This window comes from Oncorhynchus gorbuscha, linkage group LG07 (genome assembly GCF_021184085.1).
Source record: "Oncorhynchus gorbuscha isolate QuinsamMale2020 ecotype Even-year linkage group LG07, OgorEven_v1.0, whole genome shotgun sequence".
Classification (NCBI taxonomy): Eukaryota; Metazoa; Chordata; class Actinopteri; order Salmoniformes; family Salmonidae; genus Oncorhynchus; species Oncorhynchus gorbuscha.
In genome coordinates, this window is record NC_060179.1 from 52059622 (window position 1) to 52326204 (window position 266583).

The 266583-nt window shown below is 44.9% G+C and overlaps 10 protein-coding genes, 2 long non-coding RNA genes, 1 other non-coding gene and 1 pseudogene across 47 annotated transcripts; 6 read left to right on the forward strand and 8 right to left on the reverse strand.

The window, feature by feature from the left end:
• Positions 1-10553: 10553 nt before the first annotated feature.
• Positions 10554-28369, reverse strand: LOC124039991 (ubiquitin domain-containing protein 1). 2 transcript variants are annotated; one of them, XM_046356642.1, is made up of 3 exons: positions 27675-28369; positions 15066-15293; positions 10554-14765 (listed from the first exon to the last, which is right to left on the reverse strand). In XM_046356642.1, the coding sequence occupies exons 1-3, from the start codon at positions 27760-27762 to the stop codon at positions 14383-14385; spliced, it is 699 nt and encodes a 232-aa protein (XP_046212598.1). In that variant the 5' UTR covers positions 27763-28369; the 3' UTR covers positions 10554-14382. The 2 variants fall into 2 exon arrangements, with proteins under 2 accessions (XP_046212598.1, XP_046212600.1); XM_046356644.1 differs by lacking the exon at positions 27675-28369 and adding an exon at positions 18616-18671.
• A 409-nt stretch (positions 28370-28778) lies between these two features.
• Positions 28779-44288, forward strand: LOC124039994 (MMS19 nucleotide excision repair protein homolog). Of its 4 annotated transcripts, XM_046356668.1 has the most exons (31): positions 28779-28920; positions 29787-29835; positions 29947-30047; positions 30161-30246; positions 30392-30466; positions 30615-30684; positions 30846-30974; positions 31655-31716; positions 32928-33014; positions 35436-35510; positions 35615-35692; positions 35838-35976; positions 37342-37496; positions 37806-37875; positions 38265-38390; positions 38621-38702; positions 38819-38916; positions 39050-39211; positions 39325-39477; positions 39765-39858; positions 39986-40088; positions 40267-40338; positions 40574-40700; positions 40797-40903; positions 41539-41595; positions 41879-42065; positions 42194-42276; positions 42524-42688; positions 43153-43212; positions 43339-43439; positions 43621-44288. In XM_046356668.1, exons 1-31 carry the CDS (start codon positions 28830-28832, stop codon positions 43649-43651), a joined length of 3075 nt encoding a protein of 1024 aa, XP_046212624.1. In that variant the 5' UTR covers positions 28779-28829; the 3' UTR covers positions 43652-44288. The 4 variants fall into 4 exon arrangements, with proteins under 4 accessions (XP_046212624.1, XP_046212625.1, XP_046212626.1 ...); XM_046356669.1 differs by lacking the exons at positions 28779-28920; positions 29787-29835; positions 29947-30047; ... (2 more) ...; positions 30615-30684; positions 30846-30974 and adding an exon at positions 31039-31243; XM_046356670.1 differs by lacking the exons at positions 28779-28920; positions 29787-29835; positions 29947-30047; ... (2 more) ...; positions 30615-30684; positions 30846-30974 and adding an exon at positions 31072-31265.
• A 36-nt stretch (positions 44289-44324) lies between these two features.
• LOC124039998 lies at positions 44325-61208 on the reverse strand (annotated as a pseudogene). Its single transcript, XR_006839667.1, has 10 exons — positions 61036-61208; positions 53404-53657; positions 53002-53196; positions 52780-52884; positions 52425-52437; positions 51304-51437; positions 48301-48386; positions 45744-45867; positions 45590-45660; positions 44325-45500 (listed from the first exon to the last, which is right to left on the reverse strand). The product of XR_006839667.1 is annotated as a palmitoyltransferase ZDHHC16B-like (transcript).
• On the reverse strand, positions 51730-52399 carry LOC124039999. The gene is made up of 3 exons (XR_006839668.1): positions 52348-52399; positions 51856-52215; positions 51730-51787 (listed from the first exon to the last, which is right to left on the reverse strand). It is a non-coding gene; the product is annotated as an uncharacterized LOC124039999 (long non-coding RNA).
• Positions 60499-75720, forward strand: vps35l (VPS35 endosomal protein sorting factor like). Of its 4 annotated transcripts, none has more exons than XM_046356675.1 (29): positions 60499-60646; positions 61826-61925; positions 62250-62435; positions 62664-62783; positions 62891-62915; positions 63048-63127; positions 63230-63358; positions 63451-63535; positions 63694-63750; positions 63826-63949; positions 64816-64863; positions 64966-65059; positions 65294-65494; positions 67091-67137; positions 71767-71878; positions 72002-72118; positions 72213-72266; positions 72378-72521; positions 72620-72705; positions 72842-72922; positions 73001-73064; positions 73191-73289; positions 73521-73598; positions 73691-73805; positions 73908-74047; positions 74206-74371; positions 74655-74773; positions 74882-75028; positions 75135-75720. In XM_046356675.1, exons 3-29 carry the CDS (start codon positions 62346-62348, stop codon positions 75231-75233), a joined length of 2721 nt encoding a protein of 906 aa, XP_046212631.1. In that variant the 5' UTR covers positions 60499-60646; positions 61826-61925; positions 62250-62345; the 3' UTR covers positions 75234-75720. The 4 variants fall into 4 exon arrangements, with proteins under 4 accessions (XP_046212631.1, XP_046212628.1, XP_046212629.1 ...); XM_046356672.1 differs by lacking the exon at positions 60499-60646 and adding an exon at positions 61415-61472; XM_046356673.1 differs by lacking the exon at positions 60499-60646 and adding an exon at positions 61416-61472 and having other exon boundaries at positions 63841-63949.
• Positions 75721-75820: 100 nt separating this feature from the next.
• On the reverse strand, positions 75821-83679 carry LOC124039997 (Golgi to ER traffic protein 4 homolog). The gene is made up of 9 exons (XM_046356676.1): positions 83406-83679; positions 79346-79424; positions 79102-79183; positions 78851-79000; positions 78618-78756; positions 78360-78500; positions 78187-78262; positions 78011-78083; positions 75821-77899 (listed from the first exon to the last, which is right to left on the reverse strand). Exons 1-9 carry the CDS (start codon positions 83546-83548, stop codon positions 77817-77819), a joined length of 966 nt encoding a protein of 321 aa, XP_046212632.1. The 5' UTR covers positions 83549-83679; the 3' UTR covers positions 75821-77816.
• An 842-nt stretch (positions 83680-84521) lies between these two features.
• LOC124039993 (SUN domain-containing protein 1-like) lies at positions 84522-109274 on the reverse strand. Of its 18 annotated transcripts, none has more exons than XM_046356649.1 (23): positions 108969-109274; positions 107312-107414; positions 94915-95118; positions 94578-94807; positions 94147-94434; positions 93849-93971; positions 93413-93550; positions 92716-92796; positions 92257-92370; positions 92050-92148; positions 91262-91355; positions 91109-91170; positions 90803-90957; positions 90404-90673; positions 90137-90238; positions 89963-90033; positions 89722-89866; positions 87676-87984; positions 86833-86917; positions 86486-86601; positions 86147-86314; positions 85846-85938; positions 84522-85665 (listed from the first exon to the last, which is right to left on the reverse strand). In XM_046356649.1, the coding sequence occupies exons 2-23, from the start codon at positions 107377-107379 to the stop codon at positions 85549-85551; spliced, it is 3132 nt and encodes a 1043-aa protein (XP_046212605.1). In that variant the 5' UTR covers positions 107380-107414; positions 108969-109274; the 3' UTR covers positions 84522-85548. The 18 variants fall into 18 exon arrangements, with proteins under 18 accessions (XP_046212605.1, XP_046212604.1, XP_046212608.1 ...); XM_046356648.1 differs by lacking the exon at positions 108969-109274 and adding an exon at positions 108344-108728; XM_046356652.1 differs by lacking the exon at positions 108969-109274 and adding an exon at positions 108344-108727 and having other exon boundaries at positions 94180-94434.
• On the forward strand, positions 107658-133305 carry heatr1 (HEAT repeat containing 1). 3 transcript variants are annotated; one of them, XM_046356646.1, is made up of 43 exons: positions 107658-107774; positions 109838-109998; positions 110127-110343; positions 110531-110672; positions 110788-110889; positions 110998-111138; positions 111286-111497; positions 111642-111775; positions 111892-112102; positions 112293-112410; positions 112555-112758; positions 112847-112935; positions 113031-113242; positions 114482-114603; positions 114830-115024; positions 115208-115367; positions 115838-115986; positions 116244-116436; positions 116699-116871; positions 117023-117193; positions 117323-117565; positions 117822-117953; positions 118041-118144; positions 118451-118597; positions 118723-118841; positions 120285-120406; positions 120968-121096; positions 121549-121767; positions 121958-122087; positions 122257-122420; positions 122599-122651; positions 122822-122945; positions 123095-123235; positions 123319-123611; positions 123816-123966; positions 124092-124250; positions 124360-124494; positions 124602-124706; positions 124885-125053; positions 129569-129723; positions 129900-130058; positions 130268-130376; positions 132734-133305. In XM_046356646.1, exons 2-43 carry the CDS (start codon positions 109857-109859, stop codon positions 132820-132822), a joined length of 6438 nt encoding a protein of 2145 aa, XP_046212602.1. In that variant the 5' UTR covers positions 107658-107774; positions 109838-109856; the 3' UTR covers positions 132823-133305. The 3 variants fall into 3 exon arrangements, with proteins under 3 accessions (XP_046212602.1, XP_046212601.1, XP_046212603.1); XM_046356645.1 differs by lacking the exon at positions 107658-107774 and adding an exon at positions 109430-109584; XM_046356647.1 differs by lacking the exon at positions 107658-107774 and adding an exon at positions 109430-109584 and having other exon boundaries at positions 115211-115367.
• Positions 121259-121389, forward strand: LOC124040527. The gene has a single exon (XR_006839759.1). It is a non-coding gene; the product is annotated as a small nucleolar RNA SNORA14 (small nucleolar RNA).
• Positions 133306-133527: 222 nt separating the features above from the next.
• arg1 (arginase 1) lies at positions 133528-139094 on the forward strand. Its single transcript, XM_046356682.1, has 8 exons — positions 133528-133888; positions 134049-134121; positions 135941-136115; positions 136283-136442; positions 138067-138161; positions 138264-138368; positions 138493-138629; positions 138829-139094. Exons 1-8 carry the CDS (start codon positions 133784-133786, stop codon positions 138990-138992), a joined length of 1014 nt encoding a protein of 337 aa, XP_046212638.1. The 5' UTR covers positions 133528-133783; the 3' UTR covers positions 138993-139094.
• A 1870-nt stretch (positions 139095-140964) lies between these two features.
• LOC124040000 (prolyl 4-hydroxylase subunit alpha-1-like) lies at positions 140965-160222 on the reverse strand. Of its 4 annotated transcripts, XM_046356681.1 has the most exons (16): positions 160148-160222; positions 158016-158122; positions 156395-156491; positions 155686-155837; positions 155265-155402; positions 149540-149788; positions 149217-149428; positions 147147-147323; positions 145713-145783; positions 144907-144972; positions 143287-143386; positions 142277-142330; positions 142024-142089; positions 141726-141794; positions 141512-141608; positions 140965-141297 (listed from the first exon to the last, which is right to left on the reverse strand). In XM_046356681.1, the coding sequence occupies exons 1-16, from the start codon at positions 160204-160206 to the stop codon at positions 141227-141229; spliced, it is 1785 nt and encodes a 594-aa protein (XP_046212637.1). In that variant the 5' UTR covers positions 160207-160222; the 3' UTR covers positions 140965-141226. The 4 variants fall into 4 exon arrangements, with proteins under 4 accessions (XP_046212637.1, XP_046212635.1, XP_046212634.1 ...); XM_046356679.1 differs by lacking the exon at positions 145713-145783 and having other exon boundaries at positions 144907-144977; XM_046356678.1 differs by lacking the exon at positions 144907-144972.
• A 20430-nt stretch (positions 160223-180652) lies between these two features.
• LOC124040002 lies at positions 180653-202847 on the reverse strand. 4 transcript variants are annotated; one of them, XM_046356685.1, is made up of 20 exons: positions 202497-202845; positions 199313-200987; positions 194348-194617; positions 193704-194132; positions 192936-193355; positions 192291-192743; positions 191844-192113; positions 190817-191065; positions 190428-190673; positions 190051-190308; positions 189579-189887; positions 189142-189411; positions 188531-188614; positions 188291-188444; positions 188121-188191; positions 187546-187757; positions 184969-185222; positions 183987-184106; positions 181540-181705; positions 180653-181357 (listed from the first exon to the last, which is right to left on the reverse strand). In XM_046356685.1, the coding sequence occupies exons 1-20, from the start codon at positions 202564-202566 to the stop codon at positions 181041-181043; spliced, it is 6297 nt and encodes a 2098-aa protein (XP_046212641.1). In that variant the 5' UTR covers positions 202567-202845; the 3' UTR covers positions 180653-181040. The 4 variants fall into 4 exon arrangements, with proteins under 4 accessions (XP_046212641.1, XP_046212639.1, XP_046212640.1 ...); XM_046356683.1 differs by having other exon boundaries at positions 201841-202845; XM_046356684.1 differs by lacking the exon at positions 183987-184106 and having other exon boundaries at positions 201841-202845.
• LOC124040003 lies at positions 202151-212469 on the forward strand. Its single transcript, XR_006839669.1, has 3 exons — positions 202151-202358; positions 211207-211392; positions 212257-212469. It is a non-coding gene; the product is annotated as an uncharacterized LOC124040003 (long non-coding RNA).
• Positions 212470-218312: 5843 nt separating this feature from the next.
• On the reverse strand, positions 218313-250128 carry LOC124040004 (serine protease HTRA1B-like). 2 transcript variants are annotated; one of them, XM_046356688.1, is made up of 9 exons: positions 249447-250128; positions 240839-240938; positions 238729-238933; positions 221573-221767; positions 221358-221450; positions 220735-220849; positions 220213-220270; positions 220035-220130; positions 218313-218953 (listed from the first exon to the last, which is right to left on the reverse strand). In XM_046356688.1, exons 1-9 carry the CDS (start codon positions 249901-249903, stop codon positions 218785-218787), a joined length of 1488 nt encoding a protein of 495 aa, XP_046212644.1. In that variant the 5' UTR covers positions 249904-250128; the 3' UTR covers positions 218313-218784. The 2 variants fall into 2 exon arrangements, with proteins under 2 accessions (XP_046212644.1, XP_046212645.1); XM_046356689.1 differs by having other exon boundaries at positions 221358-221390; positions 249447-250127.
• Between the last annotated feature and the right edge of the window lie 16455 nt (positions 250129-266583).

A 266583-nucleotide genomic window follows, 5' to 3' on the forward strand; every position in this document is an offset into this window, starting at 1 on the left:
CTACATTGAACTCCATTCCATATCAAGTAACTCATGCAAGCAGTAAAATTTGATTTTAAAAAAGTATAAAAATACACTTTAAGGAACAATGGGGAATGTGAAGCAACAGAAACATAGTTACAGAATCATGCATACACACACACGATAGCATACACACTATACACATGTACACATGGATTTTGTGTTGTAGATATGTGGTAGTAGAATTGGATATGTTTTTTTGTGTGCTGTGCAGATTTGAATCTCATCCATTTTTAGCTAGCAGTGGCTAAAGTTTGAAGTGGCTGTTTAAATAAATATGTTAATGTGTTGTGAAATCTGTTGTGAATGTATTGTAATCTTTTAAATAATGATATAACTGCCTTCATTTTGACGGACCCCAGGAAGCGTAGCTGCTACCAAAGAGGTTGTTAGTATAGTCTTGGAACACCTCGTTTTGTCAAATACTGCATATTCCTTCAGAGCTCAAATTGTCACCAAAAAGAATGATAATCTCCACCCAACTTTAACCAGGAATGTGTTATGCAACATTGTCTATATGTCATAATAACATGTAATTGTACTTCCAGCTAATTACACAGTTATACATCATGAGATCAGAAGACAACTCTGACCAGAAAACATATTGTTCATGCTCGTCTATGGCTATGGGAATATTCATCATCAAAGTGAAATCCCTTCTTTTTTGATGTAATGACTGCAATACACCAAAAATAGCGGCATGAACAGTTCCAGCTGTATAATTGACATGTATTCTCAATTTTTCCCCTGTGCTTGCAGAACTAGAGGGGATGTGGCAGAGAGTGCAGGCCAGGGCATGCCCCTCCTCTCCCGGGGAAGGGAGAACACATGGCCGATAAGGGCTGAGATTTTGGCCCCGGCAAGCACATCAACGACTCGGAGGCCTTTATCAGCATAAATCACAGCCTAGCCCCACTAACTATGGTGAAGCTGTTTTCACAGCCCAAAGCCAAAACAATATGGCCCAGGTGTAGGGAGGGAGCTAGGCAGCCTACATTGTGAAAGGAGCGTGATTTATAAGGACAGCTAGGATGTGTATTAACATAAAATACCCTGTGAAATATCTTCAAGTAGCTGCCCAGTATTCCCAAAAGGTTTCTGAGATAGCTTTCTCATTGTGGCCTTTTGTCTGAAAAATACCTAATTCGAAAAACAATTTCCATTTCCTGTTTAATCCCTGTTGTTCCTGCAATCAGAGCATTTTTAACCGGATGTCCATAATGACCTGACACAGTGATGACACTGGGAAATTACCAGAGGGTTGGAGATTGATGCCACCCCCACACTACCCAAACTCTCCTTGCGGCTGCAGAACAGTTAGACCAGTAAATTGCCTGGCTTTTGGTTTATCCATCGAGACTAGGCTGAGAAACCACGTACATGAACAGTCAGTCGTATTCTTTTCTGTCTAAAACCCAGGCTGAGAGGAATGTGCTGATGCCTCTTTTTTTTCTTCGGAGTCTCACATTACAGACCATACTGAAAACTGAACCTCCCTGACCCAATCCTTATTCCTGCCTCCTCCTTCCTTCTGGTCGTGTTGTCATTATCCCTCTATTTGGATGCCATTGTATCCAGGGCAACTAAAGAGTGCAAACAGAAGACGGAAAGCTGTCTTGTCACAGTGTGCATTGCATCCAAAGCAGTGTTTTAAAAGCCAGAGTTAGTGTTCATTTTCCATATGAAGGAAATGTTTGGGCAGTTGGCTACATTAAAGTTGTTATTCTATTGTCAAATTAATTTTCTCCAGAGGTGAACCTGTCACTCAGATAACTTAAATGAATTAGGATGTGACATTTAATTATATAAGGTTGACTATATATATGAATATATGAATATATGACTTCACTTCTACCGGATCACAGATCTAAGCAATTGATATCGACAGACTTTCATCTATTGAACCTAAACCAATGAGGCATTAAAGTCTATATATTGTAATTAAGATAAGGTCTTGGAAAGACCCTCAAATGCTTTGCTTACTGAAGGTACCTTATTTAATGCCAAAGCTATTAGAACTTCCAACAGTTCAATATGCTGGGAATGAAAACTGTTTGTTTTTGTGTCTGGCTGTTTAGCACAGGTAAGACAGTGTAATGAAAAGAAAATAGATTGAAGCTGAATTTGATTGACTACAGTAACGAGTGGAATCTTTGGGTTTTGAATTCTTGTAGAATTCTCTAAATTCACTACTGTCTGGCAACTCTTCTCAGAATGTGTTTTTCTTCCTTGTTTATTCAAAATAGCATGACTTGCTGATGAGGTTTAGGACATCATCAGTTGGAAAAACCCAAATATTTCAAGGTCACAGAAAAGTCAACCATGTGGTCCATACTCATTCGCTCTCCTTACTCGCTCGCTCGCTCTCCCTCTCTCTGTCTTGCTCTCTCTCCCCCCTCTCTCTGTCTTGCTCTCTCTCCCCCCTCTCTCTGTCTTGCTCTCTCTCCCCCTCTCTGTATTGCTCTCTCTCTCTCTAGCGGGTGGAAACAACAGGCAAAAACACACATATACAGTGAGGGAAAACAGTATTTGATCCCCTGCTGATTTTGTACGTTTGCCCACTGACAAAGAAATGACCAGTCTATAATTTTAATGGTAGGTTTATTTGAACAGTGAGAGACAGAACAACAACAAAACAATCCTGAAAAACACATGTCAAAAATGATAGAAATTGATTTGCATTTTAATGAGGGAAATAAGTATTTGACCCCCTTTCAATCAGAAAGATTTCTGGCTCCCAAGTGTCTTTTATACAGGTAGATGTACACACCCCAGGCACATCCAAATACCTCAAATGAACAAGATCAGCACAATGAAATGACACTTTGGTATTCAGCAGGGTGCATGCATAGTTTCAAATACTTTTTATGTCCAGTATTTACAGGCTGTTAAAGGGACAGGGGGTGAAGTAGTAAAGAAGCCTCTGTCACTAACAAGTACCTCTGAGTATAGTTTTTTTTTTGTCCTGTAGAAAAGCATGAGCAACAGTAGAGACGATGTTCCATTCCCACGAGTAGCAGGCCTAGGCCTAATGTCATTGAATGTTGGAATTATAATGTGTTTTTTTCTCTTTCTCTTAACTCTAATGAATACGAGTCTTTCTAAGTCAGTGAGATTTTACACTGAGCATTTAGTACCTTTACCAGGATTTCTCAGATTAGAAGTTAAACAGCAAAAATGCCAGTTCGGCTGGGAATAGTATTGCAGTACCGTGATGTAAACGTGGCACCCTCCTCTGCCCCCACCAACTCTTCCCCCTCACTTCCTCCTCTCTGCCAAAACCAGACCGCTCGGCTCACTCAGGCCCTGAGAGGTGACTTGTGTGGCAGAGAAGTACATTCCCCTTAAGTCACAAAGGGCTGAGAGAGAGAGAGAGAGAGAGAGAGAGAGAGAGAGAGAGAGAGAGAGAGAGAGAGAGAGAGAGAGAGAGAGAGAGAGAGAGAGAGAGAGAGAGAGAGAGAGAGAGAGCACACTGACTCCTGCTGGTAGAACTATGTATTTGGTATTTTATTAGGATCCCTACTTGCTGTTGCAAAAGCAACAGCTACTCTTCCCGGGGTCCACACAAAACATGAAACATAATACAGAACATCATTAGACAAGAACAGCTCAAGGACAGAACTACATACATTTTTATTTTTTAAAGGCACACGTAGCCTACATTTCAATGTATACACACAAACTATATAGGTCAAATAAGGGAGAGGCGTTGTGCCGCGAGGTCTTGCTTTATCTGTTTTTTGAAACCAGGTGTGCTGTTTATTTGAAAAACATGAGATGGAAGGAAGTTCCATGTAATAAGGGCTCTACATAATACTGTACGTTTTCTTGAATTTGTTCTGGATTTGGGGACTATGAAAAGACCCCTTGTGGCATGTCCTGTGGGGGATAAGTGTGTATGTTAGAGCTGTGTGAAAGTTGACAATTTGGGCTTTTTAACACATGAATGTTTCTTATAAAAAGAAGAAGTGATGCAGTCAGTCTCTCCTCAACTCTTATCCAAGAGAGACTGGCATGCAATGTAATATCAGCCCTCTGATTACAATGAAGAGCTAAACGTGCCGCTCTGTTCTGGGCCAGCTGCAGCTTCTTTCCTTGCAGCACTGACTGCCCTGCGGTACACCACACTTGACATGTTTGACATTAGAGACGCTTCCATTAAAGAAAACCCCTTGAGTTCTATTAGATAGATAGCTCTGAATCCACAAAATGGCAGAGGATGAAAAGCCATAACACGTAAGTTTTCTCGACAACAAGGTCATGGTCAATAATATCAAAGGCTGCACTGAAATCTAACAGTACAGCTCCCACAATCTTCCTATGATCAATTTCGTTCAACCAATCACCAGTCATTTGTGTCAGTGCAGTACATGTTGCCCTTCTCTGTAAGCATGCTGAACGTCTGTTGTTCATTTGTTTACAGAGAAATCGCATTGTATTTTGTCTTAACACAATTTTCTTCCCCCCAACAGTTTTCTAAGAGCTGGCAGCAAGCTCATAGGTCTGCTGTTAGAACCAGTAAAGGTGGCTTTACCACTCTTGGGTAGCGGAATTACGTTGGCTTCCCTCCAGGCCTGAGGTCAAAGACTTTTCTCTAGGCTCAGATTAAAACTATGATCGATAGGAGTGGATATAGAGTCAGCTACCATCCTCAGTAGCTTTCCATCTAAGTTGTCAATGCCAGGAGGTTTGTCATTATTGATTGTTAACAATAATTTTCCCACCTCTCCCACACTAACTTTACAAAATTCAAACTTACACTGCTTTTCTTCCATTATTTTTATTATTTTTATACATGAATATAATTGCTCACTGTTTGTCGTGGGCATTTCCTGCCTAAGTTTGCCCACTTTGCCAATGAAATAATCATTAAAATAATTGGAAACATCAAATGGTTTTGTGATGAATAAGCCATCTGATTCGATGAAAGATGTCATAAGGTGAATGCACCAATTTGTAAGTCGCTCTGGATAAGAGCGTCTGCTAAATGACTTAAATGTAAAATGTAAATGAAAGATGAAGATTAATTTGTTGGCTCAGTCTAGCTAGCTACACTACTGTGCGTGTTAACTCAAACTATTCTCAGACGGTTTGTCAAATGGCCGCTGCCTGCAAACAAAATGTGAAACTTGAAACTGAAATTGAAACTGATACTGCCAATTGGAAGTAAATATGTCCATTGTGAAAACCATCAACAACCAGAACTTCAATAGAAACATATGCTGCTACTTCCCGTCTTTACATAGTCGCCATAGAAATGAACATAACAGATTGCATGTACAGAAATAAAGGAAAAGGGAACCATATAAAATGGTAATGGAATACACCCTACCCTGAAAGCAAGCAATTAAATCCCTCACTACAGTATGAAAAACAAAGACGATTCGGGGCGATTCGGGGGATGAAATGAATGTGATCTGATACAATGTGATGTTGACATAAACCTACATTTGCCACTATCCCCATGATGCGGTCTGAGGAGAAATATTTAGGCCAGTTGTTTTTCCCCTCAAGAATGTAACGCTCTACGGGCCCATTCTATCCAATGGTTTCGCAGTATCCTGGAAACAGCAGCACATTACCAGCCACAGCACTGGAGGAAAAACTCTGTTTGCATCCCAAGTGGCACACTATTTCCTACATAGTGCACTACCTTTGAACAGGCACTGGTCAAAATATTAATAATGATAATAGGATGCCATTTGGGACGGAGCACTTGCCTTGATTCTACAGAAGAACACACTGTCACCCCATCAAAATCACCCACATTAACAGATTAGCACCGCAAATGATAGGCAAATTAATTCAAGGCACTCAGGATTTGTCTGTTGTCTGTCAACAACTCAGAGGGTGTTGGGTTTGGTTGGGGTTTGCGTCGGAGCTGGAGCTGAAACGCAGATATCTCGTTGGCACGTGTGACCGGGATAGAGAATGAGGAGATGCTATATTTGGCCTTGGGCTAGTGTGTCGTCGTAGGGGATGTCGTTGGGAGTGTTGGGCATTAGAGCACCCCTACCCACCCATGCAAAATCCCTTTTCACCATCACCGATGCTTACCAATGATATTTGTCATAAATCTGGCCAAGCACAGATGGGATTTACACAAGGAGTAAAATATTCATTGGTTGTGAGCCGAAAAATCAGAAAAAGAACCTGTCCACCGTTATTCATCTTAGAATCACTCAAATCCTTACTCAAAGTTATTCAACATGACTGCCAGCAAGCCTGGATTAAGTCCCACTGGATTAAATTAGAGGTAGTTCTTTCTTGGAAGCTGCATAAATGTGTACGACAAATTTGTCTTAATAGGCGTTGGGCCACCACCACGACCTGCAAGATCTGATTCAATGCGCCTTGGCATAGATTCTACAAGTGTCTGGAGGGATGCGAGCATGCAACATCATTCTTCCGCAAAAATAATCCAGAATTTGGTGTTTTGTTGATGCTGGTGGAAAACGCTGTCTCAGGCGCTGCTCCAGAATCTCCCATAAATGTTTAATTGGGTTGAGGTCTAGTGACGGAGACACACACACTTTAAACCACCTATGTATGCACTTACTTCACAATTACTGAGATCTCTTCTTCTAGCCATGGTAGCCAAAATATTGGGCAATGGGATTTTTATACATAATCCTAAGCATGATGGGATGTTAATTGCTTAATTAACTCCGGAACCACACCTGCTTTCATTGTCATTTGTATCCCTCATTTATCACCTGAAAGTACCTGCTTTCAATATACTTTGTGTCCCTCATTTACTAAAATGTTTCCATTATTTTGGCGGTTACCTGTATGTTGATACTGCTCATTCTTAGAAAGTGAGAAGTTTGTCATAATTTCCTATGAGGTCAATTACAGTCAGAGGATCTCAACATATTGAAAACTGTGTTGAGCGCATTTGTACAGAGTTGATAGGGTCATTCCGGGTCTGTAATGGTACACAGTGTAGAATGGGCTGATTCCACTCAGGCCCTGGCAGGGCAGCCAACCACAAATGCTTCTTGTGAAATTCTTTATCCAGGGATTCACAGCCAGCCTGTAGAATGTGTTTGCTTTGAGATGAGTGAGTGAGTGAGAGAGAAGGGTACTGTGTATGTTATACACTGTACTGTGTATAGTATACAATGTGTATGTGTGTGTGTATGCACATGTGCGTCATACATTGGGAAAAAGTCATCCAGTGACTTGATGACATGTGAAGAATATGTCTGTATGTTATAACTGTATAGGCGAGGATTACTCAAGCATCTCTCAAAGATTTCTGAATGATCTCTAACGTCAGGGTCAAATATTCTCTGTTGGAGTGCTTGTGGCGCTATGAATTGACATTATGACTTCATGTGTGACAGTAAGATGAGTGGAAGGAGCCAAGCGGCAGATCTGGGGCCAGCAGACGCCACAGACATCCTTGGCTGACCACCTCGGATCCTGTCCTCAGGCCAGTTCCCTAACATTGACTCACTCACGCACAGAAAAACCAGAGGAAGGAGTGAGGTTCTGAACCCTGCAGACGCCTGATGATAGCAATAACATTCACCCCATATTGCTACACATTGTCCATCAGCCTCATAAGACGTAAATGCTGAAAGTGGTCGTGGAAAAATCGAAGCACTGTTTTGAATAGATTACAAAATCTGAGCATTACATGTTTCTTATGCGTTTATCTCCAGGGAACACTTAAAATAATAGCTGACTGTCTCATTTGAAGGAATATGCCTACAACCAAAAACTGTATACTGGTATTGAAGACAAGAAGCCTGCTAATGAAGCCAGTCTTTCTTGTGCACAGTACCATCTAGTGGCGATGACAATATGTGAATCATTGTCCTGTGCTGGCTATAGTGTACATTGAATAAAATATGAGGGGTACTTAACCGAGACGCCAAGAGGTCCGAACCTCTTGATGAGGTCGCTAGGTGTTTGGTTAAGGTCACTACAATATGTTGTTTTTGGGACGGCAGTGTAGCCTAGTGGTTAGAGCGTTGGACTAGTAACCGAAAGGTTGCAAGTCCGAATCCCCGAGCTGACAAGGTACAAATCTGTCGTTCTGCCCCTGAACAGGCAGTTAACCCACTGTTCCTAGGCTGTCATTGAAAATAAGAATTTGTTCTTAACTGACTTGCCTAGTTAAATAAAGGTTAAAAAATATATTTAAAAAATGTAGGTGTGTAGTAGTGTGAGCATGTGCTTCAAACTTCAAGCCACATCCTGGAACTCAGAAGAACCCACGTAATGTGGATCAGACTACTACCACCCAGTCTCAGACAACCCAGTCGGGGCGTATTGGAGGATCGAGGAAGAGGTCAACCGTGGGTGGAAGTTCCTTCCCGGATCAGGCGAGCCAAGTCAACCAGACTAGACCAGACCAGACCAGTGCCTGCTCAGCAGAATGACCTTCTCACTAGGCGAGACTCACTACATTCATCGTGGACACCAAACATTAGATCCAGACAATCCAGGGTAGCCCACCAACATCCTTCGCTCTTCTTGGCCCATCAAAGTTCACTTTGTTGATGACTGACATAATGTAAGAGAATATTGTATTAAAATAATATTCCTAGAGATAATCCAGTGGTTCTGTCAACTCAGCAACACAGAGGTCAGGGAAGGCAGAGAGCCTTTAATTGTTTTCAGCAAAAGCATACCCATCATCTATAGGATAACGGCAATGTCTCCCAGTATTGTTTACAGCTAGGGAGTATACCAGGATGATGAGCATCTGAGCGATAAGAGTGGAAATAACTGAAGTAGTGGGCAAAGATTCGTCCGTCGACTGCCAGATGGTGAAGATTGATTCATCACTCCAGAGAACGCGTTTCCACTGCTCCAGAGTCCAATGGCGGCGAGCTTTACACCACTCCAGCCAACGCTTGACATTGTGCATGGCGATCTTAGGCTTGTGTGCGGCTGCTCAGCCATGGAAACACATTCTTGTGCTGACGTTGCTTACAGAGGCAGTTTGGAACTCGTTAGTGGAGTGTTGCGACCTAGGACACGGACGGTCCTGCTCTATGAGCTGGTGTGGGCCGACCTCTTCGTGGCTGAGTTATCGTTGCTCTTAGACGTTTCCACTTCCCAGCACTTACAGTTGACCGGGGCAGTTTTAGCAGGGCCGAAATTTGAGGAACTGACTTGTTGTAAAGGTGGCATCCTGTGACATTGAAAGTCACTGAGCCACTTCAGTGAAGCCATTCTATTGCCAATGTTTGTCTATGGAGATTGCATGGCGGTGTGCTCGAGTTTACACACGTGTCAGCAATGGGTGTGGCTGAAATAGCCGAATCGACGAATTTGAAGGTGTCCACATACTTGAAATCAAAGATGATAAACAACCAGTAGCAGCAGTGTACAAAACATTTACATTCACATTTACATATAAGTCATTTAGCAGACGCTCTTATCCAGAGCGACTTACAAATTGGTGCATTCACCTTATGACATCCAGTGGAACAGTCACTTTACAATAGTGCATCTAAATCTTAAAGGGGGGGGTGAGAAGGATTACTTATCCTATCCTAGGTATTCCTTAAAGAGGTGGGGTTTCAGGTGTCTCCGGAAGGTGGTGATTGACTCCGCTGTCCTGGCGTCGTGAGGGAGTTTGTTCCACCATTGGGGGGCCAGAGCAGCGAACAGTTTTGACTGGGCTGAGCGGGAACTGTACTTCCTCAGTGGTAGGGAGGCGAGCATGCCAGAGGTGGATGAACGCAGTGCCCTTGTTTGGGTGTAGGGCCTGATCAGAGCCTGGAGGTACTGAGGTGCCGTTCCCCTCACAGCTCCGTAGGCAAGAGGGGGGGGGGGGGGTCAACGTAAATAGTCCGGTGGCGATTCATGAATTGTTCAGTGGACTTATGGCTTGGGGGTAGAAGCTGTTGAGGAGCCTTTTGGTCCTAGACTGCTTGCCGTGTGGTAGCAGATTAAACAGTCTATAACTTGGGTGACTGGAGTCACTTGACAATTATTGTATATATTTATTTTTTATTCTGATTTCTCAAGGGGTGCTGTAGCAATCTCAGCACCCCCATTTCTCACAGCTATGGTAGTGGGTGTAGAATTGATAAAGATAAACGTATCTGGTTTAGAACCAGCGCTCCATGAAGAGCATGTCATCAATAACACCTCTCCAGCAATCTTCTCCATTTCATTCCAGGACGAGCCAATCTTTCAGTGCTCCTCATTGGTGTCATGTTTCCATGTTTTTAGTCATCCGCTCTTCCTTTACCTTCCTTCTATAGAAGAAAGTAAGTGAAACATGTTCTTTCTTTTCATGTGAGTACACCACAAGAGGATGTCAATAATCAATACATACAAGTTATTCCCCCAAAAGGTGGCAGTGTGACCTAAATCAATTACCTAAACTTGTACTGGGTGTGGGGTGAGCCCAGGCAAAGTACTTTAAACTGATCTCCAAAATACAACAGAACAAACATTTAAACTAATAAAATGTATTTAGGTTTTTATTCATTTACAGTGGCCAGATGGTCTGGTCCAAGGCCACAGACTTGGCTTCAAGATCAAATTAACACAGAGAGAGATTTATTTTTCCAATAATTTTATTTGACAGTTAAAAATAAAGGTTGAAAATTAAATCTTATAAATGTACACGTCACTTGTAAAACAAGTCGTAGGCATATTTAATTATCAGAAATCTCCTAATAAATCACTTATTTTTCAAAATGACTAAATATACAGATCTTTTATACGGCTTTATCCTCATTGACATCATCAAAAGCGCAATTAGCACATATCTGCCTTGAGCTGTTGAGGAAGGGGGTGCCTCTCGATTCACCCCGGGGGAAAGAAAACGCTTCATTAAAATGCAATGGCTTCTTAGGATCTGAGGTTCGAGAGGAAAACAAAGCAGTCAGTCTACATTGTGTCCTTTTGTAGTCCACAAAATAACTCAAATATCTGTGGCCATATGGCTTTTTAACCTGCTTGCTTAAGTCCACTGTATAACTGAGTCCACCTGTGTACCATAACTAATACCATGACTATGGACACTACAGAAAGACACAAATGAAACTCCTGACCTGAACTCCAAATGATCAAACGTGTATTAGACATACAGTACATACAAATATACTTGCACGTTCTTACTAAAACCCGGAAAAAAACATAGTGTCTGATTAATTGCCTGCATAAGGGATCATATTCCTCGACAGTTGTTGAAAATGTCCAACTGCAGTGATGGGAGGTTCACAGGTCTCAGAAAAAAACAAAAACAAAGAAGTCTCTTTATTCTGCCCTCTCCTGCTCCCCTGGCCTGGATCGAACCGCGGCCCTTGTGTGATGTCAATGCTCTGCGGTATCAGATTTGTCCTTACTGGCAATATCGAGCAGATCCCTCACATTGATTACAGTGAGGTTTATATTCTTATGCCGTCTCGCGTAGGGATTTGTACCTTGATGTTAAACCACCGTATCTTGATACAGCTCTCATACGACTACAAAATTACCATAGTTGAAGCCAACATTTGAGACACATTCTGAGAAAAGTGTAACGACCCAGCTAACAGAACATGGGCCGAGATTTAATTTTTTAAATATTTTTTTTTACAAAGAGGCTCTATTGCAAAGGTAGGTCTTATGAGCCCCAAATGATGTGCTAACCTCAGAGGCCGAGCCAATTCACAGAAAGTACATGATTATCATAGTGAGGTCATGCCATTAAAAGAAAGATGTTGCTACTTGAAAACACTTTTCTAGAAGGGACAACATTTCAGAGACAGAGACAAAAGCAATATGAAACTCTGGACAAGGTCAAAGAAAGTTGATTGTTCAATGACAAAGCAATCTGAACATAGCAGGCTCCTACGTGAAGTTATGCGTTTGAGAACCTTTACAATAGTCATAGCTAATGCTACGGTACACATGAAATATGGGAAGAATCCAGGACTAGTCTGTATTGCACATAAAAATACATTGTAAGTTGAGAGAAATGGTTATTCAAGTTTGCATAAAATGTTCAATACATTCCCAGCACAGTAATGAATCAACTGTTGAAGCTAAAACGGATGAAGTTCAAATGATGCCTAGGCAGACAAAAAAAAATTAAAACCTAAAATGATAAGCGTAACCACGATGACAATAGCATGGTACAGGTCTTTCAATCTCCAGCTTAACCGTCCACCAACAAGTACGGTGTCCTATGTTGTTGTTTTTTGTAGGCCACATTAAGGCTCGAGGGGAATTGAACTTCACTACCGTCTGGTTTGCTTCTTCGCGATCTGGCCGGCAGTCAAATGAGTCAGCAGCAGCAGTTTGTCGGGAACCCTCCTGCAAAGACACCCTCGCCCCTCTATCATCCCTACAGAGCAGTTAAAAGAGAAGATACTTCTAACCCCTTATACAGGGTCAGATAGTTTTCATCCCCCCTAATGGTTAAGGTTAGGATTGGGGGTCTGGTGGTTAAGGGAAACAACTCCTACCCTCTTGCCATCCCCATGGCAGCCCAGGCTCAGAGGCATATTGGTGCAGCTACTGCTCAGAGAGTCAGCTTTGCCTGGCTTTTGTTTGTGTGGGAGGAAGGGGATGGATTACGGTCTGCGTGCTGAATGGACTAAGCTCTGGTCAGCTAACTTTACGCTGGGTCGGCTGGCTGGGGCTCAGAATCCGCATCGACAGCCGGATACAAGGGGATCCAAAATTAGCTTGACCACACTGCTCTTGAGGACTACAGGTCCGTCTAGTGAAACCTCAGGTTATGGGGGGGGGGGGGCAAAGTGCTTAGAGGGAGAGAGAGAGAGAAAGAGGTGGAAAAGCAAAAAGGCCAATGTGAAGGATAAAGGAGCACCTCAGGGGCAGTGAGGTGCCACCTGAGAAAGGCAAGCACGTTGTACAATTCCATGAGTGTACAAGACGTCGGGAACACCTGCTGTTTCCGTGAGACTGACCTGGTGAACGCTATGATCCCGTATTGACGTCACTTGTTAAATCCACTTCAACGTCAGTGTAGATGAAAAGGGAGGAGACTGGTTAAAAGAAGGATTTTTTCTTAAGCCTCGAGGCAAATGAGACATGGATTGTGTTTGCGTGCCATTCAGAAGGTGAATGTACAAGACAAACGATTTTAAGCACCTTTGAACGGGGTATGGTAGTAGGTGCCAGGCGCTCCGGTTTGAGTGTGTCAAGAACTGCGACGCTGGCTAGGTTTTTCCACGCTCAACAGTTTCCTGTGTGTATCAAGAATGTTCTACCACCCAGAAGACATTCAGACAATTTGACACAACTGTGGGAAGCATTGGAGTCAACATGGGCCAGCATTCCTGTGGAACGCTTTGAACAACTTGTAGAGGACATGCCCCGACGAATTTAGGCTGCAAAGGGGGGTGCAACTAAATATTAGAAAGGTGTTCCTAATGTTTTGTACACTCGGTGTATATTAAAAACAGAGGCATACTCCAATCATCTTCGCTATAGCTTCACATTTCACCTCAGGATTGTTATGTGGCACAGCATGAGGGCTGGGCTCTAATCATAGTCACTTTACAGTACATACAACAACAACAAAAAAACAGGTGAGGGGACAACACGTGGAAAACAGCCATGAAAACACCACAGTAAATTTGACCTTCAACAACTGACAAGACAAACGATCGGAAAAGGCAGCAGTATACTTAGGATTTGTTTTTTTTTATAGATCTATGAAAAGATTATTCCTGATTCTAGAGAAAGAAAGCTTTAGCAGTAAAACTAGAGTTTCCCCCCTAGGATTTTGTTTTGTTTTCTTCCTTGAAGGCACACAAACTACTACGCAAATATAATCAAGTGTGCAAAAAAAGCTTATTAAAAAGAATTCGAATGAGAAAAATAGTTTGTATTTCACTTGATGGAGGGGGGGGGGGGGGGGGGGGGGGGGGTGCTTTACAACCGATCCAAATTACTCTGCGATTTATATTGGCACTTAGTTACCGTTAGTGCAGACGCAGACCCCTTGCAAATGCCATGCAGTTCACACCTGCAGTGTCTCACATCTGGGTTGGGAGGGCAATTCTGCTTTGATTTGGGTAGTTTTTGCAAGGGAGGGAGGGTAGAGGTCTCAGTGGACAGTGTGACTTCAGAGTTCGTGTGGTGAGTGACACAGAACACCCTTCTCAGAGTGAGAGGTCTGGTCTGGCTAGATCAATCAAATCGACCAACCCTCCCACAGTGAAGTCACGCATTCAAAAATATTTCACACTCTTTAATGGTAGACATTGAAAAGCAGCACTTTGGAGTCTCTCCCTTCTGTTATTCATCTCTTATAATTCCCCAGATCACCTCTCCGTTTTAAAGAGCAGTGGTAAAGCCATTATCCGGGGTTCCTCGTATCCAGTCCGGTCTCTCCATCACCCCTCCTCTTCACCCCTACTCACCTGGGACCTAGTTAATGGGGGCTTGCGGGTTGACGATGACCTGGATGACAAAGTCCTTCTGGATCTTGGTGTCCTGTAGGCGGGTCTTGTCCGTGAGCAGCTTGCCCGAGAAGAACCAGCGCTGGTGGGCCGTGTCGATGTCCTCCTGGGCCTGCAGCTGCTTCTTCAGCTGCCCGATGGGGTCGGCCATGCTGGCGCTAAGGCGCAGGTCCTTGCCCGTGGAAAGGCGCACCTTGAGCTGGAACTCCTTCTTGGGAGCAGCGGTGGGCTCGGGGTTGTCACTGGGGTCCTCGTCGCTGCGCTCGGAGATCAGGTTGACCGGAGGGGCCAGGCAGTAAACGGGCAGCTGGTAGCAGCTACCAAGCTCGTCATAACACTCCGTCAGGGACCCTGGAACACAAAAAGGAAAAACATGTTTGGGTTGTTAAATGTGTTATTTCACAACTGCACAGACAGTTGTCTTGACTCAAGCATGAATCAAAGAAACAGATTTTATTATCAGGTTGATAGTTATCCAATCAGAGCGTGGTGTAATATCGTCACTGCTCCAAACCAAATGTACCGACAGCCTATTCAGGTTTCATAATGTGCCCCCGGGGATGATAGCTTCCCCCATAACACAGTTCTGCAGTGTAATGCTGGCTCCATCACCATGGCATGAACCAGGTCTCGTCTGTCTGTGGTCCTCACCGTGGGGCAGTGTGATGCTGGCTCCATCCACTATGGCCTGGGCCAGCTCGTGGTCGTTGCACTCCAGGGCCACAGTGGCCGCCTTCAGGGCGTCCCATATCTCCTTGCGTCCCTCGAAGGCCGGCGCCGTGTCCCAGAACTCATCCCTCTTACTGCGGAGCTGGCCCTCGGTCATGGGGTAATCACTCTTCCATTTGGGCTTGTCCTTCTTGAGGGGCTCATTGCGACCTGCGGGGAGGAATCAGATGTTTTTTTGTAGTATCAACCTATAGACTATGTGCCACAATATTGTTACACAGCTTGCATTGAAACAAGTACGGTTTTAGTCACATGCCTAGGTAATATACAGTACTGTCTACTGGGTTACATCCCATATAGGCTTGGGTGGTATACCATATACATTGGGTGGGAGGGGTCCTTGTGTGCACTGGCGGTAATACCATATACCCCAATATGGTACAGGAACAATATGAAAATCTGCATAGTGCCCAACCCTAGTGCCGATACCCATTATAGCCTATACATTACCAGGGTTCGTTCTGAATCAAAAGTGGCTTAGGTGGTGGGCGTGGCAGGGGGCACGGCTAAATGTTCACACAGCACATCTTGGCGGCATAAAGAAAACAATGTCATTTTTAAAGCCAATTTCTAGCAATTCCACAAATTTCCCCATGGAGCTAAGAGAAATGTCCTCAAATTAGATGCATTTTGCCATGGCTAATGCAGTGTTTGCTCAAACAATCTATTCACCTGGACTGTCTAGCTTTTATTTTGGTGATTGTAACATGCTCTCACCACACCTCTCGCAATACTTCGCGCGAGTTCCAAATAAATGGACACATATTATGTTAGTCAATAATTTAATCCAAACCGCTCAACGAGCATCTGGGCACTAAAATAGAAGTTGGTTCTATTTTTGATGCTTGACACGCTGCAAGTCCTGCCTCTCCCATCTCCTCATTGGTTTTTAGGAGTATATATCCATGAGGGTGATTGAAAGCTGAACGGAGGTCCACACACCAGTTTGTGGTGGTAATGCACCTTAAAAAGTTGGTTGCCAACCGCCATAAAGTCCACAGAAAAAGAAGACTGAAGGAGGAGAGATTACTAGAAACTAACAAGGTTTACCTTTTTATCTGTGGATTAATTGTCAGAGTAGAGGAACTTGTGCATTTCAGGTAAAATAACAGCCCAATGTTTATATCCCAGGACAAATTAGCTACCAAGAGCAAGCTAGTTAGCTAAATTGCCATGAGTGGTTTCATGCATTTCAACCTGTCCCAAATTAATATAGTTGGTTCAGAGTTTGCTTTGATATTTCAACCTACGTGTCCTGATGGGGTCTGGTGTGGCTGGACAAAATCACAATACGTGCCATGGCGCACTCGCGTGCCCAGTCTAATCAGCATGTTAATTCTCAAATATTAGAATAAAAATATATAGATGATCTTTTCTATATTATGTGTTTTAGTCATTTATGTTGATGTCATGGCAACGTTAGCTAGCTAAACTCATGCGCAGAAACACGCCATCAGGTCTAACGGTACAGGCCGTCAAATCAGAGGCAATCCTTTGATATAAAGTTGTTTCTGACCAAAACAACGTGCCAGTTTGTCACTTTCACAAGGTCGGAGTAATAACATGTTCGACTACTTAAGACATTGGCTCAAATCCAGGTTGTGCCTTTAGGAAGAATATCACTTCTCTCTGACTTCTCAAACCCCAAACCCAGGCCTGGTCTGGTCTGCTTGGTATGTTTTGCAAGAGTTCCCGGAAGTCTGGCGATGTTGCCCTTCTGACTTTACAATCTCTGTGGTTAAGTTGCACATCATTGTTTTCAACATGTGTGTTTAGCTAGGTAACGTTGCCATGACATCGCCTACAAGTGTGAGCTGGGATTTCTATTGGAGAAGCAGTTTTTGCCTAACTGTATTGTGTAACCAGATTTTTCTGCCATTGATTGCAAGTCAATTCAACAACAAAATTTGGGGTGGGAAAAACTTTCAGTGTAAACTTAAAATGACTCTCCTTCACTGTAGCCGACGTAAGTAAAACATTTAAACGTGTTAACCCTCGCAAGGCTGCAGGCCCAGACGGCATCCTCGGCAGAGTCCTCAGAGCATGCAGCTGCTGGTGTGTTTACAGACATATTCAATCAAACCTAAACCCAGTCTGCTGTCCCCACATGCTTCAAGAGGGCCACCATTGTTCCTGTTCCCAAAAAAGCTAAGGTAATGGAGCTAAATGACTACTGCCCTGTAGCACTCACTTCTGTCATCATGAAGTGCTTTGAGAGACTAGTCAAGGACCATATCACCTCCATACTACCTGACACCCTAGATCCAATTTTCTTACCGCTCCAATAGGTCCACAGACGACGCAATCGCCATTACACTGCACACTGCCCTAACCCATCTGGACAAGAGGAATACCTATGTAAGAATGCTGTTCATTGACTACAGCTCAGCATTTAACACCATAGTACCCTCCAAACTCGTCATTAACCTCGAGACCCTGGGTCTCGACTCCGCCCTGTGCAACTGGATCCTGGACTTCCTGACGGGCCGCCCCCAGGTAGTGAGGGTAGGTAACAACATCTCCAGCCCGCTGATCCTCAACACTGGGTCCCCACACAAGGGAGCGTTCTCAGCCCTGTCCTGTACTCCCTGTTCACCCACGCCTCCAACTCAATCATCAAGTTTGCAGACGAAACTACAGTTGTGGGCTTGATTACCAACAACGATGAGACGGCCTACAGGGAGGAGGTGAGGGCCCTCGGAGTGTGGTGTCAGGAAAATAACATCACATTCAATGTCAACAAAACAACGGAGATGATTGTGGACTTCAGGAAAACAGCAGAGGGAGCACCCCCCTATCCACATCGATGGGACAGTAGTGAAGAAGGTGGAAAGTTAAGTTCCTTGGCGTACACATCCCGGACAAACTGAAAGGGTCCACGCACACAGACAGTGTGGTGAAGAATTCGCAGCAGCGCCTCTTCAACCTCAGGAGACTGAAGAAATTCAGCTCGTCACCAAAAACTCTCAAAACCTTTACAGATGCATTATCAAGAGCTGTCGGGCTGTATCACCGCCTGGTACGGCAGCTGCTCCACCCATAACCATAAGGCTCTCCAGAGGGTAGTGAGGTCTGCACAACGCATCACCGGGTGCAAACTACCTGCCCTCCAGGACACCTACACCACCCGATGTCACAGGCAGGCCAAAAAGATCATCAAGGACAACAACCACCCGAGCCACTGCCTAAACCGAACAGAGTTTAAGAGGATCTGTAGAGAAGAATGGGAAAAACTACCCAAATACAGGTGTGCCCAAGCTTGTAGCGTCATATCCAATAAGACTGGAGGCTGTAATCGCTGCCAAAAGGTAAAGGGTCTGAATACTTATGTAAATGTGTAATCAGTTTTTATTTGTAATAAAACCTGTTTTTGTGTTGTCATTATGGGTTATTGTGTGTTGTTTTGGGGGCTCCCGAGTGGCACAGTAGTCTACGACACTGCATCTCATTGCAAGAGGCGTCACTGAAGTACCTGGCTTGAATCCAGGCTGCATCACATCCGGACGTGATTGGGAGTCCCATAGGGTAGTGCACAATTGGCCCAGCGTCATCTGGGTTTGGCCGTCATAAGAATTTGTTCTAACTGATTTGCCTAGTTAAAAGGTTAAACAAAATAAAAATAACCAAAAATATATATATAAAAAAGGGAAAAATAATTTAATCAATTTTAGTACAGGGCTGTAATGTAACAAAATGTGGAAAAAGTCACAGGGTCTGAATACTTTCCAAATGCACTGCATGTCTGGCCTGTCAGGTGTCGATGGTTCTGGAAGACATGAAAGGGCAAGGGGTGTCCCACATCACCTCTGCAAAGGCTGCAATCCAGGTACTTTTCACTTCCTTCAACTGTTGGCTGCAAGCACTTTCTATAACACATTTTCAAGTAGAACGGACTACACAGTAGATAGGTAACAAGACTTCAATACCAGCAGCCATTGATTTGATAAAGCCATTCATATTTATACAAAAACCTTTTGATTTTCGATGCAAGGGGATTAATAACCTAGTAAAATAATGTTTGAGGGGGGCATTACCATGTGGAAAGAGAGCAAAAAATGTTGTGGTGTCCATGCCAGGTATATCATTACATTATAATAGTATATTCAATAGCCTCCGTACAATAAGATAAACAAATAATACCACATTGCTAGGTGTACCAGACACATGAAAAGGCTAGAGTCCTTAAAACTGCCCTACAAAGATACTCAGGAAGCTGATTGACATGACCTTACTCTGGCTATGCCACAGCCTGGCAGCGTTAGATATTCCATGAGGACTAATACACCTATAATCCATTCCTCATCAACATAATAACAAAGTCCTCCCCTCTTTGCCAGAACCAGGGCAGAAAGGTGAGCCATAAAACATCTCCTGCACATCTATCATTCCAGTGTTAAATTGCTATATTGTAATTTACTTCGCCGCCATGGCCTATTTATTGCCTTACCTCCCTTATCCTACCTCATTTGCACACACTGTATAGACTTTTTCTACTGTATGTTTGTTTTACTCCAAGTGTAACTCTGTGTTGTTGCATGTGTAGCACTGCTTTGCTTTATTCTTGGCCAGGTCACAGTTGTAAATGAGAGCTTGTTCTCAACTAGCCTACCTGGTTAAATAAAAGGTGAAAAAAAACGAAACTCTGCACATTTGCATGCGAGAGCAAAGGAGGCATTCCAAGCATACAGTGGAGTTGAATGCCTGAATATTTCCCTTTCTGTGCCATTCCCGGTCCAGATATTGTTTGGCACCCTCTGCGTTGCACCGGGTACACAAAGTATGGGAGCTGTGCATTCCTATTCCCCAAACGTCTCACTTGGCACTGATACAACAGTTAACAAGATATTTACGGAGTGTTTGGGCCTGCCCGTCTGGAGAATCTCCCTCTACATTGCTGCCCCCCCCCCTAAACACACACCCACTCTATCAATGTTTATAATTAGGGCATACAGACAGTACTGCACATGTACATCTGAAACATTAGCCGTGCTTAGCATTGGATTAGCACTGCACACATCGCGGGGCAGTCCTGCCAGGAAAACACTTTTCAGCACCAGGCTGGCCCAGCATACAGAGCTTCTAAAGTGTATCCTGTCTCGGTCTGTAACACATAACCTAAAGGAGAGACGGCTTAATTGGACTCCGGCAGACAGCTGACAAGTGGCTCTCAGAATGGCAGAGAGAGGAGGGTCCCCAGTCTCCCAGGACATTGTGCCAAACTGAGCAGCTGGGTTTTAGCCGGCACCGAAGGGTGGCTTCGGCACAGACTGCCGCAGGTACTAAATAGGCCTAAGCCAGGTTAGCTTGCACCCAAGCGAGCATTTAAACAGGTTCAAAGAAAGGAGAATATGGAGCCGACGATTGTTGTCCTAAAATTACCATCTAGAGGTCTTGCTGGTCTTCATTGTCAAGTAGGTGAACTAAGGGCAGCAAGGAGGGGCAATAAAGACCGTTGCCAAGTATCTAAAAGGTTGCCTTTCCTCCAAACAAATTATTTATAGTGCAGGCAGCTTACAAGGAGTAACTAAATCGGGGGGGGGGGGACACGCTGTAGGATTTGTAGGGCGTGTAACGTTGGGTCTTCCTACTAGCACTCAGGCAGGGTGGTGGACAAGTCTACAAGAGCTGTTGGATTAGGCAGCACACAGGACCAAGACACACAGCTGTGTGTGTGTAACACTATGATGACGTAAGGGACACGGTACATGTTCAACTCAACATACAGGCTAATAAGTCTTGGGAAAAAAGACCGGAAGACATACCAGTCATCATATACAGAGCCTTCAGAAAGTATTTATGCCCCTTGACTTTCGCCACAATTTGTTGTGCTACATCCTGAATTTAACATGGATCAATTTTAAGTTTTTGGTCACTGGGCTACACATGTCAAAGTGGAGTCAATAAGTATTATGGCAAGCATAAACAAGTTCAGGAGTAAAAATGTGCTTAACAAGCCACAAGTTGAATGGCTGTGATAGGAGGAAATGCAAGATGGCGCAACAGCATTCTAGTTACAGCACAATACTAAGCTAATTGACAGAGTGAAAAGGAAGCCTGTACAGAATTTTTATTATAAATATTCGAAAACATGCATCCTGTTTGCAACAAGGCACTAAAGTATACTGCAAAAAAAGTGTGGCAAAGCAATTAAACTTTGTCCTGAATACAAAGTGTTATGTTTGGGGCAAATCCAATACATTACCGAGTACTACTTGCCATATTTTCAAGCATGGTGGTGGCTGCACATTGTTCTGGGCAATGTTGCTTTGAAGCTGCGTACGTGTGCTTCTCCCCTCAGACTGCCATCCAGAAGAAATATTAACCAACGCAGAGAAGCACACGACTGAACAACTCAACTTAGTTTTCCCCTTTAGTTACCACCATCAACATTTCGCTCTACTGTGGGAATTTCAATGTAACATACCGAAAAACAAAAATGAACTTTGCAAGAGTATTCTAAACTAACGGTGCAAGAGATTCTTGTAGACGGGGCGCATTGGATTAGGATTCTATTGCATTGACAGGCATAAATCTGGCCTGTACTCTACACAAACCGGTATGCCATAACCAATCAGAGCTGCAGTAGGCCTATATGCAAATAGCCATCGCTATATATGGATCTGTGCAATTCAATTTGAACTGTGTTTACAGCATGAGTGGTTGCGAGTTCATGCACATGTTTTGAGATCAAAGTGACAGATGCATGTAGCAACCTGTGCACAATTGATAATTTTCTTTGCTAGTTAGTTATCCCAGTTCTAGCTCATTTCTAGTTAACAATGGGGCAGTGGTTGCTTCCTACAAGAGCACAAAATGTGTGCATTTCTAGCTCTTTGAAAAGCAAGTCAGGTAAAGAGCTTTTTTCTATTTCTTAAAGGGGCAGTGTATTTTGAGACTGTCTTGAATTAGGTAAGTGGCCAATAAGCAGAGGGTAGCACAATTATTCTGATTGTCTAATAATGGGGTAAGGGAATAATGCATTTTACTTTGTAAAATGGTTTCTTGCATTAAACATTTTCAGTCACCTTGTCTGAAGGACACGTGGATACACAGATTGTCAGGCCCTGCATGTTTTTTTCTCTCATTTTTTTCTCTGTAGTCTCATGGAATACATTGAATACCACACATTTACTGGTACTGTTGACTGAGTGATAGAACAGCTATTTCCATGTTAAAATGTCACGGGATGCATTTTTCTCCATTGTTTTTGATGGTAAGCCACCCTGGAAGGTCAACATTATGATCAAATAGCCACAGTATCCTACTTGGCCACTGTTAAAAAGTGTAACTTAGAGTGGGTACAGCCTCAGCGTTCACAGTAAACACACGCCTGAAGTTGCACAGAATTCTGCACTCAGCAGACCTGAAATTTGCTCAGTGCAGAATTTTTTTGAGGGAACATTAGTTATGGGTATGCTTGTAATCGTTAAGGAATGGAGTTTTTCCAGGATAAAAAAAAGAGAAAGCTAAGCACATGAAAAATCCTAGAGGAAAACCGTGTTCAGTCTGCTTTCCATCACACACTGGGAGATTTCCGCAGGATAATAAACTAAAACACAAGGACAAATCTACACGAGTTGCTTACCCAGAAGACGGGGAATGTTCCTGAGTGGCCGAGTTACAGTTGGACTTCAATCTGCTTGAAAATATATGGCAAGACTAGAAAAATGGTTGTCTAGCAATGATAAACAAACAATTTGACAGCCCTTGAAGAACTTATAAGATATTATACAATCCAGGTGTGCAAAGCTCTTAGACTTACCCAGAACGACGCACGGCTGTAACCGCTGCCAAAGGTGATTCTAACATGTATTGACTCCGGGGTGTGAATGAGATATCTCAATCGTGTTTTCACTTTGTCATTATGGGCTATTGTGTGTAGATGGGCGAGGTAAAAAAAACACATTTAATCCATTCTGAATTCAGGCTGTAACAACAAAATGTGGAACAACTTAAGAGGTATGAATACTTTCTGAAGGCCCTGTAGCCTAGACTAGGCCTTTGGAAAAAGTCTATAGACTAGGCTAATGTGTAGTCTTGATTACCAGTTAACTGATTTGGCAACACAATCCAGCAAATAGTTCAGAAATGTTTACGACCCATTTGCAGGTGTGCGGATGAGAGCATCTCCTCTGGCCACCCATCGTGAATCAGTGTTGCCAAAGCATTGGAGACACATTGCAGCCACATGACGCAATAAGCAGGGTGTGCTCCTCATGTGGGGCTTGTAAAAGTTGTTCAATGGGTTGAGGTTATGATGGGGCAGATAACGCCACACTTGGGTGTTGGTGAAATGCATTTTACAGACATGGTTGCATTACAGAAGATAACTTTTCAGGACATGAAGAAATAGCCCACCGCTACAGGCTGTTAAAAAGCATGATCTTGGGTGCAAATTAATAAGTTACAATCATAGCCCCCCCCCGCCTCCCCGGATGCTACTAAATACAGGGTGGATTTCTGTGCCTGGAGACCTACAGCCTGCTTTCACCTCTGCAATGTCAACATTGAAGTAGGTCAATTTCAGCCCTGAACCAACAGAGCTGAAAAGCATATCCGCAAGACTAGGAAGTATCCCTTTCACATACAGTACTGCCATACAGGAATAAATGATATGAAAGTCAAAACCGTTTCAAGTAGAAACACAGGCCCAGTGACATACTGGATAATCTTCACCACCCGATGAAGGGCCTTGCAGTCGTGGACGGCACTTTCCCATACCAGGCTGTGATGCAACCCATCGGGATTCTCTCGATGGTGCAGCGGTAGTATATGGAAGAGGACCCGGGGTGGCATGCCAGATTTCTTCAGCCGCCTTAGGAAATAGAGGCGCTGTTAGACCCTCTTGACAAGAGTGGTGGCGTTGGTCCATGGTCTGTGACGTAGATGCAGAGAAACTTAATCTACTGCAGTCCCGTTGATGTGGACCGAGGCGAGTTCCCTCCTCTGCTTCCTGAAGTTAACAATCAAGTCTTTTGTTCTGTTGACATTGGAGGAAGAGGTTTCAGTCCCACAATGCCAGTTCTCTTACCTCCTCCCTATAGACTGACACGTTGTTGGTTATCAGGCCGACAATCGTGGTTTCTTCAGCAAACTTGGGAGTTGGTGTCGTGCAAAGCCACGCAGTCATGGGTGAACGGGAGAGGGCAGAGGACACCCCCCTGCGGGGCCCATGTGTTAAGAGTCAGTGTGAAGGAAGTGTTGTTGCCAATCCTCACAGCCTGTGGTCTGCCTTTCAGGAAGTCCTTGGAGGGAACAATAGTGTTGAATGCTGAACTGTAGTCAATGAACAGCATTCTCACATAGGTGTTCATCTTGTCCAGACGTGTTTGGGCCGTATGAACAGCGATGGAAATGGCATCTTCCGTGGATCTGTTGAAGCAGTAGGCAAATTGGGGTGGGTCCAGTGTGCCTGGCATGCTGACCATGACCATCCCTGTTATTATCTATGCAGAGTCATTTTAATAACTCTACCTACATGTACATATTACCTCGACTAACAGGTACCCCCTGTATATAGCCTCGCTCTTTAGGTATTTTCTTAAAACTGCATTGTTGGTTAAGTAAACACTTCACTGTAAGGTCTACACCCGTTGTATTCGGAGCATGTGACAAACAACATGTTATTTGATTTGACCAGCCTCCCGAAGCACTTCATGACGACAAGGGTGCATGCGCGGGGCGATAGTAATTTGCCCATGTCACCTCGGTTTTCTTGGGAAAAGGGATGATTGTGGTCTCCATGAAGAGAGTGGGGACTACAACCTGGTACAGGTTGAAGATGTCTGAGAAGATGCCTGCCTGTCAGCACACACGCTGGGGACGCAGCAAGGGATGCCATCTGAGCCAGTGGCTTTGTGAGAAATTCTGTGAACACTCACATCAGCCTTGAAGAGCGAAAGCGCCCGGTCATCCGGAACAGCGAGAGCCTTTCTGGATGGCTCAGTATCGTCTGCCTTAAAGCAAGCATAGAATGTGTTAAGCTCGTCTGGGAGGGAGGCGTCAGTGGGCAACACACAGCTGGATTTGCCTTTGTAGCCTGTGATCGCCTGTTGTCCTTGCCAGATGCATCGCAAGTCAGTTGTTGGACAGCGATTCAAGTTTGAGTTTGTATTGTCTTTTTGCATCCTTAAAAGATTTCCAGAGCTCGTACCAGCTTGCCTTGTACGGGTCACACACCACCGAGCCAAAGTTCTTTCTGCTGACATTGAATACTGCAGTACGGGCTCTCATCGTGCTACGGATTGGTCTGTTGATCCAGGGTATGTCTGGATTGTTATTTTGGTTACATCAACACATTTCCTAATGAAGCCTGTGACTGACGATGCACATTGAATGTACAAAATACTAGGAACACCTATTCCTTCCATGACAGACTGACCAGGTGAATGCTATGATCCTTTATTGATGTCACTCGTTAAATCCACTTCAAAAATCTGTGAAGATGAAGGGGAGGAGACCGGTTTAAGATACATTTTTAAGCCTTGAGACATGGATTGTGCCTTTGAACAGGGTATGGTAGATGCCAGACGCACCAGTTTGAGTGTGTCAATAACTGCAACGCTGCTGGGTTTTTCAAGCTCAACAGTTTCCTGTGTGTATCAAGAATGGTCTACCACCCAAAGGACATCCAGCCAACTTGACACAACTGTGGGAAGCATTGGTGTCAACATGGGCCAACATCACTTTGGAACATTTGACACCTTGCAGTCCATGCAGAACAAACTGAGGAAGTTGAGGGCAAAGGTGGTACAATGCTATTTATTTATTGAACCTTTATTTAACTAGGCAAGTCAGTTAAGAACAAATTCTTATTTACAATGACGGCCTGCCAAAAGGCAAAAGACCTCCTACGGGGATGGGGGCTGAGATTTAAAAAAATACATATATAGGACAAAACACACATCCCGACAAGAGAGACAACACTACATAAAGAGACACCTAAGACAATAACATAGCAAGGCAGCAACACATGACGACACAGCATGGAAGCAGCACAAAATATGGTACAAACATTATTGCGCAGTCAACAGTACGAAGGTCAAGAAGATAGAGACAACAATACATCACACAAAGCAGCCACAACTGTCAGTAAGAGTGTCCATGATTGAGTCATTGAATGAAGGGATAAAACTGTCTAGTTTGAGTGTTTGTTGCTGCTCGTTCCTAGCTAGCTGCAGCGAACTGAAAAGAGGAGCGAACCAGGGATCTGTTTACTTTGGGGACCTTTAACAGAATGTGACTGGCAGAACGGGTGTTGTATGTGGAGGATGAGGGCTGCAGTAGATATCTCAGATAGGGGGGAGAGGGGAGTGAGACCTAAGAGGGTTTTATAAATAAGCATCAACCAGTGGGTCTTACGACGGGTATACAGAGATGACCAGTTTACAGAGTAGAGTGCAGTGATGATTCCTATAAGGAGCATTGGTGGCAAATCTGATGGCTGAATGGTAAAGAACATCTAGCCGCTCGAGCGCACCCTTACCTGCCAATCTATAAATTATGTCTGCATAATCTAGCATGGGTAGGATGCTTATCTGAATCAGGGTTAGTTTGGCAGCTGGGGTGAAAAAGGAGCGATTACGATAGAGGAAACCAAGTCTAGATTTAACTTTAGCCTGCAGCTTTGATATGTGCTCAGAGAAGGACAGTGTACCGTCAAACAATACTCCCAAGTACTTGTGTGAGGTGACTACCTCTAGCTCTAAAGTAGTAATCACACCTGTGGGGAGAGGGGAACAGGGAAATGGTTCCCTGGCGTTTTGATGACCATGTAACTCTTTCGGACAAGGTGACTTATCAATATATTCGTCTATATTTACTCTCAGATTCAAAAATGCAAATTAGCATCAAAGTAGACATCATGCAAGACTACAAATGTCTGCAAGCTCCTGCACGTCATCTCTAGCTAAACACCTTTGCTAACAGGCATTGTGTCGATTTTAAAACTTGCACAAGACAGCTTGCAGAATTGTAAATTTAAAGAAATGTTGCCAATTTAATAATTACTAAATGTAGCTAACATTAGATAGTTAATCCCAGCCTCAATTTGGCAGTGTCGTTCAGATCATCATAGCATTTGTAGTTCTTTATGATAACAGTTGCAAATATGGCTTTTCTTGGGGGGGTAAATACAGTTGAATATATTAACAAGTCACCTTGTCCTAGAGAGATTTACAAGGTTAGCAAAACGTCACGCCAGGGTAAACCTACAAGAAGCACAGTCCTTATTTGAGCTATGCGTTTCTAAAATCCACTATGGGAAAACATATGGTGGGAAAACGATTGGAACCATTTCATTGTTTAACCGCTAGGTTTTATGGGTTTTAAGACTCATGTGGTAGGTACTATTGGGTATGCACTACACTTGCGAACCTAAGGAGAAACTCCTATTGACCAGTATTATTGCACTGGACCGGGAAATTAGTAATTACATGGGTATGGCACTACAATGCACGATCTGGTAAACACTTACCGTGCAATGTAATGAACTTGGTTTGTATTCGACGAGTATTCGTTTGGTTAACTTACCTCCACGTTTTCGGTGTGTCCTTCCACCGCTCCTGGATGAACCGTGGCCCTGTGTGTCCTCGCGTTCTCTCCCAACACATCCTCCCATGATTTGTGTCAGATGGTTAACTATGTCGGGGCCCCATCATTAACCAACCGCTAGCTGGTTCCAAAACAAATGTATACAGATCCACTGTACAAAATTAACGAGGTCAAGTTAATTATCTTGATAGATGAATCCACAGAGTAACGGAGGTAATGTGCACGCTGGTCGAACAACTAGCTAACAAGCACGGAAGCTAGCTAGCTAACAAGCTCAATAGTACGCTAGCTATCTCCGTTTTATTATTGTTTAATGTGATCCAACGTTTCAAAAGCAGTAGTCACGTGCAGAATGTCTAGCCAGCTAAATTGGATAAAAGTGTCAACAATCATTGATTGCGTTATAGTTCAACGCTAGACATTCCTCTATAAACACAAATTTAGACAGGTTCACTTTCTTTGTAGCCAACAGTTAAGCAACTTTCTTGCTAGCTAATAAATTAGTAAGCAGAATCCTATGCACTAGCGACCGGGTAAACATATAGCTAACTAACTTAGATAAAACAATTGATTTTTTATATGGAGAATTTCCAACCCTTCTCATTTTTGTCAGCCTGGTTTTAAATCCCCCTTCCCTTTCTGGTGCAGATAGAAACACTAACTTTTTACGCCTGCGCGTTCTCGGGGGGAAGGGGGTCAAACGATTGAAAGTTTGTTTTTAAATGTTATTTTATGTTTCTTTAGAGAAAATATAATTGTAATGATGCTCTATGTTTTTTGTTTTGTTATTGTATTGTAATTCGAAATTGTATTGAAAGTCCACAACCTTGCTAAAAATGTACTTTTAGCAGATGCATGGGCCAAGTAATTAAATACAATATAATATTTACAACATACAAAGTTGTCTTTGGAAAATGCACTTGGCCACTTCCACAACAAACAAATGGTGTATTATTTGGTTCGTAAAATATCTAGCTACAGCTGTATTACCCTGCAAAAAAAATGGAATTGCACCTTTATGCATGTCGTTAAAAATTATACGACGTTATAACGTTTTTTTGTGACCCTGAGGGCCTCAGGGTAACCGCAACAACTTTCCACGCATGCGCACTTCAGTTTGAACCAAGGCTGTTCATGATGGCTGCGGATAGTGCCTTGCTATTGGGCTTGGTAGAAGAATTCGTGTTGGGACAACAGGACCGCAAGGCGGTAGACACCGCAACAGGTAGCTGCCAAAAGTATTCAAGTCACCTTTCTCTCTGATACAGCTTTTGAGATAAAAATCAATGAATGACACATACATCGCGTGTGACTGATGTCTGGCAAAGATGCTAGCTAGCAGCAGGCTATCACAAGTCTAAGCTACATCCTGTGTTCAACCGCACGCTATAGAAATAACCGACAAAAAAAGTTGGCCTGTTCAGTTTTTTTTTTGCACGTATACAACCTTGCGATCAATGTCTCTTAATTCAAAGGAATGTATTGACCGCTGTTCTTGGCCATAACCTGAATGGTTTTCAGCTAGCCAGCAGATCTGACCTGTTTGCTACAGCTGCACTAGGGTTGAACAGCATTTATGTAAATATTAAGACAGCTGAGTCAGCGCAATATTGCTCTGAAAATGTACGGTAATCCAGTAATGAGAAGTGCGTTGTACTCCGAATTGTCCCCTCTTTTACACCAAGCAGATTGTAGGACTGTTAAAAAAAGTAGTTACATCTTCTCCGTGTACCTTTTGTGATAATGGGACAATTCGGATTTAGATGAATTTGTAATCCCTGGATTGAGGTACATTTTCTGAGAGAAACTCACATAGGCTCCGTGTTATCTTAATTTACACAGGAGGAATTCTGTCCGACCCAAGTGCCGCTGTAAACAAGCGGGTTGAGTTTGCTGGCAAGCTAAGTAGCTAGCTAGCTCGATCTGAAAAGTGTATTTCACAACGCATTAGACTCTGGAACTACTTTCCTGTCCCCTAAAGTGTCTGCATGATGTATCCTACTGACCACTTGTCTTTTCCTCTTGCATGTTTCAAGTTTTAATGTCACATGCACAAGTACAGTGAAATGCCCTTCATTTTCTTTGCATTAGAACTCAAGGCTGGACAGTTTACTATACTGCAGTTGGTTGAAGCCTTGGGGTAATGTATACACAATCATCATTAGTGTCCCAGTTACTAACAATGTCATCAACTTCAATGTCATGCAGTTCTAGCCTCCACTAACAAGTTGACCATCCTGTCTCTGTGAAGTTTGCATCTGACCAGCTCCCAACCCCAGACCCGAGGCCGTGGTGTCCAGCTCCTCTCCAATGTCCTACAGGAGTGTTATGGAGACCTTACAGAGAGAGAAGGTAGTCAACACTATAGCACCTCTTTGGCATCATAACCCATCTTTGTCATTTGCTTAGTGTGTGCTATACATCCTGTCAATTTTATTATCTTCTCCTTTTTGTTTTGTCCTAAGTGGAAGTCCTTATAGTGTTTTATGAGAACAGATTGAAGGACCACTATGTCATCACACCACATGTCATACAGGGGCTGAAAGCGCTGGTAAGTCTCAAGCTGAGTAACCTCTGTCATGTTAAATTTCACAAGGATATTAGAGAAATGTCAATATTGTCCCGTCAAAAGTGAACTGAGCGGGAGAGGTGTTATCTTGCCTATCCCTGACGGACATCTTGAAATATCCTCTCAGACCAAATGCTCAGTGTTGCCGCCTGGGTCTGCAGTGTCCATTCTGAAATCACTATTCCAGGACATCCATGTGCAGGTAAATACACCCAACCTGCCCCGTCAAGTGTAAATGCTCCGAAGTAATGAGCATACAGTAGTTATTAAAGGGTTAATACGCCCATGTGTTTCTTATACTGCAACACCCTGACTCTGTTTATCTGGTTTCTTTGTCTGTGTCACTACAGTCCCTGATGCTGGCGGAACGGTCATGTGTTTACAACATCCTCATCCAGCTTATGGAATCCAGAGAGTCAGGTAAGAGCCCAGGTAGTGTGGTAGCTATAATGGAGAAATCCGCAGGGTCACGGAGATCCTTGTCGAGAGTCCTACAGCTTTGAAATAATTTGCGTGATCTATTCTGCATGCTACATATTGGAAGGTTGTTACATTGATTGACTACTTTTCCCATCCCACAGAGCTGAAGGGCCTGGGTGCAGACTTTGTCTTCGGGTTTGTCCAGTCAGTGGATGGGGAGAGAGACCCACGCAACCTTCTGCTGGCCTTCCATATCGCTAGGAAGATTGTCCATGAAGGCTATGATCTTGGTGAGAACAGTCGCGCGCACGCTCTCACGTTGTTGTGCAGCTGTTGTTCGTCCAAAACTTTCGAAATGTGTTTCATGTACTTTTTTTTTTTTTTGTACATGTTGTCGTCTTGTTCTTCGTCGTTGCTGAGGTTTACTGGGCTTTGAGTGAACTCGTAGCACGTCCAACCGGAGACGTACCATCTCGGCAGCGCTGTGAATGACTTCATAAGATGATTGCACATTTGTTTCTATTGCATGACGACATATTTTGGTGCGACCAAATCACGGGTTGGTCCCACCAACCAAAAATGTTAGTGGCGCCAGTGCCACCAGGAGGGAAAGTTAGTCTGTAGCCCTACACACACACACACACACACACACACACACACACACACACACACACACACACACACACACACACACACACACACACACACACACACACACACACACACACACACACACACACACACACACACACACACACACACACACACACTTCTAGTCTAGAAGAGAGGTTTAAGCACCCTTTTATGTAGACCGGTATTTGGGTTGAGACTTAATACATGTGTTATTATAATTTGCTTTACCTTTTTTATTGAACTTTTATCATGACCTTTAAGTATATTTTATCTTAACATGTATTATTCAATGATTTCTCAATTCTGAGAGTATGATCCCGTCTGTGTTTCATTTCAGGTAAATTCACAGAGGAGCTGTTTGAAGTGACATCCTGCTATTTCCCTATAGACTTCAGCCCTGTAAGTGTTAGTTTCCCTATAGACTTCAGCCCTGTAAGTGTTAGTTTGTCTATAGACTTCAGCCCTGTAAGTGTTAGTTTGCCTATAGACTTCAGCCCTGTAAGTGTTAGTTTACCTATAGACTTCAGCCCTGTAAGTGTTAGTTTACCTATAGACTTCATCCCTGTAAGTGTTAGTTTACCTATAGACTTCATCCCTGTAAGTGTTAGTTTACCTATAGACTTCATCCCTGTAAGTGTTAGTTTCCCTATAGACTTCAGCCCTGTAAGTGTTAGTTTCCCTATAGACTTCATCCCTGTAAGTGTTAGTTTACCTATAGACTTCATCCCTGTAAGTGTTAGTTTACCTATAGACTTCATCCCTGTAAGTGTTAGTTTACCTATAGACTTCAGCCCTGTAAGTGTTCGTTTCCCTATAGACTTCAGCCCTGTAAGTGTTAGTTTACCTATAGACTTCATCCCTGTAAGTGTTAGTTTACCTATAGACTTCATCCCTGTAAGTGTTAGTTTCCCTATAGACTTCAGCCCTGTAAGTGTTAGTTTCCCTATAGACTTCAGCCCTTTAAGTGTTAGTTTCCCTATAGACTTCAGCCCTTTAAGTGTTAGTTTCCCTATAGACTTCAGCCCTTGTAAGTGTTAGTTTACCTATAGACTTCAGCCCTTGTAAGCGTTTGTTTGCGAAGCTGCTGTGGACTTACACCAGTCAGGAGACAACGCTGATGTGAGACTCTGACCTGTGTGCTTTGATATCTGAGCCATGTGACACTGACTAGCATCTGGCAGAGGATTGTAGGAAATGGTTAACCCCCGGAGTTAAAATACTGACAGAAAAGCTTGTGTACCGTTTTATGTGATTCACGTTGATGAACAATTGAGACCATTTAGAATTTACTAGAACCGTTTTCGATGAACGTTCATTTGATAAGCATTTACAGCTGTAGGGAGGGCCGTTTGATGACCTGGACGTTTGTTCATTGAATGAAAACAGTTTTAATTGTTCTCAAGTGTTTTGAAATGGTTGACCCATAGAATGAGAATCATTCCATTTCAATGGGTTGACCGCCATCTAACTCTGTGTGTGTGTGTGTGTGTGTGTGTGTGTGTGTGTGTGTGTGTGTGTGTGTGTGTGTGTGTGTGTGTGTGTGTGTGTGTGTGTGTGTGTGTGTGTGTGTGTGTGTGTGTGTGTGTGTGTGTGTGTGTGACCCCACCTAGCCCGCGAACGACCCCCATGGCATCACCCAGGAGGAGCTGGTCCTGGCCCTGAGGGTCGTGCTCACCGGAACACCACGCTTTGCAGAGGTGGGGGGGGGGGACATACTGTACTGCACACTACACATACAGTAGGGGGTAAACGAGAACAATACACAATGTGTCGTCTCCTCCCACATCCACCATGTCTGGCAAACGAGACGACACAAAGCATAGCCTTTTAGGGCGTCAGAGGTGGTCTTTGTGTGTGGTTGCATGTTTGTGACCGGCAACGTGGACACGGGAAATGGTTAGGGTCTGTGGGTGCGTCTGTAATCACATTTTCTTGTTCGCCTGCACAGTTTACAGCAGGTATAGAAGGTGTAGCCCCCTCAATCAATACAGTACATGAATCAATAATAGCAGTAAAAGGTTCAGGTAAATAAAATCGACAAGTAGAAGAAGAGCTAGTATTTACACCTTTTATGATGAGTAGTGACTTGGCCATGCAGTAGAATAAGCTATATAAAAGAACAGCAGCATTCACTGTGTGTGTGTGTGTTTATGGTTGTTTGCGTGTGTGTGTGTGTTTGTGTATATGTTTGTGTATGAGGGTTGGATGGGTGTGTAATCAGAGCAAATGGAAACTATTTGCACCTTAGAGACTAAATCAAATCAAATTTATTTATATAGCCCTTCGTACATCAGCTGATATCTCAAAGTGCTGTACAGAAACCCAGCCTAAAACCCCAAACAGCAAACAATGCAGGTGTAAAAGCACGGTGGCTAGGAAAAACTCCCTAGAAAGGCCAAAACCTAGGAAGAAACCTAGAGAGGAACCGGGCTATGTGGGGTGGCCAGTCCTCTTCTGGCTGTGCCGGGTAGAGATTATAACAGAACATGACCAAGATGTTCAAATGTTCATAAATGACCAGCATGGTCAAATAATAATAAGGCAGAACAGTTGAAACTGGAGCAGCAGCACAATCAGGTGGACTGGGGACAGCAAGGAGCCATCATGTCAGGTAGTCCTGGGGCACGGTCCTAGGGCTCAGGTCCTCCGAGAGAGAGAAAGAAAGAAAGAGAGAATTAGAGAGAGCATATGTGGGGTGGCCAGTCCTCTTCTGGCTGTGCCGGGTGGAGATTATAACAGAACGTGGCCAAGATGTTCAAATGTTCATAAATGACCAGCATGGTTGAATAATAGTAAGGCAGAACAGTTGAAACTGGAGCAGGAGCATGGCCAGGTGGACTGGGGACAGCAAGGAGTCCTCATGTCAGGTAGTCCTGAGACATGGTCCTAGGGCCCAGGCCAGTTGAAACTGGAGCAGCAGCATGGCCAGGTGGACTGGGGACAGCAAGGAGTCATCATGTCAGGTAGTCCTGGGGCATGGTCCTAGGGCTCAGGTCCTCCGAGAGAGAGAAAGAAAGAGAGAAGGAGAGAATTAGAGAACGCACACTTAGATTCACACAGGACACCTGAATAGGACAGGAGAAGTATTCCAGATAAACAAACTGACCCCAGCCCCCCGACACATAAACTACTGCAGCATAAATACTGGAGGCTGAGACAGGAGGGGTCAGGAGACACTGTGGCCCCATCCGAGGACACCCCCGGACAGGGCCAAACAGGAAGGATATAACCCCACCCACTTTGCCAAAGCACAGCCCCCACACCGCTAGACTAAGGTTCTGGTCTGCTCAGGGAGATAGCTAGGGTTAGCTGTTCAGCAGTCTGACGAGCTGGCGGTAGAAGCTGTCTTTGAGCCTGTTGGTCCGAGACCCGATGCTCCGATACCACATGCCAAACGGTAACGGAGTGAACAGTCCGTGGCTCGGGTGACTGGAGTACTTGACCACCTTTCGTGACCTTCCTCAGACACGTCCTGACCGGTGATGCAGCCGGGTTAAGATGCTCTCCATTGTGCAGCTGTAGAACTTGGAAGAGGCCCTGTGATTGGACCGTGTCAGGTCCTCTGTGATGTGCACGCCAGAGGAACTTGAAGCTTTTGCTCCTCTGCTGCATCCCCGTCGATGACAATAGGGCCCCCCCCGTTTCCTGTATTCCACAATCAGCTTCTTGGTTTTACTGACGTTGAGGGAGACATTATTTTGCCGGCACCACTCTGCCAGGGCTCTAACCTTCTCCCTGGAAGCTGTCTCATCACCGATCCGGCCCACCGTCGTTGTGTCGTCGGGAAAACTTAATGATTGTGTTGGTGTCGTTTGTGGCCACTCAGTCTTGGGTGTACAGGAAGGAGCTGAGCACGCACTCCTGGGGGAAACCCTTGTGTTGTGGGTCAGCGTGGCAGAGGTGTTATTGCCTGATTGGCAGACCTACCAAGGTTCTGCCAATCAGGAAGTCGAGGATCCAGTTGCAGAGGGAGGTGTTCATCAATCAAATCACATGTATTTATGAAGCCTTTTTACATCAGCAGATGTCACAAAGCGCTTGTAGAGAAACCCCTACCTAGGGACCTTGAGCTGAGTGTCAATGCAGGTTCTGATTTGTGGATTGTCTCGCTTCAACAGTTCCTGCTGCCACTGATCATTGAGAAGCTGGACTCCGATGTTCAGAGTGCCAAGCTGGATTCCCTGCAGACCCTGGTAAGACCTCGTCGGTTACCTCACCTCAGATCATCTTCACGTTTTACGTGTGCGGCAACCGGCATTCATGTCTTAATGGCCCGCGTTTTCTCCCCATGTTGCAGACTGCCTGTGCTTCTGTGTATGAACATAAAGACCTAGCCCAATTCCTACCAGGCCTTTGGGCCTCGCTGCGCAGAGAGGTACGTTTCAACGCAGCTTGGGGGCCAGCGACATATCAGTACGGTTTGTAAAAGAGTCCTATACGGTGAGCTGTGGTAAGGCTACGTGAGGAATCCTTGACAGCAGATCATCTGAATGGAGAGTTTTGTTAACCTCCCTGTGCAGGTGTTTCAGACAGCTAGTGAGCGGGTGGAGTCCGCTGGCCTGGCCGCCGTCGGTACCCTGACAGCCTGTCTCTCCCGCTCCGTCCTCAACTCGGACTCTGAAGACTCCCTCAATGTCTTCCTGGAGCTGGTCCTCAAAGGTACCACATTAAACTTTCTGGTTCTGGGCAAAAGCGGTGTTTGTTTATTGTCGTTGTGTCGCGGTGTGTGGGGACAGTCTATTCAGGAAATGTGTGAGAAGAGTCTGACTTGGCAATCACATTCTCCTCAGGGCTTACCACAGTAGTAAAAGCGTTAAATCAGAGAGTGAGAGACTGCGTGGGGGGGGGAAGAGGAATCTTCATTGTAAAGGGTTTAAACACTGTTTCCCATGCTCGTTCAATGAACCATAAACAATTAATGAACATGCACCTATGGAACGGTCGTTAAGACACTAACAGCTTACAGATGGCAGGCAATTAAGGTCACAGTTATGAAAATTTAGGACACTAAAGAGGCCTTTCTACTGACTCTGAACTCTGACTCACAATCCCTCCATCAGTGCTCAGACTGTCTGCAATAGGCTGAGAGAGACAGGACTGAGGGCTTGTAAGCCTGTTGTAAGGCAGGTCCTCACCAGACATCACCGGCAACAACGTCGCCTATGGGCACAAACCCACCGTTGCTGGACCAGACAGGACTTGCAAAAAGTGCTCTTCACTGACAAATTGCAGTTTTGTCTCACCAGGGGTGATGGTCGGATTTGCATTTATCGTCGAAGGAATGAGCGTTACACTGATGCCTGTACTCTGGAGCGGGATCGATTTGGAGGTAGAGGGTCCGTCATGGTCTGGGGCGGTGTGTCACAGCATCATCGGACTGCCTGCAATGACGACAAGCTCAATCTCAACGCTGTGAGTTACAGGGAAGACATCCTCGTCCCTCATGTGGTACCCTTCCTGCAGGCTCATCCTGACATGACTCCCCCAGCATGACAATGCCACCAGCCATACTGCTCATTCTGTGTGTGATTTCCTGCAAGACAGGAATGGCCAGCGAAGAGCCCGGATCTCAATCTCATTGAGCACGTCTGGGACCTGTTGGATCGGAGGGTGAGGGCTAGAGCCATTCCCCCCAGAAATGTCTGGGAACTTGCAGGTGCCTTGGTGGAAGAGTGGGGTAACATTTCACAGCAAGAACTGGCAAATCTGGTGCAGTCCATGAGGAGGAGATGCACTGCAGTACTTAATTCAGCTGGTGGCCACATCAGATACTGACTGTTTCTTTTGATTTTGACCCACCCCCCCTTTTGTTCAGGGACACATCATGCAATTTCTGTAAATCACATGTCTGTGGAACTTGTTCAGTTTATGTCTCAGTTGCTGAATCTTATGTACATACAAATATTATGTTAAGTTTTCTGAAAATAAACGCAGTTGACAGTGAGAGGAGTTTCTTTTTTGCTGAGTTTATATAGATCACACACACCATCGCCAATGTGCCAACCAGACCCAATGTTTTTCTAGACTGTCAGCACCACCTGTGTGAGCCGGACCTGAAGCTGGTGTGGCCCAGTGCGAAGCTGCTGCAGGCCACCTCTACCGCCTCCTACAGGGCGAGCCACAGAGTTGCCGCCGCCGTCCTGCCGTCCCTCATAGAGCAGTACAACAGCCGCACACAGGTGAGTCACACCATCCAGCTAGGACGTTCCATTATCGTCAATGTTGGTGTTCGTCTCACATTCTTGACTGTTGGTCACGATTGGATTAGTTTGCCCATGGCAGCTTCATTACTGTATGAATTGGTGGCTTCCTGCATAGTCACAAACACAGTGTTATTGCGTTGTAAGTTATGGTCTTTTGTTTACCCGATTATTGCCACCTGACGTGTAGACGCCCTGTTATAAGTATCTTGGTTCTATCTTGCTTCCTATAGGTGCATGATGTTATCAGTGAGATCTTTCATATCTGTCTGTCTGCCCCCTGTGTAGTGTGCTCAGCGGCGCACCCTACTGGAGGTGTTACAGGGCTTTGTGCACCCGGTGACGTCATCAGAAGAGGGTAAGTGCAACGTCCTTTACTGTCCTTGTCTCTTTGTGCCACGTCTCGTTCCTCCTGTCCTCTGCCATTGTATGCCTCGGCTGCTGAACGTGTGAATTTACAGTGCTGCATTTCAGGGCCCCATTTGAAAGAGTATTTGAAGCCGGAACGCCGTTCGAGTTTGCCCAAGCCTTATGACACCTTTAATGACAAATCGAGCTTTAGGAACGATGGTCATGTCCAGTCGTTTGTACTGTGCAATAACTCCCAGTCCCTCCTGAAATAGTTCATCTCTCCTCTTTCCTTCCTGCTTTGTGTGGCACTGTGAATTGTTCCATGAACCTTTTCTCCAATTTGTCACAGTTGCACTCTCCCAACACCCCCCCTCTCTCTTCCTCTTCCCCCCCTAGATGAGAGTGTGCTGTTGGACTTCAGGCAGTCTCTGTGCAGTATAGTGTTCTCTGCTCTGTCTGAGAGCAATGCTGACCTCCAGATCACATCTATGCGTGTGCTCACTGCACTGGGCCAACAGACAGGTGACTCTCCTAACCTTTCAACCCCTCGTCCAATGGACGTGGACCTGAACCCGCTCCCAACACATTCGAGACCTTTTGAGCTCACCCCGCTGCTACACCGGTCAAAATGTTCAGCTTGTGCCTGTTACTGTGGGATAGAGAATACATTTGATTGGCCTTTTTTGCTTCATGCTACAGCTCCCTTTACTACGCTGAGACGTATAGGTTGACATCTTCCACCTCTCTCCTAGGCCTGCTGTTAGAGTCAGATGTGGAACTTGCCGTTGACCACCTCACCAGGCTCATCCTGGAGGAGGGAGATCCTAAAGTCAGGTTAGTTCCTGGTTTCAGTTGCTCCGGGAGGGCAATCCGAAGTCTATGATACCTAATCGATCAAATAACACAATGGCTTGGTCCTCCTCCTCTCTCGTCTCTCCCCATCTGTCCAGCCTGGCTGTGGTCGAGTGTGCAGGGTCTCTGGCTCGCCTGCACCCTGCAGCCTTCATCTCTACGATGGTTCCACGGCTGAAGGAGGAGATCTTCTCAGGTGGGTTAAGGTCAAAGGTTCCAAACGAAACGATGCCAACGAAGGTCTTCCCCCGTCATTACCGTGCCTTCAGTTGCATCGTTCTAACCAGAGGACGTTTACCTTACTGAGCCCTTCCCTCTCCTGTTCCCAGAGCCCATGGCCCAAGGTGACAGCGCCACGCCGTCCCAGGAACAATCCCAGCAGGCAGTGCGTCAGCGCTGTGTGGCGGCGCTGGCTGCGGTGTCGTCCCGGCCCAGTTTGGTTCAGGAGAGCACACCTGTCCTGCTACAGGTCCTCACCTCTGCACTCACTGGTATGTGTCACCGCCACAGGCTCTTCTGTCATTGTTTAGGTAGACCCTTCTAAATATCTATGTTCTAATCTAATATCTCGATTCTGATAACGATGTAATCTCCCTCCCAACAGGCACTGGCGCGTTCTCATTGGGAGAGGTGATCTCTGTCTGTCACAGTCTGCAGAAGATAGCAGAGCAGGCCCAGGACACTGAAGAGACCGGTGGCGTCTTCCATGACGTCATTCCCCGCCTGCTCGGGCTGACATTGCAGGCAGCTTTGCAGGGTGAGAATATCCCGACCAACAGCCTGTGCAACACATTGTAATGTGAACCACGAGGTACAAACTTTCTTATTGAACCAGGAAGTCATTGAGATAAGAAATCTCTTTCAGAGGAAGGGTTGTACTGAGAATGTGTTGGTTGTTTTTAGCGAATATATGAATGCAAACCTATGCAAGCGAAATGCAAATGAGAAATGGCCTCCACGTCATGATGTTGGACAGATAAAGGACTCTTTTTTTTTTTTTGGACTGACCTGATGTTTCTGCTTCTGATCTGTGTGTATGTTAAGGTTCCTCAGGCCATTGTAGCCCGATACTCGAGGAGACCGTCCTATCAGCCATGGTACCCATCATCAGCACCACCTGTGCCCGACTACAGTCCCGGTGAGTTAACGTCACTGAGACAGCCAGCCACCCAGAAAAGATACACACACACACATCATTGATAATGGCACATTTGATGTTATATGTAAATATTTTTGCTTGGCGCTAACCACTGCACCGTCACCAGACTGGCTGGTCAAACAGCCTCGCGGGCCGTGTCCCTCTTCCTCGACGGTGATGTTTCCTTCCTGCCAGAGAACGCCTTCCCCGCTCAGATCCAGCTCCTCAAGGTCAGGTTTCAATGCTTAAGACAACCAGCCATCTCCTATTGAACATGTTTTATTCACTGTTATACCTACAGAGGACACCCCAGGGACAGGATGCATCCTGGGAATGAATAAAGCATTGTATCGCCGAGTGGTATGCGTTTGAGTGACATTGGCCTTTGACTTTGTCCTCCGGACGCAGGCAGGTGACTCCCGGAGCCAGTCCCAGATGGTGTGCCTGCTCGTGGGTTGTGTGTGCTGGCTGCCACGGACCGTAAGACCCCCCCCCCCCAATATGCCTCTGCACCTCATGACAAGCCTTCAAAATTATTTATTTTTAACATTGTACTGTTAAACGTTCATACTAAGGATACCTGTTTTGTTGCGTGACACTAGATGACTTTGCGCGTTGCCTATTTGTTAAGGTCTCTCTGACCGGTCATGCACATTTTTTAAATGGCTTGATTTCGTCTGTGATCGTAGACTGACTGACCGTGTGCCCCGGACAGGTGGAGGTGCCCCAGATGGACAGGCTACTGTTGGAGCTGCTGGAGCTGAGCTGTACCTGTGACCATCCGCTCTCCTACACGTCAGCCGCCAAGTGCTACGCTGGGCTGGTCAACAAGAGTCCCGCAGGCGAGTCCTCCGGCCATGTCCTTTGACCGAATGGGAATTGGTCAAGTGAATGTTGGTGGGATGGTATATTAATCGTGTGTGTGTGTTTCTCTACAGGTGAAGCCCTGGACTCTCTGATAGACAGGACGTTAAAGAGGATCTCCACTGAGCTGGACTCTGCATCCTCCCCAGTCAGAACGCAGGCGTTCACTCTGCTGCTCTGGGTTAGACCCCAGTTTACATTACTACTAATACGACAGCATTCTATTAAGAACACTGACGCCCTACCTTCCCCTAACCCGGACGGCGCTGGGCCAGTTGTGCGCCGCCCTACCTTCCCCTAACCCGGACGGCGCTGGGCCAGTTGTGCGCCGCCCTACCTTCCCCTAACCCGGACGGCGCTGGGCCAGTTGCGCGCCGCCCTACCTTCCCCTAACCCGGACGGCGCTGGGCCAGTTGTGCGCCGCCCTACCTTCCCCTAACCCGGGCGGCGCTGGGCCAGTTGTGCGCCGCCCTACCTTCCCCTAACCCGGGCAGCGCTGGGCCAGTTGTGCGCCGCCCTACCTTCCCCTAACCCGGGCGATGCTGGGCCAGTTGTGCGCCGCCCTACCTTCCCCTAACCTGGGCGGCGCTGGGCCAGTTGTGCGCCGCCCTACGGCAGTATGTATCCATTACGTTCCCCATTCCTCTTAGCTCATACTGAACTGTCCCCAGTACAACCCTTGCGTCTCTAGACTAGGGATCACTGATACTACTACGGCCTTCTCTCCATCAGGGCGAATGGTGACTTGCCTGTGGTACATTGTTGTTGTTCCATCCATTCGTTCATACAGTTATGAATGTCTTTTCTTGTCTCTAGGTGTCCAAGGCTCTCCTCCTTCGCTACCACCCTCTGTCCACAGCCCTGACCGACAAGGTAAAAGGACAGGAGTCCTCTTTGTCTTCCCACACAAACAGTCTGTTAACTGTTCTGTGTCTCGTCTCCCCCAGGGGAAAACCTAGCCTAATGTAACAATGAAATCTAGTCGTAATTGTATCAAACCACATGAACAGCAGACAAAGTTTTTTTAAAATTCCTTTTTGTATTGAGTTCACCTCAGTTTAGCAGTGGAAGTTAAGGGATGAGGCAAGGCTAGAGAAATGGCCCTACCTCAGTAACCTCACACACACACCGCAGTAATCCTGTGTGTCTGTCTAAGCTCTTCTCCCTGCTCAGTGACCCAGAGCTGGGTTGGTTAGCGGCCGATGGATTCTCTCTCCTGATGAGCGACTCGCCGGACGTCCTGAACCGCGGTAGCCACGCCGACGTGCGCATCATGTACCGCCAGCGCTTCTTCACGGAGAACTCTGCCAAACTGGTCGAGGGCTTCAACGCCGCAGTCCAAGGTACTGTGAGGAGACGTTCACGTTGCACGACAGACGCAGGACATGTTGTGATGAAAATGGTTAAGCAGTTTGAGAGTCCTGTTCATTTGACAGATTCTTCACTTCCCCTTCCTTCTCTCCCTCTGCAGAGAAGAAGTCTGGCTACCTGAAGGCACTGTCTCACATAGTGAACAATCTGCCCAGACAGGTCCAGCTTACAGAGCTACCAGCGGTACGTAGACAGGACAGGGACCAGTGCCAGACAGGCGAACAAAAACAGGAACGCCTTAGAAATGTGTATTTCCTCCATGAATATTGTGTTTTATGTCTTGAAATGTAAAACACATGAGAGTTTCATCCCATGTGAAATGTGTATTTTGTACATCTGTGAGGAACATTCTCTCACTCTGGCACTGTTTATCTTATGGGTATCGTGTTGCATTGTCCCACTTTTTCTATTCTCCTCTGTGCCTGGTCAGCTCCTGCCCCTTCTGCTGGAGGCCCTGTCGTGTCCAGACCAGGGGGTGCAGGTGTCTACCCTGTCCTGCTTGCAACCGGTCCTCCTGGACCCCCCTTCAGCCCTCATCACCCAGCTGGAGGTGCTGGTGGGCCGCACTCTGGCGCTCACCACCAGCCCTACCATGGTAAGTATCATGTTATAACAGCCACCACACAAGGAAGCGAAATAGCTAAGGGAGTCTAAAAATGTAAGTGTCGGGCAGAGGACGTGTTCTCTCTGTGACAGAGTTTGGGCCTCTTGCCACACAGACCTCGTATCTTATTATTCGTAATATGCCATAGACCGATGACTCAGCTTCCGTTGATAGTATCAACGGACTTGGCGGTAGACCTCTCAGCCGTGTCCCCTCGAGCGTTCAATACATCTGTGCCTGTAAATGAAATGCTGCTCAACTACCAGCACAGTCTTCAACTTGAAATGCAATTAATGGCATGAGCCCCAGAGTGCAACTCAGCGTTTTTGATAGCTGGACAGTTCAGTATTTTAGCTAAGTAACCTTGAGTGCCATAGTCCCCCCATACAGTTACAATTCATGAAGGTTATTTTTTTAAGTCTGTGTCTGAGGTCTGTCTCACCTCGTCCTCACAGAAAGTGCGGATAGCCTCACTGCGCTGTATCCATGCCCTCTCCCGCTTTCCAGAACACGAGGTAAGACTCTGGCCTGCACTGCACATAACCGCTGACTGGTGGGCCTTTTTGAATAAGTGATCGCTATTGGCCATGTCAACTGATTCATTATGAACTCTGGCCATTAACAAACCCTTCCCCCGGCAGATCATGCCCTTCCGTGCGAGGGTGCTGCGCGCCCTGGCTGCCCCCCTGGACGACCACAAGAGGGTGGTGAGGAGCGAGGCGGCGTTGGCCCGGAATGAATGGTGAGTCAGTGAGTTCTTCTGGGGGTGAGGCCTTCAAACATTCTCATAACTACAAGGGATAGGGTCAGTTGTGACAATCTGTTGATGATTCCTGTTCATCTTCAAACAAAGGCAGAATGCCAATATGACAGGAAAGCCTAACCTAATGAGAAAATGACAATGAGTCTCTCCTCATGTGAAGGTTCCTTCTGGGGAGTCCAGGAGGCAGGTGAATTTGGCCCCCATGACTAGGTGTGGGAGGGGACAGATGGGACGGCTTGCTCCTGAGGAAGAGGGCTTGGGGCTCTAGCGCTGCCCATGGAGTTTGGGACATCGCACCACCACCCTCAGCACTTCATCTTGTACATGAGATTAAACACGGACGGCAGGTAGTGGTTAAGAGCGTTGGGCCGGTAACCGACAGGTCGCTGGTTCGAATCGACTAGGTGAAAAAAAAATCTGCCGATGTGCCCTTGGGCAAGGCACATTACCCTAATTGCTCCTGTACGTCGCTCTGGATAAGAGCGTTTGCTAAATGACACACTTGTTGTACTGCTTCTACCATCAAACGTGAGAGGAGTTAGACTGGCCACTGCATGGTGGCATGGACCTACGGGTGACAGCCTACTGCCACTTCATGGAAGGACTGAGCTGCACTGAAACAAGCTTGGCACAGAGAGAAGAAAACAATTTATATTGGGGAGAGGGGTGTTAATGAATGTGTGAAAGAGGACCGAATCCCCATGTATTATTCAATGATTGATGTGGTTGGCTAAACATTTCACTAGGCCAACTTTGAACCTCAAAATTATGCTGACGATATTTAAAATGTCTAACTTAAGCTGTCAATAAAACTTTTTTGTAAATGTACGAGTGCTTTAAATCAACAGAAATATCAAAAGAAGCTTCACAGTCTCCAAAAACAATATTTTATATTAACCAATACAAGCTAATATCAAAAGCAAATGACACAGACATGCGGTGTACAATAATGGAGCACAGCTCCTATTAGTCATGTCACAGCAGTGAGGACATTTTTTCACTATGGCAACCAGGTAGCCCCTTCCTACTGTAACAGGCTGGCTAATTATAGAAATATCCCCTGACCATTATAAATCTAAATGGTGGCCAAACACAAGACCGGTTGGGAGGAAGTCTGATGCATTCAAGCGCTTTTAACCATGTTAAGTGTTCTTAAAAGATGGCTACTGGGGAAATCCATTACCATATGTGATGGGGGCGAGATAATTAATGGACAATGTTAGAAATGTCATATTCCAGTAAAACTGTACTTTGCATTAGTGCCTGATAAACAAATGTTAAAGATTTAACTTCACACGGCACGTTACGAATCTTTTGAAAATTCCTAATACGCTTATGTAGATGTTTTGTCACATACACCGGATAGGTTCAGTGAAATGTGTCGTTTTTTACATGGTCGACCATAGTATTACATCACCCCTGGATATTGACTGGGGCACTGCTCAGTAATATGAGCACCATGTTCTAACTAGAGCCTGAACGATAATATGAATAGTTTATGGAAGTCTGTCAAAAAGTCTCCAGACTACTCACCCCTAGATGGAGAATGGCCAAGGTGTGTGGTTATCTAGCTCTAACCTAGTCATTGGTGAAAAGCTCTTTGTTGGCACTGAAAAAGTCCTAACTGCTTTTTCTGTGACTTCAGTACAATTAAAAAGTACACATTGTCATCTTTGGACAACATACCTACCAGTACAAAAAAAAACAATCAGTTCACAAGACAGGACGACAGTTGAAAAAAGACAGTTCACATGACAGTGACTGGAGTGCAGATTAAGGTCCCCTGACATACGGGTCACTATCAAGCCCAAACGGTCTACTCCTCAGAGGCTAAGAGAAGTCCTCTGTTCACTCCACCATCCAGGTGCCAGTAGTGATTCTGGGCCATAGTGTAGAGATGAGAAACTGGCCAGCAGCAGTGAGTAGTGAGGTTAGATGGTCATTGGGTCTCTTCTGGTGAGAGCCTGAGGGAATTCCCATACCAGTCCGTCTTCATGGGGAGTGTGACTAGACGGCAGGAGGACTCTGGTCAACCAGTGACTGTGAGAAGAGGAAGTCAAACCAACTCTAAGAAGAATCATTTAGGTTTCACAACAGTCTAGAAGTTTGTGGTGATCTGGAAGGCTTACCTGGTCTCCTCCACACCAAACAACACTTTCCAATTGTTTATTTTCCCATAATGGTATGGATTTCGGAACACCTTACAAGAGAGAAACAGGCGTTACTTGCTAATTCCAAACTGGTACACAGTGTTGATATTTGAGTAAATCCAATAAACCTCACCTTTCCTTTCTCCTTTAAGCGTCTGACCTCTTTCTTGTTGATGTGTCTCTCCACGCTGGTCTCTCCTAGGGTGATGAGGATAGCATGCCACAGTGTCAGACCTCCCAGAGCTACTGCCACCGAACTGCAGGGAGGGGAAAAAAACGGCAGTCATGATCATGATTGTATTAAACTAGATTCAAGATAAAAAGGTATAATTTGAGAATATGAACAAAAGTATGTGGACACCTGCTCGTCGAACATTTCATTCCAAAATCATGGGCGTTAATGTGGAGTTGGTCCACCCGTTGCTGCTATAACAGCCTCCACTCTTCTGAGAAGGCTTTCCACTAGATGTTGGAGACTTGCTTCAATTTAGCCACAGGAGCGTTAGTGAGCACTGACATTGGGTGATTAGGCCTGGCTCGCAGTCGGTGTTCCAATTAATCCTGGTGGGGTTGAGGTCAGGGCTCTGTGCAGGCCAGTCAAGTTCTTCCACAGCGATCTAGACAAAACATTTCTGTATGGACCGCACTTTGTGCATGGGGGAATTGTCATGCTGAAACAGGAAAGGGCCTTCCCTAAACTGTTACCACAAAGTTGTCATGCTGTAGCATTAAGATTTCCTTTCACTGGAACTAAGGGGCCTAGTCCGAAACATGAAAAACAGCCCCAGACCATTATTCCTCCTCCACCAAACTTAACAGTTGCACTACGTATTCGGGCAGGTAGCAATCTCCGGGAATCCGCCAAACCCAGATCCGTCCATCGGACTATGGTAAAGTGTGATTCCGCTTGTGTGCGATTGCTCGGCCATGGAAGCCCATTTCATTAAGCTCCCGACGAACAGTTCTTGTGCTGATGTTGCTTCTTGAGGCAGTTTGAACTCGGTAGTGAGTGTTGCAACCGAATACAGGCAATTTATACGAGCTTCAGCACTCGTAGTCCCGTTCTGTGGGATTGTGTGGCCTACCACTTTGCGGCTGAGCCGTTGTTGATCCTAAATGTTTCCTAGATGTTTCCACTTCACAATAACATAACTTACGGTTGACCGGGGAAGCTCTAGCAGGGCAGAAATGACTTGTTAGAAAGGTGGCATCCTAAGACGGTGCCACGTTGAAAGTCTCTGAGCTCTTCCGTAAGGCCATTCTATTGCAAATGTTTTTCTATGGAGATTGCATGGCTGTGTGCTCGATTTTATACACATGTCAGCAACAGGTGTGGCTGAAATAGCCAAAATCCACTCGTTTGAAGGGGTGTCCACATACTGTCATATATATATACAGTGGGGCAAAAAAGTATTTAGTCAGCCACCAATTGTGCATGTTCTCCCACTTAAAAAGATGAGGCCTGTAATTTATCATCATAGATACACTTAAAATATGACAGACAAAATTAGAAGAAAAAAAATCCAGAAAATCACATTGTAGGATTTTTAATTAATGTATTTGCAGATGGTGGAAAATAAGTATTTGGTCAATAACAAAAGTTTATCTCAATACTTTGTTATATACACTTTGTTGGCAATGACAGAGGTCAAATGTTTTCTGTAAGTCTTCACCAGGTTTTCACACACTGGCTGGTATTTTGGCCCATTCCTCCAGGCAGATCTCCTCTAGAGCTGTGATGTTTTGGGGCTGTTGCTGGGCAACACAGACTTTCAACTCCCTCCAAAGATTTTCTATGGGGTTGAGATCTGGAGACTGGCTAGGCAACTCCAGGATCTTGAAATGCTTCTTACAAAGCCTCTCCTTCGTTGCCCGGGCGGTGTGTTTGGGATCATTGTCATGCTGAAAGACCCAGCCACGTTTCATCTTCAATGCCCTTGCTGATGGTAGGCTTTGTTACTTTGGTCCCAGCTCTCTGCAGGTCATTCACTAGGTCACCCCGTGTGGTTCTGGGATTTTTGCTCACCGTTCTTGTGATCATTTTGACCCCACAGGGTGAGATCTTGCGTGGAGCCCCAGATCGAGGCAGATTATCAGTGGTCTTGTATGTCTTCCATTTCCGAATAACTTCTCCCACAGTTGATTTCTTCAAACCAAGCTGCTTACCGATTGCAGATTCAGTCTTCCCAGCCTGGTGCAGGTCTAACAATTTTGTTTCTGGTGTCCTTTGACAGCTCTTTGGTCTTGGCCATAGTGGAGTTTGGAGTGTGACTGTTTGAGGTTGTGGACAGGTGTCTTTTATACTGATAACAAGTTCGAACAGGTGCCATTAATACAGGTAACGAGTGGAGGACAGAGGAGCCTCTTAAAGAAGAAGTTACAGGTCTGTGAGAGCCAGAAATCATGCTTGTTTGTAGGTGACCAAAAAGAAAATACTTATTTTCCACCATAATTTGCAAATAAATTCATGAAAAATCCTACAATGTGATTTTTTAAATTTTCATTTTGTCTGTCATAGTTGAAGTGTACCTATGATGAAAATTACAGGCCTCATCTTTTTAAGTGGGTAAACTTGCACAATTGGTGGCTGACTAAATACTTTTCTGCCCCACTGTATATAGTGTACACAGATCAGCCATAGCGGTTGACGTCAACAACAACTTTTTTTTAAAGTTACAAATGTGTCTCACCTTGTTAGCACCCAAATGAAAATGACACTCTTGTGGACCATCTTTTCTCTGAAGGAAAACAGTGGTGGTGGCGTCTGATAGTAGCTCTAGACGGAAAGCAAAACCATGTGAAAAAAAACATCCATGTACAGCAGTTGTAACTAGTAAATGTGATGCCACTGAGTATTCTACAGGATTGAACAACCAACCACAAAAAGGCTAACAGGAAACATCCACAGTCCTCCAATTGCAACGGGTGGCAAAGAAGCAAAATACAAAATGCCAAGTCTATAGCCATTCACAGCCAAGGGACCTAAAAAATAACTACTAATCACAGGGGACTGTGCCTGACTTGAGGAGAGGACTGCGGTCTCACTGGGCAGTGAAACATGGCCGACTCCATGCCAGTGTAGGTTGATAATAGTATTGGTATCTCAGATTGTGAGAATTGCCAGAAAAAACTTGGGAGGAAGTCTGATGTCTGACATACTCTTTACATTTATCAAAACCATAGGAGAAAATGGAAATGTTAAGCCCTTTTAGAGCTACCTATACATGCCTCCTGTAAGACCCTATGATCGGTGAACCATACATGATACAGACAACATCTGGGTGTGATTATACTCCTTATAGTGTGCTATAAAACATGTATGTCTTGATTTTAGGGCTCTAGAATGGCGCAGCAGTCTAAGGCACTGCATCTCAGTGCTAGGGTTTGGCCGTCATTGTAAATAAGAATTTGTTCTTAACTAACTTGCCTAGATAAAAAAAAGGTTCAATAAAAAAATATATATTTTTAAGTTTGGACATTAATTTATTCAACACAAAAAATGATTATCTTCCTATTTTCTTTATTACAACTAAACGGCATGTTATAAAAGGGTCCAGATAACTTTTGTGATTTCATGTTTGAGAAACTAACCCCAAACATCAAATTACTTCCTCATCCTCGTGTAGTATGGGTGGCCCCCATACCATAAGGCTCCAAAAATCGCCCAAATACGTTTATTTTAGAAACAGCAAAGCTCTCAGTATGGTGATGCAGGTCTTTAGAAGTACACGTGAAATTGTGTCAATCCAAAACTTTATCCGCAACACTATATTCCGTGTTGCGTGACTCGAGCAGTTCCCCTATCCAACTGTTCCAGTCTCTGTGTAGCCTGCTGCTACAGGTAACTGCCAAAATAAAGGAAACACCAACATAAACATCTTACTAGGGCGTTGGGACACCTCGACCCACCCAGAACAGCTTCAATGCGCCTTGGCATAGATTCTACAAGTCTGGAAGCACCCCAAGCTTTCAATATACTTTGTAACCCGAATGTGTCCTTTATTTCAGCAATTACCTGCCGAGTGGACGGAGAGGTATCGCTAGAGTCGCAACAAAATGGAATAGAACTTTGCGGATAAAGTTCGGAATGACAATTTCATGTGTACAACATTTAAAGACCTGCATCACTACAATGAAGGACATCTTTTTGTGGTTTTGGAGCCTCTGTTCGTGTTTCTTCAGGCCCCATACTACAAATTGAGAATAAGGAAGTGATTTGCTGTTTGGGGTAAGTTTCTGAAAAACGTGAAATCATGACAAAGGTGTCTGGACCCTTCTAGAACATGCCATTTTACAATCAAAAATAGAGAATTGGTTGTGAAAAGTAAAACTTGTCCTTTAAAAGACATTGTTTGGAACAATATACTCTACAAGTACCAACAATGCTGGTGTGGAGTCGCCCACATATAAAACCCCATACTATACAGGGAGATGATTGCCAAATTGTTGTCAATTAAATGTTGATTGTTAATTGACAGTGAGACCCATCACTGCCCAGTGGACCTTCACAGCCTGTCAGTCTGTACTACCTGACCAAAAAAAGAAGAACTTTGAAAATCTATTTTTTGAGTGCGGACCCTCTACAAGTTAATTCCGGTCAACGCACCAGTTCTGAGTTCAGTGGTTTCAAGAACCTTTCGTAGTACCAGGCCAGTCATGAGCTCAAGGAGACTGAGGAGCAGTCCGTGCCCTACTCCCATCACTGGCTCCCCCTGTGGCTTCCACACTGCGGTGGAAGCGCTAGTGGAACAATGGCAATTCATACAATGGCTGCATCCCGAATGCCACTTTATTCCCTATGGAGTGCGCTACGTTTGACCAGGGCCCACAAGGCTCTAGTCAAAAGTAGTGGACTACATAGGGAATAAAGTGCCATTTGGGACACACCCACAGCTTCAGTCAAGTTGGTGCACTTGACTAGCTCAATCACAACTCATAATGCTAAGGGAAACTATATGCTAGACGTGTTATAGGGCCAGGGTGATTATTATAGAACGGTACCTCCCATCTTCTATGTAGCTAAAAAAAGAACACGTGTCATACGTCAGAGCGATTGAAACACTAAAAAAAAGAGACATCTTCAAACAGTGAGGTGTTGGCTCAGAGCCATAGGATCTATTACTATATAAACTCCCAACTTGCCATGAATGATTGGTGTGAGAACAGTAAGTGGTCTTGAGCCTGGAGGCTTTAGATTACATAAGAAACAATCTGACTGGTTATATACACAACGGCATCCAGTTGTCTGCACACCACCAGCCTTCTCAGTGGACATGAAGATAAACAAGTGTATTACATTGCCGTTAACGTGTCATGTGATCCGATGTCCTTGATCCCTACACGTTGTGGTCTGTTCGCCGTCCTTGCTCGGCTGCCGCCTGTCTTTTCAGCTAAACTAGCGGCAGTGAACTTTACACAGCCTGCTCAGAATGTAAGGCCTTTCGCTCACCTCTCTGAAAAGACCATGCCATATATCTAGCACATAAGAGAAGGAAAAATGTGGCACAGACATGCCAGACTCTAACCAAACAGTCACGAACCAAGCAGCCTCATTCAATCAGGGTGTTTGGGTCACATGTCAATAACAAGACATGATTACATTACATGGATGGCAGTGCTCAGAATACTATTTGAAAGTCAGTGTCAAGCCTCCTAGAATCTCTTAAGAAGTTGACATTCTTGGTCTGCCTCACCTCGACAGCGTTGTAGGCCTCTATGAACATGTCTTTGCAGCTGACGCTGCAGTACATGCAGCCCATGGTCATGTACAGGCAGAAGGAGAAAAAGTAGCGGTGGTTGAAGTGGCCCACACAGTTGTTGAGCCAGGCTAGCATCACAAGGCAAGTTAAGGTCAAAGTTAATGAGGCAGATCTAACAAAAGATGGAGGAAGGCAATATGATTTAACTGTATGACTGCCTGCCCCCCCCCCCCGGGGTTTTACAATGCTGTAAAACATATAGTTTTAAAGGAATCTGAGAGATGAGATGTTTGTTGGTCTCGACTGAAAGAGAGCTCCAGTGTGATTGGCCATGGACTAGAGCTATCCAGTGTGATTGATCCATAGAGCTATCAGTGTGATTGAGCCATGGATAGAGCACCAGTGGATTGATGCCATGGAAGAGCTATCCAGTGTGATTGACCTGTGCCATGGACTAGAGCTATCCAGTGTGATTGACCTGTGATTGACCTGTGCCATGGACTAGAGCTATCCAGTGTGATTGACCATGGTGCCAGTGTGATTGACCTGTGCCATGGACTAGAGCTATCCAGTGTGATTGACCTGTGCCATGGACTAGAGCTATCCAGTGTGATTGACCTGTGCCATGGACTAGAGCTATCCAGTGTGATTGACCTGTGCCATGGACTAGAGCTATCCAGTGTGATTGACCTGTGCCATGGACTAGAGCTATCCAGTGTGATTGACCTGTGCCATGGACTAGAGCTATCCAGTGTGATTGACCTGTGCCATGGACTAGAGCTATCCAGTGTGATTGACCTGTGCCATGGACTAGAGCTATCCAGTGTGATTGACCTGTGCCATGGACTAGAGCTATCCAGTGTGATTGACCTGTGCCATGGACTAGAGCTATCCAGTGTGATTGACCTGTGCCATGGACTAGAGCTATCCAGTGTGATGGACTAGAGCTATCCAGTGTGATTGACCTGTGCCATGGACTAGAGCTATCCAGTGTGATTGACCCTGTGCCATGGACTAGAGCTATCCAGTGTGATTGACCTGTGCCATGGACTAGAGCTATCCAGTGTGATTGACCTGTGCCATGGACTAGAGCTATCCAGTGTGATTGACCCAGCCATGGTGATTATCCTGATTGACCTGTGCCATGGACTAGAGCTATCCAGTGTGATTGACCAGTGTGATTGACCTGTGCCATGGACTAGAGCTATCCAGTGTGATTGACCTGTGCCATGGACTAGAGCTATCCAGTGTGATTGACCTGTGCCATGGACTAGAGCTATCCAGTGTGATTGACCTGTGCCATGGACTAGAGCTATCCAGTGTGATTGACCTGTGCCATGGACTAGAGCTATCCAGTGTGATTGACCTGTGCCATGGACTAGAGCTATCCAGTGTGATTGACCTGTGCCATGGACTAGAGCTATCCAGTGGAGGTGTTTTATTTCTTAATGACATCATTTGATGACTGACAGAGTCTTTAACTTACGTATTGCAGATGCTGCAGTGGTGAGTTCTGGCTGGTTTGGGCACAATGCATTTTTTACAGATGGACACTGACGGTGTATCACTTTTAACCTGAGAAACAACAATCCGAAAAAAAGCATGAAGTTATTTCAGAATCAAGCCTATAGCCTGTCTTCCTAGTATTTCCCCAAAACAGTTTTCGTGCAGGCATTGGAGCGGGCACCTCACCTGTGGTGGGTGTCCAGGGGAGGTGGTGGTGGCCTTATAGTAGTGGAAGAGGACCATCATGAGGACCCAGTGGCCGTAAGTGAGGTGCCAGACGATCCACTGCAGTGGGTAGGTGTTGAGGATGACAGGCAGCAGGCACAGGTAGACAATGACCAGCACAGAGCTGGTGAGGGCAATCACCAGGCACACAAACACCTGGGAACAGAAGAGAGGGGCACGAACAGAGGGAGGAACTCATGAGGGTACGTGAAAGGTGAAAATACTGTGAGAAATAGAATAGCAAAACGGGGTAATGTAACCGAACATGGGAGATTTGATTAACTGGCCTACATTTAATGAAATACAATAAAAACACAAATATTTGACTGTACATCTACACAGAAAATTGAGCCATTTACTTACAACCCCAAACCAGCGAGTCACATTGTCGACTATCCAGTAGACGGGCTCAAAGACACAGTCCAGGCAGGTGTCAGAGTTGGTAAGGCTGTTGAAGTAGAGGGAGTTGAGCAGCAGCTTCCAGTAGCTCCACAGCTCTCGTAGCTTCCTCTGGGGCTTGCTGGGTCGACCCCCTCGCTTAGGGCACAGCCGGCACCAGCGCAGGCACAGACGCATCATCCTGGAGAACTGCCACCTCCAGCTGCGCATGCCCCCGCCTTCCACACACACGCGGACAGACACACAACACAGAAGCAGGTGAAAAACTACTACGACCAGGAAGAACAACTTGGAATGTGCGGTCATCCATATCGCAGATGATATCATCATGGTCACGCTTTCCTTTGGGGATATAATACCCACGGTCGAGTGGCAACACTCACAGCTCGACATATACTACGACCTCGGAGACCCAGGTTCAATTGCCACATCCACCCATCCTACAACGCCTCCTCTCCTCATCAAGCTCCCCCTTCAAATTCTTATCTGTCTGAATAATCTAATGCCTGAATAAAACATGAATAAAATACAAAGAGGGTGGAATTCCACTCTCCCCCCAACCCCCAAAAACACCCTCATCTCAATTAAATGCTGCAACCCCCCCCCCCTCCAAGAAAAGACTATTGTCTGAGACAGACAAGAACCAAATCTATGTCTTTAAAAAAACTAATCAAGAGAGACTCCTGCTCAGCGCATGGTCTTCCTCTCCACAGAGCAAAGTCAAGGCATTAAAGTAATTAAATCCAGCTGAGTGCTGTTTCCATTGGAGCCAAAGGACGCATTAGGCATGCCCAGAAAATAGGACAGGGCTATCAGGTAATAAGTGTGCCCACTCTCACAGAACTTCTAATGTTAATAATGCATGAGAAATACAGTTCTGTGGCTGAGCCTTCCATAGAAAGACCTTGGGAATGCAAAACCGGTAACCTTATAAAGACACCAAAAGCCCAAGGATGAATTTCCTTAGATAGGAATAAGTGGACACCGGAGCACCAAGGCTCTCCAGAATGCTAAGGCCATACACATTTTATAAAATGTGATTTCTTTTTTTGAAAAGTGAGCGGAGCGAGCGAATCAAAAAAAATATAGCTGAGAGCAGCAATGAACGGGGTTCACAGAATAACAGAAAGGACAAGATTAGTTGGATAAAGCAAGCACTTTCATGTAGGACAGGGGTGGGCAATTTCATTGGTGTCACAGTTTTGCCTCAGCCCCAGCTAACACACCTGACTCCACAATCACCTAATCATTATCTTCAGATTAGAATGCAATTTGATTAATCAGCTGTGTTTGCAAGGGATAGAGAAAAAGTGACACCAATCAGGCCCTCGAGGACTGAGTTGCCCACCCCTGATGTAGGAACTATCTTCCTTTATGTGCAATCAGTGAAAACATTACAATGTTTCTCTCTCAATACCACAAGGATGACAAGTGGATTTAGTCTAGTGCTGTAGGTTAGTTTTCTTAAAGTTATTACTTAATGTATTCAGTTTATTTATAAATAAACTCAGAAAACAAAAAAACATCCCTTTCTCAGGACCCTGTCTTTCAAAGAGAATTTGTAAAAATCCAAATAACTTCACAGATCTTCATAGTGAAGGGTTTAAACACTGTTTCCCATGCTTGTTCAATGAAGCATAAACAATTAATGAACATGCACCTGTAGAACAGTCGTTAAGACACTAACAGCTTACAGACGGTAGGCAATTAAGGTCAGAGTTATGAAAACTTAGGACACTAAAGAGGCCTTTCTACTGACTTTGAAAAACACACAAAAAAAGATGCCCAGGGTCCCTGCTCATCTGCGAGCACGTGCCTTATGCATGCTGCAAGGAGGCATGAGGACTGCAGATGTGGCCAGGGCAAAAAAATTGCAATGTCCATACTGTGAGACTCCTAAGACAGAGCTACAGGGAGACAGGACCGAGAGCTGATCATCCTCACAGTGGCAGATCACGTGTAACACCACCTGCACAGGATCGATACATCCAAACATCACACCTGCGGGACAGGTACAGGATGGCAACAACTGCCCGAGTTACAACAGGAACGCACAATCCCTCCATCAGTGCTCAGACTGTCCACAATAGGTTGAGAGAGGCTGGACTGCGGGCTTGTAGGCCAGTTGTAAGTCAGGTCCTCACTAGACATCACCAGCAACAACGTCGCCTATGAGCACAAACCCACCGTCGCTGGACCAGACCGGACAGGCAAAAAAAATGCTCTTCACTGACGAGTGAAATGCTTACTTACAAGCCCTTAACCAACAATGCAGTTTTAAGAAAACACCCCAAAAATGTAAGAATAACAAATAATTCAAGAGCAGCAGTAAATAACAAGTGGGGCTACAGTGAGGGAAAAAAGTATTTGATCCCCTGCTGATTTTGTACGTTTGCCCACTGACAAAGAAATGATCGGTCTATGATTTTAATGGTAGGTATATTTGAACCATGAGAGACAGAATAACAACAAAAAAAATCCAGAAAAGCTCATGTCAAAAATGTTATAAATTGATTTGCATTTTAATGAGGGAAATAAGTATTTGACCCCCTCTCAATCAGAAAGATTTCTGACTCCCAGGTGTCTTTTATACATACAGGTAACGAGCTGAGATTAGGAGCACCTTCTTAAAGGGAGTGAATGCTGCCTATGACCCCAAGAACTCCATCCCCACCGTCAAACATGGAGGTGGAAACATTATGCTTTGGAGGTGTTTTTCTGCTAAGGGGACAGGACAACTTCACCGCATCAAAGGGACGATGGACGGGGCTATGTACCGTCAAATCTTGGGTGAGAACCTCCTTCCCTCAGCCAGGGCATTGAAATTGGGTCGTGGATGGATATTCCAGCATGACAATGACCCAAGGCAACAAAGGAGTGGCTCAAGAAGAAGCACATTAAGGTCCTGGGGTGGCCTAGCCAGTCTCCAGACCTTAATCCCATAGAAAATCTGTGGAGTTGCCAAACATCAGCCTCGAAACCTTAATGACTTGGAGAAGATCTGCAGAGAGGAGTGGGACAAAATCCCTCCTGAGATGTGTGCAAACCTGATGGCCAACTACAAGAAACGTCAGACCTCTGTGATTGCCAACAAGGGTTTTGCCACCAAGTACTAAGTCATGTTTTGCAGAGGGGTCAAATACTTATTTCCATCATTATCAATTTATAACATTTTTGACATGCGCTTTTCTGGATTTTTGTTGTTGTTATTCTGTCTCTCACTGTTCAAATAAACCTACCATTAAAATGATAGACTAATCATTTCATTGTCAGTGGCAAACGTACAAAATCAGCAGGGGATCAAATACTTTTTCCCCTCACTGTATATACAGGGGGTACCGGTACAGAGTAGGTAGAGTTGTTAAAGTGACTATGCAGAGATGATAACAGAGTAGCAGTAACGTAGAAGGGGGGGGGGGGGCAATGCAAATAGTTTGCGTAGCCATTTGATTAGATGTTCAGGAGTCTTACAGCTTGGGGGAAGAAGCTGTTTCGAAGCCTCTTGGATCTAGACTTGGAGCTCCGGTACCGTTTGTCGTGCGGTAGCAGGGAGAACAGTCTATGACTAGGGTGGCTGGAGTCGTTGACAATTTTAGGGCCTTCCTCTGACACCGCCTGGTGTAGAGGTCCTGGATGGCAGGAAGCTTGGCCCCGGTGATGTACTTGGAGACGTACGCGCTACCCTCTGTAGTGCCTTGTGGTCGTATGCCGAGCAATTGCCATACTAGGCAGTGATGCAAACTGTCAGGATGCTCTCCAGGGTGCAGCTGTAAAACCTTTTGAGGATCTGTGGACCCATACCAAATATTTTCTCCTGAGGGGGAAAATAGGTTTTGTCGTACCGTCTTCACGACTGTCTTGGTGTGGTTCGACCATGTTAGTGATGTGGACGCCAAGGAACTTGTAGCTCTCAACCTGCTCCACTACAGCCCCATCGATGAGAATAGGGTTGAGAGAAATGTTTACCGTTTTTAATGATATCGGAGTGAGTGTGACTAAGAAAAATCAATGGGGGCTCCCCGGTCAGTAATTCAACCATGATTACTACAAGTTTAGACAGCTGGCTCGACTAATTGACCAATCAAAATTGTTTTAGCTTACATGGGCTAATTGAGTGAATGTCAGTGACTGACATAAGAGATGTTGCTGCTGATGCACAACCACATTTCAAAATTGCACTTTATGTATTCTACGATTGTAACTCAACAGCAAGTTGAGACCCAGACAGTTCAGCATAATTATTTTTAAAGGGGTGGCCACCAGTTGCCCATCCCTGCTGTATAGCAACCTTAGTTCAACGCCTAGCAAGCTAATCATGATATTTTAGGAGAGACTAAAATACACTGCTCTAAAAAATAAAGGGAAAACTTAAACAACAATGTAACTCCAAGTCAATCACACTTCTGTGAAATCAAACTGCCCACTTAGGAATCAACACTGATTGACAAATTTCACATGCTGTTGTGCAAATGGAATAGACAACAGATGGAAATTATAGGCATTTAGCAAGACACCCCCAATAAAGGAGTGGTTCTGCAGGTAGTGACTACAGACCACTTTTCAGTTCCTATGCTTCCTGGCAGATGTTTTGGTCACTTTTGAGTGCTGGCGGTGCTTTCACTCTAGTGGTAGCATGAGACGGAGTCTACAACCCACACAAGTGGCTCAGGTAGTGCAGCTCATCCAGGATGGAACATCAATGCGAGCTGTGGCAAGAAGGTTTGCTGTGTCTGTCAGCGTAGTATTCAGAGCATGGAGGCGCTACCAGGAGACAGGCCAGTACATCAGGAGACGTGGAGGAGCCGTAGGAGGGCAACAACCCAGCAGCAGGACCGCTACCTCCGCCTTTGTGCAAGGAGGAGCACTGCCAGAGCCCTGCAAAATGACCTCCAGCAGGCCACAAATGTGCATGTGTCTGCTCAAACGGTCAGAAACAGACTCCATGAGGGTGGTATGAGGGCCCGACGTCCACAGAGAACACCAAGATTGGCAAATTCGCCACTGGCACCCTGTGCTCTTCACAGATGAAAGCAGGTTCACACTGAGCACGTGTAACAGATGTGACAGTCTGGAGACGCCGTGGAGAACATTCTGCTGCCTGCAACATCCTCCAGCATGACCGGTTTGGCGGTGGGTCAGTCGTGGTGTGGGGTGGCATTTCTTTGGGGGGCCGCACAGCCCTCCATGTGCTCGCCAGAGGTAGCCTGACTGCCATTAGGTACCGAGATGAGATCCTCAGACCCCTTGTGAGACCATATGCTGGTGCGGTTGGCCCTGGGTTCCTCCTAATGCAAGACAATGTTAGACCTCATGTGGCTGGAGTGTGTCAGCAGTTCCTGCAAGAGGAAGGCATTGATGCTATGGACTGGCCCGCCCGTTCCCCAGACCTGAATCCAATTGAGCATATCTGGGACATCATGTCTCGCTCCATCCACCAACACCACGTTGCACCACAGACTGTCCAGGAGTTGGAGGATGCTTTAGTCCAGGTCTGGGAGGAGATCCCTCAGGAGACCATCCACCACCTCATCAGGAACATGCCCAGGCGTTGTAGGGAGGTCATACAGGCAAGTGTAGGCCACACACACTACTGAGCCTCATTTTGACTTGTTTTAAGGACATTACATCAAAGTTGGATCAGCCTGTAGTGTGGTTTTCCACTTTAATTTTGAGTGTGACTCCAAATCCAGACCTCCATGGGTTGATAAATTTGATTTCCATTGATAATTGTGTGATTTTGTTGTCAGCACATTCAACTATGTAAAAAAAAAGCATTTAATAAAAGTATATATTTAATTCAGATCTAGGATGTGTTATTTTGGTGTTCCCTTTATTTTTTTGAGCAGTGTATAAAGTTCAGCCATAATCCAAAAGGGAATGTTGTGTCTCTCTTTAATGGAAGCTTGAGGATATTCATTTTCTTATAAATCGTGCAATTTCTCAGTACAACTTTTCAACCACAAAAAAAAAAGTTCAGAAAAGTGAAGAGGGGAATCTGTTAAACACGTAAATGTGTTTGGCCTGATAATCATTTATTAGTGCTGGGACCGTCACTGTGGCCAGCCGCTTGGCCTTCAACACTGCCCCTCTGTTGTTATTATGCAGAGGGAGTACGTGTGATCTGTATTTACAAGCGGCGCAGATGGAATGAAAGAAATGTCATAATGCCAACAGGTGAACACGAGGTCAACCAGTATGAATGAGATCATTGATCGGCATATGGCAGCATGCCATCAAAGTCATAGAAAGGCCTGTGTGGAACTGGAAAAGAGTAGGGTCAATTTCCAGCCGAATCAACCGGCTGTTGACTACCTCGGCTACCTACTACACTTGCTTTTATTACATTTTTCATTTAACTAGGCAAGTCAGTTAAGAACAAATTCTTATTTACAGTGATGGCCTACCCTGGCCAGGCCCTAACCCCGGACGACGCTGGGCCAATTGCGCGCCGCCCTATGGGACTCCCAATCACAGTCAGTTGTGATACAGCCTGGAATCCAACCAGGGTTTGTAGTGATGCTTCTAGCACTGAGATGCAGTGTCTTAGACCGCTGCACTACTCGGTAGCCAAAGGTAGAGTACAGAGTGACATATTGGAACAAACCCATATAAATATTTTTTAAACATGAGATCAAGCTCTAAACCTGAACAGCACCATCAGAATTTTTTCTCAATCTCAGATTAACCCCTTTAAAATGTATTTAAAAAAAGAACAATTAAGCTCTTTATCTGGGGGGGTAAAAAAATTTTTTTAAGTAAGGCCGAGTAAGCGGTCTCTATGGCAACCCCCAAATCTTCTCAGCTTGGAAATAGTCTCCTCTGCTCTGCCCTGATAATAAGCTTTGCCGTCTGTCCTCGAGACTGGTTTAGCCTCTGTGTCTGCAGCACAGGCCTGGCAATTGGCAAACTGCACAGACTCCAAATGTGTGTTGTTTCTGTTCATTTGTGATCTTTCTATCTCTGGGCAACACTGCCACTGCTGTGTGTCTCTTTACTCCCAATGGAACGTTTTCAGTCCTCAGTTTAGAGATGTGCGCTTGTGTTGACAGCACTGGAACTAGGGAATGATGGAGTTGCTTACTGGGGTCATTATACTGCAGAAAACTGCCTAATTCTACAATCTGAGGGATGCAAATTCGCTGTCAGACATTCACACGTGAAGAGAACAATCAACAAAATAGAATGTTCATCCAGTCACAAATGGACAGTAAGTAGCCATCACATCCTAAAGCATTATATTTATATGATCACACCATCAACGCTGTCAAAATATGTTGAATGTCTGCAGGTGTACAAATAACATAGGCCTAACTACTATTTAGGTCTGTATTTTACAGGGTCAATCTCTGCTGCTGTTGCCGCTGGCTACCACACTGAACAAACAATAGTGTGCGAGCAACGTTAGCCAGCTATAACTACTCCACCTGCCTGGCAATCTTGATAGCAGACTTTTTCACAGGCAGACCCCTACACGAGATTGCAATCGGAGATATATGTCGATATGACGATAATATTGCCAATTATGACGGCTAGCTATAGCTAGCTTGCTAATTACTGACACCATTGATATGTCAATCATCTAAATATTCCACTCACCTTAACGTATCTTCTGAAATGACAGAACCAGCTAGGTTAAATAAATTGCAATTCAACTCATAACTGTGAGATGTTCGCTACACTCAAAGATATTTAGGAAAACATTATAAATCGTGCACCGATGCACTGCAGCCCTTGCTAGCTTGCTTTCATGTATAAAAAAAAATCCTGACGTCGCGCACGCATTGCATCTCGGGAAATTGTGTTTTTTCGTACTCTTCAAAATGTCAATAAAACCGTTCCGTACTGATCTGTTGATCTATTACATTTACGCTAAGCCACCCATCCTTTTTAAAAATGTTATGTTTAATGAGCACTTTAAATAAAATCTGGACAAATCTCTTATTAGAGGAGAAAACTGTGTCGTCTCCAAATTGGTACTACAACCAGGAAGCGTAGACGTCATATGACTGGAGAAAAATGGCTGCTGTGCAGTGGTAAGATGCATCTTTTCTGATCCTAAATCTGTTTTTGGTGTCCTTTAAATCTTTAAGAGTATGAAATTGACATCAAAACAAGATAGCTAGATGCATAAAAAAAAACAAATGAAAATGCGCGTGGTCTGTCTGATCTTGCTGTCATAAGTCACGAGCTGTCAACTTTTAATTTTTTTTTCTTTCTCGATGTCAGCGAGCATAACATTCAGCATCAAAGTACAATCTGAAAAAGAACACACTTCTACGTGCAGGATCCTCATATTTCGTTAATATTGCGCTATGTTTGTATTAATGCAGGTTTATTCCAGAGACTTCTGAGTAAATCAAGCTGTAACATATGTTTTCCGCGACAGGCACTCTCGTGCACGCAGGTATGATTCTGAACTGCAGAGCTGTGGCCTGGAGGTTGCCCCAGTGGAGTTTAGTGACTACCATCCCCTCAAGTCCATCACTGTGAGTAGGGCACTGTATGTTGTTGATGCACACCATATGTGGCAAAGAAATGGATACTTATTGCATGTAGGCGTAATTTCTTCGCATCATCATCATCATTAATGCAAGAGTAAATCATCCTACCATAGAACATGTTTCTAACCACTTGAGCATAGCTCTCTCTCTGTGTGTGTGTGTGTGTGTGTGTGTGTGTGTGTGTGTGTGTGTGTGTGTGTGTGTGTGTGTGTGTGTGTGTGTGTGTGTGTGTGTGTGTGTGTGTGTGTGTGTGTGTGGCCCAGTTGTAAACAACTTGTACACCTCCACCCATCCATACATACCACACAGGTGACAGACTCCAAGTCGCGGAGGGGAGCGCGTAAAGGCAGCACCTCCTCCTCCTCCTCCTCTTCCAGCTCTGTGGCACCAGATCCCCTGAGCTCCATGCTGGATGGAACGGACCCCCTGTCCATGTTTGCTGCAGCCTCTGCCAGCGAGTCCCCTCCAACCCTCTCACAGAGCAGCTCCACTGGGGTGAGTGATTCACTAGGGGTGTGGATAGAATGAAATACTCACTGAGGGATAGATGGGAGGTTTGATAGTGGGACAACGGTGATGGGGGGGTCTGATATTTGTATTGTGTCTCGTTATGGAGGCGTTGTCTCTTAAAAGGATGTTAAAAATAAAGCAACATGCACAATTTCCTCCTTTCTCTCTCTCGCTCTCTTTCACTCAAATATTTCTTTTCTGTGCTCTGTTCAGGACTTGGGTAGAGGAAAGAGGAGGGAGAAGGAGGATGAGGTTGGAGTGGACTTTGAACCGTGGTCATCCAAAAGAGGAGAAATCCTTGCCAGGTTCACTACCACGGAGAAGCTCTCCATTGTGAGCAATGATTATGCTTTAAGATCCCTCAAAGAGAAACATTTTCCCCTTTCCCATCCTCGGTAATGGGACGAAGACTGACTTCTCTCTCTTGTTTCTTTTTACAGAATCTCTTCATGGGCTCAGAGAAAGGTAAGTCTACTCCAACATTTATAGTCTTTGATATACCAGATCCCCTATTCTGAAAGCTTGCTCGATTGAGTCGAGACAACAACAAAAAAACATGCACACGTGCACTGTTGTGGCACTTCTGTCATTCTCCAGGCAAGGCTCCCAGTCTTGCCTCCTCTGCTGTATCGGAGAAGGTGCGAACTCGCCTAGAGGAGCTGGATGACCTGGAAGAGGTAAGTACAGCAGAATGGATCTACAGCCAGAACGTTCTCTCTTGAGTTTTGTTGCCAAGAATGTTAGTGTTTCCGACTCTAATGTTGTGCGTCTGCCGTCAGGGGTCTCAGCGGGAGCTGCTGAATCTGTCCCAGCAGGACTATGTGAACCGTATCGAGGAGCTCAACCAGTCTCTAAAAGAGGCCTGGGCCTCCGACCAGAAGGTCAAGGCCCTCAAGATCGTCATCCAGGTCAGAACTGCAATACTTGTAGCAAATCTATTACAATGATATATATTTACAACGTTATGTTTGTCTTATGTAATTGTATGTGTGTGTCTTAGTGCTCCAAGCTGCTGTCAGACACAGCTGTGATTCAGTTCTACCCAAGCAAGTTTGTCCTCATCACAGACATTCTGGACACCTTTGGTAAGTACTGAGGACTGGCCTGTCACTTCAATTAATAGCAGGGCATTCTATAGTAACCCAGTCACATTTTTCACATTGGATGCTGTAGTGGGTTTTGATTTGTTGTCGGGAAGGGGTCACGTTATTTTAGGTGACCAAAATGTCTCTCTCTCTCTTAGGACGTCTGGTGTATGAGAGGATCTGGTCCATGTGTTCTGACCCTCGCCCCCTACCAGGTATGTCCTGTGTGTCGTGTCGGTGTGTCACACCAAGTGCTCTCTATGGTCCTTCCTTTTTTAAATGTTTTAAAGTTATTATTTATTCAGATCCCTCTCCAGACTCCTTTACAGCTGATGAAGTGAATGACACGGCCAAGGAGACCTGCCTCAACTGGTTCTTCAAAATTGCCTCCATCAGAGAGCTCATCCCACGACTGTATCCTTTATTATACACATCAACTTTCCAGTAGAACACTGAGTTGTTCATGCAAACGTACAGTTACCATATACAGTGAGCTCCAGAAGTATTGGGACAGTGGCACATTGTTTGTTTTTTTTGTCTCTGTACTCCAGCACTTTGGATTTGAAAATAACACAATGACTATGAGTTTAAAGTAAAGACTGTCAGCTTTCATTTTGAGGGTATTTTTAATCCATAGCGGGTGAACCATTTTAAAATGACAACTATTTTGCTACACTCACACACACACACACATTTTAGGGGACAAAAAGTTTTGATACAAATTCACTTAAGTGTATTAAAGTAGTCAAAAGTTTAGAATTTGGTCCCATATTCCTAACATGCAATGATTGCATCAAGCTTGTGACTACAAACTTGTTGGATGCGTTTGCTGTTTTGTTTTTGGTTCCGTTTCAGATGATTTTGTACATAAATTAATGGTAAATCATGTATTGTGCCATTTTTGAGTCACTTTTACTGTAAATAAGAATATAATATATTTCTAAACACTTCTATATTCATGTGGATGCTACAATGATTACGGATAGTTCCACAATGATTACGGATAGTCCTGAATTCATTATGAATAATGATGAGTGAGAACGTTAGACGCACAAATATCATACCCCCCAAGACATGTTAACCTCTCACCATTACAATAACAATTTTTGGGGGGTATGATATGTGTGTGTCTGTTAGCATCATCATTGCTGGAGTACAGAGCCAAACTAACAAACAATGTGTCACTGTCCCAATACCTTTTGGAGCTCACTGTATCTACCTATGTCTCTGATCACATGCTTACACAGTGGTTTGAGTTGAATCCTTGACTCCACATGCAGATATGTCGAGGTAGCTCTCCTGAAGTGTAACCGTTTCTTGACCAAGTGGTTAGTATCCCTCCCATGTTTCCCCCACCTCGCTCTAGCACCACTCTCTCACCCGTCTGGCCGTCCGCTCACTGGTTTCACTCCATCTCTCTGTGTTCTCAGTGGGATCCAGGAGACTGTGCCTCGCCTCACAGCTATGATCCGGGGGATAGGGGACCCCCTGGTGGCCGTGTATGCCCGGGCCTACCTCTGTCGGGTGAGACTGGCTTCCAGAACATATTTTCTCTCAACTCTCTCTCTCTCTCATTGGTTGCCCTCATTTACAGAGATTTCAACCGCCCCTCTTTCTTTTTTCCCCCTGTATTACATTTTGGCTCAGTCATGAGAATGGGATAAATTCTCTCTTCTCCCTCTCTAATCTCCCTATTTTCTTCCTCTACTCGTATCCACCAATCCTCTCTCTCTCTGCATCCATCTCTCTCCGGGCCAGATTGGGATGGAGGTGGCTCCTCACCTGAAGGACAGCCTGAACAAGAACTTCTTTGACCTGCTGGGGACGTTCCGTCAGATCCACGGCGACAGTGTCCAGAACCAGCTGGTCCTGCAGAGGGTGGAGATCCCCATCTACCTGACCCTCTACTCCCCCGCCATCCACTGGATCCTGCAGTGTGTCTCCTACAGAGCACCAGAGGTACATTGCCACCCAGTGTAACACATCCACAGTGGTCCGATAGTATCCACCGATAACAGTTATGTAGTTATTGTATTGGGGATATCCCCATAACAGTCGCTGGCATGTAAACTCAGGGGGGGGGGACGTCCTCTCACTGTCAACTGCGTTTATTTTCTGCAAACTTAACATGTGTAAATATTTGTATGAGCATAACAAGATTCAACAACTGAGACATAAACTGAACAAGTTCCACAGACATATGGAATAAAGTGTCCCTGAACAAAGGGGGGGGTCAAAATCAAAAGTAACAGTCAGTATCTGGTGTGGCCACCAGCTGCATTAAGTACTGCAGTGCATCTCCTCCTCATGGACTGCACCAGATTTTCCAGTTCTTTCCGTGAGATGTTACCCCACTCTTCCACCAAGGCACCTGCAAGTTTACCAGACATTTCTGGGGGGAATGGCCCTAGCCCTCACCCTCCGATCCAACAGGTCGCAGACGTGCTCAATGGGATTGAGATCCAGGCTCTTCGCTGGCCATGGCAGAACACTGACATTCCTGTCTTGCAGAAAATCACGCACAGAACGAGCAGTATGGCTGGTGGCATTGTTATGCTGGAGGGTCATGTTAGGATGAGCCTGCATGAAGGGTACCACATGAGGGAGGAGGATGTCTTCCCTGTAATACACAGCGTTACGATTGCCTGCAATGACAACAAGCTCAGTCCGATGTTGCTGTGACAGACCGCCCCAGACCATGAATGACCCTCCACATCCAAATCGATCCCGCTCCAGAGTACAGGCCTCAGTGTAATGCTCATTCCTTTAACGATAAATGCGAATCCGACCATCACCTCTGGTAAGACAAAACCGCGACTCGTCAGTGAAGAGCACTTTTTGCCAGACCTGTCTGGTCCAGCGACGGTGGGTTTGTGCCCATAGGCGACGTTGTTGCCGGTGATGTCTGGTGAGGATCTGCCTTACAACAGGCCTACAAGCCCTCAGTTCAGCCTCTCTCAGCCTATTGTGGACAGTGAGCACTGATGGAGGGATTGTGCGTTCCTGGTGTAACTCAGGCAGTTGTTGTTGCCATTCTGTACCTTTCCCGCGGGTGTGGTGTTTGGATATACCGATCCTTTGAAGGTGTTGTTACACGTGGTCTGCCACTGCGAGGACGATCAGCTGTCCGTCCTGTCTCCCTGTAGTGCTGTCTTAGGCGTCTCACAGTACGGACATTGCAATTTATTGCACTGGCCACATCTGCAGTCCTCATGCCTCCTTTCAGCATGCCTAAGGCACGTTCACACAGATGATTGGTGTTTTTCAGAGTCAGTAGCAAGGCCTCTTTAGTGTCTTAAGTTTTCATAACTGTGACCTTAATTGCCTACCGTCTGTAAGCTGTTAGTGTCTTAACGACCGTTCTACAGGTGCATGTTCATTAATTGTTTATGGTTCATTGAACAAGCATGGGAAACAGTGTTTAAGCCCTTTACAATTAAAATCTGTGAAGTTATTTGGATTTTTACGAATGACCTTTGAAAGACAGGGTCCTGAGAAAGGGACGTTTCATTTTTTTTTTGCTGAGTTTATTTGACATCCATTGTTCCATTGCAGGCCCTGCTAACTGAGATGATGGAGAGATGCAAAAAGCTTGGGAATAAGTGAGTACCCCTCTACACCAGAGGGATTTCTTTAGAAGCCAGATGCACTGGGTTGCCGTGTGGTGGCACACGTTCCTGTAATACAGATCAAATGTTATTTGTCACATGCTTCATAAACGACAGGTGCAGACAAACAGTGAAAAGCTTACTTATGGGGCCCTTCCCAACAATGCAGAGAGAAAAATAGAGAAATAATTTTAAAAAATTATAACTCTAGGAATAAATACACAGTGAGTCACTAACTTGGCTATTTACATGAGGTACCAGCACTGAGTCGATGTGCAGGGTTACGAGGTTGAGGTAGATATGTAGGTAGGGATAAAGTGACTTGGCAACAGGATAGATAATAAGCTGTAGCAGCAGTGTACGTGATGAGTCAAACGAGTTTGTGCAAAAAGGGTCAATGCAGATAGTCCAGGTAGATATTTGGTGAACTATTTAACTTAACTATTCAGCAGTCTTATGGCTTCGGGGTAGAAGCTGTTCAGGATCCTGTCGGTTCCAGATTTGGTGCGTCGGTACCACTTGTCGTGCGGAAGAAGAGAGTAGAGTCTATGACTTGGGCGGCTTTGACAATTTTTAGGGCCATCATCTGACACCGCCTTGTGTTGAGGTCCTGGATGGCAGGGAGCTCGGCCCTACTGCTGTACTGGTCTGTATGCACTACCTTCTTTAACACTTTGCAATCAGAAGCCAAACAGTTACCATACCAAGCGGTGATGCAGCCAGTCAAGATGCTCTCAATGGTGACGCTGTGTAGGTAGGTGTGTGTGTGTGTGTGTGTGTGGACCATGATAATTCCTTAGTGATGTGGACACGGCGGAACATGAAGCTAACGACCCGCTCCACTACATTCCTGTGGATGAGGGCGTTCTTGGCCCACTGTTTCCTGTAGTCCACGACCATCTCATTTCTCCTGCTGACATTGAGAGAAAGGTTGTTGTCCTGGCACCACACTACCAGGTCTCTGACCTCCTCCCTATAGGCTGTCTCATCGTCGGTGATCAGGCCAACCACCGTTGTGTTGTCAGAAAACGTAATGATTGTGTTGGAGTCGTACGTGGCCAGGTAGTTGTAGGTGAACAGGGAGTACAGGCGGGGATTAAGAATGCACCCCTGAGGGGCCCCTGCGTTGAGGGTCAGCATTGCAGATGTGTTGTTACCTACTTTCACCACCTGGGGAGGCCCATCAGGAAGTACAGGATCCAGTTGCAGAAGGAGGCGTTCGGTCCCAGGGTCCTGAGCTCTGTGATGAGCTTGGAAGGTACTATGGTGTTGAACGCTGAGCTATACTCAATGAACAGCATTCTCAAATAGGTGTTCCTCTTGTCCGAGTGGGAGAGGGCGGTGTGGAGTGCAATAGAGGTTGTGTTATCTGTGGATCTGTTGGGCCGGTATGGGAACTAGAGTGGGTCCAGGGTGTCTTGGATGATGGTGGAACAGCTGGAGCTCTCATGCATGGTTCAGTGTTGCTTGCCTCAGTGTTGCTTGCCTCAAAGTAAGCATAGCCACATTTAGCTTGTCTGGTAGGCTTGTGTCACTGGGCAGCTCGTGGATGGCTTTCCCTTTGTCTGTGGTAGTTTGTGGGGACGACGTCGATGCACTTATTAATGAAGCCGGTGACTGATGTGGTAAACTCCTCAATGTTATCAGATGAATCCCAATACATCTTACAGTCTACAGTCTTGGCCAAAAGTTTTGAGAATGACACAAATATTAATTTCCACAATGTTTGCTGCTTCAGTCTTTAGATATTTTTGTCAGATGTTACTATGGAATACTGAAGTATAATTACAAGCATTTCATAAGTGTCAAAGGCTTTTATTGACAATTACATGAAGTTTATGCAAAGAGTCAATATTTGCAGTGTTGATCCTTCTTTTCAAGACCTCTGCAATCTGCCCTGGCATTCTGTCAATTAACTTCTGGGCCACATCCTGACTGATGGCAGCCCATTCTTGCATAATCAATGCTTGGAGTTTGTCAGAATTTGTGGGTTTTTGTTTGTCCTCCTGCCTCTTGAGGATTGACCACAAGTTCTCAATGGGATTAAGGTCTGGGGAGTTCCTGGCCATGGACCCCAAATATTATTGTTTTGTTCCCCGAGCCACTTAGTTATCACTTTTGCCTTATTGCAAGGTACTCCATCATGCTGGAAAAGGCATTGTTCGTCACCAAACTGCTCCTGGATGGTTGGTAGAAGTTGCTCTCGGAGGATGTGTTGGTACCATTCTTTATTCATGGCTGTGTTCTTTGGCAAAATTGTGAGTGAGTCCACTCCCTTGGCTGATAAGCAACCCCACACATGAATGGTCTCAGGATGCTTTACTGTTGGCATGACACAGGACTGATGGTAGCGCTCACCTTGTCTTCTCCAGACAAGCTTTTTTTCCGGATGCCCCAAACAATCGGAAAGGGGATTCATCAGAGAAAATGCTTACCCCAGTCCTCAGCAGTCCAAACCCTGTACCTTTTGCAGAACATCAGTCTGTCCCTGATGTTTTTCCTGGAGAGAAGTGGCTTATTTGCTGCCTTTCTTGACACCAGGCCATCCTCCAAAAGTCTTTGCCTCACTGTGCGTGCAGATGCACTCACACCTGCCTGCTGCCATTCCCGAGCAAGCTCTGTACTGGTGGTATCCGATCCCACAGCTGAATCAACTTTAGGAAACAGTCCTGGAGCTTGCTGGACTTTCTTGGGCGCCCTGAAGCCTTCTTCACAACAATTGAACCGCTCTCCTTGAAGTTCTTGATGATCCAATAAATGGCAGCAATATCCTGCCTGTGAAGCCCTTTTTGTGCAAAGCAATGATGACGGCATGTGTTTCCTTGCAGGTAACCATGTTTGACAGAGGAAGAACAATGATTCCAAGCACCACCTTCCTTTTGAAGCTTCCAGTCTGTTATTTGAACTCAATCAGCATGACCGAGTGATCTCCAGCCTTGTCCTCGTCAACACTCACACCTGTGTTAATGAGAGAATCACTGACATGATGTCAGCTAGTTCTTTTGTGGCAGGGCTGAAATGCAGTGGACATTTATTTTTGGGATTCAGTTAACTTGCATGGCAAAGAGGGACTTTGCAATTAATTGCAATTTATCTGATCAGTCTTTGTAACATTCTGGAGTATGTGCAAATTGCCATCATACAAACTGACTGAGGCAGCAGTCTTTGTGAAAATTGACACAAATATTATTCTCAACTTTTGGTCACGACTGTAGGCTAGCGAAATAGTCATGTAGCTTAGCATCCTCTTCATCGGACGACATCCTTAGTGAGCGCGTCCTTGATACTTCCTGTTTGAGTTTTGGCTTGTAAGGAGGAATCATTAGGATTGAATTATGGTCAGATATGCCAAAGGGAGTGCGAGGGAGAGCTTTGTATTTGTTTCTGTGTGTGGAGTAAATGTGATAGAGATATTTGTCGCCTCTAGTTGCACGGGTTACATGCTTTAACAATGATTTAAAACGGATTTCAGTTTACCTGTATTAAAATCACCGGCCTCTAGGAGCGCCACCTCTGAATGTGCATTTTCTTTGCTTATGGCCCTATATAGCTGAATTAGTGTGGCCTTAGTGCCAGCCTCGGTTTGTGGTGGTAAATAGACAGCTACAAAAATATATATACTGAACAGAAATATATAAATGCAACATGAAACAATTTCAATGATTTTACTGATTTACATTTCATATAAGGAAATCTGTGGATTTCACATGACTGGGCAGGGGCACAGCCATGGGTGGGCCTCGGAGGGCATAGGCCCACCCACTGGGGAGCCAGGACCAGCCAAGACAGAAATACTCCTCAGTTTCATCAGCTGTCCGGGTGGCTGGTCTCAGACGATCCCGCAGGTGAAGAAGCCAGATGTGGAGGTCTTGGACTGGCATGGTTACATGTGGTCTGTGGTTGTGAAGCCGGTTGGACGTACTGCCAAATTCTCTAAAATGACATTGGAGGCAGCTTATGGTAGAGAAATGAACGATCAATTCTCAGGCAACAGCTTTGGTGGGACATTTATGCAGTCAGCATTCCAAATGCTTGAGACATCTGTGGCATTGCGTTGTGTGACTAACTGCACATTTTAGAGTGGCCTTTAATTTTCCACAGCACAAAGTGCAGCTGTGTAATGATCATGCTGTTTAATCAACTTCTTGATATGCCACACCTGTCAGGTGGATGGATTATCTTGGCAAAGGAGAAATGCTCACTAACAGGGATGCAATCAAATTAACAGGGATGCAACATTTTTGAGAAATAAGCTTTTTGTGCATATGGAACATTTCTGGGATCTTTTATTTCAGCTCATGAAACATGGGACCAACACTTTTTACATGTTGTGTTTATATTTTTTGTTCTGTATAGATGAAAACTCTTGTTAAATAATATGGTCTGCAGGTCATCATGAGGTATTCTAATTCAGGCGAGCAAGAAGTTGAGACTTCCTTAACATTAGAGATTGCGTACCAGCTGTTGTTAACAAAGATACACCCCCCCCCTTAACCTTACCCGAGGCTGTCGTTTGGTTTTGAAGTTTCATATAAAAATCAACTAGATGTACAGTATATTATCCATGTCCACAGGAAGCCAAACCCGGGCATTGAGTCTCAACTAATGTTGATTTCCCCACAGTGCCCTGCTGCTGAACTCGGTGATGTGGGCGTTCAGGGCGGAGTTTATCGCGACGAGAGCCACCGACTTCATCGGCATGATCAAGGACTGTGATGAGGCAGGATTCCCTAAGGTTAGACACATCCACATTCACCATGTGCTCTAAAAATAGCATCGTTGCCCCTCCCTTCTGCCACCAATATAGCTTTTATCTGTGTTGTTTACTCTTCATCTTCCTCTCTCTGTCCTCCTTCAGCACCTGTTGTTTGGCTCTCTGGGCCGCAGCCTGGCCTGTGCTGACCCTCCTGAGGGGGAAAGGCTGCCCATCCTCAATGAGGCCTGGAAGGTCATCACCAAAGTGCGAAGTCCCCAGGTACGGAGCAAATAACAACCCTCTTAGACAATGAAGGCGTGCCTGGTGGTTCACATTGACAAAGGGTTGCAAATGTTTCCTTCTCTTATTCCAGGATTACATCAACTGTGCTGAGATCTGGGTGGAGTTCACCTGTCGTCACTTCACTGTGAGTGTCCAAGAGAACTACAGCGCTGCCACTGAAAGAGTTCTGAGCACAAGGGTCTCGAAATGACTCCTGCCTGTATATAATCCTCCTTTTCTCTGTTCTTATTCCCAGAAACGTGAGGTCAACACTGTGCTCTCTGACATCATCAAGCACATGACCCCAGACCGGGCCTTTGAGGATGCTTATCCTCAGCTTCAGTCCGTGATACGGAAGATCCTCACCTACTTTCATGACTTCTCTGTCCTCTTCTCCATGGTAAGACTCAGTGTTGACATTCTCCAGTCTCAAACAATCACTTGTGTTTTATCAGCGGGTAGATCTAACTAGTTTCTCTGTGACCCCCCCCCCCTCAGGAGCGTTTCCTTCCCTTCATGGACATGTTCCAGAAGGACAGCGTCAGGGTGGGGGTGTGTCTCTCCATCATGGACGTCTTCATCAAGTACGTCTGGTTTTGCTGTTGTCATGCTAACGTGGCTAATGTCACCCAAGAGAAATGTCTCTTCCACACTATACGTGTGAAGTGTCCGTGTCTATCCCTCATGTCTGTCTGTCTGTCTGCCTGTCTGTCTTCTCAGACACCAGCAGGAGCCCACTAGAGATCCTGTCATCCTCAACGCTCTACTCCATGTCTGCAAGACCATGCACGACTCTGTCAAGTAAGTAGCCAACTGTGTGTGTGTGTGTGTGTGTATGTTGTATGTTCTAAATTACCCTATTCTCTCTGTGTCCCTTAGTGCTCTGACGCTGGAGGACGAGAAGAGATCTCTGGCCTTGTTGATCAATGGCTTCATACGCATGGTGAGTGTCTTCGACTCAGACTGCCCATCCTCTGGGTCTCCAGACACTCCTTCCCCTCCTGCATTTCCAAGGGTGACGGCTAGTGACCCAGCATATGTCTCTCTTTCTCTCCCTCTTTCTCTCCAGGTGTCGTTTGGCCGTGACTTTGAGCAGCAGCTGAGTTTCTGTGTGGAGGCCAGGGCCACCTTCTGTAACCTGGAGCCAGTGTTGGTGCAGCTCATCCACGTGAGTCCAGCACAGCCGCCAAGGGGCCCACCATATCCTACCTTCATGGTCTGATCTGTGTGCGCATGTGGGACCACACCTCGACGCGGTTCTGCTTCGCGTTGCAATACAAAGCCCACCTTCTTTTGACAGTTGATATGAATCTAGCTTAACCTTTTTTTAAATCATTTTGTCGTGGTCGTATATGTACTGCACATACACACGCACATAACTTTTGTCCTCTTCTCTCAGACTGTGAACCAGCTGGCCATGGAGACGAGGCGTGTGATGAGGGGGAGCCACTCCCGCAAGACTGCTGCTTTTGTCAGGGTGGGTCATGCGACCTCACTGTCTATAACCCCAACATCTGTGTCCTCAATATGGCCACTAATGCGTCACTGAATCCTCGGTCTCTCTCTCAGGCATGTGCTGCATACAGCTTCATCACCATTCCCTCCCTCACCAGCATCTTCAGCCGCCTCAACCTCTACCTGCTGTCTGGGCAGGTGGCCCTGGCCAACCAGTGTCTTTCCCAGGGTGAGTCTGAGTGTGCTCTGTTCAGAATAGACAGACCCAGAGTCCTGAGGTTTTCACCAGTTCTGAAGTGAATTCTCATTCACTGTTATCGCTCTCTCCTAGCGGATGCATTCCTGAAGGCAGCGGTCAGTGTGTTGCCAGAGGTGCCACGCAGTATCAGTATCGAGGGCAAACTGCGCTCTTCTGAGGGCTTCCTGCTTGATTTCATCAACAACTTCCTGTCAGCACTACTAGTTGTGCCGGTAAGGAAACATCCCTGCTTTTCCCATAATGCTTGAAATAACTAAAGAAATAGGAGATGTCAAGGAAGTACTTCGTGTGTGTGTGTGTGTGTGTGTGTGTGTGTGTGTGTGTGTGTGTGTGTGTGTGTGTGTGTGTGTGTGTGTGTGTGTGTGTCCAGGACCACCCAGAGGCAGGGGTGTTGTTCCTTGTGCGTGGGCTGCTCAACATGGTGCAGGACTACACCTGGGAGGACAACAGTGACGCCAAGGTCCATGTCTACATCAGCGCCCTGCCACTACTGGCTGCCATGAGTCAGGAGAGCTACCTCTACTCCATCCCCAAAGGTACTACCCAGAAACACACACCCTCTTCTCCCATACGTTTCAGGTTTATGTGGCATGTAATATAATACTATATGGATTTTTAGCTAACACTATTATCCAATGCGGCTTAGTCATTCATTCATTAAAAAATGTAGGTACGGGTGGTCCCGGGAATCGAACCCATTATCAGAGGGCCATATGATATTGGTCTCTCAGAATAGGCTAGAAATATAGAAGAGAGTGAATTTAAAGGATCATTTGAGTCAAAGCCAGCTAACACACATCCTTCCTTTCTCTTTTCCAGTGGACTCGAATGAAACACTTTATGGAGGAGATCCCAAGTTTTTGGCAGAGATCAACAAGTTATGTGAAACTCTGATTGGACAAGTGCTGGACCACCTCAAGACCTTGGGTAGAGATGAGGTAGGACGCACTATGCCAGTGTCCTGAGAATAGAATAGTCATACATTGTTTTTTTTGTATATATCCATAAACATGTTTAACTCTCTCTTATCCCTTCCTCTGTTGTAGAGTGTCCATAGACAGGGTAGTCTGGCCTTCTCTCTGTTTGGCTGCCTCCTAGCTCACGGGGACCTGCGCAACAACAAACTCAACCAGCTGGCTGTCAACCTGTGGAATCTGAGCCACAAGCAGGGTTACTGCAACACACGCACCTCCGTGAGTAAAACACAGGCCGTTTGTAGCCATAGGAACAATAAAACGTAGGAGAGATACAGTAGAAGTCCAATTATAATCTCTGTACACACAACATATTTCTCGACAGGTGCGGACATTAGAGTTTATTAAGCACCAGGCCCAGCAGCCAGACATGGCTCACCTTTCAGACATGCTCCACCGCCTCACCTTGCAGTCCAGGACCTGAGGACATCGACTGCATCCCCTTTTTCCTCCATATATCTATGTGCACTGGAGGGATTGTCTCGCCTTGCAATTGCATTCTCTGTTTAGTGCCCACGATCTGTCAACCAGTATCTTGGAGGGCTTTAAATGTTCTGATTTTCATCTTTCAGTATTTCATTTGGACCTCGTAAACTAGGTGTGTAGACTCCATAGCCAATCAATGGATTCATTCATTGACAGATTGATATGAAAACTCAAGACAGATCAGTCCTCAAGGACTGGAGCTCGATAGCCCTGGAAACAGAGGTCCTTGGTACGCCATTGTTGGAAAGATAAAAACAAATTAAAAAAGAACAGATTCATGCAATGCTGTTAAAATTCCCTGCATTTCAGTGATTGTATACTTGTTTATGGATCTGTACTGAAATTAAGTTTCTCCATTCTGTGCTAACATTTTGTATATCATTGTAAAATTTCTGAACGTGATTGAAAAAAGCAAAACCAAACCATGGCGGTGTTGTGCATTTGTAACAAATGATTGGCTTCTCTAAATGCAAACCACTCTTTCAAGCCTAGCACTCTTTAAACAGACCGTGAGGACAGAGAAGCTATCATCAGTTGTTTATTTACTCAATTAGTGTAACATTTAACATTTTTAAAAGGCAAACCACCCCCATTTGCATTCAACTGAAACTATCAAAAACAAAATGTTATGTTCCAACATGCCGGCTAGCTCGCCAGAACCCCCCGGTCTGTCTAAAAGCCTTTGGTCACACAACTCCGGGTATCATTTCCTAAACGTATTGTGCCTTACCGTATGACTCACAAAGCAGGAGGAATATTTAATTCAGACCTTTATCCTATCCAGGCTACATATTGGTGCATTGAAAACTTGGTGCATTGAATAACTGTTTTCTTAAGTTAAGAGATGTTATAGTTGTAACACCCTAATGGACATCTTGACTATTATCAAGGCTTTAACTTTAGAATAACAAAGTATCTTGTGGTGGCTGTAGAGTAGCTTTGGAAGATTCACCCATGAGAATTTCTACAGCGGTTATAATTCCAAAACAGATATGAACCTGTAAAACATGAATTCAAAAAATAGAAATCCTAAAACATGTACAGTAGCAGAAGAAAATGTAAAAACACTGATTTAAAACAACCACTCCATCCATGTAAATGAATATTCATTTTGGATACTGGAGTATGCATTTAAGCCCAACCCGGTAAGATAACTAAGCTTCTGGATATAGGCAATATAATACTATATAATACTACGGTAGGCGGGGATCGTTTCAAGTTGTTTAATCTTCTCTTTGTCCGTCTGATCGCAGTCAAACATCTGGACCGACAAAATGGAGCAGTCACCAACTCACTGAAAATGTACCTGGGGGGGGAGATGCCCAAAATAGAAGACTTCAACGGAACTGACTTGCATTTACATGAACATGCCAAATACATTCATCAACACACTCGCAGCCACATGTATACGATCTGAGCATACCCATCCACTCCTGTCGATTTAAACACATGTAATCTCCCATACGTAACAGATTATGAATAGTGATCAAATCCGGCTTTAGTTTGCAGCCAGGTATACGATGCCCGACAGGTAACTGACAGAATAAAGGAAACACTAACATAGCATCTTATTAGGATGTCGAGCAAGAACAGCTTCCATGCACATTGGCATAGATTCTAGTGTCTGGAAATCTATTGGGAGGGATGTGACACCATTCTTCCATCATTTGGTGTTTTGTTGATGGAAAAACACTCTCAGGCACCACTCCAGAATTTCACATAACTGTTCATTTGGGTTGAGATCTCGTGCCCTGTGGATGGGGGCATTGTCATTCTATAAGGGAATAGCCATGTTAGCCAAAATGATGGCCTGCCCAGCATTTTTACATACGACCCTAAGCAAGATGTGACGTTAATCCACCTGCTTTCGATATACTTTCATCCCTCATTTACTCAAGTGTTTCCAATATTTTGGGCAGTTACCTGTATGTCTATCCCCAATGACACTATACCATGCAGCTCACCACACCCCCAAACACTCCTGACTATTATTGAACATTTACATGGATTACAAGTTGGTTATAGTAACTCTTTAATAGAAATTACTACCTCCACTTCTGGTGGATGCATGGTGAATGGGGAGAAAAAGTGTTACTCCCTAGAGAGAAGTGTTTTTCATTGTTGTTGTATCCCAGGATGAGGTGTTATTTTAGGAGCTATAATTATGACAAATTAATATGCAGTCATTGTTGAATCTTTTCTGTCCCTGGGGATGAGAGAAAATAAGAAGTCCAGGAAGTAAGGAATGCAGCTGCTTTCCTTTGAAAAGACCAAAACTACACAGAAAATTGTCCAAAACTAAGAAACAAAAACGATGAAAATAAAACCTAATATAACTCAAACGGAAAGCATTTGCATTTTTGCGCAGTCCAGGCAGTGCTGAGAGGGACAGTTTGGCCTGCTATTTGTTCTGGTTCTGGTTGGATGTCTTGGGAAACTGGGAGGTAGGGAGATCAGCACGCCTCTGCAACCACCTGGGAGGGGAGGGGGAGGGGGGGTGGCCTTGCTCGTCCCAGAGCTCTCAGTCCAGCTCAATGGGGCTGCCGTCCTCCTGTGCTTCCTCTCCCTCCTCATCTGAACCCATCAGGCTGTTCAACAGGTTTCCTGACAGACACAGAACACACTTCAATGAAACACACACGAAAAAAAAACCTACCGTTTCCCCAACGCAGCTTTCAATGGTGAAATAGTCTGCAGTGAGTCACAAGCACTTACCGAGCAATCCACCATATGATGAGGACTGTTTGGGTGGCACCCCGAAGAAAAGCTGACCTATCCTGTCGAGATACTGACGCAGCAGGCAGTCAATGGAACAGGAAAATGATTATTAGACACCATGCTGTGTTATAATGCTACGTGACCACAGCGGGACACTAAATGGTCAAACTCACCTCATTATACATAGGGTCCCTCTTCAGGGAAGGCTGATACTGTTCACATAGCACTGTGAACACTGTTAATTTCCCTCTGCAGAGGAGAACATACAAGGGGAGGCACATTTATGAGAACCTGGCAAAACAATGTGGGTTCTATACGAAGGGTGGTTGAACAAACAAGGCCTTACCCATCCACTGCCAGCAAGAGAAACCAGATGAAGTTGAGCAAGGGCTGAACAAAGGGAGGGCCCTTCTCTATTGAGGGGTGTTTCTGAGTATATGTGCTGAACACCACAGATGCACTGTTTTTGTTCTTTAGACAGAGGAACCTGAGCAGTGAGGGAAAGAGGGGAGGGACAGAGCTGAAAAAGCAATTAAACAACATAGCAAACAGCTATTGATGACAGACTGAAAACAGATCTAGGTGGCGCGAGACAGAGACTTACTGTAGGACGGCCTGCGCCACAAACATGTCCACCTCGCTGCGAAAGCCCCGCTGCGCCGAGTACTCCACCAGCATCTGGGCACAGCCCTCTCCATCAGAGGAGTGCAAGAAGTGGTAGCGAGACTCACTGTAGTTTTGCTCTAAACAGATAGAATTAAATCATATTCAAACTCTTTGTTGAGGGAAAATGATAACTTTGCCGTTTAGAATGTTCAGAGTTTTCCCATTGAATACCTTTCCACAAGGTGACTGCCAGGAGCTGATGCAGTTTGGGGGAGCCCAGCTTCCCCGAGCCGCCTGTGGACCACTTGAGTGCGCGGGACACAAATGCTACTCTCTCTGGGGAGTTGGGGTCCATCAAACTGAACAGCTTAGCCAGGTGCTCTGCAATGCAACACAGATGAGGTTAACACAGAGACAACGGTACACTGACACCAACTGTGTTCATAATGTTTAATTACGATGAAGTATGTATGTTCGCTCACCTAAGTCTTCGTCCTCTACCGTTGCCTCTGATTTCTCCAAAGACTCCAGCACCAACATTGACAGATCTGCAGCACTGTTGAGCTGCGGATGACAAAAAAACAAACAGTAATTTGCCACAGAACTCTTATACAACTGTTGAATTGTGAATTAATACGATTGCTAGCTATAGCGCTTAGACTCAAAAAGAGACGCTACAAAAACTACATTAATGTATGAATGCCCCAGTGCCAGGCTTTCTTATACCTGGTTGTAACTGAAGAAGAGTTGGGCGCCATTGTACATCAACTCCCTGGCATCTGCATGCTTTGCCTGTGACATATACCTGTGTCAAACAGAGATGGCAAATGTTATGTCACTGACAAACTGCATTCAAACCAGGTTAAGAAAGTGGCAATAGGAATGGTAGTGTGGTGGTCCCACTAGGAAATACTGAGGGCTGAAAAGTAGTACTCAGTCAATGGGCCAACATTTCTCAATACACAACAGTAAATAACAGTTAACTGTCACTCAGGGTGTTTTCACACTTGGTCCCTTTCAGCCAAATGTTGTGATTTCCACAAAAAAATGTGGGTAAGTTAAAAGTGAACAATCCAAAAGGAACTCAGACCCCTCAAGTGAGCCCACGAAGCGAACTGAACCGAGACCAACTTGAGAGGTGGTCTGAGTTTGGTTCGCTTGAATTCCATCTGGTTCCCTTCCTTAGGGCAATGTGAACGCAAAAATATACTACCGTTCAAAAGTTTGGGGTCACGTAGAAATAACCTTGTTTTTTAAAGAAAAATACATTTTTTGTCCATAAAATTGATCAGAAATACAGTGTAGACATTGTTAATGTTGTAAATGACTATTGTAGCTGGAAGTGGCAGATTTTTTTTAGGGAATATCTACATAGGCATACAGAGGCCCATTATGAGCAACCATCACTCCTGTGTTCCAATGGCATGTTGTGTTAGCTAATCCAAGTTTAAAAGGCTAATTGATCATAAGAAAACCCTTTTGCAATTATGTTAGCATAGCTGAAAACTGTTGTGCTAATTAAAGAAGCAATAAAACTGGCCTTCTTTAGACTAGTTGACTATCTGGAGCATCAGCATTTGTGGGTTTGATTACAGGCTCAAAATGGCCAGAAACAAAATACTTTCTTCTGAAACTTATCAGTCTATTCTTGTTCTGAGAAATGAAGGCTATTCCATTTGAGAAATTGCAAAAAAACTTTAAGATCTCATACAACACTGGGTACTACTCCCTTCACAGAACAGCTCCCACAGTCTCTAACCATAATATAAAGATGAGTGGGAGGCCCCGGTGCACAACTGAGCAAGAGGACAAGTACATTAGAATGACTCATTTGAGAAACAGATGCCTCACAAGTCCTCAACTGGCAGCTAGAGTAAATAGTACCTTTAAAACACCAGTCTCAACGTCAACAGCGAAGAGGCGACTCGGGATGCTGGCCTTCTAGGCAGAGTTGCAAAGAAAAAGCCATATCTCAGACTGGCCAATAAAAAGGAAAAATTAAGATGGGCAAAAGAACAGACACTGGACAGAGGAACTCTGTCTAAAAGGCCAGCATCCCAGAGTCACCTCTTCACTGTTGACTTTGAGACTGGTATTTTACGGGAACTATTTAATGAAGATGCCAGTTGAGGACTTGTGAGTTGTCTGTTTCTTAAACTAAGCACTAATGTACTTGTGCTCTTGCTCAGTTGTGCACCGGGGCCTCCCACTCCTCTTTCTATTATGGTTCGTGCCAGTTTGAACTGTTCTGTGAAGGGAGTAGGAAACAGTGTTGTACGAGATCTTCAGTTTCTTGGCAATTTCTCGCAAGGGATAGCCTTCATTTCTCAGAACAAGAGACTGACGAGTTTCAGAAAAAAGTTCTTCGTTTCTGGACATTTTGAGCCTGTAATCGAACGCACAAATGCTGATGCTCCAGATACTCAACTAGTCTAAAGAAGGCCAGTTTTATTGCTTCTTTAAATCAGAACAACAGTTTTCAGCTGTGCTAATATAATTGCAAAAGGGTTTTCTAATAATCAATTAGACTTTTAATTGTGTGTGTGTGTGTGTGTGTGTGTGTGTGTGTGTGTGTGTGTGTGTGTGTGTGTGTGTGTGTGTGTGTGTGTGTGTGTGTGTGTGTGTGTGTGTGTGTGTGTGTGTGTGTGTGTGTGTGTGTGTTTTGTCCTGACACAATGTTATGATTATTTATTTGCAATTATGTTTATCTACAGGCTAAGAGATCTTCTTAAGCTGTTTATTCAATTTTGAAGTGTGAGACGACAACAACGTACACTATATATACACAAAAGTATATGGACACCCCCTTCAAATTAGTGGATTCGGCTATTTCAGCCACACCGTTGCTGACATGTGTATAGAATCGAGCACACAGCCATGGAATCTCCATAGACAAACATTGGCTGTACAATGGCCTTACTGAAGGGCTCAGTGACTTTCAACGTGGCACCGTAATGGGATCCCATCTTTCTAACAAGTCAGTTCGTCAAATGTATGCCCTGTTAGAGCTGCCCTGGTCAACTAAGTGCTGTTAATGTGAAGTGGAAACGTCTAGGAGCAACAACGGCTCGGCCGCGAAGTGATAGGCCACAAAATTTGTCCTCGGTTGCAACACTCACTACTTAATTCAAAACTGCCTCTGGAAGCCTAAGATCACCATGTCCAATGCCAAGCGTTGGCTGGAGTGGAGTAAAGCTTGCTGCTATTGGACTCTGGAGCAGTGGAAACGCGTTCTCTGGAGTGATTCACCATCTGACAGTCCGACAGACTGATCTGGGTTTGGCGGATGCAAGGAGAACGCTACCTGCCGAAATGCATAGTGCCAACTGTAAAGTTTAGTGGAAGACGAAAAATGGTCTGGGGCTGTTTTTCATGGTTCGGGCTAGGCCCCTTAGTTCCAGTGGAGGGAAATCTTAACGCTACAGCATACAATGACATTCTAGACGAGCCCTGCCACAACCCCATCGAACACCTTTGGGATGAATTGGAACACAGACTGCGAGCCAGGCCTAATCGCCAATATCAGTACCCAACCTCACTAATGCGCTTGTGGCTGAATGGATGCAAGTCCCAGCAGCAATGTTCCAATATCTAGTTGACAGCCTTCCTATAAGAGTGGAGGCTGTTATAGCAGTAAAAGGGGGACCAACTCCATATTAATGCCAATGATTTTGGAATGAGATGTTTGACAAGCATGTCCACATACTTTTGATCATGTAGTGTATTTGGTGAGAATCACACTACAGTTACAAAATCCATTCTAGCTCTCAATGGTCAGTTGCCGACATTGGGTGTACAATTTTCAATCAAGCCTACAGCATTATTTAATCTGCTGCCAATAATATTTACATGTTAATATTATATTCTGCTTACAATGACTATGTCTCACGTTTAAACAAAATGCAATCTATTAGCTTCCAAAATGGATGTTGGTATATCTAGCTGTCTGAAGGAATGGCTTGTCCTATACTTTTACCCAGAGTGTAGTGAGTGAATGTTGGGAAAAATATCTTGGTACCTTTCTAAACATAGAAATGTGAACGCAAAGGGAAAGTCGTTATTTCGCTTTTTTTACCCCAGAGTTCACTTCTTTAAATAGTATGATATGTGAAAACACCCTTAGTTAACGTAAAGGCTGTGGCCACACAGTTCTCATGTGCAGTTAAGCTACCTGTCATGACTGTCAAACATGGGAGCTCATCCAACAGCAAGTTAATGAATGAGACCATAGTGATGGTGACGGGAAGTCATGAATCGTGGGCAATACCAAACACCATCGCTTAATTGATTGTGCATGCTTAGCAAAGTTGACTAGCTAACGTTAACTAGTTTCTTTTATCTACATTTACTAACCAGCTAACTACAAACCAAGCAAGATGGCAAGTTATTTAGCGTTAGCTAACTAGTACTTGACATGGTTTTTGCTGGGCTTGGGCTGACAGTCTGTACTGTTTGTAAGTGTGCCAGGTTAGTGAACTGTATCTTTACTAAACGAACATGGGCATTGCGGGTAGATAGCTAGCTAGCTAACGTTAGTAAAGGAGATGGGTTGGCGCTTGCTTATATTATTGCGACATTGATGAGCTAACTAGGCTAGCGAGCTAGGCAGATAATTCCAGTGATTGACGCATAAAAGTGTCCATTCAAAAATAAGGACTGACCCGAGTGGGTGGGGCAGTACCGTGAATCGACGAATCATGCAATATAATGGAGGCAGCAAGTTTGCCAAGCATTAAGATCAGAAAAATGAAGGCCCAAGAAGCTAACGAAAATGTAAATTTCTTACCTAAAAAACAAGGTTCTGTACATCTGGTGAGCCTCATAGTAATCTCCCTTTTCTACACTCGCTCGCAGTTTCCCTTCAACCCGCTGCGTTCCTCCACGGTTTCTTGCGCTGGAGCACTTCAGAGCCTCCTGCTCCGACATCATTGTTCCCAGCAGCTCGGCCCAACAACCAAGCCAAGCGTTGACAGTGCAGAAAGCGGATGCACAAAAAAAAATACCTGACCTATTTCACTTGCCGTAGTTAGGTATTTGCAATCCAGTTTCTAAATTCCCCGCTAAATATTTCACGGCTATTTTCATTACACTATTTCTTAGACACTGAAACACGTTGTATTAGTTACCTTTATCAAGCTGTATGTATTAGCTCTGGTCTAAAGGCGTTAATGTCATGTATATATGACCTGGCTTTCTGACGATACTTGGTAAGCACCGATAGCCAAGCTATCATTATTCAATGTAATAGTTATATAGCTAGTTAAATTAACTTCTCATTTTAAGCCATTTCATAATCATATGCAGTGGGGCACCCGTGTCAACCAAACTTCATCCTGGTCTGGAAGGTGGAGCACATTGCTGTATGTAACGTTAGCGAGCTAACGGTATAGTACTTTATCACAAAACGTTGAATGTGTGATAAGGCTAGAATTCCCACTATGCTGTATAGCTGTTCTGTGGAGATTCAGTGTACGTCCAGTCCAGCTCTGAGCAACTCCTGTGGGGGGGGGGGGAATACATCACCGGCAACCTCAGAGACAAGAGTACGAAACTCTTGACAACTGCTGATCCTCCCTCATTGTCGAGTGATTCTACCACCGCAGATGAATAGCGACCGCTGCACCTGAGCATTCGCCACCCAGCTCTCATGGATCCGGATTTCTCTGTTCAGTCTAGGACGAGTGTGCCATACATACTCTCCGTTGTGTATTTTTCCCCAAGTTATTGGACATATGTCAAAATCTGTGTGTGAATGCATCAGGAAGAAGGGTGGAGCATCAGTCTGCAACCAAACTCTGCTGGTGTGCCATGACAAAACATTTCCACATTTGTTGAAACTATTGCCTTATTTCCTTTCAAAGTTATTAATAAAATTAAAATAAAACGTAAACTCAAGTCAATGACTGCTACAAAATCAAAGTTTTTATTTGAACATTTTACACATTACAATTATGTACAAAAGACAAAAATAAAATTATAAAACAAAATAAACCTGTATAGTCCCAAGACCATTTACAAATAGTCCAAAAAGCCTTTACAAAAATATATTACACAGATTGGCATTTCAGTAACTCGGGACAAACAATGAGATTTTACAACTGGGCACTTGAAGATACTCAATAAAGGGCTAAAGCCTGACTTCTGTGGCTGAAAGGACCAGTGCAAGATATCCTTAACTTACTTGAGCGGTAAATTCCCTTTAAAAATGCAAACAAATTAATAACATTTTATAATTGCAGCATATACATATTTCAAAGCAACACTGATATTAGTAGACTTAAAAATGACAAACTATTGACAAAATGTACAAGTTTACATTCTTCCGTTGTTCGTAAGAACATGGTAGAACCTGGGCCCATATCCACAAAGCATTTGAGGAGTTGATCTTGGATCTGTCCATATGATCTTATTCATTATGATCCAAAAGGACAAACTGATCTTAGATCAGTACTTCTACTCTGATATGCTTTGTGGATATGGGCCCTGGTTTCACCATGAGCGACAAGGGCTCAACACACATGAATTCAGTTGTCAACACATATAGCGCATGTATAAATAGACTTGAGTAAATGTACTCGAAACATTCCTTAACCAATAAAATCTTGTCTGACGTAGTAAAGCACAGAATCGCATCCATATTTTCTTCTCCTATTTAGGAGCCCAATGTTACTTTGAGATTATTCTGTCAAATGAAAGCAGTTTTACAAATGTAATAAATTATTAGTGGTTGGGTGATAGTCCTTCGAAAGTCAGGCACCAGTGGCCATGCTTCAGATTCAGACCTGTGGTCACTGTTAGAGCCTCTGTCCTGGTGGGATGAGTTAGTGCACAGATAGTTTGTGGATCAAGCATATTTAAGTGTGCGCATAATTGGCTCCAGTCATCTGCAGAACATTTAAAATGTAGACAGGGTGGTCTGATCTGTGCCATCAGTTGACACTGGGCTGACCGTGCACTCTGATGCGGTACAGGCAGGTGTACTCCGGGTGACCCCAGTTGGACAGCACTCGAACCTCAATGATCTGATAGGCTTTATCATTCTCCTCCTGTGGATAGATGGCAGAAGACGCTCAATTTACACTCAAGCCATGTAAGAAGTATCAAGACCTAAAACCTTCCAAGTCACCATCTCTAATCATACTAGAGATAAATGCCATGTGGACTACTAACATAACATTTTCCACTGGCCAATCAAGCCCCTTGAGGTAGTGTTGAAGTGTACTTACAGTGACAGGATAAGTCTGAAGCGCATCTTCATCATCCTGGTAGGTGTAGCTGCCCAGTAACTTACCCTTCTCCTGGTACTCATCATCCAGACCCTGGAAACAAGAGTACACAGTTAGAAAACAGCAGAGATCCACAGCAATAAAATGTGTCAATCAGTAGTGCCTCACCAGAGTTCACTCACAGTAAATGTGTGTGTGACTGACTTGAGTGTACTAGGCTTGCTTCTGAATGGCTGAGACAGTAATAGCCGACATGAATGTTAATTGGGTAAGCAGGGTAGTTGAGGTTTGCATGGCTTACATAGACGGTAAACTGGCGCGGGGCGCTGCTGATGGTGCCTGTTGGCGAAAGGGATTTGGGGATGTGCTCCAATGAGAAGGCAGAGGGCACGATCCTCATGGAGAGACGAATCACCAGGTAACCATGAGAACCCTGAAACGCCCAACAGTTCCCTGGATGGACATCAGGCTGCAGTGTAAGATAGAGCTCAAGATTAAACCAGGTTATGGATGGACTACTTTTGAAAAGGTCTTCCAAGGCAGTATCAGGAACGGAAACCCAATGTAATGAATCTAGTAAATCACGAAGAGATCATAAAACTCAGATTCGTCTCATGTGGTGCGATGACTTGATTCGTACCTGTATGGCCACACGAGGAGACTGGGAGAAGTACCAGAGCGGGAGGCCAAACAGACTCATCAGTGCAGTCTTTGTCTCGTACGTCTCAGAGCAGCGAGTGCTCAGGATGCTGCCGCCTGTAGACACAGAAAAAAACAGCCATTGATAGCTCATGTCACTTTCACGACTGTACACAATGTCAACCACACCCATTTTACAACGAGGGCAATGTTAAAGCCAGTCATACCAGGAACTACTGTACAAAGTACAAACAGATCATTCAAATAATAGGCAGTAGATGATTCATTGTTTGTATTTATTTTTTAAAGCCTAGTCGCCACGCCCCATCACAACAACTGAAACTTTACCGCCAGACTCCAGAGCATAGTCTACCAGGCCGGTCCGATCCTGGGAGTAGAGTTTCAGAGCATTCTTCACTATCAGCTGTACATGCTGGAGGAGGAAGAAAGGAAAAGAGTGGTTGGGTGAGGAAATAGAATAGTGCAGACGATCACATTGCATGAAATCATTTTCAAATCCAAAACATTCAATCTTAACTTTTTGGGTGACCCAAACAAATTCACTGAAACAAGAGTTAGAGCAGTCAATGAAAGTCTAAGAAGCGGTAGATCGGTTCTATGTGCGCCATTTAAATGCTTTGTTCTTAAGTTTAGTTTTTGCGTCTTTTACTTCCGGTTTTGTACACCAGCTTTAAAACAGATGAAAATATAACCTTTTTGTTTATAGAAAATATATTTCACAGCAGTTTAGATGGTACAATGCTTCTGTACACCAGGGATCATTAACTAAATTCAGCCACGGGTCGATTATTTTCTCAAGCGGATGGTCCGGGGGCCAGAACATAATTACAAATCATTTCTAGACTGCAAATTAACCTTAAGCCCACATTTAAAATATATTTGACTAAAACATAAGCATTTCAAACCTTGCTTACATATGTATATGATCACGTTGCGCTCTATAACGCATGGGAATACTTAGGTTGGCCAGATAAAAATGGCCACCCGTGGTCCGCTAGTTGACGAACACTTCTTTACACTATACTTGTTAATTTAGTCCAACTGAAATTAGGCAAACTCTTCAAATTTTAGCAACCGAGAAATGATTTAGCGATTTCTTAACAAAAAAAAATTAGATCAGTTAAAACTACAAATGTTCTTTCGTCACAAAATTCCCCAAACCAAACCTACCTCCTCAGACATCCCGGCCCCTGCAGCACCAGCAGTGTGCATCACAGTCTGAGTGATTGTCTCAGTGCTGTGAGTCTCCTGCCTGGCCCTGCTCTTCTCCAGCTGCAGGGTCACGTTCTGCAGGATGCTGAGCTCCAGGGAGGTCAGAGAGGCGTGCACATCAACCCCGCTTACATAGCGCTCAGAGAGCCACTGCAGCAGGGACTCTGGGAGCTCATTTTCTCTGGTTTGGGAATCGCCGACCTGCTCGCTGCGAGAGAACAGGGCCCGCAGTTCCGTCCTCACCTGGGCTGACACTTGCTCAGACACCTGCCACGACCACACAGTGAGACAGACACCATCAGACAAAGAATTTATATAAAGAACTCCAGCAAAATCATCTCAGTACTAAATAATAGAGTGTCTGTACAGGACCAGCTAATCAAAGGAATGGGAGAGGCCATCTGGAAGGGTACACAGGGCTCGACATTAAACTCTCGTCAGCAAGTACATTTTAAAAATAATTGTTGGACAAGCAGATTATAGGATTTAAATTGTCCGAATGAACATGTCAAAAAAACAAATGATTTGTACAAAACCGGATGCAATGTTTTGCTCACGGTACTCGCTCTCAAATTTTGTACACAAATTTGTTTACATCCCTGTTAGTGAGCATTTCTCCTTTACAAAGACAATCCATCCACCTAATAGGTGTGGCATATCAAGAAGTTTATTAAACAGCATGATCATTACACAGGTGCAGTGTGCTGGGGACAATAAAAGGCCACTCTAAAATGTGCAGTTATTACACACAACCGGCCTCACAACAGGAGCTTCACGTTCCTTGGTGTCCACATAACCAACAAACTCTCATGGTTTAAACACACCAAGAAAGTCATGAAGAGGTCAAGAGACTGAAAAGATTTGGCATGGGTCCCCAGATCCTCTAAAAGTTCTACAGCATTCTGACCGGTTGAATCACCGTCTGGTATGGCAACTGCTCGGCATCCGACCACAAGGCGCTACAGAGGGTCATTTACGCTGCTGCTACTCTGTTTATTATCTACACAGAGTCACTTTATCCCTACACACATATACAAATTACCACGACTAACCTGTACATTGACTCAGTACCGGTACCCCCTGTATTGCCTCATTGTTATTTTATTGTGTTACTTGAACTTTTTTTAAAGTAAAGTTTTAGTTTATTTTATAAATATTTTCAGAACTCTTATTTTCTTAAAACTGCATTGTTGGATAAGGGCTTGTAAGTAAACATTTCACTGTAAGGTCTACATGTGGTAGTCGGCACAGACCACATGTAACCACGCCAGCACAGGACCTACACATCTGGCTTCTCCACCTGCAAGATATGAGACCAGCAACCTGGACAGCTGATGTAACTAAGGAGTATTTCTGTCTGTAATAAAGCCTGTTTGTGGGGGGGGGGCTGCACCCCTGCCCAGTCAGGTGAAATCCATAGAAAATTGATTGATTTCCTTATATGAACTGAGACTAAAAAAAAAGTTGCATGTTGCGTTTATATTTTTGTTCAGTACAGTTAGCTACCACCCACACCGTAGCCATTTGATCCCTGGGTCATTGAATGAGGGAATTATTTCATAAGTATTTGGTTGTAACATGTATTTTTATTTTTAAACAGGACCTTGATAAACTGACTGGTATGTTTGAGCAGGGATGGATCAAAAGCCTGCACACCCAGTAGCTCGCCAGATGGAAGGTTGACAGCCCACGTGTTTTATACAGTAGCCTGTCAGTGCAGTGTTTTAATTTGTGGCGAGTTAAGTGCCTTGCTCAAGGCCACAACAGCAGGAGATATACCACATTGGATAAGAGACCAGCAGCCTTCCATTGTCAATACCAGTGATAATAATGTGATAACCAGTGATAAGATTATTCTTGTCAAGTGGTTACAACCCAATTCTCAGTCACCTTTTTGGCCTATGGTGTTACAAACCAAGTGACTTGAGCTTTTTGACATATTAAAAAAAAAGGTAATGTCAAGCCCTGGTACAATGCATGCACAGTACAGAGCAAGCTACTCACCGTTTCATGGAGTGTGTCCAGGCGGTCACACATGCCCTGGCATCCCATCACCCCCTGCAGGTCCTGCCTAATGCCCCCCAGCGTCGCCTCTAGAAGTTTCACCTCCGCCAGCAAGGCATCACCGGACTCGCTGTCCACACCCACACTGAAAGAGCACACATTGTCACGAGGAGGAATATTCAACACCACTCATGATTTTATTGAATTATTACAATCCAAAAGGGTTAAGTGCTGAACTCACTTGTCTTGCACAGGAACTGGTGGCAGTGCAGGTGTAGCACTGGAAGTCTCTGCTTGCCTCCTCTGCACCTCCTGAAGACGTAAAATCAACATAACATGGATATATGACAAATACTTTTTAATAGAGCTTCTACAGTAAAGTGCATAGAATTGAGTATAGGCTCGGAGTCTATACCTCTGTCTTGGCAGTCAGTGTCTGCAGCAGCACCTCTAGCTGAGCCAGACGAGACTCTTGGCCCTGCTGCTGCACCACATACTGCTCTCCAATCTCCTGACTCTGAATAACACAGGAAGAGTAGCTGAATGAGCATACAGAGGCTTAAAAAAAGTAAAGCTAACCAAGTAAGCGTACCGAATTGTATACTTGTTTACTTTTCATTACAAGCTAAATTAATATACTGGATAAAATGAATCCCTAACAATCCAACCAGGATAATCTCACCAGCTCTCTCCGCAGTGCTGCATCCTTCTCCATCCCCCTCTTCAGCAGAAGGAGTCTCTCCTCCAGAAGGCCAGATACCCACAGCCCCATGCTGTCCTTGTCTGTCTGGGTGTCCAGCTGCTCTCGTACAGACTGGTAGAGACTCAGCACCTCCCTGTGCTGGTTTTCCTGCCTTCGGCCCCCTCGCTCCACCTTCTCCCACAGTTGGGCCAGCCTATGCTCCAACCGGGCTAGGCGCTCAGAGTCCACAGACACCAGCACACTGCCTGGCTGGTCTCATACATGGGAGGATAGAGGTCAGCTAACTGTGCAACTAGCCTCATCCATAGAATTAGATGGTCTTACGCAAGATGACAATCATAAATGGTGAATGAATACGAGCATCAATATCACTTCAACCTGTGAGACAGCTGGTGGTGGTTGAGCCATGATGGACTGGCTGTCTTTGGTTGGTTCCAGAGGGGTCTGACTGAAGGAGTAGGCTGTCCTCCACTCAGTGATGTTAATGGCAGGCAACACAGACAGCAGGCTGGACGGGCCCCAGTGCCACAGAGCTGGGAGAACCCAGAGGAGGATAAATGAGACAGAAAAAGGTGTCTGCAGTGGAATGCGGTTGAAATATGTCAGAGTGACTGCACAGTACTACGGAATATGGATAACCAGCAGCAGGGCTTCGGGGTGGACAGCAAGAGCGGTGCTACTCACCCAGGAGGACAAGGAGGAATGGGAGCAGAATCAGCAGGAGTTTGAGGAGTTTGGGAAGGCACCTAAGAAAAACAGGAACACCCTTGTTAGTGTGATCACATGTATCCCATCCACAAGCCTCGGGTGTTACTCCAGCAGCCCCAAGAGACTCACCGTGTCAAGACGAAGATGTTGAGGAGCGACATGACGGTGGCCAGATGATACCATCCAGTCCCCAGCCACCAGAAAGCCCCGGTCGCTGACTTCCCTGAACACACAATAAAAGAAAGCCATGGAGAGCAGATTAGTGGAAGTTCTTCAGGAGGTGGGAGGGTGTAGAGGCACTTCCACACAGCACTAAAGATAAGGTAATTAAGTACATTCACCAGATGAGGTAAGAGGCAAGGAGATCAAGTGCAGGTTACGGAGTTAGTTACAGACAGGGGCGATAGAGCAACAGTGTTCTTCTCTGTCAGCGTGGATGCAGAGTGCAGCATAGTTTTTTTTTTAGGGCGAGCCCATCTTTCGTTTAACCGCAGTACTCCATCACACTCCTGTTGACAAATTGCTCCCATTCTTGGAACAGATTTTAAAATCTAAATTCCCGCTCAGAGGGACAGAAGCAGCAGACAGATGGGGAAGCACTTCTGCAGACAGCCGTTGTAGTTTCCTAGCCTAACACAGCAAATTCGAATGATGAAAGGCAAATTAAATGGAACAGGTAAGAATGAGTCCCAGTATTTTGTAAGAGCCTGCAGCACCTGTTAAACCGCAAGGTTAGATTGCACTCCAAGCCACCATTCTAATAAGTTTTAAAAAGATAGAAAGACACACAAGCTAGCCATGGGGAGACTAGAACTAGGAGGAAACATGCAGGCCAAGCAGAGGTTTATCCGGAGGTTGAGAGGCTGGTTAAACACGGTAAGAGTGTTGAGTTATTTGAAACATGGTAAAATGGTGACCTGGGGACACGGCTGCCAACCAGAGAACAGACAGCATCCTCCTCATTGCGGACCGCACAGCTGAGCCTGCCTTCTGCCCCGCCCACAACACACTGGAGCCTGGGGACCAACCAAGTAACAAAAAACAAGGGACTTAAAAGGTTGAACTGGATTCATTCATTTCAAGTTTATGAGGATAGGCCAGAGTTTGATCGCTTAATAGGTAACCTGAGTAAGCAGTGGCAAGCCACAGTTCCCCCAACACATGGTGTGACCGGCAGACCCGTGATGAGGATTGGACAATGCGCGTCTCCACGCGCTGCTTCCCTTTGCAGTCGTCACCTGTTATCGTAAGCAGTGTGGATGAGCAGCAAAAGCGTAAAAGAACGCATGACATTGTTTTGAGACTAAAGAAATGTATAAAAACATCAGAAGGGCTGACATTTCTGCTAACAAAGAAATCTAACAAAAGTAAATGGCAGATGTGTGTAGCCACAAAGAGTGAGTGAAAGGCTAAGAGGAAGCTCTCTTTACATCCCTGGGTTGCCCAGTGACAGAAGCACTCAGCTACAGCACAAGATGTAGGCTACTCACTAACCACAATCACCAAATGTTAGTCCATTCTAGACCTTTAAAAAAAATACACATGTCAAAGTCAACAAAAATGTCAAAGTCAGTTACACTTACAAAGAGCACCATTCAGAGTCATGAGTTTCCCCTCAGTCCCCAACTCATTTACATTCATGCTTCCGCAGTAGCTGGAGTGAGCTACAACCAATAAGAAATAAATAAAATTAAACACCTAAATAGACAAACTTCAAACATCCCTCTTTCCCTTCACCGGAGCTGAGGAACATAGTGAGTCGAGAGCGAGAGAGAGCATTTGCATGTCACCAGGGCAACAGCTAAAGCAGCCCATTTGTTTGGAAGAGAAACAGAGGGTGAAATCTATGGTGGTCAAAGTGAAAACACCAGAATATAAAAAGGTAGTGTAATGTAAAAAGGAGTGAAAGGTGTTGGCAGGATAAACTGTGGTAGTGTCAGCCTCTCCCCCTGGAAAAAGAGAAAAGAAAGAGGGAGAAGAGTCAGAAGCAGGTGACAAGGAGTGTGAGTTCAGGTTAATCCGTGAAAGCCACCATGATCATTCACACAGCATCTGCAACCTCCAGAGTCAGTGCAGGAGGAAGACTCATTCACCATTATCTATTCAAAAACAGAGTGAAAGCAAGAGTGAAATGTAGAATTGGTGCCCTGCAAGCAGCAAGATTCCTGAAATCAAGTGTCAAGTATTGACCCACGCAAATCACACACCCCCCCGCCTTGTGGAAGCCCAGATGCCACAAAAAAATGGGTTAGCCTCTAAAAACAAAAAGCAGTGGAATACCTCCATTAACCACTTTTCTGCCCACACTGCCAGTCTTCAGCACAGCAGCCTGTATGAGCACTCTCACTAAACACACAGTGAAGGCAGCTGCCCTCCTGCTATGGTTCAGACAGGTGTCTAAAGCTGACCACAGGACACCTAAAGAGAAAGAGCTTATTTTTTTAATTTTATTTAATAAATGAACGACCCAGATGACATGATTATGTTAAGCTTCAGCAACATGCTTTATCAGATTTATTGGCAGCCTGCACAAGCCACTGTTATAATGCAGGAGAAAGTTTAGCCCCCCATCTAAAACAGTGAATTATCTGATATAGTCATCATTCATAAAACACAAAAAAGTGGGAAGCTGCCAGGCAGATGTGTGCGGAATAGGGAGAGGAAATGTTGGCGCTGTAAAGACATCAAGAGGCAGAGCCGGCGCAGAGCCTGATACCTGTGCCCTCTTTACGTGACCTCAGCAGCACACTCTGTAAGAGCAGTGAGAAGACGGACGCCACAGAGGCTGCTGCCCTCCTGATCACACGCACACAGGTGTCCGAGAAGGACACCAGCACACCTGAATCAAATCAAGTCAACTTAGTTCAAAATGCACTTTACAAAATCACAAAACATGTCAACAGGTTAAGAAAATGAACCGAAACTCCAAAACTCACGCATCTACACTGATATTCCTTCAAAACGAAAATGGGAATGCAAAACTCCCACTCCCAACGCACGTTTTAAGGACATACACGTTATAGTACTTCTGTGGCTGCCTCGCTCACCAGTCCTGTGCTTGCGGCTTTTGTCCCTGGCGTAGATGGTGGAGGAAGGTGAGGCGGCGGGGGCTGTCAGGGCCTGCTTGTTGGTGGCAGAGCGGGCTGCAGTTGAGGAGTGCTTGGAATAGGCAGTGAGCGCGTCATTTCTGTCCAGGTGGATCATGCGGTCCTTACAGAAGCTTCCGTTGACCATGGAGGTCTGGGTCTGTGCAGAGTTAATGTTTCCGTTGGCCTCACACATACTGTCTGTCATGGTCCGCTCTAAGAAACACAGATTTGATCATATTTAAAAATAATTTAAAAAAACATTTAAAATCACCCATTGTAAAGGAATCCATTCAAGACACAGGCCGATGTTGCGGACAATACAAGTAACTGATTGATAAGTTCCTTTTAAAAATTACCTTTGAGTTCAGAGTCTTCATCCAAGCCCCAGAAGCCTTCGACAAGCGTGCGCTCCTGGATACACGACTTGTCCAGCATGGAGGAGAGCAGGGAGGCGTCGCTGGCGGCCACACTGTGCAGGCTGCTGTTGTGCTGCTGGGAGCCATGCTGGCTCTTAAGGGGCGTGGTGAGGAGCAGAGACTGGGAGCAGGAGACAGAGTGCTGCTGAGACCTCCTACTCTTCAACGCCCTGGGAGAGAACAGACGGTCAGATTAGACATAGAAAACCCTGGATGTAACATTTTCTGGGCCCAAATCAATTGAAGGAACCACAGGGCGACCTACAACATCGCTTACTTGGAATCTCTGCGACTGGCTCCTCCTGCACTGAAGGAGGCGCTGTGGTACATGTGGTTGAGAGAAGAGTCCAAGCTGTCGTCGCCATAGAGACCAGTGGTGGAGTGCAGACGCAGGCTCCGCCGAGACATCCTGGGAGACTCTAAGACGGGCGTGATCCTGTGCTCCTTCTCAAAGTCCAGGGCTGTTGTAGAGTAGCTGGAGCTGAGCAACACAAGGAAGAGAAGATGTGAGGAATGCATTAGATTAGAATAAAAACAAACAAGTCGCAGTCTCTAATCAGTGATTCAATCGATTGGCAATGCCCTTTGGTTTTCATTGTCCTTGGTGTCTTGAAAAGGACACTTCAAATGTACTACCATATGTAGCCTATACATCACACATTAATATTAAAGTAGAGGCTATGATCCAACTTCCTTTACAGTTAATATACAAAAACAAGATGCAATTGGTCCCCAATGGCAGAAAACATTGTACTGTCAGCACAATGATTAAACTGAGGCAGCCATTTTATTCCTCTGTCCAGTGTCAAACAGTATACCAAAATTCCTGTACACTAGAACATGGAAAAACAGTTTGGTACTTGAATTTGTTACTTTCAGTACTTCTGTAAATTGTGTGTCGCAGCCAATGTCCCCCACGGAACGCACAGTGCCTGCTCCACTCAATGCAACCGGAGTCTGGGCTGCATCATGTTAGCTCCCTCATGCAGCACAGAACTTAACACAAATGAACATTTGTGACACTACACGTAACATTTTTGAAACTGAGAAAACAAAATGTTCATACAGGCTAGAACACTTTACAATGCAAGACGATACCGGTAGCTTCCAGCTGGGCTAACTTTCCTCGCTAGCATCATGAAGTTACTAGCATCAATTCACTACCCTAGTACCTTTGTGAAACGCAAAATATGCTGATTGCCACCAAAAACATTAATTCACTTAAAATCTCACTTCTTTCCCTCTCCCCCAAAGGGCTCCAACAGGCCGCACCCCTCTACGCTTGTGAATGAAATCATTACAGGTTAAGAGATTCTGCACACTTTTATAAAACAAGCTACTTCTATGCAAATGTTGTTCAGTACAATAAAATAAGTCCCACGAAAGTTAAACAGATTCATGGGGCTACAGAGGGCGTCAGCCAAAACAAGCTCAATAAGTCAACGCATGCACACACTCCTACTGAATATGAAGTCACCTGCATTGTGAATAGACAGAGGCTACATCTTGATATGCCCAGTTTATCAAATGGAGATGTCCCATTCCAATAAATGAATGCCATTATGTGAAGTAGTAACATTGGTAAAAGTCAAATTGATTTTGTAATTTGTTTATTAATGCATACATGGCTGTCACGTAAAATATTTTACTAAAAAGATGCCCAACGATTGAACAGAGGAGTAGCTGGATCAAGTACCATTCTCTGACTTCGGATAATATGCCTTGGTATCGAGTATTAACATCAACTTTTTATTCAACATTCTGGCTTGTAGCATTTGTTCAGATGATATGTTCCAAACAAAACGGCATCATCTCAGACTGTACCCAGGTTGGCATCAGTCTAATTTATTAGGCAATGTCCAACTTAACCTTGCAAAAAAAAAAAAAAAAAAAAGCAAACTGCTGCCATCTCTCAAGGAACAACTGTCGGGCATTCACATTATTGGACTTTGGAACCTTTTCAAAATCTGTACTTGCGACAGATAAGATCATAAGGCTAACTGAAGTCCAAGTAGGGAATAGCTAGCACAGTGTAACAACTTTCCAAAACAATGCATGACAGGCTATTATAGCCTGAATCCTAATCCCTATGAAACACACAACCTTCAAGGTGAGCGCATAGCAAGCAGGGTCACTCCTATCTAAACATAGCCAAGTGCACACACACACGAAGGTAATGAAACAGAAATGAGGATGATACACACAGGTCTGTCCAACCCCAGCTCTCCAGAGTCCACCCCTCGTCACCGTCGCTCATCCCAGGGAAATAAACCCACGGATAAACATCATGAACACCCACAGACACTCCACACACTATCCTGCGAGCCAGGAGAGCTCAGGCAACGTAACACTACTTCACTTACTGTATGTAGCCTGGGCTACACTTCACTTCCTGTAGCCAGGGACAGACGAGCCACTTACCTACTCAACAATCCCCCCCCCCCCCCCCCCTCGGTGAAACAATGACACCAAGCCTTACATTATGCATTTTAAACTGACAAGGGGAGGTCAGTTCTTAGTGCAACTGACTATACAAAAGGAGGAAGAGAAGGGAGACCTGCTACAAAAGAGACATGAGTCCCTGAACTTTTCTATAAACTAATGTTGGTAATCCATAAACAAAGGCCTAGCGGGGCTCTTTCCTACATAACAATAAACTCACCCTGCCCTCTGGTTCTCCCACTGAGTCTTCAGTCACTCACTAAAATCGGGGGTAGGGAAGTAGATTTAGCTACAGGCTGATATTTGGCAGAGCGGATAGTCGGGGGCTGGAACATAATTATAAGTTGTACACTGCAAATTGACCACAACTAAGCACAAAAAGAGATGATTTTAGAAAATAACAATTTCATACTGATTACATTGAGACACGATCACATATTTACATTTTAGTCATTTAGCAGACTCTTACCCAGAGCAACTTGCAGAAGCAATTAGGGTTAAGTGCCTTGCTCAAGGGCACAGATTTTTCACCTAGTTGTCTCGTGGATTCGAACCAGCGACCTTTTGTTTACTAACCCAACGCTCTTAACCACTGTCTGTATGAGTCTTTATTTGTGGGAATACTTGGCTAACAGATTTCCTAAATGAAACCCGTTTTTAGCTGAATTCCTGGTGATTTGCCATGTTTTTACCAAAAAAAACATTTTACAAAATCAATGTCATATTTGTGCAAAAAACCTTGGGAGTCAATAAAAAAAACAAATAAAAAAAAAACACTTGTGGGACAGTTTTGGACCACCAGTTGCTAACGCCTGAGCTAAATAAAGCCTCTCCAGGATTACACAGGGCCTTGGCAGAGCCAATTATGTGCTTTCCTCTGCCTGGCCTGCTGCTGCTCCTCCTGCCAGTGTGCTCTAGGCCCTTGCGTGGGACAGCGGTGTGTCCTCAGCAGAGATCCCGGGCAGTCCCACCCTAATTCCCAGGGTGGGGTCTGGGCAAGGGGAGCCAGGCCCAGGACAGCTTCAGTGAGACCAGGCCAATGGGTGCAGCAGTCGCTCTTCCTCTCACTCACAAAAGGACAAGACAGGAGTCTATCACGATTCTTACCAATCTACTGGTTTGTTTCAGTTCAGACAAAACTATCACGACATGAGACTTCATTCCAAAACATAGTGATAAGTCTATACTAGGTAAAGCTCCGCCTTATCTCAGTTCACAATAACACCCACCCGTAGCACATGTTCCAGCAGGTATATCTCACTGATCAAAGCCAACACCTCATTTGGCCACCTTTCCTTCCAGTTCTCTGCTGCCAGTTAACTGGAACAAATTGCAAACATATATTTTTTTTAAATCACTGAAGTCTGAGACTTTTTTCTCTCAACTTTAAACATCTGCTATCTGAGCAGCTAACCGATTGCTGCAGCTGTACATAGTCCATCTGTAAATAGCCCACCCAATCTACCTACCTGATCCCCATACTGTTTTTATTTTTACTTTGCTCTTTTGTACACCAGTATCTCTACTTGCACATCATCATCTGCTCATTTATCACTCCAGTGTTAATCTGCTAAATTGTAATTATTCGCTCCTATGGCCTATTTATTGCCTACCTCCTCATGACTCTTTTTTTAATACGGTGTCATTGACTTGTTTGTGTTATTGGCTTGTTTATTGTTTACTCCATGTGTAATTCTGTTGTCTGTCACACTGCTTTGCTTCATCTTGGTCAGGTCGCAGTTGCAAATGAGAACTTATTCTCAGCTAGCCTACCTGGTTAAATAGAGGTGAAATAAATCAAATTTTTAAAAAGAATCAATGGCAACAGAAAGAGGAATTTCTATGTAGACAGAACTCAATACAATTCTTGATTGTCTATCACCATCTTAGTGTTAATCAATAGTCCATTAAGGCCAACTCCAGGAAATCTGTGACTGTCAAATCTTTCCCTCTTGACCGACAACATCTCACAAATTGTCACACTCCAGCCACCCAAGCAGAGCGAACAGTCTGACTACAGCACAGCAAGCGGTACAGAAGCACCAAGTCTGGGAACAAAAGGCACCTGAACAGCTTCTACCCCCAAGCCTTAAGACTGCTGAACAGTTAAATGGCTACTCAGACCATTTACATTAATAAAAGGGGTCAATTTAATTGTTTTGCACTGACTCCCTTACTACACTGACACACACTGCTACTCAGTTTACAATATATCCTGATTGCCTAGTCACTGATACACCGTGGTGCAAAGTACTTCAGTAAAAATACTTTAAAGTATCCCCAGAAATGTCTTACTATCTGCACTTTACAACCCTATATTTGACAACTTTATTACATCCCCAATGAAAAACACACTTTGCATTTTCCCTGACTCCCAAAGGTACAAGCTACATTTTGAATGCTTAGCAGGACAGGAAAAATGGTCCAATTCACACACTCAAGAGAAGATCCCTGGTCATCTCTACTGCCTCTAATCTGTCACATTTACTAAACACAAAATGCTTGGTTTGTAGATGTTGAAATGTGCCCCTGGCTATCCACAATTGTATTAAATATATTAAAAACTGTAAAAAGCCATCTGGTTTGCTTAATAAGGAGTTAAATGATTTACACTTTTACTGAAGTATATATTAGAGATTACATTTACTTTTGATAGTTTTAGACTTCTACTCAAGTAGTATTTTACTGGGTGACTTTCACTGGAGTAATTTTCTATTAAGGTATGTTGACTTTTACTCTAGTATGAGAATTGGGTACCTTTCCAGCACTGAATGTGTATACTGTATTACCCCGTACATTGACTCGGTACTGCTACTCCTTGTATATTGCCTCATGTTTGTGTTACTATTTCCTTTTTATTTAACTCTGCATTGTTGAGGATGGGCTCGTAACTAAGCATTAACCTGTAAATATTATGCCCGTTGTATTCAGCACATGACCAATACATTTTGATCTGACAAGCTCCATCCTGATTAAAGACTGTGCAAACAATCGTGTTTCATGAGCAGGGATCAGCAAACATAAGATAGCAACAGTCAGAGATCTTTGCTTATCACCTTCTTACAGAAACGCAGATCTATGCTGCATCAAGCAAGCCTAGGGCTACTTACAAACTACACGCCTAAGTACACATCTGGAGACTAACTATTTGCTCAAGAGTTGTGCAGCCAGGTTAATCAATCAAGCCAAACACTGACCAGCCATTTACAGCCAATCCCACAATAAAATGTACTCTAGAAGGAAAAGACACTAGAACCTGTTGCTACACAGACAGTATAATTGCCTTACTATTTGTCAGACTAGGGAGCAGCAGATTATCACTGAACCTGGTCACTGAAATATTCCCCACAATTACCCTCCCTCTCACTATGACTTTTAGGTCGGGCATACAACAGCATTACCCCCTAGAACTACTGTCTGTGGTATGTAGGTCTGACCCATTTAGTCGACTGGTCGATTGTCTGGTCAATAAGCTACTGGTCGACCGAGATTGCTTTAGGTCGGGCAGTAGCAATTGTTTTAAAAAACAACAACAAAAAAACAGTACCACTCAAAAGTTGACACCTACTAATTCAAGGGTTTTTCCATTTTAAAAAAAAAACTAGTTTTCAACATTGTAGGATAGTGAAATCATCAAAACTATGAAAAAAACATAGTAACCAAAAAGAAGTGTTAAATCAAAATATATTTTAGATTCTTCAAAGCAGCCCCCCTTTGCCTTGACTGCTTTGCACACTTGGCATTCTATCAAGCAGCTTCATGAGGAAGTCAACTGGATTGCATTTCAATTAACAGGTGTGCCTTGTTAAAAGTTACATTTATTTTCTTAAACTTAATCAGTGTTGTGACAAGGTAGGGGTGGTATACAGAAGACGGTATTTTACCAAATAGGACTAAGTCCAAGAATCTCAAATAAGCAAAGCGAAATGACAGTCCATCATTACTTTAAGACATGAAGGCCAGTCAATCTGGAAAACTTCAAGAACTTTGAATGTGTCTTCAAGTGCAGTCACAAATGCCATCAAGCACCATGAAACTGGCTCTCATTCAGACCACACATTTTCTTACGTTACAGCCTTATTCTAAAATTGATTAGATAATTTCCCAATAATGTAGTTCAGACATTTTTGCTAATATGTAAATTTCTTTAAAAAATAAAAATAATTTAAGTATTGGTATTTTAGTAGGATCCACACAAAACATCAATAGGCAAGAACAGCTCAAGGACAGAATGACAAACTCAACAAAAAAATAAAAGTGCTCACTGTCATCCCTGTTTATTTTCAGCAAACGTGTAAATATTTGCATTAACATAAGATTCAACAGAAACTGAACAAGTTCCACAGACATGTGACTAACAGAAATTGAGTATTATGTCCCTTAATGGGGGGGGGGGCAGTAAATATCTGATGTGGCCACCAGCTGCGTTAAGTACCGCACCAGATTTGCCAGTTCTTGCGGTGAGATGTTACCCCCTCTTCCAACAAGGCACTTGCAAGTTACCAGACATTTCTAGGGGGGGGGGGGGGGGGGTTACAGCCCTAGCCCTCGGATCCAACAGGTCCCAGTGTAATGCTCATTCCGGCGACGATAAATGAAAATCAGACCATCACCCCCTGTGAGACAAAACCACAACTCCGCGAAGAGTACTTTTTGCCAGTCCTGTCTGGTCCAGCGACGTTGGGTTTGTGCCCATAGGTGACATTGTTGACGGTGATGTCAGGTGAGGACCTGCCTTATAACAGGTCTACAAGCCCTCAGTTCAGCCTCTCTCAGCCTATTGTGGACAGTCTGAGCACTGGAGGAGGGATTGTGTGTTCCTGGTGTAACAATGTTTTTGCCATCCTGTACCCGTCCAGCAGGTGTGATGTTCGGATATACCGATCCTGAGCAGGTGTTGTTACACGTGGTCTGCCACTGCGAGGATGATTAGCTCTCCGTCCTGTCTCCCTGTAGCGCTGTCTTAGGAGTCTCGCAGTACGGACATCGCAAATTATTGCCCTGGACACATACGCAGTCCTCATGCCTCCTTGCAGCATGTCTAAGGCACGTTCACGCAGAATAAATGCAGTGAGAAACCATAAACAATTGATGAACATGCAGATCGGTCCTTAAGACACTAACAGCTTAGAGATGGTAGGCAATTAAGGTCACAGTTATGAAAACTCAGGACCCTAGTCATCTTTCTTTTGGTGTTTTTTTGGTGCATGTTCATTAATTGTTTATGGTTCATTGAACAAGCATGGAAAACAGTGTTTAAAGCCTTTACAATGAAGATCTGAAGTTTTGGATTTTTACAAATTATCTTTGAAAGACCGGGTCCGTCACTCAGTACTTTTTTGAAGCACCTTTGGCAGCCTCGAGTCTTCTGGGTATGACGCTACAAGCTTGGCACACCTGTATTTGGAGAGTTTCTTCCAGTCTTCCATGCAGATCCTCTCAAGCTCGGTCAGGTTGGATGGGGGTGCACAGCTATTTTCAGATCTCTGGAGATGTTCAAATCAGGTTTAAGTCCTGGCTCTGGCTGGGCCACTCAAGGACATTCAGAAACTTTTCCCGAAGCCATGCTTGCATTGTATTGACTGTGTGCTTAGGGTAGTTGTCCTGATGGAAGGGGTAAGTAAGAGTTCCAGAGAGCTCTGGAGCAGGTTTTCATCAAGGATCTTCGTACTTTGCGCTGTAGAAATTGTAGAAACATCTTAAGGATGAGCAATGGAAACAGGATGCACCGGAGCTTTAATTTCAAGTCTCATAGCAAACGGGTATGAATACTAAATAAGGTAATTCTGTTACTTTAATACATTTGCCAAAAATTCTAAAAATATGTTTTCACTTTGTCATTATGGGGCAGTGTGTGCAGATTGAGGGGGAAATAATTTTATCAATTTTAGAATAAGGCTGTAACGTAACAAAATGTGGAGAAAGGGTCAGAATATTCCCCGAATGCAGTAAAGCATCCTTGTATAACCACAGTCGAGCTGTAGGCCTAAGAGCACATCCAGTTTAGCCTTAATACTGTAACTTACTTAGGCCTATAGTTCAACACTTCTATAGGCTACTGTAGCAATCATTAATCTGTTGATGTCATCACAGCATATGAGTCATTCATGATTTGAAATGCAATCAACCATTTTTGTTTTAAAATACAATAAAGCAAGCCTTGTATAATTAGCTTAAATAAATAAAACGTTCAATTTCGGAAATTTGATTCACGAATGAATGTGACTGTTTAGTCTTTGCTGTAATAAAGGCTTAAAGTTTTAAGTTACTCTGGTATGCTTATAGTTAACTTGGTATTGTTTACAATTGTTCCAAACAGTCAGAAAAAATATATTGTAGTCTATACAGCACCTGTTTGACACACAATAAGCACACAGCACTTGCTCCTTACCTTCTTTTTCTTAATCCTCAGTATTTTCCACTGCTAGTCAGATGTCCCACACATCTGACACTCCTTAAACTACTCCCGGCACTAAACTGAACAAGACGCACCTCAAAACCTCACAATTCTGCCCAAAAACAATTTTTCTCAACCAGTGGCACATGGGCTTTTTAGGTGAGCGCAGATGCCACCCTTGGATAAGCAGTGCCCACTTCTTCAATAGCGCAAAATTATTTTGCTTGTCCAGTTCCAGAGTGCCTCTCGAAGGCCGCTGTGAGAGAGACGTCTCTGCTGCGCTCCAATGTTTAGTAAAAAAAAAAATCATGTAGCAGATATAAAATATGGTAGAAAGAGTATGTGGTCTTTTCTGTAGCATACAGGCTGGAGATAAAATGTATGACAATGTAACGAGACGGACACTTTTTACTTCACGCACGTTTCGCAATTTCAAATCAGCTAACCTAAAAATGGCACTGAGCAAAAAAAATGACCCGTCATGTTAACAGATCATGAAAACAGGACAGGTCAAAGTAAAAATGGACCATTTGGAACGTACAATCAACTGTTGTCCAGGAGTGTCACCCCATTGTCATGATCAGTGGTTTTAACCATATTTGACAAGCTCATGAAAAACAAAATACTTTTGCATTTCCCGCTGTGTAAACACATTGCAAATAGGCTTGCGATAACTCCTGAGCATAAATAGCCAAATTGATTTGTCACAGGAATCAGGACTAATAAAGCCAATGCAATGGCCTGTTTTACAAACGGTGGGCCTACCACATGGATGGGAATTCATAAAAATCCATTTCAGGCTGACATGGTAGGCTACACCCTAGTAAGCATAAGCCGACATCTTTTTTTTAACTGTCTGGAAGTCATTTTACAAACGGTAGGCCTTCCACATAGATAGGCATTCAGAAAATTCAATTTCAGGCAACACCTTAGTAAGCACGGACCATGGCAGACTTATTTTTTTGAAGCAGTTGCGGACCGGCCTTGATTGCCACATACATTGTCTATTGATGTTTATAAATTGGAACAGCCTTGAGTTGGTCCGAACAGACATCTATAAAATTACTTATTTTCAGCTTTCATTCTAAACCAAAAAATGAGCCCGATTTCAATATCTAAAATACATATTTGCAACATCAGGGAAATAAGTATTTAACTTGAAAATCAACCCAACGTCAGGAAAACACGTATTTTATTAGTCTTTTCAATGTCATTTTGCTTACTGGGACTATTCTAGTTTTGCGGGGACAGATTTTTTTTGTCATGACTATGGCAGCAGAATGGCAGACGGCTATAGTTCAAGCCCTTGCTTGCCCTATTCGGATGTGTGTCGGATATGTGTTTTTATTTTTTTTACCCCCTTTTTCGTGGTATCCAATTGGTAGTAGCTACCATCTTGTCTCATCGCTACAACTCCCGTACGGGCTCGGGAGAAACGAAGGTTGAAAGTCATGCGTCCACCGATACACAACCCAACCAAGCCGCACTGCTTCTTAACACATCCTCCCGGTCGCGGCTGGTTAAGGCAGAGTCTGGGCGCGAACCCAGTCTCTGGAGGCACAGCTGGCGCTGCAGTACAGCGCCCTTAACCACTGCGCCACCCGGGACGGGATAAGTTTTAATGTGGAATGCAATTATGTGCACAAAACCACCACATCTGTAATTTTAGTCCCATCCGAATCTGCCATGTCAGTAATTTTTAAATGGCAAGAATGTAACAATTCTAGGCAGAATAACTTAGTTTTTTGGCCAACTCCAATGTCCTCTGATAATACTAGTTCCATGCGAATTGACATCCCTGTGTTTTAAGAGAAATGTTGGCATTTGACAAGTGTTTCTCTCAGTTTGTGCAAGAAAAAAAATAACTAATTCTATAAATGTAACTAAGTGCTCCATATAAACTATATGAACGGCCTACATGTAGCCTATCAACTTTCACAATGAATGATTGTTTATGTTTTGGAGTATGAAGGGAATAATGCCAATGAATCAGTATCCCCCCCATTTAACGCATCCCTTGCTGTTAATAGATTGCAAAGCAGCTGCATACAACAGACCTAAATGTTTGGAAATGTTAAGATGAGAATGATCAATAGCCTTAAAATTGCTTCGCAAATGCAATTGCACGGTTTAGCTCACATCTGAAGGCTGCGGGAGTATTTAGGATGTACTGCGGACCGCTAAAATAACACTTCCTCAATTCAAATATTATGCCAACACTAGGAAATATGGTTTAGAAACCAGCTCGTGTGGCCCTATCACCTGGACATGTTGAAATACTATCTTCACAACTAGAATAAAAACCTCCAGGCTTCCTTCATAACTTTCAATTTACAAAAAAATACAAAAATTTAAACTACATGGGGCAGTTTGAGAAACTAATCCAGTCCGAATCCTCTTCTGGAATAATAAATCACATAACCAACATTCTCTAGTAATACTACTCCCGTGCGAATGGGTCTTTGGTCACGTGCACACATGTGTCAGGTAAAGAAAGCCAGGGTTGAGGGAATGTTTCTCCTTAACAAGACACATAGGATGTGCCAATAAAACTTAAAAATAAGAGATTTTAAAACTGACCAAATCGAAAGTTGGGGACAGCCCTAGTAGTATTTAAATCTACCATTTAGAGGCAAGTGAAATTAAAACCTTTCCGTTTTATTAGCCAAGTTAGACCAAACGCAACTGCAAAGAACAGAGAAAATATGTAGGAGCACTTGTCTACCAGGCTTGTGTGTTCTAAGAGCAGATGGTGAAATAAAATGGCTAATATTGTCACATCACGTGCAACAGCTCCAACATCTACACCCTCTCTCTGAGTCACACATAACAGACACACCCAGTCAAAGAACAAACCAGTGGGTCTGTGACGCATATCCGCTTTGCACTTCTCTTTTTCAGAAAGGGGAACATTGCCAAATACACGTGGAGAGGTTCCATAATACTATATAAACACAGCTCAGAATGAGGCTGGAATCTATGAATAAAATCATTCAACTACCCTAAATCATGACATTTATTTTGTGAGAAGGCTAAATTTAGCCAGAAAGTGCAATCCTGGAAAACCACCTTGGGCCAGTTACTCAAATAACATTTCAAATCAAAATTAACATATGCATGCAAGTCCTACCAGTGTGATTTGTTGAAACAAGCCCTTGGTCAAAGCAAAGTCATCTAGGGTATTTGACACAAAAAAAGCCCATTTATGCTCACCATCGACTAAACCAGTGGTTCCCAAACTGTGGGGCTCTACCCGCTCGACCCCCCAAAAAAATACTCAGTCCAGCTTTAAAAAAGCAATAAAAATTTTAAAAAATGTAACTCTTGAAAGTTGTAATAGAATGCACAAGGTGCACTTTTCAAAATTGAGTAGTGTATCATCAATTTGTCATTGCATACCGTAGAGCTATTTATAACTTTGGCTCAACTAGCCCATATCAGCTAACGTTTTGTTATTTAAGTGTAACCCATAGATATTGTTGCCACTTAAATAGCACATGAATACACATTAGACATGGCAAAATGTATTGAATTGCAAGAAAAATAGCTTTAAAACTGAAAAATGTACTTAGCACACCATGACAAAATTTGTAGAATTATAGGAAATAAACTTTAACCTGAAATTCTTTCAACCAATAAGAGGGGTGTGAACAGTTTGTCATGAACAGTGCTATAGAAAAAGACATGATGCAGGCACAAGCTGTTCCAATGCTGGAAGGGGGGCCACAAGTGAAGAGGTTTTGGAACCCCTCCTTTAAAATGGAAAGTTATTGAAATCATTCAGGACATCCCTCTTTCAGGGCCTTGAGACTGGCAGCTTTGCATGCACACTCACCTGTGAGAGTAGGTATAGCCAGTGTTCCCTGGGGGTGGGGCACGTGAGTTCACTTTTGAATGGTCCATGCCTGTCCAGCCTCCAATTTTTCTCAGTAATGAGACTGCAAGAGCCAAACCATGAGACTTTTACAACCCAGTAGTACATATTCACCCCATCAATTCAAACAATACTATGAGCTCCTAACTAACAAAGGTAGCAGTTAAATTAGTAGAAGTAATGTTTTTAGGAGTAACTGCTTACCCCAAAACAAATTTCTGCTTAATAACTCGCCTCAGAAACTAGATATTTTGCTGCATCATGACAGGGTCCATTTTCTAATGGCACTTAAGTATATGGCTGTGCAATAGTAGCCTTGGAGTTTACTCAAGTCACACCCAGAAAGTGTGATGAGGGCTGGGTGGGACCTGTACTACTCGGAACCACAGACATCCGGCGGCCATTGGTTGTCCAGAAATACATGGTAAGAACACAGACACATTTTAAAGACGTAAAAAGCAAGCCTCATCTTTACACGTACATAAACATCTCTCCATACAAAATAACATGAGAATATTTGTAGAACTCTGCCCCAAAACGTTTTTTTTAAATGTTTTATCGTCACGTACACCGGATAATGCAGTTTAATGTGTCGTTTTACAGGGTCAGCCATAGTAGTTCGGCGCCCCTTGGAGCAAATTAGGGTTAAATCAAATCCTTGATTTTTTTTCTGGCATCCTATCGGCTTGGGTATTCGAACCAAAGACTTTTCGGTTACTAGCTCTAACCGCTAGGCTACCTGCCGCCCAGGTAGGTACTGTTAGCCTGTATGGCTATCCATGAAAAACTACTCTGAACTGTCACCCTATGTAAACTAGCCTAACTTCCATAGTCACATCTCATGTAGTGTAAACAAAGACAAGGACTCAGACTGAATTTAGACAAGTATCAGTGAGATTCACAAACAGACTAATTACAGACAGAGTATGAAGTAAAGAGCAGCCTAGTTACCAAGCTGCTCTCCATTTGTAGTCAAATACACCATTAACTTGCCTTTTGTAAATACAACTTGTAAATCCACAGAATAAGATCAGGAGAGCTGCAGCGAAAATTAGCTGACTTCATGCCGCATACAGACTCGTGAGTCACGGTGTAGAGCAGCCAGTGGGCGTAGGTGCACTGTTCTGCCTTAAACTTCCCAATATAAACAGTATCCCTCAAAGTGTGGGCACGTTGCAGTAGGTACAAGAGTAAATGAGTCAGCTATCAACTACTAAAAAAAAAAAATATCCCTAGTCATTACAAATTCAGAATTCCAAAATGGCTTCCCCAACAAAGCGGGAGAAATAACTGCTCGTTGCTAGTACTAGTGTTGCTTGTTCTCTCATCCAGAATGGGCTACTCATGTACACACCGGTCTCTGCTACACACAATCATCTTTGTAAATTGTACAGGCAGGCAGAATGTCAAATGTCACTTCAGTAGCCTTTTCAAATTTGAACCAATCGGTGCACGGTTCAAAGGAGGCTGGGAGCCTCACCTCCAATTGTAATTTACAGTGGGCGGGATCCCGCGAAAAATGAACTGTCAAACTTCCAGACGTGACTTTGTTTTGGGATACATCCAGCGGTTTGCCAAATATTAATATTATATACTGTTCATGGATATGTCCGCTTACCTTAATGTCAATGTAGTTAGATGATTTACAAATACGGGTAAATGTTGTCACACGATGGACGAGCTGCTAGCTATCGTTGACAGGTGACCGGTGAGCTAACTCTTGTCGCAGTTTGACAGTAAATGTGTCTTGATAAGCACTCCAAAACCGTCCAAACACAACTCATCTCAGTATACTTACAAATAACATTTCATTTACAAAGGACTCTCAAAATAACCATGATAAAACCCGCACGAAAATGAAATATCACGCGAGTACGAACGACAGTTCTCTCCTTCGCGGTCAACGGTGACGTGAACGCATATCTTCTTCTGTTTTATGCCTGCGGTAAACACGCTTTACCGGCACCCTGTGGACTGGAGTTGAACAGAGGGGGCTGGAGGACTTTCGCTTTCTTATCACTGACAAAGGCTTTTTATGTTATTTCAACTCTCTAAAATGACTGCTGTGTAATTTCACTGCATTGAAAACAGCATATCATTTTTTACTGAAAAAATAGAAAAGGGCTGTGGTTTGGCCACTTTTATTTTGAAGTACATGTGGTGAACCGGATTTGAATACCATCAGAGAGGTCAGAGAAAACGCACATGTGGGAAAGTAGGAGTGTGGACCCGAGGTACAGTAATAACTAACTCTACAATAATAATGTTTTATATCTATCTTATGTTGTGTTTTTAAATCTACAGAAGAATGACCCTAGTAATGTTGTAGCGCATTGCTTCGGGTGTTAAAGCTGGACGTTTATGAACTATGGGCTAGCAGCCGGCAAAAAAATGCTAGCTAACAGTTAGCCAACGTTCGCTAACTAGTACTATAAATATTTAGTACAATGTCAAAGGTAACGTTATAATGATTGCCTCTCCCAACAGATCTTGAGAACCTGACACAATGACATCTTTAGCCCACCAGTTGAAACGCCTGGCCTTGCCACAAAATGACCCCAATCTGCTCACTCGTCGGGAGGTTGTATCCCTATTGTTTGACCCTAAAGATGCCTCCAGAATGGATAGAAGCACCTTCTTTGCACTTGGTACGTTTGACATGGGTCTTCCTGGTGACAGTCTTGACTTCACTGTTGCAGCTTGTTGTCTTCTAAATGACTACTGTTTAAACTTCTCAGCTGCTCTTCCTGACCATCTCTTTTCTTTTGCATTTTAGGATGCACAGGGCTCGAGGAACTCATGGGCATCGAGCCTGCATTCAGTGAGTTCCAGGAGACACTCTTCAGCCAAGCCTCAGTGGGCATGGAGCGCAGTGTCCAGTCCAAGGAGGTCAACAAGAAACTGGATGCAGGCATCTCCCTGTTTCTTACACGCCTGTCCCCATACTTTCTACTCAAGCCTGCCCAGAAGTGCATTGAATGGCTTGTACACAGGTGCCCCCCCCTTCCCCCATTTTTCGATCTACAGGATATCCTTTCAATCAAGTGTTATGTTTACATTTGCAGGAAAATGTGTCTAAGCTGCTGTTTTCATTGTCTCACTGTATGTAGCCTATTCATATTGAATTTGTTTTATTGACATTGTGTTAATATTGGTTGTTATTCTCTTTCATCCCTGCAGGTTCCACATCCACCTGTATAATGTGGACACACTGCTTGCCTGTGCCTTGCCCTATCACGAGACTAAAGTGTTTGTCAGAGTCATTCAGCTCTTTAAGTTAAAGGACCCCACTAACCGATGGAATTGGCTTGAGGGGCTACAGGTAATTGCTATAGAAGCTAGCTATGATTTATGAGCATAACAACTATTGGAAGTTGATAGATTTTGTTGTTACTTCATTATATCAGCATGTCATCAATGTGTTGATTTCCTCACAGAAACCAGGAGTTCCTTTGGCCAGAGGAACCCTAATCACTCACTGTTACAAGGACTTGGGCTTCATGGATTTCATCTGCACCCTGGTCACGAAGTCAATCAAGGTAAACCCAATACACTGCCTTATACCTCAATAAAGCTGATATGTATGCTCAGGTATCAAGCACAGTGCCTCATCTTGACCTGTTTTTGTTGGACTTCTTTCTTTGCAGGGATATTCGGGACATTCTGGCAACTGTGCCCAGCTTCGAGTAATTTTCTCCTTTTATGCCTCCACTATTGTACCGGCTTTGGATGCTGTGGAGAAAGTGTCTGACACAATCATATCCAAGCTGCTGCCTTATGTTCAGAAGGTTAGATACTGCATTTAAGCTTCATAAGAAACCATTCTATTTTGAGGCGTTGACACCGATACAGAAACTTTTTATTTTGTTGAAGTTGAGGAATAAACCATGAGGACACTGTTCAGCTCATGCTGACCATTTCCTTTGTGTCTCCAGGGTTTGAAGTCCTCTTTGACAGACTACAAGGCTGCCACCTACATGATAGTGTGCCAGCTGGCTGTGAAAGTGGTGATGGAGGCCCAGCTGGTGGACATCCTGGCCCTGCAGATCAGCAAGTCACTGTGCAAGGAGCCTGTGCTGCCCAAAGAGGGCCTGGGCTGCCTCATCGTCCTCCTGCAGAACCAGAAGGAGGGCACTGTCGGCCCAAAGTGAGTGAAGAAGTGGAATGGGAAGAATTTTACTTTTTGAAACTATTTCATCACTTTGAGTGTGTGTCATTTTAGAGCATCTTACGATTGTTTGGTGTTTCTTAATTGGCATTCTCTGTGTTTTATTTAAAAATTGTCCTTTAGATCCTTTGGCCAGCTGTGTGCTGTGACTTCCTTGGTCCCCTCCCTCCAGGCAATGGCTGCAGTTCATGACATCAGTCCCTTATTACGCTACCTGCTGCCTCACCTGGTTCATGCAATTGTCACCACCGGCACTGGTGAGTAGCAGTGTATACCTGCACCTGACTCTTTGCTTTTTAACCTGGATGCATATGTATATTGCCATTGAATCCCTTTAATATGAAAGATAAAAGTGTTGTCTTTTGTTTGATAGATGAGATGGAGACTGAGGAGCCCTCGGAGAGCACTCGCCATGAAAACCTGTTTGAGTCTGTCCTTCAAGGCCTTCCACTGTCGGGTGGTCTTGATAACACAGTAGCAAAGATGCTACTTGAGGAATACCTCTCCCAGAGTCGGCTCTCTGCTGAGGGTGTCACTTCCCTCAACCAGCGCTTGCTGCCATTAGTCCGACTGTTTGAGTCAAAGTAAGTTGGGCCTTTTGGCATTCATTGGGTGCTACTTACATCACTGTTGCAATTGCTTCCCTTTCAATTGGTAGTAGCCAAACTAAAGTTATTCTCTCAGCTGCTGAACCACAGTACCCACACTTGTGTCCTTGTTCCTTCCCACTCCATTGTGTGTATATTCATTACACTGACATGTCTGTTGTTGCAGGTACCCAGGTGCTCTGTACATGGTCCTGGAGGGCCATGTGGGTGACCTCTCTAGCGCAGAGGACAAGAACCTCTTCCACCAATTCATCTCCCTGTCCATGAGCAGCGGCAAGTACCAGGTAGGCAGCATCGCCCTGGCTGAGAAGGTTCCGGGTGAAGTCTGCACTTAGGCCGAGATCTAAGTAGATCAGCTCGGCCTCCTCAAAGCCATTCTGTGTCCTTTTGTTTTCTTACTCTCCTCTGTCTTTTCTTTTGCGCTACAGATCCTCGGGGACTCTGACACCTCCCTCGTGTTGAGCCTAAAGCATCCGCTCCCCTCTGTGAGGCACATGGCTGTGGAACACCTGATGGGCATTGTCACCTCAGGACAGGGGGGTTTTGACCAGGCCTTCCTGAAGGAGGCTCTGCTGGAGCGTATGAAGGATGACGTCCCAGAGGTGGTGGCTGCAACCTTGAAGGCCCTGGAGGTAACTGGCTGGAACATGAGACTTTCAAGCACATTCATATTGGAATCTACTAATGATTGAACCTAACTTATCATATTTCCCTCCACAGCTCTACGTTGATCACCTGGATCCAGAGGACACTGTGTCATGTCTCCTCTCACTGCTACAACGTGTCGACCTCTCAAATGCTGGAAACTGGTTAATGCTGTTTTCAGTTCTTTGAAATGCACTTAAATTCTCCAAATAACTCCAAAACCGTAGTGTGATATTAAATGGCTTGTGCTTCCTCATAGGTGTCCAGTGTTGAAGGAGGCAGTGAGGGTTTTGGATGAACCCAGACTGCTTGAAGGGAACTCTGACCTTAAGACTTGTGTCGTCTGGGGTCTTTTGCCCTTTCTTGTGGTCACCTCGGCCCTTCCCGACTCCCCAGACCTCCAGCTGGCCACCTGTGTGGCCCAGTCCACCATCATATCCCAGCACAACCTCACTCAGGGCTGGGCCCATGGTAAATGCATTAGAAAATGGTTTCACAATAAATCTCTTATTTTTTTTGTCTTTGAGAACACTTGCAAACGCTTTACAGAGAATGCTATGGAGGGTACTTTGGTAAATAGAGAGATCATATATACCAGTATACTCGAGCTTGACGCCACTAATCTAAATCAAAACTCAGATTGTTAGGATTGTCTACTTCCAGAGAATAAGAAGGTATGTGTACTATGCAGTGCTGGCCAAATATACTGGCGCCCTTGCACATTTTTCTTAAATTAATTCCCTATTTCTCCTTAAATAAGGAACTTAAGTTATCAATTTTTATTTAGAAAATAAAGATGAATGGTCAAAATTATTGGCATCCCTGAGCTAGTACTTTATTGCACAGCCATTGGCCAAGATAACTGCTAACAAATGCTTCTTGAAGTCATCAATTGAGTTTGCTGCACTTTTCTACTGGACAATTTGGCCCACTCTACAGCAGCAAACTGCCCTTATTGTTCAATGTTTGAGGGTTTCCCTCCACCAACTGTTGTTTTCAGCACTTGCCACAGGGTATGGATGTGATTCAGATCTGGACTCTTTGTTGGCCATTCCAGAACAAGTTTCTTCTTGAACCATTCCAAGGTTCTTTTAATGTGTGTTTAGGGTTCTGCTGGAAGATCCATAGCCTTCCAACAGATACAGTTTTTAAACGTTATGTTCAACATTGCAATACAAAACACCTTATTAATCTTTTGATTTCATGATGTCTTGCACACATTTGAGGCCCCCAGTACCAGAGGCAGTCCTGCAGAATTTTTGAATCTTCCCTATGTTTGAGTGTAGGAAGGGTGTTTGAATGCTTATTTTGGTTGCTGGTAAACAAAGGAAGAACCCACTGCTGAGGGAGACACGAGGAAGCCTTATTGAACATAACAAGCTTAAGTCCTGGCGGAAATGTTCTGTGAACCAATGAAACAAAGTTAGAGCTTTTTGGCAATACATATCAGCTGATCTCCAGTGAAGGTTGTGGGTCTTCCAGCAGGACGATGACCTCAAACGCGCATCAACCAGTACTCAGGAATGTTTCAAGAAGAACTGCTGGACTGTTCTGGAGTGGCCAGCAAAGAGTCCAGATCTGAATCGCATCAAAAAACCTATGGCGAGAGCTAAAAACCTTTTAGAATAAATTATTTAAGAAAAGTGGGAGGGTGCCAATATATTGGGCCGGCACTGTAACTACTTCCTATCTCTCCCCTCTGCTCTACAGCGCTCAAGGCCGTGTTGGAGATGTGTTCTCAGCCGGACTTCATTGGGTTGGCCAACCAGCATCTCATCTCAACACTGACCAAGAACCTGTCTAACATGGACCCCTTCTCCAAACGCAATGCTGTGAGTGGATTAGTGAACATTTGGTGGCCTTTCTAAGTCAAGTTCAATTGAATTCCAAGTGCAATGAAAACAAAACGGTGTTCCTTTCCTTACACTGATCTAGTGATTTTTAGAGCTCTTTGCTAACTAGGTTAGGCACCAGGAATTTAGATGAACTTGTTGGGTTCAATTTGAAAGGGTCCCGAGTAAAACAACTCACCCTTCAACTAATTTGCATGTCTGCTAGCTGGAGAAGCTGGCTGGACTGGTAGCAGTCCAGCGGGGCAGCCTGAGGGAGAGGGCAGCGTTCTTGGTGCTGAGCCAGACCTTAATGCAAGGCCTGGGGGACATGAGTGAGACCCAGCACCTCCACACAGCCCAGAGTGTCTACTCCCTGCTGGAGCCTGCAATACTGGAACTCGCCCAGAAAGATATGCCTACGGTGAGAGGGAGTGGCAGTTTGTACAACTACATAAATGACAGATGTCTCTTGTGATATTCACTTTCCGTCTTTGTATTTATTTATTTTTTTTATCCTGCAATTCCTTATCCCGCTCTATGCTTTTCTGGACCGTTGAAGTCCGTATGAAATGGTTTACCTTATTTTCTTCTGTTGTGTTGCCAGCAGCAGGAGGGTGTGTCTCTCTCCTTCTCTGTGGGGCTGGGAGAGTACCTGCAGAGGCTCAGGGCAGGGCAGAGCATGGATACAGAGTATGCGGTGCTGCTGGTGTCACTGCTCAGAGGGCTCATATCCAACCTGAAGTGCCATGACACTTCCTTCAAAGGTAAGTCGATCAAATCCGATTTCTATTTGTCACATGCGCCGAATACAACCGGTTTAGACCTTACCGTGAAATTCTTACTTACAAGTCCTTAACCAACAATGTAGTTAAGAAGATATTTTACTAAATAAACAAAAGTAAATAAAATTTTAAAAAGTAACACAATAAAATAACAATAACAAGGCTAAATACAAGGGGTCCCGGTAATGTCAATGTGCGGGGATACAGGTTAGTTTAGGTAATATGTACATGTAGGTAGGTGTAAAGTGACGATGCATAGATAATAAACAGCGAGTCGCAGCAGTGTGAAAAAATATATATATATTTTAAAGCAATTGGCTACATTGTTTTACATGTTTTTCATTATGTTTATGACTCTGCTATCACCAATTATTTTAGTCACTTTATCACACACTGAGTTAAAAGGAAAGAGGCTGACGGACTACTTGCTTCTTGTCTGTGTTGCCTGTTAGGTGAGACATGGTGGAACCCAGAGAAGCTGGACACCAACACTTGCTGCTACCTCCGGTTGCTGTGTCGCCTGTTTGACGTCCTCATCACAGGGGCAGGCCAGGGGCACATGGCAGCCAGCTTCAAGGCCCTGATGAAGCTGCTCTTTCAGGTACTGAATCTTGATATGTTTCACAATGGATTTCAGTGCACAGACCGACGCTTCAACTCCACTCGTTGGAGCATAGCTTCAATAGAGGGAAAGTCCAGCATTCCTCTAAAGAGGCTACAATTGAACCCTTATTTAATCATTAAAATGTAAGGTAGTGTTTTTGAAAGTAGGTAAGATAAAGAAATATCCTGTTTTACTGTCAACTGCCTCACTCTGTCCACATTATTCTATTCCTCAACCCCCTCCATTTGTCCCAGGTCCACCTGAGTGATCCCCTGGAGCTCTTCAAGTTCCTGAGTCTGGTGTGGGGTTACGGCAGTAACCTAGGAGACCAGCTGGACTGTAAGGTCAATGCCATTTTGCAAACCCAGGCCCTCTATGTGGGCAGGGCCATCCTCAGCGCCCAGCCAGGGAAGACCCTCACACTGCTGGCATCAGGCTCATCACCAGGTAGCCTGGAGAATTGTATTTGATGTATAGAGTTTGGCGTAGTCTGAAAATTGCCATCAGTTGTATGGGACGAGAACTGTTCCTACTGTATGGTGGTGTATTAAAGCTTATTGCCTGCTCTTTATATGACCATGTAATAAAAACCCACGTCTCAACAATCACGCCCTGGTAGGACAATGGAGATGGTATTAGTGGAGTTACAAGCAAATGGATTGAGTAGTGATGGTGTAACAAAGTTCTAAATATGGTTTTCCCTCTATAGTTGTGCTGTCCCTGCTGGCCTGTCTGAGCTCCCCTGTCCGGGAGGTGAGGAGGGCAGCTACAGCCACCCTTCAGACACTAGCCCAGGTGGATAGCTCTCCCTTCCACCCCATCATAGACGGGCTGCTGAAGACCACCGAGGAGCTCACCACTGGCCCAACTCACCTCAGCCAGGTGAGAGGCGCGCACACACGTACCTCATTTGTATCCTCAATGAAATGTTGCGTATCAAATATAATTAAAACACACTTGCGCACATTTATTTCATGTTAAATTCACAGTGAATGTTATTCTACACACACTATCCAAATGTGTTTTTCTCTAGGCCCTGGGGAAGCTCTATGAGGAGGCTGTAACAGGGACAGGGAAAGGCAAGGCCCGGGACAAGAAGCTGCTGGTGGGGTTGGAGGAGCTGCTGCTGGGTGTCCAGGTGGCCAACTGCCCTGCCTACACTGCCAAGACCATACTGAGGGCTCTGGGAGAGGTCAATGGAGAGGTGAGTGGACAGGGAATGACAACAGAAATATAAGAAGGCCTTGGTGGAATGTGAAACTTCTTATCTGGGCATTAGATTTTTTGTAAAGCCATGTTTTATATCCCTGTCTTATTCTTTTTCTCCTCTTAGTCTGTGTTGTCTGTCCTAATGCCTGTCCTGGAGCGCCTGCTGGAGCAGAGCGGGCCAGAGAACCCCACTGTCCTAAAGGATGAGGCCCTGCTCATGCAGCTGGTCTTGGGGAAGTACAACGAGCAGGCAGCCCCCCTCGTGGTGAAGGACCAGGACTGCCTGGAGCTCTTCATCAAGGCCCTAGGCACGGTGTCTAAACCCTACCCTGATATCCCCTGCTTTCAGATCATCGCCCTGGAACAGGTACGCTACTGTAGCAGCACGGCTCTCCCTGACTGAGATCCATACGATCATACTCTGGGATGATGCCACGGCTGTATGCTACTCATTTCTGTGCCGTCAAAATAGCCGCCTATTGCCTGGGTCATGTTCAGTGGGCACAACAAAAAAAAAAACGTTTTGAAACATCTACAATGACAACCCTCATTTTCCATCTACCTTTTCAAAATGTTTTCTCCCGTTTGCTCCTACTGAACATGACCCTGTTGTTCATTCTCAGATCACCAAGGCGTTCTACTCAGCCCTCGGAGATGAGAAGGTCCAGCAGAGGCTCCTGGGGGTGATGTTTGACTTGCTGGTGGAGAGCAGGAGTCCTGTCTGTGCCCAGACCATCAGCAGTGTCTTCAAAGGGGTGAGGAGGAACCTCTGCATACTGTATCTACAGGGAAGCCATCATTCACTACCACCACACAAGATGCTAATGCTATCCTCTCACTAGATTGCTGTGGACGGCGAGCTGGTAGCTAATGAGCTAGCCCCAGCAGAGAAGCCCAAAGTCACTGTGTCAGTACAGCAGACCCGCAGGAGCAAGATGCTGCAGAGGTGAGGAACATCTACTCTAACTGGCCTACATTTGATTACAATAAGCTGTAGACTAGATTCTATCACCTCATTGGTTAAAATGCAATTTGACTTGGAGCCACTATGATGTGGGTTCTGTAGCTCAGTTGGTAGAGCACTTGAGCCAGGGTAGTGGGTTCAATCCCCGGGACCACCCATACGTAGAATGTATGCACACATGACTGTAAGTCGCTTTGGATAAAAGCGTCTGCTAAATGGCATATATTATTATATATATATATTATGATGGACTTGACTTGAGCCACTGTGTTTCTGTGCTTTATATAGGAAGGCCCAGGACACTCCTCAGGCAGTACCGAAAGAGGGCGCTGTGTCCTGGCAGAGGGTGACTCTCATCCTGGAGCTGCTGCAGCACAAGAAGAAGCTGAAGAGGCCTCAGACGCTGGTGCCCGCTCTCTTCAGCCTGCTCTCCAGGTACAACCAGCTGCACACTCTCTGAGCCTCAGCCTGACCAAGGCCGACCATGTTCCCGCTTATCTACACCAGCGCACTATGTAGTATGCGCCGCAAAAACACGTTGTTCCTCTCTGGCCACTCAGGTGTCTGGAGACATCCACCGTGGAGCGAGGCAACCTAGAGTACACCAAGCAGCTTATCCTCGGCTGCCTGCTCAACGTCTGCCAGAAGCTCTCCCCTGACGGAGGACCCGTCAGCAAAGGTGAGAAGACTAAAAACTTTTTGTGTATATATATATATATATATATATATACAGTGGGGCAAAAAAGTATTTAGTCAGCCACCAATTGTGCAAGTTCTCCCACTTAAAAAGATGAGAGGCCTGTAATTTTCATCATAGGTACACTTCAACTATGACAGACGAAATGAGGGGGAAAAATCCAGAAAATCATATTGTAGGATTTTTAATGAGTTTATTTGCAAATTGTGGTGGAAAATAAGTGTTTGGTCACCTACAAACAAGCAAGATTTCTGGCTCTCACAGACCTGTAACTTTTTCTTTAAAAGGCTCCTCTGTCCTCCACTCGTTACCTGTATTAATGGCACCTGTTTGAACTTGTTATCAGTATAAAAGACACCTGTCCACAACCTCAAACAGTCACACTCCAAACTCCACTATGGTCAAGACCAAAGAGCTGTCAAAGGACACCAGAAACAAAATTGTAGACCTGCAAAACCTCAAATCCTGCAGTGCCAGAGGTGTCCCCCTGCTTAAGCCAGTTCATGTCCAAGCCCGTCTGAAGTTTGCTAGAGAGCATTTGGATGATCCAGAAGAATATTGGGAGAATGTCATATGGTCAGATGAAACCAAAATAGAGCTTTTTGGTAAAACTCAACTTGTTGTGTTTGGAGGACAAAGAATGCTGAGTTGCATCCAAAGAACACCATACCTACTGTGAAGCAGGGGGGTGGAAACATCATGTTTGGGGCTGTTTCTCTGCAAAGGGACCAGGACGACTGATCCGTGTAAAGCAAAGAATGAATGGGGCCATGTATCGTGAGATTTTTAAGTGAAAACCTTCCATCAGCAAGGGCATTGAAGATGAAACGTGGCTGGGTCTTTCAGCATGACAATGATCCCAAACACACAGCCCGGGCAACGAAGGAGTGGCTTCGTAAGAAGCATTTCAAGGTCCTGGATTGGCCAAGCTAGTTTCCAGATCTCAACCCCATAGAACATCTTTGGAGGGAGTTGAAAGTCCGTGTTCCCCAGCAACAGCCCCAAAACATCACTGCTCTAGAGGAGATCTGCATGGAGGAATGGCCCAAAATACCAGCAACAGTGTGTGAAAACCTCATGAAGACTTACAGAAAACGTTTGACCTCTTGTCATTGCCAACAAAGGGGTATATAACAAAGTATTGAGAAACTTTTTTTATTGACCAAATACTTATTTTGCACCATAATTTGCAAATAAATAAATTAAAAATCCTACAATGTGATTTTTCTGGGGGGGGGGGATTCTCATTTTGTCTGTCACAGTTGAAGTGTACCTATGAAAATGACATGCCTCATCTTTTTAAGTGGGTGAACTTGGTGGCTGACTAAATACTTTTTCCCCCCACTGTGTGTATGTATATATTATTATTATTTTTTTGCTTTTCTAAAATGTGTGTGTGACTGACTGTTTGTCCTCCACGCTCAGATGTGCTGGATGAGGACAAGTTCAACGTGGAGGTTGTGGTGCAGTGTGTGAGGATGTCCGACATGCCCCAGACCCACCATCATGCACTGCTCCTTCTAGGAAGCGTGGCTGGTATCTTCCCTGTGAGTGCTGTACACAGTCATCTCTCAGCCATCTCAAAAGCAGTCTCTCGTTCGTCACACAACCATGTCTCATCCGTCACACAACCATATCTCATCCGTCACACAACCATATCTCATCCGTCACACAACCATATCTCATCCGTCACACAACCATATCTCATCCGTCACACAACCATATCTCATCCGTCACACAACCATATCTCATCCGTCACACAACCATTTCTCAGCCGTCACACAACCATATCTCAGCCGTCACACAACCATATCTCAGCCGTCACACAACCATATCTCAGACGTCACACAACCATTTCTCAGCCGTCACACAACCATATCTCAGACGTCACACAACCATATCTCAGACGTCACACAACCATATCTCAGACGTCACACAACCATATCTCAGACGTCACACAACCATTTCTCAGCCGTCACGGAATTAACCTCTCGAAGAACCATCTCGCAACCATCACAGAGACATCTGTACACCATCAGAAACCGTTTCCAATCTAAAGTGTGTTTCCAATTACCTTTGACCCCCCCCCCCTTTCTATTCATTCCCAGGAAAAAGTCCTGCACAACATCATGCCCATCTTCACCTTCATGGGCGCAAACATCATGCGTCTGGACGACACCTACAGCTTTCAGGTCATCAACAAGACCGTCCGGACGGTCATCCCTGCCCTCATCAAGGTGAGTCAACCACCAAGCGGTCAGTGATGTAGGACGGCTTGTCTCACTTCCACTCATCTAATATGCTACGAATGTAAATAATTCATCATGTGTTGTTTCGGTTGGCATTTCTTGAACACTGGAGATGTGGGTGGTAAAATGCCAATCAAAAACAAATGTCTTGTGCATTCTCGTAAACCCCCTAGTTGCTAATGTTAGCTTCTGGGACAAGGAAGGATGCTAGATCAAACTAGAGATCCAAAGCCGAGGGCCGCGTGTCAGTGGCTCTCGGTTATTTCAGCTCTAGGACATTCATCACAAGGGCTATGACGTCAATTGTTGTTGGTTGTCTCTTTTTTAAAGGATGTTTAAGCATTGTGTGAGCAACGTGCACACTGGTTTGGCATGGTTGCAGAGTTTCTCTCTACTTCCCAATTTTCAGAAAAACACATGTCTGTTTTGCTTGTTTCTAGGCCAATGAGAGTGGCGACGGCGAGTCAACCGCCCACATGGAGGCGGTGGTGACACGCATCGTGCACGTGTTCGCCGACGCACTGCCCCACGTGCCTGAACACCGCCGTCTGCCCATCCTGTCCCAGCTGATGACCACCCTGGGGCCCGCCCGCTTCCTCTGGGTCCTACTGCTGCTCATGTTCAAGCAGCACGCTACCCAGACCAACGTCACAGATAAGGTAGGCCGTGCAAAAAAGTTTGACTGAAATATCAACACAATGGAATATACTACTTAATAAGGTGTGCACGTGTGTTTGTAGAAGGTGTGTCTATGGCCTCTGACAAGTGTCTTTGGAATTTGCTGTAGGTTTTATGCGCAAAATCTTCAGGAAATGCTTTAAGCCGCCATGTTTGTCCGTCTCTTCTCAGGATGCTGCGTTGGAGAGGGATGTGGAGTTCTGGATCTCAGTGTGCTGTGAGTTTGAGGTGGAGGAACAGCTCGTCTCTCTCATAAAAATCCTGAAGTATCTCATGGCTCTGCCGCAGGACAAAGAGGACGGTGAGAAACTCAACAAACCTGCAATGCATTTGGTCTGTTGTGAAGGCTGGGGGTCCTGTGTGGGTTTATATAACAAAGCTAACATCAAGACAGATACTCTTCAGGGACCAGTTTTTTTTCTTTTCTTCTTCTTCTTTTTTACACCGTACTCCTTTTTTGTTTTGTGCAGGACCTGTGAAGAGGCCAACACGTGGCAAGGGAGCCGAGAAGGAGAAGGCAGAGGAGCTGATCTTCAACATGGAGGCCCACAGCGGCAAAGAGCTGCGCCACTTCAAGTTCCTCTCGGTCTCCTTCATGGCCCAACTCTTGGCCGCCGGCAGCTTTGTGGGAATGGTAATAAACTGTAGCCTGGTTCCCAGATCTGTTTGTGCTGTCTTGCCAATACTATTAGCAAGACAGTTGACACCATTGGCAAGACAGCAAAACCAGATCTGGGAAAATGCTATGAAACTCAAGTTTTAACGTCTGTCATGTATCAGTGTATTTTGTTAAACGTGTGTGTCTCTTCCAGATTGCGGCGTGCGGTGACATCGTGGAGGATTCTCTGCAGAAGCTACAGCAAAGGTGAGGCTTACTTAGACTAACCAAACATGTGGAGCAAGGAATTGGTGATTCAAAAATGTAAAAAACAATTCAATGGTGATTTCAATTTGTCTGACTGTAAGATAAAAAGCAGATCTTAGAATGTTATAAATGATCCCTGTATCACAAAGTTGTTCTGATGTCCTGTTAAGTCTTCTGGAGGAGATCCTTTGCTACATCCACACTGTGGCTCGCTGTGTGGAGGAGAACACTGACAAACCCACTGGCAAGTTCTGGAGAGCTCTGCTCAACAAGGCCTACGATGTCCTGGACAAAGTAAGTCTGCCACAGAGACGGAAAGACACGTGCTCTTCTCAATCATAGAAAATACAGGCAAACCAAGGTTGTTACAATATTTAGAAAAAAAACAGCCAGGTTTGCATTGTGAGATCCTATGTTTCTTTTTTCTGTGTTTTGATTGCCAGGTGAACGCCCTGTTGCCCACGGATACATTCATCACGGTGATGCGAGGCCTAATGGGTAACCAACTGCCGTCTGTGAGGCGGAAGGCTATGGAGCTGCTCAACAACAAGCTGCAGCAGAAAACCCAGTGGCAGGAGGAGCAGGTTAGTACACAGACTGGGGATAATCAATGTGTGTATGTTTTGAGTAGTTGGGGGCAGTCCTGACCTTTGACCTCTCACCCCAGGTGACAGTGCTTCTGGACCTGAAAGGCGACCTGCTGGCCATTGTGGGACGTGGTCATGGCAAAGTCATGGAGGAGGAGCAGGCCATCAACAGGCAGACAGCCCTCTACAGCCTCAAGCTGCTGTGCCGCAGTTTTGGCTCGGATCATAAGGAGGCGTTTGTACCGGTGCTGAACCAGGCTGTGGAGATCGTGATGTCACCGGAGGAGGAGAAGAACGTGATGGGCAGTGCCCTACTGTGTATCGCCGAGGTGGCCAGCACTCTGAAGGCCCTCGCCATCCCACAGCTGCCCAGGTAGACAGTCTACGCTTCTGTGTTCACAGTAGATACAGGCAGCGTAGTTCACAGACCAGTGCATTTGTTAAATCAATTACTCATATTTTTATATTTTCCTATAAACACGTTTATAGTACACAAATATTTACAAATAATATACCCTAGGTAAACTGTCACTAATGTGGTGTCAGAAGTTTGACTCAAGTCCCCTCATGTTGTCAGGCTGATGCCGGCGGTGCTGCAGTCTCTAACCGAGAGAAAAGAGGTGTTGTCTAATGAGATCTACATGTTGAGTGCCGTCACAGCCCTGCAACGCGTCACTGAGACCCTGCCTCACTTCATCAGTCCCTACCTGCAGGACACACTGCTTCAGGTAACGTCTACTATTCCATACACAAACGTCCATCTGGTTTCTATCATAATAAACGTGTAGTAAACATATACATCGAATAGGACCTGTCATACTGAAATGATGTAACGGTGTAATGTGTCCCCCAGGTGGCTCGACTGACGCGGGTGGCAGAGAAGGCCACCGCCGCCCCACAGCTGGCCGTGCGACTGGCCTCCCTCAGGACCACTGTGGCCACCAAGGTGCCCCCCAGGGTCCTGCTGCCCACCCTCACCAAGTGCTACAGCAAGATGGTGAACTCCAAACAGGTAGGTGGTGAATTACCTAGAATGGCCTGTGATATGTAAGGATGGAGGAAATTAATCATGTTCACATTGTGTGGTCATGTATTGAGTGTTTCTCCTTTCATTTTCACAGAGCCAGCTGGGTCCCCTGATGAGCATCTTGAAGGAGCACATTGGTCACATGGAGAAGGATCAGCTGACCTCCCACCAATCAGAGCTTACGTACTTCTTCCTAATTGCGCTGGACTTCCGGGCCCAACACTGCCAAGTACGTCTGTCTCTATGTCTCTGTTGAACTCATAAAGGTTTGAATGACACTCGCTAAATTCTTTGTTTTTGTCTGCCATTGTAAAGACTGTCGTGTTTGTTTTACAGGGTGATCTGGAGAAGACCAAGGAGATTGAAGGCTATGTGATTGACTGTCTCCTCGCCATGGTTATGAAGCTATCTGAAGTCTCCTTCAGGCCCCTGTTCTTCAAAGTAAGCATCATTACTTGAGAATATACGATGTCCTACTTCAGATGTTTTGTGTTTTCCTTGATTTTTTTTTTTTTATTAGATGGTACCCTAATTCCCAAAGCACACTTATCTCCCAGTATTAGTCCAAATGTAATCACTTGAAGAGTCATGGTGCTTAACTGTGTTTATGCCCATGCAGCTCTTTGATTGGTGCAAGACTGAGAGCGTAGCCAAGGACCGCCTGCTGACCTTCTACCGCCTATCTGACAGCATCGCAGACAGGCTCAAGGGGCTCTTTGTCCTGTTTGCCGGTCACCTGGTCAAGCCCTTTTCTGACCTGCTCCGTCAGACCAACGTCACAAAGACAGGTGGGTCCTCTCGCTCGCTCTCTCTTATTTATTTGTATGTATGTGTGTATGTGTAATATACATATATATAGGTATGTGTATATATGGTATGTGTATATATATATATATATACGTGTGTGTGTATATATATACGTGTGTGTATATATATGTGTGTGTGTGTGTGTGTGTGTGTGTGTGTGTGTGTGTGTGTGTGTGTGTGTGTGTGTGTGTGTGTGTGTGTGTGTGTGTGTGTGTGTGTGTGTGTGTGTGTGTGTGTGTGTGTGTGTGTGTGTGTGTGTGTATATACATATATATATATATATACACACACATGTGTGATATATACAGTGCCTTGTGAAAGTATTCGGCTCCCTTGAACTTTGCGACCTTTTGCCACATTTCAGGCTTCAAACAAAGATATAAAACTGTATTTTTTTGTGAAGAATCAACAACAAGTGGGACACAATCATGAAGTGGAACGACATTTATTGGATATTTTAAACTTTTTTTAACAAATCAAAAACTGAAAAATTGGGTGTGCAAAATTATTGTGTGTGTGTGTGTGTGTGTGTGTATATGCGTGTATATACATACACGCGTGTGTGTGTGTGTGTGTATATATATATATATGTATATGTATACATGTGTATATATATACACATACATATATATATATGTACGTGTGTATATGTGTGTACATATATATATACACTGTGTGTATATATATATATATATATATATATATATAAATATATACATGTGGGTTTGTATGTGTAATATATATATATACGTACGTGTGTATATGTGTGTGTGTGTGTATATATATATATATATATATATATATATATATATATATATATATAAATATATACATGTGGGTTTGTATGTGTAATATATATATATACGTACGTGTGTATATGTGTGTGTGTGTGTATATATATATATATATATATATATATATATCATAAAACATGGGACGCGGTGTTAAAAACTGTCCATTGTGCCAATAGATGGAATGCACTCACATGAGATTTGCCTTGATGTTGACAGAGTGGCATGGGAGGTTTATTTCTTAGACTGGGTTAAGATGTCAATTTTGGGACACATCCTCAGTAGTGTGCCTTCGAATCAGTGGGTGTTTCAGCCTTTAATCACTAAACACCCTCATCAAAGGTGGCCAGCTAAAGGGTGATCAAGCCATAGCTTGTGTACCATGCCCAATTAAGATGTCCCACGGGACTATGCAAGGCAGGGGCGTCCTCTTCCCTGATCTGAATTGGGTTCTCAGTTGGGGGTGGGGGTGATGAAGTTATAGCCCTGCAAGGGTCCTTCCGTTTGATCCAGATCCACTGGCTGCCTCTTTCAGCTGCTTGAGGAACTGCTCTGACGGTCTGCCGCAGAGCCTGTCCATGGATTCCAAGTTCTTTAAGCAACCTGATGAATGAAGAAGCCACAAATCCTCTGCATCTCACTTCACCTGGCCAGACTTTTGCATTCCAGCCACGCTGAGTTGCGTCTGCTGCCAACTCTGTGTAACGCAGTTTCTTACACTCGTAGGCCTCTTCAACAGAGTTTTCCCATGGGACCTTGAGCTCTATGATGTACACAGCCTTTCGTGAAGGGGACCAGAGTACCATGGCTGGCCTAAGGTTAGTAGAAGCAATCTCAGGTGGAAAAATGTGTTGCTGGCCAATATCGTCAAGCATCTTCCAGTCCCGGGCCATGGCTAGGTGTCCAGTTTCTGGCTTCGTAGGAGGATGCTTGGGCCTTTTCTGTCCCACCCGGATGAATGTTGTTGTTTTGACGGGATTGCTTGTTTTTGGAGGTAATGAATTGGTTGCACTCCTCTTGGTCTCAAGTGCTGCAGCCAGGCTCTTGAGGACCTGATTGTGCCTCCAGGTGTAGCTGGTCTTGCAACCTGTCATTATATGCCTGAGAGTCGCTGGAGCTGGGCAGAGGGGGCAGGTCGAGTCTCGCCATACCATTGATGTAGGTTTTTTGGTGAAGGAAGCACATCATAAACAGCTCTTATGATGAAGCTGATGTTGCTTGCCTCCATTTGCCAAAGCTCACTCCAGTTGATCTTTCTCCTCTTCAGGCCTTCCCACCGCGTCCATTGCCCTTGTTTAGCAAGAGAGACAGCCTTTGCACTTCTTGCAGTCTCCTCCTGTCTGCGCACCTCCTCGACCACCAGCTTCCTGCGTTCAGATGTTGTTGCCTTATGAACGTTGTTTTGCTTGCTACCAGGCCAAAGCCTCCTCTTCCATGCTGGATATTCCCCACAATGTCTTGGTGTCTCAGGGCTGATGTTGCTTGCTGCACAGCCTTGGATGATGTCCATTTCCATCCAGTTTGTAGGGGAGGTGCAGCCTTGCTAATGGTCTGGTCTTTGGAGTCCCCTTCAATGTCATCTGAAGTCTTACTTTTAGAGCACTTGTACTCCTCCGTTGGACTTGTAAGAGGTAGTTCAAGGACCCCTTTGCCATAGAGGCCGATGTTACTCCGGCATCGTGGGACACCCAGCCATTTCTTCACGTATGAGGTAATGGTTCGCTCCATCTTCTCCACTGTTGTTATTGGGACCTCATAGACGGTGAGTGGCCACATTACCCGGGGGAGAAGTTCAAACTGTAGGCACCAAAGCTTGAGCTTCCCAGGCAGTAGTGTCTTGTTGATGTTCTCAAGACCGTCGGCGATGTCCTGCCTTACTTGCTGCACTTGATCTTTATCCCGGAGGCTTTCGTTGTACCATCTACCCAGGCTCTTGACGGGTTGCTCAAACACCGTTGGTATCGGGTCATCTCCAATGCAGAAACTCACATCTTTAAGCTGTCCCTTGACTATGGAGATGCTTCCAGATTTGCTTGGCTTGATTTTCATCTGGACCCACTTGACGTTATCTGTAGTTTTGCAAGTAGCCGCTTGGTGCATGCTGCAGGGGTGGTCAGTGTAGTCATGTCATCCATGTATGCTCGGATAGGTGGGAGACAGAGCCCTTCCTTCGTTCTCTCACCGCCGACCACCCATCTCGATGCCCTGATAATGACTTCCATGGCCATAGTGAAGGCCAGAGGTGAAATTGTACAGCCTGCCATTATGCCTACTTCCAAGCGCTGCCATGTTGTTGTGAAGTCAGGTGTTGTGAAACACAATTGCAGGTCTTGGAAATAGGCCTTTACCAGTGGAGTGATGAGTTCTGGTACGTGGGCAACGTTGAAGGATTCCCAGAGGAGTTCATGGGGAACCGAGCCAAAGGCATTGGCCAGGTCGAGGAAGATGACATAGAGGTCTCTCTTGTCCTTCTTAGCTGTTGGATCTGGTGCCAAATCATACTAGTATGTTCCAGGCAACCAGAGAAACCAGGAATGCCTGCTTTCTGTACAGATGTATAAATGTACTTGTTCCTTTCCAGATAAGTGGACAGCCTCTGTGCTATTATACTGAAAAAGATCTTCCCTTCAACGTTGAGAAGGGAGATTGGTCGGAATTGACTGATGTCTGTCGCATCCTTCTCTTTCGGAATTAGCACACCACCAGCCCTTCGCCATGCCTTTGGTATAATTTCCTTCTGCCACACTATCCTCATGAGCCTCCAAAGAAAGCGTAGAACATCCGGGGCGTTCTTGTAGAGCTTGTATGGTACTCCATTAGGCCCAGGAGCCGAGGCCGCTCTTGCTCTTCAGACAACGTTCTCTACTTCCCTCCATTTTGGAGGGTCAATGTCCAGATTGAATTCTAGTGGTTGAATAGGTGGGATGTCATGTGAGATGATTATCTGCTCATGCCTTTTCATGTCTGGTGTGGTCTTATGTCTTCCATTTCCTAATAATTGCTCCCACAGTTGATTTCTTCAAACCAAGCTGCTTACCTATTGTAGATTCAGTCTTCCCAGCCTGGTGCAGGTCTACAATTTTGTTTCTGGTGTCCTTTGACAGCTCTTTGGTCTTGGCCATAGTGGAGTTTGGAGTGTGACTGTTCGAGGTTGTGGACAGGTGTCTTTTATACTGATAACAAGTTCAAACAGGTGCCATTAATACAGGTAACGAGTGGAGGACAGAGGATCCTCTTAAAGAAGTTGTTACAGGTCTGTGAGAGCCAGAAATCTTGCTTGTTTGTAGGTGACCAAATACTTATTTTCCACCATAATTTGCAAATAAATGTATAAAAAATCCTACAATGTGATTTTCTGGATTTTCTTTTCCCCCCTCATTTCGTCTGTCATAGTTGAAGTGTACCTATGATGACAATTACAGGCCTCATCTTTTTAAGTGGGAGAACTTGCACAATTGGTGGCTGACTAAATACTTTTTTGCCCCACTGTATATGTCATACTGTTTATGAATCTAAGATGAAGGGTCTGGATTAGTTTGTCTTTGCTGTACAACAAAGCTCGTATTTGATGGGGATTTCTGGTTCACTGCCCATTTCTGGTTCACTGTTGGTTTTGAGTCATGTGACTGATTAACGCAAGGCACTCCGGGAAGTTTTTGAATGTCTTTTGCTTATTTTTCCTCTTTTAATCCATTCCTCATTCAGATGAAGCATTCTTTGACACAGAGGACAACATTGAGAAGCGTTGTCTGCTGCTGGAGTACATACTGGACTGCCTCCATAAGATCTGCCTGTACGACACGCAGCGCTTCGTCAGCAAGGAGAGAGCCGACTCCCTCATGACCCCTCTGGTCGATCAGGTCAGCCTTACCCCTCTCTCACATCACTATAACAAAGGATTCATCCACAAAAATGGTAAGCTTTACAACTGAGGGACTTCCTCATATGGATGCCGTACGCCTCTTCCTTATGCCCTATTCTATTCTTGTGGTCCCCTATAGCAGTGGTGTATAAATATCTGCCTGTCTGTGTGTAGTTGGAGAACACCCTGGGTGGAGAGGAGGTTTACCAGACCAGAGTCACCAAGCACCTGGTGCCGTGCGTGGGCCAGTTCTGCGTTGCCGTGGGTGACGACACTCTGTGGAAGACTCTCAACTACCAGATCCTGCTGAAGACGCGACACAACTCTTCCAAGGTGAGACGTCTGAGAAGTGCGAAGAAGTTGGATTGTATTCCCAACCTAGTGCCAACAGACATGTGATTCAAGTCATCATTAAGACCAAAGTTAGCTGGTGTGTTAGTGCTGGGTCAGCACAAAAACCCTGCCCACCTGCAGCTCTCCAGGACCACGAGTGATCATCCAGTGACTTAAATAAAGGCCTGTCGTTCTCCCCCCCCCATCAGGTGCGTTTCTCTGCCCTGCTGATGCTGCTGGAACTGGCTTCTAAGCTGAGGGAGAACTACATGGTCCTGCTACCAGAGACCATTCCCTTCCTGGCTGAACTCATGGAGGGTAGGTTCACTGTCTCATCACTTTTCCTTTTTTTTCTCCACACTTTTCTCTTTCTGCAGCAATGATGTTTCTGTAATGTTAGCATATTTCATACATGTCTGTCTGTCCCCCCCCCCCTCTGTGTAGCAGAGTACATTCCATTTAAGCATATCTGGAAACCTCTTCAAATAAGCATAATTTATTATATTCTGTCATTTTGAAAGCGAACTGTTCCTTGGCATATTATTTTCTGCGATGCTTATAAATAAAGCGATGCTTATAAATAAATGGTTTGGCAGTATGCAGACATCCCTCAACCCTGTGCCTAGGGTAGTTGAAGAAATGAGGAAAATAGCAGGGTGGTGTAATGGTAGCTACAGTGCCTTCAGAAAGTATGTATGCCCCTTAATCCACATTTTGTTGTTTGAGCCTGTATTCAAAATTGATTCAATTGGCCCAGCGTCGGCCCGGGTTAGGGGAGGGTTTGGCCGGCCAGGATGTCCTTGTCCCATCGCGCTCTAGCGACTCCTGTGGTGGGCCGGGTGCATGCACTCTGACACGGTCACCATGCACGGCATTTCCTCCAGCACATTGGTGCGGCTGGCTCCCGAGTTATGCGAGCATTGTGTCAAGAAGTAGTGTGGCTTGGCTGGGTTGTGTTTCAGAGGACGCACTGCTCTCAGCCTCTGCCTAGTCGGTACGGGAGTTTCAGCAATGGGACAAGACTGTAACTACCAATTGGATACCACAAAATTGGGGAGAAAAGGGTAAAAAATATAAATCAAATGGGAAGAAACACACACTTGTCAATGTAAGGTCCCACATTTGACAGTGCATGTCAGAGCAGAAACTGTCATGAAGTCAAAGGAGCTGTCTGTAGATCTCTGAGATAGATGCCTCCTTACAATTCTATCTGGGGAAGGGTATAAAACTATTTATAAAGTGTTGAAAGTTTCCAAGAGCACAATGGTTTCCATTATTGGGAAATTGAAAAAATGTGGAACTACCCAGACTCTGCGTAGAGCTGGTCGTCTGATCAAACTGAGCAACCGGGCAAGAAGGACCTTGGTCAGGGAGATGACCAAGAACCCAATGATTATTCTGTTAGAACTACAGAGTTCCTTGGCTGAGATAAGAACTTGCCAGAAGGACAACGGTCTTACAGCACTTCACCAATCTGGGCTTTGTGGGAGAGTGGCCAGACTGAAGCAACTCTTAAGATAAAGGCACATGACGGTACCCCTCCAATTTGCAAAACGGTACATGAAAGACTGAGCATAAGGCAGAAGATTCTGTGTTCTGATGAGACAAAAATGTTGCTCTTTGGCCTGAATGCAAAGCGCTATGTTTGGAGAAAACCAGGCACAGCTGATCACCCGTCTAACACCATCCCCACCGTGAAGCATGGTGGTGGCAGCATCATGCTATGGGGATGCTTTTCATCAGCAGGGACTGGGAGACTGGTAAGGATGGAGGGGAACAATGAATGGAGCCAAATACAGGCAAATCTTTGAGAACCTGCTTCAGCGTGCAAACAACCATAGACTGGGGTGGCATAGATGTATGTTCCGACAGGACAATGGCCCCAAGCATACAGGCAAAGCAATGTTGGAATGGCTTCAGAATAACAATGTGAAACTCCTTGTGGTCCAGCCAAAGCCCAGAAAATCAGTGGAAAGACTTGGGGAGTGGCGGTGAACAGCAATCTTCATCTAATTTAACAGAACTTTTGAAAATGTGCAAGGGAGAAAGTCCCCAAATCCAGATGTGCAAAGCTGATACAGACATAGCCAAGATGACTCAAAGCTGTAATCGAGACCAAAGGTATCGGGTGTGTGAATACTTGGGCGGCAGGTAGCCTAGCGGTTAAGAGTGTTGGGCCAGTAACCGACAAGCCGCTGGTTTGAATCCCCGAGCGGACAAGGTGAAAATCTGTTGTTCTGCCCTTGAGCACAGCAGTTAACTCCCAACAACAGCTGCTTTCTGGGTGCCGATGATGTGGGCGTCGATTAAGGCATTTCTCTTGAGAGGTTGGGATAAATGCGGAACACACATTTTGTTGAATGCTTTCAGTTGTGCAACTGACTAGGTGTATCCCCTTCCCCTAACTTATGTAAATGAGATTTCTGTATTTAATATTCAATTAATCTGCAAACATCACATTGAGATGGAAGTATTATGTGTAGATGGATGAGAAACAATTAAACCATTTTTAATTCAGGCTGTAACACAACAAAAATGTGGAATAAATTAAGGGGTATGAATCCTTGCTGAAGTCACTGTAAATATCAACGTGTTTAGGGTAGTTGGCAAACTTGGTTGATGGCCACCATTTTGCGACTTCCCTGCTTACGTGTGTGTGTGTGTGTCCGTTACAGACGAATGCGAGGAGGTGGAGCATCAAGTACAGAAGGTGATCCACGAGATGGAGACCATCTTGGGAGAGCCTCTTCAGAGTTACTTCTAACCTGCGTCCCACTTCCACCCTCTTCGCCACCATATAAGGTCCCAGATCGACCCGTAGCCCACTTACGTCCCCCTATAAGAAGGCTGAGCCTCAGCCCCTCTCCCCCAGCTTAGACATGAACTGTTTCACAGAACCGTGCAACAATCAACATAAAGATGGGAGACACTGGAGGTTAACCTTTGTTTGCATGTACCTCTTGTCACTGGATACCTGGTACATATAGGCTGGATCTCTAGCAGTTAAGAGATGAAATGATCAGCCCAAAATGTACCCTGTGGGAATTCAAAAATGTATTCATTTTGTTAGGCTATTGCTGTTGTCTTTTCCCTTTTTTTGGGGGAGGTGTTGTGAAAAACTTATGGGAACTTTTTACGTCTTGGTTTTGTTACATTGTCATACAATGTAATATGTACATTTGAAATAATACATTTGTAAACTAACTCTTCATTGTAATACATTTGAATAAAGGCTTTTGAAAGCTTATCCAGCACTACTTACTGCTGAATATGAAGGAACCTGAATCTGTCATGAATCATTCCTTTTTATGGAACATTTTCATTATGTATAGCACCAGTAAAATTGTATTTGAATTGTCCCTATTGAAAACACCTTTAATAGACATGACTGAAAATGAGTATGAATTCCACTGCTGCCCATGACACAAGATTATTTAACTTTTATTGTTATGGATGTCACTAAATATAAGGCAAAGATGAGTTATGCAATTTTAGTGAAATAAAGCCGCATCATATGTGATGATGCTGGGTCGGTGCTGAAACTTTTAGCTGTGCGGACCATTAAGAGCGGCAATAGGGAGGCTCCCTGTTGGGTTTACTGTACCACGCTCACGCTGGTGTCGTCACACACTGGTGATGTGCCTTTGATTTCAGTAAACAATTTGATAGTGCTCCAGCGCCGCTCCAACCGTGTGCTCCTGTACACTGTGTCCCGACACAGGATAATGGTCATTATGAAAAGCTCGGGAGGATTACAACTCGCATTCAGAATTTATAAGCGAAGTCATCACTCAGTTGGAATAATTGGAGCGCCTTTTTCAAAAGGACAAGTAAGTAGTCAATATTTTATTATAGGCTAGCCTACTTATTGTAGGCTATTGATAGGTTTTCGAATGGGCTCAATAGACTACCGTTATATGCAATATATATGTTTTAATGTATTGCTGTAATAGGCCTACACAGTCCCATAAATATATAAATCTGCTGCAGCCGCGGGATGGTGTGGAGAAAGGACCAGACCTCATTCGCGCAGCCGGATTGGTGGAGAAGCTTAAAGCGCAAGGTGACGTCCTGATAGTGATCTTACACTCATTCTGTGATATAGCCTAGCTAGGTAGCTCCAGTGCAGAAATTAAGACATCTGAACTGAATCAAATGGTGCGAATGTAGAATGCACAGTACAGAAAATCTGTTTACATTCAAAGTATTTGTTTTCCCGAAAGAAATAATGAAATTATCCTGTACATTCCCAAATTGCAATATTTGCATCAGTATGCTATTGATTTAATCAAATGACTATGTGATCTGAGCTTTTATGAGGAAGTTACGAGACTGCCAACCTTTTCGTTGACTTGCCTGGCAGAGATGTTGAGGTGAATTCATTAACATATTGGGGATCCGTTTGAATCCTGGTGTCAAATGGCAACATTATTTACACAAGCTAAGGGCATGATTTATTTTCCATGACCAAGTTCAATTCCAGGGCAGTTCTGAACAAACTATGTGAATAAGTGATATTACATAGGCTAGGCTACAGAAATAATCCTATTGGAAAAATAGACCTGAACTTGAGCTCATGACCAGAGCATAACACAGACAGGAGTTTCCTTTGGAAAGACTACCAGTAAAGACTGAACTGTCTTTTGAATTGTTTAGTCGTGGGAAGTCTTATTGGGAAATCCGTGACTGTGAGAGTGACAGGGGGATCTGTGTGATCCAAGTGGATTAACATGTGAGCAGGATCAATCACTCTGTGTGTGGGTGTGTCCTCTGCCCATGTGTGTGATCACGTGAGATCAGAGACATCCTAAGCACCCTCTCTGTTTTATTCATATCACACAGGAGAAGGCATCTGATAGGCCTAGCTCTTTTGACCTTGCATCACTCCCCCTTCCATGTTTGTGTGTATGTGTTTGGGTCACGACAATGGCAGCCTCCTGCATTCAGCATGCATGCCAGTGATAACATTCTCACTCATTAAACCGGCAGCAACAGTTGGGGCACTCTGAGGACAAGTGCCCTGTCAATCCTTAGCCTGACTGTGTGCCCTACAGAGAGAATAGCAGACAGCACCTGGTCTCATAGACTAGACATAATGTAGTAAATGCGTGTTTGTATCTCACCATAGCCAATTTTAGCTAATTAGCAACCTTTCAACTACTTACAACTTTTTGTTTACTTTGCAATGACTTAGCATGTTAGCTAACCCTAGCCTAGCTAACATTAGCCACAACAAATTAGAATTCATAACATATTGTATGTTTTGCAAATTCGTTACATATCTTATGAAATGGATGGAGGATATGAAAAATGAGTACATTCCATACGAAACAAAATATATCATTTTATATGGTGATACTATTATTTATGTACTGAATAATACAAAAGTAATTTATTTAAACTAGGAGAGTGCACATTTGCATCTGATTATGAAATGTTTATTTTGCAATCACTAACATAGTAACATACAGAGTAAAATAAATATTTAATAAATAATTTATTTAAACTAGGAGAAAGGTCATTTGCATCGGATTGGGGAATGTTTATTAATGGAGGGAATGTAACATTTAGCATTTTTGTAAAATGGAGGGGATTTAACATTTAGCATATTGGCAAAAAGTATGAGTTTTAACATTACCAAAATGGCTGTAAGATCAGAGATTTAGGACTAGTTTAGAACATGTCCAGGGATGGACCATTATAAACATTGTGGTAATCCATTAACATCTGCATCGGAGCCATGAGTTTGCAACTTTTCTTTTCTGTCTAAGTGATCCATGGACAGATCATGCCTTGATTTTTTAAAACATGAGATTACTGTAGGTGCATTGACGAATGCGTTTTCTTATGTCAATTGTGTTGCCCAATCTCATCCTACACAGGCTGTGCGGTCAGAGACTATGGCAACGTGACGTTTGAGGAGGTGGCCAACGATGAGCCAATAGGCAATGTGAAGAGACCCAGAGCGGTGGGCAGCGCCAACCAACGTCTGTCTGCTGCCGTCCACGCTGTGAAAAATGACGGACACACCTGTGTGATGCTGGGAGGAGACCACAGGTGCGTGTGTGTATGTCACATGTCTGTGTGTGTCTCTCATATTCACCCGTAGTAGAGCAAGAGCCCAGTGTCAACAACCAGCCAAAATACACCTACAATTATTGAGGGTTAGGGGTTTTCGCTAACAATGTGATGTGGAATTCACTCCAAGTTTGGTCTGTGTCCAGTTTGGCAATAGGCTCGATCCAGGGGCATGCAGCAGCTAAGAAGGACCTCAGTGTTGTATGGGTGGACGCCCATGCAGACATCAACACACCCCTGACCTCCCCTACAGGCAATATCCACGGACAGCCCATGTCCTACCTCATCCACGAGCTGCAATCCAAGGTGATTTCTCTATCTCTCCCTCTTTCCCATAGGCATCCCCTAGTTTTTATATTTCAAATACTGTATCATTAAGTTTGACCAGTTAATGTTATACATTTACATTTAAGTCATTTAGCAGACGCTCTTATCCAGAGCGACTTACAAATTATACCTTTGTGCAATGTCTGTTTTATTTGGGGGGGGGGATTTATCGTGAGACTCTTCCTCTTCCTGTGCACGTCATGAATCATGAATTTCTACAAATTGATTATGAAATTAAAACATTTGAAAAAGAATAGTCATATGAATTGTGTTTACGTTTTAGGTGGTGACAGTGTTATATAGTACCAGTCAAACGTTTGGACACCTACTCATTCAAGGGTTTTTCTTTATTTTTACTATTTTGTACATTGTAGAATAATAGTGAAGACATCAAAACTATGAAATAACACATATGGAATCATGTAGTAAACAAAAAAGTGTTAAACAAATCAAAATATTTTAAGTAAGAATTTGTTCTTAATTGACTTGCCTAGTTAAATAAAGGTTAAATAAAATGTTTTAAATGATAGCTTCACTAAGTGCAAACCAGATGGTATGGCGTATCACTGCAGAATGCTGTGGTAGCCATGCTGGTTAAGTGTGCCTTGAATTCTAAATCAATCACTGACAGTCACCAGCAAAGCACCATAACATCTCCTCCTCCAGGCTTCACGGTGAGAACCAGACATGCAGAGATCATCCGTTTACCTATTCTGTGTCTCACAAATACACGGCAGTTGGAACCAAAAATCTGAAATTTGGACTCCCAAAGGACATATTTCCACCGGTCTAATATCCATTACGTGTGTTTCTTGGCCCAAGCAAGTCTCTTCTTCTTATTGGTCCTTTAGTAGTGGTTTCTTTGCAGCAATTCGACCATGAAGGCCTAATTCACGCAGTCTCCTCGGAACAGTTGATGTTGAGATGTGTCTGTTACTTGAACTCTGTGAAGCATTTATTTGGGCTGCAATTTCTGAAGCGGGAAACTAATGAACTTATCCTCTGCAGCAGAGGTAACTCTGGGTCTTCCTTTCCTGTGGCGGTCCTCATGAGAGCCAGTTTCAAGTTCTTGACATTTTCTGCATTGACTGACCATGTCTTAAAATAATGACTGCAGATTCTGTAATTTCTCTTTGCGTATTTGAGCTGTTCTTGACATAGTATGGACTTGGTCTTTTACCAAATATGGTTATCTTCTGTGTACCACCACTACCTTGTCACAACATAACGGATTGGCTCAAACACAATAAGGAAAGAGATTCCACAAATTAACTTTTAACAAGGCACACCTGTTAATTGAAATGCATTCCAGGTGACTACCTCATGAATCTGGTTGAGAGAAAGCCAAGAGTGTGCAAAGCTGTCATCAAGGCAAAGGATGGCTACTTTGAAGAATCTGTTTAATTTGTTTAACACTGTTTTGGTTACTACATAATTCCATTTGTGTTATGTCTTCACTATTATTCTACAATGTAAAAAAATATATAGTAGAAATAAAGATAAACCCTGGAACGAGTAGGTCTGTCCAAACTTTTTGACTGGTTCTGTACATGGGCATGAGCAACAGTTCTGGATGCAGACTTGTCTCTGTTTCTTTGATTAGATTCCAGTTCTGCCAAATTTCTCTTGGATAAAGCCATGCGTATCAGCCAAAGACATAGTCTACATTGGCTTGAGAGACGTGGATCCAGAGGAGCAGTATGTTTTTGCCTGTCATCCTGTATCATACACTATCTTATCATGACCTTGCACTACATAATTGTTGACAGGAGAATTAAAAAAATATATCTCCCATTCCAGCCATATCCTGAAGCTACTGGGTATCAAAGTTTACTCCATGACTGAGGTGGATCGCCTTGGAATCGCCAAAGTGATGGAGGAGACATGTGACTACATCTTCTCAAAGTATGTAGCCTCAACAATTTCACTGTGTCGTTTTCATTTCTTGCTATGTCTAACTTGGGTACATCAATGGAAGTATTGGGCATTGACACGTGTTAGACATGAATTAATTTCTCTGATTCAACAGGGTGAAGAAGCCCATCCATCTGAGCTATGACATCGACGCCCTGGACCCATCAATCTCCCCGGCCACAGGGACCCCAGTAGTGGGAGGGCTGACCTACAGGGAGGGAATCTACATCACAGAGCACATCAGTCAGACAGGTGAGAGATCACACACACAGAGATGCACATAAAACAGAGATGATAACACGCACACAGAGATGCACATCAACAGAGATGATAACGCGCACACACAGTGAGAGATGGGTGCGTATCAGTATTGATGCTGCTCCAATGTACTGTTGAGTCTGTGTGTGTGGTCCGTCAGGTGCGTGTTGAGCGATGTTTTCTCTTTGTGCAGGGCTGCTGTCTGCAGTGGACATGGTGGAGGTGAACCCTAAGAGGGGCAGGACAGATGATGAGATCAGCTCCACGGTCAACGCTGCAGTAGATGTGATACGTGGCTGCTTCGGAAAGCTTCGGGAGGGAAACCACCCTGCAGACTACAAGATGCCCCTGCCTTGAGCTGCTAAGTACCACCAGAATCTGCTGTTACGATAAAGGGCCCTGGCCATCAAACGCAATCTTTTGTATTAAATCATGGAGATTAAAATACTTTTTTCCCCACATAATTTCAGGGTTTGATTGATAACAACTGTGTTAATAGGAATAGTTCTGGCGTTGTTCCAATCAATTATGCGTCTGGTCTGGACAAATAATGTAAAACACTGACTCACTCCAGACTGAATTCTTTACTTAACGTAATATTTATTTCTGTAGAAAACATTAATCTCACATGTACAACACATATCCCCACACATCCCATCATCATTACAATTCAAAATAAAAAGGCCTGCATCTGGGAGGATATACATGTAACCGTGTTGCTTCTGTCCCTCTCCTTGCCCCCCAACCCGGGCTCGAACCAGGGACCCTCTGAACAATATCAGCAACTGCCTCTCATCAGCTATCGTTATTCCCAGGGTCAGCATAGGCTTAAACTGTGGAGTGGAGGAACCAGGTTTGGAGTGATACGGAAGAAATATTTCTTATCGATTCTTAGCGTCATATTTCATTCAGTCATTTTAGGGATGAAATCCTATTATCATCAAACCCAATGAATCATCAGTTGATGATTGAATCATCAGTTGACCAGGTACGAGCTTTAGTTTACAGTAATTCACCAAGGCAGAGAGTGGAGTGGGAGACACAGGAGGAACAGAGCGCGTTGAGAGAGACAGAGCGGGGGGGAGAGGCAGAAAAACTAAAAGACATCGTGTACCTTTGGCATTAAAAGTCAGTGTTTATTTGTGCAGCAGATGCAGTAGTGTTTGTCGTGGAGTGAACGACCTCAGGGCTGAAATAGCCCCGAGGCATGCATGGCCTTGGTGGAGAAGAGGGGTGTAAGGGAGAGAGAGAAGGAAGAGGGAGGGAGGGGGGGGGGGGCTGGCACAGCTTCTCTGTCAATATATCACAGTGAATCAGTGATAATCACTTGTCATAAGCACTGTTCAGAGACCTTCCCTTAGTCCGATAGTAACCCAGACCCTGTGCATAGTGTACTATATGAGATTCCATCAACAATGTAAAGAATGGTTTCTGAGCACGGTCACATTATAGCAAGTCTTTGCAGTTACATTGGTGATCCCCTGTCTTAACGCATCAGGTTGCACCACATTGTTTCATACACAACTAGAACGGCCATTATTTAGAGCCTTGGCCTATTGAGTAACCCTGACTGCCATAGCACAACCAACCAATAAACCTCCATCTTTCCAGCGACGACGACCCCGCCCCCAGTCTAGCCCTGTGTATGCCCTGCGGGTCAGACCAAGATGGGTCAAGTGTCTTAAATCCCAGGAGGCTTGATATGTGGGGGTCATCTGATTCTGACCTGTTGATAGAGAGGGAGAGGAGGAGAAGGGGGGACATCGTGGGAGAGTATGACAGTGCCTTTATGACTGGTCACGTCCCTCTGTGTGCTGGGTCACAGTGGGCGAGGAGAGGATTGGAGTGATGGTAAGGAAACGAGAAGTGCACATGAAAATATGTCATGTTGTAGGAAGTTGCAAAGGGAGAAGCAGTTGTGTTGATTGCTCTAGTTCAGTGTTTTCTCAACTCCGGTCCTCCAGTCCTCCGAACAGTACACCATTTCGTTGGAGTTCTGGACAAACACATCTCATTGAACTTATCAAGGGCTTGATGATGAGTTGACAAGTTGAATCAGGTGTGCTTGTCTGGGGGCTACAATACAAATGTGTACTGTTGGGGTATTCAAGGACCAGAGTATGGAAACGCTGAACTAGTTAATTGAGTATTTTGTCGATAGTATCAACATAAAAGTCCATGTTAAAGGGTGAGAGTTAAATAAAAGTTCCCCAGGTTAAGACAGCTGTGCAGTCTGAGTGTGCAAAAACTCATCAACAGAAGGCACAGACTGGGACTGGTGAACCACACACACACACACACACACACACACACACACCACACACACACACACACACACACACACACACACACACACACACACACACACCAGATAAAAAATAAAATGTGACAGATCACATGAGCAGCCAGAGCCTCAGAGAACCACTGAGTGAACTCTTGAGTTTGGAGAGAAGGAAGGAGAGGAAGGGGGTGGGGAGGTCAGAGGGCACTTCACCCCCCAGCGTGCACAGAGCCGAGAGTCAGGTGGGTCCAGGAGGAGGGATTGGAAGAGGAAGACGAGGATTAGGAAAAAGGTGTTTTATTCCGTTTGATCAGTCAGACTCGTCCAGAGTGCAACGTCTTCTGAACTCTTGGCCTCGCTCGTGAATCCACTTGTTAGACACTGGAGAGAGAAGATGAAAACTAAGCCAGGTGGACATATAAACACACACATCAAAAAACATGACATAGGAAAAAGGACCCACTGTTTAACTGCTGGAGCAAACAGTTCGCCGACAGGACACAAGGTCATTTCTGCCCTCAGGCAGACCTGAAGTTCTCAGGGTGTAGGTAATATGACAGGATTAAAGGATGTAATGAGAAATAGGCCGGCTCACCCCACTTGTTACCCACTAGGACGGGGCAGGCTGCGTGCCGCGTGCTGTAGTCACCCTCCCCGCTGGCAAACAGGTTATACCAGAACACCGCACTTCCCTGAAAACAACAGTTTACATATACACACACGCATTAAAAGACACCGTTCCTGATTTAGCAATCAAATATAATCACAGGAAAAGAATGCGATGTGAACACCACAGTTGTGAGTCTCACCTTTTTGGGCCACACTGCAGCTCCCACGTCTGTAAAGACAGTGGCGCCCCCTGATGGCACGTCACTCATCTGCAACAGAGAAGAGAGCGTCTTCAAGCCATCGGCCATGCGTACCACTCTGATAGCAGAGATTTTTCAAGTTCAACATAATTGAACCCCATTGCTGTTTAACGGAATCTTGGAAATGAGACAGATTTACACATGGGTAAATGGAAGATCGAAAGTGTATCCATAGCTATGAAATAGACCTTGAAACGGCAGATTGCTTAATGGACATGTATAAAGCAGAGATACTAACGTAAATTAACCAGGTGGCGATGCGGTTCCCGGTGCCCAACTCTTTAAACGCATCTGGTTCATCTTTCTGCAAAGACAGGGAACAAACACAAAGGGTTTAAAGTTGAATAACACTCAAGGCAAAAACCCCACCCAGATATGAACCCACTAACAACAGTAGCTGCAAGTGTGTCAGCCATCAACAGTCACCCACTGACTCTCAGTCATACACGTCATAGTTCCCTGACCAAAATAGAAAGAGAAGCCCTGTTTACCCGCCCAAAGTCAAAGTGGGGCTCGTATTGCCCGCCCACGCCGTAATTTGCCACCTGGGGAGAGAGGAAGAGAGGGTATGAACAGTGACAGATGCTGTGTTGTCATTAGAGACACTCGTGTTCAATACTGTAGAATGACCTTTCCTTCCGCTTTACCTTCACAGTACAAACACTAGTCTTTCATTGGCTCTTCCTAAGTAGCAAACAGCAGTAAAGTTCATTCCTGAACGATCAATCAAATGTATTTATAAAGCCCTTTTAACCATCAGTAGATGTCACAAAGTGCTATACAGAAAACCAGCCTAAATCCCCAAACAGCAAGCACTGCAGATGTAGTCACTGCATGGAATACATTTTTCACCCTGTTGCTATAATAGGCATATACACTGAACATACCAAACATTAGGAACACCTTCCTAATATTGAGTTGCCCACCCCCAACCCTTGCCCTCAGAACAGCCTCGTTGTCGAAAGCGTTGCACACAGATGCTGGCCCATGTTGACTCCAATGCTTCCCACAGTCGTGACAAGGTGTCTGGATGTCCTTTGGGTGGTGGACCATTCTTGATACGCACGGGAAACTGTTGAGCGTGAAAAACCCAGCAGCGTCGCAGTTCTTGACACAAACTGGTGCGCCTGGCACCTACTACCATACCCTGTTCAAAGGCACTTGAAATCTTTTGTCTTGCACATTCAACCTCTGAATGGCACAAAAAAACACAATCCATGTCTCAAGACACAAAAATCCTTCTTTAACCCGTCTCCTCCTTCATCTATACCGATTCAAGTAGATTTAACAAGTGACACACAGTACATAAGTGATTCATATCTTTCACCTGGATTCACCTGATCAGTCGATGTCATGGAAAAAGCAGGTGTTCTTAATGTTTCGTATACTCAGTGTATATTCACATCATTGGTTGCTAAACCCCATAGGTGTACTGCGAGAGTATTCACTCCTGCCAGTCCTACCAAACTCCCTCAGCCAACCGGATGTTGTGTTGCGTTACCTGCAGCTCCTCTGCCGTCTTGACATTCAGGCCGGTGATATCCTCAATGCGCTGGTTTATCTTGTCCACTACTGGATCCTCATAGGCGGTTAGCCACGCACTATGATGAGAGACGGAGAGTTTCCGAGTCGTAAAACACCTCCTGGATTTATGATCAATTGCAGCCAGGCAGCTGACTAACGTTATTACAGATGAGCATATGGCTGCATGCGTTAGTACTGTATGTTAGAAGGGTGTAAGAGAAGGAAACAGGCTGGTTGGGACAGAACGCTTCAAGGGAACCCCATATTTATCCACAAGTCTCAAAGCAAAAATGTTTTTTTATTTCTCCTTTTGATATGCTTCTATTTGAAGAATCCCCTTAGTTAATGAAAACTGTTTCTCGCCAAGGACAATGGGGCAGAGTAACCATTTGGGGTTATTCACTTAACAACAGACCCCAGTCCTTCTGTCCCTCTACGTAAAATATAAACATATTGGATTAGAAAGGTATGGGAGTTACAGAAGATTCTGTTAAGTGTCCAGCAGGCAGCAGAGTAGACTGGGCAGACCAAGATCTCATCCTTCCATTGGATAGGAGCCGCACCTCACATGGGCCCCTCGACGGGTCGAACCACGTAGAGTCAGACAAAGCCCCAGTCTCAGGCCCTGTGTTTACACACCATCATTTAAAGTGAGTGTCTGTGTGTGTCCTATGTGCATCCAGTTAATTAGCGTAGCCTGTGCATGTTATATATATGAATAAGACATGCCTTGAAGTGGCTCAATCTAGTCATACATACTGAAGTAGAAATGTGTGTGTGTGTGTGTTGAATTACTCTGGTCTATTTTTGAAGTGCTGTTATTAGGAGAGTACGGACAGAATGCTGGCTAAAATCCTCAGATATAAATGTGCCATCAGCAGCTATATCGGCTGTACAGTTACAAATATGTTTGCTGTATCAGACTGGTTGATTGAACCATTCATCTAACAAAAAGACAAATATATACAGCCTAAGAACCCGGATAACTAATGGCCATAAGATAATTCATTAAAACGTTGCATGTTAATGAGCACAACGCTTAATGTATTTAACTCATTTAGGTGAAGGGGATCAAAGGTCGTTATGAAACTAGAATCTGGGGTACCAGACTTGAGGAAAAGAACGTGGTCACCGCCATGTTTCCATTTGCTCGTCTAGGCTCAATCCGCACAAGGGGGCGCTCTATAACCGCTCCACATCAAACAGGCTTGAAGTGAGCCAAGGGGCCTGGCAGCCACCTTCCTGTAAGACGAATTCAACTTTGACTTCCACCCACACGCTGAAATAACATTCTGTAAGATACACCGGAGCCTGCACCAAGATAACCCGAAAAAAGTCCTTGTGTTTTCAAAGAAAAAGAGCAGGTAAAATTACCGTGGCTTGTCATGCTGATTAATGTCCATCATCTGATGAATTGGAAAGGAAGGGATCTGATTGGATAGGTCAGGGAGAGGGAGGGATCTGACTGGATAGGTCAGGGGGAGGGAGGTGAAACCGTAAGCAAAGGTCCACAAAGGGGTGAGGGGGAGGGATGAGCAGCGTGAAAGGGCGGACAGGGCCTCATGCAGGCCCCTCCCCTTCACCTTTGACCCCTTACCTCTTGGAGACTCTGTAATGGGCCGTGGTGAGTTTCCCTGTTTGGGGGTCATGCACGGTGGCGCGCCTTAGCTAGCTCCCGGACGGTTCACATTACAGTCACAGATCACAAAAGTGGAGGACAGACACACAGAGAGGAAGAGGAGAGACAGAGAAATAGAAAGAAAGAGACAGAGATAGAGAGAGATGGTCACTGAATGATCCAAGCAACTGTATGAAAGCCAGACTGATGCCGGGCCAGGGGCATGCGAACCATGCTGTCTAAAACCATTGCAGCAAACGACTTGCTGAGCTTGCACTCAGGTAATGGCTAGTAATGGCCACTGTCAAACTTAATTGAGATGCCACAAAAGGAAGATGAGATATTAGACTGCCCCTAACGGAACCCCGACTACTGTTAAAGGAGTCAGATAACAAGCAGAGGATACTCGACTCCTCTTCCTCCCTCTTGTTATGATCAAAGAAGTGGCAGGACGTCTTGGCAAGAGCACGGGCGCAGAATAATACCTTCTTCAAAATCAACCTACCTTCCAATATACCCTAAATATCTACATTTCACAAAAAAAGTAACTTGTTCAGGCAATAATAGCACAAGTTCCCCAAACATACAAACTATCAATTTACACTAGGCATTGTGTACAATCAGTTATATTCATTCTACGCTTAAGTCGTAGAGTTCGCGACTAGCTGTTGTGCTTTTGCCAAGGTTCCTGCCCGAAGCGGAGGGGGTGCAGAGGGATTTGGCGTTACAGACAGAGACACGGTTTGGGTTACAGTGTTGTGCCCATCCCTGCCTGCTGGTCTTACCTCTTGCTGATGCGATAGTGGGCGGTCTCCAGCACACCAGTAATGGGGTTGGAGATGGTGGCCCGGCGCAGCTGTGGAGCCAACAACCAACCGGCCGAGAGGACACGGGTTACAGGGACAATCCCTGTTACACACTGGCTGGCTGCTGGACCCACATACACTACTAGGCTACATTAAGTCTGTGCTGTGTGTCCCTGCCGGGTTCCCTTACCCTCTCCAAGAGCTGAACCACAGCTTGAGTTATGGATCTCCATCATTGACGTCAATACACGATTTATCCAAAAGTCAGATATGTGTTTGATATGAAGCTACGATTTGGTTATGATCGTTTGAGGTGATGTTCATTGCCGGGTCAAAACTCCCTTTTAGTTCGAACTGAGCTATCAAATACTACTGTATGAGCCAAGCAAGTGGGATGTTGCTCTTATCCAGCCAGTGTGTAACAAATAAACAAAAACACACACATTGTACACAGTCAGGTCCTCAGGCAGAGTGGACATCCCCAGTGTTCTTATGGCAGCAATGGAACGTGCATATTACACACATTTTAACCAGTGGAGGCTGGTGGGGCGAGCTATAGGAAGGCGGGCTCATTGTAAAGGCTGGAATAAAAGAAATGGGACCGTATCCAACACATCAAACATATGAAAAACATGTTTGAATCCGTTCCATTTATTCCATCCAGTGCTGGAAAAAAATACCCAATGTTCATACTAAAAGTAAAAGATACCTTAATAGAAAATGACTCAAGTAAAAGTGAAAGTCACCCAGTAAAATACTACTTGAGTACATATACTTAAGTATCAAAAGTAAATGTAATTACTAAAATATAGTTAAGTATCAAAAGTAAAAGCATAAATCATTTCATATTCCTTATGTAAAGCAAACAGTTTTTTTAATGACTTTTTTTTAATAGGTAGCCAGGGCAACTCTCCAACACAGAGGTAGTAGGGATGACCAGGGATGTTCTCTTGATAAGTGTGTGAATAAGACAATTGAATGCTGAGCATTCAAAATGTAACAAGTACTTTTGGGTGTCAGGGAAAATGTATGGAGTAAAAACGGCATCATTTTCTTTAGGAATGTAGTGAAGTAAAAGTAATCCAAAATATAAATAGTAAAGTAAAGACACCCCCCAAAAAATATTAAGATGTACTTTCAAGAATTTTTACTCAAGTACTTTACACCAATGACTCCATCTCAGCCATTAAAATGAGCCTGTCCTCCTATAGCACCCTCACCAGCCTCCACTGATTTTAACGCCTACCACATCTAGGGTTGAAAAATCCCAGAGACTTTCCCAAAACTGTCCTCCAAATGAGAATTCTGGAAAATCTTGGAATTTTTGGGGAAAACTGGAAAAATTACTGGAATTTTGCAACCCTTACCACACCCCAGACCTTGGCTTCCCCTGAGGGTGGACCTTGAACTCACCCTGGGTTTGGCCAGCTCTTTGACCTTCTCGATCTCGCTGTTGGAGAGGATGTCATGGTAACGGATGATGCGTGGGCGGTCCCACTCGTCCTCCTGCTTGACGGGACCCAGCACGTATAGGGGGTGACGGTTGTTGTCAGAGTAACGGCAGAACATACGACTCTGACGCCGCGGGGTCTGAGATAGGGGGAGGGAGAGAGAGACAGAGAGATCATTATCATATATAAATCACAGAGGGTCACAAACTTGCAGATAATTTGCTATGGTATCTGACCCAAACATTACGGGACATATATGGGACATTCTCACAGTTCTGGCCATTGCTATAGCTACTGGCTTAGAATCTATCAAGGCACGGTTCAGCGAGTGCACACACACACACACACACACACACCCACTCTAACCCACACACACAAACACACACACACACTTGTTCATCCAGGCTTCCGCCTCGTTGCCAAACATAATGACTAGAGTAAACAGATCCATCTATGGACAGACAGACGGGCTGAAGCAGAGCCAGGGGGAGAAGCAGGGAGCGGTGTATGCAGGAGAGAGGACATAGAGAATCATTAAGGAGATTCACGCAGCAGAGGAACATGTGCCAAAAGATCCCCATTGTCCTGCCCAAACATCGAACTGGTCTCTCTCTCTCGGATGAGCATATGGCTTAGGAAATACCCACCCATATATACTGAACAAAAAATATAAAATTTAACATGCAACAATTTCAAGGATTTTACTGAGTTGCAGTTCATATCAGGAAATCAGTCAATTTAAATAAATAAGACTCTAATCTATGGATTTCACATGACTGGGAATAAAGATTTGCATCTGTTGGTCACAGATACCTTAAAAAAAAGGTAGGGACGTGGACCAGAAAAAGTCAGTCTCTGGTACGACCACCATTTGCTTCATGCAGTGCGACACATCTCCTTAGCACAGAGTTGATCAGGCTGCTGTGGACTGTGGAATGCTGTCCCACTCCTCTTCAATGGCTGTGCGAATTTGACGGATATTGGCGGGAAATGGAACACGCGGCCTTACTTGTCGATCCAGAGCATCCCAAACATGCTCAACGGGTGACATGTCAGGTGAGTATGCAGGCCGTGGAAGAACTGGGACAGCAATCGTCTACAGATCCTTGCAACACGGGGCTGTGCATTATCATGCTGAAACCGGATGAATGGCACGACATTCATCTGGTGCCGTCAGGATCGAGTCGCGGTATCTCTGTGCATTCACAATGACATCGATAAAATGCAATTGTGATCGTTGTCCGTAGCTTACGCCTGCCCATACCATAACCCCACCGCCACCATGGGGCACTCCGTTCACAACGTTGACATCAGCAAACCGCTCGCCCACCCAACGCCATACACGCGGTCTGCGGTTGCGAGGCCGGTTGGATGTAGTACCAAATTCTTTAAAAGGACGTTGGGAGAAATGAACATTTAATCCTCTGGCAACAGCTCTGGCGGACATTTCTCAAGTCAGCATGCCAATCGCATGCTCCCTCACTTGAGACATGTGTGGCATTGTGTTGTGTGACAAAACTGCACATTTTAAAGTGGACTTTTATTGTCCATAAGGTGCAGCTGCGTAATGATCACGCTGTTTAAACAGCTTCTTGATATGCCACACCTGTCAGGTGGATGGATGATCTTGGCAAAGGAGAAATGCTCACCAACAGGGATGAAAACACATTTGAACACACAATTTGAGAGAAATAAGCTTTTTGTGCGCATGGAACATTCCTGGGATCTTTTAAACACTTTACATTTTGCATTTATATTTTCGTTCAGTGAAATATAAAGCCTTTCAAGACGAGTAGGACTTAAGCCATTTAAACATCAAAATACATAGCCATTAGAAGTTGTGCATGCAGAGTGTGTGTGTTAGTACCAGTGGAGGCTGGTGAGGGGAGGATGGATCATAGTAATGGCTGGAAAGAAATTAATTGAATAGTATCAAACACATGGAAGCCATTTTCATTTATTCTATTCCAGCTACTATTAGGAGTCTGTCCTCCGATTTAAAGTGCCACCAGTGGTCAGTACAGCCTCTCACCATCTTGATGCCCTCGCCGCGACACAGCTGTTCGTACTTCCTCCTCTCAGGCAGGTAGTCTGCAGGTCTGCCCTTCTTCTCAGACACCTCCCGCTTCTCGCGCTCTCTCTTCTCCTTCTCCTTCAGGCCCTCCTCTGCCTCCACCTTCTTCTGCTTGGCCAGCTGGTACTCAAAGTACTTCAGGTTGCCATTGGCTCGCTGGTGGGCAGAGTCTGAGGAACACAGCAGACACATTTAGGACTGAAGATGAGAATCTACTCAGTATTGTCCTGTGCATTACAATCAAGACATGAAATGCATATGAAACACAAATATCCACTCACCCAATTTCAGCAGTCTCTTGGTGTAGTCCAAGGCTCTCTCTAGCTCCCCCTGCTGGTAGATAGAGTAGCTGAGGTAATCCAGGATGGTCACCATGTCCACGGTGGACTCCTCTCCCCCGTCCAGCTGTTTCAGGGCCTGCTCCATCCACAGCTCCGTGTGGTAGTAGTCTGCATCAGAGTAGGCGATCTTCCCCAGCTCAAAGCAGTCCTCCACCGTCATCGGGCTCATAGTGACATCCGTATTGGTTCCTGTGTGTAGACATGAGTGAGTGACACACACGCATCCGACACACACATAGACTCATCTCATCAGCATAAAAATTCCATCTCGGCAGCATTTGCATACAGTGCATTTCCATGGCATTACATGGTTTTTCAAGACTTCATGTGGAATAAATGGGGCTTTCCCCTGCATGTTGTGAGCCCTGTGCAGGGTTTCCCTCCGTAACAGTAGCAGCAATCACTGAAGCTATAACAGAACTTCCGCCGGCAACACGCCCACGGCTAATCCACTCCTGGTATGCAGCTCTCTCCACATGCCTTTCCCTGCCTGCCCCTCACCCCCCTCACCAGGCAGTTCCCTCATGGAGATGGTATGCGTTTCCAGCCAGTAGGTGCCTAAATGACTATCACCTCATAGCACTCACATCTATAGCCATGAAATGCTTTGAAAGGCTGGTCATGGCTCACATCAACACAATCATCCCAGTCACCTTAGCCTTACTCCAATACGCATACCGCCCCCAATAGATCCATAGATAACGCAATCTCTATTGTACTCCACACTGCCCTCACTCACCTGGACAAAAGGAATATCCAAGGTAAGAATGCTTCATTGACTACTGCTCGCATTTAACACCATAGTCCCCTGCGAGCTCATCGCCAAGCTCAGGTAACACCCTCCCTGGACATTCCCTCTGCAATTCGGGAAGGATATTGACCTCATCCCGTCAGTCGAGGATGCCTGGTTGTTCTTTAACCTCACTAGGGTAGAGGGATCCAGAAGCTAGGATATGCATATAATTGGTCGATTTGGATAGAAAACACAAGTTTCCAAAACCGTTAAAATAATGTCTGTGAGTATAACAGAACTGATATGGCAGGCAAAAACCTGAGGAAAATCCATCCTGGAAGTGCCTTTATTTTGAAATGCCTGTTTTTCCATTGAAAGCCTATCCACCATACAAAGACTTATGACGCAGTTCACGATCCCCATTGATTCAGGCTTTTACTCTGAAAAATGAGGGAGGAACACCCCTTTCAATGTGAGGACAGTGGACATTTCCAAACATGAGTCCAGCGTGTGACCGACCGGGTGTGCGCCTTTCTTGTTTCTCCTTTTCTATTGACGAAGCTATTGTCCGGTTGAAATATGATCGATTATTTATGACAAAAACAACCTGAGGAATGATTATAAACATCGTTTGACATGTTTCTACAAACTTTTATGGTACTTTTTAGATTTGTCATCTGCATGCTGTGACCGTGCTTTGTTCCAATGGATTACAAAACACACAAACAAAAAGAGATTTTTGTATATATAGAGGGAATTTATCGAACGAAACAAACATCTATTGTGTAACATGGAGTCTTGGGAGCGCTACCATAAGAAGATCATCAAAGGTAAGTGATAAATTGTATTGCTATTTCTGACTTTTGTTACTTCTCTTCTTGGCTGCTAACTGTTCGCAATGATTTGTCTGCTGGGCACTGTTCTCAGATAATCGCGTGGTTCTCTTTTGCCGTAAAGTACTTTTGAAATCTGACACCGTGGTTGGATTAACAAGAAGTTCATCTTTAAACCGATGTATAACACTTGTATGCTTCATTAATTTTTATAATGAGTATCTCTGTTTTTGAATTTGGCGCTCTGCAATTTCACTGGATGTTGGCCATGTCGAACGGTAGCGCTTCACACCCCCGAAAGAGGTTAAAAGTCATTTCCTCACCATCTTAAATAAGCATGCCCCTTTCAAAAATTTAGAACTAAGAACAGATATAGCCCTTGGTTCACTCCAGACCTAACTGCCCTCGACCAGCGGACTGCACTAGCATCGAATAGTCCCCGCGATGCGATATGCAACTTTTCAGGGAAGTCAGGAACCAATACACGCAGTCAGTCAGGAAAGCAAAGACTAGCTTTTTCAAACAGAAATTTGCATCCTGTAGCTCTAACTCCAAAAAGTTCTGGGACACTAAAGTCCATGGAGAATAAGAGCACCTCCTCCCAGCTGCCCACTGCACTGAGGCTAGGTAAATCTGTCACCAACGATAAATCCACGATAATCAAGAATTTCAATAAGCATTTCTCTACGGCTGGCCATGCTGTCCTCCTGGCTACCTCAACCCCGGCCAACAGCTCCGCACCCCCCGCAACAAATTTCCCAAGCCTCCCCAACTTCTCCTTCACCCAAATCCAGATAGCAGATGTCCTGAAAGAGCACCAAAACCTGGACCCGTACAAATCAGCTGGGCTAGAAATTCTGGACCCGCTCTTTCTAAAATTATCCACCGCCATTGTTGCAACCCCTATTTACCAGTCTGTTCAACCTCTCTTTCATATCGTCCGAGATGCCTAAAGATTGGATAGCTGCCGCAGTCATGCCCCTCTTCAAAGGGGGTGACACTAGATCCAAACTGTTATAGACTGATATCCATCCTGCCCTGCCTTTCTAAAGTCTTCGAAAGCCAAGTCAATAAACAGATCACTGACCATTTCGAATCCCACCGTACCTCTCCGCTGTGCAATTCGGTTTCCGAGAGGGTCACGGGTGTACCTCGGCCACGCTCAAGGTACTAAAAAATATCTTAACCGCCATCGATAAATGACAGTACTGTGCAGCTGTCTTCATCGACCTGGCCAAGGCTTTCGACCTGTCAATCACTCTATTCTTATCGGCAGACTCAATAGCCTTGGTTTCTCAAATGACTGCCTCGCCTAGTTCACCAACTACTTATCAGACAGAGTCAAAACGGAGGGCCCGTTGTCCAGACCTCTGGCAGTCTCTATGGGGGTACCACAGGGTTCAATTCTTGGGCAAACTCTTTTCTCTGTATATATCAACAATGTCGCTCTTGCTGCGGGTGATTCCCTGATACACCTCTACGCAGGCAACGCCATTCTGTATACATCTGGCCCTTCCTTGGACACTGTTAACTAACCTCCAAACGAGCTTCAATGCCATACAACACTCCTCCGTGGTTTCCAACTGCTCTTAAACGCTAGTAAAACCAAATGCATGCTTTTCAACCGTTCGCTGCCCACACCCGCCCGCCCGACTAGCATCACAACTCTGTACGGTTCTGACTTAGAATATGTGGACAACTACAAATACCTAGGTGTCTGGCTAGACTGTAAACTCTCCTTCCAGACTCATATTAAACATCTCCAAACCCAAAATTAAATCTAGAATCGGCTTCCTATTTCGCAACAAAGCCTCCTTCACTCACACCGCCAAACATACCCTCGTAAAACTGACTATCCAACCGATCCTCGACTTCGGCGATGTTATTTACAAAATAGCTTCCAATACTCTACTCAGCAAACTGGACGCAGTCTATCACAGTGCCCTCCGTTTTGTTACCAAAGCCCCTTATAACACCCACCACTGCGACCTGTATGCTCTAGTCGGCTGGCCCTCGCTACATATTCGTTGCCAGACCCACTGGCTCCAGGTCATCTATAAGTCGATGCTAGGTAAAGCTCCGCCTTATCTCAGCTCACTGGTCACGATAACAACACTCACCCGTAGCATGCACTCAAGCAGGTATATTTCACTGGCCATCCCCAAAGCCAACACGTACTTTGGCCGCCTTTCCTTCCAGTTCTCTGCTGCCAATGACTGGAACTAATTGCAAAATTCGCTGAAGCTGGAGACTTATATTTCCCTCAATAACTTTAAGCATCAGCTATCTGAGCAGCTAACCAATCGCTGCAGCTGTACATAGCCCATCTGTAAATAGCCCACCCAATCTACCTACATCATCCCCATATCATTTTTTGTTTACTTTTCTGCCCTTTTGCACAGCAGTATTTCTATTTGCACATCATCATCTGCTCATCTATCACTCCAGTGTTAATCTTCTCAATTGTAACTACCTCATTACTATGGCCTACCTCCTCACACCATTTGCACACACTGCATATAGACTTTCTTTTTTTTATTTTGTGTTATTGGCTGTACGCTTGTTTATTCCATGTGTAACTCTGGGTTGTTGTTTGTGTCGCACTGCTTTACTTTATCTTGGCCAGGTCACAGTTGTAAATGAGAACTTGTTCTCAACTAGCTTACCTGGTTAAATAATGGTGAAAAATAAAAAATGTAATTAATTTTTATTTTAAATCAACACAGGGACTCCTCAGGGGTGTGTGCTTTGTCCCCCCTTGAACTCAGTATTAACCCATGAATGTGTGGCCTAACACAACTCCAACATCATCATCAAGTTTGCAGACAAGCCGGTGGTAGGTCTGATCACCAACAATGATGAGGCAGCCTGTTAGAGCATGGAGCTTGCAACGCCATGGTTGTGGGTTCGATTCCCACAGAGGACCAGTACGAGAGAAAAATGTATGAAATGTATGCAATCACTACTGTAAATCGCTCTGGATTAGAGGGTCTGCTAAATGACTAACATTAAGGGAGGTGGTCAGAGACCTGGCAGTGTGGTGCCAGCACAACCTCTCCTCAACGTCAGCAAGACAAAGGAGCTGATCGTGGACTACATGAAATGGAGGGGTGAGCACACCCCCCATCCACATTGACGGGGCTGTAGTGGAGCAGGTCGAGAGCTTCAAGTTCCTCGGTGTCCACATCACTAAGGAATTAACATGGTTTACACACACACCCTAACAGTTGTGAAGAGGGCACAACAGTGCCTCTTCTCCCCCGGGAGGCTGAAAAGATTAGGCATGGGCCCTCAGATCCTCAAAAAGTTCTACAGCTGCATCTTGTCTGGCTGCATCACCACTTGGTGCGGCAACTGCAAACCACAGAGTGTGGTTCGTAAGGCTGAGTACATTACTGGGGCCGAGCTCCCTGCCATCCAGGACCTCTATACCGGGAGGTGTCAGAGGAAGGCCCAACGAATCGTCAAAGACTCCAACCACCTTAAGCCATAGACTGTTCACTCTACTGCCGCACGGCAAGTCTGGTACCAACAGGACCATGAACAGCTTCTACCCCCAAGCCATAAGCCTGCTAAACAAGACTGCTAAATAGCGCATCAAATGGCTACCCGGACTACCTGCACTAACCCTTTTTTGCACTAACTCTCTTATACTGACTCTATACACACACACTAGACTCTACCCACACACTCACATATACGTACACTGATACCCCAACACACACACACACACACACACACACACACACACACACACACACACACACACACACACACACACACACACACACACACACACACACACACACACACACACACGCTGCTGCTACTGTCTATTATCTATAATGTTGCCTAGTCACTTTACCCTTACCTATATGTTCCTGGTACCCCTGTAGATAACCATATTATTTTCACTCCTTAATCACTGTGTATTTATTCCTTGTGTCACTATTTCCATTTTTAATCATGAACTCTGCATTGCTGGAAAAGGATCCACCAGTAAGTATTTCACTGTTAATCTATACCCGTTGTTCACAAAGCATGTGACGCATATATTTAAAGCCCCTAGCCTCTACCTCCCTGCCCAATCACCCCTCACCAGGCAGCTCTCCCGTGGAGATGGTTTGCGTGTCCAGCCGGTAGGTGTCCTGCAGCCTCATCAGGGCCTTGGCTGCCCCCGTCTGGTCGTCATCATTGGGGAAGTGCTGTCTCTGGATGGTCAGGTTGGAGATGAACCCTGGAGTATGGGAAGGAAAGATTGCAAAGCTCAATTCTATTATACGAGATCTTCCCTCAAGGTGGTACAGATGCTAAAAGATGCTTGGAAAACAATCTTGTTCCTCCCTGAGTGGGAAAAGACCCTGTTCCCATCACTTTAATGAAAAAAATGCTTCTGATTATATCTTTTGAAAAAATTACTTGTCAATTAGCACGTAACAATCATTTGGAAGGATGAATCTTTATGTGGTAATAGAGCATGTATACAGTCGTTATAATAGAGGCCTGTGAGTAACCCTGACCATCAGACATGTCCTTGAGAACCAGGCTCTCCAGCTCTCCCCACTCTGTGTTGAGTCTCTTCATCAGCTTGAAGGCGTTGACCGGGTGGCCCAGGAAGCCCTCTGGGTCCTGCGTGGCCGTGGCCGACAACACGTCCAGCTTCTGAGCCCACCTGGACACGTCGCGGAGGGGAAAACACATTCAGTATACGACTCCTGGAAGCAAACAGTGATTCCTTGTCTGATTGCATTTCTACGTATGACACACATACATCATCGTATTCGTGTACTCCCTATACAGACAAACATAAACGCAAAACCTGTCCCTCAGCACCATTGAAAGGCAATAGATAAAGAGATCAGTTGCGTCATGTCCTGGACTTGACACACCCAGTTGGTTCATTGACGGTGTCTCTTTATAGTAACACAATAAGCCAGAGAGGAAAACTAGGTGTCTTGTTAGCCGGGCCCATTTTAAGTGATATGACACCCTCAGCAATATGATACCCACTGGGGGTGTTGCTGTACAGGTGGCATTGTGAAGAAGGATATGGAAAATGATTCTCTTAGTATTTATACCATTGTGTGTATGCCCGTGTGGGAGAGAGTAAAGTGAGCAAGAACGAGAGAGTAGCTATCTGGTCATTTGAGAGTGAGTGACAAAAATAGCGAGATAGGGCTAGAGAGATAAAGCGACTAAGGAGGGGGGGGGGGGGGGCTCTCCTCTCACGTTTTGACTTGCTCCAGCTTGCTCTCCTCTGCTCTGATGTAATCCTTCAGAGAGGTGACCAGGTCCTTTTCTGTGTACAGCAGATCTGTCATCTGACCTGGGGAACACAAGTGAAACCGGGGTCAAAGGTTGTATAAATGTTGAATACATGGAAGAGCTATACGTGTTTGTAATGCTTATGTCTGTGATAAACACATTTCTACCCCTAGGGTTAAGGTTTGTGACCAAGACAGGATGGTAATGATAAAAGTCATTTCCATTAATTTTTTAAAAGACCCATGAGCCCCAATGTGAAGATTATAGGAGCATATCAAACTGGGTGTCAAATAAAAGCTAAGAGTCTATATTTTTGTGAACAAAGGCATGTATACATTTTTCAACGATTTTCCATCCTAAAAATGAGGAATGAGCAAAGGCTTTAGATTTCTGGGGAACATTGAAAAAGGCGTGTTAGAAAACATCTCCCATTAAAACGTTTTCAGAGGTATTAAAAACACGTCATAACACAGTAACGTTGAGGTGAAGACCCCTGGCAACTAATATCAACACTTCTATTAAGCGTTGGAGAAATTATTCTGTAAGTTTAAGAAACATTGCCTTTGTGCCTTGAAATTCCATTACCAAAAAACCCACATATTTATATTGTATAATTTCTCTCCCTTATGAGGGGGGAGGATAATGGAAGTGCACAGAAGTAACAAGTAAAGGTAGACCTGTCAATGAGTTAGTGTTCATACTGATGTTAATTTTGTTGATTCATGAAGTATTAATTTAGTTATAATTTAATTCATATTAATTATAATTTAATTCATATTAATTAAGGGCTCCCGAGTGGCGCAGCAGTCTAAGGCACTACATCTCAGTGCTAAAGGCGTCACTACAGACCCTGGTTCGATTCCTAGCTGTACCACAACAGGACGTGATTGGGAGTCCCATAGGGTGGCGCACAATTGGCCCAGCGTCGTCCGAGTTAGGGTTTGGCCGGGGTAGGCCGTCATTGTAAATAAGAATTTGTTCTTTAACTGACTTGCCTAGTTAAATAAATAAAAACAATAAAGTGATTAAAACTCAAAAATTCGGATCCCAAAATCAGTAACCGAATATCTGATATTGAATGGGCTACAATGGGAAATCATAGGTCACAAACCATATATGGGTTCACAAGTTTGTACAGCACAGTAGAGATAGTTCAGTACAGTACACAGTAGAGCACACTAGAGTACACTATAATGCACTGTGTTGTACTGTAATGAACTATATTCTACTTGACTGTACAGTACTCTACTTGAGCTCTACTGTGCTGTAGTTTGATGTAGACATGGTTCAGATTTGGTTACCTCAATTCTGTTACCGGGTGTGAAACCACTTCACTTACAGTAGTTCAATAACCAAAACAGATTATTTTAAAAAGCCTGTGTGTCATGTCCTAGCTGACAACCCATTCTTTCTGCAGACATCGTTAAATGAGATCAACTGGTTTTGTTTGGCATACACTAAGTGAAAGGGGGAAAAAAATCTATGTCTCCGCGCAATCACATGAACGTGGAATTGCCCTAAACCTACTGAATAAAGGGATCTATAAAGGATTGTTCATGGAAAATAGAAGGAGGGGGATGTTTACCGATGGAGGTGAAGAAATCTTTGTCAGCGGAGGATGTGTAGAAGAGACAAGTCAACAACACACACCAGACACCCCTCGGCACCATCTTTGCACTGCTGCACAGGGGTCTGTAAGAGAGAGGGAGACGAGATGTTAGTCTGTTACGTATCATATTAATACCTGTGAGATGTAAGGGCACTTGCGTGTCTCAGCATGCTAACTGGCTGAGCAGAAGCTCCTATTAATTTGTTGCCTACACTGGGAGATGGTTTTGCCAGGCTTGCCTCCAGAACCAACTGAGTGAATATGTAACCAATGCCAACTCATGCCCCCGGCGTGACCCACTCTGGTCCTTTCACTGCTCCCAGAAGGCCCTAGTTCTTTACACAATTACTATTGTGTAACTCGTGTTGCTCCTAAAAAAAACACTTTGTAGACTCAAAGCGAGGATTTTCAATTACTTTTAGTCTATGGAAAAAAAACATGTTTTCATTATACAGTGTCTATCTACAACAACAAAACCAGACTTGACACTCAGTTGTTGAGTCACACAGTGACCACTTGAGACAAAGAGGACAGTACTCTGTCTGACCAGAGGGCATTTGAGGCTTTTAGGATGATGGAGTACACATGCCGGCCAGTGCAAGCAGCAGCCCGCATCCCAAGGAGCGCAAGGAGCAGAGGGGGGTCAAGGTGGGAGGGTAAGGCTTGATTTCCCACACACGACATCACACCAGCCTTTTGGGCAGCCCAAGTATTTACGATGGGCAAATCAACTACCCGGGAGAGTGCACAAGTTCACACAAAAGGCTGGAGTGCAGAAGGTACAGTAAAGTAAACAAACAGGCCAATGGGCTTAATTTACTTTCATGTTGGTCTGGATTTGATATCTGATAGGTACCCTTGAAACAGACATGCAACACCTAAACAGAGGCCCAGGACAGATGACCATCACTCAACCCTGTCTAGGAAAATGTAAAGTAGGTCTCATCACCAAATGGTCTGGAATGTGGGAGATGTGACTCTACAAGACTACCGACAGCTAGGCTATTAGGTTAAGAGAACTCGCGAGGACACGCAGAGGCGATGTGTCTGTAATCGGCTAGTACTGTTCACTAAAACGGTTTATAATTGTTCAATAACACACGCTGACACAGCCATGTTGTTTACAAGCTGCCTTAATTGGTTGAGGAAAACGTATTCCAGCAGTTGACTGGGAACGTTTGAGTCAATGAGTGATAAACTGAATGTATAGCCAAGCTTACTGTTGGAGAGGTTCCGGCTCCGGAGTGAAATTAGGGGAGACAAGTCTGCCACGTTCATGCCCCTCCCCCATTGCTGGGGATTTTGGGAGCTCCCCTATCAAAAAATATATTTCTTAGAAGCCCTACCTCCAATAACCAGAGTCTGACTGCAAAATTAAAGATTGGTAATAAAGGGAAGTTACATTCGCTTGAGTTTCATTTTCCACATCTGGTATTTTATTATTCTGGCCCTGCAGTAGCTGACTAAACTCAATGAACTTCCTTCACAATGGAGATGAGTTGGGTCAGCTAACTTCATCCCGCAGCTATGTTTCTGAACGATCTGCACGTAGGCAACTCTTCTCTTGAAATAGCTAAATTGTCGCAACATGTGTACAATAACGTCCCAACCAATCGTTTCCAGCAACATGTTACTGTTACGTGTGGAATGGGGGGGAAAAAACACATTGGAGATAAAAACATCGAGCTGAAGCTACATTTTACTGCAGGTGCGACATACAACTTTTTGATACGTTCACACATTGTTGCTACTGTCCAGCAGGGCAAATCAAAGCCAAGCCAGATAACAACACAGCATCAATAGCTAAAATCGAGCTAATGTTTCATTTGCAACAACGATGTGGCTGACAAACATTTTTTTCCCCAATGTGTTATTTCATAAAGGAATGCAGCAGACCAAAACGAATAGCTGTTTAGCCATTAGGTCCAGAGTGACTGAGGACATGTCCAGACGTTTCCTCCAATAAATACGACAGTGAGCGATATCATGCAATAATTAATGACATATTTTGGTACCTTTTTCAGCCCAGCAATTCGTTCGGAAGGGGGTTAAATCCCCACGTCAATTGCCACTGCTGTTTTCTCCAAATCCTCGGTATTTGTACTGACCTGCAGTGAGCTGGTAGGTTAACGTGCCAGTAATCCTTCCCTTTTTTCTTCCGTGACATTTTACAGGATGGTAAATGTCGCCACCTGGCGGCTGTATTTAAACAATGAGTGAAATAGTCGTGTTTTAATGTACTTTTACTCAAAACTACTGAAATCAATCTTCGTATTTACGGAGTAAATGGATTATGGACAATTATGGCCAAGCAAAAATAAACAAATAAAATAAACAGCGATGAGTGGTGGTTCTTGGATACATTTTTTTTGCATGGAGAGTACTTTTTTTTTTAAATGGTACAATTTCGAGAATAAGCAATATTTCGAGAATTAAGTCAAAATCTAATTTGGTGAATAAAGTGTCATTATTTAGAGAATAATCTCTACATTTCATTTCGAGAATAAATATTTAAAAAATAAAGGAAGTAGACATTTTCACAATAGTCGTAGTTACATTTCAAGATTAAAATGTGTATTTTTTATTAACCCTTCATGTTTTTGTTATTCACCTAATGTTCGCGGATCTGATGGATCCACAACGTTGGGTTTTTAAAACAATACAGGCATAACAATTTACGTAAAAATACTTAAATGTTGATTTATTTCAACTACAAGCAATATAGACAGCATGCATGGTTAATATTTGACATTTCCCTCTGCTAGGTCACATTTATCAATAAAAGCACCATTCGTTTTTTGGAGGTAAAAATAAATTATAATCAAGACATGGGTGGAATAAATCCTGTTTATCTTGAACAAATATAAATTGAACAAGGTTTTCATCACTATTGATGTTTATTTCTTTGAACTGAACAAATTGGATGGCCAAATTTTACATTACAGTATTTTATGGAAATGATAAATGAGCCCCATTGAACACAAATTAAGGCCGGTCTACACACCACATGAGTGACAGAGTTTTTCTGTGTGTGTGTGTTGCAAATGTATTCCTTGCACTTGATGCATGTGTCCTGTGTCTTCCTATCCTTCTTGGGTCCACACACATCACAGCGGTTTTCTTGTTGCTACCGTCTGCATCTAGAATGATGAACACACTTAGTTCAGGAATTTTACTAACATCTTACTCACTCACTCAGATATATCGTTACAGCAGGCCAAGGTAGGAGAGTCAGACACACACACATGAAACAACATCACTCACACTTAATTCCGGTATTGGAGTTGAATCTGTGGATTCGCCATTGGATCTGAAAACACCAGCAAGGATAAGAACTTCAAAGTATGCATGTAAAGGAGTTTGGTCCATCTCCTTCCATCTCTCTCCAAAAACACACCTTCCCTCCAAATTAGTGCAGTCCAGAATGATTTTCTGGATGGTGTCTGGGAAGAACAGTTCAAAAGAAGACTGTATGTCCTGCACATGAGAAACCGCCATCCGCATCGGCCCTGGTTGCATCCTTATCACATTGGCAGCCATGCAGGGTGGCTCATTCCTTAGGCAAGAAGACCATTTAATTTCACAATTTTGACATCCATATTTCTCCTCCTGCAGGCTGCTGATGAGCTGGTTGCTGACGGGCTGGTCCTGGGGCTGGTTGCTGACGGGCTGTTCCTGGGGCTGGTTGCTGATGGGCTGGTCCTGGGGCTGGTTCCTGACGGGCTGGTCCTGGGGCTGGTTGCTGACGGGCTGGTCCTGGGGCTGGTTGCTGATGGGCTGTTCCTGGGGATGGTTGTTGGTGGGTTGGTCCTGGGGTTGGTTGCTGACGGGCTGGTCCTGGGGCTGGTTGCTGATGGGCTGTTCCTGGGGCTGGTTGCTGGTGGGTTGGTCCTGGGGCTGGTTGCTGACAGGCTGGTCCTGGGGCTGGTTGCTGCTGGTTGCTGATGGGCTGTTCCTGGGGCTGGTCCTGGGGCTGGTTGCTGACGGGCTGGTCCTGGGGCTGGTTGCTGACGGGCTGGTCCTGGGGCTGGTTGCTGACGGGCTGGTCCTGGGGCTGGTTGCTGACGGGCTGGTCCTGGGGCTGGTTGCTGACAGGCTGGTCCTGGGGCTGGTTGCTGACGGGCTGGTCCTGGGGCTGGTTGCTGACGGGCTGGTCCTGGGGCTGGTTGCTGACGGGCTGGTCCTGGGGCTGGTTGCTGACGGGCTGGTCCTGGGGCTGGTTGCTGACGGGCTGGTCCTGGGGCTGGTTGCTGACGGGCTGGTCCTGGGCTGGCTGAGGTTCAATCTCATCCTCTTCTTCCAACTCACTGTCAGATTCCGAATTGACAGAGACATGATCGTCATATTCTGAAAATTCTTCCAACGTGGAAGACGCCTTCCCTCAGTTTTGCCATACTGATTGATTGTGGTAAGGAGCCACACATGCAAAGCTATTTATTTGTTGTTTCCCTCCCCCAATTTGCACCTGGCTGGGGTAGAGTGTGGGAAAATACAGATGTTTTTTTACAATGTATCAAAATAATGTATTGTAATGACATTGTGCAGGTTCCCGCAAGACATTGTGTAATTTCACACCCTACAAAGGGTAAAGAGTGTGAAAAAAAGTGGGAGACAGGCAGACAGGCAGGGAAATGGACAGGTTCTTGGTGCTATGTTGAAAACAGCAGGCCCAGGGAGGAGGAAGAACAGAGTGAAGGCACACAGCAAACCTTTTTGTTTCATTTTTACCTGTTTTCACTGTAACACACACACATTTCCACACTTTTATTTCCCTTATGTAATACCACATATGTAATATACATGTATAGGGCGGTGCAAAGTGTGCAGTCAATGAAAATATGTTCCATTACATGTTCTTCACAGAAAATGAACCAAGGCCAATGGTCTCAGGTTGAAAAAATAATTCATTGCATTTTTCTTTTAGTAAACATTGAAAATGGGTCCCACAGACCTGAACACCACACAAGGGTTAAGCAGCTACACTTGCTGGGGTCCAGCGACATTAAGGCAGTTATATACGATTAAAAATATTACATGACATTACATTTCATAGCACTTTTCACAACACATTGTGTTCCCTCATGTTGCTACTCTACTACCACATATCTACAATACAAAGTGCATGTGTACCTGTGTGTAGAGTGAGTGTCTTATCATGTATATGTGTAGGCGTGTGGGTCTGTGCCTGTGTATGTGTCTATAAGGTCTATTTTTATTTGTTTAAAGAAAAATCTGATTCTACTGCTTGCATCAGTTACCTGATGTGGAATAGAGTTCCATGTAGTCATGGCTCTATGTAGCACTGTGCGCCTCCCATAGTCTGTTCTGGACTTGGGGATTGTGAAGAGACTTCTGGTGGTATGTCTTGTGGGGTATGCATGGGTGTCCGAGCTGTGTGATAGTAGTTTAAACAGACTCCTCGTGCATTCAACATGTCAACACTTCTTACAAAAACAAATAGTGTTGAAGTCAATCTCTTCTCCACTTTAAGCCATGAGAGATGTATGTGCATATTAGTCATGTTAGCTCCCCGTGTCCATTTAAGGGCCGGTCATGCTTCCCAGTTCTGAGCCAATTGTTATTTTCTGAGGTCCCTCTTTGTGGCACCTGACCACACGACTAAATAGTAGTCCGGATGCGACAAAACTAGTGCCTGGTTAAATGCATGTGTAACAGATGTGAAACGGCTAGCTTAGTTAGCGGTGTGCGCTAAATAGCGTTTCAATCGGTTACGTCACTTGCTCTGAGACCTTGAAGTAGTATTTCCCCTTGCTCTGCAAGGGCCGCTGCTTTTGCGGAGCGATGGGTAACGATGCTTCGAGGGTGACTGTTGTTGATGTGTGCAGAAGGTCCCTGGTTCGCGCCCGGGTATGGGCGAGGGGACGGTTTAAAATTATACTGTTACATTGGTGCCGTGACCCGGATTACTGGTTGCTGCGGAAAAAGGAGGAAGGTCAAAAGGGGGGTGAGTGTAACGGATGTGAAACGGCTAGCTTAGTTAGCGGTGTGCGCTAAATAGCGTTTCAATCGGTTACGTCACTTGCTCTGAGACCTTGAAGTAGTAGATCACCTTGCTCTGCAAGGGCCGCGGCTTTTGTGGAGCGATGGGTAACAATGTTTCGTGGGTGACTGTTGTTGATGTGTGCAGAAGGTCCCTGGTTCACGCCCGGGTATGGGCGAGGGGACGGTTTAAAATGATACTGTTACTCATGTCTCTCTGTGTGTGTTTGTGTGGATGGGGGGTTGGTGGTCCAATACACTCATTCAAAAAGGTGTCACGCGCACCGCATCTCCCGAGCAATACAATTCTAAGGTCCATGCTGCATTGAAATGCGGAAGACCCGTTTCAGTTGAATGCATTCAGTTGTACAACTGATTTAGGTGTCCCCCTTCCCATTGTCAGACTGCGAGGAGACCGAGAGTTGCGTGCATCAGTGCCTGTCATGGTACCCTTCGAATTCTCTGCAACGTTACCCTCAGTCCCCTGCGTATGCCAACACCTTGGCTTGCATAGTATATTTTAGAAAGTAACAGCTAGGCCATCAACTTATAAGTCAAAATGAAATGTTAACGTGCAAAATTGTGCGTAATGGCTTGGTGTTTTACGTAGGCTTCAGTTCCAATGAAGTAGCCTCATAGGCCTGTGTTTATTATCTTGTGAGTGTAAATTAGGGATTGCGTGTCCCTGTCGGGCTCAAGGGCTGCCCCGAACTCCCTCACATGGACATTGATTGCATAGCCACGGGGCTGGTGTTTGGGTACAGCCCCGTGACCCGTCTGAGACAGTCATTTTACTGTCAGCTAACAGGTCTTGCCACTAGCCTCTATAAAGTGAACAAGTGGTAGCCTAAATGAGCGGTATAGCTGAGACAACTGGTCTATAAACAGACACGATGCAACTTCTTGGGGATAACCATCCTTTATTCTTCCCATCCTTGAAGACATCGCCGATAGATGGATAGTGAAAGGAGATATTACGCTACCATGTCATGTCAAATCAGTGATTATTTCTTTATAGCCTGTCATTATTTATCTAATTTGCCTATATTTAGATCAATGATTATTTCAAGAAAGGGAGAATCCGCCCGTGATTATATTCAAACAGCGCCTCAGATTAGCTGCTTTGCGTTTGCAGGAGTGGTCCTTGTGTTGCCTATCCTATCCACAGACACGTTTGCGTAAACCCCGTTTGAAAAGGTTTGAAAAGTATGCACTTAAACAAAAGTAGCCTATTGTCTAAAATGGATCACATTCAGATCTGGGTCTTTCACGCAAATCCAGACAATATTCTTTGGTCAGAAACATGGGTAACTGAAAAATAATGGATTCTGAGATTGCTATAGATGTTACAGACCATTCAGGGTAGATATGATAAAGGGTGTGTAGCCATTTATGTAAAATGTCACCTTCCTGTTTCAATGTTGAAGTCTGTCGCCATCCCAAAGCAATTAGAATTTTGGGCCTTAAATCTCAAATTAGGAATTAACTCTAAGATAACAATCAAGGGATTTCATCAGCCACCCTCTGCTAAGATATGCGTGATAATAGAACTGACTTAATAGCCTCTTTTTCAGCCTCTGAGGTGTTAATCGTTGCCTGGGGAAACCATGACTCTGATTGTTTAAAGGATTTTTTGTGTTAAATTAAATCTGACCCAGTTAATTAATAAGACCAAGTGTCCAAACCTGAAGCACACTACACAATCAACCTTGATCTACCTTATATTTACAAATACAGTAGCAGTCAAAAGTTTGGACAGACCTACTCATTCAAGGATTTTTCTTTATTTGGACTATTTTCTACATTGAAGAATAATAGTGAATACATCAAAACTATGAAATAACACATATGGAATCATGTAGTAACCCAAAAAGTGTTAAACAAATCTAAATATTTTAAATAAGAATTTAGAATGTATTTAAGTCTCTTTCCTGGGCCACATTATCTCTACCACCGGCATCCAAATGGACCCTGTTAAGTTTAGAGCGGTCACTGACTGGCCCCGTCCCGCCTCAGTCAAACAAGTCCAGTGGTTCCTCGGGTTTGCCAATTTTATTTTATTTTATATGCAACTTTGGTGCAGTGGCAGCTCCTCGCACAGCCCTAACCCGCAAGTCCCAGACCCATTTTGGCTGGACCACCGAGGCTGACAGGGCATTCATGGAGCTCAAGGGACGTTTCACCTCCGGACCCATTCTCGTTCATCCTGATCCTACTCGTCCCTTCGTGGTAGAGGTGGATGTCTCGGACACTGGAGCAGGGGTGGTCCTTTCACAGCCAAACGAGGGGGACTGCACCCATGTGCCTTTCTGTTCAAGCGGTTCTTACCAGTAGAACACAAGTACGATGTAGACAACTGGTTGGAGACACTGGTTGGAGGGGGCACCTCATCCTTTCTGTCATGCAGGTGAAAGAGGACCCAAACGCGACTTAACAGAAACAGAGTTTATTAATGTTCAAAACGGAATAACTGAAATCCTCTAGATTGTAGAGGGGAAAACAACTGGAGAAGCGGCCACAGACTGCAGGTCGCTTCGGGTAGGCGCAGGCCGTAGTCGACTGAGACACCTGCTCACACGCAGCGTCTGAAGAAGGCACAAAACACGACAGGACAGGGTGATACACAATCACGGCAAAAAAACACGACAGGACAGGGCGAAACGCAATCACAACATGGTGAATACAATACGAGGAACCGACGGAACAGGAACGGATCACAAAGGAATAAATAGGGACTCTAATCAGGGGAAAGGATCGGGAACAGGTGGGGGAAGACTAAATGATGATTAGGGGAATAGGAACAGCTGGGAGCAGGAACGGAACGACAGAGAGAAGAGAGAGCGAGAGAGTGAGAGAGGGAGGGGGAGAGAGAGGGATAGGAGGGAAAGAACCAAACAAGACCAGCAGAGGGAAACGAATAGCATGGGGAGCACAGGGACAAGACATGACAATAAATGACAAACATGACAGTACCCCCCCACTCACCGAGCGCCTCCTGGCGCTCTCGAGGAGGAACACTGGCAGCAACGGAGGAAATCATAGATCAAACGGTCCAGCACGTCCCGAGAAAGAACCCAACTCCTCTCCTCAGGACCGTAACGAAAAACGATAAAAAGGGAAACTAGGGTACTACTCTAAAAAAAAAATGAGAACTAGGGACAGACTGAGACACAGCAAGGGCAGGGACAAGAACAGGAGAGATGCGATGGCAGGGAACAGACTGAGACCCAGCAAGACCAGGAGCAGAAGCAGAAAAAAATTACCAGACTTCTTCTGCGCGCAGTCTGAACACGCAGCCACGAAACGGCGCGTGTCACGCTCCTGAGTCGGCCACCAAAAGCGCTGGCGAATAGACGCAAGAGTGCCTCGAACACCGGGATGACCAGCTAACTTGGCAGAGTGAGCCCACTGAAGAACAGCCAGACGAGTGGAAACAGGAACGAAAAGGAGGTTACTAGGACAAGCGCGCGGCGACGCAGTGTGCGTGAGTGCTTGCTTAACCTGTCTTTCAATTCCCCAGACTGTCAACCCGACAACACGCCCATAAGGAAGAATCCCCTGAGATCAGTAGAAGCCACAGAAGAACTAAACAGACGGGATAAGGCATCAGGCTTGGTGTTCTTGCTACCCGGACGGTAAGAAATCACAAACTCGAAACGAGCGAAAAACAACGCCCAACGAGCTTGACGGGCATTAAGTCGTTTGGCAGAACGGATGTACTCAAGGTTCTTATGGTCTGTCCAAACGACAAAAGGAACGGTCGCCCCCTCCAACCACTGTCGCCATTCGCCTAGGGCTAAGCGGATGGCGAGCAGTTCACGGTTACCCACATCATAGTTGCGCTCAGATGGCGACAGGCGATGAGAAAAATAAGCGCAAGGATGAACCTTATCGTCAGACTGGAAGCGCTGGGATAGAATGGCTCCCACGCCTACCTCTGAAGCGTCAACCTCGACAATAAATTGTCTAGTGACGTCAGGAGTAACGAGGATAGGAGCGGACGTAAAACGTTCTTTTAGAAGATCAAAAGCTCCCTGGGCGGAACCGGACCACTTAAAACACGTCTTGACAGAAGTAAGAGCTGTGAGAGGGGCAGCAACTTGACCGAAATTACGAATGAAACGCCGATAGAAATTAGCGAAACCTAAAAAGCGCTGCAACTCGACACGTGACCTTGGAACGGGCCAATCACTGACAGCTTGGACCTTAGCGGAATCCATCTGAATGCCTTCAGCGGAAATAACGGAACCGAGAAAGGTAACGGAGGAGACATGAAAAGAGCACTTCTCAGCCTTTACGTAGAGACAATTCTCTAAAAGGCGCTGTAGAACACGTCGAACGTGCTGAACATGAATCTCGAGTGACGGAGAAAAAATCAGGATATCGTCAAGATAGACAAAAACAAAAATGTTCAGCATGTCTCTCAGAACATCATTAACTAATGCCTGAAAAACAGCTGGCGCATTGGCGAGACCGAACGGCAGAACCCGGTACTCAAAATGCCCTAACGGAGTGTTAAACGCCATTTTCCACTCGTCCCCCTCTCTGATGCGCACGAGATGGTAAGCGTTACGAAGGTCCAACTTAGTAAAGCACCTGGCTCCCTGCAGAATCTCGAAGGCTGATGACATAAGGGGAAGCGGATACCGATTCTTAACCGTTATGTCATTCAGCCCTCGATAATCCACGCAGGGGCGCAGAGCCGTCCTTCTTCTTAACAAAAAGAACCCCGCCCCGGCCGGAGAAGAAGAAGGCACTATGGTACCGGCGTCAAGAGACACAGACAAATAATCCTCGAGAGCCTTACGTTCGGGAGCCGACAGAGAGTATAGTCTACCTCGAGGAGGCGTGGTCCCTGGAAGGAGATCAATACTACAATCATACGACCGGTGAGGAGGAAGGGAGTTGGCTCGGGACCGACTGAAGACCGTGCGCAGATCATGATATTCCTCCGGCACTCCTGTCAAATCGCCAGGTTCCTCCTGAGAAGTAGGGAGAGAAGAAACGGGAGGGATGGCAGACATTAAACACTTCACATGACAAGAAACGTTCCAGGATAGGATAGAATTACTAGACCAATTAATAGAAGGATTATGACATACTAGCCAGGGATGACCCAAAACAACAGGTGTAAACGGTGAACGGAAAATCAAAAAAGAAATAGTCTCACTGTGGTTACCAGATACTGTGAGAGTTAAAGGTAGTGTCTCAAATTTGATACTGGGAAGATGACTACCATCTAAGGCAAACATGGGCGTAGGCTTGTCTAACGGTCTGAAAGGAATGTTATGTTTCCGAACCCATGCTTCGTCCATGAAACAACCTTCAGCCCCAGAGTCAATCAAGGCACTGCATGTAGCACCCGAACCGGTCCAGCGTAGATGGACCGACATAGTAGTACAAGATCTAGATGAAGAGGACTGAGTAGTAGCGCTCACCAGTAGCCCTCCGCTTACTGATGGGCTCTGGCCTCTTACTGGACATGAATTAACAAAATGTCCAGCAACTCCGCAATAGAGGCACAGGCGGTTGGTGATCCTCCGTTCCCTCTCCTTATCCGAGATGCGAATCCCTCCCAGCTGCATGGGCTCAGTCTCAAAGCCAGAGGAGGGAGATGGTTGCGATGCGGAGCAGGGAAACACCGTTGATGCGAGCTCTCTTCCACGAGCCCGGTGACGAAGATCTACCCGTCGTTCTATGCGGATGGCGAGAGCAATCAAAGAGTCCACATCTGAAGGAACCTCCCGGGAGAGAATCTCATCCTTAACCACAGCGTGGAGTCCCTCCAGAAAAAGCGCCGGCTCGTTCCACTCACTAGAGGCAGCAAGAGTGCGAAACTCAATGGAATAATCCGTTATGGACCGTTCACCTTGGCATAAGGAAGCCAGGGCCCTAGAAGCCTCCCCACCAAAAACTGAACGGTCAAAAACCCGAATCATCTCCTCTTTAAAGTTCTGGAAATCGTTAGAGCAAACAGCCCTTGCCTCCCAGATAGCTGTGCCCCATTCTCGAGCCCGGCCAGTGAGGAGTGAAATGACGTAAGCAACCCAGCTCTCTCTCTAGAGTATGTGTTGGGTTGGAGAGAGAACACAATCTCACACTGCGTGAGAAAGGAGCGGCACTCAGTGGGCTGCCCGGAGTAGCAAGGTGGGTTATTAACCCTAGGTTCTGGAGGCTCGGCAGGCCAGGAAGTAACAGGTGGCACGAGACGTAGACTCTGGAACTGTCCAGAGAGGTCGGAAACCTGAGCAGCCAGGTTTTCCACGGCCTGGCGAGCAGCGGACAATTCCTGCTCGTGTCTGCCGAGCATGGCTCCTTGGATCTCGACGGCAGTGTAACGAGCGTCTGAAGTCGCTGGGTCCATTCTTTGGTCGGTTCCTTCTGTCATGCAGGTGAAAGAGGACCCAAACGCGACTTAACAGAAACAGAGTTTATTAATGTTCAAAACGGAATAACTGAAATCCTCTAGATTGTAGAGGGGAAAACAACTGGAGAAGCGGCCACAGACTGCAGGTCGCTTCGGGTAGGCGCAGGCCGTAGTCGACTGAGACACCTGCTCACACGCAGCGTCTGAAGAAGGCACAAAACACGACAGGACAGGGTGATACACAATCACGGCAAAAAACACGACAGGACAGGGCGAAACGCAATCACAACATGGTGAATACAATACGAGGAACCGACGGAACAGGAACGGATCACAAAGGAATAAATAGGGACTCTAATCAGGGGAAAGGATCGGGAACAGGTGGGGGGAAGACTAAATGATGATTAGGGGAATAGGAACAGCTGGGAGCAGGAACGGAACGACAGAGAGAAGAGAGAGCGAGAGAGTGAGAGAGGGAGGGGGAGAGAGAGGGATAGGAGGGAAAGAACCAAACAAGACCAGCAGAGGGAAACGAATAGCATGGGGAGCACAGGGACAAGACATGACAATAAATGACAAACATGACACTTTCATGATCTGGACGGATCATAAGAACTTGGTGTCCATTCAAGAAGCCAAGAGGTTGAACACTCGCCAGGCTAGGTGGGCTCTAGCCTATCGCGCGCGGGATCCAAGAATCAGAAAGCAGATGCCCTGTTCCGCCAACACGATGTCTGTAATGAGGAGAGGGGTTCCCAGCCCATCATCCCCAGCTCCCGCATTGTGGCTCCCGTGTTATGGAGTATAGAGACCACGGTACGACAAGCCCATACCCGAGAACCTGACCCTGGTGAGGGTCCCACTAACAGACTTTATGTTCCACGATCAGCCCGTTCTCAAGTGCTACAACGGGGACAGTCCTCTAAATTAACTGGGCATCCAGGGGTTAATTGGACACTGGAGTTCCTGAGGCAGAAATTCTGGTGGCCCAACATGATTGAGGATGTGAGATCCTTTGTTGCGGCCTGCTCGACCTGTGCCCAAAGCAAGTCCTCATGACAGCGACCGGCTGGGTTTCTCCAACCTCTGCCCATCCCCAGCCAGCCATGGTCCCACCTGTCTGTAGACTTTATCACAAGGATATCCATCCACTATCCTGGTGGTTGTCGATTGGTTCTCCAAAGCAGCCCATTTCCTCATCTTACCCAAGTTGCCCACAGCGAAGGAGACCGCTGATCTCATGATTACCCATATCTTTCGACTACACGGTTCCAGCGCTGTAGGAGCTGTATCTATTACGCACTGTTTCGGGAACAAACCGTAACACTCTGAATTCCAAAGCGGCAATTGTTTACTTGCCAAGGATTATAAGCTTGGAGGTAGCTTCATTGATCACGCAGGTCGTCAGCCTACGTACGAAACTGGGGAAAACGCAGAGTGGAATGTTGAAATTTTCTACGCCCGTGGCTGGACGGCTTTCGTGCTTGTTGGATGCATCTCCGCCTTGTCGTTTGTCATTATCCGACTGGCCGGTGTTGCCTGGAGCTACCCCATCTCATAAGCGGAGTCGAAGGAGCATAGCAGGAGGAGCAAGACAATCAATGATGGTCGCATGCCACGAGCCATGGAAGCAGAAAACAGTGACTTCCCTTAAAGGAATCTATAATCCCAACGAGAGGCCCGGAGAGGATACAACCAAATGAATAGTTTCGCCGTCCAGGAGCCTGATATTCCTGCACCTTCGTCACTGGGAGTTCCTGTGTCTGCGGCCGCAGTGCCTACAACGACGAATTTGAAGTCGACGTCGACAACCTCACTTCCCTGCTCTGAATCGAACAGGGCTTCTCCATCTGTCAGAGTTCTTCTCGCCAGCTGTGATTCTGGGCAGCTCCATGGTAAGAAATGTGACCATTCCTGGTGCAAAAACAATGTCAATGTCTACTCGAGTAAATGACATTACTAAGCTGCTCCCGAATGTACTACGCCAGGACATGAAAATTGATTCTATCGTAGTCCATGTGGGGTTTTAATGACATTATGAAGGGCAGTTTTGAAAAGTTGAAACTGGATTTTAAAGAGTTGATTGACTCTCTGCTAAACACTAACAAAAGACCCATCTTATCTGGCCCTTTGCCATCTCTGAATTGCGGCATTGAACACTTTAGCAGGATTCTTTCTCTTCACAACCGGCTACGTGATTATAGCAGCTCAAATGGTGTAACTTTTGTTGACAATTTCGATACCTTTTGGAATCAAAACACATTTTGTTAGGTGGATGGGATCCAGGATCCTTTCACAGCCCTATAAGGCTGCGTTGAGACAATGATTTATCAATGACTCAAGCCCAGCTCAGCTAAATCCTACCATTCTGACGCAGAGTTGTCATAATGCTTCAGCAATTTTACACAACACCAGGGGTGTCAGTAGACACAATATAAGTAACCTAATTTATGTCCCTCTAACTGCCCTGAATGCCTCTACTGATCCTACAGCTATTGTATGCGGTAATCATGTGCCTACAAACCAGATTTATACTGTTAGCACTAAGCTGGTGTGCCCTAGGAGGAAGTCCACTGTGAGCAGCTCACCCTGCACTAACATGAAGAACATGAGCACATCTACTGCTGCTAAGCTTCCCAGTAAAGCAATGAAAGCAAGTAAGCATCCCAGAAGAAAAGTGCTCAAAATAGCCCACGTTAATATATGTATGTAGCTTAAGAGACAAGGTTCATGAAATCAATCATTTGCTAGTAACAGATGACATTCATATTCTGACTATCTCTGAAACTCACTCAGATAATACATTTGATGGTACAGTGGTAGTAATACAAGGTTATAACATTTATAGAAAGGATAGAAATGCCAAAGGTGGCGATGTTGCTGTTTATATTCAGAACTACATTCCTGTAAAGATTAGAGAGAATCTCATATTAAATACTGTTGAAGTAATATGGCCACAGGTTCATCTGCCTCACCTAAATCCCATTCTGGTGGGAAGCTGCTATAGACCACCAAGTGCTAACAGTAAGTATCTGGATAATGTGTGAAATGCTTGATAATGTATGTGATATCAGAGAGGTATATTTTCTGTGTGATTTAAATATTGACTGGCTTTCATCAAGCTGCCCATTCAAGAAAAAACTTCAAACTGTAACCAGTGCCTGCAACCTGGTTCAGGTTATCAGTCAACCGACCAGGGTAGTTACAAACAGCACAGGAATGAAATCATCAACATGTATTGATCAGATCTTTACTAATGCTGCAGAAATGAGCTTGAAAGCAGTATCCAGATCCATCAGATGAAGTGATCACAATATAGTAGCCGTATCTAGGAAAACCAAAGCCTGGGCCTAATATAGTGTATACGAGGTCATACAATAAGTTTTGTAGTGATTCATATGTTATTGATGTAAAGGATATCTGTTGGTCTGTAGTGTGTAACGAGGAGCAAACAGACATTGCACTTCACACATTTATGAAATTGCTTATTCCAGTTGCTAATAAGCATGCACCCATTAAGAAAATGACTGTAAAAACGGATAAATCCCTGTGGATTGATGAGGAATTGAAAAAGTTTATGGTTGAGAGGGATGGGGAAAAATAAATGGCAAATAAGTCTGGCTGCACAACCGATTGGCAAACTTATAGCAAATTGAGAAATCATGTGAAACCAAGATAAATGAAATAAAGAATGCTAATAAATAGCTTTGGAGCACCTTAAATGAAATTCTGGGAAAAAAGGCAAACTCTGCTCCATCATTCATTGAAACAGATGGCTCATTCTATAAGGGCACAAGGCAAGACCCAGATACAGACACGGGAGGCAGATGGTTTGAGTCTTTGATATTTATTATATCCAAAAGGCGTAGGCAAGAGAATGGTCGTGGACAGGCAAAAGGTCCAAACCAGACTCGAGGTCAGGGCAGGCAAAATGGTCAGGCAGGCGGGTACAGAGTCCAGAAAACAGGCAAAGGTCAAAACTGGGAGGACTAGTAAATGAGAATAGAAAAGGCAGGCGCACGGGAAAAACACATTGGTTGACTTGGAACATACAAGACGAACTGGCACAGAGAGACAGGAAACACAGGGATATATACACCAGGGATAACAAGCGACACTTGGAGGGGGTGGAGACAATAACAAGAAGAGGTGAAACTGATCAGAGTGTGACACATTCATCACAAAACCAACTGATATTGCCAACTACTTTAATGACTTTTTCATTGGCAAGATTAGAAAACTTAGGTGTAACATGCCAGGAACAAACACTAGACATGACACTAGACATCCAAGTATATCTGACCAAATTATGAAAGACAAGCATTGTCATTTTAAATTCCGTAAAGTCAGTGTGGAAGAAGTTAAATCATTTTTGTTGTCTATCAACAATTACAAGCCACCGGGGTCTGACAAATTGGATGGAAAATTACTGAGAATAATAGCAGACGATATTGACACACCTATTTGGCACATCTTCAATTTAAGCCAACTAGAAAGTGTGTGCACTCAGGCATGGAGAGAAGCAAAAGTCATTCATCTACGTAAGAATAGTATAGCCGACCAATCAGCCTGTTACCAGCCCTTCGTAAACTTTTGGGGAAAATGGTGTTTGACCAGATCCAATGCTATTTTACAGTAAACAAATTGACAATAAACTTTCAGCATGCTTATAGAGAAGGACATTCAACAAGCACAGCACCTACACAAATGACTGAAGATTGGCTGAGAGATTGTGGGGGCTATTTTGTTATACTTCAGTGCTGCCTTTGACATAATTGATCATAGTCTGCTGCTGGCAAAACTTATGTGTTATGGCTTTACACCCCCTGCCATATTGTGGATAAAGAGTTACCTGTCTAACAGAACACAGAGGGTGTTCTTTAATGGAAGCCTCTCCAACATAATCCAGGAAGAATCAGGAATTCCCCAGGGCAGCTGTCTAGGCCGATTACTTTTTTCAATCTTTACTAATGACATGCCACTGGCTTTAAGGAATGCCAGAGTGTCTATGTATGCGAATGACTCAACACTATACATGTCAGCTACTACAGCGACTGAAATGACTGCAACACTTAATAAGGAGTTGCAGTTAGTTTCAGAGTGGGTGGCAAGGAAGAAATTAGTCCTACCTTCTAGACAGCACTATCAACAAGGCAGGTCCTACAGGCCCTAGTTTTGTCGCACCTGGACTACTGTTCAGTCGTGTGGTTAGGTGACACAAGAAAAGGACGTAGGAAAATTACAATTGGTTCAGAACAGGGCAGCACAGCTGGCCCTTGGATGTACACAGAGAGATAATATTAATAATATGCATGTCAATCTATCCTGGCTCAAAGTGGAGGAGAGATTGACTTTATCAATGCTTGTATTTATGAGAGGTATTGACATGTTGAATGCACCGAGCTGTCTGTTTGAACTACTGGCGAACAGCTCGGACACCCATGCATACACCACAAGACATGCCACAAGAGGTCTCTTCACAGTCCCCAAGTCCAGAACAGACTATGGAAAGCACACAGTACTAAATAAAGCCATGACTATATGGAACTCTGCCATGGCGGCAGCTAATGGAGATCCATAATAAATACAGATACAAATACTTCCCCAAGACATTGTCTCAGATCGTGGGCCCCAGTTCATCGCACGGTATTACGTTGCCTATGGGTACAAATCCACCGTCGCTGGACCAGACAGGACTGGCAAAAAGTGCTCTTCACTGACGAGTTATGGTTTCGTCTCATCAGGGGTGATGGTCGGTTTCGCGTTTATCGTCGAAGGAATGAGCGTTAGACCGAGGCCTGTACACTGGAGCGGGATCGATTTGGAGGGAGGGTCTGTCATGGTCTGGGGCAGACCGCTGTGCGTTACAGGGAAGACATCTTCCTCCCTCATGTGGTACCCTTCCTGCAGGCTCATCCTAACATGACCCTCCAGCATGACAATGCCACCAGCCATACTGCTCGTTCTGTGCGTGATTTCCTGCAAGACAGGAATGTCAGTTTTTTGCCAGCAAAGAGCCCGGATCTCAATCCCATTGAGCACGTTTGGGACTTTCACCCCCCGCCTTTGTTCAGGGACACATTACTCCATTTCTGTTAGTCACATGTCTGTGGAACTTGTTCAGTTTATGTCTCAGTTGTTGAATCTTGTTATGTTCATACAAATATTTACACATGTTAGGTTTGCTGAAAATAAACGCAGTTGACAGTGAGAGGGTGTTTCTTTTTTTGCCGAGTTTAGTTCTCCATGGCCTCGGTCTCGTCAGACAACAGGTCAATGGCACAGTCCCAGGGGTGATGGGGAGGCAGGCATGTAGCCTGGGTCTTTGAGAAAACCTGGTGCAGATCCTGGTACTCCTCCGGTAAATCCACTTGAGGAGCACAGTCCGGACTTTCCACCATAGTGGTGTTGATAGACACCGCGAGACACCTCCCCTGACAATCCTGTGACCAACCCAGCAGTCTCCTTTCAGACCAGGAAATAACCGGGTTATGCAAACTCAACCAGGGGAGACCTAAAACAATTAGGGTGCGTGTGGGTGTCTATAATCAAGAAAGTGATCTGTTCTGAATGAGTATCATGGGTCAGCAAAGAAACAGAAACAATAATTTGATGTATGAGCTCTGTCCTTATTGGGCGATTATCCAGGGCTCGAACTGGAATGGGGGACTGTAGGGGAACCAAAAGAATGCGTAATGCAGTGGCCAGTGCGCATTACGCAAGAGATTCCCGCCAGCTCAATCAGAGCTAACAGGAGTGAAGGGCTAGGGTTCTCAGGGAATTTAATGGGAAAACACACTGGTTAATATGACGGACAAGGAGAAGAGACCTTGCCTCCTACCTGGGTTGGCGCAGGAGAATTCCCTGGCTTGTCACCTCCTCGCCTCCTAGTGGATAGAGAGCAGGTCGGGGAGAAATGACCCCTTTCTCCACAATAGAAGCAGAGGCCCAGATTCCTCCTTCTCCTATGCTCTGCCTCGGGAAAACGTGCCGAGCCCACCTCCATCGGCTCTGGCCACGGAGCAGGGGTAGCCATGGGCTTCGAATTCCACGCAGGTCTTCTTCGGGACCGCAGGAGGTTGTCCAACCGGATCGTGTTGTTGAAAATATTTTTATAACATTTTTGCACCCACAATCGCCATGCTCATGAGCTGGTTGAATGACAGGTTGTCATCACTGCAGGGAAACTCCAGAAAACGGTGACCAGAGCCAACTCGTTCCATCCGGTGGAGGCCGCGATGGTCCAGAACTCCAGAGCGAAATCCGATGCTGTCCGAGATTCCTGGCGTAGTCGGAGTAGACGCTCACCCTCCTCTCGGCCCTCCACAGGATGATCAAACACCGAGCGGAAGAGGAGGGTGAAGCGTTCACAGGACTCGACCTCGGGTCCGCCCATCTCCCAAAGCGCGGCACCCCAGTCCAGAGCCCATCCGGTCAGTGCCGAGAAGACGGCGGCAACCCTGTCTCTTCCGGAAACAACCCCAGCATAGCGAGCGAGGTACAGGTCGCATTGTAGAAGGAACCCCTTGCATCTAGCCGGTGCGCCGTTGAAGCGCTCCAGGAGGTACAGGGGTATTCCACGGAAAGGCTCCGATGGAACGGAGGTAGGTCGTGGTGTGGGAACTGGTACCGGAATCAGTGCTGGAGACTGGAGGGACTGCACACTCCCCTCCAAGCGCAGGATGGTTGCCAGCACACTGTCCATGGCGATGCAGAGTCTGGAGAGACAGTCCTCGTGGTGCTGTACTGTCCCTACAATGGTCGCCAGCTCGGTCTTTCCTGCTGTCTCCATTTTGCAGGTCGGTTATTCTGTCACGTTGGTATAAAGGACTTGGAGACAGCTGCAGGAATACACAATAGGGTAATAATAGCTGCACCAACTCACACGACCAAGGGACATGGGAACAATAACACATATATAACATACTAATCAGGGGCAATGGGAACCAGGTGTGTGTAATCAGACGAGACAGTCCGGGGTTGATGATAATGAAATGAATCCCATTCAGTGAAGCCAAGAAAGCCAGTGAGTAGACCTCCGGAATTGGTGAACATCAGTAGGGGTGGGGGGATCCGTGACAGTGTGTTACAGGCAAACAAATGTAATAAATAGCCAATGACTTCAGTTTGTTGTTGTAGCCGTGTGTTATTTTGAACACATTAGATTGATGGTAACAGTAGCCAGATCAGGCTACAGGTAAAACTAATTCATAAAAATAAACACTGGCTGTTGTTGACAAGCATATTCAGTTCACATACATGTTAATAATATTGAATTCAGTGATTGAAATTATGACCCCATCCTCAATAGCCTATTCCAGCAGGCTATTGGGAATCACTTCTTATTGCAAAATCATCTCGCTATTCATGAATACATTAGTCTGTTCATTTGAACTAAGCGAGATGCTAAATCGTTCTTTTTACATCTTGCCTACATCTTGTCTTGGCTAATGTAGACTATCTGAAATTAGATGTAGGCCTATCAGGGGCTACAGGTTAACTGCCTTTAGCTAAGCAAACTATGGCAAAATGTAATTACAATCATAAAACCATCAATAAGCCTATGCCTATAATCTATGCCTATAATTTGCCCTTATTAAACTCCCCAGATCATTTTCTATCAGTGGATGTCGATTTAACTTGTTTGACTGCTATGATTAAGCAATGTCATAGCTTGCAATAATTATTATTTTGAAGAAACCCTCATATTACTTCTAACGTCAGTACAAGTTACTATGACATTCCTCCTTGATAACGTTATGGGAAAAGTGGTTAGATATGGCAACTCCTCTCTTCCTGTGGAAAAAAAGGGCTAGTTTTCAGGCCTTTTGTGTTCATTGGGCTAGAAATTGTAGCTTGACCTGGCAACCCTGCCTATAGTCGTTAGAAAGATAGTTAGTAAAGCACCATGGATAAGGTCATTAATAGTTTCCATTATGCATTATGCATTATGCATATTTATTGCAAGGTGTTCGCCTAGGCTACGCTGCAGAACTTTGTATAGCGAATTCAGAGGGCAGACTGACAGGGACTCAAACCCAGTTCACTTCGCATTCAGTGACAGTGCCAAGAACAGTTTTTTGTTTGTGCTCATAAACGCACCATGGTGGTTAGAAGAGTTTATGCTTATAGTCTGAAATTGCCAGGGGGAAACTTGGTGTCTGTGTGCGTGTGCTTGCGAGTTATTCGCTCGAGTAATTAGATCATGAATGGATCATTGATGAGCGTGAATGAGCAGTGACACCTGTTTCATCGAGTGTATTAGATCATTAGATTGATGGCCATTTGTTTGTTCTGACCCTACTTTTTACCACACACAAACACACATTGTATTAACACACAACCCACCCATCTCTACCTATGTATGGAACCACGGTTGCTCCATTTGAAAATGATCTGTGGCACAACCTTTTCCTGGTCCTCATACTTACAATATGGTTATTGTGTGCTAATAAAGCCAATGCTCAAGCAAAGCCTATAGTTTCACCAGGTCATCTAAGGCATTTCAACAGTAGCAGGCACAACAACAGGGAGCCAAGGAGACATGCAATTAACCAAATCCCCTACGTTAATCTCGAAATATAACTATGACTTTATTCTCAAAATATTGCTACTTTATTTTTGAAATATTGCTAAATATTACTATTGTAATGAGAATTGTTTGTTATTTTCTGATAACAAATGTCCATGTTCTATTCATGTGCTGTTCTAATAACCAATTTCTGTGTTCATGCATGTGACTGATTTAACAAATCCTCACTTATCAGTATCTGCAATTTGGCAGCGCGCCCAGACCTTGTTTTGAGAATGAACTAAAGATATCTCAGTTTCAAGGTCTCAGCTTTAGAGAGAAGCCTCGTGAGGTATTGGTCTGTCACGTGTTATGAACCAGTATTGGTGGGTCACATGAATTAAACAAAACGCTAATGATTCATGTAATTATGCTAAATCACGCAAATATAACTTGTGTATAGCCGTATATAAGAAAACTGCTGGAAGAACAGCGTGCTGACAAATACAAGGAGGATTCATTTAAGATTGACTTCGAGTGTCTCCGTGTAAGAATTTCCACGACACTATTGTGCAAGACAAATTATAAGTACCACCACCTGTCCCTGTTAATTAATTTCTCTTCACTTGACCCCAATAAGCTTCCTTTAGTAGTCTTTCAACAAAACAGCATGTTTGAAAATAATTGGATGGAGGGATTGTGATGTCAACTCAGAAGAAAAATAACTTATTTGTTTTTTTCAAAATGTTTTATTGAACTAGAACAAAAATAACAATTGTAAAAACTCTGGGCAACTTTAAAATATCATACAGGGAGAAAATATTCATATTATATAAAGTACATTTGAATGCTTAAAAATATGAACACACACATACATATTTTTTAACCAAGTACACAGTGGAGACATTTGTCATGCAAAAGAGAACAAATCTGAGCAAATAACACAATGAACCTCATTATCTGACATTTGTTCAACAATGTCGGTCTCCCTTCTCCTTAGGGTTGTTGTTGCCTCCAGCCAAAACAGTGTGAAGGTTCTCTTCTACTCTCCTTCTCCTGATGCTTCTAGTATAGAACCCTGAGGGAAACCAAGGTCCTTTAAGGCTGTTCACACCACTGACACTCACGCCCCCCTTAGCGCCACACATTGCTCCAGGAAGGGCATCAGCAAGGATGTCACTGTTTCGTCTTTGCGTGGCAGTTCTTTCATGAGCAATTGAGTGGCTGAAATGGAGCCATTCATCCCCCAGCTCTTTACCATTAGCTCTGCAAGATCGTGGAGCTCCTCCATGCACTCCAGGTCATGGCTGGAGATACTGGGCTGTGGGAGTTCCTTTGAGGTTCTGACTAGAAACTTAAGCCTCTTGATCTCCTTGGCTGACAGGTGCTCCAGGATGTGACACAGATTCTGCAACCAGTCCGACTCTGTGAGATTGCTGCCTATTGGGGAAAAAAAACAATAAAAACACACATCCCTGGTTTCTTATTCCAAACTTTTTCCAAATACAGTGGAAATTAGCATGTTTTTGGTTTATTTGCAGGTAGATGAAAATCTGTTCAATCAGTTGCAGGTAGGGGAAAGATAGTCGTAGGGCTATAAAGAGATGTGAGATAACAGTTACCTGGCTTTAGAAATATCGGTTCAAACCATTGGCATTTCCACACCTTCTTTCGCCCCATCCTCTTGAGCTCCTGAATCATCAGCTTCAATTTGGTAACTGTACTGTCCAAGAGGACTGTAAATGTGGCATGTTGATCTGGGCCATTATGAATATGCAAATCTTTCTCCTGACAGAGAAAGGGAGGTCAAAGAGAATCACTTATGACAAACCTGCTAAATTCTATGCCAATTTAAGCATATCTAGAGGAGAAAAACCTAGTGGGTTTTAATACAAAAAGCTAAGTTATTGGTCATAGAGGACAGGTGAGGCTCAGTAATGACGTGTTGTCTCAATGGATGAGACAACACGGATGAGGTACTGTAAACAAACATACAAACTTTTCCTTACCTATTAGCTTAGATTATATTACATTACAGCACAGTAAATCATGAAACGTCTTCAAATCAATAAAAAAGTGGTCAGAAGAAGCAGATGCTAAGCTACAGGACTGTTTTGCTAGCACAGACTGGAATATGTTCCAGGATTCCTCAGATGGCATTGAGGAGTACACCACATCAGTCATTGGCTTCATCATTAAGTGCATCGATGACGTTGTCCCTACAGTGACCGTACGTACATACCCTAACCAGAAACCATGGATTATAGGCAACATCCATACTGGGCTAAAGGGTAGATCTGCCCTTTCAAGGAGCGGGACTCTAACCCGGAAGCTTATAAGAAATCCCACTATGCCCTCCGACTATCACGTTTTAAGGTAAGACCCAGATGCAGACAACGTCAAAGTAACAACAGTTTATTGATGCAACAGGGGCAGGCAAAAGACAGGTCAAGGGCAGGGGTCAGTAATCCAGATAGATGGGGTCAACACCGGGAAAACTAGAAAACTGGAACAGTCGAGAGACAGGAACAGAGGGAAAATCACTGGTGGGCTTGACGAAACAAAACAAACTGGCAACAGTCAAACAGAACACAGGTATAAATAACCTTCAGGAGTCTACTGTTTCCAGGCCCCACCATGTAAGCCGGTTGGCCATTGATGAGGTGGGGGAGAGTGGTGGGCCTGGAAACAGTAGACAAGGGGCTGTGAGACATGGGTTTAACTCTGGACACATGAAAGGTGGGATGTATACAAAGGGTAAGGGGCAACTGAAGACGAACAGCAGAGGGGATAATAATCTTGGATGGGAAACGGGCCGATAAACCATGGTGGAGAGTTTGCGGGATTCCCATCCGGGGCAGATCCCGGGTGGCCATACATTCTGCCTGAGATGATACCGGGTAGCCATTGTCCAATGGCGATCCGCTTGTCGTAGATACCTGGAGGTGGTCTTGAGGAGGGCCGACTGGGCTCTCCTCCAGGTACGACGACAGCGGCGGACAAACATCTGGGCAGAAGGTATACCAACCTCTTCTTCCTGCTTAGGCAAGAGCGGGGGCTGATATCCCAGGGAACACTCAAATGGTGATAGGTCCGTGGCAGAGCAGGGAAGGGTGTTGCGGGCTCCAGTCCTGACAGAGAGTACAAGCGTCCCCAGGGCGGCGTGGTGCTAGAGAGAAGGTCAATCCCGCAGTCATTGGGTCAGTGCGGCAGAAGCAAAAGTGGCCCGGGCCTTGCTGAACACGTCCTGGAGGTTCTGGTACTCTGTTAGGGCAGTGTGCAAATTGGACTGGGTCTAGGGTTTCTGGGATAATGGTGTTCATGTGAGCCATGACCAGCCTATCAAAGCACTTCATGGCTACAGATGTGAGTGCTACGGGTCGGTAGTCTTTTAGGCAGGTTACCTTAGTGTTCTTGGGCATAGGGACTATGGTGGTTCTACAGCTGCATAATCGAAAGCATCCTGACTGGTTGCATCACTGCCTGGTATGCCAACTGCTCGGCCTCCTAGTACATCACTGGGGCAAAGCTTGCTGCCATCCAGGACCTCTTTTCCAGGCGTTGTCAGAGGAAGGACTTAAAAACTGTCAAAGATTCCAGCCACCCTAGTCATAGTCATAGACTGTTCTCTCTGCAAGTCTACTGTAGGTCCAAGAGGCTTCTTAATAGCTTCTAACCCCAAGCCATAACACTCCTGAAAATCAAATCAAAATGCTACCCAGACTATTTGCATTGCTCCCCTCCCCCTCTTTTACACTGCTGCTACTCTCTGTTGTTATCATCTATGCATAGTCACTTTAATAACTCTACCTACATGTACATATGACCTCAATTACCTCGACTAACCGGTGCCACTTCACATTAACTCTGTACCGGTACCCCCCCCTGTACATAGTCTCGCTATTGTTATTTTACTGCATTGTTAGTTAGGGGCTGGTAAGTAAGCATTTCACTGTAAGGTCTACTACACCTGTTGTATTCGGAGCATGTGACTAATAACATTTGATTTGATTTGATTTTAAATCATAGTCATTAACACACATAAAACATTCATTATGCAATTTCTAACCTTGGGATGGACGCTGAAGCCCTGTTCGAGGTCTGAGGTCACTCTGTATCGGGCTTCGGGCCTTAGGTAGCAGTCAGAGCAAGCACGGATGAACTCCAGCTTCTTATTTCGCTTTATTACCTATGAATGAGTAGAGATTGATAGATACATGGACGGCAGCATAGCCTAGTGGTTAGAGCGTTGGACTAGTAACAGAAAGGTTGCAAGATTGAATCCCCGAGCTGACATGGTACAAATCTGTCGTTCTGCCCCTGAACAAGGCAGTTACCCCACTGTTCCTAGGCAGTCATTGAAAATAAGAATTTGTTCTTAACTGACTTGCCTAGTTAAATAACTACATATTGTAAATGTCTGTTAAATTGAAACCGCTGTTAAAATTATGTCATGCTGTCACAATCTGATCTGTTTCAACTGTCTTTGTGATTGTCTGCAGGTGTCGCCCATCTTCCCCATTATCCCCTGTGTATTTATACACGTGTTTTCTGTCTGTCTGTGCTAGTTTGTCTTGTTTGTTCGAGTCAACCAGTGTTTTGTGTCTCAGGTCCCGCTTTTTATAGTCTCTCTTTTATTGCCCTCCCGGGCCTTGACCCTTGCCTTGCCTGTCCTGACTCTGAGCCCGCCTGCCTGGCCACTCTGCCTGTCCCTGAGCCTGCCTGCTGACCTGTACCTCTGCCACCCTCTGGATTACCGACCTCTGACCTTACCCAGACCCTGCCTGCTGTCCGGTACCGCTGACCGACCTCTGGTTTACTGACCCCTGCCTGCCTTGACCTGTCTATTGCCTGCCCCTGTTGAAACATGAAACTATTGTTTATTCGACGTAGTCTGCATCTGGGTCTTCCCTTCATACCTGATACATGCAGTGGTAACAACACAGATGTATGGGCTGATATTGTAATTGGATGGGGTTGGAGATGCACTGAGATTTCAATGAGCTGAAATATGGACTGAATGCATTAAAATAAAGACGTGCAATATTTACCTCAGTGTATGGCACACTGCGGGACAATAGGTAAACCCAGAGCCTGTGTTGTCCTTCTGTAAGGTTTAGCTCCAGGAAAAGAAGCACCTGCCCATTGATTTTTGTTTTTGTTTTTGGCTTGCGGCGAAACAAAGTCCATCTGGAGAGCCCATTGATGTTTATAATCACATGTGAATGTGTCACCCGAATAGGTACCAGAATCTCCAGACTATTGCTCCATATGTGAGCCACAGACAAGGCCTCAGCTGCGTAGACTGGAAAATAACGAGACAGCCACACCAACAAACAATCAGTTCTACCATCTTGAATATTTCCAGACGCTTTCTTCCCATTTCTAACTTACACGTGTTTTGTGGATTGAAAAGTTTGAACACATATATCGTTGGGGAAAAAAAGGGTATTTCAAAAAGTGCTTAAACTTTTGGTATTTTATTAGGATCCACATTATCTGTTGCAAAAGCAGCAGCTACTCTTCCTGGGGTCCACACAAAACACAAAACATGACATAATACAGAACATTAATAAACAAGAACAGCTCAGGAACAGAACTACATCAATTAGAAAATCTAATTTAAAAAGGCACACAGAGCCTACAGTACATATATTATACATACATATAGATACACCAACTATCTAGGTCAAATTGGGGAGAGGTGTTGTGCCGTGAGGTGTTGCTTTATCTGTTTTTTAAACCAAGTTTGCTGTTCATTTGAGAACAAGTTGACACAAGTCATTTTTCTGACTATTGTTTCCAGACAGGTTATTTCACTTATAATTCACTGTATCACAATTCCAGTGGGTCAGAAGTTTACATACACTAAGTTGACTGTGCCTTTAAACAGCTTGGAAAATTCCAGAAAATGATGTCATGGCTTTAGAAGCTTCTGAAAGGCTAATTGACATCATTTGAGTCAATTGGAGGTGTACCTGTGGATGTATTTCAAGACATACCTTCAAACTCAGTGCCTCTTTGATTGACATCATGGGAAAATCAAAAGAAATCAGCCAAGACCTCAGAAAAACAATTGTAGACCTCCACAATTGTAGACCTCCACAGAACCACAATTGTAGACCTCCACATCCTTGGGAGCAATTTCCAAATGCCTGAAGGCACCATGTTCCTGTGTACAAACAATAGTACGCAAGTATAACCACCATGGGACCACACATCATACCGCTCAGGAAGGAGAAGCGTTCTATCTCCTAGAGATTAACGTAATTTGGTGCGAAAAGTGCAAATCAGTCCCAGATGAACAGCAAAAGACATTGTGAAGATGCTGGAGGAAACAGATACAACATTATCTATATCCACAGTAAAACGAGTCATATATGAACATAACCTGAAAGGCTGCTCAGCAAGGAAGAAGCCACCGCTCAAAAACCGCCATTAAAAAAAGCCAGACTATGGTGTGCAAGTGCACATGGGGACAAAGAGTGTACTTTTTGGAGAAATGTCCTCTGGTCTGATGAAACAAAAATATAACTGTTTGGCTGTAATGACCATTGTTATGTTTGGAGGAAAAAGAGAGAGGCTTGCAAGCCGAAGAACACCATCCAAACCGTGAAGCACAGGGGTGGCAGCATCATGTTGTGGGGGTGCTTTGCTGCAGAAGGGACTGGTGCACAACACAAAATAGATGGCATCAAGAGGTAGGACAATTATGTGGATATATTGAAGCAACATCTAAAGACATCAGTCAGGAAGTTAAAGCTTGGTCACATATGGATCTTCCAAATGGACAATGACCCCAAGCATACTCCCAAAGTTGTGAACAAATGGCTTAAGGACAACAAAGTCAAGGTATTAGAGTGGCCATCACAAAGCCCTGACCTCAATCCTATAGAACATTTGTGGGCAGAACTGAAAAAGTGTGTGCGAGCAGGGAGGCCTAGACAACTGACTCAGTTACACCAGCTCTGTCAGGAGGAATGGGCCAAAATTGGATGGACCAACTTATTGTGGGAAGCTTATGGAAGGCTACTCAAAACATTTGACAAGCTTTTGACATTAACGTTTGACATTAAGCAATTTAAAGGCAGTGCTACCAAATACTAATTGAGTATATGTAAACTTCTGACCCACTGGAAATGTGATGAAAGAAATAAAAGCTGAAAACAATGATTCTCTCCACAATTATTCTGACATTTCACATTCTTAAAATAAAGTGGAGATCCTAACTGACCTAAGACAGGGAATTTTTACTAGGATTAAATGTCAGGAATTGTGAAAAACTGAGTTGAAATGCATTTGGCTGAGGTGTATGTAAACTTCCGACTTCAACTGTACATTAGGTCTTTCCTTGCAGCACTCGACCACACAACTGGACAACAATCAAGATAAGGCAAAAGTTTACTTTATGGAGTGTAGTGTCAAAAAAGCAGAGCATCTCTTTATTACGGACAGACCTCTCCCCATCTTTACAACCATTGAATATATGTTTTACAATCTAACGTGACACTAATTCATTTAGTCTCCTCAACTTGTTCAACAGCCACACCATTCATTACCAGATTGAGCTGAGGTCTAGAACTTAGGGAATGATTTGTACCAAATACAATGCTCTTAGTAAAACTCACCCTCAGTCTCGCAGTGAAGAAGGTGCAGTTGGTACATATGTCCCTCTGGACAGCTGATCTTAAACACTGGACATGCAGGCTCAGAGTCTGTGTCAGCAAGCATGTGCATGTCCCAGTGGTCCACACTATACTCCACGGTACCTGGCTCCCTCATCCCAAATACCAGCCCTGTAGCTCTGCACTGGAACTTGCCACTAAACCCACACTGGAACCTGGGTAGCATCATAAAATAGAAGCACATTAGCCTTATATTATAAAGACGGTCTCAGGGCACAGGGGAAATGGTTATTCTAAGAAAGCCACAGTTCTGTTATTAGGAAATATTGCATGTTACATTATCATATCAGTGCATATTATGAATTAAAATTTTTACATTTTTTTATTTCACCTTTATTTTACCAGGTTGGCAAGTTGAGAACAAGTTCTCATTTACAATTGCGACCTGGCCAAGATAAAGCAAAGCAGTTCGATTGTTGGCTTAAGAGTGAAAACTCCAATTTGGAAGTAGGAGAGGAATAAACTTACTGGTTTAGATGTAACAGTAGTTATAATTGATTCAATCTATGGTAGTTTACCTGTAGGAAATCTTGTTTTCTTCAACCTCTTCAACTATCTCAGGGTTAAATTCTTTAATAATGGGTTTGGTCTGTGAATGAGAAGATGATAGACAGTACTTTACAAACCGATTGCAAACCTGACTTTAAATGGCAGTTCCTGCTGTTGCTCTTTAAATCAATCAATCTACCTTTGAAAAAACTTTAGAGGTCTCTTCTCTCACAGAGGTAGAGCCCAGGTTTGTGACGTGTCGGTCCTGCATTCCAGGCACATGAGCAGGCCAAAGTTTGTAGCGTTTATCCGCCAAGAAGCTGTCAAACTCAGTGATCTTGTTGTTGCATAGCCTGTGGAGAAAGATTGTTCTTCATTGAGACACGTTATAACTAGGTCAAGGAAGCATAGACATTATCAACAACACTCCTTTACTCACCATACAGTTTCTGTAAAGCTGTTTCCAATCATGTATAGGTTCAGTTGCACAGCTCCTTCATCAGTGATTTCATTATTGCATAGACTGAAAAAGAGATCATTGTTTAAGGGTGCTGGTCCAAAAGTGGCCAACAATGTACATGGAGTATGTCACCACTGAATATGTCATCCTGTATGTCATCACACTAAGGGTTAGTACTTTGAAAAATACAAAATATGCCTTCCTGTCACGTTCTGACCCTAGTTCGTGTGTTATTTCGTTGTTTTAGTTGGTCAGGACGTGCGTTGGGTGGGTATTCTATGTTTTGTGTTTCTAGGTTGGGTTTCTTGTTTGGCCTGATATGGTTCTCAATCAGAGGCAGGTGTTAGTCATTGTCTCTGATTGGGAACCATATTTAGATAGCCTGTTTTCTGTTGGGTTTGTGGGTGGTTATTTTCAGTCTTTGTGTGTCTGCACCAGATAGTACTGTTTCGGTGTGTGTTTTTGAAGTGTTCAGTTTTCCATTAAAAAGATGAACACTAACCACGCTGCGCTTTGGTCCTCTCTATCTCCAGACGACAACCGTTACACTTTCACTTAATTCAATGTACTGCATTTGAAAATACCCTTACTTTAGGACTTGTGCCTTGTGCAGATGTGTGAGCAGAAACTCCAGATGTGTGTCAGTGAGATGGCAGTCGCTGAGGTCCAGCTCTGAAAGTCCCTCTGAGTGCTCCAGAATCAATGCCAGTGATGAACAGGCCATCAGGTCCAACGGGGTATGACTGAGGTCCAGTTCCTTCCCCAGGGCTCTGGATAGTAGTGAAGCAAGTCTCTCTGACCTGCCTCCATCTCCCACAAATACCAGGTGAAGGAGCTGCAGCAAAATAGGTTTTCCAAGGCTATGAAGGAACAAAGTTAAACAGTGTCACTACTGGAAATTCAAAAGTAAAGCACTCACGAGAGTGTAACGTCTTGGCGCTACATTATTTGGATAGTCCCCTATCGATGGTCTATAGATCAATAGACTATCAATTGAATATGCAAAAACCTGCTTACGGTATCTCACCTCAAATGGACTCTTTGTAAAATGGACTCTTTGTAAAACTCCTCTAGTCCTGCATCCTCAACCTGACAGTCGTGTAGAATTAGCTCTGTGTCACCATCAGCTTTATTGATGGCTGCAGAGATGGCCCTGCAGTCCCAAGAACTGAGGCTCAAAACAGTATCTTCCTCCTGCCCTGACAGATCCATGGCAGAAGAGCAGGAGAGGTCCAGTTTGTGATTCAGAACCCTCAACAGTGCAGCGGGTGCCTCTGTTTGTGTTATCAATCCTGTCCAGGCATGGAGGAGCTCCAGGAGTAGTTTCCTGTCGACCCTGCAAGGTCGTCAGGACCGTCAGAACCATGGGTGGACATAAAATAATGTACAATTAATTGTAATTCACTCTTTCCAATCAACTAGAAACCAAATACTTAAATTGGGTACAAGAAGAAGAAAAAACCATTGAGACACTAATAGACAGTGATGTGGACAAAGACCTGAGTTCAGAGACCCTGTGCAGAAGAGTCAGAATCTTCCCCATCTCCTCCTTTGGAATGACAGTCCACAACAGGTTGAGTTTCACCCCGTCACTGTAGTGTAAAGCAAAGCGCAGGGCTTCACAGTCGTCCTGTTTCAAGACCAGGTTGTTCAAGTTGATCCATTCGTCTGATGACCTCACTAAAGTCGTCACCATGTGACCAGCACGTTGTTGGTGGATTTCTTTCAGAGCTGTCCTCTCAAAGTGGGAATTCATTCTGCAGAAAAGGAGGCATTAGGTGCTGTATGTGGTGCTACATGTTTGTTATTGGATTTTCACTGTGAAAGACAAAGATAATTGGCCCTGATAGCGATCATCATATTGTTTGAACCAGACCTTTGAAAGTGAATATTATTCAGGAACGGGAGAAGATGAGGTATGTCTTGCTGTCTGATTCTGCTCCTCCTGAGGTTGATGGTGATGGGTTGTGTGGTGGTCTTCAGCAGGTAGTGAAGCACATTCCAGTCCAGTCTACAGTTAGACAGGTCTCCATCAACCTTCTCCAGGAAGCACTGGGTCAGTTCCTCATTCTGAGCCTCATATATCACAACTGCCAGCTGTTGCAGAATCTCCTCACTTAGTCTGACATGGAGGAAAACAGGCAGATGGTAACACACAGAAAACAATGTGGATCCTCGACAAATCAAACGGTAATCCCCAACACGCAAACCCCACATTTAGAGACATTTTGTTTGAGAGTGCACAAACTAGGTAAACTAACTTGCCTGATAGTGAGCGGACCCCGATGACACAACAGAGTAGTAAGAAGGTAACCCTCGATGGGACAGTCTGTCAGATCCAAGCTCCTTACGGTCCACACTGTCAGTAGTGAAGCTAAACTACTGATCACTCTACACTGCACCCGTTCTGTTGGATTAGGCCTCGATAAGACCAGGGTCAGCTCCTTGACGATCATTGGCCTTTTGCACAAAAGTGACATCCTAGATAGCTTCACTGTTGCCATTTCATTCATTCTGAAAGAAGAACCAAAAATGATGTTATAACATTCAAGAATAGGTGTGGGGTGGGGGTGGGGGTTACAAGCTGACATATGGAATTGTTTTAAGACAGTCATTCAATGGATCATTTAGCTATTTGCTTTTGAATTTCAGGACCCCTTTAGGGATATATAAAAATTATATATGCAAACATTATTTGTTAAAATATAGAATTTGGCCTTTAGTACCAAATCCCATACAAACACATTGAATAACACATTCATAAATGGCAACAACAAAAAAATCAGAAGGAATAGGATTTTGAAGTGTCTGTCCTATATCTAGGAGATATAAGAAAGCTCAGTATATATTTATATATATTTTTTTACACATATTTAACCCCTTTTTTGGGGGTAGGCACAAAACTACTGTACCTCCATACTTCCATTCATTTTTTCCAAACCGGTACCAGTTAACTTCAGATGAGTCATCGTGCTCGTGAGAGTATCCCCTTTTCATAGAATGGTCATAATAGTTTGTAGGCCAAACCATTCAGACGCTACGTATGTTTTCGTGAGAAAAATAGATTTTTGGGGATTTTTCATGGTTTGACAAACACCGCTGTAGCTCGGCCCCCTTCCACCGCAGATGTGGAAAAGCACTATAGGCGAACGAGGTGGATTGAGACGCAGCCCAGACATTTCTAGTTTAAACTGAAGGATTTTGATGGGGATTTTTTTAAATGATGTTTCTTCGAATGACGCACCACCGGTGCATCAATAGACTCTGAGGGTGTTAGCAAATATAGAATTACCTAAGCTTGTGAAGCTCTTTCACTTGTTTGAAGAGAAGTTTAGCTCCTTGGAGAGAGATACTCTGTGGGGTGAGAGTGACGTCCAGTTCCTCGTCAGCAGCAGACTGGCCTAGGACTGCTCCTACTGCCTCGCAGCGTACACTGGGCAACCACCCAGACAATGTGAGAGTGTAGTGTAGGGCCTGGAGGAGACAGTGGGATAGCAGTGCATCTCCCTCAAAACCCACAGAGAGTGCATCACACATAGACAGGAAGAACTGGCAGTCACAACTGGGGGTGAAAAATCAAAAGGAGTCTAAGACACATGAAAACATTGTAATGTATGCAAATATATCAAATTGCAAATAAATGATTGGTCAATATATCTCAAAACAATTCATGTTCCATGATATAGTTAACTGTTAATTCAATAGAGAAAAACACAAGCCAGGTTGGTAACAAACCCACATGAGGTATGATATGTAGGGTAGACACGGAAGGAAACTCCTCACGTCACTCTCGTCATCTGAACAACCCCTCAACTCTACCGGTCTCATCCCTGGTTGGAGTTTCAGCACTTCTAGGAGGAGGGAGGCCTTTCTCTCCGAGAGGTCTATTGACCAGGCTGCAGGAGTTGACCAGTAAACTGGCTGTAACGCTGGAAGGACACTTCTGCCTGTTTGAATCTCATAGTCCTTCGCATGCGAGTACAGATCTAACAGAAGCATACACTTCTCTGTAGAGTCATATGAATGAGCTAACCCCAGAGCAGACACGAGTGCCTCGACAGACCTCTGTCCACTCAGTATGTCATTAACAGCTCCTTGAAGAAACACTTTCAAAAGGAAACGACAAGACCATGGAAGAAATGTGATCCTCCACTCTTCAGGCAGCTCCCCCTCATCCTGTCTGGAGAGAAACCTGTCAGTAGAAAAACATTATTAGCCCTGACATAAAAGGAACACACAGACCCAAGCTCTCAAAAGCATGTTGAGGCTAAGTTTATCCTTAGAACTTTAGCCTTAAGATGCTTCACGTTCATAATTCCACGTGGCACCTAAATTACTCTCCGTCAGCGATATGATTATAACAGAACTTTTTAAGCAAACCAACCCGAGGTGTGATATGTAGGGTAGACACTGAAGGAAACTCATCACGTCACTCTCGTCACCTGACCAGTCCCTCAGTTCCACCGGCCTCTTCTCTGGTTGGAGTTTCAGCACTTCTAGGAGGAGGGAGGCCTTTCTCTCCGAGAGGTCTACGGACCAGACTGCAGGAGCTGTCCGGTAAAGTGGCAGTAACGCTGGAAGGACACTTCTGCCTGTCTGAGTCTCGTAGTCGCTCACATGCGAGTACAGATCTAACAGAAAATCACACTGTCCAGCGTTGTCCTGATCAGCAAAGGGGAAAGCTGAGTATCCACATACTGATGAAAGCATGTTTAGCGTCTCTCCTTGCAACGTTGCTGCACAGATGAAGAGATCCACAAGCACTTTGATAGCGTCATTGGTGTTCGGAATGCAGTCGTTGAATCTAGATCATTTAGAATGTAAATAAATTGTTAAAATAAAATCTCATGACAAAATGTACCCAAACACTCACAGTACAACCTCTCGGAACCCTCTCTTCGTGTTTAATAGAATATCATTAGATTATAGACTGTCAGGGTCTCTGATGGGAAACTCTACTGTCTTACACCAGATAACATTTTGCACTGAGATAGTAAGCAACTTTCCCCTTCAATCTATGCCAACGGATTAAAGAGACAATGATAGATACAAAAACAAGTCTTCTGTAGCATACTTTTTGGGGGGTTATTCTCAAAGAGCATTCAGATCCAGGGATAACATATTCAAGATATTTACACCACCATAGACTCACCTCAGCTCTGAAATGTAGGGTAGACACTGAAGGAAAATGGTCAATTCCCTCTCGCTCTCTTCATCCGACCACCACAGCTCAACTGGTTTCTTCACATTCAGAAATTTCAGCACTTCAAGGATGCCAGAGGTTCCTTTCTCAGAGAGGTCTATGTACCATACTGCAGGAGTTGTCTGGAAAACAGGCTGCAACACTGGTAGAAGTCCTTCCTGCGTGTCATGGGCCTTTGAGTACAGACTAACCACGAATTTGCTCTGTTCCTCTATAGAGTCAGAGTGAATCAAATGAGCAAGCACAGGGCGCAAACCCTCGACGCATTTCTGTCCTGTCGTCACCTCATAGAGAGCTCCTTGTATGTAAAGATCCATCTGCAATGACTTCACTTCCTCATTCCATGAATGCGTTTTTTGATCATTGAGTGAAATGAACCTAAAAGAATGTTAAGATGAGACATTTCTTGTATCATCAACGTAGGCCTGACATTAGAGCTAACATTTGTCATCATTGGAAATACTGATAGCAGCAGTGGCATTAAAACAGCATCTGTAAGTCATTCAAATGATTTAGAGGAATCTTAACCATATTCAAAATATGCTATTTGGACTTAATAAAAATCCAGCTATGTAGGCTATACATTCATTTACCTGATATCTGCAATGTTTGACAAACGGTCAAAGATGATTTTCATTGATGATGTGGTAATATGTTGGGTGCCTTGACCAACATGTAGACAGAGATGAATATGTTCTGGTCTCTTCTGCTTCAGGACCTCTTCTGCTGGCTTCCACACCTCTTGCTCTTGGACTGACAGGTGGATTTCAGATTCACACAGTCTCAGCAAATTGTCACAGTCTTTCTGTAGGCCAGAGTGAAGTGCAACTTTCCACATCTGCAGTTGTGTAATGGAATCCAGTCTAACAGAATAAAGATTAAAGACAAAAATATATATTGCATGGTTAAAAACAAAAATATATATTGCATGGTTAAAAATACAAATATATATTGCATGGTTAAAAATAAAATATATATATTGCATGGTTAAAAATACAAATATATATTGCATGGTTAAAAATACAAATATATATTGCATGGTTAAAAACAAAAATATATATTGCATGGTTAAAAATACAAATATATATTGCATGGTTAAAAACAAAAATATATATTGTACTTCTATGTAATACTGCATATTAATTATATAACTGCATATTAATGATCTAACTGAACATTGTTATTATATAGTAAGGTACATAATCATTGGCACCCTTGATAAAGAGCAGAAAATACTGTATAAATTAATAATACAAATACTGAGCTATATTGTATGTAATTTTTGGGGGGAAATTATATTATTTAAAAGAAATATGTTTTCAGTACTCCAACACCCTATGATTGCGAGGATAACGACACTGCGCCTTTTTCTGACATGTTTTATGATATTGGAGAACACATTGAAAGGGTTCTTAAACCATTCCTCCATACAGAATCTTTCCAGATCCTCGATGTCCTTGGTCTGCGCTTATGGACTGCCCTCTTCAATTCAAACCACAGCTTTTCAGTGGGGTTCAAGTTCGAAGACTGAGATGACCATTACAAAATGTTGATGTTGTGGTCTACTAACCATTTCTTTGTGGATTTTGATGTGTGCTTGGGGTTATTGTCTTGATGGAAGATTCATCCTCCTGGCAGAGGCAACCAGGTTTTGGCTAAAATGTCCTGGTACAGGGTTCATGATGCCATTGACCTTAACAAGGGCCCCAGGACCAGTGGAGCAAAATATCCACATATCATCAAATATCCACCTCCATTTTTTACAGTAGGGATTCATGTATTTTCTGCATATGAATTGTTCTTTCGAAGGCCACATCCACTGCTGGTGTGCGCGGCCAAAAATACCTATATTTTCGTGTCATCTAAACATAGCACTGGTTCCAATCTAAGTGCCAATGCCATTTATTACACTCCAGGCAGTGCTATGGTCAGATAACATGAAAATAGAGCTCTTTGGCCACGCACACCAGTGGTGGGTTTGGCGTTGAAAAACGGAAGCATATGCAGAAAAGTACCTCATACCCAGTGGTGACCCATCATTCAGGGCAGGTGGGGTTTTGAGCCCTACATTTTTTGGGACATAAACATTACACAACAAGTTGGAAATCGCAATTCAACAATGAGTTGTTTGGAAGGAATCAGTGACAGTGCCTAACTGCAAGCATTGCAGCTGGGAAGTCAGACTGGGAAAATACATTTTGAACATTCAAATCGGAATTGTAAATCTTTCTCTTTCTTTGATGACATTTGCCAACTGAGGACCGCCGTACACAACAACTCTTAAATGTGCCTGGCTTTATAAATCATCCATATATACCTACAGAAATAAGACATATCCTGCTTCCGGCCTGTTTGAGCGTTTGCTTAATAGCCCACTGATTCGATGAGCACCGAGCCTCACCCAACAATTTCATAAATTCTGCTGTTTTTAATATTTACTATGCTGTAATAAAGGCTTTGCCATTTTGTCGTTAGACCAGGCCTCAGTGGTATAATTCATCATTTATTTTGTGTTGTTTACACTGTTCCAAATTGTCCGGAAAATGATGTTTATAACTATAATAACCCTCCTTTTTCCTTGATCTCCTTCTTATTGTTATTATTATTATGACGATCATTATAACAATAAGTAATGTCCTTATCATTAGCATAGCAGCTTTGAAAAACCACCATCGAGCTGTACTGTAGGCCTAAGAGCGCATCCTGTTTATAGTCTAAATAGCATAACTTACTTAGGCCTACATTTCAATATTTACATAGGCTACTGTATAAATCAATAATTATTAATTCATTCATGTCATCACACAGCATATGAGTCATTCATGATGTGAAATGCAATCAAGCATTTTAGTTTTAAAATATAATAACAAAGCGACCATTGAATAATTAGCATAAACAATAAATAGGGCTAAACTGTTCCATTGCGGAAATTGCATTCACGAATGAATGCGACTGTTGCACGCAGCACTTGCTCCATACCTTCCTTTTCTTGATCTCCAGTATTTTCCACAACTAATCACATTTATTCCACACATCTGACTTGCCATTTACCTCCTGTGCAACCAGTAAACATTCCCCCGTTTCGAGTTTATTTGTCACGTCCTTCTGCATCTATTTGGCTGTCACGTGTGTTACGGTGTTCAGAGTTTGTTACAACCAATTTATTGACGTGATTATGTCATGCTATGGGTCAGGCCTCAATGGTCACATGCATGCGAAGCATACATGTGTCACGTAAAGAGAGCAAGGGTTGAGGGAATGTTTTTTTTCTAAACAAATGAGGGATTTCGGTAACTTTTCAGTCAGAAATGATTGTAATTATGTTGCAGCTTCAGCAACACGGACAGCGCTAAAGATGTGTGGTGGTCGCTGCAGCAGGGAGGAGAGAAAGACAACGGGTGCTAGTCACACAGTCACTTAACACAGCGCAGCAATTCTCAGTCAGGAGGCACAATCAAATCAATTGCGGTCGGCCAATATGACCTTTAGTAAGGGGACAGCCCTAATGTGAACATTTGCATTACTATCTAATTATGCTTTCCCCAACCCACAGCCCCAACCTTAAATCACTCGACCTAAACTTAACCGTTTGAGTTGTTTCTGTTTAAAACCTATAACCACGCGAAATGAACCCTGTAACTACGTTCATTAAATTCCAGCAAATCCCGAAGTGAAACTATGAGTTCCGGTTGGGTAAAATATGGTGGTGCATCTTTGATGTTATGGAGCTATTTTACTTCTATTGGTCTTGTGGCCCTTGTTATGGTCAAGGGCATCATGAACATGACCAAATACCAAAACCTGGTTGCCTCTGTAAGGAGGCTGACACTTGGCCACAAGTGGATATCCCACCCAGCAAGACAATAACCCCAAGCACTAATCAAAAATACACAAAGAAATGGTTAATTGACCACAAAATCAACATTTTGTAATGGACATCTCAGTCTCTGGACTTGAATACCATTGAAAACCTCCCACTGGGCACACACTTGTTGAATCAACGTTGTTTTCACGTCATTTCAACATGGAATAGACGTTGAATTAACATCTGTGCCCAGTGGAAATTGAGTATAGATTAAGGATATTGAGGAACTGGAAAGATTCTCTATGGAGGAATGGGCTATGATCCCTCTCTTGTGTTCTCCAAACTCATAAAACATTTTAGAAAAAGGCTCAGTGACATTATCCTCTCAAGGGAGGGTGCAATACACTACATGACCCAAAATATGTGAACACCTGCTCGTCAAACATCTCATTCCAAAAATAATGGGCATTAATATGGAGTTGGTCCCCCTTTGCTGCTATAACAGCCTCCACTCTTCTGGGAAGGCTTTCCACTAAATGTTTGAACATTGCTGCGGGGGACTTGCTTCCATTCATAGTGAGGTCGGGCACTGATGTTGGGTGAACTCAGCGTTCCAATTCATCCCAAAGGTGTTTGATGGAGTTGAGGTCACCGATCTCGACAAGCCTTTTCTGTATGGCCCTCTCTTTATGCACAGGGCATTGTCAAGCTGAAACAGGAAAGGGCCTTCCCCAAACAGTTGCCACAAAGTTGGAAGCACAGAATCATCAAGAATGTCATTGTATGCTGTAGCGTTTAGATTTCCCTTCACTGGAATTAAGGGGCCTAGGCGGAACCATGAAAAACAGCCCCAGACCATAATTCCCACCAAACTTTACAGTTGGCACTATGCATTGGGGCAGGTAGAATTCTCCTGGCATCCACCAAACCCAAATTTGCCCGTCGGACTGCCAGATGGTGAAGCGTAATTCATCACTCCAGAGAATGCATTTTTACTGCTCCAGAGTTCAATGGCGGGGAGCTTTACACCTTTCCAGCAGCGATGCTTGGCATTGTGCATGGTGATTTTAGGTTTGTGTGCGGCTGCTCGGCCATGAAAACCCATTTCACGAAGCTCCCGACGAACAGTTATTATGCTGAAGTTGCTTCCAGAGGCAGTTTGGAACTTGGTAGTTAGTGTTGCAACCGAGGACAAACGATTTCAACGCATTACGGGCTTCAGCACTTGGCGGTCCCGTTCTGTGAGCTTGTGTGGCCTAACCCTTTGCGGCTGAGCCATTGTTGCTCCTAAATGTTTCCACTTCACAATAACAGTACTTACAGTTGACGGGGGCAGCTCTAGCAGAGCAGAAATTTGACAAGCTGACTTGTTGGAAAGGTGGCATCCTATGATGGTGCCATGTTGAATGCCACTGAGCTCTTCAGTAAGGCCATTCTACTGCGAATGTTTGTCTATGGAGATTGCATGGCGGTGTGCTCAATATTATACACCTGTCAGCAACAGGTATAGCTGAAATAGTCGAATCCACTAATTTGAAGAGGTGTCCACATACTTTTGCACATATAGTGTATATTAGTATAAAATAATACAATATCCACATTTCTTTAAGCATACAATATAGCTCGGTGCTTTACCAAGGGTGCCAATAATGATGGATCTGACTGTATATTTACGGGATGTCATTGTGATGCATGGATGAAGTCATAGAAATAAGGCTACTATCAAGCTCTGTAATAGTAAGAAGAGTAATACCTAAGCATTGTGAGATTTTCCAAAGCCCTGAGAATCAGCCTTAGTCCCGGATCTGACAAAGAGCAGTCTTCCAGGTCCAGTTGAACATTCCTGTCTTTGGATTGGCTGATCACATATGACACTGCACAGCACTGTTGAGGATCAAGCTGTTCTCCACTGAGATTAAACTCGTAGCCCACTTTTTCTAGGAGGAGTAAGCAGGCATCAGGCGACTGGTGCTCATACAAGCATTGACAAATGAAGAGGAGATTTTCCATATCAACATCTGAATTGGATTCGTCAGGGTCCGGCTGCGTCTCACAGTAGATGAATGAGTCTATGATCTTTTCAATGTACTGGTCAGATAGTTCTCTCACCTCTTCCTCAGAAATCAAGAATTTAATTGATTCAACCATGTTATTGGACTGACTAGAAAGTCCACACAAGAACGAGAAAATGTGCTTCAAGTACTTTCCTTCTTCGGTCTGGCACTGCTGAAGGACTTGGGTGATTTTGTCTGGTGTCATCAACAGAAAAACAGAGGCCCAAAACTCCTGCATTGTGTTGTGGAGAAAAGCCCAAGATGATGTTGATGTGTCCTTGGCAGCAGATGACGTCAGAAAAGCATCTACCACACTGTGGTCTTCGCCATCCAATCTTGTCACGTTGACTGTTTTGCCCAGCATTGCTTGGTAAGCGCTTTCAGCAAGAGACCTGAGGGCCTCCTTTTGGCGATGCATGTATTCACCCAGGTGTTCTGTAGTTTGGTCATTGCGTATTTTCAAGATATCTCGCAAGATCTGTACATACATTTCTGTTACAGTGCAAGGATGATCTTTAGAAACACTCAAACAGATGCAGGCAGTCACTATGAAGGCGTACATCGGGACATGACAAAGACTAAAGAGTTCAGGGTTATTCAAAATTCTGCAAATGGCATCCTCATCTGTATCAAACATCCACCTAAAGAAAGATCTGATTGACGCGTCATTGAATCCGTGTACTTCCACTCGATAAGATGGCCAGTCAGACAGAAACCCACAGTCTTCTGCCTCTGGTCTGCATGTGGTCACAATCTTAGCATCACACAGAAGGTCTTTCTCTAAAATGCGCTTCACTACAGAATTGCTGATTGCGTCCATGATTCCATCAAACACAATTATGACATTTTCAGAATTCTGTTCAATATCTTGCAAAATCTCCTCAATCCCTTCCTCTGGGTTGACGTATTTGCCAAACAAAAGTGACTTCAGAGTCGTGGGGTCATCAGAGTGGGACATAGACCTCATCAAGGATTCATTGAAGTAAAACATGTAGCTCACCGCATTGTCCTCTTTCTGTGCCCAAAGATTCAAAATCTCTTGGGCAACTGTAGTCTTACCTATCCCGGGTTTTCCAACCAGCAGAATTTTTTTCTCATTTCCTGTCAGTAAATTATCAGGGGATAATTTTCTCTTGAATGCTGGAATGTAAGTTTGAAGTTTTTTTGAGCGAGATTTTTTGTAGGCCTTGTTTTTGGAGATCTTGCTTTTTTGAAACACACTTCTGTCGGGGTCCAAAACAAGAGGTATGTATGTGAATGGTTTTAATGTAGAACTGTTTTTTAGCCAATACATGCGCTTTTTTTGTCTTGCCTCATAAATCCGAATCGCTTTCAATTTCAACTGCCTCATGTACTTGAAGCAAAGTTTGGAATCTAGAAAAAAAGAATGAATCAATAAGGAAACAAGGACAATTGCATGATTTGAGCATTAAATAAAATGTCTGGCAGATAACTGAACCACTCAAGTGTCAAATAGGGTTTTATTATAAAATGACTTGCTATCCATTGATTCTAAGAGATTTGGGTATAATTTGCATGTACTGTATATTATAAAGCATCTATAAGCACATAATACACATTGCATTATAGCTACATGGTGTATTGTTAAAGCTTAACGATCTGATTCACATTGATACTGGGAATGTTTTGTTTGAAGACGAAGCAGCGTGGAGGAGTTAGTTGGGCTTGATGAGGTGTCATAATGTCAATCAAGATGTGTCATATCACAGAGACCACCCTCGTGGTGGGCGGAGAGAATTTTTGTTTTGTTTTTCATGTTAAATTCCTGCGATTCTGAACTATTTTCCACGGGGCTTAGATCAATTTAGCCGTTTTAGAGGTCATTTCCTGCAATTATTAGACACATTTTGCTATGGCTTTATGACGTTTTATATCTAAATGACTAAAGCTCTAACAAAATCAGTGGCTGAGGAAGTCTGGTGGCAAGGCAGAGTTAGCAGAGTCAGGCACTCACTTGCTCTAGCTAAAGGGTAGAGGAGTGGGTCCTGACCCACTGTCTTTAACTGAGCCATGGAGTTCTAGTAAAAATAATAAATGAATGGTTTTGGATGTAATAATGCTGTAAGCTGTAATAATGCTCTATGTAGCTATGATGTGATGTTTATGCTTTGCATAGTGCGTATAGATGTGTAATGTACGCTCTATAACAATTTTACAGTTGGTGTTACATTACCGCAAATCAGATTTAATTGCCAATAACACATACCAGTAGGAGTGAAGTCACTCTGTAGTGTTGGGTCATCTCTGAAAGAAAAGCAGCTGATCCAGTAATGCATATCTTGTTTGAGTGAAACTGTCCTGGTGGTGTACAATATCTTCAAAAGCTCATAGCAGGCAGCCTCCCCTTTGCAAACAGTCATGTCCAGAATTTTTCTGGATCTATCAGACTTCTCATACATGGAGGACAGATAAGAGACCTCCCCCTGATGGAGCACGTTGTGCTTATGCAATTGGTCAATAACCAGGGAGTGGTTCTCAAGGCTATCCACAAGAAGTCTTCTGCCATTTTGGATATAGTCAAAAGCAGACTGTTCTGTGCTTGCCATGGCATCTGTGCACCACTAGCCGACTACTACAATTATTTAGATCCCTTTATCCCACTTTCATTTAGGCCTAGGATAGTTCTGCCTTCTGACTTCGAACCCAAATCTACTAAATGTAATTTTTCTTGATGTTCATTTGAATGACTGATCCTTGAATAGTATAATTTACACAAGACTTGAGGTTAGTACAACTGCAAACGATCCTTTCATAACCCAAGATATTACTGTGTTGAGATGTCGTGTGTGACTAACACTTTTTAGTTATGGTGTGTGACCACAGATGATCCATTATGTTGAAGTTCAAATGAATGAGACGTACCTTCCTCGACGCATTGATACAGACCATTTGTAAATAGCCTTTTAAAAAGCGGTCTACAATTCATTAGCATTATATAAATAGATAGACTAAACTGTGAATTTGATTGCGAATTTCATAACGAAAATGAAACTAACTTCGAGTGACAATGTACAGAGTACAACATATTTAGAATGAATCTAAACTCTAAACTCATACATATGTGCCAAAAGTCCACAAAACCGACATAAATTGACTTCCTCGTGGTGGTGGTCTGAGTGCTGTCCACGTTCAATGTCCTGTCCTGATCAGATTTGAGGTTGGTAAAAGAAAAGAAAACGATGCCACCCACAACTTTCTGGAGAAGGGTGTGCAGCAGGGTTGCCAGGTCTAGCTACAATGTCTAACCCAAAGACTATTCAAAACCCGCACACAAGATTTTTAAAACTAGACATTTTTTTAAACAGCCAGAGGAGAGTTGCCACGTGTAGCCTATTAACCTATTTTTCCATAACGTTATCGAGCGAATAAAGGAATATCGACGTAACTTGTAACAACATCAGAAGCTAAATTCGCCTTTCCATCAAAATAATTACTATTGTGAGCTAACGTGACTAATAAAGGAATTTGAATATGTCTCACGAATTTTTTTGTTGTTGCCTTTATTAAACTCTGCAGATCCTTTTCCATCAATGGATGTTAACTCGTTTGACTGCTATGTTGTGTGCATGTACTGACATGTATGTGTAACTGATAGATGCACACACACACACACTACATGTTACTGTTTTAAAATGTATGTAAATTGTATTTAGTCTGTAATATATTTTTCATTATGTGTCGTCCCCCAGTAAGACTAGCTTTCGGCTAATGGGGATCCTAATAAATAAAATCTTAATTGTCAATAAATCCCTTGTGCGCATGTGCATAACTATAGATAAATCCGACAGTAGAGTTTGAGGGATGAAAGTTGGATAGAGGATCTTGAAATCTCTGTGCAAGAAACACTTGGATGAACTTCAAAAAACGAAAGTTGGGCCATTTTATGGCAATTGTGCCTTCTTGTGTGCCAGATAGTAAGACTACAAACCGATATAAATGGCCTATTTGTGAGATTGACTTCTAATTTCAATAGGCATAGGCTAGGCCTCCTAACTCAAATCTGGATTTAGGATTGTAATTGAATTTTTCCATGCTTTGGTTAGCTAGATGCAGGTATTCTATAGCCCCTGATAGCCTACAGTAGCCCGGTCAATATGTAAAATGAACAATATAGCAGCTTGCTTAGTTCAAATTGACAATTTATGTCATTTATCTAACATGAATCGTGAGGCTATTTCGAGGTAAGAAGTGCTTCTGTTTGCCCAAATAGCCTGCTGGAATAGGATACTGAGGATGGGGTCCTAATATCAATCTCTGAATCATATGTTAATAAGAAGGATATGAACTGAATAGGCCTAAACTTGTCAACAACAGCCAGTGTTTATTTAAAAAAAAATGTTTTACCTGTAGACTAATCTGACTGTTACCTTCAATCTAACGCATTCTAACAACAGCTGATCGGCAATTGCGATAGATCACAATTGATCACTCATCACGTTCTGACCTTTATTTCCTTTGTTTTGTCATTATTTAGTATGGTCAGGGTGTGAGTTGGGGTGGGCAGTCTATGTTTGTTTTTCTATGATTTGGGTATTTCTATGTTTCGGCCTAGTATGGTTCTCAATCAGAGGCAGGTGTCATTAGTTGTCTCTGATTGAGAATCATACTTAGGTAGCCTGGGTTTTACTGTGTGTTTGTGGTTGATTGTTCCTGTGTTTGTGTTTGCACCAGATAGGGCTGTTTTGGTTTTTCACATTTCTTGTTTTGTTAGTTTATTCATGTATAGTGTCTTTATTAAAGTACCATGAATAACCACCACGCTGCGTTTTGGTCCGCCTCTCCTTCACCTCAAGAAAACCGTTACACCCCACAACAGGACCAATCGGCGTGGTAACGGGCAGCAGCAGGAGCAGTCCGCCTTCTTGTCCGCAGCAGCAGGAGCAGCGCGATAAAAACTTCTGGACTTGGGAAGAAATCCTCGACGGGAGAGGACCCTGGGCAAAACCAGGGGAGTGTCGCCATCCCAAGGTGCAGCAGGAGAAGCGGCAGCAGGAGCAGCGCGAGGAAGAATGGACATGGGAGGATGAGTTAGATGGTAAAGGACCCTGGGCACAGCCTGGAGAATATCGCCGCCCCAAAGAAGAGCTGGAGGCAGCGAAGACGGAGAAGCGCGGGTATGAGGAGGCAGCACGGCAGCGTGGATGGAAGCCCGAGAGTCAGCCCCAAAACTTTATTGGGAGGGGGCACACAGGAAGTGTGGCGAAGCCAGGTAGGAGACCTGCACCAACTTCCTGTGCTTACCAGAGAGAGAGAGAGAGGAACCAGGCAGGCACCGTGTTATGCGGTGGAGCGCACAAGCCCCTCATTCCAGAGGAGCCAGAGCTACTCAGTCCAGTGCTGCCAGAGCCCTCTTCTCCAGCGTTGCCGGAGCCTCCCGTCTGCCCAGCGCCATCTGAGCCCCCCGTCTGCCCAGCGCCGCCTGAGCCACCCGTCTGCCCAGCGCCGCCAGTCTGCCCGGAGCCGCCAGTGCCGCCAGTCTGCCCGGAGCCGCCAGTCTGCCAGGTGCCGCCAGTCAGCCAGGGGCCGCCAGTGCCGCCAGTCAGCCAGGGGCCGCCAGTGCCGCGAGTCAGCCAGGGGCCGCCAGTGCCGTTCAGCCCAGAGGCGCCAGAGCTCCTCAGCCCAGAGGCGCCAGAGCCCCTGCCCCTCTGTCCAGAGCCCCTGCCCCTCTGTCCAGAGCTTCCACCCCTCTGTCCAGAGCTTCCGCCCCTCTGTCCAGAGCTGCCCCTCAGTCCAGTGGGGTCATTTAGTAGGGTCACCGTGGTTAGGAGGCCACGAAAGCGGACAAGAAGGCGGACTAAGACTATGGTGAAGTGTTGTCCGGGTCCTGCGCCAGAGCCGCCACCACGGACAGGCGCCCACCCAGACCCTCCCCTATAGGTTAAGGTTTTGCGGCCGGAGTCTGCACCTTTGGGGGGGGGGGGATACTGTCACGTTTTGACCTTTATTTCCTTTGTTTTGTCATCATTTAGTATGGTCAGGGCGTGAGTTGGGGTGGGCAGTCTATGTTTGTTTTTCTATGATTTGGGTATTTCTATGTTTCGGCCTAGTATGGTTCTCAATCAGAGGCAGGTGTCATTAGTTGTCTCTGATTGAGAATCATACTTAGGTAGCCTGGGTTTCACTGTGTGTTTGTGGGTGATTGTTCCTGTCTCTGTGTTTGCACCAGATGGGGCTGTTTTGGTTTTAAACATTTCTTGTTTTGTTAGTTTATTCATGTATAGTGTCTTTATTAAAGTACCATGAATAACCACCACGCTGCGTTTTGGTCCGCCTCCCCTTCACCTCAAGAAAACAGTTACATCACTTCCAATTTCATTAAACTATACATGGCCATTAATAATTGCATAATAACACAGGTGTGCCTTGTCAAAAGTTAAATAGTGGAATGTCTTTCCTTCTTGATGAGTTTGAGCCAGTCAGTTGTGTTGTGACAAGGTAGGGGTGGTATACAGAAGATAGCCCTATTTAGTCTAATTATTATTATGACAAGCTCAAATAAGCAAAGAGAAACCACAGTCCATCACTACTTTAAGACATGAAGGTCTGTCAATCTGGAAAATGTCAAGGACTTTGAAAGTTTCTTCAAGTGCAGTTGAAAAAAAAACATCAAGCACTATCATGAAACTGGCTCTCATGAGGAAAGGAAGACCCAGAGTTGCAGAGGATAAGTTCCTCAGAGTTACCAGCCTCAGAAATTGCAGCCCAAATAACTGCTTCACACAGAGTTCAAGTAACAGACACATCGCAACATCAACTGTTCAGAGGAGACTGTGTGAATCAGGCCTTCATGTTCAAATTGCTGCAAAGACACCACTTCTAAAGGACACCAATAAGAAGAAGAGACTTGCTTGGGCCAAGAAACACAATAATTTGACATGGTAGCCTAGTGGTTAGAGCTTTGGACTAGTAACCAGAAGGCTGCAAGTTCAAACCCCTGAGCTGACATGGTACAAATCTGCTGTTCTGCCCCTAAACAGGCAGTTAACCCACTCTTCCTAGGTCGTCATTGAAAATAAGAATTTGTTCTTAACTGACTTGCCTAGTTAAATAAAATAAAAGTAGACCGGTGGAAATCTGTCCTTTGTTCTGATGAGTCCAAATTTGAGATTTTTGCTTCCAACCGCCGTGTCTTTGTGAGACGCAGAGTAGGTGAACGGATGATCTCCGCATGTGTGGAACCCACCGTGAAGCATGGAAGAGGATGTGTGATGGCTTGGGTGTGCTTTTCTGGGGACACTGTCTGTGATTTATTTAGAATTCAGGGCACATTTAACCAGCATGGCTACTACAGCATTCTGCAGTGATACGCCATCCCATCTGGTTTGCGCTTAGTGGCACTATCATTTGTTTTTCAACAGGACAATGACTCAACACACCTCCAGGCTGTGTAAGGGCTATTTGACCAGGAAGGAGATTGATGGAGTGTCGCATCAGATGACCTGGCCTCCACAATCACCCAAACTCAACCCAATTGAGACGGTTTGGGATGAGTTGGACCGCAGAGTGAAGGAAAAGCAGCCAACAAGTGCTCAGCATATGTGGGAACTCCTTCAAGACTGTTGGAAAAGCATTCCAGGTGAAGCTGGTTGGGAGAATGCCAAGAGTTTGCAAAGCTGTCATCAACGCAAAGTGTGTCTCCTTAGAAGAATCTAAAATCTAAAATATATTTTCAGTTGTTTACACTATTTAGGTTACTGCATGATTCCATATGTGTTAAACACATTAACACAAACAATGTCTCACAAATGGAGGTGGGGAAAAAGCCTACCTAAATATGATCCCCAATCAGAGGCAACGATAAACAGTTGCCTCTAATTGGGAACCATATTAGCACCAATATAGAAATATATATTAGATGTACCCTTAATCACACCCTGACCTACTACAACATAGAGAACTAACCCCCCCCCCCCCCAAAGGTGCGGACTCCGGCCGCAAAACCTGAAACCAAATGGGGAGGGTAGGGGGGGGTGTCTAGTGTCGGTGGTGGCTCTGGTGCAGGTCGTAGCCCCCGCCCAGACCCTGGATCCGTCCATCACGCCGGGCTGGACGCCGTGCCTTGACTGGGCATCGGTGCAAAGGAGGGCTCCAGCCATGGAGTTGGGTTGGACACCGTGCCTGGACTGGGCACCGGTGCAAAGGAGGGTTTCAGCCATGGAGCGGGACTGGACACCGTGCCTGGACTGGGCACCGGCGCAGAGGAAGGCTCCTGCCCTGGAGTTGGGTTGGACGCCTTGCCTGGACTGGGCACTGGCGCAAAGGAGGGTTTCAGCCATGGAGCTGGACTGGACGCCGTGCCTGGACTGGGCACTGGCGCAGAAGAAGGCTCTGGCCATGGAGCAGGCCTGGACACTGTGCCTGGACTGGGCATCGACACAGAGGAAGGCTCCTGCCCTGGAGCTGGACTGGACGACATGCCTGGACTGGGCACTGGCGCAGAAGAAGGCTCTAGCCATGGAGCAGGACTGGACACTGTGCCTGGACTGGGCATCGACACAGAGGAAGGCTCCTGCCCTGGAACTGGACTGGACACTGTGCTTGTAAGCTCCGGACCGTCGCTGGAGGTTCCGAAACGTGGACCATCGCAGGAGGTTCCGGATCGTCGCAGGAGGTTCCGGACCGTGGACCATCGCAGGAGGTTCCGGATCGTCGCAGGAGGTTCCGGACCGCGACCGTCGCAGGAGGTTCTGGTCTGGGAACCGTCGCTGGAAGCGCTCGACTGTGAACCGTTGCCGGAAGCGCTGGACTGGGAACCGTCACCGGAAGCTCTGGACTGAGAATACGCACTGGAGGCCTTGTGTGTGAAACCGGTACAGGTTGCACCGGACTGGTGACACACACTTCAGGGCGAGTGCGTGGAGCTGGCACAGGACGTACCGGACTGGAGAGGTGCACTGGAGGCCTGATGCGTGGAGCCGGCACAGGTGGCACCGGACTGGTGACACACATTTCAGATCGGGTGCGAGGAGCTGGCACAGGACGTACTGGACTGGGTACACGCAATTCAAGAAAATTAAACAGTATAGTTGGTTACGGGCTTGTAAGTAAGCATTTCACTGTAAAGTCTACTGCTTACTTACAAGCCCGTAACCAACTAGTAGAGCATGGCGCTTGTAACGCCAGGGTAGTGGGTTCGATCCCCGGGACCACCCATACATAGAATGTATGCACACATGGCTGTAAGTCGCTTTGGATAAAAGCGTCTGCTAAATGGCATATATTATTATTATTATTATAACTATACTGTTTAATTTTTTTAACCAAAAATAAATAAAAGTAACAAATAATTAAAGAACAGCAGTAAAATAAGAATAGCGAGGGCTAAAAACAGGGGATACCGGTAGAGTCAATGTGCGGGGGCACGGGTTAGTCGAGGTAATTGAGGCAATATGTACATGTAGGTAGAGTTCTTAAAGTGACTATGCATAGATAATAAACAGAGAGTAGCAGCAAAGTAAAAGGGGGGGGTAATGCAAATAGTCTGGGTAGCCATTTGATCAGATGTTCAGGAGTCTAATGGCTTGGGGGAAGAAGCTGTTTAGAAGCCTCTTGGACCTAGACTTGGTGCTCCGGTACCGCTTGCCGTGCGGTAGCAGAGAGAACAGTCTATTACGAGGGTGGCTGGAGTCTTTGACAGTTTTTAGGGCCTTCCTCTGACACCGCCTGTTATAGAGGTCCTGGATGGCAGGAAGCTTGGCCACAGTGATGTACTGGGCCATACGCACTACCATCTGTAGTGCCTTGCGATCGGAGGCTGCAGGCAGTGATGCAACCAGTCAGGATGCTCTCGATGGTGCAGCTGTAGAACCTTTTGAGGATCTGAGGACCCATGACAAATCGTGCCTTCTTCACGACTGTCTTGGTGTGCTTGGACCATGTTAGTTTGTTAGTGATGTGGACACAAAGGAACTTTAAACTCTCAAACTATTCTGCTACAACCCAGTCGATGAGAATGGGGGCATGCTTTGTCCTCCTATTCCTGTAATCCACAATCATCTCCAGTGTTCTTGGCACAGGGACTATGGTGGTCTGCTTGAAACATGTTGGTATTACAGACTCAGACAGGGAGAGGTTGAACATGTCAGTGAAGACACTTACCAGTTGGTCAGCGCATGCTCAGAGTACACGTCCTGGTAATCCGTCTGGCCCTGGGGCCTTGTGAATGTTGACCTGTTTAAAGGTCTTACTCACATTGGCTACAGAGAGCGTGATCACACAGTCGTCCGGAACAGCTGAAGCGCTCATTCATGTTTCAGTGTTACTTGCCTCGAAGCGAGCATAGAAGTAATTTAGCTTGTTAGGTAGGCTCGTGTCACTGGGCAGCTCGCGGCTGTGCTTGCCTTTGTAGTCTGTAATAGTTTGCAAGCCCTGCCACATCTGATGAGCATCGGAGCCGGTGTAGTGTGATCCGATCTTAGTCCTGTATTGACGCTTTGCCTGGTTTATCGGAGGGCATAACGGGATTTCTTATAAGCTTCCGGGTTAGAGTCTCGCTCCTTGAAATCGGCAGCTCTACCCTTTAGCTCAGTGAGGATGTTGCCTGTAATCCATTGCTTCTGGTTTGGGTATGTACGTACAGTCACTGTGGGGACGACGTAATTGATGCACTTATTGATGTAGCGAGTGACTGATGTGGTGTACTCCTCAATGCCATCAGAAGAATCCCGGAACATATTCCAGTCTGTGCCAGCAAAACAGTCCTGTAGCTTAGCATCTGCTTCATCTGACCACTTCATCTGAGTCACTGGTGCTTCCTGCTTTAGGTTTTGCTTGCAGTCATCTTTGCAGGACGGCCACTCTTAGGGAGGGTAGAAACAGTGCTGAACTTTCTCCATTTATATACAATTTGTCTTACCGTGGACTGATGAACATCAAGGCTTTTAGAGATACTTTTGTCACCCTTTCCAGCTTTATGCAAGTCAACAATTCTTCATCTTAGATCTTCTGAGATCTCTTTTGTTCAAGGCATGGTTCACATCAAGCAATGCTTCTTGTGAATAGCAAACCCAAATTTTGTGAGTGTTTTTTTATGGGGCGGAGCAGCTCTAACCAACATCTTCAATTTCGTCTCATTGATTGGACTCCAAGTTAGCTGACTCCTGACTCCAATTAGCTTTTGGAGAAGTCATTAGCCTAGGGGTTCACATACTTTTTACAACCTGAATGATTAAATTATGTAGTAAATATAGACAAGAAAAATGCAATCATTTGTTTAAGCAGACTGTGTTTGTCTATTGTTGTGATTAAATGAAGATCAGATCAAATGTTATGACCAATTTATGCAGAAATCCAAGTAATTTCAAAGGGTTCACATGCTTTTTCTTGCCACTGTACGTCAACCACAGCTTTCATATCAACAGCCGTGTCTCTACCTACTTCAGTCCCATTCCTGTTGCCGTAGAAAATACTTCTGGTGTCTAGCATTTCCTGTCTATTCCTTACTAGCACATAGCCGTTTCTCTGTGAAGTTTTGACGTATCCTCTTTACCTGCCTAGTTATGATAGTGTGGGTAGAGGGTATGGGTGTGCCCCTCTAACCTCTCAGCTACTGTCTCTTGGTTGGGTGACGCAGCGTGGCTGTGGCTCAGGTCGTGATGGTCCTGCAGACACTGACACCTGTAGACTGCTCTCCAAGCCTTGGGCCCAGCATCGATATGCTCCGTGTGCAGTGCATGATGGAGGTGATGGGGAGGAGATGGACACCACCCTCTCGCCGGGGGCCCAGAGCCTCATGGACCTGGTACAGTTTCAGCAGAAGGTGGGTCCATCTCTCGTCAAATCAGCAGTCACCAATACCAGCCAATAGAAGCCTCAGTGGAAAATTACACAGGCCGGAATTACACAGTAGACAGTGGCTTTATTGTATTGTTCAGTGTTCTAACCACCAATATAGCCCTCGGATAGCGAGAAGCTCTAACTAGGAGGACGCCGGGCCAATTGTGCGCCGCCTCATGGGTCTCCCAGTCACGGCCGGCTGTGACAGAGACTGGGATCAAACCTGGGTCTGTAGTGACACCTCAAGCACTGCGATGCCGTGCCGTAAACCGCTACCCCTCTCGGGAGGCCCCTGTCAGTGGGTTTTGTAGTGGTTCTGGTTGCATTGTGGTGTGTCTGTGTTAATATTAGAGTAAATGTCTTTGTTAGGGTTTGTGGCCCTATGACAGTAAAGGCTGTCCAACCTGTAAACATAGGAGAGGATATTTTGAAGTGCAATCAAATCAAATCAAATCAAATTTATTTATATAGCCCTTCGTACGTCAGCTGATATCTCAAAGTGCTGTACAGAAACCCAGCCTAAAACCCCAAACAGCAAACAATGCAGGTGTAAAAGCACGGTGGCTAGGAAAAACTCCCTAGAAAGGCCAAAACCTAGGAAGAAACCTAGAGAGGAACCGGGCTAATGTGGGGTGGCCACGGGTAGAGATTATAACAGAACATGACCAAGATGTTCAAATGTTCATAAATGACCAGCATGGTCAAATAATAATAAGGCAGAACAGTTGAAACTGGAGCAGCAGCACAGTCAGGTGTAAGCAGGTTAACATGGGAGGGCAACAGATCCAAAGAGCTACTGTAATTCCTATGAAAACATATTCTGTGATGGATTGTCTCTGTCTTGCAGGCAGTAGCATGCATGCTGCTGAGAGCTGGAGCAGGTTATGGAGTTGCATCTGGAGTAGATGGAGAGGAGACTGATGGAACAGCGGCTGGATGCCCTGCAGAGCCAGAGCCTGAAGAAGGCCTTACTACAGGCCCTGCCCCTGGCCCTTCCCCTCAAAGATCAAGACCACAGCACCCACACCTGACCAGAACCACACTGCTTATCCCCAGGCCATGCACTGACTTCAAAAGGCACCTCCAGCCCCCCTGACTCCAGCCCTTCCAGCCCCTGCACTGACTCCAAAGATCAAGACCACAGCACCCACACCTGACCAGAACCACACTGCTTATCCCCAGGCCATGCACTGACTTCAAAACGGATTCCTCCACACTGACTCCAGCCCCTTGCACTGACTCCAGCCCCTCGCACTGACTCCAGCCCCTCGCACTGACTCCAGCCCCTTGCACTGACTCCAGCCCCTTGCACTGACTCCAGCCCTTTGCACTGACTCCAGCCCCTCGCACTGACTCCAGCCCCTCGCACTGACTCCAGCCCCTCGCACTGACTCCAGCCCCTCGCACTGACTCCAGCCCCTTGCACTGACTCCAGCCCCTTGCACTGACTCCAGCCCTTTGCACTGACTCCAGCCCCTCGCACTGACTCCAGCCCTTTGCACTGACTCCAGCCCCTCCAGCTCCAGCCCCTTGACTCCACTGACTCCAGCCCCTTGCACTGACTCCAGCCCCGCACTGCCCCTTGCACTGACTCCAGCCCCTTGCACTGACTCCAGCCCTTTGCACTGACTCCAGCCCCTCGCACTGACTCCAGCCCCCTTGCACTGACTCCAGCCCCCCTCCGCACTGACTCCAGCCCCTTGCACTGACTCCAGCCCCTCGCACTGACTACAGCCCCTTGCACTGACTCCATCCCTTTGCACTGACTCCATCCCTTTGCACTGACTCCAGCCCCTTGCACTGACTCCAGCCCCTTGCACTGACTCCAGCCCATTGCACTGACTCCAGCCCCTTGCACTGACTCCAGCCCCTTGCACTGACTCCAGCCCTTTTGACTCCAGCCCCCGCACTGACTCCAGCCCCTTGCACTGACTCCAGCCCTCGCACTGAAGCCCCTTGCAACTCAGCCCATTGCACTGACCAGCTGCTATCCAGCCCCTTGCACTGATTGTAGTTTTACCACAGTAGTTTTATATTTGTTTGTCAAATAATGTCTGACTGTTTGTTCATTTGACTCCCTTTCATATTCTGTATATTAACAGATGGTTTTGAACGAGTGCACCGTGTGATCAAGTGTGAAAAATAAAATATAGTTTGTAAAAAAAAAACTACAAAAGGCTTTGCATTATTCGTTGAGCAAGAGCAAATATACAAATGATTTTAACAAAACGTGCTCTCCCACCTCTGTTCTCCATAGTATGCAACAGAACGTTCCTCTGTAATGTCATTTATTTTATGTTGGCCATGGTGGAGCACTAGGTGGAGCTGTTGGTTTGGTTTCTTTGGAAGAACTTCATTGCTGTGTCCATGAACAGGGCACCACACCCCGGGCTTCCCAGGAAATGCTCAGCTGGCTAAATGGGTTAAGGATTATGTAAAACATGAATTTATGAGAATGATTTGCTGGTTGTTTGGTGTGGATTACAATACAAACCAATAAAGAAGTATGTCTCTGAAGAAAAATGATTTGTGTAAATTGTGATCAAGCATCAAACTGGATTGAAACAGTTAGCGCTTTGGTTATAAACAACTTTGTATTCACCTATCTCAGAGTGCTGATTTAGGACCAGTTCTCCCTTTTCAGATTATAATGAACAAGTGTATACTGATAGGGGAGACCTCATCCTCGATCAGCATTCCGACTCTGAGATGCCTAGCCCCTGTACTGCTGTTACCCTGTGGTGTCTCTGCCACTGCGTAACTTTCCGACTCGGGTTGATGTGGATGTATGTCTGTGTTGTGTCCACCCCGCTGATCTTTCTGCACTCAGACAGTGTTTTCCTCCAGGACCTGTATAGTATACATACAAACAGACAGCTTCAAACCAACCAAACCACAGAACCTCAGGTCAGTGGTGGTTGACTGGACCCAGGCAGACAGAACCAGGACACAGCTGCCTATGAGCAAACAGCAGGTCCTGGGCCGTTCACTGAGGAAAGGAAGTGAAGTGGTTCCAACTGTATCAACAATGTCTGACTGTTGCTGCTCCAACTCCGTCTGGCCTGGGTTGGAACACAGCGTGGGTTTTATGAAGAGATCAAATCAAAGTTCTGCCAGGCTTACAGGTTTTTGTTGAACCTGTTGGACGAGGAGCATTCGGAGGTATCAGAGTACGAGTGCTGAGTATCAGAGTACGTTGGCATGTTAGTTAGCACAGCAGTATTCTCATTTGGCCCCAGCCAAACTGATATTTAACCTGCCTATGACTCATCCGATAAATTCAACTCAAATGATTGATACACGTTCATCACATCCTTAGCATTCATCCACACCGTAAATGTAGCCTCTCAGGGGCCTGCACTATATGTAGTCTAGGTAATCACCAACGCATGGAAACTACATTAACAGCAGATCACTTAGTTTGACTGATGGGACATTTAGTGTTTTTCCAGAAACCTTGAGCTATCATTTACAGTACAATTGACCAAACAGTTCATCAGTGAGGTCTCTGTAACTGATAGGTCACACTGTGGTGACGTTCCTAAAATGGCACCCATATCCCTATGGGCCCTGGTCAAAAACAGTGCACACTATCTAGGTTCCCTGGTTCAGCTGAGCCCAAAGAACGTACAACAGAACGGACACTCTGTAGAGTATTATGTCATGGACCCTTCCCTGTATATACCTCACCTCATACTGTGGTTTATTCATATTAATGTGGTACTTAATGTCGCAACCCAGCAGGTCACTGTGAGGGTATATGGGAGGAGGTGACCTTAATCAAATGTAAGAGATGACTATGGTTTAAGAGATGACCTAATTCTGTCTTTGTTTTGCTGCACGTGGTCGCGGCCCATGTCCTGCTTGTCCCCATAATGACCTGAGATATATATTGTGCACGCACGCACACACACACACACACACACACACACACACACACACACACACACACACACACACACACACACACACACACACACACACACACACACACACACACACACACACACACACACACACACACACACACACACACACACACACACACACACACACACACACACACACACACACACACACACACACAGTGCAGCTGAAACCACAGCTGTGGTCACATATTTACAAGCTGTGTGTGTTTTCCCTCCCCTGCCTTGGGTCATGTAATAAAGCCAGATGGTGGTCAAATATTCTCCTTCCTGCTCTTAAACCTGGTGAGGTGATCACCCTCAGAGACAGTTGATGAAGTCCGGTGTGTCATCTTTAAAGGGCCTTGACACGCCCTCAGAGAGGTTTAAAGGGGTTTATGGTGACCTCGTTGTTGTTTTCTCAAATCCCAGATTGCAAATCCCTAATTGCTTCTCATTTAAAACCTGTAGAACGACACTGTCTGTCATAATGACTAGGGAGTCAGGAGTTTTTCCCTGGTCAGGCTTTGTGGTCAGAAAAAACTCATGGCCCTATAAAGTAATGGCTGCTAAACCTGTGAGAATAGAAAGGATACTGTATGTTTTGGTCTCCCGAGTGGCGCAGTGGTCTAAGGCACTTCATCTCAGTGCTAGAGGTGTCACTACAGACCCTGGTTCAATTCCAGGCTGTATCACAACCGGCTGTGATTGGGAGTCCCATGGGGGGAACACAATTGGTCCAGAATTGTCCTGGTTATAGGTAGGCCGTCATTGTAAATAAGAATTTGTTCTTAACTGACTTGCCTAATTAAATGAAGGTTAAATTAAAAATAAATGTTTGAGTGACAGTTCCATAGAGAGATAAAGTACTTTATTCCTATGAAACCTCATGTCAGGGTTATGTTCCTGTTGTCAGACCTGGTAGAGTAAATCTGGCCCGTGCTTTACAGAATCATCTTAAAGGATCTTGAGCTTTGGCAGTGAGTAAGTGTTCAATATCTAAAGCCATTTATGAGTTAGGTTTATGAGCTTTCAGATTTATAAGGCTCTCTTTTCCCATATCAAGTACACATGGCAATGATAATATAAAAGGAGTTCAACTAGGTTTTTATGGAGCAGGAACATGATCATACTGTGACTTATTTGGTTAGGAAAGCCATGATTGATTGATTACATCTATGCATGCTTTGACGAAAACAACACAGTGCATGAGAGCCCCCACTGTCCCAGAGGACTGGGTGATCTCACTCTCCGAGGCGACGTGAGTAAGGCTTTTAATCTGGTCAACAATCGCAAGGCCGCGGGACTGGACAGTATTCCAAGCTGCGTTCTCAGAGCCCGTGCAGACCAACTGGCAGGCATCTTCACTGTCATTTTCAACCTCTCCTTGTCCCAGCCCGTAATCCTCACGACTCATGCGGACCACCATCATTCCTGTTCTCAAGAACTCTTAGACTACCTGCCACAATGACTACAGCCCTGTAGCACTTGCATCTGTAATCATTAAGTGCTTTGGCCATGTCCGTCATGGCACACATGAACTCCATCATCCCAGAAACTCTAGACCCCCTCTATTTGCATACCGCCCCAACAGATCTACAGACAACGCAATCTCAATTTCCCTTCACACTGCCCTCGCCCATCTGGACAAGAGGAATACCTATGTGAGAATGCTGTTCGTCGACTACAGCTTAGTATTCATCACCATAATGCCCTCCGTGCTCGTCACCAACCTCGGGACCCCTGGAATTGATCACCTCCCTCCGCAACTGGATCCTGGACTTCCTGACGGGCCGACCCCAGGACATGAGGGTAGGCAACAACACCTCCGCTATGCTGACCGTCAACACGTGGGCCCCCCAAGGGGTGTTCTCCATGCTTCCGTCCGGCAGGCGATACCGGTGTATCAAGGCTCAGACCAACAGACTCCAAAACAACTTCTATCCGCTGGCCATAAGACTGTTAGATGGCAAACAACTACTGCTTTCCCTCTCCTACAGACTATCCACAGTGGCTCATCCACAGGTCTCTACCCACTCAGACACACACCTTCGCTGTCACTCTTACTCACACGCATACACACATACTCACATACACACACTCCCGTCACACCTACGCTGCTGCTAAAAATGAGTATTGATTCGATTTACGCTGCTGGTCATTGATTATTGAGTGCCATTGGCATCTATTTATCCTGCTACTGGTCACTATTACTCCTGTTTACATGTCAGTATATATTACCATTAGTATAGTATCATAAATATTTATATATTCCTGCTACCAGTCACTTTCCAGCCCTGTTTACATGTATATTCTACTACCAGAACTTTTTTAAATGTATAAATCTACCTCAACCATTCCAGTACAACCGCACATTGAATAAGGTACTGGCACTGACCTTGTATAGACTTGCATTCTCGTGTTTCTTCAACCTGTTTCGTACTTCTTGTGTTTTTTTACATTCTATTTTCTATTATTATCTATATTCTTATTATCAATGTATTGTCAGTGCAAAGAGCTCTCAAGTAAGAATTCCAATGTACCTTTTTACGCCCGTTGTATTCAGCGCATGTGTCGAATAAAATTTGACACTGAAGCAACAACAACAATGAAATGGAAGTGCAACACATCGAGGAGTCTAAAATGTATTTCCAATATGCTTCGCACTCAGGCAAAACTGGCAAGGCAAGGCTCATGGTACTGTAAGAGTGGAAGCTGGAGTTGATTAGTAATGTCTGACCTGTGTCTAGCAATTCCTGTCTGTACATCCAGTCCCCTAGGGTTGGACCTTAGAAGTATTCTTCTCCCCTATTGGCTGAGCAGTGGCATACAGGCAGTCCAGCTCCCAAACCATACAAAGGGAGCAGCCGGACAGTATGTAGAGCAGCCAAGCTGGATGTGTACACTGGGTTATTGTGTGACTTCACTCAATGTGTATAGTTCAACTGTCAACGTTCATGTAGTCAGAGTTAGGATTTTCTTAGGATTTTCAGAACAGTTTTTTTTTCCAAAATCTTTTTATTCCCTCTGTGAAATTTTCGTCAGAACATATCAAGAGAAATACAATTTAAAAAACACAACAATATCAACGGTAACAAAAACAACTACAAAACTATGGTAATCTGTGACACCCACTTTTCTATCTGATTGAGGTGGGTGCAAGGACGTTAGTAGAGTATAAAAAACAAACGTGATAGCATTAATCAGTTTCACTGAGAGCGAAGTGCCTCTTTGACTCGTACACAAGGAAAACATTGTAATACAAAAGAGTAGCAGGGTGCTAAAATACGTCTGTATTGCCCTGGATGCATTTGAGGTCCCAGAGGTCTCGGTGTGGGCCTCGGGGGGGGGGGGGGGGGGGGGGCACTCGTAGTTACAGGTTCTATGGTAGGGTGTGGATCCAGACACACCATCCCGGTTGAAGTCTGTGGTTTTTAAACACTGAGAACCAGCTCGTGGTTGCCTAGAGGTCAAGGGTCAATATCCTCGGGGACGACGGTGAGCATGATGTCCTCGTTCCCCCGCCGGACCACCATTTGCAGCGTGTCGTCCCTCTTGATAGAGCTGCTGACATCACTGGCCGAGGTGATTCGCTGGCTGTTGATGGTGATTATGACGTCACTCTCCTGCAGGCCACCTCTATGGAGAGGAGAGAGGAGTTAGGAGCATGTAGCAACAAAGGAATGTGCTTTACTGATATAAAGTAGAGTACGTAAGACTCTAAGAAGTGTATACCATTAGGTTTCAACCCACAGAATATAAATAGACCTTCTTACATCTGTGAAGAAAGAGTTTTCCCCATTCCAAAAAAAGCTAAATGAATTTACAGAGGCAGTAACATTCTTCTTAGACACGGTGAGAAACTAAATCTGACCGTAGTCTATGAAAAATCTAAGCGCCCTCGTTACCACAAATACCCATCGATCAAAAGGAAAGCTATTCATTTCCTTCAGTGGGAGACTGCTGCCTCAGCGCAAATTATTTTATGTGGCCCCAAAAAAATATATAAAGACAGGGCATTCTGTAGGAGTGAGTAACCTAGATAGACTGCCCTATCATGTTGTTTATGTGGTCATGAAATGCTAATTCATTGTGCTACGAGGCCAGTCTATTTTTAAGACCAGAGGACGATGAACTCCAAGCAACCTTTATGGGACTAAAAGAGACGACAGCCGTCCAAATGCTTCCTATCCGAAACAGTTTTTGCTTGTAGTAAGACAATTTGTAATGATTTTGTTAATTTTGGTCTTCCGCAAGATTTTTTCCCGGGTATTGGAGCACACAAAGCATTTTCTCGAGGCAAGACAAGAGGCAAGACAAGAGGCAAGACAAAGTTCGGGAGCCGAAGCCCTGTCGTCGGTCAATGGTCAACAGTGGAAATGTGTTTGTTGTAATTCAACAATTGTTGACTCTTTTTAACGCACATTTTTTCACTTGAGAATTATTGCACCGAACATCTTAGATGTAAAATTGAACGACTAAGGTCTCCTCTGCAAAAATGTAAAAACGAATGACAGATTTCTGACTACGGCATCTCAAGATGGACAAACAGCGCCAGCCGAACCGAAGCATGCGGAAGCCTTTAGCCAACTACCAAAGGAGTCCTCAAATGCTCCTGTCCGAATCCAAGGTCAAGGACTTGAACTGTTGACTCATGTTTGTACTGATTTGAGTCAGTCCACCGACTTCATGGTTCAGGTATCAGTAAACTACTACTTACGTCTCAGCTGGTGTTTTTGGGATGACCTCGATGACATATGCCCCTGAGGTAACATCAGGGAAGTCTGATGTTCTCTCCTTCAGCTCCTTTGCAAGCCTATGACCAATGAAAATAGAGAGATAAGTGTTTAATGTGCCACAAGTATTTGGAAGAATTGAATTCCCAAGATGAACCTTACGTTGGAGTGACAGTCATCATCCTCACACCGATGTACTTCTTCTTTGGTAATAATCTACCTAAAGCGAAAGAGGATAAACACTACATAAGCATTATCAAGATGATAAACATTGAACATGTAATATGCAGGACCTGATCAAAACCGTGGGTGTGAACCTTTAGATAGGTCTAGCACAATATTCGTATAGTCGTCTAACCGAAAATAAGCGTAAAAGTACAAATAAGTTGTCTTAATACAGGCATTTTATGAGTGGGGGGGTTTCAACTTTATTTTCAAGTAGATAGAAATAACCCAATAGTAGTCTAAAACATTTTTATTTTTTTAAACGGGGGTGTCAAAGCCGAGATGTATTCATCAAGTGTTTCAGAGATCATTTTCAAATGAGCACTAATTTATGACGCATTACAAGCTCAAAACCTTTAAAAAAAATAAAAAAAAAAAACACACAATTATGACAACGCCTTTGGCAATTTAAATGACAATGAATTGTCACCTAAATATCCATAATCGTCACAGCCCTACCTTTAGATTGTCTGCCGTGGGACTCTGCCAAGAACTGACGGATCTTGTCTGAGGGGATGGCGAAGGAGATTCCTGCTGTCACCTTCAGTGTGTTGATCCCAATCACCTCTCCGTCCTGAAGACAGAAACACACACACACACACACACACACACACACACACACACACACACACACACACACACACACACACACACACACACACACACACACACACACACACACACACACACACACACACACACACACACACACACACACACACACACACACACACACACACACACACACACACACACGGGTCTCTTAGTCTAGTCCCACTTTCACTCTAACAGCTCATTTAGCTCCACGGATATGTATTTAATGCCACGTTTTCAAATAAAACCTACTAAACGCTGCTTTTGAGGAAACATAGGTCTTTACTTATGTGGATAAAAACAATGGTGCTATCGCTAAATGCTCTAACGTGTAACTGCTTGCCAAGGTTTACATATGGATTCATATAGCCTTGTCTATCCCCCTTCGGAGGAGTCTTTATTCAAGTACATCCTACAGATGTCTCAGAGATTTACATGAAACATATTCTAGAAGATGCAATCCTTATCAATAACAAATGATATCTTACCAGATTGACCAGGGGTCCGCCAGAGTTCCCATACTGAAAAGGAACAGCATTCAGGTTAAAGGGCTGATTCGATGGTAGATCTACACTTCCTTCCTGTGTAAATGGGGAAAATAAGGAGGAGCTACTGTTGTGCATTCCACAACTAAATGCCCTGTGCTGATATAGATCACAGCTGTGTGTGCGCGCGTGTGTGATGATGTGCATGTATCCCTCACGTTGATGATAGCGTCCGTCTGGATGTATTCCATATCAGAGTTCCTCAGGCCCAGCTCCTTGCCTCCTCTTTGGGTGGTGCTGACGATACCTGTGGTGACCGTGTTCTGCAGGGAGAAGGGGCTGCCAATGGCCACAACGAACTCACCAGGCCTCAGGTCAGCTGAACGACCCAGAAGCAGCACCGGCAGTTTCGTCTAAACAAAGGGACACAGGACTCAGATCAGTCAAGATGTTCACATAGATTCATCCTGTGATCGTTACAAAAAAGGGGACAAGGAAAAGTAGAAATGTACTGTGCGTTCTGAACACAAACAATGCATACGGTATCTACGGTAACATGACCACCCCTCTTTGGAGACACAGCTGAAGTACCTTTGCTATATTCTGTTTGTTTATGTACAACAGAAATAGCCCAGCGCCAGTTGAAATACATATGGGGGACAACATAAAGTTCCACAAAAATCTATTGAAAGGAAGTTGTGATGCCTGAAGCTATGATGTGCCATGACGTCGGCATACTCTGCATGCTTTCTGAAAACATACCAAGGCAGTGAACTACCACTTCATCCATCTCAATGACACAATCTACAATAGACAAAATCCATTAACAATGCCAGGAGAACGGATTGGAGTTCTACAGTTGGATCTATGGTAGGTTGTGGCTAGGTTACACCAGACCTTCATATTAATAGGACAGGACAGGGCAGCGGGGTCAGGGAACTTTGCGATGAGGATACAGTCACAGTATATGAGGAGAGGAACCATTGCCCCCCCTCCCGACACCCTGGGCTCAGTGCTCCAGGAATCCAGACCTGATATCCAGACTTGACACAGGAATAGCAGGCCGCTCCCTGGCCGACAGCCCTAAGCACTCTACCAGATGGGCTGGAAGTCGGATAAACGAACACGGGGTCAGGTGGATTGGAATGGGACTGGGAGGAACGGCTTTTGGCACATGGTGACATGTCTGCCAATGTGTCTTTCTGTCACCCATCTGTCACACTGTCACACTTACTGGGTTACAGAGTCTAGGATTTAAAAACATTTTTTTACATACACATTGGGATAATACTATAGTACTACTATAAGAGTACTATAATACTACTGTATATTTGTAGTTGGACAGTTTTGTCTGTGTTGTTGTTACACACATACTGTAAGATACACACACAGTCATACACCGTCATACACCATCTAGCACAGGCCATCTTAGTGAAATATTACCATACACAAGGCGGGAATCTGAGTTTCCTGTGGGATCCACTGCGGAAGTGGCCTGGCCATCACTTGATCAAGATTCCACTTACTAAACATTTCCTAGTAATTCCTCAAATGAGCGTAGGGAGTCCATGAAAACAGTAGATGACAAGAAACAAAATGACAGTATTACACTTGAGATCCAGCCAGGTATAGATCCAGGACCATAGAACTCCCAAGATAATGGCACCTGAATACACGTTTGAAAAGATACAGTATCTCAGAATTTATATCTACCTCCGGAGGCAAACAACTCATGTATAGTACAGTACCGTGCGCTGTATACCTCAATCTGCAGAGTCTTAAGGTATCTGGTGCATATCGCTCTAGTCTAGTGAGGACGAGGGCTTTGAGTGCCACTGTGTTTTCCCTAGGCAGTGAGAGACAGACTGACAGACAGGAAGTGTTTTGCAATCCACGGTGTTGTACTCCCAGATGCATTATCAGACCACCAGTCTCCCCTCCTCCATCCCTTCCACTCCCCTCTTACCCTCCTCCATCATCCCCCTTCATCTGCTCGAGACAGCTGGTCCCCCCCTCCCCAGTCCCAACAAGCACCCAATGCAATGAACTCAATCCACCCACACACTAGTCTAACTGTTACTGTGAAGACGTGCAGAGGCACGCCTCTCGCAAACGTCCTGTAAAACACCCTCAATGTACTGGAAGGAATTACCTTGGAAAATAAAATAATTACTGCGGTTGTGAGATGCAATTATGAAATATTTGCTAGCAAGGTGAGTGGAAGGCTACACATGGTCTGTCTTTGGTTCTGTCTCACATGACACCCTATTCCCTATAGTGCCCATAGGGCTCTGCTCAAAAGTAGTGCACTATACATTCGAATGCAGGGATGCAGGGCAGCAAAACTACTTGTCTGTCCTTGAGTATTACATTGAGTAACAGGACCCAAGACTTATCGCTGGTGCACATTAGCATTTTTTCTAATGTTTTTTGAGCTCCCTTGTTAGTAGGGGACCTCTGTCAACTCTCAGTGAATGGGATTACATTTGCTGCTGAGTCTGATACAGTGCCAGTGTGAAATGGTGAGAGACAGGTCTGTGTGTGCCAGTGGAAATGACCAGGCTGTCAGGGGTGGGGGGTCTATGCTGCTCTCTATGCAGCAGTCTATGCTGCTGTCTGTTGCTGCTAAGGTGATTGACGAGGCACCTGTTTGCAAAGTGTGTGAGTGTTAGTGTGTGAGCTTGGTCTGTCAGGCCTGGACGTATTTGTGTTTGTATCTCTGTGTCTGGACCTGAGCCAATGGGGACTGAACAGTCAGACCACCAACAGAGTTACTGTAGATTGATTTGCTCAATGCTGATTAATGCTGAAATTAAATATAAAAGACACAATTAAGCAATAAGGCGCCTCGGGGTTGTGATATATGGCCAATATACCACGGCTAAGGGCTGTTCTTATGCACAATGCAACGCAGAATGCCTGGATTATAGCCCTTAGCCTTGGTATATTGGCCATATACTGTACCAAAAACCCCCAAGGTGCCTTATTGCTATTATAAGCTGGTTACCAATGTAATTAGAGCAGTAAAAATAAATGTTTTGTCATACCCATGGTATACTGTCTGATATACCAGGGCTGTCAGCCAATCAGCATTCAGGGCTCGAAACACCCAGTTTATAATATACTGTAAATCATAGACAACAGGACTGTGATTACCAATAAAACCAAAGAGTGTTATACACATATAATAAATCCAGAACTGCATGTTAAATATTGTCTATCGTCAAATTGTTTGCAAACATTCCAAAAAGTACATTTTGAAAAGCAGCTTGTGTTTCCATTTGGGATGAACAACACAGTAAAGCTGTCAAATAGTAGTGTACAACCTGTTTTATCCCAGATTTACCAGTCTGTATTCAAGGTCAATCACACATCCTTTTGGAAAACTCATTCTGCTACTGCTACTCATAATTCCTTCTCCTCCCTTCTCATAATTCCTTCTAGCCGTGCGCACTCACATACACACGTACGCGCTCGTGTTATGGACGTCAGATTGCTTGCTTAGCAAGCACCACTTCCACCGCCAATGTGGTTCATACCTGGGTCGAACTTCGGGACCTCTGCTTTGCTAACACACGTGACTGCCCTCCTTGACCACGTTCCAGCGGGTTGAGCCACTCAAAAGGCCACAATCAGAAGGCTCCATCTGTGACATTTCAAGCTAGCTGTGGAGTGAGCTTACGGTACGTTCCTAAGTCCGTTACACATGCAATCCATTGTCAGACTTTATCAGAGACAAATGATAAAAACTCTTCAGTTGTTGATTTATGATGTCGAAACTGGCTGTGGCAAACCACATAAAAAGTCACAAGCTATTGAGCAGCATCCAGGAGTTAGCCAGGGGCCTGAGAGGATTCACAACAAGGTGGCACAGAAAGAAGCCTGCAATGCTCCAGACACACCCCTCAAACATGCACACACGCATGCATGCACGTGCACACTACACAATATTCCGTCTTTGCTTGCATACGGGCCAGCAGAGACTCTTTAATTCTGCTAAGGCCACAGCTGAGTGTACAGTGTTCCCACAGCCCCCCCCCCTCTCTCGCTCCTTGTGTTGCTCTCCAGTCTGGCAAACACCTTTTCCACTTCCTCTAGTGTAAAAATCCCTTCCTGTCCCCAGGCAGGAGCTGTTCTTCACATTGAGTCAATCATGCATGGTGAGAGGGAGAAGGCTTCCTCTGAAAATAAGATTTAAGTCTGTCATAACTCTATTAGTCCACCGGACCCGTCTGTGACTGACCTGGACAAGGTGCCTAATGGGAAAATGGCCTAACTTTAAGAAATGGGGCAATTGGACTTAATAGTGTGTTTTCTTTCACTGGTTCCTGTCTGGCACCGACCATAGCAAGGATGAGCATCTGAAGTGATTCATCATTTCCCTCTTTCTGCTGATGGGATCTTTCCCCAAACCAACTTTCAACCGATGACAAACGCTCTCTGAAGCTGCTGAAAAGGGGAAAAACAAACACACACTCACACACTTATATAACCCATTCCAATAAAGGCTCATCGATCCCAGATTTAGACTAGAATGTCAATTTTCAGTCCAGGCAGAAGGAAAAAGTGACTGGCTGTTCCTAGATCAGGGACAAGGTCAGTAAATCATATTCAAACACTCAGACTCTACGTTTTCAGGACCTGACTCTGTTGCTCTCAACTGTTTGTTGCTACGGACTTAGCAGCTCTAGACAAACTTACCATGTCACTGTTTTCTTTCTAGTTAATAAGAGACACAGCAAATCCCTCCGGACAGATGTCACTGAGGACTGAACAGTACTACACAAAGTCTCCCAGAGATTTGCAAATCGGGGAATCTTTTTCCTGAAATCTTCATGTCCCTGAGGGTGCAACAGGCCCAAAGACATCATTCAGAGCCAATTGAGAAAAACACAAGCCTGGGAATGCCAGCGTCCGGTGGAGGCATGTAATTGGGATGTCTTTCATCTCTGTTCCACACCACTAGAGCTTGCCTCTCTTGTGTCTTAACAGACTCCACTCCAATTGAATGACACATATGTTACAAATGACACACAATTAATCTTCTCCTTTCCCCCTTCTGATGACCAGGTGGCGAATCGCATCTCTGCATGTCTGGCAGACATATCAGTGTGGATGACGGATCACCACCTCAAGCTGAACTTCGGCAAGACGGAGCTGCTCTTCCTCCCGGGGAAGGACTGCCCGTTCCATGATCTCGCCATCACGGTTGACAACTCCATTGTGTCCTCCTCCCAGAGCGCTAAGAACCTTGGCGTGATCCTGGACAACAAACTGTCGTTCTCAACTAACATCAAGGCGGTGGCCCGTTCCTGTAGGTTCATGCTCTACAACATCCGCAGAGTACGACCCTGCCTCACACAGGAAGCGGCGCAGGTCCTAATCCAGGCACTTGTCATCTCCCGTCTGGATTACTGCAACTCGCTGTTGGCTGGGCTCCCTGCCTGTGCCATTAAACCCCTACAACTCATCCAGAACGCCGCAGCCCGTCTAGTGTTCAACCTTCCCAAGTTCTCTCACGTCACCCCGCTCCTCCGCTCTCTCCACTGGCTTCCAGTTGAAGCTCGTATCCGCTACAAGACCATGGTGCTTGCCTACGGAGCTGTGAGGGGAACGGCACCTCAGTACCTCCAGGCTCTGATCAGGCCCTACACCCAAATAAGGGCACTGCGTTCATCCACCTCTGGCCTGCTCGCCTCCCTACCACTGAGGAAGTACAGTTCCCGCTCAGCTCAGTCAAAACTGTTCGCTGCTCTGGCTCCCCAATGGTGGAACAAACTCCCTCACGACGCCAGGACAGCGGAGTCAATCACCACCTTCCGGAGACACCTGAAACCCCACCTCTTTAAGGAATACCTAGGATAGGATAAAGTAATCCTTCTCACCCCCCCCCTTAAAATATTTAGATGCACTATTGTAAAGTGGTTGTTCCACTGGATGTCATAAGGTGAATGCACCAATTTGTAAGTCGCTCTGGATAAGAGCGTCTGCTAAATGACTTAAATGTAAATGTAAATGTAAATGTCCTCTTAAAAGTAGAGTGCAGGCTTTAGCCTGGTTACGAAGTCTTACCGCACGCAACGGAGAGAGATGGATGTTAAGGGCTCCACACGAGATGGACAAGACAGAAGCCCCGGAAAGTATGCAAGGATGAGACACTCCAACTGAGTGATGACTTTGTTGATGCCAGTGTCACAACTCAAAAATTCCATCTCTCTCTTTGGTACTTGTTTGATTGGCACAAATTGACGAGGTGGATGAAACCACAGGTGTGTAGAGTCTGCCTATGGGCTGGGATGGGTTGGGCCCCTTCTCTTCTCTGTGGTTTGGATTAGTCATGGTCGAATAGGAAACATGAGCTGGCACACACCCAGAGAAAACGATTTGATGTAAACTCCCCGTCATTTATTTGGTAAATCACCAACGTTTCGGCATCACCGTGCTTTAGAATTACTGGGTGTCATGTTTTGTCATTGATTATCATGTCTTGTCCCTGTGCTTCCCCTTCTATTCGTTTCCCTCTGCTGGTCTTATTAGGTTCTTTCCCTCTTTCTATCCCTTTCTCTCCCCCTCCCTCTCTCCCTCTCTCGCTCTCTCTCTCTATCGTTCCGTTCCTGCTCCCAGCTGTTCCTCATTCTCCTAACTACCTCATTTACTCTTACGCACCTGTCCCCTATTTTGCCCTCTGATTAGAGTCCCTATTTCTCCCTCTGTTTTCCGCTTCTGTCCTTGTCGGATCCTTGTTTGATGTTTGCTGTTCTATGTCCTCGTTCCGTCCTGTCATGTTTTTTGCCTTCTTCAGATGCTGCGTGTGAGCAGGTGTCTAGATCAGCTACGGCCTGCGCCTTCCCGAAGCGACCTGCAGTCTGTGGTCGCATCTTCAGTTGTTCCCCTCTACTGACTAGAGGATTTCAGTATTCCTGTTTTGACTTGGAATAAACTCTGTTTCTGTAAAGTCGCTTTTGGGTCCTCATTCACCTGCATAACAGAAGGATCCGACCAAGAATGGACCCAGCGACTACGGATTCTCGCAACACTGCCGTCGAGATCCAGGGAGCTATGCTCGGCAGACACGAGCAGGAATTGTCTGCTGCTCGTCATGCCGTTGAGACCCTGGCCGCTCAGGTCTCCGACCTCTCAGGACAGTTTCAGAGTCTTCGTCTCGTGCCACCAGCTACTTCCTCGTCTTCCGAGTCTCCGGAACCTAGGGTTAATAACCCACCATGTTACTCTGGGCAGCCCACTGAGTGCCGCTCCTTTCTCACCCAGTGTGATATTGTGTTCTCTCTCCAGCCCAACACATACTCTAGAGAGAGAGCTCGGATCGCCTACATCATATCACTCCTTACTGGTCGGGCTCGGGAGTGGGGCACAGCTATCTGGGAGGCAAGGGCTGAGTGTACTAACGATTATCAGAAGTTTAAAGAGGAGATGATACTGGTTTTTGATCGTTCAGTTTTTGGGAAGGAGGCTTCCAGGGCCCTGGCTTCCCTATGTCAAGGTGATCGATCCATAACGGATTACTCTATAGAGTTTCGCACTCTTGCTGCCTCCAGTGACTGGAACGAGCCGGCGTTGCTCGCTCGTTTTCTGGAGGGACTCCACGCTGAGGTTAAAGATGAGATTCTCTCCCGGGAGGTTCCTTCCAGCGTGGACTCTTTGACTGCACTCGCCATCCGCATAGAACGACGGGTAGATCTTCGTCACCGAGCTCGTGGAAGAGAGCTCGCGTTAACGGTGTTCCCCCTCTCCGCTTCTCAACCATCTCCTCCCACCGGCTCAGAGACTGAGCCCATACAGCTGGGAGGTATTCGCATCTCGACTAAGGAGAGGGAACGGAGAATCACCAACCGCCTTTGCCTCTATTGCGGTTCTGCTGGACATTTTGTCATTTCATGTCCAGTAAAAGGCCAGAGCTCACCAGTAAGCGGAGGGCTACTGGTGAGCGCTACTACTCAGGTCTCTCCATCAAGATCCTGTACTACCTTGTCGGTCCATCTACGCTGGACCGGTTCGGCAGCTTCCTGCAGTGCCTTGATAGACTCTGGGGCTGAGGGTTGTTTTATGGACGAAGCATGGGCTCGGAAACATGACATTCCTCTCAGACAGTTAGGGGAGCCCACGCCCATGTTCGCCTTAGATGGTAGTCTTCTCCCCAGTATCAGATGTGAGACACTACCTTTAACCCTCACAGTATCTGGTAACCACAGTGAGACCATTTCCTTTTTGATTTTTCGTTCACCTTTTACACCTGTTGTTTTGGGTCATCCCTGGCTAGTATGTCATAATCCTTCTATTAATTGGTCTAGTAATTCTATCCTATCCTGGAACGTTTCTTGTCATGTGAAGTGTTTAATGCCTGCTATCCCTCCTGTTTCTTCTGTCCCCTCTTCTCAGGAGGAACCTGGTGATTTGACAGGAGTGCCGGAGGAATATCATGATCTGCGCACGGTTTTCAGTCGGTCCAGAGCCAACTCCCTTCCTCCTCACCGGTCGTATGATTGTTGTATTGATCTCCTTCCGGGGACCACTCCCCCTCGGGGTAGACTATACTCTCTGTCGGCTCCCGAACGTAAGGCTCTCGAGGATTATCTGTCTGTTTCTCTCGACGCCGGTACCGTGGTGCCTTCTTCCTCTCCCGCCGGAGCGGGGTTTTTTTTTGTTAAGAAGAAGGACGGTACTCTGCGCCCCTGCGTGGATTATCGAGGGCTGAATGACATAACGGTTAAGAATCGTTATCCGCTTCCCCTTATGTCGTCAGCCTTCGAGATTCTGCAGGGAGCCAGGTTCTTTACTAAGTTGGACCTTCGTAACGCTTACCATCTCGTGCGCATCAGAGAGGGGGACGAGTGGAAAACGGCGTTTAACACTCCGTTAGGGCATTTTGAATACCGGGTTCTGCCGTTCGGTCTCGCTAATGCTCCAGCTGTCTTTCAGGCATTAGTTAATGATGTACTGAGAGACATGCTGAACATCTTTGTTTTCGTTTACCTTGATGATATCCTGATTTTTTCTCCGTCACTCGAGATTCATGTTCAGCACGTTCGACATGTACTCCAGCGCCTTTTAGAGAATTGTCTCTATGTGAAGGCTGAGAAGTGCGCCTTTCATGTCTCCTCTGTCACATTTCTCGGTTCTGTTATTTCCGCTGAAGGCATTCAGATGGATCCCGCTAAGGTCCATGCTGTCAGCGATTGGCCCGTTCCTAAGTCACGTGTCGAGTTGCAGCGCTTTCTCGGTTTCGCTAATTTCTATCGGCGTTTCATTCGTAATTTCGGTCAAGTGGCTGCCCCTCTCACAGCTCTTACTTCTGTCAAGACGTGCTTTAAGTGGTCCGGTTCCGCCCAGGGAGCTTTTGATCTCCTCAAGAAGCGTTTTACATCCGCTCCTATCCTTGTTACTCCTAACGTCACTAAACAATTCATTGTCGAGGTTGACGCTTCAGAGGTGGGCGTGGGAGCCATTCTATCCCAGCGCTTCCATTCTGACGATAAGGTCCATCCTTGCGCTTATTTTTCTCATCGCCTGTCGCCATCGGAACGCAACTATGATGTGGGTAACCGCGAACTGCTCGCCATCCGCTTAGCCCTAGGCGAATGGCGACAGTGGTTGGAGGGGGCGACCGTCCCTTTTGTCGTTTGGACTGACCATAAGAACCTTGAGTACATCCGTTCTGCCAAACGACTCAATGCACGTCAAGCTCGTTGTGTGTTGTTTTTCGCTCGTTTCGAGTTCGTGATTTCTTATCGCCCGGGAAATAAGAACACCAAGCCTGATGCCTTATCCCGTCTTTTTAGTTCTTCTGTGGTTTCTACCGACCCCAAGGGGATTCTCCCTGAAGGGCGTGTTGTCGGGTTGACTGTCTGGGGAATTGAGAGACAGGTAAAGCAAGCACTCACTCACACTGCGTCGCCGCGCGCTTGTCCTAGTAACCTTCTTTTCGTTCCTGTCTCTACTCGTCTGGCTGTTCTTCAGTGGGCTCACTCTGCCAAGTTAGCTGGCCACCCCGGCGTTCGGGGTACGCTTGCTTCTATTCGCCAGCGGTTTTGGTGGCCTACTCAGGAGCGTGACACGCGCCGTTTCGTGGCTGCTTGTTCGGACTGCGCGCAGACTAAGTCAGGTAACTCTCCTCCTGCCGGTCGTCTCAGACCGCTTCCCATTCCTTCTCGACCATGGTCTCACATCGCCTTAGACTTTATTACCGGTCTGCCTTCGTCTGCGGGGAAGACTGTGATTCTTACGGTTGTCGATAGGTTCTCATTTCATTCCCCTCGCTAAGCTTCCTTCCGCTAAGGAGATGGCACAAATCATCATTGAGAATGTGTTCAGAATTCATGGCCTCCCGTTAGACGCCGTTTCAGACAGAGGCCCGCAATTCACGTCACAGTTTTGGAGGGAGTTCTGTCGTTTGATTGGTGCTTCCGTCAGTCTCTCTTCCGGTTTTCATCCCCAGTCTAACGGTCAAGCAGAAAGGGCCAATCAGACGATTGGTCGCATATTACGCAGCCTTTCTTTTCGAAACCCTGCGTCTTGGGCAGAACAGCTCCCCTGGGCAGAATACGCTCACAACTCGCTTCCTTCGTCTGCTACCGGGCTATCTCCGTTTCAGAGTAGTCTTGGGTACCAGCCTCCTCTGTTCTCCAGCTCGCCGAGTCCAGCGTTCCCTCCGCTCAGGCTTTTGTCCAACGTTGTGAGCGCACCTGGAGGAGGGTCAGGTCTGCACTTTGCCGTTACAGGGCGCAGACTGTGAGAGCCGCCAATAAACGTAGGATTAAGAGTCCTAGGTATTGTCGCGGTCAGAGAGTGTGGCTTTCCACTCGTAACCTTCCCCTTACGACAGCTTCTCGCAAGTTGACTCCGCGGTTCATTGGTCCGTTCCGTGTCTCTCAGGTCGTCAATCCTGTCGCTGTGCGACTGCTTCTTCTTCGTCGCGTCCACCCTGTCTTCCATGTCTCCTGTGTCAAGCCTTTTCTTCGCGCCCCCGTTCGTCTCCTCCCCCCCCCGTCCTTGTCGAGGGCGCACCTATTTACAAGGTACGGAAGATCATGGACATGCGTTCTCGGGGACGTGGTCACCAGTACTTAGTGGATTGGGAGGGTTACGGTCCTGAGGAGAGGAGTTGGGTTCCATCTCGGGACGTGCTGGACCGTTCGTTGATTGATGATTTCCTCCGTTGCCGCCAGGGTTCCTCCTCGAGTGCGCCAGGAGGCGCTCGGTGAGTGGGGGGGTACTGTCATGTTTTGTCATTGATTATCATGTCTTGTCCCTGTGCTTCCCCTGCTATTCGTTTCCCTCTGCTGGTCTTATTAGGTTCTTTCCCTCTTTCTATCCCTTTCTCTCCCCCTCCCTCTCTCCCTCTCTCGCTCTCTCTCTCTATCGTTCCGTTCCTGCTCCCAGCTGTTCCTCATTCTCCTAACTACCTCATTTACTCTTTCACACCTGTCCCCTATTTTGCCCTCTGATTAGAGTCCCTATTTCTCCCTCTGTTTTCCGCTTCTGTCCTTGTCGGATCCTTGTTTGATGTTTGCTGTTCTATGTCCTCGTTCCGTCCTGTCATGTTTTTTGCCTTCTTCAGATGCTGCGTGTGAGCAGGTGTCTAGATCAGCTACGGCCTGCGCCTTCCCGAAGCGACCTGCAGTCTGTGGTCGCATCTTCAGTTGTTCCCCTCTACTGACTAGAGGGTTTCAGTATTCCTGTTTTGACTTGGAATAAACTCTGTTTCTGTAAAGTCGCTTTTGGGTCCTCATTCACCTGCATAACACTGGGAGTTTATTCACAGAGTGTGCAACTCTATTCTTTAAAAAACCTTTTTTATAGCTTATTGGATTAGTCATGGAACATGGAAAAAGTGTAGCAGGATAAAGACAACATCTGCTGGATGGAGAGACGGTATGGTAGAGGTTTAACAGCTGTTTAGTTGACCTAAAACCTGTTTACTTTGTACATGTTTTTGATTGATTCACCATACTCCGTCATCTGTGTGGGGCTGTTGAGACGACTCTGTCTCTGTCAAGAAGATTCAACAAAGTTTCTCAACATGGTCTTCAGACCGTATCTTAACTTGATGCCTGTAAAAAAATCTCTCATTTGACATCAATGAATGATTGATGAAAACTCTCGTTACGTAACGCTCGCAAACTTCACGTTAGAATTCTGGCTGTCATTGTCCACAGTAGCAGTGTAACAGAGGGTTAACTTTGGCCTCAGAGTTGGACAGCATCTCTTTGCTGACCAGCGGAAACAAGCTCTTCGTAGCCATTATCTAACATTAATGCATACAGTAATACGCCTCCACCTGTGAACCACATGGCACCCAGATCTTCCTCTTTACAGTACATCTGACTACTCAACGGCCTTCATATAAACAGGTCTGGTTCATTTGAGGATATTTCAGGTGAAGATCACACCTCTTAAGGATCAGACCCTTTTTTCAATTTCAAGGCCATAATGCATTATTCCAGTTTAGGCGCAATTTAGCAGTGTGTGTGTGCAAAGTTTTAGACTGATCCAATGATCCATTGCATTCCTGTTAAAAATGTTGTATCATGCCTGCCAAAATGTGCCTAATTGGTTTATTGATACATTTTCATGTTCATAACTGTGCACTCTCCTCAAACAATAGCATGGTATTCTTTCACTGTAATAGCCACTGTAAATTGGACAGCGCAGTTAGACTAACATTGATCCTGTAAAAAGGTTTTCAGAGGTTTTAAGAGGGAAATTGTAGAAGGGTCCTTTGACAGATGTGAAGCTGTGGTATACCATGTACTGCTACTGCACAGAGAGCTCAAGGCAGTTCATTCAGTAGGATGGGTAATGCCCTCCAGATGGAGGTTATGTAGCAAAGTTAGGGACCTTATCCCCCTGGATGCAGGAAGCACGGCCCCAGGAAATGTCCTGTGCTGTACAGATCCGGGGAAATGAAGGTCAGTTGAGGGCCACTTCAATTATATGTTAATGTAGATGTTCGATTAATGAGCACGGTGACAATATACTCTAATGGATGCAGTTCTTTGCCATCATCCAAGCTTGATGGCATTGAGCGAATAGAATGGCCCTTTGTGCCCATAGAAACCATGTTGGACGATGACCAAATCTAGACTAGAATGTCTGCTGAACAAAGACACAGCGCAGACATGAAGAACGGAAGGATTTTCAAAAAGTACAAACTTTTCATGATGGCAAGAGGGCACAGTATTGGCCGAGGCGTCCTAGTACTAGACCGCAAGGGAGATACTACAACGCAGGTCTGTTTTTGTGTGAACTGTCTTCCAATGACACAGCGCCAAAGATCACACGAACCACATACAAACCCAGCCACCACAGCAACAGAGAGCCATAGTCAGAAAAACAAAGGCTTCTCTTGTTGTGTGGACTATGATTAACCATGGCACTCCTGTAGTTTGACAGAACTGTACACAGCATTTGGAAGTGACTCATCCATAGAAATTCACTTTAGTGACATTTAAACATGGACACATGTCCCCAACCAGTGTTTATTGCAGGCTGCTTGATGTTCGTTCTTTCCTCGGGAATGACTAACTTTGGCAAGGTTCCCTGTAAAACCTTCTGTACTGTGCCCATCTGTCCTCCATAGAGAACTTCAACAGTACGACAGCTATCAAATCTATGTACTATACATGTTTTCCCTCTGATACCAGCCTTAGCTCCACTCTCCTGCCTATCCAACCTCCGTCCCACTGTGGTCACGTGATAAGATTAGTGAACTTCCTCAGCCGAGTCCCAAGGGCCATAATTATACAGTGTGCAGATAGCATCACTGAAAATATTTATGCATTTCCGGGAAAACACGTTTCATCACTCTCAATAGGCTATGCAATGGAGGACTATAATTTGTGCTAAAGAAGATCAGTCTGTTTAACACTGATGTCCAGGCTTCCTCTAAAGTTCACGGAGATCGAGACATGTACAGTGATACACCGTGCCTTGCAAAAGTATTCATCACTTTTTCCTATTTAGTTGCATAACAACCTGTAATTTAAATAGATTTTTATTTGGATTTCATGTAATGGACATACACAAAATAGTCCAAATTGGTGAAGTGAAAAAAAAAAAAAACGTATTTCAAAAAAGTTAAGGAAATTAAAAACGGAAAAGTGGTGCGTGCATATATATTCACCCCCTTTGCTATGAAACCCCCAAATAAGATATGGTGCAACCAATTACCTTCAGAAGTCACATGATTAATTAAATAAAGTCCACCTGTGTGCAATCTAAGTGTAACATGATCTGTCACATGATCTCAGTATATATACACCTGTTCTGAAAGAACCCAGAGTCTGCAACACCACTAAGCAAGGGCCACCATGAAGACCAAGGAACTCTCCCAACAAGTCAGTGACAAAGTTGTGGAGAAGTACAGATCAGGGTTGGGTTATACATTTTTAAAAACTTTTTAGAAACTTTGAACATCACATGGAGCACCATTTGATTTGATTTGATTTTTAAAAATGGAAAGAATATGGCACCACAACAAACCTGCCAAGAGAGGGCCGCCAACCAAAACACATGTATCAGGCAAGGAGGGCGTTAATCAGAGAGGCAACAAAGAGACTAAAGATAACCCCGAAGGAGCTGCAAAGCTCCACAGCGGAGATTGGAGCATCTGTCCATAGGACCACTTTAAGCCGTCCACTCCACAGAGCTGGGCTTTATGGAAGAGTGGCCAGAAAAAAAGCCATGGCTTAAAGAAAAAAATAAGCAAATATGTTTGGTGTTCGCCAAAAGGCATGTGGGAGACTCCCCAAACATATGGAAGAAGGTACTCTGGTCAGATGAGACTTAAATGTATATTTTTTGGTCATCAAGGAAAACACTATGTCTGGCACAAACCCAACACCTCTCATCACCTCGAGAACACCATCCCCACAGTGAAGCATGGTGGTGGCAGCATCATGATGTGGGGATGTTTTCCATCAGCAAGGACTGGGAAACTGGTCATAATTGAAGGAATGATGGATGGTGCTAAATACAAGGACATTTTTGAGGGAAACCTGCTTCAGTCTTCCACAGATTTGAGACTGGGACGGAGGTTCACCTTCCAGCAGGACAATGACCCTAAGCATACTGCTAAAACAACCCTTGAGTGGTTTAAAGGGAAACATTTAAATGTCTTGGAAGGGCCTAGTGAAAGCCCAGACCTCAATCCAATTGAGAATCTGGTATGACTTAAAGATTGCTGTACACCAGCAGGAACCCATCTAACTTGAAGGAGCTGGAGCAGTTTTGCCTTGAAGAATGGGCAAAAATCCCAGTGGCTAGTTGTGCCAAGCATATAGAGAAATATCCCAAGAGACTTGCAGCTGTAATTGCTGCTAAAGGGGGCTCTACAAAGTATTGACTTTAGGTGGGTGAGTAGTTATGCATGCTCAAGTTTTCAGTTTTTTTGGTTATATTTCTTGTTTGTTTCACAATAAAAAATATTTTGCATCTTCAAAGTGGTAGGCATGTTGTGTAAATCAAATGATACCAAACCCCCCAAAAAACATTTTAATTCCAGGTTGTAAGGCAACAAAATAGCAAACAATACCGAGGGGGGGGGGGTGAATAATTTCACAATGCACTGTAATCCAGGCAATCCATTTAATTATTATACAGTAACAGCAAAACCTAGTTCCATCTAGGGTTATTAAAGTCAAGACGAGGTCCAGCTTTCTGTTTGCACATGCCCAGAAGGTGTAGGTAGAACACTGGCGATTAGCACCGCCATGACCCAGATCCACTCAGCCATTTAGTCAGTCAGTCACTAAGCAAGAGACACAGAGAAACATCGTCATGTCCTTGTTGCCAACAGGAGACCATTTCTCTTTTACTGCCTGTCCATTGACGCCGCCGAAGCTTGCACCGACTCATCATCTGAAGTGATGGAAAGAGGAGCAGCGAGCAAACCAAAGGCACACGCAGATACCCGCCCAGCAGGGTGCATCTGTGCGACTCCGGCGCCGCTTTAAGGACGATCTGCAGGCTAGCTACCACCGTGGCCCACCGTGGTCCTTCTGTAGCTCAGTTGGTAGAGCATGGCGCTTGTAACGCCAGGGTAGTGGGTTCGATCCCCGGGACCACCCATATGTAGAATGTATGCACACATGACTGTAAGTCGCTTTGGATAAAAGCGTCTGCTAAATGGCATATATTATTTATTATTATTGGACACAGACCTGCAACCGCCATTACACCAAACACCATTACCTCTTTCCAACCTCGTGCTCCAGGACAGGGTCAGGGAGTTTGGTCACTTCGTCTGGAAGGGGTCTGTCAGTCCTTGGGTTCTCTCCTAATGGTTCTTTCTGTGTTTATGGTGGGGTTATTACAGTGTAATTGTCATTTAATGACTTTCAACAATTTAGGTCTCTAAGGGTCAGATGATATCTGGAACTTACAGGCCTCCAGAACTAATATTGTACAATATGTTAACTGAGAACAGTGGAACAGTTCCTAACTATTAAAGAGACTTGAAGTCATTATGGGAGAAGAAAAAACACACTGTCCACGCTCAGACTTTATCAAAGACATATGATGAAAAAAAACCTGTCAGAAATGGATTTATGATGTTGAAACTTGCAGTTGCCACGTAAAAAGTGACAAGCTATCAAGCAGCATCCAGGAATAAGCCAGAGGCCTGAGAGGATTGACAGCAAGGTGGCACAGAAAGAAGCCTGCCATGCTCCGGACACACCCCCCACACAAGCACATGCACGCACGTGTAACACATGGGGATGTGTGAAACTTACTTTTCAGCCTGAAGTGTACCCACTTCTGCCAGCAAATAGTTAGCTTTTCATGTGGTGCTGACTGGTAATAGACTTCAGGAGGGCGGTAGCGTGTGCTGGCAAGGCTAAAAACAGTCAATTACATCTAAATCATAGCACAAAAAGACCCTCCTGCTCTTGAACGTTTTTCACCGTTTTTACAATTAATAATGTTCGTTGCTGAAGCGCCCTATATCAACAATACCGCCATGCAAATATATTAAACCTGGCCTGCTCCAAGAATGTTATGAAGACCATTTTTTCATGCAGGAATTTGTTGGCCATAAATAAATTAATCCAGTCTGTGTTGGCAGATGAAAGACTACCTAAAAAATACTTATGTTATTTGTCTACTCCGTTCATAGCCGCTCTTAACCTCTCCATTGCATTCCTGTTCTCTGGCGCCATCTCAGAGAAAGAGATGGGGAGGGCAAGTGCGCGAGCGAGATCAAGATGGCGAGCTAGATACGGAAGGAGTGAGTTAAAGAGAGAAAAGTGAGGTTGAGGTAAACAGAAGAGCTTGTAAAAAAGATACAGAATAAGCGCCAGTGCATTCAGAGATGGCTGGAGAAGAGAGGCATCGAGAGAGGTAAAACAGGCCTTACCGGGGTGTTGATCTTGATGAGGGCAATGTCTGCCTTCTCGTCCACGTCTGTGATCTTGGCATCGAAGGTGGCGCCACTCTTCAGCTCCACCTTCACCCGGTGCTTATTGGCCACCACGTGGGCGTTGGTCACAATCAAGCCATCCTCCGACACCACGAAGCCAGAGCCGCTGGCCACCGCCACCTCACGCTTAGAGAACACCATCCTGGGGAGAGGACAGACAGGAGACAGAGTGTGAGACAGGGGGACAGAGGGTGAGACAGGGAGACACAGGGTGAGACAGAGAGGGGAGGTGAGACAGGGGGACATATAGGGTGAGACAGAGAGAGGAGGTGAGATAGGGGGACAGAGGGTGAGACAGGGAGACACAGGGTGAGACAGGGAGAGGAGGTGAGACAGGGAGCCAGCGGGTGAGACAGGGAGACAAGGTGAGACGGGGAAACGGGGCAACAAGGAAGCATTATTCATCTGTTTGCACCTAAAACACGTACAAGTAGAAGAACTGTTCTGCAAAATGTGTAAGTCCACATGTTCATGAGGAGACCACATGCTACTACTGCCAAACATACACTGGGATTTTGCTCATGGCAATTCCTCTTGAAGATCACTTGAACAAATGACCCGATGATGTGTTTATTAGCAGGAGGGCCGGGGAGCATGTTTGTTACATTTACATTACATTTAAGTCATTTAGCAGACGCTCTTATCCAGAGCGACTTACAAATTGGTGCATTCACCTTATGACATCCAGTGGAACAACCACTTTACAATAGTGCATCTAAATATTTTAAGGGGGGGGGTGAGAAGGATTACTTTATCCTATCCTAGGTATTCCTTAAAGAGGTGGGGTTTCAGGTGTCTCCGGAAGGTGGTGATTGACTCCGCTGTCCTGGCGTCGTGAGGGAGTTTGTTCCACCATTGGGGAGCCAGAGCAGCGAACAGTTTTGACTGAGCTGAGCGGGAACTGTACTTCCTCAGTGGTAGGGAGGCGAGCAGGCCAGAGGTGGATGAACGCAGTGCCCTTATTTGGGTGTAGGGCCTGATCAGAGCCTGGAGGTACTGAGGTGCCGTTCCCCTCACAGCTCCGTAGGCAAGCACCATGGTCTTGTAGCGGATGCGAGCTTCAACTGGAAGCCAGTGGAGAGAGCGGAGGAGCGGGGTGACGTGAGAGAACTTGGGAAGGTTGAACACTAGACGGGCTGCGGCGTTCTGGATGAGTTGTAGGGGTTTAATGGCACAGGCAGGAGCCCAGCCAACAGCGAGTTGCAGTAATCCAGACGGGAGATGACAAGTGCCTGGATTAGGACCTGCGCCGCTTCCTGTGTGAGGCAGGGTCGTACTCTGCGGATGTTGTAGAGCATGAACCTACAGGAACGGGCCACCGCCTTGATGTTAGTTGAGAACGACAGTTTGTTGTCCAGGATCACGCCAAGGTTCTTAGCGCTCTGGGAGGAGGACACAATGGAGTTGTCAACCGTGATGGCGAGATCATGGAACGGGCAGTCCTTCCCCGGGAGGAAGAGCAGCTCCGTCTTGCCGAAGTTCAGCTTGAGGTGGTGATCCGTCATCCACACTGATATGTTTGTCTCCTTATGGCTACAACAGGACCCACTTTGTCAGGCTGACAACTATGTACACAGCTGTGCAAGATCTGGCCTGACATCTACAGTACTAATTATAGGTATTTATTTGTCTAACACTCCCTCCACCGCAATATAATTGATCAGGGTAATAGTTGGTAACTTTGTTGTCATAAGTTTTCTTGGGAAAAACAGCATCAGATACTTGAGCCCGTATTCACAAAGTGTCTCAGAGTATAGCAGTGCTGATATAGGATCAGTTGTGACTTTTAAATGATAATGAATAAGATACGGAGGACCTAATCCTTGATCAGCATTCGAACTTGGAGACGCTTTATGAATATGGCCCAGATATCTGTACATCTACTGTGGTTAGTGTGTGTGTGTGTGTGTGTGTGTGTGTGTGTGTGTGTGTGTGTGTGTGTGTGTGTGTGTGTGTGTGTGTGTGTGTGTGTGTGTGTGTGTGTGTGTGTGTGTGTGTGTGTGTGTGTGTGTGTGTGTGTGTGTGTGTGTAGAGGGGAGGTCCTTACTTGCGGTACAGTTCAATATGAACCACAGCGGGAGCGATCTCCTCCACCACATCAGCGATGAAGTTATATCTGTGGCGCAGACTGTCTGGATTCTCCTGGCCTGGAAAACATTCCAGAAACACACTATTAATATAACATCAAATACATGCAGGGGTATATCATGTTGCCTCAAGCCCTGATATTAGAGGGTATCTCATTTCTGGGGGGAAATGATTATTTTGGCTTGGACTGGACCAGTCTACTCTATCTGTATAAAATGTTTGTTCAAAGTCTGAGCACTAAACTATATATATACATACAGTTCATTCAGAAAGTATTTAGAACCCTTAACCTTTTCCACATTTTGTTATGTTACAGCCTCATTCTAAAACGTATTAAATACATTTTCCTCATCAATCTACACACAATACCCCATAATGACAAAGCGAAAACAGGTTTTTATAAATGTTTGCACATTTATAAAATAATTTTAAAAATTATATATATATATATATATATATATATATATATATATATATATATATATATATATATATATATATATATATATATATATATATATATATATATATAAATACCTTATTTACATAAGTATTCAGACCCTTTGCTATGAGGCTCGAAATTGAGCTCAGGTCTTCCTGTTTCCATTGATCATCCTTGAGATGTTTCTCCAACTTGATTGGAGTCCACCTGTGGTAAATTCAATAGATTGGACATGATTTGGAAAGGCACACACCTGAGGATTGTGTTGAGGCACCGATCTGGGGAAGGGTACCAATTTTTTTTTGCAGCATTGAATATCCCCAAGAATAAAGTGGCCTCCATTCTTAAATGGAATAAGTTTGGAACCACCAAGACTCTCCATAGAGCTGGCCGCTCGGTCAAACTGAGCAATCAGAGGAGATGGGCCTTGGTCAGGGAGGTGACCAAGAACCCGATGGTCACTCTGACAGAGCTCTAGAGTTCTATGTGGAGAATCTTCCAGAAGGACAACCATCTCTGCAACACTCCACCAATCAGGCCTATATGGTAGAGTGGCCCGACGGAACCATTCTTCAGTAAAAGGAACATGACAGCCTGCTTGGAGTTTGCCAAAAGGCACATAAAGGACTCTCAGACCATGGGAAACAAGAATCTCTGGTCTGATGAAACCAATATTGAACTCTTTGGCCTGAATGCCAAGAGTCACATCTGCAGGAAACCTGGCATCATCCCTACTGTGAAGCATGGTGGTGGCAGCATCATGCTGTGGGGATGTTTTTCAGTGGCAGGGACTGGGAGACTAGCCAGGATCAAGGGAAAGATGAACGGAGCAAAGTACAGAGAGATCTGTGATGAAAAGCTTGCTCCAGAGCGCCCAGGACCTCAGACATGAGCCATCAGACATGGACTTTCAAACAGGACAACGACCCTAAGCATAGCGCCAAGACAACTCAGGAATGGCTTCGGGACAAGTCTCCGAATGTCCTTGAGTGTTCCAGCCAGAGCCTGGACTTGAACCCGATCGAACATCTCTGGAAAGACTTGAAAATAGCTGTGCAGCGACACTCCCCATCCAACCTGACAGAGCTTGAGAGGATCTGCAGAGAAGAATGTGAGAAACTCCCCAAATACAGGTGTGCCAACTTTGTAGCGTCATACCCAAGAAGTCTCGAGACTGTAATCGCTGACAAAGGTGCTTCAACAAAGTACTGAGTAAAGTGTATTTGACATTTCAGTTTTACATTTGTAATAAATTTGCAAGAAATTCTAAAAACTTGTTTTTGCTTTGTCATTATGGGGTATTGTGTGTAAATTGATGAGGAAAAAAAACACTATTTTTTTAGAATAAGGCTGTAATGTAAGACAATGTGGAAAAAGTCAAGACATATGAATACTTTGAATCATTATATATATATATAGAGCACCCGTCAAAAGTTTGGACACACCTGCTCATTCAAGGGTTTGTCTTTATTTTAACTATTTTCTACATTGTAGAATAAAATTGAATACATCTAAATTATGAAATAACACATATGGAATCAAGTAGTAACCAAAAAAGTGTTAAACAAATCAAAACATATTTTATATTCTAGATTTTTTAAAGTAGCCACCCTTTTCCTTGATGCAGATTTGCACACTCTTGAAGTTTACATACACTCAATTAGTATTTGGTGGCATTGCCTTTAAATTGTTTAACTTGGGTCAAATGTTTCAGGTAGCCTTCCACAAGCTTCCCACAATAAGTTGGGGATATTTTTGCCCATTCCTCCAGAGAGAGAGCTGGTGTAACTGAGTCAGGTTTGTAGGCCTCCTTGCTCACACATGCTTTTTCAGTTCTGCCCACACATTTTCTATTGGACTGAGGTCAGGGCTTTGCGATGGCCGCTCCAATACCTTGACTTTGTTGCCCTTAAGCCATGTCTTGAGATGTTGCTTCAATATATCCAAATAATTTTCCTACCTCATGATGCCATCTATTTTGTAAAGTACACCAGTCCCTCCTGCAGCAAAGCACCCCCAGAACATGATGCTGCCACCCCCGTGCTTCACGGTTGGGATAGTGTTCTTCAGCTTGCAAGCCTCCCCCCTTTTTCCTCCAAACATAACGAAGGTCATTATGGCCAAACAGTTTCACCAGACCAGAGGACATTTTTCCAAATGTACGATCTTTGTCCCCATGTGCAGTTGCAAACTGTAGTCTGACTTTTTTATGGCGGTTTTGGAGCAGTGGCTTCGTCCTTGCTGAGTGGCCTTTCAGGTTATGTCGATATAGGACTCGTTTTACTGTGGATATAGATACTTTTGTACCTGTTTCCTCCAGCATCTTCCCAAGGTCCTTTGCTGTTCTAAGATTGATTTACACTTTTCGCACCAATGTACGTTAATCTCTAGAAGACAGAAATGTATCTCCTTCCTGAGCGGTATTACGGCTGCGTGGTCCCATGGTGTTTATACTAGCATACAATTGTTTGTACAGATGAACATGGTACCTTCAGGCATTTGGAAATTGCTCCCAAGGATGAACCAGACTTTTGGAGGTATACAATTGCTTTTCTGAAGTCTTGGCTGATTTCTTTTGATTTTCCCAAGATGTCAAGCAAAGAGGCACCGAGTTTGAAGGTAGGCCTTGAAATACATCCACAGGTACACCTCCAATTGACTCAAATGATGTCAAGCCCTGACATCATTTTCTGGAATTTTTCAAGCTGTTTAAAGCCACAGTCAACATAGTGTATGTAAACTTCTGACCCACTGGAATTGTGATACAGTGAATTATAAGTGAAATAATCTGTCTGGAAACAATGGTTGAAAAATGACTTGTGTCATGCACAAAGTAGATGTCCTTAACCGACTTGCCAAAACTATAATTTGTTAACAAGAAATGTGTGGAGTGGTTGAAAAACTTGTTTTAGTGACTAACCGAAGTGTATGTAAACTTCCAACTTCAACTGTATATCCAATACTGTATACTCTACAATATGTAAGAGATAACCAACAGAGACTATGCGTTCTCTGGAAAATAATGAATTAAGTGGAAGGTGTGTTCCACGACGCGCTAGGGGAGTAGAACTGACCTTCCACGGAGTTGCATTATTTTCAAGAGAACACACAGAGCCCCGCTAGAAATGTGTTCAAAATCCACTAAAGTAGGTAGCCAGTTTACTAGATAGCTACAGTACCATGGCAGTAGTGTCATGGTAACCAAACAAACAGACTTGATATTTTAGCTAACCAAACCATCAGTCCTGGCTTGCCATTGTGAAAATCGAATTCAGCCAATTATGTTTTCAATTTTAATTTAGCATCTTTAAAGTAGCTCAAAGATAGAATCTGTAAGAATGAACTATAGCCATTGAATTCTACCATGCAAATATATTGTGCGTGATCGGGAAATAATGCACGCTCTATAATGCCTTTCAAGCCAATCAGAAACAAGTATTCAGCAATGCCATGGAATAAACTTTTATAAACAACCGTTAAGAGCGCATTGGACCTCCGATCATCACTATACTGTATAAACAACTCCATTGATAACATCCACAAGGGTAGTGTGAGTGACAGAATCCAGATCAACCTGAAATAGGGAAATTGGAAGATCCGCTTTGAGGCTGGATATTGTACAGCCTGGTCAGTCTTCTGATCTCCTCACCGAGCTTATAAAACTCAGGAAGTGACTCAAATCTGAACTTGTATAACCAAAACACTTTATTTTAACTTGCGCAACTTTGGTTAGGGAACAGATGCAGTGCGTGCAAAAACATCTGCAATTACCCCTTTTCCTTTGGTTATTCATCTCTTCCACTTAGATCTGTGTCGGTCCAGTTAACGAATATCTCTAGGCCTATACGCCATTTCCTCTTTCTAATAAACAGCACCTTTCCAACCCACCTCGCAAACTGATGAAAGAGTTATTTTAAAACCCCTATTTGGTGTGGTTTGGTCTCACACAACCTATGATAGGCTAAACATAATGCACTGCAGATGGGCTGAACTGGGCTGGACTGAGCTCCCCCAATCACCCCCAACCACAACAACAGGGACAGTCACACGGACACCTGAGCTCTTAGAAAAAAAGGGTTCCAAAAGGGTTCTTCGGGCTGTAACCATAGGAGAATCCTTTTTTGGTTCCAGGGAGAAGCCTTTTGGATTCCATGTAGAACCCTCTGTGAAAAGGGTCCTACCAGGATCTACCTGGAACCAAAAGGGTTCTACATGGAACCAAAAAGGGTTCTGTTATGCTGGTGAATGAGGACCCAAAAGCGACTTAACGGAAACAGAGTCTTTATTCCAGTCTTAAACAAAAGCGATAATCCTGGATATTATCTAGGTAAATGCAAAAACAGGAAAACTGAAATCCACTCGTCAGTAGAGAGGAACGACTGGAGACGCGACCACAGACTGCAGGTCGCTTCGGGAAGGCACCGGCCGTAGCTGACATTGACACCTGCTCACACGCAGCATCTGAAGAAGGTAAAAACACGACAGGGCGGAACAAGGACACAGAACAGCGAACAGCAAACAATGATCCGACAAGGACAGAAGCGGAAAACAGAGGGAGAAATAGGGATTCTAATCAGAGGGCAAAATAGGGGACAGGTGTGAAAGAGTAAATGAGGTAGTTAGGAGAATGAGGAACAGCTGGGAGCAGGAACGGAACGATAGAGAGAGAGAGAGAGAGAGAGAGGGAGAGAGGGAGGGGGAGAGAGAGGGATAGAAAGAGGGAAAGAACCTAATAAGACCAGCAGGGGGAAATGAACAGAAGGGGAAGCACAAGGACAAGACATGACAATATATGACAAAACATGACAGGTTCTCTTATGGGGACAGCCAAAGATCTCTTTCGGGTTTTAAATAGCACTAGATAGTGCCAGACACAGGGCTGGATGGTGCGTAGACATTCTCCTTGCTCTGCACTGTGGTGTATTAGCTTCTGGCAACATGGTGTCGATCCAACAGGTCCTAACAGCTCCATTAATATTATCTCAGTCTAAGGAGTTTCACAGACCTAAAGAAATTCCCTCGACCCGACCTGCAGATAGAGACATGCACTCTGGCATGCCATATAAAACAGCCTTTAATCAAATCACATGAAAATACTGCCGATTTGATAAAAGATCAAAGAATATGCTGTAAATGGAGGACTTTCTTAATCACTAACAGTCACACCATCTCTTTGGTGCACTGAATGCCTACAGCATGATTGAACAGAGACACACAGGCAGGTTGGGAAATAGATACACAGAAGTAGTATTGTGGCATGTTATTTTGACTCCAGTTAGCTAAACCTAATGGAATTATTATCCAAGATAAACATATTTTCTGGATGATATGCGAGAGGAATGAGAAAACTCTTGACACACACACACACACACACACACACACACACACACACACACACACACACACACACACACACACACACACACACACACACACACACACACACACACACACACACACACACACACACACACACACACACACACACACACACACACACACACACACGTAAATTCATCAGTTATACTGTATGACACTGACACTTGGCTTGGCTGGCTGTCTGGCCTCATGGGTCCCTCTCATATCACACTCTCGGAGTGAAGTGAGAACATAGAAAGACAGAGGCTGGCAGGAAGTGTAATTGTAATGACCTAATACTGCAGATATGGTCTAAGACAACTGTGTGGAATAAATCTACCTCAACAAGTTCTTTTTCCTGTCCAAATGTTTGCATGGTTGAGGGATTTCTTGCAGAATCTGTGAGTCTATTGAAATACTACCAGGATTTGCAAAAGATCAAAACCTCTGCTGGGCTAACTTTGTGCCCTTGCCCTTGAAACAATGCTTGTCAATCAATCAATAACCCATCCATCTCTGCCCATGCATGTGACCTGTGTGTCCATGCCTGCACATGGGCATTCTTGTCAAGCATCCACTGTTATTCCCATGGTGCTCTTGACATCAGTGGTTCATACGTTTTCCCATGCGGAAGCCGCCCCTCTCCTCCCTCTACCGAACGCACTGGGTAGCAGGCTGCATTTCAGTCTGGACCCTCTGACTACCTTCAGATCAACCTTCAGCTCTTCAGAGTCTGGGCGATGGTCTTTCACTGTCAGATGGTCTGTCACAGCGATCTCCATCGTGTCACTCAAACAGAGGACAGAGCATCATCAAGAGAAATAAATAAAGAGGTATTAACAAAGTATTAGTTAACTTAGCTACCAATTAAATAAAACAAACTAAACCAATTTGATTTGAACCAACTAAATCTGTTGTGTACAAAACATGTTATGGTAGGAGATTTTATTCACATTTCTTTCCAGTCAAAAGGTATTAAGTCACCAGCCCAGTGAACGTTCTACCTACAGTGTTTCGTTGATCTTGTATCCCTGTCTGTCAGTCACACATACTGTATATGCAAAATGAGTCACCTCATGAAGAAATGGGTTGACAAAACATGGCTCTATGACTGTAGAATTTGACCTAGATCTGGATCCATCTGGTAGAAGTTATACAATCTACTGACTCCATGAGGACCAGATGCTATGACATCACAGGTGGAAGCAGCTTGTGACTCAGAGACCTTCCAGATCTTTGGCTTGGCTGAAACTCCTGGAGACTTCACTCAGCTCTGAGCGGTCCTGTGCTCGGTTATTGAGTGAAACAGCTATTTTTGGGGTGGTGAGGTAAACTCATATCAAGGTAAGCCAGTCCTCTGACCTGAAGGGGGAAACAGAGTCCCAGAATCTGGGACAGAGTTTTGTGTTCAAAAGTTCGGAGAGGGAAGAGAAGGCGGAGGACGAGGTTGAAAAGAAGGGGGAGGAGGAGGGAATGAAGAGAGCAGGAGTTGGATACTCAAATGTTCAGACAGGAGCTAAACTGAGCTGAGATTTCACCTTCCTGTGCTCTGTAGTCTGTCTAATCAGATAGGGCTCAAGTAACAGAGAGGCTCCAGTGTAGCAGAAAACGAACTGCTGTCACGCCCTGGCCATAGAGAGGCTTTCATTCTCTATTTTGGTTAGTCCAGGGTGTGACTAGGGCGGGCATTCTATGTTCCCTTTTCTATGTTTTTGTATTTCTTTGTTTTGGCTGGGTATGGTTCTCAATCAGGGACAGCTGTCTATCGTTGTCTCTGATTGAGAACTATACCGAGGTAGCTCTTTCCCACTGTTAGTTGTGGGTGGTCATTTTCTGTTTCGGGTGGTTCGCACCTGATGGAGCTGTTTCGGTTGTTCCTTTGTTGCTTTGATTATTCAGTGTTCAGTTAAATAAAAATGACGAACACGTACCACGCTGCACTTTGGTCCTCAATTTCTTCTAATGAATGCAGTTACAACTGCCACGAAATGATCTAGGTGTGTGTGTTTTAGATATATATACCTCAAGGCCAAGCATCACAACTATACACATCGGCAGAAAGACAGAATTGATTTACACTGCATACGCCAAGTTCCCAAGAAAGTCTGATTTAAACAGGTTTTGACCCTTGATTAATATAATAGAATGTGACTTTGGAATGAAAGACCTCTGGCATAAGATGCACTAAACTGAAGTACTGAGAGCTGATGTTTGCAGCCAGCTTTGTGCCAACTCAGATCGAACTATCTGCATGTGGAGCCTTACAAGTCACTTAATTAGTCAAAACAGCCATGAAGGCACACCACTGAAATGTCAATCCAACTGCATTAAGATGTACTATTAACCAACAACTTAAGATATTTTTTAGACATATCATTAACATCTGATCTCCTTGTGAAAAACATTTAAAGACACTAAAGCTCTGTCTAGTTTGACTGGTAGGCTACGGTTAAATGTCTTGGGTATGATTGTGATACATTCTGACAAACTGGCTCTACCACTGGGTCCAAAATGCTCTACACCACAGTAAGTCAGTTCCCTTTGAACCGTCATATTTACAGTCATTTCATTTCATTTCTTTGCAACGTATTATTTAAGGAGGATAATTTACCGCAGACCAATTCACTGGATAATATCATCTCCATTTGGTTTAGGCCTACACCTTCTACACATAATGGTTTTACGCACAACATCGTGCATGCTTGCTGATGGGTCTAACATAGAGTGATTTTGATACATTATGTTGAATTCCAACATGGACACATACCTTTGCTACAGGTTCCTCTCTGTATGAAGATGACCGGTGGCTGCTGAAGCTTCAGAGCCCGGTTACTCAATCTCTTCAGTTCGCAGATGTTTCGATAGGACACCCCGTCACTGCCGCACACCGGGTCCGCACCTTTGCAGACGCATACACCGTTTTTGCCCCGACGCCTTACTGTGGCGGACACCCCAATTCCGTCCGATATCGAGCAGTCCATGCCCTCTCCGCACTCCGGGTCCCCTAGTCTCCCCGTGCCGCCGCATACCTCACCTTCTCCGTGCGCACAGACCGGACAGCAGTCGCATTGGTCAAGGATGTCGCCGGCCATACAGTCCGCAGGGATCGGGGGACATAGAAATGTGTCACATTTATCTGGACAGCCGATGACATATCGCTTGGCTCTTGACTCGCAAACTAGAGGAGCAAGAAGTAAAGTTGCGCAGAAGACGGACCAAAACATGGTTAAATATTAAAGTATCTAAAAATGTACAAAGTTGCCACAAAACTACTCTTTAAACTTTACGACTTTCTACAAAAAATATGTTTGATCTGCATAGATAAACGTAACATACATTTGCAAATAAATGTCAGACGCTTTTCACTAAATTGAGCTGTGTTGGTCTGCTGCTCCCAGTCAACAAAGATGCTCTAACTCCCTCTGTGAGGCTGCTATGTGAGCTTCCAGAGTTTATAAAGGCAACTGGCACGTTGTGGCAATATCAACAAGACAGGCGATTGGTGGACTCTTCTGATGTGCAGAGGGTGCAGTATGCATGCCTCCTCCACCCACCCCCTGACAAACACAATGTCAGAGTGTCACTGAGTTCATTTCAAACTGCTTATACTGTTCTATGAGCAAAGAAAATATGTCAACACACTTTTGCTCTTGTAGTAGCATAAGCCTACCCTTCAATTTCCACGGTGTATAATTGAGTTGGCCTACTATAGATTAAATGACTGCACTGGACAAGGCCTAATTATTGTTGTGCTGCAAGTAAAAGACGCCAGAAGCAACTGCATGCCTGTCGATCATTGACTTTTCCATTGCCAGACTATCAATGTTAAACAAACTGGTTACGTACAACAAAAGCCACCATATGCTTGGTGTACCATAAACAAAATGCATAAAATCCTCTGAAGTTGAATTTGAAGCAGGAAAATGAATTGAATTGAATTGAATGCAAAGGTTATCATAGTTCAGTTTAAAAGTTCAGGGTTTCAGCCCTTTGTGCTTTGGGGTTGATGGTCTGGGTAGGGGCCAGGCATCCCGCCCGTGTTATCTCCCCTCTCAGATTGGAGTGGGTCAGGATTAAGCCAGAGGTTTCTGCATGCTACAGAGGCGTAAATCACATTATTCCGAGAGCCCTAACGTCTACGTCAGTATTCCGGAATGCTCATCCATTCCATGGCATTCTACAGGAACTCAAAAGCAAATGTAATCACTTCCATGTGCTGTTTGGAACGGGATTGATCGAATGCCCCTAAACTCATACCGCATTTTAAACAACAGATGCTTGCAACAGTCATTTCCACGAGCGCTGTGAAACCAACTGTGTTTGTATGTGTTGCTGTTACCTCCCTCATTGCCATAGAGACCCATAGCGTTTGAGTAGACCCGAGGGAGGCCTTTAGTATGACCTAAGGATTGACTACAAGGCAACAGGAACAGCAAGAGCGCTCTCTGTTTGTCTAAGTGTCGACAGGCAGTTACGCTGGTCGAAACAGTGTACTCTCCCTTTCTATCGTATCCACTGGGAGTGAGAGCATTGGGAGTGTTTGGGAGTTGTGTTGATCACTCGTCGGATTTGACAGATTGTGACAGGAAATGGTGACGTATGATCGTCACCAGCTTCTCTAGGATGGCCACTACAGTGAACCACGAACATCAACCCTAGATCAGTAGGGCATCAACGATTGTCAGAGTTGACTGAATCAAAGTGTAATGCAGTGCATGTACTGTATTACAGCGCCTTCACAATGTATTCACACCCCTTTACTTTTTCCACATTTAGATGTGTTACCAAGTGGGGTTAACATTTATTTAATTGTTCTTTTTTGTTGTTGCCATCTACACAACGTACTCTGTCATTTCAAAGTGGAAGAAAATTTCGATTTGTTTTTACAATGAATGGAAACTGAAACACTAATATATTTTGATGAGATAAATATTGAACCCCCTGAGTCAATACATGTTAGAATCACCTTTGTCAGCGATTACAGCTGGGAGTATTTCTTGGTACGTCTGCCCATTATTCTTTAACAAATTCTCCAAGCTCTGTCAAGTTGGTTGTTGGTAATTACTAGATAACCATGTTCAAGTATTGCCATAGATTTTCAAGCCAATTTAAGTCAAAACTGTAACTAGACCACTCAGGAACGTTCAATGTCGTCTTAGTAAGTAACTCCAGTGTATTATTGGCCTTGTGTTTTAGGTTATTGTCCTGCTGAAATGTGGGTTTGTCTCTCAGTGTCTGCTAGAAAGCAGACTGAGCCAGGTTTTCCTTTAGCACTTTGCCTGTGCTTAGTTATATTCCTTTTCTTTTTATTTAAAGTTTAGTTTAGTATTGTGGAGTAACTACAATGTTGTTGATCCATCCCCAGTTTTCTCCTATCACAGCCATTTAACTCTGTAACTGGTTTAAAATCACCATTGACCTCATGGCAAAATCCCTAAGCGGTTTCCTTCCTCTCCGTCAACTGAGTTAGGAAGGATGCCTGTGTCTTTCTTTGTTGTGACTGCGTGTAATTGATACACCATCCAAAGTGTAATTAATAACTTCACCGTTGCTAAAAGGGTTATTCAATATCTGCTTTAAAGAAATATGACTACGAATTGATGCCCTTCTTTGTGAGGCATTGGAAAACCTCCCTTGTCTTTGTGGTTGAATCTGTGCTTGAAAATCACTGCTCGATTGATGGACCTTACAGAAAGTGTGGGGTACAGAGGTGCGGTAGTCATTCAAAAATCATGCTAACCACCATTATTGTACACAATGAGTCCATGCAACTTATTATCTGACTTGTTAAGCTAATTTCTACTCCTGACATTATTTAGGCTTGCCATAACTGCCACGTTCGTGTGTAGAGACGGATCAAGGCGCATCGTGAATGGAGTTCCACATCTTTATTATGTGAAACTTAAAACAAAACAAGAAACAAACAACGACCGTGCGGTACTGAGGTGCAATATGCACTGACTCAAAAACAAGATCCCACAAAAAAACTGTGGGAAATGGCTGCCTAAATATGATCCCCAATCAGCGACAACGATAAACAGCTGCCTCTGATTGGAAACCATACCAGGCCAACATAGACATAAAACAACCTAGATAACCCACCCTAGTCACACCCTGACCTAACCAACATAGAGAATAAAAGGCTCTCTATGGTCAGGGCATGACAGTACCCACTCTGCTCGCGGATCCGCCAGCATCGGTGGCGGCTCTGGTGCGGGACTTTGCCCCCGCCCAGACCACGGGTCCGGCCATGGAGCCAGGTAGAACGCTGTGCCCAGACTGGGCACCGGCGCCGAAGAAGGCTCCGGCCATGGAGCTGAGTTGGCCGCTATGCCTGTACTGGGCACCGGCGCAGAGGAAGGCTTCGGCCATGGAGCGGGTCTGGACGCCGTGTCTGGACTGGGCATCGGCGCAGAGGAAGGCTCCGGCCATGGAGCTGGACTGGGCATCGTGCCTGGACTGGGCACTGGTGCAGAGGAAGATTCCTGCCATGGAGCAGGAATGGACGCCGTGCCTGGACTGGGCACCGGCGTTGGACTGGGGAGGTGCACTGGAGGCCTGATACATAGAACCAGCACAAATTGTACCGGAACGGTGACACACACTTCAGGGCGAGTGCGTGGAGGAGACATAGGACGTACCGTTCTGGGGAGGCCAGATGCGTGAAACTGGTGTAGATGACACCGGACTGGTGTCACACTCCTCAGCGCGCCCGCTCTGCAGCACTCTCATCGCCACCACCTCTCTCCGGAATCTTTCGTTGAGTTCCTCCTTCGACTCCCTGACGGTCTCTGGCTTATTCCTTGGCTTCGCCAACCACCCCGTGTGCCTCCCCCTCTCAAAAATGTTTAGGGCTGTCTTTTGGGCTTTCTCCCTGGCCGTGAACCCCGGCGTCGTCGCTGTCCTCCCTTCTCTCCTGTCGTCTGTTTCCACGGCAGGCTTTCGTGTCTTGCCAAGTCTTCCTCCTATGTCCAGGATATTCTCTCCTCGATCTCCTCCCAAATCCAGGATGCCATCTCCTCCTGGGCACGCTGCTTGGTCCTGTTGTGGTGGGATCTTCTGACAGGTTTGTGTGTAGAGACGGAGCAAGAAACTTAAAACAAGCTACCTGATTCGAAGTGTACTTAATGTTTTGTCATGCGATCGATACATTTACACAAACGCTTGGATTGCTTTCGCTGTAAAAAATCTGACATGACAGGTGGATTAACAAAAGGCTAAGCTGTGTTTTGCAATATTGCACTTGTGATTTCAAGAATATAAATATTTTTAGTAATATTATGTGAATGTGGAGCTATGCTATTCAGCGGTTGTTGATGACAGTTATCCCTCTAAAGGGATGGGTAGCGTCAAGAGGTTTTTAATAGTCATAGTGTTATTATATGGTGCCTTCGACACGGTTGACCATAACATTCTTATTCAAAGGCTGACTGAAATAGGCCTGGATCAGGCTTCTTGCCAGTGATTTGAGAATGATCTGTCAGATAGGACACAATGCGTGATTTTTGATGGTGTCAAGTCTAGTTTCCTGGATATTACAAAAGGCGTACCGCAGGGGTCGGTACTGGGACCTGTTCTCTTGACTGTTTATATAAATAGTTCTCTTGTAATAGTCATCTGTGTGCAGATGACACTTATGTATGCCATTGCCCCAACTGTTGACCAGGTTAGAGCTGCAATCTGACTTTGTTGCCTGACAGAAAGCCCTGTCTGGTTTAAAATGTTTACTTAATGCGGGAAAGTCTAAATATACAGAATGCTGTTCTCTAATTCTCAACAACAACAAAAAATCTGATGGACTACATACTGTATTTATTCATTGGATGGTTCTTCCATCGACCGGGTTCCCCCTATAAATATCTGGGCACTTGGATCGACAAAGATGTAATGTTAACAAAACATATGGATGAGCTAGTTAAAAAGCTAAGATTTAAAGCGGGCAGATTGAAGCAGATTGAACGGTCAACCTTCCTGCCAGTTTTTGACTATGGTGACACCGTTTAACAGTTTGCAGCTACTCTTAAACCTTTGGATGTTGTCTACTACAGCATCCTTCAATTTATCACAGGCGACAGTTTTAATACTCACCACCGCATCCTGTATCAAAAGGTTGGCTAGTCCTCATTAAAGTCCCGTAGATCACCTCATTATTCCCTTGCTGTTTGCAAATCTCTACTGCACCAGCTTCAGACTTCCCTAACCTCCTCTGTTCCAAACATAAAAAACATGAGATACCAAACCAGTTGACATGGTTGGTTAACTCTTGAGGTTCCTCAGGTCTCAACCGAACTAGGAGAATCTGCTGTTTAAGTTTTAATGCACATTTTGATTTAGAAATGGTGTATTTTTTTATATATTTTTTTTACCAGGCAAGTCAGTTAAGAACAAATTCTTATTTTCAATGACGGCCTAGGAACAGTGGGTTAACTGCCTGTTCAGGGGCAGAACGACAGATTTGTACCTTGTCAGCTCAGGGATTTGAACTTGCAACCTTCAGGTTATTAGTCCAATGCTCTAACCATAGGCTACCCTGCCGCACCATATGCAAGGCTCCCTTGTGAAAGAGACCCTGGTCACAATGGTGACTCATTGCTTAAATAAATTGCGAACAAATTTCCTAGTATTGCAAATAAAAATAATAATATTGAAATAAAAACATAAACCCCAAATTATTCATAGCAAGGCAAAATAATGCAAGGAAATAATTTATAAATGCACATAACAAATGATTTGGAAATGGATGTGCGATTAAATAAAACGCCTCCCTCTTTCCTACAATTGTCCCTATCTATGGCTGTTATACAAGCCTTTGCTTTTGCTGCCTTTTTTCCAGTTGCAAGTTTCAAAAAACTCATACCAGCAACTTAGCACCCTGTGTCCCACTTCTGGTTTGTTTCTACAGCTAAGCAGGGATGGTTCTTGTTGGTCCCTGGATGGGACACCAGATGTAGCTGAAAGTGGTGAAAAATAAATGTGTGAAAACCAGAAACAATTACATGAGGGAAAATTTTACGTGAAACTTCACACATATGTCTGAAAACCACGTATGTGAGAATTATTATGACATTTTTCACGTGATTTGCTCACACGTGTTATTTCATTTGTTTTTGTTGTTGTTGTAAGGGCCCTTTCATGGGACCCTCGACATCTCATCACAGTTTATGAGTGACGCTGGAGGGGAGTCAAACAGAGCTCCACCCCTCTCCATCCCCTCCGCCATGTCTTCTGAACCTGGCTGTCCCAGTACATATGAGTCACACCCGCTCGCTTTTCACAGCCCCACCATCAACACATAGACAGACTCCACAGGACCCACAAAGCTAATGAGTCTCAACCCATTCCCATCACCACAACTCTGATCCAATTTACCGTTGACTCTACATCCCCACCACAAGAAACATAACTTTACTGTAGCTTATGTAATGCTGTGGATGCTGACAAGGAAGAACGTCCATGCTCATTGGGGGACAAGACACTATGAATATCAGAATGGCTGAATTGCAATGTCATTTTAATGTTATTTCTGCCAGCCCAGACACCACAAGCAGAACCAACAGGGTTTTGACCAGAGGTCATCTAGTTCAGAGGTCATCTAGTTCAGAGGTCATCTAGTTCCCCACCCTTGTCCAGGACATATCCTGTTTACCTTCCATGTTACTGGCGCATGTCATGCTGCCGCTAGTGCTACAGTACATCCCCATTATGGCTGAGAAACGAGAGCCACCAGCAGTTGGCCGGGAGAAAGATCAACAGTACACGAATAGTGGACTGCAGCACACTGGTGCAGGAAGGCAAAGAAAGCCACATTAGCCACGAGAGACAATGTTCTTTACTGAACAATCCCCGAACAAGACTCCCAATCCTCGTTGTCCTGTCAACAAAATATATTGGCAATTTTCGGGGATGTTTGTTAACCAGAGTTGGCTGTAGAGAGCCATCTTTCTGTGGGAACACATTGTCCTCTATCCTGAACCGTACTGGTGGGGTAAAATGATCCAGCTGAGTTCTACCGTTTCTCTTATTGGGTGCTGAAGTGCTGCTGTACGGTCCATTAAATTGATTAAGAAGCTTCGAAGTGTCTACCATGTGCTGACGAAGCAAGTGTGGCTCTTTCTAACAGATTAAGGGACTGTAAAGTTGCACAAGGAGACCTCAAGGGTCCAGCAGGGGTGCTTCAGCAGCGCAGTTTGGGAGTTTATAGGTCTGTGTTGGTGTTCAGAGTAGACGGTTGGTTTGGGAAACGTGGGCCGAAGTGACATTGATGTCAAACTCACGTCATCTCTTGTAACATGTATTGTTCGCTTTCATTTCACCTGGGAGCGTTTATTCTTTTTTTTACAACAGGAAATAAACAACACACGTGGGGGAAATGAAGTTAATTACAGTAATGCGGTGACTGGGTGGAGAGTTTACCGTTCCAGGTCAATTTAACTACTGTTTGGTTTTGTACATTGTTTTGGTAGTGGAGTTGTTGGGCTGTTTGTGTCTTTATCCTAACTTAAATCATGTGATTGATCATATTGCTTAACAGCCGTGTCTGGCAACATCATAGAAGATATGGAAGAAGAAACTGGAAGCCAGGCATGCAAAGCAGTGATTAGTTAAGCAGGAAATGTATTGGCCATATTATGTCACATGTACTGTAATGTCTGGGGTTTCTCAGAACCAGTCAAAAGTATATAGATGTGGCAGCATGTCTAACATTCAGATACACTTTTGCTCCATCACATTGTAACAGCTAGAGTCAAGCATCTCTTAAGTAACACTAAAGTGGGTGTGTTAGTGACCGCGCACGCACGCACGCACGCACGCACGCACGCACGCACACACACACACACACACACACACACACACACACACACACACACACACACACAGATGAATCGAGGAGGAAGGGTGAGAAGGAGGAAGTGTCATGTTTTGTCATTTATTATCTTGTCTTGTCCCTGTGCTTCCCATTCTATTCGTTTCCCTCTGCTGGTCTTATTAGGTTCTTTCCCTCTTTCTATCCCTCTCTCTCCCCCTCCCTCTCTCACTCTCTCGCTCTCTCTTCTCTCTATCGTTCCGTTCCTGCTCCCAGCTGTTCCTATTCCCCTAATCAATCATTTAGTCTTCCCACACCTGTTCCCGATCCTTTCCCCTGATTAGAGTCCCTATTTCTTCCTTTGTGTTCCGTTCCTGTCCTGTCGGTTCCTTGTTTAGAATTCACCGTGCTGTGATTGTGTATCGCCCTGTCGTGTCGTGTTTTCCTCAGATGCTGCGTGGTGAGCAGGTGTCTGAGTCTGTCTGGTTCGAGTGCCTTCCCGAGGCAACCTGCTGTTCACCTGCTGTTCAAGATCGAGTCTCCAGTTAGTCCTCGTCATTTCGAGTGAAAGTTGTGTTTTTTGTTTGTATCCACTTTACTGGATTAAAGACTCTGTTTTCGCCAAGTCGCTTTTGGGTCCTCTTTCACCTGCATGACAGAAGGAACCGACCAAGGAATGGACCCAGCGACTTCAGACGCTCGTTACACTGCCGTCGAGATCCAAGGAGCCATGCTCGGCAGACACGAGCAGGAATTGTCTGCTGCTCGCCATGCCGTGGAGAACCTGGCCGCTCAGGTTTCCGACCTCTCTGGACAGTTCCAGAGTCTACGTCTCGTGCCACCTGTTACTTCCTGGCCTGTCGAGCCTCCAGAACCTAGGGTTAATAACCCACCTTGCTACTCCGGGCAGCCCACTGAGTGCCGCTCCTTTCTCACGCAGTGTGAGATTGTGTTCTCTCTCCAACCCAACACATACTCTAGAGAGAGAGCTCGGGTTGCTTACGTCATTTCACTCCTTACTGGCCGGGCTCGAGAATGGGGCACAGCTATCTGGGAGGCAAGGGCTGATTGCTCTAACAAGTTCCAGAACTTTAAAGAGGAGATGATTCGGGTTTTTGACCGTTCAGTTTTTGGTAGGGAGGCTTCTAGGGCCCTGGCTTCCTTATGCCAAGGTGAACGGTCCATAACGGATTATTCTATTGAGTTTCGCACTCTTGCTGCCTCTAGTGAGTGGAACGAGCCGGCGCTGCTCGCTCGTTTTCTGGAGGGACTCCACGCAGTGGTTAAGGATGAGATTCTCTCCCGGGAGGTTCCTTCAGATGTGGACTCTTTGATTGCTCTCGCCATCCGCATAGAACGACGGGTAGATCTTCGTCACCGGGCTCGTGGAAGAGAGCTCGCATCAACGGTGTTTCCCTGCTCCGCATCGCAACCATCTCCTCCTCTGGCTCAGAGTCTGAGCCCATGCAGCTGGGAGGGATTCGCATCTCGACTAAGGAGAGGGAACGGAGGATCACCAACCGCCTGTGCCTCTATTGCGGAGTTGCTGGACATTTTGTTAATTCATGTCCAGTAAAGGCCAGAGCTCATCTGTAAGCGGAGGGCTACAGGTGAGCGCAACTACTCAAGTCTCTCCATCAAAATCCTGTACTACTTTGTCGGTCCATCTACGCTGGACCGGTTCGGGTGCTACATGTAGTGCCTTGATAGACTCTGGGGCTGAGGGTTGTTTCATGGACGAAGCATGGGTTCGGAAACATGACATTCCTTTCAGAGAGTTAGATAAGCCTACGCCCATGTTCGCCTTAGATGGTAGTCATCTTCCCAGTATCAGATTTGAGACACTACCTTTAACCCTCACAGTATCTGGTAACCACAGTGAGACTATTTCTTTTTTGATTTTTCGTTCACCGTTTACACCTGTTGTTTTGGGTCATCCCTGGCTAGTATGTCATAATCCTTCTATTAATTGGTCTAGTAATTCTATCCTATCCTGGAACGTTTCTTGTCATGTGAAGTGTTTAATGTCTGCCATCCCTCCCGTTTCTTCTGTCCCTACTTCTCAGGAGGAACCTGGCGATTTGACAGGAGTGCCGGAGGAATATCATGATCTGCGCACGGTCTTCAGTCGGTCCCGAGCCAACTCCCTTCCTCCTCACCGGTCGTATGATTGTAGTATTGATCTCCTTCCGGGGACCACTCCTTCTCGGGGTAGACTATACTCTCTGTCGGCTCCCGAACGTAAGGCTCTCGAGGATTATTTGTCTGTGTCTCTTGACGCCGGTACCATAGTGCCTTCTTCCTCTCCGGCCGGGGCGGGGTTCTTTTTGTTAAGAAGAAGGACGGTACTCTGCGCCCCTGCGTGGATTATCGAGGGCTGAATGACATAACGGTTAAGAATCGTTATCCGCTTCCCCTTATGTCATCAGCCTTCGAGATTCTGCAGGGAGCCAGGTGCTTTACTAAGTTGGACCTTCGTAACGCTTACCATCTCGTGCGCATCAGAGAGGGGGACGAGTGGAAAACGGCGTTTAACACTCCGTTAGGGCATTTTGAGTACCGGGTTCTGCCGTTTGGTCTCGCCAATGCGCCAGCTGTTTTTCAGGCATTAGTTAATGATGTTCTGAGAGACATGCTGAACATCTTTGTTTTTGTCTATCTTGACGATATCCTGATTTTTTCTCCGTCACTCGAGATTCATGTTCAGCACGTTCGACGTGTCCTACAGCGCCTTTTAGAGAATTGTCTCTACGTAAAGTCTGAGAAGTGCTATTTTCATGTCTCCTCCGTTACTTTTCTCGGTTCCGTTATTTCCGCTGAAGGCATTCAGATGGATTCCGCTAAGGTCCAAGCTGTCAGTGATTGGCCCGTTCCAAGGTCACGTGTCGAGTTGCAGCGCTTTTTAGGTTTCGCTAATTTCTATCGGCGTTTCATTCGTAATTTCGGTCAAGTTGCTGCCCCTCTCACAGCTCTTACTTCTGTCAAGACGTGTTTTAAGTGGTCCGGTTCCGCCCAGGGAGCTTTTGATCTTCTAAAAGAACGTTTTACGTCCGCTCCTATCCTCGTTACTCCTGACGTCACTAGACAATTCATTGTCGAGGTTGACGCTTCAGAGGTAGGCGTGGGAGCCATTCTATCCCAGCGCTTCCAGTCTGACGATAAGGTTCATCCTTGCGCTTATTTTTCTCATCGCCTGTCGCCATCTGAGCGCAACTATGATGTGGGTAACCGTGAACTGCTCGCCATCCGCTTAGCCCTAGGCGAATGGCGACAGTGGTTGGAGGGGGCGACCGTTCCTTTTGTCGTTTGGACAGACCATAAGAACCTTGAGTACATCCGTTCTGCCAAACGACTTAATGCCCGTCAAGCTCGTTGGGCGTTGTTTTTCGCTCGTTTCGAGTTTGTGATTTCTTACCGTCCGGGTAGCAAGAACACCAAGCCTGATGCCTTATCCCGTCTGTTTAGTGCTTCTGTGGCTTCTACTGATCCCGAGGGGATTCTTCCCTATGGGCGTGTTGTCGGGTTAACAGTCTGGGGAATTGAAAGACAGGTTAAGCAAGCACTCACGCACACTGCGTCGCCGCGCGCTTGTCCTAGTAACCTCCTTTTCGTTCCTGTTTCCACTCGTCTGGCTGTTCTTCAGTGGGCTCACTCTGCCAAGTTAGCTGGTCATCCCGGTGTTCGAGGCACTCTTGCGTCTATTCGCCAGCGCTTTTGGTGGCCGACTCAGGAGCGTGACACGCGCCGTTTCGTGGCTGCTTGTTCGGACTGCGCGCAGACTAAGTCGGGTAACTCTCCTCCTGCCGGTCGTCTCAGACCGCTCCCCATTCCTTCTCGACCATGGTCTCACATCGCCCTAGACTTCATTACCGGTCTGCCTTTGTCTGCGGGGAAGACTGTGATTCTTACGGTTGTCGATAGGTTCTCTAAGGCGGCACATTTCATTCCCCTCGCTAAACTTCCTTCCGCTAAGGAGACGGCACAAATCATTATCGAGAATGTATTCAGAATTCATGGCCTCCCGTTAGACGCCGTTTCAGACAGAGGCCCGCAATTCACGTCACAGTTTTGGAGGGAGTTCTGTCGTTTGATTGGTGCGTCCGTCAGTCTCTCTTCCGGGTTTCATCCCCAGTCTAACGGTCAAGCAGAGAGGGCCAATCAGACGATTGGTCGCATACTACGCAGCCTTTCTTTCAGAAACCCTGCGTCTTGGGCAGAACAGCTCCCCTGGGCAGAATACGCTCACAATTCGCTTCCTTCGTCTGCTACCGGGTTATCTCCGTTTCAGAGTAGTCTGGGTTACCAGCCTCCTCTGTTCTCATCCCAGCTTGCCGAGTCCAGCGTTCCCTCCGCTCAAGCGTTTGTCCAACGTTGTGAGCGCACCTGGAGGAGGGTGAGGTCTGCACTTTGCCGTTACAGGGCACAGACTGTGAGAGCCGCCAATAAACGCAGGATTAAGAGTCCAAGGTATTGTTGCGGCCAGAGAGTGTGGCTTTCCACTCGCAACCTTCCTCTTACGACAGCTTCTCGTAAGTTGACTCCGCGGTTCATTGGTCCGTTCCGTGTCTCCCAGGTCGTCAATCCTGTCGCTGTGCGACTGCTTCTTCCGCGACATCTTCGTCGCGTCCATCCTGTCTTCCATGTCTCCTGTGTCAAGCCCTTTCTTCGCACCCCCGTTCGTCTTCCCTCCCCCTCCCGTCCTTGTCGAGAGCGCACCTATTTACAAGGTACATAAGATCATGGACATGCGTTCTCGGGACGGGGTCACCAATACTTAGTGGATTGGGAGGGTTACGGTCCTGAGGAGAGGAGTTGGGTTCCGTCTCGGGACGTGCTGGACCGTTCACTCATCGATGATTTCCTCCGTTGCCGCCAGGATTCCTCCTCGAGTGCGCCAGGAGGCGCTCGGTGAGTGGGGGTACTGTCATGTTTTGTCATTTATTATCTTGTCTTGTCCCTGTGCTTCCCATTCTATTCGTTTCCCTCTGCTGGTCTTATTAGGTTCTTTCCCTCTTTCTATCCCTCTCTCTCCCCCTCCTCTCTCACTCTCTCGCTCTCTCTTCTCTCTATCGTTCCGTTCCTGCTCCCAGCTGTTCCTATTCCCTAATCAATCATTTAGTCTTCCCACACCTGTTCCCGATCCTTTCCCCTGATTAGAGTCCCTATTTCTTCCTTTGTGTTCCGTTCCTGTCCTGTCGGTTCCTTGTTTAGAATTCACCGTGCTGTGATTGTGTATCGCCCTGTCGTGTCGTGTTTTCCTCAGATGCTGCGTGGTGAGCAGGTGTCTGAGTCTGTCTGGTTCGAGTGCCTTCCCGAGGCAACCTGCTGTTCACCTGCTGTTCAAGATCGAGTCTCCAGTTAGTCCTCGTCATTTCGAGTGAAAGTTGTGTTTTTTGTTTGTATTCACTTTACTGGATTAAAGACTCTGTTTTCGCCAAGTCGCTTTTGGGTCCTCTTTCACCTGCATGACAGGAAGTAGAGAGGGTGGGTTGGATTGCTGTGTTCTCTGGCTGTGCAGATGTCAGGCTCCAACCACTCTCTCATTGTGAGTGATGTCCATTAAGCACCCAGGGACCAGTGTGGAGAAATCCTCAGCACCTCAGGAAAATAATGAGCTGGACACGGCCATTGACACACATTGGGGCGGACCATGCAGGCTCTGTTTACTCCCGTTGTTGTGGTTACAGAGTTCACCCAGCTGTTTATGTTGTCCTTGACTCACTTAGAGGCCTCTGTTAGGGGCCATGTCATCATTGCTGACATCATCACTCCCCGCCAAGGGCTCTGGGTTTGACAGGATGGACCTGATTCGTACAACTAACCCTAAATATTTAGAAAAGGCCTGGGATCAGAACAGACCTGATGCGTACACCTGGCCCAAACAGCCATGGGTCAGCAGAACAGTTCTGTGATCAGAACGGACCAGATGTGTATAATTAGACCTGGCAGCCAAGGGCCAGCAGGACAGACCTGGGATCAGTGGCTAGAGACCGGCTGTCTTCATAGCATCATTACATTGTGGTGTCCAACCTGCATGACTAGGTCGCTAGTTCCCCATATGACCAAAAACAAAACAAAAAAGCCTGTCATGTAACTACAGATAACAGCTAGTTGGCTCTTCGAGATGAGAGCAGAGGCCAGCTTGAAGATTCATGTTTACACGATCATCCACATAAAACGATGGCCTGAAGTGCAACCCGCCAGCGCTGTTTATTTTACCTGGCATTGGTGGCATCAGAGGAGCGGTCAACTGTTCAACGTCACTCACTGCAGTCACCAACATAGATAGGTTCCCCAGTGGTCGTTTCCCCCTGGGCACACACTGGTTGAATCCACGTTGCTTCCACATCACTTCAGTGAAATGACGTGGAATAGACGTTGAATTGACGTCTCCTGCTCGTGTTCTTTAGAGTTCCACTATCTGGGCAAGCGCATCCTTCTCAATAAGAGCCCATTATGTGTGAACGGACACTTCCAGTGAAGCACTACGAATGTCCGTTTGAGCCAAAGTCAGAGTTACTCAAACCTGAGCCTCGGGAATGGCGAGGGATTCCAATCGTTGAGTCCTCAATGCAATTTGCTACAACAAGCTTTGGCCACACCAAGTCCCTGCCAGTAACATCTAAACTCTGAGACCCGTTCCAATATGTTTAAGCAGTTTTTATTGGACCTGTTTGTGTAATAGTAAGACTAATAGAGGCAGAAAAGGAGGGCCTAGCATCATTAGTACATGGTTGGAATGATGAGCCCCCTGCTCTTTCTCTCAATTGGTTCCCTATCCAAACAAGAGCTTTAGAGCAGGGTTTGTTTCCTCATACCTGGCTCTGTGCATCACAACACTGTGACAGTGAGTCAGGCCTGGCCTGCTCCCAGAGCACGACAGATTCCAGCTGGGTTTACTACGAGATAGCAGGGACCTCTCGGTCACAACAGACAGCTCCTGCCAACTGGTCAGTGTGGGGGACTGGCCATCTCCAAGTTGAGGTTTTGTGCACTTCACCAGATCCGTATGGGCTCTGGGGCGCTACACAGGAAATAGGGTTCCATTTTGGACGCAGCCTAAAGTGTATGATGTGGCCTTGATCATTCAGACTGATGGAATTCACCTTTGTTCCGAACACCAAATTGAGATGAATGAGAGACATTTGCTAAATACCTCAGTTGGCCACAGATGCCAAAAAGCAAGGCCAACAGATGGCAGTAGAGCCCTGCATTGCCAAGTCCTTTCCTCTGGTCTTACCAGGCCTTGATGTATCAACTTTGAAAAACACGGTAAAAAACAAAGAAATGGGTTACACCTCTAAATGCAATCTACAATAACATGCTGGAAAAGGTGGGGGTTACAAAAGAAGTGAACATAGCAGACATTGTATGTAATAGAAAAATATTTGAGCAAAACACGGGCTTGTAGTTCTTTCCTTCAGCACTAGTGTCAATTTTCTGTTTTGACTCGTCCAACCTAAAAAAAAGAAGAAATTTAAAGGAGTTGAGTCAACACAAAAAAAGAAGCAAAGTCACTCCAACTTGAATCCATTGATTTATTCTCAAACTCCACTTAATAAATAATGCACATGATTCAGAGCATCAGGTACACAATTAAAAGGGTCAAAATATCTTCTTTTTTTCTTTCTTTCTTCTCTCTATAAAAAGAGAACGCAGGCACTTTACCAGCTTTACAGTAGAGGTGTGCAACACAGTAACAAGTTACAGGAAGAGTACGGCTGAGAGGCACAGAAGGCCTCCCCACAGACACACAAACTGTCACAGCATACGGGAAAAGTAGTAGAATAGTCGCACAGTAGAAAAGAGAAGAGGACCACAAAGGAACACCCAGAAAACAGATCAAGGGCAGTGAGCAGCTTGTCTGCCCACATGAGTTTCCACAAGGTGCCATTTGAAAGGCCCTGCCAAGAGGCCTATAGATGTGTTGCACATATACATGTCCTGTTTATGTCCTCCTGAGGGAGAAGTCTCTATTCAAATGCATGCTAACATTGGCAGGCACATACAATACAGCGCAGGACTTCATTTGGCGACAACAACAAAAGAACAGAGGTGTGACAGTGTGTGTGTGTGTGTGTGTGTGTGTGTGTGTGTGTGTGTGTGTGTGTGTGTGTGTGTGTGTGTGTGTGTGTGTGTGTGTGTGTGTGTGTGTGTGTGTGTGTGTGTGTGTGTGTGTGTGTGTGTGTGTGTGTGTGTGTGTGGTTGACAGAGAGAGAGGTAGAAAGAAAGAGAGAGAGAGAGTCTAAAACACAACAGGTGTAACTCTCATATGAACAGAAGGACTCAAATGCGTATCTATTTTAAATGATGAATAGAAACAGAAAATATAAACACGTAACACCCACTTCCTTTCTAAAAACGCAGCTGAAAATAAGAAAAAGCTGCAGGGAAATTCATCTGCTAAAAGTTATCTTTAGGATGCGATGGGGATTCATGATGTGCTTCAACAACGGCTTGCTTTGGATAGAAGCTCAAATGGTTGTGTTAAAAGTACAAGTCAACACCACGCGTGTATGTTTTTGTGTGTGAGTGGGGTTGTCTCATTGACAAAAGTTACAACTTTTTCATTTACATAACTATGAACACAAATAACATCTAGCCCCTTTTTTAAAAACCCTGATAACAGTAAATCAAGTGACGCCTGGGAGGAGGAAGTGGAGTGGGAAATAATGACAAAAAATGATTTGTGAGTTTCTCAGCAGAGTAGCCAACCCAATCCACCTCTTGTAACCTCTTGAGCCAATGGAGAGGGGAGGATGTCCAGGAATCATACAATACCAACAACAAGAGAGAAAGAGCAACACCCAACAGAAATATCAACAACGAAAGAGACTGAACATCTGACGGCGTCTCCTTGCCCTGAAACGTCACGCCATTTGCTGTGTTAAGAGAGGGTCTGGATACAGGGGAGAGTAGACGATCAACGGTCACAGCCAGGGACCACTTCCTGTCTTCCTGAGGGCCAGGTTGGCGCTGATTGGTCACGTTTGATTGGCTTTCCTCTTGTCGTTGTTGATGACTGTCCACTATGTCCAGTCCCCTTTCTGTCAGTGTGAATCCTGACAGGAGGGGTCAGGGTTAGAGGCTCACACCTGGC

Bases quoted from the DNA above. Each gene is read 5' to 3' on its own strand.
- LOC124040000 (XM_046356681.1), bottom strand. From the start codon at position 160,206: ATGTCACGGAAGAAAAAAGGGAAGGATTACTGGCACGTTAACCTACCA. The intron at 158,123-160,147 runs GTCAGTACAAAT...TCTCTCTTACAG, and splicing joins AACCTACCAGCTCACTGCAG to ACCCCTGTGCAGCAGTGCAA. The intron at 155,403-155,685 runs GTCAGGGTTACT...CCCATACTCCAG, and splicing joins TCTCAAGGACATGTCTGATG to GGTTCATCTCCAACCTGACC.
- arg1 (XM_046356682.1), top strand. From the start codon at position 133,784: ATGGTCATTATGAAAAGCTCGGGAGGATTACAACTCGCATTCAGAATT. The intron at 134,122-135,940 runs GTGACGTCCTGA...CATCCTACACAG, and splicing joins GGAGAAGCTTAAAGCGCAAG to GCTGTGCGGTCAGAGACTAT. The intron at 138,630-138,828 runs GTGAGAGATCAC...CTCTTTGTGCAG, and splicing joins AGAGCACATCAGTCAGACAG to GGCTGCTGTCTGCAGTGGAC.
- LOC124039994 (XM_046356668.1), top strand. From the start codon at position 28,830: ATGATGGCTGCGGATAGTGCCTTGCTATTGGGCTTGGTAGAAGAATTC. The intron at 35,977-37,341 runs GTACCACATTAA...ATGTTTTTCTAG, and splicing joins CCTGGAGCTGGTCCTCAAAG to ACTGTCAGCACCACCTGTGT. The intron at 39,212-39,324 runs GTATGTGTCACC...CCCTCCCAACAG, and splicing joins CCTCACCTCTGCACTCACTG to GCACTGGCGCGTTCTCATTG.
- LOC124039991 (XM_046356642.1), bottom strand. From the start codon at position 27,762: ATGGGAGGATGTGTTGGGAGAGAACGCGAGGACACACAGGGCCACGGT. The intron at 15,294-27,674 runs GTAAGTTAACCA...TCCTCCCCGCAG, and splicing joins GACACACCGAAAACGTGGAG to GTCGCAATGAGCCCCTCAAG. The intron at 14,766-15,065 runs GTGAGGACCACA...TTTGTGTTCCAG, and splicing joins CAGCATCACACTGCCCCACG to GGTCCCTGACGGAGTGTTAT.
- heatr1 (XM_046356646.1), top strand. From the start codon at position 109,857: ATGACATCTTTAGCCCACCAGTTGAAACGCCTGGCCTTGCCACAAAAT. The intron at 110,890-110,997 runs GTAAACCCAATA...CTTTCTTTGCAG, and splicing joins TGGTCACGAAGTCAATCAAG to GGATATTCGGGACATTCTGG. The intron at 130,377-132,733 runs GTAGGTTCACTG...TGTCCGTTACAG, and splicing joins CCTGGCTGAACTCATGGAGG to ACGAATGCGAGGAGGTGGAG.
- LOC124040002 (XM_046356683.1), bottom strand. From the start codon at position 202,180: ATGGCAAGCACAGAACAGTCTGCTTTTGACTATATCCAAAATGGCAGA. The intron at 191,066-191,843 runs GTAATTCTATAT...TTCTTCTTTCAG, and splicing joins AAAGAGCTTCACAAGCTTAG to AATGAATGAAATGGCAACAG. The intron at 190,309-190,427 runs GTCTGGTTCAAA...CCTTTTCTGCAG, and splicing joins AATAATATTCACTTTCAAAG to AATGAATTCCCACTTTGAGA.
- LOC124040004 (XM_046356688.1), bottom strand. From the start codon at position 249,903: ATGTTTTGGTCCGTCTTCTGCGCAACTTTACTTCTTGCTCCTCTAGTT. The intron at 220,850-221,357 runs GTAAGATATCAT...TTCTGTCTTCAG, and splicing joins GCGGACCCCTGGTCAATCTG to GACGGAGAGGTGATTGGGAT. The intron at 220,131-220,212 runs GTAAGGTTCATC...CATTGGTCATAG, and splicing joins ATGATGACTGTCACTCCAAC to GCTTGCAAAGGAGCTGAAGG.
- LOC124039997 (XM_046356676.1), bottom strand. From the start codon at position 83,548: ATGATGTCGGAGCAGGAGGCTCTGAAGTGCTCCAGCGCAAGAAACCGT. The intron at 78,757-78,850 runs GTATTCAATGGG...CTATCTGTTTAG, and splicing joins GGCAGTCACCTTGTGGAAAG to AGCAAAACTACAGTGAGTCT. The intron at 78,263-78,359 runs GTAAGGCCTTGT...TCTCCTCTGCAG, and splicing joins CTCTTGCTGGCAGTGGATGG to AGGGAAATTAACAGTGTTCA.
- LOC124039993 (XM_046356649.1), bottom strand. From the start codon at position 107,379: ATGGACCATTCAAAAGTGAACTCACGTGCCCCACCCCCAGGGAACACT. The intron at 93,972-94,146 runs GTATGTCCTTAA...GATTTGATTCAG, and splicing joins CCACAGAAGTACTATAACGT to GTGTGCTGGTGTCCTTCTCG. The intron at 90,958-91,108 runs GTGAGTAGCACC...GGGTTCTCCCAG, and splicing joins ATTCCTCCTTGTCCTCCTGG to CTCTGTGGCACTGGGGCCCG.
- vps35l (XM_046356672.1), top strand. The intron at 65,495-67,090 runs GTACATTGCCAC...GTTCCATTGCAG, and splicing joins TCTCCTACAGAGCACCAGAG to GCCCTGCTAACTGAGATGAT. The intron at 74,774-74,881 runs GTAGGACGCACT...CCTCTGTTGTAG, and splicing joins AGACCTTGGGTAGAGATGAG to AGTGTCCATAGACAGGGTAG.